The sequence below is a fragment of the Leopardus geoffroyi genome, chromosome A1, assembly GCF_018350155.1.
Source record: "Leopardus geoffroyi isolate Oge1 chromosome A1, O.geoffroyi_Oge1_pat1.0, whole genome shotgun sequence".
NCBI classification, from domain to species: Eukaryota; Metazoa; Chordata; class Mammalia; order Carnivora; family Felidae; genus Leopardus; species Leopardus geoffroyi.
Genome location: NC_059326.1, coordinates 104,650,345 through 104,894,417, shown reverse-complemented (window position 1 = coordinate 104,894,417; position 244,073 = coordinate 104,650,345). Strand labels below are relative to the sequence as shown.

Sequence of the window (244,073 nt, the reverse complement as noted above, 5' to 3'; positions counted from 1 at the left end):
AGAACGGCACCCCCGTTACCAGGTGTAGCTCCCTTTATCCTGTGCCGTGGCTGCCCACGGGATGGAGATGAGCCAGCCAAGGTCGTCTAGTCCAGCCCCCACCTGCAAGCAGGACCCCGCTTCACAAACCGGGGACTTGCATATTTACAAAGATTTCCAGATAACAGCAGTGGCTTGCATCCTGAGAAAGAGACAGCGGGCGGGTAAAAGGTAGCAGCTACTGTTACATTTTCCTCAACCACAGTACGTGTACATTATTTTTTCTTTTTAATTGAAAAACCCAAGACAAAGATTATCAACCTTCTTAACCTTATGTGCCTCACTTAATACTTGAAACAGTTTTGGCTCCATAATGTACATTAAATAAAGCGAATGGCGTGCAATGGAGGAAAATAAGGGATTTGAAATCACAAGTCTGGGTTTGGGGCTGAGACTACCCTAATGCCAGTGGTGCAGCTATGTCCTTGTACAGGTCGCTCAGCCTCTTCCCGTCTCCCTATTTCCATCTGTAAGCTGAGAATAGTATCATAGCTGAGAATAGTATCATCTGTCATCTCTAAGTCAGGCAGGTAAGAGTCCAAATGAGATGTATGAAAGCACTTCTTAAACTGTGTCGTGTTAAACACATGAATATTTGTTTTTGCTGTTTCCAGATTCCTTTAGGAACCTATAGATTTCACATTAATAGATCTCTCGGACTTGACAGTCATGAGCACTCTAAAATGCCTCACTAAAAAGTTAATGGTATTTAACTATGCCCAAACTTTAGATCATGCCTTGCCACTACAATGGGTTGTTCCTTTTGGTGGTGACTCTTGTCCTACCCACAGAGAATGGGTGTAGGTCAGTATCCAGGTTACTCTTCCAAAAGTGCTGTTTGGGGTGGGGCTGAAAGTAGTTACCATCTCCAACCTGTTTGGCTGAAACCCTTAACAGCTATAAGGTTTGTTGGCTTCTTCATTCATTCAACAAATATTCATTACTGGCTGCAATGTACTGCACATGAATGCTAGAAATATAGAACGAACAAGACAGACAAGGTCCTGACACTTCATTTTCACAGCAGACAGAGGCTATGAACAGGAAAATACAGTTTGTAATGAGCACTTTGAAGAAAATCAATAAAGCAGTAAGTTACAGACAGTAATTGGTCACTTTGGATAGAGTGAATGAGCAAGGCTTCTCTGAGGAGGTTTGTACAGAGACCTGTAAGGAAGCAGGCCTGTGGTTGTCTGGATGGAAGGAAGGGCACACAAAGGCTCTAAGAGAGGGTGCTTAGCACCTTTCCAGAACAACAAGGAAACTGGGACTGGGGGGTAAGAAATGAGGTCAGAGAGATAGGAGGGCTAGATCATATCTAGGCTTGCAGGCCCTGTAAAGACTTTTGGGTTCTATTATGAGAGAAATGAGGAGTGGAAGGTTTTGAGCACAGGACTCAGAAGATTTGACTTCACGGTGAAATCACTCTCTGATTGCTGTCATTGTAGGGGCACAAGGACTAACACGGGGTTGCCGATAATAGCATGTGAGTTGACCTGTATCTCTAATTGGGCAGGAAGAGGTGATACTTGGTCTAGGTATATTTTGAAGGTTGATTACTGATGGATTGAATGTGAACTGTTACCAGTTTCCTAGGACTGCCCAACAAATCACCACAACTGGTTAGATGAACAACAAACATTTTTTCTCTTCCAGTTCTAGAGGACAGAAGTCCAAACTCAAGGGTCAGCAGGGACCCTCCAAAGGTTCCTGGCAAGAATCCTTCCATGTGTGTCTAGCTTCTGCTGGATCCAGATGCCTCTTGACTTGTACCAGTGCAACGTCCATCTCTACTTACCTTTGTATGTCCTTCTCCCTAGTGTCTCTGTGTCTCATACCTCCCTCTGCCTTTCCTTAAGCATACCTACCATTGTACTGAGGGCCCATCCTAAATCCAGAGTGATCTCATCTCTATATCCTTAGGGGTCTACACCCAATTCCCAAATAAGCTCCCATTCACAAGTTCCCGGGAGACATATCTTTTGGGGAGGCCACTGTTCAGCTCACTACATGGGCCATGACAGACAGGAATCAACCGAGTAAGATTATGACCTTGAATTGCATTTAAAATATTTTATGTTTTACTTTCCGCTTTCCAACGAAACTTCAAAAGAATGTGTGGCAGGTAAGATTACTGTTCTAATATTAGAAGGCTTTGAAAATTGTGTGTAGAACTGGAATTGAAACCCAGAATTCTTTACCCCAACTACAGGCCTGCTTTTGGGTGGTAATAAAATGTGTTCCTAGATAGAGGGCAATGAGGGGCATTGACAGAAAATTGCTGCCTAATGACAGAGCAAAGATCTGCTTAGTTTGTTTAGTTATTACTAACAGATCTCACCAAGTTTTTTCCTTCTAGGAAGTCTCTCATAAATAAAGTCCAGAGGCGCCTGGGTGGCTCAGTAGGTTAAGCGTCGGACTTCAGCTCAGGTCATGATCTCACTGTTGGTGGGTTCCAGTCCCATGTCAAGCTCTGCACTGACAGCTCAGAGCCTGGAGCCTGCTTCGGATTCTGTGTCTCCCTCTCTCTCTGCCACTCCCCAACTCACACTCTGTCTCTGTCACTTGAAAATAAATAAATGTTAAAAAAAATTTTTTTTTAAATAAGAGAGTTCATTTTTCAGCCATAATGAGAGATACCATGTTAGAGTGGAAATTTGATTTTATCACCCCCAGGCAAACAGAACTATTTCCCACACGAGTTGAAGTTTTTTAGCTCACTTCAAAGTCTACGCTTAAATATTCTTAAAACAGTCTATAAAATGTGTAATATTCATATGGATATTAAAGCATGTAGTTTGGTTTTATTTTTTTTTATCATTTATTATTTTTGAGAGACAGAGTGCAAGCAGGGGAGGGGCAGAGAGAGAGAGAGAGAGAGAGAGAGAGAGAGAAAGTCAATGCAGGCTCCAGGCTCTGAGCTGTCAGCACAGAGCCTGACATGGGGCTCAAACCCACGAACTGTGAGATCATGACCTGAGCCAAAGTCTGATGCTTACCTGACTGAGCCACCCAGGTGCCTCTAAAGCCTGTATTTTGAGGTTGGAAGGAGAAGAGGCTGGAACTCTGGGCATCTGCAGCATGACCAGGAATAAAGGCAGAACTGAACCTGGTCAGAGATACCATGGGCTGGGCTGAGAAAATGCTCCACAAGGTCCACATACACAAAAGACACATTAGCAGATACATCAAGGCTACCAGCCAACACATAGGGACCAGGGGCCCACAGCCAGGCAAACAGGATCTAGAAGTTTCCTAGGAAGGAGAAGTGTTGATCCAAACATTGCATGGGAAATGCTTGTACTGAACGATTATGCATGGTTTCTCTGGAATTCAAGTTTAGGAGTTAAACAAGGTATGACTTAGAGTCCGCAAGGCAATGTGGTATAGATTGAGACGCAGTTCTTGGTATAGACAACCTGGATTTGAATCCTTGCTCCAGCACGTGCTATGCCAACAGCTAGCCCTGGGCATGTCACTTAAGCCCTGCCTTGGTTTCTTCACCCATGAAATGAGAATATATTAATACCTACCTCATAGTTTTTTTGCTTGAAGAAAAAACATGTCAAGTGTTGGTGTGAACAGCACCTGGCATAACATTGTCTAGGTAAGTGTTACCTCTTACTCTTGAACTTTGAAATTGTCTAAATAGTCCTCTGATGATGACTTTTAAATCAAAAAGAAGTTTCCTTAGATGAGCCTGAGTTGTAATTTCCAATTTTTTTTTTTTGCTTGTTTGCCATCAATGAAAAATTTCCTTTAGTTATAAATAGGGTGGCCCTGCCTCTCAATTTGCCCAGGACTCTCCCAGTTTAGGACTACTGTCCTGGTATAATTATGAAAAGTTCCCACCTTTTATTCTCAAAAATGTTCCAGTTTGGACAATATGTCTTATACTCATTCTAGCTACAGAGATATTAAGAAGTTAATCTTCTTTCAAAAAAAAAAGTTATTCTTCTTACACATGAGTTATAGTGTGAAAATTTCAATACCTGCCTTTCAACCACACACATGTAAGAATCCATTTCCATTTGCTACAAAGAACTTATCTTTTATATATATATATATATATATATATATATATATATATATATATAATAAATAAATATATAAATCTTTTATATTTTTATATATAATTATATATATGATTATATAATTATATATCTTATATATATATATATATATATATATATATAAAATAAATATATATATATATATTATGAAACATTCTTGGGCACCTGGGTGGTTCAGTCAGTTAAGGGTCTGACTTGTGATTTTGGCTCAGGTCATAATGTCACAGTTGGTGAGATCCAGCCTGGGTCAGGGTTTGTGCTGGCAGCATGGAGCCTGCTTGGGATTCTCTCTCTCCCTCTCTCTCTGCCCCTCCCCAACTCGTGTCCATCCCCTCTCTCCCTCCCTCCCTCCTTCTCTCTCTCTCTCTCTCTCTCAAAATAAGTAAATAAACTTAAAAAATCTGTGATTCTCCACTGCCTGAATGATAAAATCTTAAAAATTAAATTTACCCTCACTTTCTAGATCTTTTCCTCTTCCCGAATCTTCCTTCATAATCCCTAGCCATCAGCTGCATAGATCAGCCCCCTCTAGAAACCATCTGCCTTTGCTTCTATCAGTCCCTCTACCTGAAATGCTTTTTTTCTCTTTCCATCTTCTGCTAATAGGTATGCCTCATTTTTTAAGGATGTGATCAAAGTTTACTTCCATCATAAAACATTTCACATTGCATCTTTGTTGGTTGTACATGTCTACAGTCCCTGTTTGCTTATGAGCTGCTTGACAGCAATAACTTTGCTTTTAGAATCTCAATACATTCAAATTTTCACTCTATGAACATTTCATTGAATTGATTTGAATTTCTGATGAAGACAGAGGTGTAGTATACACATTGCAAGAAGTCCTCATAATCCTTTTACTCCCCTAGATATGATTTCACTAAAAATAATCTTGTAGGAAATAGAACAAATATGCCTTTCTGGCAACTTTGACATTTTACTTTGAAAAAGAAACCATGCAACCCGAGTGAGTTCTCTGGCCAAAGAAAAACTGTTAAGATGCAATAACATTTTACAAAGTATTTACATTTTTTTCTAACTTTCATGTTTTTGCAAAGTCAAAAGTTTGCATAACTTCAACCAGCCGCTCCCAGTGCAAAGTAACTCCTAAATATTCATATCTTGTAGTAGTGCTTCTCAAAGTCTTTGAATTCAGCTTTTGCCTCTAGGCGTTTGTATCACAGTTTAGGAAAAGAGTAGGAAACGTAACACAAATGTTCTTACAAGCATCTTCATTTTCAAGGAACGTTTAAAGCTCACAAGTTGCATCCATTGTGTTGGCAATTCAGCATGTCTCTAAGGCTTAGAAGTGAAATTTGAGGAAGAGAGCCTAGGAGATGAATAGATCCAAACCATATAATTCACGTATAAACCCAACTGCATGTGAACAGCCACTCAGTGTCCTCCCCGCTGTGGTCTCATAGAACCGCTTCTGAGCGGGTCATCTAGGTAAGAAGGAACACACAATGGGTACGGAATCTAGTGCAATCACTAAGCAGCAATGCACCTCTGGGGTTATCGCCTCGGAGCTTTAATTTCCTCCCCTGACAAATGAAGGCTAGCTAAGGGATTTCTGCAGTGATGTTAATTATGGTTGGCTTCCTAATGAGACAAGAAAAGGAAATGCTAACACATTTTTACATACCAGCACAGATGGAAAATCCTAGATGAAATCTTAGAGCATGGAATTGAGGACGGAGTGGGCATGAGGATGATAATACATTATGATTAAGAGGGTATTTTTTGCCCCAGGAATAGATGGGTTGTTCCGTTTCAGAAAAATGTTTCATCTGATAGAGGGCATCTACAGAACAACATGGCAAATATCATACTTAACGACAAGATATTAGAAGCATTTCACTTAGTAGCAATGTAAAAGGAGACACAACTTTCTAACATAAAACGAAGAAAATAAAAACTACTCTTATTTGAAGTAAAAATTCATGTTGAAATGATCCAGCATGCAGTCCTTGGGTCTCTTTTCCCAAACTTTTGTGGACTCCCCCAGGCCATTGGTTTCTACATTTATATTCTAATGATTCCCACATTTATATAGCTAACCATAACATCACTTGTAAACTCTACACCTCTTCAATAGCATTACTTTGATGTCTAGTCAGGAGACTAATTAAAATTCTTAATGTTTAAAAAACAAAACAAAACAGGGGTGCCTGGGTGGCTCAGTAGGTTGGGCATCTGACTTCGGCTCAGGTCATGATTTCATGGTTCGTGAGCTCAAGTCCTATGTCGGGCTCTGTGCTGACAGCTCAGAGCCTGGAGCCTGCTTTGGATTCTGTGTCTCCCCCTCTCTCTGCCCCTCCCCCGCTGATGCTCTGTCTCTCTCTCTCTCTCTCTCTCAAAAATAAACATTAAAAAAATTAAACAAAACAAAACAAAACCCTGTTCCATTTGTGTTTCCCTGGTTAACAAATGGAATCTCTGGTTTTCCAATTGCTCTGGTAAACAAAACAAAACAAAACAAAACAAAAAAAAAACAACGAAAAAACAAAAACCAAAAACAAAACAAAACAAAAAACTACTTTGGATCACAGTCAATATCCACAGTGATAAGTCACGTTGACAGACTTTGCCCTTCACAGGCTGTGAGGAAAAAGGCACTTTCCTCCCCACCCCCCCCCCCCACCATAATCCTGGTTTAGTCCTGGGAACAAAGATGAATTCTACATATCTAACTAGTATTCCTCCAAACTGGCAATGTCATCCCAAGTAAGGAAAGTCTGAAAAACTGTTGCAGCCAAGAAGAGCCTAAGGAGACGAGACTACCAAACACAATGTGGTGTGAATGCAAACGCCACCCATAAGAGCAAGAAAAGTTTTTTTATTCAGACTTTATCTGACTTTCTCTGGCTGGTCCTAAATTGGAAGCTGTCAATTATTAATCGAACCCTGGCCACGTGGGGCTGAATGCGACAAGGTTTGCTGTCTGGCTTCCTCGACAGCTAGCTGAGGGGTCAGAAGTCTATTCTTATATATGGTCTGGCCATTCAATCTCTGTACGTTCAATCTCTCAGTGGTATCCTGGTTAAGATCCTCGACCTGAAAGGAACATGAGGTAAAAACTAAGGAAATCCGGATGCGAGTATGGGCTTTAGTTACTAATAGAGCAACAGTGGTTCATTCATTGTAACAAAGGTACCATACTAACGTAAGGTGTTAATGATAGAGGAAACAAGGTATGGTGTGTAAGGGAACTCTCTGTACTATCTTCTCAATCTTTCTGTGACTCTAGGCATGCTTGAGTGGCTCAGTCGGTTAAGCATCCAGCTCCTGATTTCTGCTCAGGTCATGATCTCATGATTTGGGAGTTCAAGCCCGCATGGGGCACACTCTGACAGCAAGGAGCCTGCTTGGGATCCCCCGCCCCCCCTCTGCCTATCCTTTAAATAAATAAACTTAAAAAATATATATTAAAAAATCTTTCTGTGTCGGCGCCTGGGTGGCTGAGTTGGTTATATGTCTAACTTCGGCTCAGGTCATGATCTCGCAGTTTGTGGGTTCAGGCACTGAGTCGGGCTCTGTGTTAGCAGCTCAGAGCCTGGAGCCTGCTTCAGATTCTGTCTCTCTCTGTTTGCTCCTCCCCTGCTTTCTCTGATTCTCTCTCTCTCAAAAATTTAAAAAAAATCTGTGAATCTAAAATTGTTGGGAAATATAAAGTATATTTTTAAAAACACTACCACGTTAGAAAAATCCTGGACCCCTTGCTATCTTTCACCCTCCACATCCAGTCCTCTAACACGTCCTTAGACAGGACTTGACCACAGCTCGTCCACTCTGCTGCTGTCACGTTGGCCCCGACTTCATCATCTCACACTTGGAAGTCTTCACCAGCACCCTGAGGGCCCCCCTGTTCCTGCTCCTGCCTCTACAGAACTTTTCCACAGACCTCTGTGTCAGACCTGCAGGATATAGCCCCCGACACCTGTCTGCCCCGCTGTTTCCACAGTGACCTCGGTGCTGTTTCTCCAGTGCATCCACCCACTCACACCTTGGGCTGTTTGCATCTGCTGCCTCTTCCTGAACACTGGTTGACTTCCTCATGTCATTTGAGACCCAGAGAGGCCTTTGCTCAACCCTCGCTTTCTTTTTCTTCCTAACACTTAGCACGTTCTGACATTACCATATAAACAGTGATATTTCTTTGCTTCCAGTAATGTCCTGCATTATAAATGTAAATATCGGGGCGCCTGGGTGGCTCAGTCAGTTAAGCATCAGACCTCAGCTCAGGTCAGGATCTCACGGTGCGTGGGTTCAAGGCCCATGTTGGACTCTGTGCTGACAGCTCAGAGCCTGGAGCCTGCTTCGGATTCTGTGTCTCCCTCTTTCTCTGCCCCTCCCTTGCTTGTGCTCTAAATAAATAAATACATAAATAAATAAACAAACTTAAAAAAATTTTTAAATACATATATATCTATGAACTCAAGAACAACTTTCTGTTTTGCTCACTGCTGTCTCCTCAGTGCTACTCTCAAACATCTGTGAAATGAATGAATAAATAAGCGAAATGTACTGAGGGCCAGGAAGCTAATGCTGCAGAATGCTCTCATCATTCTTTTCTAAAATCTCATGATTTTGATTCCATCAAATTAAGAAAACAATTTTAATGACTTTTTTCTTTTTTTTGATGTTTATTTATTTATTTTTGAGAGAGAGCAGGGTAGGGGCAGAGAGAGAGAGGGAGAGAGAGAATCCTAAGCAGACTCCATGCCCTCAGCACAGAGCCCAATGCAGGGCTCAAACTCACGAAGTGTGAGATCATGACCTGAGACCCGGCTGCCTCACTGACTGAGCCACCCAGGCTCCCCAAATTAAAAATATTTTTGCAGAGATCAAGTTCTTTGTTTGCTTCATGCACATAAAATACATTTTGTTTAGTGTGGGTCCATTCAATGTGGCCTCAGAAATGTGATCCGTGAAGGCAGTTCAGTAAGATTCCTGACATAATCTGTAAGCGTAGGCCTGTGACATCGCCCACAGCTTAAATTTGTAGATGTCACAATTTCTGGAAACATTTCCAAGTATTCACTCAAGCAATGTTTACTGACTGAAACACTACGCTGGAAGCCACGGGCCAGAAATAACATGAACTAATTCCCGCCCTACAAGAGATCCCAATCAGTAGGAAAGATATGTGCCCCAAACACAAAAACACAAGGAGGAAGACTGAGGGTCTTCTAACAACTACACGCACAACGCCAGGGAGAACATAAACTTTGGGACAATACCTTCACAGCGCTGTGGAAAACACCTTACCTTGTTCATACAGCTTTTGCAGCTGGCAATGAGGAGATAGACCTTGGTGGTTTTGTTCCTCAGACTTTCACACACCATTACTTTTATGGAATAGGCCATTCCTTTTTGAGACACGCTCTTCCCTCGGATCCATGATGCTGCACTAATTGTTTCTCCTACTCCCTCTGACTACTTCTTCTGTCTTACCAAATGTATTATTTTCTTTCAGTCCTGCTGTCTTCTCATTTGAGAAATACCTATTTCACATGGAGATCCCGCACTGGAGTCATTGAACAAAGGTTTAAACTCCGGCTCAGTCACATTGTGTTCCTGCTCTTGCCAGACACACACTCATGAGCGCCAAGAGAGGAACGTGTCTCACATTCCTTCTATTGAGACGGGCAGGAAGCAGCACACAGTTGACAAATCTTCATTCCCCAGCTCAAAAGAGTCACTGCGTACCACCCCCCCAGGGCCCTCATGCCCTCATCTTCCTCTCCAGACGCTCCCCCATCAAAGCATCTCACTTTTCAAGACTGCCAGGCCCGTGTGTACATTCCCTACTTATAGACAAGGCGAAGAGTCTACTCTGAGAGCTTTAACAGAAACCCTCAGTTCTGCATGTCTGTCTCTAATTTGTCTCTACAACGTCGAACCACCTAGAAAGCTCACCACCTTCTCACGCTCAGCCAGGTAAGAGAGAAACTCGTCATCTTATCCATGTAACTACTTAAAAATTTTGCCTTTTCAATTTCATTGAAACTGAATTGAATGATATCACTATTATCCAGTAGTTAGAAATGTGGTCGCTCTCCCTCCTCCACCAACCATATTCATCAAGCCCCAGACGTGTTAAAGCTTTTTATTGCCTCATAGACCATGGTGAAGCTCTGTGGGTCCATAGGAATGTAGGGAGATTTCCAAGTGAGCCATGATGAAGCTGGGGCTAAGAGGGTAGCAGGGGGCATGGCGAGCATGTGCTCAAATACTGACCCTGCCTAAGTCTGCAGTTTGCTCTTTCCGGACACTGGATCCTGCAAGCACAGGTCTTGCTTGTTTGGTAAGCACAAATCCAGATTTCTGTTTTACATGCTAAGCACTTTTTAAAAGTTTTATTTGATTTGGTATTTTTTTTTCATAGACAACATATGGACACAGTGCAAAAATAAAAGATACAGAAAGGTGTGTCATGACAAGTTGCTCTCAGAAGCCTGTTGTCCAACCTCATAGTCCCACTGCTCTGTATCTCACAGGCACATATATATGCATATGCTTTCTCTTGTATTTTTTACACAACTGGAAATATGCCAGATATACTACATTATACCTTAGTGCTCAGGGTGTGTGTGTGTATAAAATACCACTCTATATGTATACACACATACACTCGCACACACATGCATATATCTTGGAGCTCAATCTCTATCACTGTATTTACAGCTACTTCATTTAAAAGAGCTACAGATGCTTCCGTTAAATGGATTACATTGTCAGTAATTTCTTTAACTTACACCAATTCCTGAACATAGTTGATTCTAATATTTTGCTGATACCAGCAAATCTGTATTGATTCTACTTAGATGCATGTCATTTTACACACATCCAAGCATAACTGTTGAATGAATTCTCATAAGTAGAATTACTTGATCAAATGGCATTTCTATGTGGAATTTTGATAAATACTTCCAAATTGCTCTGCATTGAGACTGTGTTAGTTTCTACTCCCAGTTAAGTAGGAGCTAGCTTTTCTCCTTCTTCTCCAAATGTAGTTTTTTATCAAATGTTTGCTGATTTGCAAGTGGAAAATATATCCCTTTGCATTTATCTTATGAAGACTGAGGCTGAACATTGTATGTAATTAAGAGTCCTTTGTATTTCTTTTGAAGCGGTCTCTATCTTCTGTTATATTGTTGATTTTTAAAAATAGTTTATAGGAGGTTTTTATGCAATAAAAAATTGTCCTATTTATGCAATACCTACTGCAAATGTTTTGCCTTCTTCGTAGTTTGGATTTTGACTTTGTGGGGTGTTTGTGTGTGTGTGTGTGTGTGTGTGTGTGTGTGAGTGTTGCCATATAGAAAGGACTGTAGAAAGAGTCAAAGTTATTAACTTTTAACAACCAATTCATCTATGTTAAAATAAAACTCAGATGACATTTTCATTGGAAGCCTATTATATAAATAGAGTTAGAGAAAATTGACATTTTTATAGTGCTTTGTCTTTGTATCCATCAGTCTTTTATATGTCCCAACAGTGTTTGATTTTTTTTTTTTTTTTTTTTTTTTTACAAAATACAGCACTTTAGTATTTCTTAACCTTTTCCTGGGTATTTTATCATTTTTCTTGCCATTGTCAATACAGTCTTTTCTTCTATTGCATTTTCTAATTGATTATTACTTCTGTATAGGAAGGCTATTTATTTAATAACATCAATTTTGTAACGATTCACTTTACAGAACTGGCTTACTTCCAATAGCCAATGAAGTGATTTGCTTTTATTTACTCACCCTTTATCATATTTGCACTTATTTATTTCTATCATCTAATTTTCTTAAGTGGACCAAGATTTTGCTTGTGTCCTACAAGATGGTCCATTAACTCCAATATTTTATGGGTGCGTGAAAATAATGTGAAGGCATGAAAACTTCATTCCATGCAAAGCAATTATACCTATGACTTTCATTATTTATATGTTCCACCCGACACACATTTTTTCTTCACCAGCTATGTCATGAACTGAGATGCGGGAATTGAAATCTCCTATTTCCTCTTAGGTTTCTTGTAATTCTTGCTTTAATTATGCTGCCACAAGGTTATTTGATTCATAGGTATCCATAACAGTGAGATCATCAAAGTGGATATACCCTTTATTATCTTCTTCACATTTGCCTGACAGGCCTTCACTCATGATCCTTTGCTTTTCAATTTTTAGGAGCTATTTTATTTTAGGTATATCTCTTGAATTGGGAAATAAAATTACATTTTGCTTTATGATTAAAACTTTTATTTTTGTCATTCAATGAGGAGTTACTCAACCTACTTTTATTTATACGACACGTATGTTTAGTTTTTGTCTGACATGTTTTTTGTTACATTTTTTCTTTTTTATAGTATTTTGTTATGTTTTCTATAACGTATGTGTGTGTGTATTATCTGATCATTTAGAAAGTTCATGTTTTTGTTCTAATGTTTATCTTTGTAATTACTACTTTATGCAATAGATTTGACCCCCTCTAAAGTATCTGTGGAAGATGAAACCAGGAAATGCCCATGGCCTTTCCTTACGGCTACCCACCCACCCACTTTAGCTGATTCTCTATTTTTGGTAGTATCTACCCTTATGTTTTTAAATCAAACACCTGTGTTACTGGATTTACTGGTTTAATACAATTCCCAGGAGTCTTCTTCATCTACCAGGCCATATCTCCAACCTTAATCCTTACCTCATCTGAGGGGCAAAACCAGAGACTAGGACAAGCCAGAAACCCAGTCCCTGCAGCAGAAAATCTGACAGGGCATATGCAAACATCAGTAGCTATTGGCAATTCTGAGATCTTATAGTTTCAGAAATCTGGATAAAGAGGAGCAAGGAGACATTAAGGAAAGCAATACTTTCAGTTAGGTTTGGAGAAGCAAATAAAAGGAACTTTGCTTTTGAGACAATTCATGAAAGCCAAGTACTTTAGAACGTTTGTAAAGTTGGAGTCTGTGAAGGGGGTCAGTGAAGTCAAGTTCATGTTCTCTACATGGGGTTTTGGCTGCTACCATCAACAGAAGAGAGGACACCTCTTGGTATAAAGCCTAATAGTGCACCTGAAGATTAACAGGTAAAATGGGTTTTGCTTCTTTGTAATGGCAAAGGGTGATTTTGCTAGATCAACTCCTGCAACGACAACTAAACTTTTGATGGTGCATTTCTCCTGGCAAGTTCTTGCCCCATCCTGTCCTCTAACATGTACTATCAAGTTCTAATACACACAAAGAAAAGGAAGGCTAGTGGGGGCACCTGAGTGGCTCAGTTGGTTACGCTGACTTCGGCTCAGGTGATGATCTCACAGTTTGTGGGTTTGAGCCCTGCATGGGGCTGTGAGCTGAAAGAGAAGGGCCTGCTTCGGATCCTCTGTCTCACTCTCTCTCTTTGCACCGTCCCCACTCTCTCTCTCTCAAAAATAAATAAACATTTTTAAAAAGAAGAAGAAAAAAAGAAAAGGAAAGCAAGAAAAGTTACTAAATGTGGAGTGCCTGGGGCACCTGTGTGGCTGAGTCAGCAAGGCACAGTTGACTTTGGCTCAGGTCATGATCTCACGATTTGTGGATTCAAGCCCTGCATCTGGCTCTGTGCTGACAGCTCAGAGCCTGGAGCCTGCTTCAGACTCTGTGTCTCCCTCTCCCTCTGCCCCACCTGTGCTCGTGCACGCTCTCATTCTCTCTCTCTCTCTCTCTCTCAAAAATAAAGAAACCTTAAAAAAAAACCTTTTCTAATAAAAAATAAATAAAAAATAAATGTGGAGTGCCAATGGTGTACCAGGCTTTCTCTGGAGCTTTTCCTATGTTAGCTCAATCAAACCCCAAATAATTCTACAACGTAATGATATGATGTTCATATTCTCATGAGAAAATATAAAAGCCAAAGCCCACACAAATGCCAAATGGGAGGATTAAAATCTGTGTCAGATTTCGAAACTCTCTCTCTTTTCCTTTTTAATTAATACTCCATATTTTAGAGCAGTTTTAAGTTTACAGTAAAATTGAGTGAAAAGTACAGTTCCCATATACTGCTCCCTAACCAAAGTTTCTCACATATTAGCTAACATCCTGCATTAATGTAGTATATCCATTACAGTGATGAACCAATATTGATGATACAGTTTCACTGCCCTGAAGTTTCCCAATATTCCACCCGTTCACCCATCACCCTGAACCCCTGGCACCACTTGTCTTTTTTTTTTTTTTTTGAGTTTTTAATGTTTATTTTTGAGAGAGACAGAGAGACAGAGCACGAGCAGGGGAGAGACAGAGAGAGAAAGACAAAGAATCCGAAGAAGGCTCCAGGCTCTGAGCTGTCAGCACAGAGCCTGATGCGGGGCTTGAACTCTCGAACTGTGAGGTCATGACCTGAGCCAAAGTCAGACATTTAACCGACTGACCCACCCAGGCGTGCCACTACTCGTCTTTTTAATGTCTCCATAGTTTTGCCTTTTCCAAAATTTCATATAGTCATGCAGTATTTAGCCTTTTCAGATTGGTTTCTTTTACTTAGTAGTGTGCATTTCAATTCTTCCTTGTCTTTTCCTCGATGGCTCAATGGCTCTTTTCTTTTTATCACTGAACAATATCCCATTGTATGAATGTACCACAGTTTGCTTATATAGTCACCTATTTTTTTTAAGTTTATTTAAGTTTATTGACAGAGAGACAGACAGAGCGAGCAAGGGAGGGGCAGAGAAAGAGAGACAGAGAGAATCCCAAGCAGGCTTCTTGCTGATAGCATGGCTTGAACTCACAAACTGTGAGATCATGACCTGAACCAAATGAACCACCCAGGCACCTCCAATTTTTGTTTTCATTTTCATTTAGTTCAAAAGATTTTAAGTATCTCTTCAGATTTCTTTGATCCTTGTGTTAGCTAGAAGTGTGCTGCTTAATCTCAAGCACTGTGAGATTTTACAGCTTTCTTTCTGTTATTGATTTCTAGTTTAATTTCACTGTGGGCCAAGAGCATACATTTTATGATTTCTAATCTTTTAAATTTGTTAAGGTGAGTTTTGTGGCCCAGAATGTGGCCAGTCTTGGTAAATGTTCCATGTGAACTTGAGAAAAATGTGTATTCCACTGTTGAAGTAGTCTATCAGTGTTAATTAAATTCAGTTGATTGATGGTGTTGTTTAATTCAACTAGGTTCTTACTGATTTCCTGCCTACTAGATATGTGAATTACTGATAGGGAGATGTTGAAGTCACTCATTTTAATAGTGTATTCATTTATTCCTCCTTGCAGTTTTATCAGTTTTTGCCTTATGTATTTTCATGCTCACTTGTTAGTTGCATACACAGTAAAATGGTTACATCTTCTTGAAGTGACCTTTTTATCACAACGACTTCTTTATCCCTGATAACTTTTCTTGCTCTGAAATCTGCTGTCTCTGAAATTAATGTAGTTACTCCCACTTATTTTTTATTTGTATTAGCATAGCCTATTTTTTCCATCAATTTGCTTTTAATCTATATGTGCCTTTATGTCTAAAGTGGGTTTCTTGTAGACAACACATAGTTGGGTCTTGTATTTTATGCACTCTGACAGTCTGCATCCTTTAAGTGGTACATGTAGACCTTTGATATTTAAAGTGATTAATGACATAGCTAAATATCTACCATATGTTTTCCACAAAATTTCTATTTATTGTCTTCTTTTTTCTTCCACTCTTTTCCTGCCTTCTGTGATTTTAACTGACCATTTTGTGATTACATTTTTCTCTTCTCCTATACTTACATTCTTTTGGTAATGACTGTCCTAAAGTTACCAATCAACGTTTACAACTAATCCAAGTTCATGTTCAAATAACACTCTACCACTTCACAAGTGACACATGTTCCTTTTGATGGAGGATTCTCAAGTCCCCTCTCCCATCCTTTATGACGTTGTTTTTCTCATTTCATTGATTCATAAGCTATAGTCACTGAATATGTTGTTGCTATCATTATTTTGAACAACCTATTAACTGGTAGGTCAATTAAGAATAAGAAAAATATTTTATTTTACCTTCATATATTCCTTCTGTAATGTTCTTCCCTTCTCTATGTAACTCATGGTTTCTTGCTTTTAAAGTTTTTTTATTTTGAGAGAGAGAGAGAGAAAGAGAGAGGGTGAGAAACCTATGCAGGCTCACATTCAGCGTGGAGCCCGACGTAGGGCAGGATATCACAGCTGTGTAGCTCACTGTTTCTAACCTGTATCATTTTCTTTCTTTCTGAAGAATTTCTTGTAACATTTCCTGCTATGCAAGCCTACAGTTAACAAATTCCCTCAATTTTTGATCTTTGAAAAAACTGTTATTTCTCTTTCACTTCTGAAGGTAATACATAAATCTGTAGATACAGAAATCTACATTGTGGGATTCTCTTTCAAAGGTTTAACTATTTCACGTCAATTTCTTTTTATACATGAAATACATGCCACTTTGAATATGTACAGCTCATATTTTTCTGTCCTGATTCCAGTCAATAGATTTTGTGTATGAACATGATCTCATGAGCACTCTTTTTTTTGTGTGTGTATATATATATGTATATATATAAATATACATATTTATATACATATATACATATACACACATATACATATATATACATTTTATATATATATACATATACATATACACACACACACACACACACACACACACACACACACACAGAGACAGAGTGAGCAAGGGGGGCAGGGGCAGAGAGAGGGAGAGAGAGGGAATCCCAAGCAGGCTCTGCACTCACAGCACAGACCCCAACATGGGGCTCAAACCCATGAAGTGAGAGATCATGACCTAAGCCGAAGCCAAGAATTAGCAGCTTAATGGACTCAGTCACCCAGGTGCCCCTCATGAGCACTGTGCTTCATAATTTGATTATAGCTACAATGTACCTTTATTTGTTTTATACTTACTATTTCCTAGTTGCTGATCCAAGCATTTTACCAAGACTACATTCTTGTCATAATAATTCTCTGAAGTAGATATTATTATTATCATACCTATTTTACAGCAGGGGTAACTGAGGCAGATAGAGACTAGGTTCTCTAGCACAATAAGCATGTACAGCCAGCACCCAGGCTTCACCCAAGCTCTCTGGATTCAGAGTGTGCTCTCATAATCTCTTGGTATGATCAAGTTATTGATAAAGGAAGCACAGCTGATCACAGAAACATTCACTATAAAATAGCATTCTTCATCATCCTCTCAACTTTCATGTGTTTTTTAAAAAAACAATCTCTCTCTCTACTAAACTATAAACTCCAGAGGAAAAGGAACTTTGCTTTATTTTTGCAACTCAGAGGTCCAGGTACTCAATAAATAGCTGATGATTTGAACTGAATGAGATCATGACGGTTTATCTATAATGACTCACCTTTTAAGAACATTAAAAGAAAAAAATTAACTCATTTATTAATGAAGTGTGTGCAAATTATAAAAAAAAAAAAGGAACCTAGAAGAATTGAGAAACACATAAAGTGTTTAACAATAAATATTCATCAGCATATACACATAGAGAAGATACTCTCTTCCTGTTTTAAGTTTGTTACATTTCCTCAACCACAAAATGACAGACTGGACTAAATAGTATTGAGAGCTCCATCCAGTGCTTTCTAAATTCTATGATTTAATCTCTTAGTTTGAAAACATTTTTGTGTCATTTTTATAAATATCCACCAGGGGGCGAGATAATGTGTCTCTCCTAAGTAACATAGGCGAAAAGTATAGGCTATTTCCACAGCACCAACAGGTGCACATCAATTCATTGCCACCACAGACACTTCGTTTGCAGTGAAGCAGCCAACCGAATTCTTAAAATTTTAAATACATCTTTACGTGAGATGGATTACTTAATTTGTCTTACTGTTTCTGGGAATATTCTCCCTGGGCCACAAGAGGGAGCTCAAAGCTTGTTTGTTTTTTTCCTTCTGCTCTTTGAGCACTTGATTACCTAGACTCCTCATCTTTAAGACCCTGAATTTTCCTAGACTGTTTACCAGATAAAATGAAGTGCAGGAAATCTGCCTTCATATAATCATATGGTTGATCACTTGGATAAAGACATTAAGTTGCTGATAAGGAATTACTTATGTAACGATACAAAAATATTATCTCAGTAAACAGTAGTTAAAGAATTAATTTACTTGTCATTTTAACCGTGCAAAAAATAAAAAATAACTTCAGGGGCACCCGGGTGGTTCAGTCACTGGAACATGTGACTCTGGATCTCGGGGTTATGAATCCAAGCCCCACATTGGGTGGAGATTACTTAAAAATGAAAAATTAAATCTTAAAAAAAAAGGAAATAACTTCAGAGAACCTCAAATATTAAAATGAAAAAATAAGAATGAATCATTTTTTTAAAAAAGCCCAGAGTGTATCTATGATCTAATATAATGAAATCTATAAGCAACATCCTACTGGCCATTTAGTAAAGGTTAAAATTTTTATACAGGTAAATTATTTACTACATATTTATATATAGGAGACATGTGTGTGTGTGTGTGTGTGTATGTATACATACACATTTTTCTTTAAATTAGATTTTAATGCACAAATTTTGATACATAGTGATTTTCTTCATAATACTAATTATTCTGATTTTATTATTCTTCTTTGACAATGACTCATTTAGAATCGTGCCTTTTATTTCTCTATACATGAGGATTTTATTCATCTTTTTATTTATCTACCTCTAATTTTATTGTATTGAGACACAAGAACATGGACTATAGCATGACAGTCCTTTGACATTGAGTGTTGAGACTTGCATTGTGTGTGTGCGTGTTTTTTTTAAGGGCTTATATTGTGGGTGCAGGGTGGTTTGTGTGAAACAAGATATGACTTTTTTTTTAAGTTTTATTTATTTTTGAGCAAGAGAGAGAACAGAGGAGGGGCAGAGAGAAAGAGGGAGAGAGAGAAGCCCAAGCAGGCTCCTCACTGTCATCGAAGCCCAAGGCAGGGCTTGAACTCACAAACTGTGAGATCATGATCTGAGCCAAAATCAAGATTAAGACACAACCAACTGAGCCACTCAGCCACCCCAAAGTGTGACTTCTTTTGTTGTCTCGGTGTTTCAGCAGAAGTCAGGAAGCCAGTCCCTGTACCTCCTTGCTAGATATTCTAAGAGAAGAGGAAAAGAGTTTCACTACCTATAGGTCATCACTCACTTGTAGGTGGTATAGAGTAGACTAGGGGATTGGTTATGTGATGATGAAGGGTCAGAAAGGACATATTTCTTTGGAGAGAGTAGGAGAGCCTCAATCTTTCTCCTCTCCACCCAGATGTGGTGCTAATGTCACTCTTCTTTTAATCAAGGTACACATTTCAAAGAACCGATCAGGCAGCTAAATAGGTGCTCCCTAGAAATTTGGGGACAGATTAATTGGTACCTGACCCATGAATCAATATTCAAAAGGTGAGGGCCTGGCTAAAGCAGTCTGTCTGAAGATATGATGTACTTTCACAGTCTGTTAAGGTAGAAACAGATGCATAATTCCTTCAAGATTTTATGGATGCTTGAGAGGGAGACACCCCCAAGAGCACAACTCGCAGGGGGTGAGGTGACTACAACAGAAGGGTAGACTGTTAGAAGTTAATGGCCATGCAGGGGATTTAGAAACTGCCATTAATAAGGTTGACTCAAGGGGCACCTGGGTGGCTCAGTCAGTTGAGGTCTGACTCTTGACTTCGGCTCGGGTCATGATCCCAGGGTCGTGAGATAGAGCTTCATATCAGGATCTGTGCTGGGCTTGCAGCTTGCTTGGGATTCTCATTCATTCTGTCTCTCTCCCCCTCTCCCTTGCTCATGCACTCTCTCTCTATATATATATATATAATAAAATAAATAAAGTTGTCTTTAAAAAAAAAATCTCATAGAAGTACCTAAAAGAAAGCCAGAAATTTGAGTGTGGCAGACAGGGCAAACTTCGAACCAGACTGATTCTGTTGAGCCTCCCAAGGTTGTTCTTTCCTTAATCCCATTTTTATGCACTTCCTTCTCTTCCCCATTGGCAAAACAAAACAAAACAAAACAAAAAACACATCTAGGAAGCAAAGAAGGGCACGTACAAAGGAAGGAGGAGAGAAGCCAACAACCACATCCTACTTCCCCATGGAGGCTGTTGAACCCATGGCTGCTAAGCTAAGGAGAATCATCTACAATTGAGTAAGACTGTGGAATTGGTAATATTGGACTAGACTAGATATTTTTTAAGGGACTGGAGGAGTTGAACTCGTCAAGATTACATTTAGAAGAAAGTCCTTAGAGGTGGAAAGATTAGCTGGTTTCTCATTGCACATTACAACCAACTCGACAATTCAATACCTGATATATAAAGACACAAATATATCTGTATCTTTATCCGTATCTATATTTATATCTACATACACAATCTACACACACACACATGCTCACTTATGTTCACCAAAGTTTGTTAAATAAGCTTTCAAAACATGTTCTACTTTTCCCAACTTTGACATTTTTCACTTTTCCTTGAAATTCTTTCAATTTTTTCTTTGTCAATTTCAGGCTCCTAGTTAGGCTCACAAGGATTCAGAATTACGGTTTCTAGCTACATTATTTTATCTGTATCTAAAACTTAGCATCCCTAATAAATCTTTCACCTTACAGTCTATGTGATTTGACATTAATCTAATGGGCAACTTTTCTATGGCATTTGTTTGCTGTATCTTTTTCCATCTTTGCAATGTCTACTTTCCTGCATCATTATGGCTCTAAGAATGTCTTTTAAATATCATAGAGCTGGATTTTATTATCTCATGTAAGAACCTTTGACTTACATGAGATATCTGACAAGTTCAATCTATTTTATTATTTTTATTTTAGATGTACTTCTATAATTTTACTTTGTACTTTTATTTTTATGATTTTTAGAGATTTTTCTTTTTTTAATTGGATTAATAAAGATTTCCATAACTTTTTTCCACTTCACTGACTGCCCCCCCCCACTTACTTTATGTCTATACTTTGTAGATACACTTAATTGAAAAAGTTAAATTTCTTAATACAAGAAACTTAATACAAAGTTTAAGGCTTATTACATAAAGGAGTAGGCTCAGCCTTCCTATTCTTAAATCCCATTCCCCAGAAACAACCCCTTTGAATACTTTTAACTCTATTCTAATCATAGTTCTACCTCTCAATAACATTTTTCTGCTACTTTTAAATTTTAGACACTAACTATTGAGTTACTGCTATGGCTATTTTCCTAGAATTATCTCTTTACAATTATCCTGGTTTTAAATGTTTTAAATTTATATTTACTTTTTCAGAGAGAGAGAGTGCATATGTGGGCATGCAAGCAGGGGAGGGGCAGAAAGAGAAGGAGAAAAAGAACCTTAAGCAGGTTCCATGCTGTCAGTGCAGAGCCAAAGGCAGGACTTGAACTCATGAACCCCATGAGATCATGACCTGAGCAGAAACCAAGAGTTGGACGCTTATCCAACTGAGCCACCCAGGCATCCCTCTATCCTTATATCTTTGCATTCTCTTTCCTGCCCCTAGACCCCATGATTTATTTCTTAGTTTACACACTTGTTTTGAAAGACTACATCTTTCTGTAGATTACTGACAAAGGAGTTGCCCAGGAGGCAAATTTTTCTCTGAACCTGCATGTCTAAATATATATATATTTTTTATCCCACTGTGATATTTGATTATTTGGCCAGGGATGCAGGTATGAAATTCTAAATTGAATATCACTATCCCTTGGAATCTTAAGGGCATTTTCTCATTGCATTTTATCTTCCAATATTTCTGTTGGGAAATGCAATGTCATTCTCTCTGATTCTGTGATTTCTCCTGGAAACCTTTGTCTCTTTACATAGTGTTCTGATATTTCACAGTAATGTGCTTTAATAAGAAACTATTTTTTCTGGGGTACCGGGGTGGCTCAGTCAGTGAAGCATCTGACTCTTGGTTTAGCTCCAGTCATGACCTCACGATTCGTGGGTTCGAGCCCCTCGTGGGCTCTGTACTGGCAGTGTGGAGCCTACCTGGGATTCTCTCTCTCTCTCTCCCTCTCTCTACCCCTCCCCCACTTGCACTCTGTCTCTCTCAAATAATAAACTTTTTTTATTTTATTTTATTTTTTTCAACGTTTATTTATTTTTGGGACAGAGAGAGACAGAGCCTGAACGGGGGAGGGGCAGAGAGAGAGGGAGACACAGAATCGGAAACAGGCTCCAGGCTCTGAGCCATCAGCCCAGAGCCCGACGCGGGGCTCGAACTCACGGACCGCGAGATCGGGACCTGGCTGAAGTCGGACGCTTAACCGACTGCGCCACCCAGGCGCCCCTCAAATAATAAACTTTTTTAAAAAATCTTAAGAAAAAACACCTTTTTCCCCCATTCATTCTACCGTGCCCTCACTGGGATGTTTCCAGTCTGGAGTCCCATGATGTTTCGTTCTCAAAGTTTCCTGTATCATGTCTTTGATGTTTTCCTTTTCTGGGTCTTCTGTTCTCTCTTTCGAAACCCCCTGTTATTTGGATATTAGAGTTGTTGAACTGTCCTTTAATTTTCTTATCCTTTCTCTCCTATTTCCAATCTATGCTTTTTGTTCTACTTTCTGGAATATATTTTTTAATTTTGTTTTCCAACTCTTGTATTAAAATTTTTGTTTCTGTATTCCTGTTTCTCCTTTCCCAAAGTTTTTTTACTCTCTAATTTTTCACTGAAAGAATGTAGTAACTTTTGTCTTTCATAGAATATTAATCAGGGTTACACTGACTTATGTCCCAAGTTCCTCTTCTCCTCTTCCATTATTTTTATCTCTCCCTTTTTGTGAGGGAGAACCCTCCCTTTCGGAGGGTTCCCTTTCATGCGCAGCAATCATGAGCTGTCTATTCATATTTAAGAACAAGGCCCTTAAAAGCTGACCAGAGTTTCTGTCACTCTGTCGACCTCCCCACATGATAGAGGAGGCAGATTTTGTTTTGTTTTGTTTTGTTCTTTTAGGGTTGGTTAGTTCCATCAAAGAGGAGTCTTTGTATCTTGTATCTGACAGTGTCAGCCTGAGGTACAGCATTCTGAGTGCCCAGAGAGAAGCTTACAGAACTTTACTCAACTACCTCTCATTATTTAGCACCTCACCTCTGCGCTCAGATATACCCAGCACCCACAACTCTAGAACTTGTCCAGGCCGGCTTCTTCAGAGAAAAAAAACTATAGTTTCTGCTGCAGTGAGGGAAGGATAGTCCCCTTGTTTGCAGCACAGAAACGGTTTGAGGTTCAGACTCTTTTCATGCTGCTTTTCTTTTTTTTAAGGTTTGTTTATTTTGAGAGAGAGAGAGCATGAGAAGGGAAGCAGGCTCCAGGCTCTGAGCTGTCAGCACAGAGCCCAACGCGGGGCTCGAACTCACGAACTGCGAGATGATGACCTGAGCTGAAGTTGGACACTTAACAACTGAGCCACCCAGGATCCCCTCATGCTGTTTTTCAATCAGTCCTCCTAGTTTGCCCCTCCTCCAACCCCAACTTCAGCAAAACCCATTGCCTCCACTGCTGTGGCCTTTCCTGATGCTGTGGCATGAGTCAGATTGTTTCTTACGCGCTTCAGAATTTTCATTTTCCCTGCTCTAATCCGTTCTTCTAGTTCGTAAACTTTGTCACCATTTTTTCCCCCTTAAACACGGCCTATGTGTTGTCATCCCCTCTGTTTGCTTTTTTCTTGTGGGCTTATTTCCTTCTTACTCATTTATTGCCATTTTGATGGGATTTGGGGAATAAATGGTGCTTAACATATATATACAAACTGGCATGTTTGTAAGAAAGCCTACCTTTACTTTTATAGGCCTACTTGACTTAGAAAGGATAAATTGATTCAAATAGATCTACCGTCGTCCTGAATAATAAAAGGTCCATAAAATGATTAACTGTACTTATTTGTCCATCTCCCAAGCTCTTAGGATCTAGTTGTTTTTTTGAAAATCTCACTAGTTATATCGTTTTGTGGCTGTGTTTATATTTAATTCTACATATTAAAATATCCCCATTTTGAGGCCCCTCTCGGTGGCTCAAGTCAGTTAAGCGTCTGACTTCAGCTCAGGTCATGATCTCATGGCTTGTGAATTCAAGCCCCATATTGGGCTCTGTGCTGACAGCTCGCGGCCTGGAGCCTGCTTCAGATTCGGTGTCTCCCTCCATCTTTGCCCACCCCCTCCACTCACACTCTGTCTCTCTCTCTCAAATATAAACAAACATTTTTAAAAATCCACATTTTAGGGGCGCCTGGGTGGCGCAGTCGGTTAAGCATCCGACTTCAGCCAGGTCACGATCTCGCGGTCCGTGAGTTCGAGCCCCGCGTCAGGCTCTGGGCTGATGGCTCAGAGCCTGGAGCCTGTTTCCGATTCTGTGTCTCCCTCTCTCTCTGCCCCTCCCCCGTTCATGCTCTGTCTCTCTCTGTCCCAAAAAAATAAATAAACGTTGAAAAAAATTTTAAAAATCCACATTTTATCACTATTGATTGATTTTAGGGCCCTTTGCATCCTTCTGGGTTCCTTATTTTTTATTTCTGAACTACATTAGCAAGGGTCTATGAGTAAAAGGTCTTGCCCTCAGTTTCAGATGATAGTTTATATCATAGTTTTGCGTTCTAGATGATTATTCTCCAATTTATATTTCAGATCTTGTTCTGCATTCGCTTGGGTCCCCCGAGAAGCAGCCATCATGATGGGATTAGAGTAGAAGACATTTACTGAAAGCCATGATGATGAAGAAAAAAGGGAGGAGCTGGAGGAGGATGTGAGCTGACTGTGGTACAGGTCTAACCCCTGGGAAGGAGGGAGGGAAGGGGACAGTGTTAGGTAAGCAGGGTCTTAAACGGCCTAAGAAAGTTTCAGTCAGACCCGTGGGAAGCCTTGGCATAAATCACTTATTCATGGGAGTCTTGAGAATCTCAGGACAAGGTCTGCCTCAGTATCCCTAGTACACTCAGGCCCTGGGTACAACCAGGCTTTTGGAAGCATGTCCTCAGCATGAACGAACATGGTGGCAGATTCAGGGCACAATAACTGGGCCACCCATGGATTATGCGCCCACCCCCCAACCAGATCTGGGTGACACAACATTATGGCTGCCACAGATTCCTTGGTCGTCTGCGTATGATCAACACTTTAACCCTGACAATGTCAAGGACACTATGCTTCATTTCTAGAAATTTCATTTCACTCTTTGTGAAATCTGCTCGTTCTTTGGTCTTGATGCCTTGGCTTTCTGTATGGATTCCATTTCTTTGTTTATCCCTCTCTTTAATAAAAGCATAATTTCTTTGCTCTCTCAGATTGCTTTATTATCTCAGATTCTTGGAGGTGTTACTCCTCTGCTTACTGTGTTTATTGATTTTCACTCAGGATGTATCATTTCCTTATGTTTTCAAATACTGATTGTGAGTTCATCTTTAGTAGGAGTTACTTTACCTTTGATAATCCTAAGGGACCTGGTTTATAGAAATGACACCCCCAAATCGTATTAATGTGTACAATATCTGATACTATAGGGTCATCACTGAGCTCCGAATGATTTAATATCAAATTTTCATCTTGATGATTGTTTTACCAGGTGAATTGTTTCCTGGAGATTTTTTTCCCGTATGGATTGCTCAGGACATTCTTTACCATCCCGAAGATGTAGGTTTTTTTTTTTTTTAGCTTCCTTTGACGGCAGGAGTGGCCCTTCCTATCTTCATGGAGAGTTCCAGCTCTTGTCTTCACGGGAGACCAACGCTTTGACTTTGGTTTCTGTGTGGACATTAAGTCTCGAGCTTCAAGGCAACTAAAACCTAACTTTGGGTCTGATATCCAACCTCGTGACCACAGCAGGAACAGTTTCTACCGCTGCTTTGCCTTTCAAATTATTCTTTTGTTCTGACACAGGAGGACTGCCCTATCCCCCCTCCATTTTTTTTTCCTTTTGCAACATCAACCATGTATTTACATTAAAACAAACAAACAAACCCTTTCCCCCAGAATCTTCAGGTGTTTGTGGCAGAAGAGATTCCAGGTTAGCCGAGTCTATCCTGTTTGGGAAACTCGAGAAGTCCTTCTTTGTTTATTCCTTCTACCTGGAATGATCTTTTGGATTTTTTTTTTTTTTTTAAGTCCTTGTTCTAGTCACTCTTGGGTCTGGCTTCCCAAACCCTACTCCTTCAGCCAGAAATAATCACTCTCCTCTCTGCACAACCATACTACATTATTTAATATCTGCCTTATGGCATAGCCATGCCCCATTTAATAATAGCTATTGGAACACCTTGAATTTTGACGAAAAGGACATGTATCCACAGTCAAACCTGTAACACAGTATTATCTATAAGCACAGTGTAGTGGGGGGAAAATGCAACATTGAGTGCTATTTACCTAAGTGCCTTAACTTCTTTTTACTTATCTATAATATGAATTAGCACACCCACTCTACTTACTTTGCAGAATTACAGGGGAGAACATAAAAACTGTTTATATAAAAGGGCTTTCTTAATTTTAGTGAATTAGATACATCTAAAATATGTTTTATTCCACACGGCATCAGTGTTTGTTCAATCAAGAGACAGCATCTCAAAGGGTATATTTTATGATTTCATGGAAATGCAATGAAGAACATTTGGAGAGGACGTGACGTGCATGTTCATTAAAATGAATCTTTCATTCAAAGAGAAATAAACTTAATGATGAAAATAGCAAACCTACATTGCATTTGATGTTCTGGGGGAATAATAAACTGCAAGCATGTCACATACATACAGAAGAAACATTTCCTTGGTATTTGAAGGAGCATAAAATAACTTAGAAGGTGTGTGAAAATACAGTCTAGCTGCCCCATCTGTTGAGTTATCAGATTTCACTGTTAATGCAAGTTTCCTTATCCCCTCTCCAGCATTTTGGTCCTGGAATCTGTGAAAGGACTCAACGAAATTAGGTCTGTGAAATTATTACTGCTTGAGTATGCATAGTTTAGTGGTTAAGAACACAGGATCTGGGGGCAACCCAGTGGCTCTGTCAGTTGAGCATCCGACTCTTGATTGCAGCTTGGGTCACGATCTTGAGGTTTCTGAGTTTGAGCCCCACAGTGGGTTCTGTGCTGACAGTGCAGAGCCTGCTTGGGATTCTCTCTCTCTCTCCCTCTCTCTCTGCCCCTTCCCAACTTGTGTTGTCTCTCTCTCTCTCTTTCTCAAGATAAATTAAAAAACTTAAAAAAAAAGAAAAAAAAAAAAAAAAAAAGAACACAGGATCTGGAGCCAGACTACCTGGGTATAATTTTCTAATTCTATGACCTTGGACCATGATTTAAACTCTCGGCTGTGTTATCTGTAAAACGGAAATAATATTTCTTACCATTAATACTCCTTGTTGTGAGTATTAAATGAGTTATTACAAGCAGGGTTTGGAACAACACCTGTCATATATGTAGCAGCTACAAGGACAAGACATGTACTACTGGCCAGGCAATGGGTTAAGTACTCGGAATATGAAGCTGAACAGGGTGCTTCCAACAAAAAGGTAGGAAACTCATCTTGAGCTAAACATTTGTCAGAGAGCACAGATTAATGGTTGGGTAGCAAGAGAAACCAAAGAAACTCGGCAAAAATCTTGAGGTAAACCATCAAATTACCTTTGAAGCATTGAAGGGAAGGTACATTTAGCTCTCGTTACCTGGAGTGATAGAAAGAAGCAGTGGTACCAATCATCGCAAATGAAAGATGTTCTGAAATCCATTTCCATTTGGCTTTAAAGAGCATAATGTCATCAGGAGGGGCCAGTTTGTCTTAGGCTATCTTACTGAAGTCAGCATTAAAATGATCTTTCGTTTTATGAAGACACCAGTCCATCATGGAAAGAATCAGTACATAGCTTGACAAAGGAAATCCAGTCTGTATCATTATGTGGTCATAGATAATTCACCGAATATATAATACAGATAGAGGAAAATCAGCATCAGGAAATGTTCTCACATGAAACAGGAATTCGACATCAGCATAAAATCATTTTTTTTTCTAGACAGAGGGGTTAAAAATCTCGGAATCTGTTCTATTATTGCATTAAACTAAATCCTTTTTTTTTTTTTAACCTTTATTCATTTTTGAGAGAAGACAGAGACACAGTGTGAGTAGGGGAGGGGAAGAGAGAGAAAGACACAGAATCTGAAGCAGGCTCCAGTCTCCAAGCTGTCAGCACAGAGCCCGACGCAGGGCTCGAACTCACTGACGTGAGATCATGACCTGAGCTCCAGGTGGACGCTTAACCAACTGAGCCACCCAGCACCCCTAAACTAAATTCTTACTGTAAATGAAGTTAACATTTATCTTTAACAATTACATTCTTTGTACTGTTTGAGTATACCTTGTCAGAAACTTTTGGTTGTCAGAATAACTCCCTCTGTGGTGGAGTACAGAAGGAGCTATGGTTTCTCGTGGAAATAGAAGCTTCCTAATATTAGAAAAAAAAAATCAGTGACAAAACTAAATTGTGGAATAATGAATAATTCTCAGTTGTGTTTGTCATTTTTACAACCTTCATTTTAAGTGACCTTTCTTTTTGGAAATGTGGAATGTAAAGCTGGTAAAGTTCTGATCTTCATTCAGAATATTTGTAAATCCTTGTTTACTTTGTTTCCCTTTCTCCTTGGGCTTCTGTTGCAAACTGGTGGTCACATCATAATGAAACATTATGAATTGCCTGCTATACGTTTTTCCACTTTTCCCAACCATAAGCCTAAAGGGGTCATGGGAAAATTCATTTAAAAGAAAATTATTCATTTTTACTATTCTATTCATTTTTACTAGGTTCATTCATCAAATTATTTTTCTTAGTAACAATTGAGGTAAGCTGTAATATAGAAACTATATTCATTTTGAAACAGTTCTGAGAATGCAGGAAAGAAACAAAGAGACGTGCAGAGACAAAAACTAATTGAGCATCTTTTTGTGACGATGCAGAAGTGCAATGACTTTGGAGTTGCAAGCGCATTCAGAAATAAAGACCTCAAAGTTCAACATGACATTTCTAAAACTTTTGAGGGCAATCTATCAAATGGGGGCATACAAACACAGTACTTCAACCCTTATCATAAGCTACTATGTTTCATACATTTAAATATTCCTTTTTTTTTTCTGCCACAAGCACGGAATTCTGAACTCCAGCAGACAATGAACAGAAGCCCAAAGATCAACGTGTTTGTAAAGGATTATATTGCCGCCATTGCTTCCCAGACTATTGGTTTATTGTGAGAAACTTAACTCTTTCAGACTTTTTAGTAATTCACTCCTTTTGTCTATGTCAAGATGAAGTGGTCCCTTGTTTCTAACAATGGGCCACATCATCAAAGCCCCTGGAAATGCACAAAGCAAGGGGGCATGTCACACTGTGCAAATGGCCTTCAGTTTGACTGCCATGGTAGTGTCACCATTGTGTCACATGCCAGCAAAGCCACTGCCACAGAGGATAGAGAGCCATTGGGCTGGGCCATTTCCCTGGATGGAAAAATACACTTACAATACAAATACACTCCATGACCGAACTCTTGGGACAGACTTTACTTATTGATAGCAACAAATCATGATTCTCAACCCTGTCTGCAAGATGCCTAGAAATAAAAGCAAAGAATGGGGAATGATAATCAGAGAAGACGATGTTGAAAAACAATCCTTCCCCATGGCGAGAATGGCATATTCTATTTAGAAATAATTCCTCTTGGGTTTTGTTTGTGTGTGCTTCCTCTGTTCATGACAATCTGGCCATCCTGGCATAACAGAATCTCATGTTTCAGATTGGCAAATGAGGACTATTTTCCACAGATGTTGGATGCAAACAATATAGGAAGAAAAATAAGGGGGGGGGGGTTACTATTAAGCAATACTTCCTCCTACTGTTTTAAAGAAAATAACTACTGCAGTTAGGTTCTTCCTTCCATCTGCACAAACCTATTTTATCACCATTCACACTACGTTGTGATTTTAAAGCCAATGTCTCTTTCCTTCATGAGCCTATGCCCTCCTCGTGGGCACGATGATATCCCTCTTATTTTTCTACTGTTTTTAAATTTTGCAAACCTGCTATTTGGATATGGTTTAAAAAAATCAGTATAAGGGCGCCTGGGTGGCTCAGTCAGTTAAGCGTCCGACTTCGGCTCAGGTCATGATTTTGCGGTCCATGATTTCGAACCCCGCGTGGGGCTCTGTGCTGACAGCTCAGAGCCTGGAGCCAGTTTCAGATTCTGTGTCTCCCTCTCTCTGACCCTCCCCCGTTCATGCTCTGTCTCTCTCTGTCTCAAAAATAAATAAACATTAAAAAAAATTTAAAACAGTCAGTATAGAAATATATACAATGGATAGGAACTTCCCCAACCATGATTGGTTTTCTGGCGCACGTCCTTCAAGAGATTTTCCTTGCGCGCACACGTCTGTAACAAAACGGCACTGTTCTAAAACCTATTCTGAGCATTATTTATTTCTCTTTAACAGTATTTTTCACAAAGCTTTCCACATGACCCTATGATTAACCTCTTCCTTCTGAATAGCAGCAAGACATTCCTTTTTCTGGATATTACGTATTTATTTAACAGATTTCTTATGAACAGACATTTGCATCATTTGTTTTTGCGATAAACAAAACCTCAATGAACATCCCCCTTTGTTCCTTTGAGCACCTATCTGAGAATACCTATATATTAAATTTGTAAAATCCAAAAGCGTATGACAGTCTCTTTGCCCACATTTTAGTGCCATGTACTACTAAACATGATGACCTTTTCCAATTTGATAAATAAAACATGGCATCTTGCCTAAATAAGTGTTTTTGAAAATTATGGGTAAATTTGAACATTTAAAAATATGTCGTCTTAATTAGCCTGGGGTGCTAGAATACAAATAGCATAGACTGGGTGGCTTAGACAACTTAAATCTATTCCTCATAGTTCTGTAGGCTGAGATGTCAAAGATCAAGGTGCTGTTTGGTAGCTGGGGAGAGTCATTTTCCTGGTTTGCCTCATCAGCTGCTTGGTGTATCCTTACACAGTGGAGAGAGAATCCACCTCTCCTGTGTCTCGCCTTAGAAGGGCGCTCATCCATGGGGCGCCTGGGTGGCGCAGTCGGTTAAGCGTCCGACTTCAGCCAGGTCACGATCTCGCGGTCTGTGAGTTCGAGCCCTGCGTCAGGCTCTGGGCTGATGGCTCAGAGCCTGGAGCCTGTTTCCGATTCTGTGTCTCCCTCTCTCTCTGCCCCTCCCCCGTTCATGCTCTGTCTCTCTCTGTCCCAAAAATAAATAAACGTTGAAAAAAAAAATTAAAAAAAAAAAAAAAAAAAAAAAAGAAGGGCGCTCATCCCATTCATGCGGGCTCCACTCTCATGACTTAGCCTCAAAGGCCCCACCTCCAAATACTATCGTTTTGGGCATTAGGGCTTCAACATACAAGTTTTGGTGGGAAACGAAATTTCAGACCACAGAATATGTATATATTCCATTTATATTTTATAAGACATTTGGGAGCATAATAGTAAATAGTTTTGTAAAATATTGCAGAAACAGATTTTAAGGTGTGTTCTCTCCTTCTAGAGCATAGAGTTCAATGTATCAAGTTCAATGTATTTTCTTATTTATTAAGTTCTTTTCTATCCTTGCCTATTTGTCTGTTTGGTCTGTCACAGACCGACTTGAAGAGTAAAGTCTCCAACTACTATTGTGTTTCTCCCTTTTTCTTCTTTTATTTCTTATCATTTTGACTTATGACTTCTGATTGTGCATATGCATATAGTTTATTAAAGCACTTGTTGCTATAAATTATCTTTCTTTTTTAAGTTTATTTATTTTGAGAGACAGAGAGAGAGTGCACACGTGCATGAGTGGGGGAGGGGCAGATATATATATATATATATATATATATATATATCTCTGCAGATACACACACACACACACGCGCACACACACACACACACACACACACACACACAGAAAGAGTGACAGAGAGAATATGAATCTCAGGCAGGCTCCACACTGTCAGTGCAGATCCCGAAGTGGGGCTCGAAATCATGAACCATGAGATCATGACCTGAGCTGAAGTTGGATGCTTCACTGACTGAGCCACCCAAGCACCCCAGTAAATTATCTTTCTTTCTCATTTAATGCTTACTATCCTAAGTTCAGCATTTTCTGATATTAACATCAAAATTCCCGATTTTTAATTTTTTTAATGTTTTTTTTTTTATTTATTTTTGAGACAGAGAGAGACAGAGCATGAGCAGGGCAGGGGCAGAGAGAGAAGGAGACACAGAATCTGAAGCAGACCCCAGGCTCTGAGCTGTCAGCACAGAGCCTGACGCGGGGCTCGAACTCATGGACCACAAGATCATGACCTGAGCCAAAGTCGGATGCTTAACCAACTGAGCCACCCAGGCGCCCCTAAAATTCCTGATTTTTAAATTTTTCTTGGTATATTTTGCTCATCCTTTTACTTGTAACATTTTGGAGTTATTGGAGTTATTTTGGAGTCATGCCATTTTGTTTTATATGCCCTATTTTTAATAATTCTTTAGATGTTCATCTGCTGCTGCATAGAATGTGTTTTGTTTTGTATCTTTGTTTATCTTCTAGTAACTGGGAATTTGCTTCCCCCCCCCACCCCCATTGAAATGTAATCTTTATAATTGGATATAATTTACTTAAATCTGTATTCCTTGATTAGTCCCTTTCAGGCAGCATCTATTAGCTGCCCACTATGAAAATGAAGAACTGACATACTACCTTTCATCCTTCACTGAGATGAGGCATTCCCCAAACTGCACCATCTAATTTTTGCTCATTATATTATTTTTAGTTCTCCTAAGTTATATCTCTAACATGTTAAAATATTCTTTTCTTGACCTATTGCCTAGAGACAGTATCTTTTAACACACACCCCGCTGTGAAAGATGTGTCAATCAACATACTTATATTTGTTATGTCTTATCTTTTCCTTCTCATGCCACCAATTTGTGTCTGTTAGTCATATCACTACTTCTATATTTTTGTGGTTTATAACATTTATATTCTATTCAGAGATGTGAATTCCAAGTATCACAAGGCCAGACATCTGAGAAACTCTTCAGACTCAACAATCTACAGACTCCATGCAATCCCTATCAAAATTCCAATGGCATTTTTCACAGAAATAGAACAATCCAAAAATTCATATGCAACTCCCGAAGATTCTGAATAGCCAAAGCAATCTTGATAAAGAAGAACAAAGCTAGAAGCAATACATGTGCTGATTTCAAATTATACTACAAAGCTATAGTCATCAAAACAATACGGTACAGGCATAAAAACAGACACAGATTAATTCAACAGAATAGAGAGGCCAGAAATAAACCACACATGTGTGGTCAATTAATTTACAACAAAGGAGACAATAATATACAACAGGGAAAAGACAGCCTCTTTAACCAATGGTGTCAGGGAAACTGGACAGCCACATGCAAAAGAATGAAACTTGACCACTTTGTTACACCATATACAAAAATTAACTCAAAATGGATTGAAGACGTGAGTCTTAGACCTGATGCCATAAAACTCCTAGAAGAAAACAGGCTATAAGCTTCTCCTGACATGGGTCTTGGCAATAATTTTTTGTATTTGGTACCAAATGCCAAGGCAACAAAACCAAAAATAAACAAATGGAAGTCCATCAGACATTAGACAATACACTTCCATAAAATACGAACACCATAACAAAATGAAAAGGCAACTTACCAGAGTAAAATATTTTCAAATCATGTATTTGACAAGATGTTAATGCCCAAAATATATCAACAACTCATACAACTCAAATGCAAAAAAACAAACAAATTTGTTTAAAGAAATGGACAGAGGACCTCAATAGACATTTTCCCAAAGATGACATTTAAATGGGCAACAGGCACATGAAAACATGGTCAACATCACGAATCATCAAGAAAATGCAAACCAAATCCACAATGAGATATCATCTCCCATCTGCCAGAATGGCTATTATCAATAAAGGTAAGAAATAAGTGTTGGTGAAGATATGGTGAAAAAGTAGTCCTTGTGCACTGTTAGTAGGAATATAAATTGGCGTAGCCATTATTTTCATTCTTATGTGGATCCTGAGAAACTTAATAGAGGACCGGGGGGAAGGGAAAGGGGGAAAAAAAGGTTACAAAGAGGGAAGGAGGCAAACCATAAGAGACTCTTGAATACTGAGAACAAACTGAGGGTTGATGGGGGGTGGGGGAGACCGGAAAGTGGGTGATGGGCATTGAGGAGGGCACCTGTTGGGATGAGCACTGGGTGTTGTATGGAAACCAATTTGACAATAAATTAAATATATTAAAAAAAAAGAATATGGAACTTGCTCAAAAAATTTAAAAAAAAGTATGTGCCCCATGTTCAATGCAGCATTACTTACCATAGCCAAAACCTGGAAACAATCTAAGTGTCAATTGATGAATAAATGGATAAAGAAAATGTGGTATATATTCACAATGGATTGTTACTCAGCCATAAAAAAAAAAAAAAAACATTCTTGTCATTGTAGAGAACTCTCATTATACTAAGTGAAATAAGTCAGAAAGAAGAAAACAAAAACTATATGATCTCACTTATATGTAGAATCTACCCTCTCCCCCCACCAACGCTGGTAAAAAAATAACAAGCTCATAAATACAGATATCAGATTGGTGGTTGCCAGAAGTGGGTAAAAAGGTACAAACTTCCAGTTATAAAATATATGAGTCATGGGGATCTAATGTACAGCATGGTGACTATGGTTAATAATACTGTTATATATTTGAAAGTTGTCAAGAGAGGAGATCTTAAAACTTATTGGAAAACATGTGATGGACGTCAACGAGATTTGCAGTGATCATTTCAAAACATACACAAACACTGAGTCATTATGTTGCACACCTGAAACTAATACAATGTTATATGTCAATTATACCTCAATTAAAAGAATGTGGAAGAAAAAGATTTTATCAGCATATCCATATTATTTCATCATAGCTAAACCTGTAACATATAAAAGCCATCAAAGGTGTATCTGTGTATACCTGATGAAACATAATGAAATTGGAAATTAGTCCCTATGTATTGTACACACAAAAAATAATGCATTATTGATTATATTAGCACTTGGGACTCTGAGAGAATAAAATATTCTTACTGACATTTTAAGTTAAAAAAAATTTGGAAACATAACAAAGCCAGACATCTAAGAAACTCTTCAGATCCAAGCATCTCTTTACAATTCATTCCAGTTCAGATGTACGTGCTTGTAGCTAAGCCAGAATTGACCTGAGCTGAGGCCCAAGGCCAAATGCTGTTTACCTGTCTCACACGTTTCTGACATGGACATCCACACACATGAATGTTTGGTGGGTTAGAGAACACTCTTTAGATGTTCACGGGGTGCCTTTTTAAATTGGGTTGCTTATTCACGTGGAGTTTTGCCTCTGATTGAATATAAATCTATGGCAGGGGGCTTAGATGCCTCATTCCAAACTTGGAAGAATTCCTACTCCTTTCTGAGCATGTACTAAGGCCAAATTCCACTTCTTGTGGAACTCATTTGGTTTCTGATGGAAGCTTTCATCTTGGAGAACTCCAAGCCCTCTATGAAAAATGTCAAGCTATCATGAACTTAGACTTTCTGCATTTTGGCTGTTGCACAGAAACTTTATGAAGAAAAAAAAAAAAAAACCAAATAGCAAAGCCATGGGGTGTTATCTGTGCAGACTTGATAATGTGTCACACTCCAGTGCAAGCTCTGAGCTATGGACTGCTTGTTTTAAAGCCTAGCCCCACCTCATTGATGTGTTGAAGGACTGTGAAAAAATCCTTAGCTTTCAAAAGTGATAAATGACCATACTCCACTTCCATTTAAGCCCTGGAAATACTTAAAAAAAAAAAACAAAAAACTTAAGATGGATCACATATGATGAGGAATCTGGGCAAAACATTCTCTGATAGCAGGAGCAGAGATGATAGCAAGTATTCAAAAGTCATGAGACCAGTGAACAAGGTATCTGAAAATAGTTGCAAAGAAATAAAAGGTTACCAGCAGTATCCAACCTCTATTTCTTTCGAGTTTGTCTTAACAATTTATGCAACTATTTGGGTGCCTTGATCAGAGATAAATGAAATCACTTGCCGCTTAAAATAGAACGTGATTTATTGCCCAGCAATGTGTCGACAGGAAAGGATTCGGCCATTCATCCATACATGTTTGGATGAGAAAAACAGAAGGAAAAAAAAGAAAAAGAAAAAGCATAGAATTGGGCTGTTCAAATGAACTTTAGATTCTTTCAAGGGAAGAAGCACCAGACCGAAGCAGTGACAAAATGCCTGCCTACATTTACTTTAATGACTATTTTTATCCTGAAGATGCATCATTGCATTTTGACATTTGAGAACTTTATGGATTCTAAGACTAGCAAGTACCAACAAAAGATATTCATACTTTTCCTCGCGGCTTTGCCATCATGTACAAAAACAGTTAAGAGTTCAGTTTGGACTAGAAGCTCTCCAAGGGCAAGGGTAATTTTTTTTTTTTTTACTCTACAATATTCTATACTGCACCATATATGGGAAAAAACATGATATAAAGAAAAAATTGATGGGGCGCCTGGGTGGCGCAGTCGGTTAAGCGTCCGACTTCAGCCAGGTCACGATCTCGCGGTCCATTAGTTCGAGCCCCGCGTCGGGCTCTGGGCTGATGGCTCAGAGCCTGGAGCCTGTTTCCGATTCTGTGTCTCCCTCTCTCTCTGCCCCTCCCCTGTTCATGCTCTGTCTCTCTCTGTCCCAAAAATAAATAAACGTTGAAAAAAAATTTTTTTTTAAAAGAAAAAATTGAACTTTCAAAATGCACATGTCTTCTATTAAAAGAAATCAGCTGAGGGGTGCCTGGGTGGCTCAGTCAGTTAAGCCTCTGACTTTAGCTCAGGTCATGATCTCATGGTTTGGAAGTTCAAGCCCCACATCAAGCTCTGTGTTGACAGATCAGAGCCTAGAGGCTGCTTCTGAATTCTGGGTCTCTGCCTCTCTGCCCCTCCCCCGTTCGTGCTCTGTCTCTGTCTCTCTCTCTCTCTCAAAAATAAATAAAAATTAAAAAAAAATTTAGAAAAAAAGAAAGAAATCAGCTGAAATGCTAATCATTGAATATTTCCAGTAATCTAAAGTAGGCCCTTCTGAGTGTGTATTTTTTAATTTATTTTTAAAATTTATTTAAATTCAAGTTAACATACAGTGTAGTATTGGTTTCACAAGTAGAACCTATTGGTTCAAGACTTACACAGAACACCCAGTGCTCATCCCAACAAGCGCCGTCCTTCATGCCCATCACCATTTTAGCCCACCCATCTCCCCTCCAGCAACCCTCAGTTTGTTCTCCGTATTTAAAAGTCTCTTATGGTTTGCCTCCCTCTGTTTTTATCCTATTTTTTCCTTCCCTTCCCCTATGTTCATCTGTTGTGTTTCTTAAATGTCACATATAAGTGAAATCCTGTAGTATTTGTCTTTCTCTGACTTGCCTTGCTTAGCATAAGACACTCCAGTTCCTCCACATTGTTGCAAACGGCATTATTTCATTCTTTTTTGATCGCCCAGTAGTATTTCATTGTATATACCTACCACCTCTTTTTTTTTTTTTTTATCTATTTATCAGTTTTGAACCAAGGAGTAAAGGTCTTTTGCTTAATGGAGAAGAAAGAATCTGATGTTTATTCTGCAATGCAGTTTCTCACTCCTAATTTTCAGAAGTCATCATCTCTTTGACATAGAAATGATAGTTCAGACCTCCAGTTTTGAGTCCAACATGTAAGGAGCTTTGAAATCACTGCTCCACCCTAATAACCACTGGAAAGAGGAATACACTGAGAAGTCAACTCTTCTTAGATCTGTCAGAGAAGTGAGGTCACAGGGCAAACCACTGCTCCCCAAGCTGACAATACAGGTGGATAAAGAGAATCACAACTTACCAGAGCAGAAACCCTTGCAGGAACTTGTGTGGACCTGAACAGCAATGAGCAAATTGCTGGGGGCTCAGTGTCGACCAGCCTGAGAGTTAAAAACTCCAGGAGGACCCAATCATACACAGTTCCCAAGCTGTTGTGAGTTTCACCTCCAGGAGCTCCAACCCGTTTTTGTCAGGGAGCCTCAGAGAAAACCCCCTAGTACAGAGGGCAAATGAGAGAGTGGAACCATGTTGGAATGCACCAGAGCACTTTACTCTTAACAAGGCCCGACCCCAGAGGAAACTCGTTAACCAAAGCCTAACCTGCTGGGCTTTCTTCAGAGGCGACCTGACTTGGGAGGAGGGACATACCCACCTCTATTCCCTCTAGCCATCCTATCCCGCCTGAAAGGAGGGGCAAAAAAAAAAAAAAAAAAAAAAAAAACCCAAGAAGCACCTGTGAAGATCACAGCCCAAGGACACGTGCTCCTGAAAAGCTGAGACCAATCACTGGACCACAGAACGCTTCCCTCCCCCACACTCACCACTACATTACCCTGGTTCTTTTTTTACCTAATACATCACATCCACCTTTCAACAAAAATTTATAAGGCATAGTAGAAAGCAAAAACAAAGCTTGAAAAGATGGAGAAAGCATCAGAACTAGAGTCAGATGTGGCACAAATGTTGGAATTACCAGACCAGAACTTTAAAAAAAACCCTGTAATTAACATGCTAAGGGATTTAATGGAACAGTAGACAACATGTAAGAACAGGGGGATAAATGTTAAGCAGAGATATGGAAATTCTGAGAATAAAAAAGAAGTGGCAAAAATCACGATCACTATGCCTGGTGGGCTCATACATTGGACACAGCAAAGGAAAGAATCTCTGAGACTGAGGACAGGACGATAGAAACTCCTAAAACTGAAAAGAAAAGAGAAAAAAGACAGAAGAAAAACCACAACAAAGTATCCAAGAACCGTGGGAGAACTATAAAAGATGTAAACACATGGAATAGGAAGAGCAGAAGGAAAGGAAACCAGAAAAAGGAACAGAAACAGTTGTTAAACAATAATGACTGAGAATTTCCCCCAATTAATGTCACACATTAAACCACAGATTAAACAGAGAAAGTTGGTGAAATAGACAAAGAAATTAATTGGAACAGAATAAAGAGCCAGAAAGGACCCACATGGATGTAGTCAACTGACCTTTGAGGAAGGAACAAAGGCAATATAATGGAGCAAAGAGTCTTTTCAACAAATTCTGGAAAAAACTGGACAGCCATGTAAAAAAAAAAAATACAGACCGTGTGACCTTCTCCAAAATTAATTCAAAATGGGTCATAGACCCAAACATAAAATGCAAGACTATAAAACCCCTAGAAGATAGTATAGAAAAAAGCTCCACGTGACCGTGCGTATAATGAAAACTTTTTAGATACATCATCTGTGAAAGAGATCACTGATGAGAGACCCATCTGGCAAAGGACTGTCGTTCAAAACATGCAAAGAACTCTTTAAACAGGAAGAAAATAAATGATTAAGAAATGGACCAAAGACCCTTAACAGATACCTCACCAAAGAAGATACTCAGATATGAAAAGATGTTCGACATCCTATGTCATTGGGGAATTGCAGATAACACCCCTACGAGAGTAGCCTAAATCTAGAACACTGACAACACCCTATACTGGTGAGAATGTGGAAATGCAGTGACTGTCATGCATTGCTGGTGACAATTCGAAATGATACAGGCACTTTCAAAGATAGGTTGTTGGTTTCTTACAGACCCAAACATACTCGCCATGTGATCCAGCGATTACACTCTTTGGCATTTTCCCAAATAAATCGGAAACTTATTTCCACACAACAACCTGCACCACAGATGTTTATTCATAACTTACAAACCTTGGAAACACCCAAGATGTTCTTCAGCAGGTGGATGGATCCACAGTGGTACACCCAGGCAATGGAATATTCTTCAGTGCTGAAAGAAGACGGCCTATCAAGCCATGAAAAGAAAACTCAAATTCATATTACTAAGTGGAAGAAGCCAATCTGAAAAAGCTACACGCTGTGTGATTTCAGCTATATGATATCGTAGAAAAGGCACAACTACGGAGACAATAAAAGCATCTGTGGTTTCCAGGGGTTAGTGGGGAGGGAAGAATGAGATAGAGCACAGAGGGTTTGGGGGCCAGCAAAACTAGTCTATATAATAATACAATCCTGGATACATGTCATTAAACATTAGCCAAACCCAGAGAATGTACATCATCAAGAGTGGACCCTAATATACACTATTGACTTTGAGTCATAATGAGGTGTGAGTGTACATTTGTCAGTTGTGACAAATGTACCACTTTGGTGCAGGAGGTCAATATTGGGGTCGTGTATGTGGAAGGGCAGGAAGTATATGGGAATTCTGTACTTTTTCCTCAATTTTGCTGTCAACCTAAAATTGCTCTAAAAAATAAAGCTCATTAATTTATTTGAAAAGGAGTATTTGACTTACAGGAGATGATGCCTATATTACAAAAGTACTTGCCATTTTTATAGCAACATTATTCCGAAAAGGTTAGGGCTTTTCCAGAAATTATCACGTGGACACTTTTTTTTTCCCCTGTCATTATTTCTCTGACGTGGTCATCTGCTGGAAACCCCAGATGTTACTCATACGGGAGAAGGTAAAGGGATTTAAACAGCCCAGAAGGTTCATCAGCTGAGCAGTTTAAACTTTTTTTTTTTTTTCAACGTTTATTTGTTTTTGGGACAGAGAGAGACAGAGCATGAACGGGGGAGGGGCAGAGAGAGAGGGAGACACAGAATCGGAAACAGGCTCCAGGCTCTGAGCCATCAGCCCAGAGCCGGACGCGGGGCTCGAACTCACGGACGGCGAGATCGTGACCTGGCTGAAGTCGGACGCTTAACCGACTGCGCCACCCAGGCGCCCCACAGCTGAGCAGTTTAAATCAGGATTTGAAATAGTGATTTTTCCTCTTCGTGGTTACATCCATGACGCCATCCTGTAAGAATCTATGGAATGACCAGTCAGCCCAGCGATGTGCTTTATGTCATTCTGCTAATTGTGGAAAATCGCATCTATAGATCTCTTCCTTCTTAATCCTTCTACAATGATAATTTTGGTAAATTTGAGTTTCCACCAACTATTTCAGTAACTCTTAAAGCTATTTTATGTTATTTTCCAATATTTGGAGTTTTCAAATATTACACATCACATGTTCTGCCAATTCTATGAGGAAGAACAGTAGCAGTATGTTTTCTTTTGGTGTGAATAAACCAGAGTCAAGTGAAACGAATTACCTTGACCATGATCACACAAGGCATCAAACCTGGAAATTTGTCACCCATCCTGCCAACTCCATATTCCCTCTTGTTTCTATCATTCTCACCTGATATTGACTTAGAGTATGTATGTTCCTCTTGATCCTAGACAGAATTTGTAGTCATAAGAATAATCACTTCCACAGCGCTGCCAAAATAAGCAATGAAGAGAGTATGGTATGGGGCGCCTGGGTGGCTCATTGGTTAAGTGTCTGACTTCAGTTCAGGTCATGATGTTGTGGTTCGTGGGTTCAAGGCCCGCGGTGGGCTCTGTGCTGACAGCTCAGAGCCTGGAGCCTGCTTTGGATTCTGGGTCTTGCTCTCTGCCCCCTCCCCCCACTCATGCTCTGTGTTTCTCCATCTCTCAAAAATGAATAAACATTTTTAAAAAATTAAAAAAAAATTTTAAGATAGCATGGTATAAAGAGAGAAGGTAAAATATGCAAGTCTGGAGACAAATAATAACTGGGACTAGCCATAAAACTGAGATCAGAATTCCTTAAAAATAATAGCAAAGTCTTCCTTGCATCATAGAGCTATATTACTCAGAAGACATGGTGTGGTCTGTAGGGGGAGTGATGTGGGCAAAGTGGGGGCCTTCAAGGAAGGGTGAGGTGACCCCGCAGACCAGCAGACAGACAAAAATCAAATCAACACCTTCACGTTGTATTTAGGAAAGTGACAGGCCTTCTTCCCCGATCAACAAAGCAAGGGCCGTGCACAAGCAAATCTCTCCACTTCCGCGTGCTTTAAGTAACAAGATGCCGTGAACAGCTGCGAGTCAAAATATCAAGAAGAAATCCACCACGACCAGAGGATTTGGGTGCGGGTTGATCACACCCGTAAGAGCTGAAGTCACCAGCCAGTTCTGTCATTGGATAAAGGGCTGTGCCCTCACCACCTCTTGAGGCCATTGGTGGTTTCCCCAGATTCCTCCAAGGTTTTCCTGGAGAACTTGTTTTCTCTTAGCCTCTGAGCCCAATTCTAATAATCTAAGAGCTCTGACTATAAAGTGGTGAGTCTAGTTTTGAGGAAAAAAATGAGTAATTCGGGATGTAAACACCCAAGCCAATGTTTTCCTTGAAGTAATCAAGATTATTTGAAAACTAGCTGCCTTGGGTTAAGTCAGACTGTCTATAGAGCCAGTAGCAGTCAAAAAGGAATTGTATTGTAGGGGCGCCTGGGTGGTTCAGTCGGTTAAGCGGCCGACTTCGGCTCAGGTCATGATCTCGCGGTCCGTGAGTTCGAGCCCCGCGTCGGGCTCTGTGCTGACGGCTTGGAGCCTGGAGCCTGCTTCAGATTCTGTGTCTCCCTCTCTCTGACCCTCCCCTGTTCATGCTCTGCCTCTCTCTGTCTCAAAAAAATAAATAAACGATAAAAAAAAATTAAAAAAAAAAAAAAGGAATTGTATTGTATTATGTATTGTCTTGTGTCATGTAATGTGTAAAGCGACATGACAATGTTTTAGTACCTTGTGCTGAGGCATTGAGCTTTTGTTTAATAGCGCCGTGACTTTGTATTATGTGTGATATTTAAGACTGACTTTTGCTTTAAAAGTGTCTAAAGCCTTTAATGAAGTACATAATGCTCTTATATTTGTTCATTCAGTCAAAATCATTTAATGGAAACCATTTTATACATGTTAGGTGCTGAGCTCATCAAAGAATCAGATGCCTTACTAAGGGAAAGGGCACTCTTTTAATAACCAAAAAGGCATTTTCTAGTCATTAATTTGGCCACGTGGTTCCTCAATGCAGGCTTAACGGTATTCACTGGCAATCACCTTCTACTTTTCTCTATGAGGGAAAATAGCAATATTTTGAGTCTCTGCATCTTTTTTTCCCAAGGCTTCCCCCCTTTTTTTCTCCACTCTTTAAATAATACATTCTCCTGGAGCTCAACATCTCAGGCAAGCACAAAAACCCCCTGCCTTTCATCCTGCTGTTTTAAAATCATCTTTGTCAAGCGACTCAACTCTGGTTTGTTTTCTGCCAGAAATAAAATCTACCTGCAGTACACATAAAATATTCGGGACATTTTTAAAATTTAATTTGCAGCCACAATTCAAGCATAAAGGCCACTGCTATGTATCAGTGCCTAGAGATTTAGTGAGAATTATTAAAGTGAATCTTTTGAAAACGAGTGCAATACGAAGAAAAGAGTCAATCCAGTTCTAATACATGGTCATCCATTTCTCCTGGTCTCTGTTAGTTGGCTGTGAGTCCAAAAGTCTCATGTGGGTTCCACTGCCCATCTACAGGGGTAAAGAAGTCTGTCTGTGTATGGGTATAAACAATGGTGATGAATAGCTTTGTACCTCAGTGCCTTTTCCCAAAGTGGCAATTCATAAATAGATCTCATGCTATGAGTTCGTATGTTATATGGAGCCTAGGACTCTTGAGTAAGGTCACCTTCCAATTCATTGCTTCCCAGAAAACCTAAGATGGGGACTCCTTCACGGCTGAATAATTAGTCTAAAAATCTCCCATGAAAGAGAGAATCCAGTTCCTATTATTTTTTTTTTCTGATAAAATGAACACTGAACAGAAATATGTGCATTCGAAGAAGCCTGGCTTATGGCATTTTCAGTAAACAGTGCTTATTGAATGTATAAACTTTCTGGACTTCAGTTTTTCCAGATGTGAAATGAAAATGGGTCAGAATAATGTGCTCTGAGCTCCTCCCTTCCAGCCCATACATTGTATGCACCAGCGTCAGGGTTTTGGCTTGGGTTTGTGGACTCTTTACTTGGACAATGGGAAATGAGGGTTGTGGTAATGATGTGCTGAAGCGGTTTGTACAGGCATGTGAGAGCCAGTTAGTAAATTTTCAGGAATTCTGTGAGCCAGCTGTTGAACCCAGCCGTTATTAAAACTGAAGTATATAAACCTACAATTCAATACTTTATATTTTTACAGGTAACAATACTCAAAACTCAGCAATTTTCATTATTTTACTACCTTCTACTATGAGGAATGATCTTGAGGTCATTTACATCTATCATGCTTGTATTGTGGAAATACTATGCAATTGTATGATAATGAGCATGTCTTCTTAACTCCACATCCTGTGACACCATATTGGTACTTTCAAATTGGCCATGGTGGGAGTGTTTATACCATGGAAATGGAAAAATGCTACAAATCAATGCCTTTTAATTTTCTCAGAGAGCTGGTTTCAGAGAGCATACTGCTGGGGTCACCAGGCTGAGACCAAAGAGAGAAGGGAGCCATGAATTTTAAATAAGAGTATCAGAGTGCTCCCATAAAGCAGACCATACAGATGTTTCCACAGAGCAAATTTCACAAGGCAAATTTTTATGTGGAAACCCCTGAGTCATATATTCTCTTTAGCCTGAGTCAAGTCTGGTCCTGTGAAGGAGAGAGTGAAGGAATAGTCTACAATGCAAGCAGAATTCTAAGAAAGTTTAAGTCTGGCCAGTGGGGATTCTTTGAGCCAAAACGGACTGTCAAAGGAATCCCTCATTTCACAGGCAGAAAAAGCTTTCTTTGCGTTGCCCTCCTGCACTCAATCCCTGTGAGAGAGCAGCCTGTCAGAACCATGGCCTTAGGGCAGATGTTGTGGAGGTAGGGACAGGGACAGAGAGACAGAACACAGGAAAGTGCAGGGAAGAAGATGGTGGGACCTGGAGAGGACACCAGAGACCAGCCAACAGTGTAACATGGCTGTAATACGGGGCTCAATAGAAGCAAAATGTGGGAGATGTCAGTCATCACATGTTTAGTTAAAATCCACTCTCCTGTAACATCTATTCATAAACACAACAGAAATGCTCTCAGCATCCAAAATCACTGTACCTGGTACTCTAAGCTTTGTGGGTAAAAATATCCAAGACCTGACTTGAGCTTTGAAATAAAGTAAGAAAATATTTTGCTAGTCAGTCATGGTCTTGTCCTACATCCCTTCAAATTACCAGCTTCCTGAACTTGCAGCTGTCATCGTGAACGACTGCAATCGTAGGATGGGACGACAGGAGCAACATCTCCAAGCCACCTGAGAAGAATGACAAGGAAGAGCAAAGCCAAACCCGCAGTGCCAAAGGAAGCAGGAGCCGTTATTCATTCATTCAATCTATCGATCTCTATTGTACCCATATCATGAGTCAGACATTAGTGTTCTCGTGATACAGCAGTGAACCATTCAGAAAAGACCTTGCCCTCATGTAGCGTACATTCTAGCTGAAAAGTCAGACAATGAAAGAATAAACAAAGAGATCAAATAGTATTTAACTTCAGAGACCAAGCTTCCATGAAGGCAATTAGCCAGGGTAATAGGATACAGGGTGATGGTTTTTTTCCCCACACAAGTGGCTAGGAAACACCTTTCTCAAGAAGTAATGATTGAGCAACAGCCAACATTAGAGCTTTCCCCTTTCCTGATGAAAACTATAAATTCGATTCCAACTATTCTAGCTCCCTCTGGCTAAGAATAATTGCCTATCAACTAACACAACCTCCGTTTGATATTGACCTCATTCTCTACCACCTGCTCAAGAGTTAACAGATATTACAGATACATACATTGAAGCAGAATAGTCTATGCTAGCTTCTTTACTCCAAGAGCAATTGTTATAAAAATTTCTGCAATGTTTTGGGGGATAATAGTAAATTATTAAAGATAATAATAACTAGAATCCCATGAATATGTAAGCAAGCCACAGGGATTTTTAAAAAGCTTTACTTTTTTTCTTTAAAAACAAGTTATTCTTTTCATTTTTTTCTCAAGCTATCAAAAGGGTGCAAAATAAAAAGTTCTTACACATGTAGATGTGTACAACTTAACATCATTGTCTTAGATTATTAAATTCCATCCAATTTGGGATAATAAGGATGATAAAGTAGTTCATATGCAAAATATGAGGAGCCCAGAAAGAACTAAAACCCTCTTCTGGGGCGCCTGGGTGGCGCAGTCGGTTAAGCGTCCGACTTCAGCCAGGTCACGATCTCGCGGTCCGTGAGTTCGAGCCCTGCGTCGGGCTCTGGGCTGATGGCTCAGAGCCTGGAGCCTGTTTCCGATTCTGTGTCTCCCTCTCTCTCTGCCCCTCCCCCGTTCATGCTCTGTCTCTCTCTGTCCAAAAAATAAATAAACGTTGAAAAAAAAAATTAAACCCTCTTCTTGAATGTTACACACAGGATTTAGATATGTAATCTGAAGCAAAATAATTCAGCATTTTGGCTTTGATGTTTCGACTAACTTATTGTATCATATAAAAATATTATATTACTGCCAAGCCAGGCTTACCAGTCATCTATATGAAGTAGGTAATAAGAAAGAGGATCTCTTTCCCATTAACTATAAAATCAATGTTACAGCATGACTCCAATCATCGGAACGTGATGGCAAATACTCTCTGTGCTTTCTTCATATCCTCCGTGGTGGGTCATGCTTGATAGAACTCAGGCATGAAGCCTCCAAACCCGCCTGTGATATGTAATGACTACTGAGTCAATATGCTTTGGCTTTTGCCTACAATCACTAAATTCTTTACCTTAATTTCAGTATGGCATCTAAAGCTCTATTCTAAACACTTGGGAAGCTATGTCTCGAGTCCCTGATCATGGCTGGCACTTCAGAGAAGACACTGTTCCTACCTGTTCTCCTTACTGTCCTGATGTCCAAGATGGATCTGAAATAAAAAGGCTCAAATGTTGAGCGATCTATTCTCTGTTTTGTGTTGTATTTAGTAGAGGTTACAAGAAATCTGCTCTTAGGTATTTCAAGACGGCTTGTTCCATAAGTGTCTTAATCCTATGCTAATAATCAAAAATACCATGGCAGGCTGGCCACTTTGTGGCATATGTGGATTTTTCTATTGCTTTATCATCATTGAAGAAATCCAGGCCAACAACGTAGGAGGAAGAACAGCCCTCCATAAGCCAACAGCCATGCAAGACTTCCAATTTTCTTCCTGAACACACTTCTGATGATTCCTTGATAGTAAATTCAGTGAAGGATGATAAACTGGTGCTTTGATATGTCTAGCATATCTTGTGCCAGTCCATCACACAAGCTCCTTTTCCTCTTCCTGTTGCCCTGTCTCTTGTGGTCCATGCTAGCCGGGTCAGAGGTCTCGAGCAGAATGGAAAGTGGGCTATTTAACAATCTGCTGGGCAGTAGCCACACTGTCCTTGGGAAGATGGGCAGTTGATGCCGCGGTGGGAGAACAGCGGGCAGCTATATAACCCTTTCCCTGCCCTTTCCCACCTTGGCCTCTTCCCCATTCCTGCTCCCACCAGACACTTTATCTATCCAGCCTTATTATCTTGCCCTTATGAGCCATCTGCTATTTCTGCTTGTGCCATTATAAGTTTGTTCTTCTAGCCTCAGAGCCTGGGAATGTCACCAGGATTTCTCTCCGCCCCATATATACGTATTTTTCATTAATTCTGTTTCATCAGCCCGGTAGGTCCTTTCACAACTGAAAGAAAGATCTAAAGGTCTGAAAGATTCACATTATGAACGGATATAGGTTATGGAAGTTTTCTTTGATTGTCTCTTTGATTACTATTTCTCCAGGGCGCCTCTGTTCCCCATCTGTATTAGCAACTGTTTCAATATTGGGTCTCCTGGTTGAGTTTTCCTGTTTTGCTTACCCATGATTACCATTTCTGGAATTTTCACTTGGTTGCATTTCATTCTCTGAAACACGAATTCAGCTTTAGCAGTTGCTGACCTCTTTTTTTTTTTTTTTTTTTTAATTGCTCTATTGAAGTTTTAAATTGGGACATCACTGTTTTCAGTTCCAGGAAACTCTCTATGGTCCTCTAATTATATCCCTTGTAAGAGTTTAACTCCTATTTATCCAGGTTTTCCTCCATTTTTCACATTAGCTCCACCTCCATAACAGAGGTTTACTGTGGTTTTCCACGTCAGCCTCTTCCCATCAGTCTGAGCTGCAATGTTCCCATCACGTGGTTGCCTTGTTTCTCTGTCTCTTCATGTGAGAGCGTGTTGGCTTTCAACACCTCTGCATCTCTCTGGTTCTTGTTTGTGTACTGACAGCCAGGGTAGGGATTTTTCCTTCAGTGGGCTGCCAGTGATGCCCTTTGTGATGGCATCTCAGGTCACAAGTCCAAGTAGGGATAGGCTGACCTTAGCCCAACATGCAAACCTTGCCTCCAGAGATGCCATCAGGGAAGGGACAGTTAGCCTTTCTCACGGCTGCATCACACAAACAGCAGAGAATGTCTTTCCTTCCCCCAGGTCAGCTGGCCCTCCTCTCACACCCCCTCCTCTACAGTCCACTCCCATCAATCCCAGCAACTCCCACGCCCCCTGCCCTGCCATTTGCACCTTCTTTCAAGAACTTGGTATCTCACTGTGTGGAACCTCTTCAGGTTGCCAAAATCAGTCCCTGACTTTTTCTTAATGGCTGGATTCTCCAGGATAGAAATGTGAAGCCAGGTTACCATCTTTCCAGAAACCCACATCCACACATTTTCAAAGCCTCCTCTATTTTTAGGTGCTGGCAGATGAAATCATATGATTCTTGCTCTCCTAAATTATCACTCTAGTAATAAAATACATATGGAATTTTGTGATAGTACAAAAATAGATCAGGATAAGGTCACACAAATATGTAGCTTTTATAATATTCATTAAATGCTCACTCCTGATTTACCAGCCTCATCATTCATGTGGTTATTGCAAAATGGCTCAGGTTATTAGCTAATTTTTCATAACAGTAATGATAGCTAACATTTACCAGCTGCATACTATACGTCAGGCACTGAAGTGTTGTGTACGCACAAAGTTATTAACTTCTCACAAAACCCCTATGAAATAGGTACTTTGATTTCCAACATATTATAATATAGGAACCAAGGCCCTAAGAAGTTAAGTAACTTACCAAAGTCACGCGCCTAGTAAGATGATTCATTTGCCTGATTAAATAATGAGCTACTTTAAAATAGCTCATGTATCATTGTTTTCTGCATCCCCAACTGTGCTTGGCGCTCAGGACCTCAGTAAATAAACAGCAAGTGAGAGAAGGAGCAATGTTTTATTCCTATTTGATCCCTAGAACACAGTGCTATAAAGCGGATACTCCAAAAATGTTTTAATTATAAAAGAAGGAATTAACAAGCTCCTGAGATTTAAGAAACAACTTCACATAAGATAACCTAAAGCTATTTACAGATACCTGACTTTCAGCCACTAACCTGGGTTCTGGGAATCCAAATATGTACAGAATGGTACCTCTGCCCTTAAAGAACGAGTGATCTGAAGGGGAAGCAGATACATGGGCAGTTAAATATAATGAAGTGCAATTGTTTTTACATGTCTCTATCAAGGGCTATGGTGTCACACGTGAAAAAAATATTAATTTTTCCAGTAAGATCATAGGTTCTTTTATTCTCATTAATTAACAATAGAATCAGACATAGAAATAAACACTAAAGTTTTTTCTTTAATTAGAAAGTTTATTGCATTAATCTATAAACTCATTTGGTGATATAAATGACAACGGAGGTGAATACTGACCAAAGTTTACCATCTTTGGAAAATAGAGATATTTTCACACTGAAAGCATTTTTTTGTTTGCTACAATCAAGAAAATTCTTATGTATTTGGATTTTTTTCCTTAAAAATATATGTTGCGATTTGTTCATATCAAAAGGAAGCCTGGACTAAATACGGAATGAAAACAAGCAGACCCAATGTTAGGTCACCACTAGTAGGAAGACCCTAAAAGGACAGTTTGCTGTACATCTTTAGTCAAGAAATAAGCACTCATCCACACCACGGGACTCACACTTGCACATCTATATACACTTCCGTGACATAAAGCCTTTAAGACCAAAGTATCTATTAAATACTTGGTTCAAATAACAAAGACATTACCCAAAGATAGAAAATTTGTTATTTGAAAGAAAACGTGACCTTAAAATGTAATTTTTTTAGGACTTTATCTTATTTTAAGTGGTAACCGGACTTCTAATAATGACACGAATTCTAAAGAGTAGGGTAATCCTTTTGTACAACTTTTTCAATATACGTGGATTAAAAATCCCCAATAATTGTCAAGTACTGCTGTGGCTCTTTGGATCTCCACATTTTCCTAAAGTTGTTTGCGTTTCTCTCAAAACACGTTGGTTGTGCTAATGGAATTGGCTGGGAGGTTATAACTATCTTATAAAATTCCATATTGTTTTTCCTAAAATTGGTGAATGTAATTTACCATAGAGAAAATGCTAAACACATTAAGTTCTTTCTTAGCATAACTACTATAGCATGTGAGAGGAATTTATATCAAGTATTGTAAATAATTATGAAATATTCCTTATCATATAATTACCTATAAATAACATATTCTCCATATTGATGCAAGTACGTAAGCTATTAATCGGGCCAATTTTGATGTATTTATACAAAATACAAATAGTTTATAAATTTTCTGTTACATCAACCTCTAGGGAAAGAATAGTTTGGCTGACATTCCCATGTGAACGGCTTTTCCTTTGTATTGCCAAACTCATGCCCTGCTCTGACCACTGTAGGATGTAGGGAAGAAATTAATTTTATGGTCCCAAATGAATGAATTCAAAGGTCATGAGAACAGATTCACTGCGTGTGATGAATGACATCACATTAACTTACATTTGATATCTCTGGAAGAGTCCAAAGGTGGTCATTTCAGGGAAAATAAAAACGTGTTGGGTCCTTTTGTCTTTTAAATTTCATTCTGACAGAAGTATTTCTCTCTTTACCCAAATCAATATAAAATATCGAGGAAGTTTTGACTTCTTAACCAGACCTCTCAAATACAACATGTCGTTTTACCATTTCCAAAACGCCGTATGTGTTCTGTTATTTGAAATATCTTGAGTGAACCCTGGTGAGTAAGACTCACCTCTGATGCAAATGCAGTGTCAGGACAGCAGCACAGGGACGGACAGCAGAGCCCTGTTGGAGTCGGCATCTGCTGCCCAGGCTTTCTGCTGGAGATGCTGTTGCCTTTGTACGCGAAGATTTCAGGGTTGTCTTTTTTGTTTTTGTTTTTTTGTTTTTGTTTTTTTTTATATAGTGGAATGAGAAAAAGAAAGTTGTTTTTGTTCAACTATCTCTAAGGAATAACGGAGAAACTCAATGTATCGCGGAGCACTGAAGAGATGATGCTTTAAAAAGAAGGGGGAAAAGATTCTTTTCTAAACCAAAAAAGGCCACAAGTGTCTCAATTTGACGCCTACTCCCTACAGTCCAAGGGTCAGCCTAAGGCTAACTATTGGAAAAAATCAATTGTTTCTAAGGTGTGCTCCAGGTAATTCTGTTTCCTTGAGTTAACTTTGGGGTTCTCTGTAAGAAGCAGCCAAGCCATGAAAGGAGTTAACGCTGCAGGTGTGTGTTCTATCACCTCCCTGACCAAGTCGCCATCACAGGTGCTGGTGTGTCACGTGAAATCCCTGCAGATAAGTGGCAACTCAATAACTGGCAGGGACAGTGCCTCACATATGCTACTGGCAGAATGGATACACAATACACATAGGTTAACTGACTCACCGAGACAGGATACCACAGAGGGTTTCATGCCTTTAAGGATTCACAACCAATCGTTCTTTCTCATGAAGTCGCTTCCTCACGCAGCTTTTTAGCCCTTCCGCTGGCTCAGGTAGGTCAAAGAGAAACCAGCTTTCTTCCATTCTATTGGCATTCTCTTGAGACAACGGCTTTGAAGCAAAAAATATTATTGCCTGATAGGTATGCACAGGAAGAGCGTCCATTCTGGGTTACCTGGGACGGTCCAGATTTAGGCCCATTGCAGGTTAATTATTAATAATGCCCTCATTTACACTCAAAAGTGTCCCGGTTTGGATGATCAATTATGTGATCACCCTAATGAAGGTCTTCGTAAGAACAGCCTACAGTACGTGCTCAATAACCGATGGTTCCTCGCTCCCCTTCTCCCTGCTTTAACCAAGACTCAGAACACACAAATCAAAAGGAGCTCCATTTTGAAATAGTAACAAGTTTCTCTATTTCAAGCATGAGCCATTCGCCTATGGTTACTTTACTATTTTAGTAATGACCAATTTTAATAGATTTGATTTTATATATTCTCATCTCCTCCCTCCAAAAGGAAAGAAAGAACAATGCATTTTTGTCAGGCAAAAAGATAAGTGGCAATAATACAAGAAACAGAGAACATATAACATAATTTTTTTTCATTAACAATCCAAGCACTACAAAACATAGACTATACAACTTAAAAATGGAAATACAAATTAATGAAAAACGGGGTACATGTCATATTAGCAATGCAAAAGACCAGCTTAAGCATAGTTTCTCTAAATCGACAATTAATAAAAGGAAAGTGCCCTTTTCTCAAATATGCACAAAAATATTTCGGTCACGTCTAGGGAAAAATTAATCAAAACTTTCTGCTAATTCTATATTACAGCATGTGTCGCTAATGGTTTACAAAACCAAAACGTCTTCTTACACTTAAAATTTACACCCTTTTCCAATCATTATACACTCGTTCAATCCAGTCTGTCAAAAATAAAACAATCTATTTTCTGTATTTATGAAATAATTATTGATATGTCATGGACCTTACATGGTGAATGTGTATGATGGGGACAGGGATCAGAATGATGTCACGGATCTAAAGTGGGCCAAGGGTCAAAGAAGATTAACCTCTGCCTGCCACATCTGGACAGTGATTTGTGAAATAATGCTACTATAGCTAAAATAATTCTAATTTTTTATTTCTTCATCCTAAAAAAGTCTAAAGTTTTCATATTTAAATTTGCTAACCAGTTCTAGAGTTTATTCAAAGTCTATCCAGTATGCCACTCGACAGAACTTTTCTTCCTGGGTTCATATTATCCCTATAATTCTAAATCCAGGTGCAAAAAAAAAAAAAAAATGTAAGGACTCAATAATACTCCCCTTTTCTTCTACATGTTTAGTGATTCACACCAGATTTTATGATAAACTGCACAATCCTAGGTACAGGACTGCAATGCAAATGAGAAAGAAAATACTCAGATTTTAATGGTTCAACCAAACACCAATGTCACTGCAGCCCACAACTCCCTCCCAAGGACTTCTACAAGTTCATGCTTTTAGCCAAGATCTTATAGGAAGTCATGCTTCACGAGCGCAGTTCTAAAACTAAGAAGAATAGGAAGTCACACTGATATCTCCTTCCAGGCCACCAGTACAAGAAGGACCTACGATCAGCCAGCCTCAGCTTTGAGCTTTCTGGTTCACGTCCAACAGTTGCCTACCAGGGAGATGAACATTCCCATAAGGTGGCAAACTCGAGGATAGAGAAGAACCAACTGCAGTTCTGGAAGCTTCCAGTGGCTACCAGGCAGATCTTTGGTGTCATTCGCTGCTGCTGCTGCTGCTGCTGCCGCCATCCTCTTGCTTGGGGGAGGAGGAACTGTCTCGGACCGGCAGCAGGTCGTAATGGCAAGGGATGTGACTGTTCTTTGGGAGGTCATATGGATCCTGGGTGAGATGCCCATTGTTGCTGAATATTCCTTGGACAACACTCACTGTAGGTTCTGTGACAACCAGGGACACGTGAATTCATCAGCAGTGGAAAATTTAGACAGAAAAGAGTATGGCATTTCTTGCAAATCTCAAACATACAAGAGGGGCATTTATAAAAAGATAAATATTATTTTATGAAACAAATGATGCTTTTATAATCACTTAGGGGTGGCTACTCTGGGCTGTGAGACCAGCTGATGCACACAATGGTGTTCTGCATGCCACTGGTTTGGATGGAGACATCCAAGGAATACACAGAAATCCTGGATATGAATCGTTGTCTGAAAAACACCTTGGAGATGATCTAGTCCAAACCCCTGACTCCACAGGTCAGAAGATTAAGGTCCTTCTAGGCTAACTCAGTTCATGGAAATACTTAACAAGTTCATTTTATGACTCAGGACCCATGCTCTCGGTTCAGCTCTGTGTTAAAGTGGTGGGTTTACAGGACGGTCCAAAGCGGAATAGTAACTGACTTTTCAACGATAAATCTAGGTCACTACAACTTCCACTGTAAAAAAGCTGCCTTAATTCTTTATGAATAGTTATTTATCTTCTCAGTGACATGTCGATGGCCTAAGTTGCTAGTGACTAGAGTTAAATCGGCCACTTCATTTACAAGCAGTAGAGAATTTTCTAAAGTTTAAATCATAAACGCTGAGAAAGAGAGAGAAAAATTAAAATACATGGCCCTACTCTACCTACTCAATGATACTTCTGATTTGTTTCAACTTTCCCTGAATGGTATTTGTAAGGGGCAATCAAAACAATTCTAATTTTAAATTGAATTCTTATTAAGTTCCATCAGATTCACATCTGAGAATATTAGCAATGTATTAGACACATTTAAAAGTAAAATGTTCAATCCTGCTAAGAGCATGAATGTAATGGATGCAATCAGGAAATGGAACCACCTGCTTCATCCACCTGAACCACTTGTTTTGGCTAACGCGACATAATACCTGAGGTGACACATGCGCAATTCCACATGGGGGCTCAAATATTCACTATGGTTACAAAGCAAGAGATGGGTGACCAGGTGAGAGATAGGAAAATTTACTTTAAATTTTCTAGCTGGTATCTTCCCTTAAAAATTTAGGTGACACCAATTAATATGATCACTGTAAACACAGGTTTGCACTTAAAATATGACCACTGTTTTGAATAATATTTATATGAACTGTTATTGTACTCTCAAAGACTCCCAAAGACTTTAAAATCATTTCAAAAAAAATTCTTAGGTGAGGCTCTTCCTTTGGTTAGGGGAACTCACCAACTTCATAGACATTCTTGTTGGCTGATGTTGAGTTATTGATCTCTGCATATGGGGAATCTCTCCGTGCTGGTGACTTCATCTCCACATAGCCACACTCTGAGTTTTTGGGGATGAGTACAGGTGGGTCTTTAATAGTGGCATATGGGTTTTCAGAACTGCTTAGGGAGCAGTTACTTGAATTATATTCAGAATTCTTTCCCAAATCTGTGAAGAGAGATGGGGGAGGAAAGCATGGACAACATTGGTTTTTCCCCTGGGATGACTTACTTGGACAGATTACTTCTTTTCCTTTGTAGCTAGTTTTCTCTAATTGTATACGCCTACAACAAAACCATACATTCGTCACTTATTTTGGAGAGAATCTGCTATAAAATGACTCAGCCATAGAGTAATTTCAGCTCCTCTCTAAGGTGAGTATCCACGTAAACATTGTGGATTTGATTTAATTTTGATTTTCACACTCCAAATTAATTCCATTTTAATTTACTAATTCCCGAAGGCTTCAATCTAGAAACCACCTGCTGATGGCCCTGGGAGCACAAGAAGTTTCTAGCATCACGGCGAGGGAGGCATTTGTGACATGAAGATTCCTGGTAAAACCCCAGGACTGGGCACATGAAGTTATTCATTTAACCATGTGGAGCTCTTCTTATTTTCCCTGTTGTTTCCATTTTTGCATTTCTCGCTCCCCATAAGTCATATATCTTTTCAAGGAAATATGAATGTTTCCCCAGCAAACTGAAAACCTTTGTTCCCCAAACTTATGCCCTAACATGATCCACCCATGGTCATGCTTTTGATCTCAGTGAACGTTGTTTGTGTTGTTTCATGGAGTAATTAACCACACTAACAACTCTACATTTTCTCTGAACTGCCACTCTTGCTTGTTTAGCAAATTATTTCAGTCTCTGAGATAAATTAAAAAAAAAAAATTATGATTCTGATAAATGTACTTCTTCCTTAAACTTAGACCATACCTTTCAAGGATTTTCCCATATAACTTCTGTCAAGTCCAAAAGCTCCTGTGATAAAGAAGAAAAAAAATGCCCAGTGAGATCTGGAAATGAAAAAAACATTTAATATTCCAAGGTCGTGGAGGAAGCTCATTTGAGCACCTACTACTTCCCTACTGCAGGAAATAACCGAGCTGCTGCTTTCCAAACCTTTGTACCCAGATCACTCATACCTGGTGTCTTCAGCGCTTAGAATTTAAAATACATACATACCAAAGCCGTTCATTGAGAAAACTCCTTAGAATCTCTCTGTCACACGTCCCCATAAAGGTAGATTTTTAAGTGACCTGCTCATTCATCAGAAGTAACCACATAAACTTGAACACTTAAATATTTATTATTTTGGGCAATTATTGCAGGATCATGTATGTATATGATCATTCTGCTCATTTACAGTGCGTTGTGAAACTTTACTTAATCAGTAAAGGTAGAGAACGAGGCATGGATGGATCGGTACACTTGATTCAAGGTTGTACTATGGAAAGGACAAAGCCAGGACTAGAACTGAGACAAAGGACTTGCACTTCATCACTTGCCCACCACGTGACTTAGACAAGAGGTTCAGCTCTCTCTTCGTGTCAACTTTTTTGTCTCTCAAATGAGGAAAACAAAACCTGCCTTGCAAACTTTACAGGGTGGGTGTGATCATTAAGTGAATTGGAGCATATGCAAAGCCTCATAAATTCTGAGGCACCGTATAAATGAGTGTGTTTCAATGACCGTAATGTTGAACGTGTCCTGTGACCCCCAACTTCAGTCTACATGCAAGCATTTCAAGGGCTCCTCAATGATCTTTTAAAGAAATGTTATAGACTTGGATTAGAAACAGAGAATCAAGTAACGACTTGTGATGAATAGTCACATAAGAAGGAGAATGGTAAGGAGAAGGCCCCCTGCCACTGTGCATGTACTCCTTGTATGTCCTGTGGGACACACTTTTGTGGAGAAGGAGGGAGGATCCCCTAAAGGGAGAGGATGTGTGTAATATCAATCATCATGGGACGGGAAATGGGAATGCCTTCCTCTCTCAGAGACTGTTTTCCTTCCTCTTGGGTCCAGATTGTGAAGCCAAGTTCCTAGGTGGTGGGAAAGGTGCCCAGTTACACAGGGAGGCAGGACAAGGATGAAGAGTGAATTAACCTAACCAAAGTGAGCCTCTGGCTTTCACCCTAAGAACTATTTTAGAAGGTGATCTCTATATCCTTGGGCTATCCCACCCAGTAAATGTGTTTTTGTTTATCTGGGGCCTAGGGCTACACTGGATCGTCTAACAAAGTGATTTATGGAAGGGGGCTTGGCACTTGGTGTCACTTTAATCTCCAGATGGTCTGGATGAAAGGTTAACGACATGGGTGGTCAACTGTGTTGACCTGATCGAACTCTAGTAAAAACTCTAGACGCCAAGGCTGAAGTAAGCTTCCCTGGCTGGGAATACTTCATGCATATAGTCATATACTGTAGCCAGGAAAAGTTAGCACTTTCCATGATTCTACTGGGAAAGGACAAGTGGAAGTTTCTGACTTTGAACTTTCCTTGATGCTGCCCACTGTGTCTCTTCCCTTGGTTGATTTTAATCTGTATCCTTTGGCTGGGATAAACTGTAACCATGAGTATAACAGCTTGCAGGGAGTTCCGTGAGTCTGTCTGCCAAATCATTGATCCTGAGGGTGGTCTTGGGGATTCCCAAACTTTATAAAGGGACCGCATGAAGACGGGCAGGACCTGTGGCCTCTGAGAGCTCCCTATCAAGGAACCCTGTCCTTGCTACTCAGCCAGATTCATTTAGCTGTCTCCGAATTGTAGCAAAGTCTCATGAGATGTCCATCTCGATCTTCGCTATGCAATGGCTAGAGTCCCCCAAGGGGCTCATGAGAGAATCAGCATGAGGCGGTTAGTAAATTAGGGAACAAGAGTGGCACTGTTAGACCAGCGTCCCTGCCAAGTTCTCTCTGGGTGCTGTTTTAGCAAGGGAGCAGGCGGGTGTTCTCATAAACTCCCTCATGTCTCAATTCCTGGATAGATGCTTTCAAAAGCCTACCTTAATCTAATTCATTCAAGGAGTCACAACAGGATCACTATCCCTAAGTCACAATGAAGAGATCAGCTGCAGTGGAATGATTAGCCCAGCGCCCTATCACAGAAGTAGGAATCAATCTCAGGGCTTTTGGGTCAAGTTCAGGCCTCTTTCACACAACATCACAACAACGTTTCCATCATTCAAATCACCTACTCAGTTTATCATCCATAGTGTGCCTTATCCTGTTCTTGGTAAGGGCAGACTTTTTCTGTGCAACAACTATAAAGGACACAGACAGTAACACATGAAAGAGATCCAGAATTTCCAATGAAGATTTTATACTTTTAACAATCAGTTCCGTGGGCAGAGAAGTTTATCTGTGACCACCGTAGTGACTGTGTTCTAGAGTCAGGACCATGGGTAGCAGGTGTAGGTGGAATAAGAGAACTTTTCTCTCATTAGTGCCAGGTAGTACTTTACTAACACCAATTCATGTATTTCTTTGAGCTACATTACTCATGTAATTTAGACTTTAAAAAAAAATCTCGGGGTGCCTGGGTGGCTCGTTGGTTAAATGTCTGACTTCAGCTCAGGTCATGATTCAGGGCTTGTGAGTTGGAGCCCCAAGTCAGGCTCTGTGCTGACAATTCAGAACCTGAAGCCTGCTTCGGATTCTATGTCTCCCTCTCTCTCTCTGCCCTCCCCCACTCTCTCTCTCTCTCTCTCAAACATAAACATTACAAAAAATTTATAAAACAAAATCTCTCTGATGTTAAATGATTTAACCAATACATATAGTGTGAATCTGGTATATAAATCATTCAACTATGTTCAGAAATACACAGCTACTTGATAATGTTCAATATAAATGTAGAATATAAATAAAAGTAAAGAATTTGTACTCGTTTTCCTACTTTAACATTTGCATTCCAATAGTAATAAGGGATTCCAGAGCCCTTAAAGATTGGTTCTTACATCCAGCTCAGGTGATTTGACATAGAAGGGCTTCACAGAAAGAACAGTGGAGGAGTAGTTGGAAGACCAACTTTGAGACCTGGCTTTACGCCATTCCTCTATGAAATCTTGGATGATAAGAGAGTTAACCTCTCTTTGATGACCAGTTTATTGCTCTATAAAACAAGATTCATAGAAAGGACCGCCCAGGAGTGTTGTCAGATGCAGCAAATAAAAACACAGGAAGGACAGTTACATGTGAATTTCAGAGAAACAACAAATTATTTTTAGGGGAAGTATGTCTCTTACAACATTTGGGATATACTTATACCAAAAATATTTGTTGCTGCTCTGAAATTCAAATTTAACTGGGTTTTCTGGAAGCCCCGCCATCAAATAAATACAAAAGAAAGGGCTCATTACCCATAAGGCAATGCACACATCCATTACGGTATCATCAAGCACCTCCTTGAAAATGAGGTGCAACAGCTTGGCAATGGCACTATTCTCTCATTGGGGAATCACAGCAGCTCTTTAAGGGTGGTCTAGGAAGCCCTACCCCCTTTTCAGCAGGGCCACGAGATCAAAACTATTCTCATAATAGCACAACGACATTATTTTCCTGTTTCTCTCTCATTCTCTCTCAAATGCATAGTGGTTTTTCGAGAGCTGCACCAAGTGTGGGATCACTGCTGAACACGAGAATCTATCCTCTACTGAGCCAGATGTTAAAGAGATTTATAAAAAAAGGTAGAGCAGTGCCACTCTTCTCACTAACTTGTTTTTGTTTTAGAAAATGTAGTGATTTTTTCATAAAAATGTTTTATGTTATCACGAAATGAGATGACATCTATTACAAGCAAATAAATAACTACTTTAAATGGTCTCAGTTTTAATTTGGAATATGGTGAATATCAAAAGATATAACCCATACTGACAGCAGCTCTTTGGGGTTCTTGATAACTTTTAGGAGTGTGAAGGGGTCCTATTCCAAAATGTTTGAAAAGCAATGGCTTACTGTACTCCTGTTGATAGTTTCATTTCTTCACCTAAAGGGAAGGGGTTCTCAAGTGTGGGTGGCCCATGGTAAAAGAGAGTGAAGAGGAACACATAGCCTGGTACCACCCTGACAGGATTAAAATCCCAGCACCACCATTTAATAGGCTTTGAGACTTTTCCCAAGTTACTTAACCTCTTCGTGACTCAGTTTCTCAACCGTCGCATGGACACGATGGTGACGGTAATAGAACGTACTTACCAACAGTACATACTTGTCAGAATGATGTAAGTTAACATATGTGGAGTGAGAATGGGAGCTACACGCAACCAGGGATTCTTGTCTCTTTGTATCAATCCCCGGCACATACCAGGACCTTAATAAATGTTTGTTGGATGAATAAAGCACCTAAGGACAGCAATAAGCCCCATACAGGCATTCAGTATAATTCTATCATTCTGCTTCTTTAGGCATGTTTCCAATAAATCGCTTTGGCAGATCATCAATCTCTGACTATCTGAGGTGACTAAAAGATGAAGGAGCCTGCTGAGGACGGACACGGGGAGAACTTGCCAAGTTCGTTGAGGTAGCCGCCATGTTTCCAGTCTGCCGGCAGCGTCCCCGTGCAGTCCGCCACAGGGCCCCTCTTCCCGGGATTCACATTTTTCAGATTCACAAACAGCTGGTTGTTCTTTGACTGTTAAAAACATAAACCGTAAACGGCGTCAAAAGAGAACGCAGCGTGGCACAGCACAGTGTTGCCGATCTGGGGAAAGCATGTCCGGGGCAGGAATCGAGGGCTGCTTTTCCAGTGAGGACGCACAGAGGGGCGGAGGTGACCACCGGGCAGGCCGCAGAGGGCAGCAGGAGTGCGTGTCTCTTGGCCCCAACTAAACCCCCTATGGCCTCAAGTTCTTCATTTCACTTAGTCGCCCTGTTCCCATTAGACTTTACTTGGGTTAACATGCAAAGAACTTTGAAGTGAAAACACCAAACTCTGGGTTTGAGCTCTCCCGCCAAACACTGACAGTGTGGAGCCTGCTTGGGATTCTCTTCTTCTCTCTCTCTGCCCCTCCCTTGTTCTGTCTCTCTCTCTCTCTCTCAATAAATAAATAAATAAATAAATATTTTTTAAAAAAGACAATGGAGACAGGAAATATAATTTGGGGCACTCAGAAGGAAGAAATGTTTGGGATTTCGGAGCGATCTAGAAGAGACTGGGGTGAGGTGAGTGACACAAGAGGAAAAGCCTGGGTATCCAACCTCTCTGTGCATCTATATAAAATGAAGATAAAAATCACTCTTGATTCATAGAGTTGGTATGAAGATTAAATGAATTTATATTTGTAAAATGATTAGAAATGCTTGGCACATAGTTTGTTGCTATTTGATCATTTGTGACCTACAAAAAAGAAATCTCATGTGGTTGAACCCAAATAAATGCATGTGGTTGCTGTTTTTGTTAGGAAAGTGCAGGGGGCCCCCAAAGGGCATTAGAAGAGACGTGGTCAGAAAAGACGAAAGCAAAGGCCCAGGATAGAGTCTGCTTAGGTCTGCTCTGAGACATCCTTGGAAACCTCATGCAGTATGAGAAACGTTTTTCCAAAGAGGTGCAACGGAAACAGCGCAAGTTGGAGACAAGGAGACCGGGGACCATGACTCATCCTGCAGCTGCCTCCCTCAGCAACTAGGAAGCTGTGTTTTGCAGTGACTTAAAATCCCCAAGGCTTGTGTTTTTTACCCGTAAACTTGGGATTCTAATACGCACGCGCAAGACTGTTGGGAGGAACCAACGAGATAAGAGATATCAAGCTCCTAGAACCCCATCTGGGAAACGGCAGCTCTCCCCCATATGCCCGTTCCTTTCCTCGCCCCCCTACCCACCTTCGGCGACCTGGAGCCATTTCCTCTCACCTTTGCGATGGTCATCCTGTCTCTGTTGTTGACGTGCGGAGATGTGGCGCACTGGGTAAGCGTGTGGTAGCTGGGGTTGGTGAAGTAATGACTGTTAGCATTTCCGCTGTTGCTGTGGGGAAGTGTTTCTGTAAGAAGAGAAGGAAACGGTTAAGGTGACAGGCTCTTCTAAATCTGTGCACGTAAAAAGAAGGCAAAATAACAAGTATGAATATTGGTACCGCTTCCAAATCACAGGCTGGGCAGAATCCCCTCCTGCCTAGCATACTCAGCAAAGCTTCTAGAAGCAGCAGGTGTCTGCCCTCCTACCTGCCTCCCAAAAAAGTGTGCACGGGTCCTCAGACAAGTCCTCTTTGCTTTGAGGCTTATACACCTGGAAAGCCATTGCTTTGAAACGAATCCTGTTGTAACTTTCCTCTTTTTTTTTTTTTTAAGACACTTAAGCTCTTGCCATAATATTCTTTGCTAGAAATACACTATTAAGTAAATCAGCTGCTTTGTGTATTCCCCCCAGAATCAGTGTATTTATAGACATGTGACCCACCTGAAATCCTGCAATAATTGCCCAAAATAATAAATATTTAAGTGTTCAAGTTTATGTGGTTACTTCTGATGAATGAGCAGGTCACTTAAAAATCTACCTTTATGGGGACGTATGACAGAGAGATTCTAAGGAGTTTTCTCAATGAACGGCTTTGGTTCTTGCTAATCCCACAAAACTGTTTCTTATATAACTTGGTTGCTATGCAGTTAATGATGTGTATGGGCCCAGGGACAGGTTAGAAGGCACTATGTTAAGAACCCAAGGCCAGAGACAGAAGACCTGCTCCATGACTTTCCAAAATTATGGACACCTCCTTCTCTCCACTTCCTATCCCTGACATATAGCAAAAGCTTAGATGCCCAGGAAAGCTGCCACCAGGTTGAAATTCCCTAAGTCTAAAGCAACCTCAGGGATGCCTCGGTGGCTCAGTCGGTTAAGCAGCGGGCTTCGGCTCAGGTCATGATCTCGCGGTTTGTGAGTTCAATCCTCATACCAGGCTCTGTGCTGACAGCTTCGAATTCTGTGTCTCCCTCTCTCTCTGCCACTCCCCTACTTGCTCTCTCTCTCTCTCTTTCAAAAATAAGCAAATATTAAAAAACTTAAAAAATTTTTTTTTCCAACGTTTATTCATTTTTGGGACAGAGAGAGACAGAGCATGAACGGGGGAGGGGCAGAGAGAGAGGGAGACACAGAATCGGAAGCAGGCTCCAGGCTCTGAGCCATCAGCCCAGAGCCCGATGCGGGGCTCAAACTCACGGACCGCGAGATCGTGACCTGGCTGAAGTCGGACGCTTAACCGACTGCGCCACCCAGGCGCCCCTAAAGCAATCTCATAATGAATTCAATTTCAAAACCCTCCTAGAAGACAACGGTGGTCATTCTCTCCTGTCAACATATAAAACACATCTGCAACAAGGGATGTTTTCCCAACATACACTTTCCTCCAGGCTGATGGACGGCACAGCCAAACACCCAGTTTCAGAGAACCAGGATGAAACCTTACTTTTCAAGGAATAGGATGGCTCTAGGGACCAGTCTTACCTGAAATGGCATAGTCTGCATTCATGACCCTGAGAGCAGGGGTGTAGGTAACTGCTGGCATGCTCGATTCCTTTCCCTTCTGCTTCTGTCTATAAATAACGAACAGCGCGAGGAGGAAGAGAACAACCAGCACCAGGATGATGATGCCGACGATGGCCCCGATCTGATAGGAATCGGCAGGGAGAGCTGTGCTGGTCCTGCTCAAGCTGTTCAGATTTCCAACGATTATGACACCAGCTGGCCAAAGGAAAAGAAGAGATCTGAGCAAGGACGACAACCTGCCAGATGAATGTTTGCCCTCTATTCGCAAAACTGTCTCACCGTGCCAATGACTGGGTATGTTCAGTCAGTGAAATGTTAATTCAGAAACCTTTGGAAACAGCAGGAAGGAAAAACAAACATTCTTCATTTGCAGATGCTCTTGGTTTGTCTGTGCCCAGAAAAAGGCTGCTCTAAGCCTCAAAAATGAGACCAGATTTCCTGAACCCAAAGACTCCACACTAGGGTTTGGGAGCTTCCCACACACTGCAGATTAAATGCTTAGACCAGAGGCGGAATTCATTGGTGGTAACGATTTATCTAGTTTTTACCATGCTTTATTTATTATGCAGTAGTAAGCTTATGAAGGGCTAACTCCTAAATGTCTCAACTGCCTAACCTTAATTTTAGGTCTATGTCTATCCTCAGCATTTCTTTTTTTTTTTTTTTTTAATGTTTATTCAGTTTTGAGAGAGAGAGAGAGACCGAGAACAAGACAGGGAGGGGCAGAGAGAGAGAGGGAGACACAGAATCCGATGAAGGCTCCAGGCTCTGAGCTGTTAGCACAGAGCCCGACACAGGGCTCGAACCACGAGATCATGACCTGAGTTGAAGTCACTTAATCAACTAAGCCACCCAGGAGTCCAAGTATTTCTCTTTTTTAAATTCTTTTTGAGAGCGTGTGCACGGGTGCACCCCCTGCCTCCCCCCCCTACCCCACAAGAGCGTGTGCAAGCAGGGAAGAGCGGCAAAAGGAAAGAGAAAGAGAGAATCTTAAGCAGGATCCATACCCAGCATGGAGCCCAATGTGTGGCTCAGTCTCATGAACTGTGAGATCATGACTGGAACCAAAATCAGGAGTCAGACGCTTCACCAACTGAGCCATATAGGCGCCCCTATCCTCAACATTTCTAGGAATAATTTTCCTTCCTAGGTTGGTGATTTTGAAGGATAACTCCATCAAAAATCTAGTTCAAGATGAGGGTCTGCCTTATCCTAATTTCAATGGACTCTTTCCCCCAAGTTGTATTGTTCCATATAGTGATATATTTTTTTTGTGATAGAAAGGTCTGTTCCAATAATAGCTGATGACATCACCTTAAAACCTTACTCGTTAATATTGAAACTTTAGCTTTATATAATTTCTCCTCGCGTTCCATCCAATGGGGACAGGAAAGCTCTGAAGTGGGAGTCAAGAAACCGGGCATCTAAAAAACTGATCCAGATATCCTGAACTTTCCTTTAGGCACTGAAGGCTACAGTTTCACCATCTACAAACAAGGCACCTGGCCGCCCAGAAGGTGCTTCCAGCTCAAACGTCCCTGTGACCTCATGATTCTAAGCATTAGACCTCCTTATTAGACAGCGTGCCCTGAAACACACAGCAGTGTGCACCGGGATCACAATGCATGTGTCCTGATGACGTGACTGTGGAACAGAACATCTTGTTGTTACGACAGACAAATATAATTCATGAACGTGCAAAAGTTACTTAATGAAAGACAATGAAACAGGGATACATACAGGGTGTACGTTTTAAGATGGCTGCCCCACAACACTGTGTGAATTTTCCAGAGCCCCCTAGAGCCCATGTGGTTGTTACCCTCTGAAGCAGAGTCACACATTTCAGGAGCTCTCTGGTGGCCACGCTTTAGAACCATCAGAAGAACTTGCTCCTTTTTTCATTTTCATTTGCATTTTTTTTTTCAACGTTTATTTATTTTTGGGACAGAGAGAGACAGAGCATGAACGGGGGAGGGGCAGAGAGAGAGGGAGACACAGAATTGGAAACAGGCTCCAGGCTCTGAGCCGTCAGCCCAGAGCCTGACGCGGGGCTCGAACTCACGGACCGTGAGATCGTGACCTGGCTGAAGTCGGACGCTTAACCGACTGTGCCACCCAGGCGCCCCTTCATTTTTTTTTTTTTTTGAGACACAGAGAGAGAGAGAGAGAGAATGCATGAGCAGAGGACAGGCAGAAGGAGAGGGAGAGAGAGAATCTTAAGCAGGCTCCACTCTTAGTGCACAGCCTGACACAGGGCTCAATCCCACGATGCTGAGATCATGACCTGAGCTGAAATCAAGAGTCGGACACTTAACTGACTGAGCCACCCAGGTACCCCAAGAACTGTCTCAAAGGCCCCATCCGTTCCAGAATCAGAATTGCCCAAGTAGGACTACATATCTGACCATTCTCAGGTTACTGTGATACACCCTTGTTAAAAACCATAGGCACAAGCTTCTTTTTTTTTTTTTTAATTTTTTTTTTCAACGTTTATTTATTTTTGGGACAGAGAGAGACAGAGCATGAACGGGGGAGGGTCAGAGAGAGAGAGAGGGAGACACAGAATCGGAAACAGGCTCCAGGCTCTGAGCCATCATGAGCCATCAGCCCAGAGCCTGACGCGGGGCTCGAACTCACGGACCGTGAGATCGTGACCTGGCTGAAGTCGGACGCTTAACCGACTGCACCACCCAGGCGCCCCAGGCACAAGCTTCTTAAAAAGGTAAACATATGACTGTCATATGTCATATGAGCCGATCATTCTACACCTATAAGTTTATCCAAGAGAAATGGAAGTATGTATCCATACAAAGGCTTGACACATTATTGTTCATAATAGCTTTATCTATAACAGCAAAAACTGGAAACAATCCAAATGTCCATCTACGGGTGGATCAGTAAACAACTGATGATACATCCATGCAGAGGAATACTGCTCGGCAATAAAAAGAACAGAAGTATGGATTCATACAGCAATGTGGTTCAACCTCAGAATAATTTTGCAGAGCAAACAAAAGCAGACAAGAAAGAGTACAGTGTGATTCTACTTACATGAAATTCTAAACAATACAAACCCATCTGTAGTTACATCAGTGGTTGCCTGGGGCCCCGGGAGCAGTGGTGGCAGAGAAGGGCATGAGGTAACATTTGGAGGGGGGTGGGGGGCGGGGGAGGGATGTATTCATGATCTTTATTGTGGTTGTGGTCTCATGGGTATATCTGTTTGTCAGATTGTATCAGGTTATATATATACTGCATGCTGTACATATATACATTGTGTATGTATGTATATATGTGTGTATATACATATATATGTATATATATATACATACATATACATATATACATATATATACATACATATACATATATACACATAATATAATGGTATACATGCATTGCTTTTTATGGGTTAGTTATATCTCAATAAAGGTGAAAACATTCGTAGGCACAGCGGGAAGTTCCTGAGCTTTGGAATCAGACAAATGCGGCATCTAAGCCCTGACGTACATATAGCTATGTATTCGATATTAGCTACGTCACGTTGGGCAAATGACTCAACCTCTCTGAGCCTTACCTTCCTCACCCATAGGACGGCAGCAATGAGGCATCCATCTGGCAACTAAACAACCAGCTACACCTTGCAGTGGAGGTGCAAATACTTTGTGTTGCCTGGTACATGGTGGTTACACAGTTTGAGGCAGTAGGACCCTTTACTAGTATCCTTACCTTGATCGCATCGCGCCCCCTTCCAGCCTGGGCTGCAGTAACAGGTCCCAGTGATATGGTCGCAGGTGGAGTTGTTCAGGCAATCACATATCTGGCGACAGCCATAGCCATATGTTCCTGCAGGGCACTCTGAGAAGGAGATGAAAATCCAACATAAGCTGTCCAGCCTTGGGGATGTGGGGCAAGGCTGTCTCTTACTATATGATCCTCTGTGTCTCAAGGGCAGCCCTTCCGAGGGATCCTTACGCAGGGAGACCCACCCTGGAAGTCCTAGAGCTGGCCAGGATTCCCTGCCACATGGGATTCGGGGCCGTGTGGCACAAGGCCAGACACTGAGCTCCTTGCCACAGCTCCTGACTCCTGCAGCTTCTATGTACCCACTTCCCTGGTGGGTAAGTTGAGAGTCTGCAGAACCCAACGGAACTGATGAAGATCGTGAGCAAGGGCAACCTGAGATGACCCCGCCGGGCAAAACTGTGAGATAAAACACTGAAGAGTACGGACAAGAGATGGCATCCTTGAGAACGTGAGCACGTTCCTGACGACTCGGGGATCTTCCAAGTGGTGCATTCTGACTCGGATTAGCTGGGAACAGGGACAAGGGAAGGGCAAGTCTTGTTAATTTTCTAGGTAAGAACTTCATTTGCCATAGAATGGCTCAAAATTTGGATGTGCAAGTTGAAGCTTGAGAGACGAAAATACTGATGTTTTTATGATGCACTCTTCATAAGAGTTGGGTGTGAATTTCAAAGAAGAGTCAAATCTAAAAATCATCACCAAATACTGATGTTTTCTGTAAAGTGAGCAGCAGGGGGCAATGTTCTATTATTATTGGAATTCTCTGTCACAGTGTTTCTGTTTACAAAAGAGCATCAGGAGAGTTCTCCAAAAATAGGGATATTTTAATTTGATGTTCAAAGTAATCACGGAAGCACTTAAGCAGCTTTTATTTAATAAGAACCATAACCGGTCTGGCATTCAAGGGAAAGTCAGTTTAGAGTCTGTTCCGATTCTAGGTATGTACACATATGTTTAGACATTTATGCACACTTACACACACACGCACACACACACATACACACACACACACACAATATTTACATACACGAGGGGTATGCAGGAAACCGTGAGATTCAGTACGTGTTTCAGGATGAAATGAATAGCAGTAAAAAAACTAAAAATTGGGACATCCGTTTCCAGGCTGATTCCTGGAGGTCACTCCTGTTATATTTACTATACAGGAAGATATGCAAAAATAACTCAAGGGTTTAGTATACAAGACTGAGACAACCTGGATATTCCAGGGGCGCTGTGAGGTGCTGCTGGGGTAGAGGGAAGGCGATGGTTTATTGCCAAAGCCCCGTCCTGCTGATCTGCCTTTCCGGCCATAATGCTCCCACAGCCCTGTAATCTTTGCTGCGTCCTTGCCAAGAGCGCCCTCTCTGGTAAGCAAGAACGCTCCTGTCCCTTTCTTGTCATCTATGATAAAAGACTGAGCCCCATTACAGCTCTAAGACCCTATTTATTCATTCTGAATATTGAATGAAAGTCACAGAGGAAAGTAACAAGAGACTACTCTGAAATACTCAATCTAAACCTAATTTTCTTATACCCTGCAGATGCATAGCTGTAGCGGCAGAAATGGCAAAAAAGGCTGCGTAATTCCAACAGAGCATATTCTTCTGGAGTGGGATTTTTACAGCAAAAAATTTCAAGGCGATATATTGTCTTGAACGTTGTAAAGACCGAGATGCACAGTTGCTAGGGGAAACAGTAGAAAAATACTATCTAGCAAAGGTTGTTGGAAGGGGGGCAACATTTGCATGGACCTCATTCCACACCCACTGAGGGGCTGGGCAGCCCCTACCTGCCTTTTGTGCACTCAGCCTGGCCCCAGAGAATGCATTCTCCTCCAGTGTGGACCCGGGCTCTGACTCTGACTGGTTCGTAACGCCCTTGAGCAGCCACGTTCCAAAAATAAGCAGGAGAGTTAGAGAGAGCCAGGGTGAACAGATGGAAAACCTGAATTCTGTCTTCCTCCTTGGAGCCACACCCCCTCCACCCAGAGCACTGATTACTTACCCAGAAGAAGTTTAGGGGGAAAGACAGCCAGCAAGGACCCCGAGGTGGCCAGCTCTCTGGGAGGGTTGACCGTAGCGGTCAACAGTGCTGGTAAGTGACCAGCCATCCATTCAAACAACTTGACAGATGCACGTCCTGCCTTCATATTGTTCAGGCATGTAGGAAAACTGATTCTAGGGGAAAACACCAACCAGACGGGTCACCCTCCCGTACTTACTCTGTTCACAGCGCTTCCCCATGAACCCGGTCCGGCATGTACACTGTCCAGAGATGTGGTCACAGTCAGCTCCATTTTGACACTGGCATATCAACGCACAGTCCTTTCCGTAAAACCCCAGAGGACATCCTGCGCAGGACGGAAGGACAGCAGAGTGAGAGGCTGCTGAGGAAAAACACAGCTCTTGCTTCCCACTGTTTGTGTTTAAACCTGAAAGGTTCTTGGCCACTGGAGAGTGAATAAAGACAGTAATGCAGATCTCAGCTTGTCACAAAGGCTTCTTTGAAGTCCCAAGATGGGGCGCGTGCAAGGAGGTCATAATTCATGAGCGGGAGGCAGAATGGTTCCATACCTGGTGCTCCTGGAGACAAGACTAGTATCTTCTGACAAAGCACGCCATCAACCCCGCGGAAGTATGGGGACAATTCCTTGCATTCTTTCCCTGAACTACTCGACTCCTGGACTCAAATGCCATGGACTGAAATGGGTATTATATATTAAAATTACCCATATGCTTTTACTTACAGCACAGAACGTCTCTCAGTCTGCGGCTAGCCCTGTCCACCGTATCCGTCACTGACTTAGATAACATCTCCGTCACCAAAGATGTAGAGTAGAATGTTAAACTCAAAAAAAAAAAAAAAAAAACAAAAAAAAAAACAAAAAAAAACCCAGCACTTCATAGGTGCTTTGTAAAAAAAAAAAAAAAAAATCCATAAACCTAACACTGGTGTATGATTTTCCAGACCCAGACCTCTTGGCTGAGGACACACATAAGCCCCACGGGCTGTCCTGGGCCAGCAGCTGCCCAGCAAGGGTGTGGGCTCTCTGGCATAACAAAAAGTTCAATACAGGCTGCTTGTATGGCTACTTCTAAGTATCCCATGTGGATTTTTATTTTCTCTTTTTCTAATGGAGGTTTTAACCAAAGTGCAACTTCCAAGAAACAGAGGCAGAGCACAGATGCCAGCATGCAATGACAACTGCCATTGCCATATATTTATTTAGCACCTAATCGATGCCAGATGCTTTGCATGCATCCTCTCACTGAATCTTCACCGCAGGGCAGACACACAGGGATGGGTATTCCTACCTATAGCTGGGAGCTCAGCCCCAAGCGCTCTAAGTCACACAGCCAGCAAACTCAGGCAAGTCTGGCTCCAGACCCCATGTCCTTCCCACTTTCTTGTGCTATGTCCATTTAAAAAGGTCCTCTGATTAAAGTAGACCCTAATATTGGAATGATAAATAGTAATGTGTAAGTAATTTTCTCTAAGTAGCTGAAAAACTTTCTATATATACAATCTTGGCAGAATACGCCTGAGACAAGATCTCTACTTGCCAATGCTCCCTTTTGAACAATGGCTCAAGGTTTACACCCACTTCCAGGAAGTTTCAAAACACTTGTCCAGCCTATTCTGCAGTTTTCTAATTAGTGTTAAACAAGCGATGCCCAATTGTTTCATTAAATTTTTTAATGTTTATTTATTGTTGAGAGAGAGAGAGAGATGAGCAGGGAAGGGGCAGAGAGAGAGGGAGACACAGAATCCAAAGTAGCCTCCAGGCTCTGAGTTGTCAGCACAGAGCCCGATGCAGGGCTCAAACTCAAGAACCCTGAGCCGAAGTTGGATGCTTAACTGACTGAGTCACTGAGGTGCCCACCTAATTTTTTTTTAAAGACTTTATTTTTAAGTGATCTTTACACCCAACATTGGGCTTGAACTTAAGACTCTGAGATCAAGAGTCACATGCTTTCATGACTGAGCCAGACAGGCACCCCAAGAATTGCCTAATTTCTGACCTATTTTTCTTTCTCATCTCATTTCTGGGTGCTCATCGATTGGGAGAATAAATATTGTTGAAATTTCAGTACTACCCAGAGCAATCTGCACATTCAATGCAATCCCAATCAAAATTGCACCAGCATTCTTCTCGAAGCTAGAACAAGCAATCCTAAAATTTGTATGGAACCACAAAAGACCCCAAATAGCCAAAGTAATATTGAAAAAGAGTGAGGCATCACAATCCCAGACTTTAGCCTCTACTACAAAGCTGTAATCATCAAGACCGCATGGTATTGGCACAAAAGCAGACACACAGACCAATGGAATAGAATAGAGACTCCAGAATTGGACGCACAAATGTATGGCCAACTAATCTTTGACAAAGCAGGAAAGAATATCCAATGGAAAAAAGACAGTCTCTTTAACAAATGGTGCTGGGAGAACTGGACAGCAACATGCAGAAGGATGAAACTAGACTACTTTCTTATACCATTCACGAAAATCAACTCAAAATGGATAAAGGACCTGAATGTGAGACAGGAAACCATCAAAACCTTAGAGGAGAAAGCAGGAAAAGACCTCTCTGACCTCAGCTGCAGCAATTTCTTACTTGACATATCCCCAAAGGCAAGGGAATTAAAAGCAAAAATGAACTATTGGGACCTCATGAAGATAAAAAGCTTCTGCACTACAAGGGAAACAATCAACAAAACTAAAAGGCAACCGATGGAATGGGAAAAGATATTTGCAAATGACATATCGGACAAAGGGCTAGTATCCAAAATCTATAAAGAACTCACCAAACTCCACACCTGAAAAACAAATAATCCAGTGAAGAAATGGGCAAAGACATGAATAGACACTTCTCTAAAGAAGACATCCAGATGGCCAACAGGCACATGAAAAGATGCTCAACGTCACTCCTCATCAGGGAAATACAAATCAAAACTACACTCAGATACCACGTCATGCCGGTTAGAGTGGCTAAAATGAACAAATCAGGAGACTATAGATGCTGGCGAGGATGTGGAGAAACAGGAACCCTCTTGCACTGTTGGTGGGAATGCAAATTGGTGCAGCCGCTCTGGAAAACAGTGTGGAGGTTCCTCAAAAAATTAAAAATAGTTCTACCTTACGACCCAGCAATAGCACTGCTAGGAATGTACCCAAGGGATACAGGAGTACTGATGCATAGGCGCACTTGGACCCCAATGTTGATAGCAGCACTCTCAACAATAGCCAAATTATGGAAAGAGCCTAAATGTCCATCAACTGACGAATGGATAAAGAAGTTGTGGTTTATATATACAATGGAATACTACTTGGCAATGAGAAAGAATGAAATTTGGCCCTTTGTAGCAATGTGGATGGAACTGGAAAGTGTTATGCTAAGTGAAATAACTTGTACAGAGAAACACAGATACCATGTGTTTTCACTCTTATGTGGATCCTGAGAAACTTAACAGAAGACCATGGGGGAGGGGAAGGAAAAAAAAAGTCAGAGAGTGAGGGAAGCAAACCATAAGAGACTCTTAAAAACTGAGAATAAACAGAGTTGATGGGGGTAGGAGGGAGGGGAAAGTAGGTCATGGGCATTGAGGAGGGCACCTGTTGGGATGAGCATTGGGTGTTGTATGGAAACCAATTTGACAATAAATTTCATATTAAAAAAAAAAGACTCTGAGATCAAGAGTCACATGCTTTAATGACTGAGCCATCAAGGCACCCCAAGAATTGCCTAGTTTCTGACCTATTTTTCCTTCTCAGCTCATTTCTGGGATTTAAAATTTCATATTATGATTAAAAAAAGAATAAAATGATATATTATTGGGGCACATGGGGGGCTCAATCAGTCAAGCATCTGACTCTCGATTTCCGCTCAGGTCATGATCTCATTCGTGGGATCGAGCCTTGTGTCAGGCTCAGCACGGAGCATGGAGCTGCTTGGGATGCTCTCTCTCCCTCTCTCTCTCTGTACTTTCCCTGCTTGTGCTCTCTTTCTTTCTCAAAATAAATAAATAAACTGAAACCAAGTGTATACTATTATTGGTAACCATCATGCGTGCTTTCCTGAGCTGTCTCCTTTATTCATTTGAAGGCAAGAAGATACAGAATAGTCTTTTTTCTCCCTGACAGTGCTGAGCTGTGGACTACTTTGCACATTATATCCTATGATGGTAAAAACCTCACAGAAGAAGAAATGGTTGGGGCACTATGTGATATAAAATGGAAAAAAGAATGAGTGGTTCTTGAAGCATGATCCCAGACTGGCATCACCATGTGGAAAGTTGTCAGCAATGTGAATTCTCAGGTCCCACCCCAGACCCAGTGAATCAGACACTCTGGGAGTGGGGCCAGCAGTCTGTGTTTGTCATGCCACCTGGGTGACTCTGACGCTCACTTAAGTTTGAGAACCACGGAACAGACTCTTCTCCAAGAGCACACATTACAAAGGGGAGCAAGGCTTATGATCTTCACTGCCTTTCTAGCCACAGTCACTTATCCCAACCTTTGTGCTGTTGGAATAAATGACAGGGTGGACATCCATGTAACCACCACTCCACTTTGAACCATTATATAGAACATTTTCATCACCCTTCATGCACCTTCCCAGTAGATAATCCTAACAGATCAATTTGTTTGTTCTTGATCTTCATATAAAAGGAATCACAGGGATGTCTGGGTGGCTCAAGCGGTGGAGGTCTGACTTCGGCTCAGGTCATGATCTCACAGATTGTGGGTTTGAGCCCTGCATGGGGGCTCTAGGCTGTCAGCACAGAGCCGGCTTTCGATCCTCTGTCCCCCCTCTCCCTCTCTGACATCCCCTTTCACACTCCTTTTCTCTAAAAATAAATAAAAACATTAAAAAAAAATAAAAGGAATCACATACTACAAAAATGTGTACATATGTCTGTACAAAGATACATGTATTTTTTTTTTCAACGTTTATTTATTTTTGGGACAGAGAGAGACAGAGCATGAACGGGGGAGGGGCAGAGAGAGAGGGAGACACAGAATCCGAAACAGGCTCCAGGCTCTGAGCCATCAGCCCAGAGCCTGACGCGGGGCTTGAACTCACGGACCGCGAGATCGTGACCTGGCTGAAGTCGGACGCTTAACCGACTGCGCCACCCAGGCGCCCCAAGATACATGTATTGATAAATGATAGGGAGTTTGGTGCTTATATATAGGGTCTGGTCAAAGGAGAGTGAGGAAAGAAACTGCACACCATCACATACAGCACTGCTCCACGTCAGTGTCCTGCAATGACATACAGACAGAAAACTTGGAATGTGACAGCTCATAACCACACAGAGGCAGTTAGACGTCTAGTGGCCACGGGGGAGATGAAACAACACTCCAACGCCGGGAACCCTGGGTGAGCTCAGCTCGTGCATGCAAAGGGCGAGGCTTGGTCCCGTCCCCCTTGGGTGTGGCTCCCTTGGTGAGTCTCGGAAGGCTTGTCACTTACTCTGAGTGCAGTACAGCCCCGTCCAGCCGGGAGTGCATTTACATTCCCCATCATAGGCGCTGCAGAAGGCCCCGTTGTGACAGTTGCACGTGTGGATGCAGTTCGGGCCCCAGTGGGCAGGCGGACAAGCTGAAACCACAGCACGCATGGAGAGTTCGGTTAGAGCCCGGAGACCAGCACCTAGCAGAGGGAACTCCGTCCTGCTGCCCATCTCCTTGCATATGGGAGGTTAGCGGTGTGCATCAGGACTAAGAAAGCACAGTGCTCCCAGACTGACTAATACCCAGATGGCAACATTGACTGCAACGGCAACCATCATTACTGCCATTGTATTCATGGACAGACTGCGGAGTGAGGCAGGCAGAACAAAAAGCATCTACAGTTCATAGATTTACTTGCCTAACAAATGCACGCTGAGCTCCTATGTGCCCAGCACTGTTCAAGACACAGAAGAGACAGCAGAGGACCAGGCAAGGTCCAGACTGCCCTTTGAAACCTTATACAGTAAAACCTTGTTTTGCAAGCATACTACATGCTTATAATCCAAGGCACCTGTATATCAAAGCGCATTTCAAGAACCATTGGCTCAGTTGTGATCACGTGACGTTGGGCATCATGTGCTCCTTGTATTGCAAGACATCGCTCACCAGAGCCGCTCCCTCAGGGAAGGCTTCCCCAAGGAGAGAACATTTAAGCAGAGATAAGATGGACAAAATGATAGGACTAAGAAAAACTAAGGGATCTGGTGTTGCGTAAGTCACACACCAGTCGCTCTGCTCCAGAGTTGTCACTAGAGATTTGTCTAAAGTTTAAGGTGTAAATTATACGTAAGAATTGGTTTACTCATGAAAATTCTTAATTGCATGAAGCAGAAAATAATAAAAGGAAATCATTGGAGGGTCACTGTCCATTTAAGAGCAAAAAGAGCTTCAGATAGTGTATCTGTGAAATAATATCATATTATGGGGTAAAACGATTTGATTTACCAAAAACAAACAAAAAACACACAGGAAACCTTTTCATTTATACTAATGCTTTGAGAATAAATCTGCTTTGGGGCACCTGGGAGGCTCAGTCGGTTAAGCGTCCAACTTCGTCTCAGGTCATGATCCCAGGCTTGATGGGTTCGAGCCCCGCATCGGGCTCTGTGCTGACAGCTCGGAGCCTGAAGCCTGCTTTGGATTCTATGTCTCTCTCTCTCTTTCTGACCCTCCCCCGCTCACACTCTGTCTCTCTCTCTCTCTCTCTCAAAAATAAATAAACATTTTAAAAAAACTTTAAGGAATAAACCCGCTTAAAATGAGGACAACCATTGTATCTACGTGAGAAGATGGGTCTTAGCAGAACCAGCTGATCATTTCAAAACAAAAAGAGATCAAACCATCATGCTGTGTACCTTTAGAGTATACAGTGATGTATGTTAATTATTTCTCAATAAAATTGGAGGAAAACAAAGCAGGACCATCTATAATTTTTATTTGGTTACCCAGTAGGGAATATGGCCCAATGAAGATAGTAAGTCTGAAGTAAGTAAAAAATAGAAAAAAAATTCTCCTGAAATTGTGTGCACCATAATTTGCCCAAGAACAAGGGAAAAATGATAGGTGACGTTCAAGGTCTGAAATTAAACCTAGAATGGATTTTCTGAGTCCAATACCCTCATTTTACAGATTAAGAGTTACTGAAAAGTGAATAAGCATGCTACCCATTTAGGCTCTTTGCAAGACCTTATTTGGATTTAACATAGGAACATTGCACAGAGCTCTTACTGGGGGAAACAGCCATTTAAAAATTAAAGTAATGTATATCATAATTATTCATATATTATTTCTTGATCATATAAACACTCTTACTTTAGTCCTAAAGAATTTGAAAACCAATGAAGATCAATGGTTGTTCCTAAATAAGACTTACGTTGAGAGCAGTCACTGCCAATCCAACCCGGGTAACACTGACAAGATCTGTCAATGGGGTTACAGGTTCCATTGTTGGTACAGGTACAAACCCCTGCACAGTTTTTCCCAAATCTGCCGCTGGGACACACTGTGAATAAGTTTTAGGTCAGTAACGCACAATTACATCTCATCGCATGGAACTCGAGAGTCTTGGGACAGAAAACAACTTGGAAAGCCATCAGCCCGGCTGCCCATTTAGTAGCTGCCTCCACTCAACAGCACCCCGTCATCTGGAATGGGCTCATTTTTAGAAACACATGAAGCCCAACATTCTCATTAAGGCATCACAAACCAGGAGACATCATCACGTTTCTGGAAATCTGACTTCATGGCTTCTTGCTCAGGGAGTCCAAACCCTCCCTGATATTGATTTTTCATGGGATGCTGTTTCCAATTAAAACCGAAGAGCAGCACAGCTCAGAGAGTAGAGAGATTCTGTCGGGGCGGCAAGCCAGCTTTTCCAAAGTCATTTCTGCAGAAGCTGCAGAAAGGGCATCCCAGAAGGCCTTGATAGCTGGTGGCTGAAAACGTCCTCGGGGAAGCCCGAGAGGAAGCCTGAGGACAGATTGCACGGGGCTTGCCCGGCACCGCGCACCTCCCCCCAGACACTGTGCGCCTTACTTACCTTCGTTGCAGAGAGCACCTGTGAAGCCAGGCAAGCAGTCGCACAGGCCCGTGATGTGGTGACAGGGCCCACTGCTGTGCACACACTGTGGACACGTCTGGCTGCAGCGATGCCCATAAAAACCGGGGGAGCAGACTGAAAATAGAATGGAAGTCAACAGTTACCTGTCCTGAGACGTATTCCTCTCAAATTCCACATCAGGATCTAGTTGAAGTTTGGGGCAAAAAAATTTTTTTTGTTTAACAATACTGAGCATTTTCCAAGTCTAAAACAAGCACCACAGGAAGAAGGGTAGCCCTTAATAATGAAAAGAAACCATTAAACTGAATTGCTGGAGGGCAGGCAAATGTCTCTGTCCTCTTTATTTTCTCATTTATGGTCCCAATTAACCTGGGGCCTGGCACAAAACAGAGGCTTGAAGAATTTTTGTTGAACAAATAAATGAAAGGAAATAAAATTCTAAAATCTAATAAGGCCACATAAATACTCTCAAGCCATGTCTTGATCCTTTTTTCTTTAAGAGTCATTACTGGCAATAAACAGATCTATAGTCTGAACTAAAAGATTGTTCCTCCTCAACGTGGTCCAGATTAATGACTGTGATTGAGAAGTGAGCAAGCAAAATGCTACATAATTAGGTTCTCCTCAAGACATTACTTGGATTTAAATGCAAGACAAATGCATAGAGCTTTCACTGAAAAAAGAAAAAAGTCATCTAAAAATAAGGATACTGTGTCTTAGAGCCATATATTCTTTTCTTGATTACATTTACTAAAAGATTTCGTAAAATCTTATGGATCCCCTCCTGTCTTAAAAATCCCATTAACCAATGTCAACGGCCTCCATTTTTAACTCTGCAATTCTATTTCCCCCACAGCACTGGCTGTGAGACTACTAGCAAGATGTATGATTCGCCGCAAGGTTTGGCTGATGTTGACTTCTGGTAATTGAGGTAAGGCCAATGCCAAAATTGCTGAATCAAATATTTACAGGTCAATGGATTTCTGGAACACCATTTGCAAGATTTAAGGCAGGATCAAGAAACGTATCCTGACGACGATGCCAATGAGGCATTGAAATCATTACTGAGAAGGAAAGGCCAAAGCCCCATCTGTTAGGCTCGTCCTGGAGGTTGGAACGAATAAAGCTCTTCAGGCAGTGCTATCAAGGACAGCTCCACAAGGGACAGAGACCTATTACAGTCTCCTCCCCACTCCACTGCAACAGAACAGCGCCACGAACTGAGGTGTGGGACAGAGATAATAATTCTGCACACGGTACCTGAGAAGGGAAGGCAGACCTTTCCATGTACTGAGACACTTACTTCTCTGACACGTGGTACCTCGGAACCCTGGAGCGCACTCACAGATGCCATCATCTGGGGAGCACGAAGCCCCATTTTTGCAGTAGCAGGGCAGAGAGCAGTTGGGGCCCCAGCGTCCCTCAGCACACACGCTGTCACAGTGGACACCTGAAACAATGCACATGGGCAAGGCTGACTAAGAGGCGGTGGGGGCTGGTGCCTCTGGGACACAAAGTCCCAGATGAGGAGGAGGAGGAGGACGGTCATGGTATCCAAGCTGGGTTATCTCTGCAACGATGAGCAGGATGGCATAAGGTTTAAAATTCACTTATATACGTCAGTACATCATCATACACTGTGTCATCATGTATCGTATCATCATAGCATTAAAATAATCCCAGGGTGGTTTTCTACCAAGTCATAAAAGAGCAGGAATAAAACGCCTTTGTTATACTGATTTTTTTCATTTTTTACATATACATAATTTATTGTCGCGTTAGTGATGTTTCTTTTTTAGAAGGATGAAGCAAATGGGAAGCCCAAGGGCTCTGTCTATTAAAGGCAAAATTTATCAAAAAATATTTTTATCAGTGAGCCCTCAGCAACTTCCTTCTTCCCCCATCCTTTATCTTTACAGAAAAACCAAGTGTAAAAAAGATAAAAAGAAGTAAAAAGTGGTTAAATTGTTTTACATAAAGAAAACTCTCCCCCTGGAGCACACACCATCTTAAAACATTTTGACGATAGGGGCACCTGGGTGGCTCAGTCAGGTGAGAGTCCAACTTCGGCTCAGGTCACGATATCTTGGTTCGTGGGTTCAAGCCCTGCACCAGGCTCTATGCTGACGGCTTGGAGCCTGCTTTGGACGTTGTGTCTCCCTCTCTCTCTCTGTCCCTCCCCAGCTCATGCTCTGTCTGTCTGTCTCTCTCTCTCTCTCAAAAATAAATAAGCATTAAACAATTAAAAAAATAATGAAAATTAAAGAAAAAAACATTTTGATGCTACATTGTACAGGATGGAAAGATATACTAATCTGTGCCACTAAATTCCTCTTTAAGAATTGAATCTGGCACTGGGCAGATAAAGGCAGAATGTCACAACTGATCTTATTTGCAGCTGTTGTCCAAGTTATTGATTATTAGGATACTACTCTATGTAGGTGTTGAACTCTCATCCGGAAACAGAAATTCTAGAGTTGGTCATGAATGAACAAACGCCTAAGGAAAATGCAAGGGAAACAGCAAAGTCGCAAAAATAAAAATAAAACCAGGTTTTACGTGAGGTAAAGAGAAGTCTCTTTGGAAAGTTTGTGTTTGAAATACAACAGGGGCCTCTTTCTTGTAAGTCAGAATTCTCCCCAACTCAAAGACACGCTCTTTGCATTGAGAAGCAGCGAGTTATAATTAGTAGTGAACTGGCAACTGCTGGCTTCAGACCAAGTGCAAACACAGTAAGAACAAGCACGCACACACTTAGGGATCCAGAATGCTGTCACCACCCAGCACCAAGGAAGCTGAGAAAGCCATGTTTTGTATTACAGTTTTTGCTTCAAAATTGATTAGGAGAAAAGTTACCGTGGCCCACACCTTACAACAGAAGCAGCCCCAAACCATAACGTGAACGTTGCTAATTGGCACAGTCATTTCTGCTGAGCCATAACTCCACTTTTGACTGTTCCCGTTTCCTCCTGAAAATCTCCCACATGGTAAAGGCTGTTAAGTAGGCATGAAAGCTCACAGACCTCATTGTGTCTAGCTTGAGCCAACAAAAGACTATTATTTTAGCTCGCGCTGCTGGCTGAAGTAGGAGATCAGACCTGTTAGAAGCTGACTGGGGTTCAAGGATTCCCTGTAGAATAAAATATGGAATTTTGGCCTCCTGTGATTTTTTTTCTTGAGTTCACAAACATACGATCTTTTCTTTTTCTTTTCAAATCTCTTTTGAAAAGCTGAGGTGGAATCCCAAAACGCTATGCTCACCAAATGTGATTCAGCAGCTATAGAGTTGTATCTGGTGTTTGGGCTCGCACCTACACGAGGCAGGGCATTTATTTAGGAGCAAACCACTAAGAGGCTGCAAATGGAAAAATTTTGTTTTATGAACTTAAAGGAAGTACCAACAAGGGTAATCTTGTGAAGGGTCACAGGCTTCACTCTCTTTTCAAATTCAGGTTCTGAGCACTGACCATGAGCTAGGGCCCTATTTAATGGCACCTAAGACGGGGATTCCTGCTTGACAGATATTCGGACAACTCTGGCCATTTTGGTTTGCAGCCATCCATGCAAATCCCAGTAAGGACTTTGGAGAAGTAGAAGTTGAAAATCACCCTGAAAATTAGTCCTCATTCCTGGCACATTGTTGTGGGGTGGGAGCTTGAGGAAAGGGGAAGGGGCGGGATTTAGCCATTTATGGTGTTTTGGTTCATCAGCTACTTGCCGAATCTCTCCACCACATTAAATAAATGCAGCTAAATCAGAATGGAATACACTTGAGGTCAAAATTATCTGCTGCTTTTTTTGCATTATAGATTATCATAATTTATATGTGACTTAGCACATTCTCAATCAGAGCATGTTAAGAAAACTGACCCCAGCACAGATTGGTAAATCTGAATAAAGTGATCCTTTATTTCATATCTGACTCCTCTTCCCTAATAGGTTTGTCCAGCTGGATAGCACAGCCATCTGTCATAATCAACTTTATCGAGGTAATTTTCATAGAGTAACAAGGCCCACGATATAGCAAAGAGATCCATTACAATGATATGCTTGTTTCACATGATTTACCCATGATTTCATTTCCAGAGAATCACGGGGAATTTTAGAGATCATCTATCAAATCTGCTGTCTCCAATCATAAAAGAATATTTCAGCAGAACCAAGACTACTTTTAAATATCTTTTATTTCAGGATTGCAAATAAGTCTCCCCTTTGAAAGTTATAGTAATTCTATGACCAACTTCCTCTAAAAATTCAACCTCTTTTCTTTTTCTCTACCATCAGTAAAATGAGTCATCACTTTTCAGATATTAATGCCTAATCTATTTGTAGACAAACATAAAGTATGCCTCGGGGGGCAATTCTAGAAAAAAGCATGAAGCTGCATTTTTTCCCCTTGCTGTCCTATTTTCTCCTACTGATACTCCTCCCCCTCAGAGCTCTGTGCCCTCCTATTATCTTTCCTTTCATCTTATAGTCAGGAAAAGGTAAGGTAAATTGATTACTGTTGAGTTGTTACCTTCTCTAGGGAATACTAATATTTTAAGAGAATACACACGTGAGGAGCCTAAGAAATAAATCTCTAATTGTGAAATATCAGACACTGAGGCTCACAGAGGGGGTCCCCGGGTAAGTGTTTCTCTAGGCCACACTAGGTATACGGCTACTGATGTGACCTCCCTGTAAGACTAACCCTTCAGTAAAACTTTTTTCAGGATAGACAATTATAAGTTTGCTTTAACCTGTGTGTGTGTGTGTGTGTGTGTGTGTGTGTTTCCTGAATTATTTCCATTCATCTCATCCCAACCTTTGCAAACTTGCTGGAGTCCTACAAGACATTTTCATGTTTCCTTTTTTATCAAAGACAGAAAAGAGAATTCAACTTAATGAATATTCAAGGGGTCCAAGGACTATTGGCTTCCTGGTGATAGGTTCTCTAAGAAAGAACTTCAACTCTAGAATGATAATGGTCCCAGAATAGGCACACCTAACCCGGTCTTGGGATCTCAGTCAGAAAAGGAGAGAGCCTGGGAAGGTGGAGAAGGGCTCCAAGCTAATGGAATGGTGGGTGCAAGGCCCAGAAGCCCAAAGAAGCATATGGAAATGGAGGACAGCTGAAACTGGGGTGGGGAAGAACAGGAGAGGTGTTTGGGCAGCCAGGCAGTGGTCACATACCCAAAGCCAGAATGCCACGCTGTGAAGTGTGAGCTTCCCCCTTGGGGTTGACAGGGACCAAATGGACAATGAAGCAGGAGAAGCACATAACTGAATTTGTGGTTTGTAGGAGGGCAGAAGACAGTTTGAGGATGATGGGTCTGGAAGCAAGAAGACCTGTGTCAGGGGGCTGTTTGGGGTTATCCAGGTAAAGGAAAAAAAAGACAGACATGACAAGGTCTTAAACTAAGTCAAGGGCAGTTGGGATGCAGGTGGAGGGGGGATAAATTCCTCAGAAATGCAAGAGACAATGGAGGTGAAAGATCTGTACTTGCACTTGCTCCTCCCGCCCCCATATTCTGCACAGGGAAATGAATGAAGTCTGGAGCTCCATCAACGTTTATTTATTTTTGGGACAGAGAGAGACAGAGCATGAACGGGGGAGGGGCAGAGAGAGAGGGAGACACAGAATCGGAAACAGGCTCCAGGCTCTGAGCCATCAGCCCAGAGCCTGACGCGGGGCTCGAACTCACGGACCGCGAGATCGTGACCTGGCTGAAGTCGGACGCTTAACCGATTGCGCCACCCAGGCGCCCCCTGGAGCTCCATCAAAGAGAGATGGTGTTTCTGTTCACCACAGTGCCCAGCACACGGAGGGTGTTAAAGATTTGTTGAGTGAATCAAGAAGCACCGTCTCTCTTTCCAACCTGATATTCAGAACTATTTCCAACTGGATGGGAGCAACCATATAATTCTTTCTTTCCCTAAGGAAGTGATGAGAGGCCCGTGCAGACCAGATAACCCAGCATATGTATATTTTATATGCCTCAAATGGTGACCTTTCCGATCTAAGGGGGTAGAAATGTCTGCCTTGCTGATTTTTGAGAAGATATACCTTCATGAGCTCAGGTCTGTGTTTTTTAATGCTAGCCCAGATTACAAAGCAACCGAAGAATTAGGGAGGCATCTTGAAGAAGTTGTTTTGGAATGTTTACCAAAGAAGAGAGAAAGGCTCTAGTGGGAGTTACTTTAGGAAACAACGCCCTAATGCGTTTGGAAGAGGGGACAAAATGAGAAGGGGGTATCTTTAAATTTGCAAGGATCTCTGGTTCAGTGGAAGCATTTTTTCCTGATCAACGTTCTAACGCTGATAAGGCGATCTGTGAGGGACTGTTTTTGCCAGGACTGAGGACAAAGAGCTCTTTGATAGCCTTCCCAAGTTGCTAGGCAATGGCTGAATGATCGTGATAAACTTCAGCTAAGCAGCTCTAAAGAAATGTTCGTGCATTTCATGCCTGATGCATTATGCCAGCGGCCTCAATGTGAAACCAGCATTCACTAGGCATTTGTGATTGCATGAATGCGGTAAAATAAATCATCTCGGGTGTCATTACTTCTCCCTCTCAGAGATAGAACCCAAACTCCTCGTCTTGCTAATTGTTCGTATTCCTAATGCCCGTACTGCACTCTTTGGGGGCATTAGTGAACGAAGGACATGATTTCGATTCGATGTCTGGTTCCTGAGCAACAAGCTATTAAACAACTATTAGAAGGAAGAGAGGGATTTGTTACTAATAATTGGGCTTGATGAGTATAGAAGAGAAGAGCCAGAGTAAGCGTCATAATACTTGTGCTGATTTTCTAATCCTCTCGCTAACAAAGCAGAGGCTTACTGTTGGCGTAGAGACGTTCTTCGCTGGTGTAACCACCTGTGCCCACGCTGTGTCCGCCCTGAGAGGACGTGAGTTTCTGCAGGCCAGGAGCTGGCCTCGCTTCACCCTCGTGCTCCCAGCATCCAGCACTGTGGCTGCACACAATTTGGAGGCACTCAACATGTGGTTGTTAAATCAAAACTTTCTATTTGCATACTATGAGTTGTAAAGATGGATTAAAAAAGGATCTGCTTTACAGAGATGTCCAAGTTGGAAAGGACGTCCTGATAAATCATATAAATCATCGATGTGTGCATTTGTAGCTGCAAGACAAAAACACCAGAGGGCATGACCTGCCTCAGCCCGGACCTGGATAAAAGTAAACAGAACAGACTGCTAAGCAGATGGGGGGCCCTGGGAGCTCTGGCTTTTTCTGCAGCCATTCTTTTGGGAAGGCAAGCCCCTTCCTCCACTCTCACCTCAGGGACTCCACCTTCTGCTTTTACAGGACTCCCTCCCCCACAAAACTGCATAGATAGAGAGACATAAATGCTGCATAAATGTTGTCCACTCTTCAATACCCTGCTTGATTGGATGCATGCATGTTAATTAAAGCTCACTTCCACTTGCACTTTGATGTCACTGCATAAAGAATTAGGTTCCCCCTTATTATAACAACTCAGGCATCACTAACACCACAGGAGAGATCACTTTGGCACAGATCAGTAGCTAAAGCAGCAGTTCACTTACTCACCTGGTCAACCTTGGACAATTTGGGGAAACACACACATTTCCTCTTTGTAATGCCCCCTGCCTCCTGACTGGGCTCCAATAAGCACCCCACCTCTCTCCCTATTCTCTGTGCCCCTCCTTACCCTCCTACATAGTTGCCAGTCCCTCTCTCTTTCCCAAGGCTTCGAGAGGTTGATTTGGTGCCTTCATCTCTTTCCTCTTAGTTTAGCATTTAACTTTTTTTTTTTCTGCCATGAATGCATCCCTAAGCCTTTTGCCACTGGTTATGAGGATTCTGCCACAGAAATGCTCCCTGCAACCCTCACCTCTTCAATAGTGAGAGTAAACATGCATGACAGAGGCCAGTCTACAGACAGGTAACTGTCACTGCATGAGCCACTGGTGCAACCTTTTTTAAGCAGGCTTCACACCTAAGAGCCCAACATGGGGCTTGAACTCACAACCCTGAGATCAAAACCTGAGGTGAGATCAAGAGTCAGATGCATAACCGACTGGGCCACCCAAGCACTGATGTATAACTTGTGAAATGACAAATGAGGCCACCAAGTAAGGTTGTGCAGGCTGTACACTACACAAGAGCCTCTGGCCACAGGGCTAAGTGAGGGCAGAAATCCACCTTGCCCTCCACCTGCCAAGCAGTACAACCTGAAAGATTTCCAAACCTTCTCCAAATTTGTGCAAAAGGTGCTTTATGGGCAGGCAATAGCTCTGCCCTCTTCATGCACCCCCCAGCTCATCATTCACCAGGTGTGAGGTGGGGACAGGGAATACACAAGTTAAAAAAGTTCCCAGGTGACAGTGATCTTAGCCAGAACTTGGAACCAGGCTGGGGACGGCATATGTTCCCCCACAGCCAGAATGAAATCTTGATTAGCTATAATACTCAGTGAAGAGGTGTTTTGGCTGACTGAAGTCAGGGCAAAAGGGGAGGAAAAAAGTCAGCATGTGTCTACTGTTCTTGGAAAATACTTTATAAAGCATATTACTTTACTACTGTGGAAATACACAAACATACACAAACACAACTAATTACATTTCTTTGACATCTGGGACTTCAAAATAATCATTTGAAAAGCCAATCTCACTTTACAGCAGTGTGCGTGTGTGTGTGTGTGTGTGTGTGTGTGTGTGTGTGGGTAGAGGTGTGGGAGAAGGAGCCCAGGACACAGCCTATATTTTGGATAGGGTTTCATTTTCCCCCATTTTTTTTTGCTACAATCTGCCTCTTTTGGTAAAGTAATCAATGGGCTAAAAAATCCATATATTAAGGTTTTAAATAACTATATATAGTAAAAGTCCTTGTCTTTTTTTTTTTTTATTTTTTAACGTTTTTTATTTATTTTTGAGACAGAGAGAGAGACAGAGCATGAACAGGGGAGGGGCAGAGAGAGAGGGAGACACAGAATCGGAAGCAGGCTCCAGGCTCTGAGCCATCATCCCAAAGCCCGACATGGGGCTTGAACTCACAGACCGCGAGATCGTGACCTGAGCTGAAGTCGGATGCTTAACCAAGTGAGCCACCCAGGTGCCCCTGTCCTTGTCTTTTTTTAATGGTACATTTCTTTCGGAAGTAGTATTTGGGATGTCAGATGTACCTTTTGCTTTGAGTAATCTGTACGGCCGTACATTTTGAAAACTTGTTTTAGAACCAGGTAAAATGGAAATATCAATGATAGAAATAGAGTCTCAGTTCCTTTAAAAGAAAAAGCCAATCAAACATTAAAATGATGGTAAAGTCATGAGGAGTGGTGGATGAACCCAACCATGAAAAAGCAAGCTGATTCTCTCAGGTTGGCATAGGATTTCCTCAATTTAGACGTGTCAATTTCTTCATAAAAAGGGATAAAGCTCTCCCTTATCTCTGGCTTTAAACCCAGAGGACTGATGAGCAACTCCCCACAGCGTGCTCAGTGACCCAGCACTGTTGGTGACTCTGTGCCTTCTTACTGATTTGGTCAGGGGAAGAACCCAGTCCCCGTGTCAACTGCATTGAAGCCCCACTATTAATCTACACATGACTACCTTGTCCGGTGATACTTAACATCTCAGCTAAAGCAATCTCGGCAACAGGAAGAAGAGGCGTCTGAATCATTTACTTCCCTAGGCTCATGTTATTTATCTGGCCCTGCACCTGGTATCCAAATGAAAAGCAAGGCTTTCTCTATGTTGAGAAACATTCTTAGGAGGCACTTACTCAAAAGCAAGTTTGTTGATAAAAATTTCTGGGCCAGAAATCAATTTCTGGCTGACAATGAAATGGTATTCTATGTAAATAACACAGAGTCTACTCTTCCTTCCTTTTGGGAAAATAAACAATTCTTTGTGCAATTGGAGGGTGCTTTCTGGAGCTCCAGTAGCCTTCTTTTCCTCTATCTACATTTGCTTATACCAAGTGTGTTCTGTGAATGTGGTGGATGACTTCTCTTTAAAAAAAAAAAGTCTCAGAGCAATCTTAGATCCTCACAGATCAACAGCTTACACAGAAGACCCAGAGAAATGAGACACTGGGGCCATGAAGCAAAGAGACAGTGGGGCAACCAGTCACAGATGGACAGAGCATTACGAGATTATGCTGTGTGACAAAGTTGCTGCATTCCCGCAGGAGCTCCATAGGTCTAAGGCCAGATGGGATCATTTGTCTTACCCCATGACCCAGACTGTGGAATGTAACAAACACATTTTCTGGCTGGCTTCAGGCCAAATCATATCTCCTGCTTTTTTCATGTAGACTAGAATATGCCTTTCACAGTCTGGCTCTAAATCATCAAAGCAGGTAGATACTTGAGCAGTGACTCGTGTGTTCGAGAACACCTCACACTTCCTCTAAAGTCATAAAACAAAAGTGGATTTGGTGGAGCATGGTCCCAAACGGATGACAGGTCCTCTCTGTTAGAAAAGTTCTGAACTTGCCAGGGGGTTCAACTATTTAACCCATTGCTATTTAACTTCATTGTGGTCACAGAGAACTTGGTACCAGTCATTCGATTTGAGAACTTCAAGAACCCTAGGGAAGTCACAAAACCTGGTCTATTCCCTAGAGCGATGTAGTTGTAGCACTGAGTGAGAGCCCCGCAGAAACATGGGGAGGTGGAATTTCACAATGTGAAGTCAGAATTATCTCAGCTTTTGCAAGTCAAGGAGAAACTAGAGGGTGAGGGAGTCCTTGTGTTTGTGGATAACTCCTATTGACAGAAAAAGTCCATGACCCCAGCCTTGGTCTGTTTCCCAAGGTAGCTCTCAGACACTAGAAATCAAGCACATGACAGCTCATCTCAGTTTACTCCTGTCAGAAGCCAAAGCAGCTCTCAACAAATTCCAAAGGACTGAGAGACACTGCTGAAGAGGTCACTGATGACATTTCCCGTTCAAGGATGTGAAGACGTATATTGTCAGGTTGGTAATACTCCCCACATTGATCTATAAACTCAATCCTCATTAAATCCACAGTGTTTCTTCACAGGAATTGGCATGTTGGCCCTCAAATTCATAGAGAAGTTCAAAGGACCCAGGATAGCCCAAGCAATCTTGAAAAAGAAGACCGAAGTTGGAGGACTCACACTTCTCACATTTTAAAAATTTCTACAGGATTATAATAATCCAAACAGCATGGTGCTGACATAAGGATAGACACACATATCAATGTAATAGAAGTGAGAGTCCAGACATAAATACTCTCACATTTATGGCCACTGCTTTTTGGCAAGGGTATCAAGATGGTGAGGGTGGGGCAAGGGAAGAATGACCTTCTCAACACATGATGCTGGACCAACTGGATATCAGCATGCAAAAGAACAAAGTTGGACCCTCGCCTCACACCATATATAAAAACAAACTCAAAATGGATCAAAGACCTAAATGTAAAAGCTAAAACTCTGAAATGCTTAGAAGAATACACAGGCACGAATCTGTGTGACCTTGGACTAGACAATGGTTTCTTAGACTTGACACCAAAAGCACGAGGAACAAAAGAAAAAACACAGACAAGCTGAACTTCATCACAATAAAAACTTTTCTATGGAAACAGACAGCATGAAGAAAGTGGAAAAGTAACACACAGAGTGGGTATATTTGCAAATCTGATAAGGAATATCTGATAAGGAATATATAGATAGAATATGTAAAGAAATATTACAACTTGGGGTGCCTGGGTGGCTCAGTCGGTTGAGCATATGACTTCAGCTCAGGTCATGATCTTGTGGTTTGTGGGTTCGAGCCCTGCGTCGGGCTCTGTGTGACAGCTCAGAGCCTGGAGCCTGCTGCAGATTCTGTGTCTCCTTCTCTCTCTGCCCCTCCCCCAATCGTGCTTTCTCTCTCTTTCTCTCTCTCTCTCTCTCTCTCTCAAAAATGAATAAATGTTAAAAAAATTTTTTAAAGAAGTATTATGACTCAACTATAAAAAGACAAAGGACCCAATGAAAAAATGAGCAAAGTATGTGAATACACATTTTTACAAAGAAAATATACAGATGGCCAAAATGAAATCCAAAGATGCTTAACATCATCACCTATTAGGGAAATGCAAATCAAAAATTCAATGAAATAACATTTCACACCACTAGGATGGCTTTAATCAAAAAGACAGATAATAAAAAGTTTTGGTGAGTATACAGGAACCTCACATAACTGGTGGGAATGTAAAACAGAGCAGCTGCTTTGAAAAACAGTGTAGCAATTCCTCAAAAAGTTAAACTTTTTTTTTTTTTAATTTTTTTTTTCAACGTTTATTTATTTTTGGGACAGAGAGAGACAGAGCATGAACGGGGGAGGGGCAGAGAGAGAGGGAGACAAAGAATCGGAAACAGGCTCCAGGCTCTGAGCCATCAGCCCAGAGCCTGATGCGGGGCTCGAACTCACAGACAGCGAGATCGTGACCTGGCTGAAGTCGGACGCTTAACCGACTGTGCCACCCAGGCGCCCCCAAAAAGTTAAACTTAGAGTTATCACACAACCCAGCAATTCCACCCCTGAATACATACCAACTATACACACATCCAGACAAAAACTTATACTATGTTCATGACAGCATTATCCAAAATAGCCAGAAAGTGGAAACAACCCAAATGTCCATCACAGATGAATGTGCAAATAAAATGTGGTCTGACCATACCATGGAATATTAGCCAGCACCCAAAAGGAATGAAAGAATGATATAGGCTCCAAAACGAATGAACCTTGAAAACAAGCCAAGAGAAGGAAGCTAGTCACCAAAGACCACATATTCCATGAATCCATACAATATCGGAAGAGGCAAATCTATGGAGACAGAAAGTAGATTAGTGGTTGCCGAGGGTATGCAGAAGGGAGATAAGATTGCCTAGTGGTGAGTTGGGGGTAAATGGAAAATTTCTTTTAGTGAGTATTAATGGGGTTTCTTTATGAATTGATGAAAATCTTCTAAAAATGATAGTGATGATGGCCGTGCAATTCTTTGAACATATGAAAAGCCAATGAATTATACAATTTAAATAGGTGAATTCTATGGTATATCTTTCTGTCTCTGCCTCTCTCTCTCTCTCTCTCCATATACATATATATACATGTAAACACACACACACACACACACACACACACACACACACACACACGAAGAGGTTGCTGCTTATCAGCACTTATCACCAGGTCCTGTCATATAATTCTCAGAAGTCCTCATCCATGCTCAGTTAATCTCCACCTAACTGCCCCTTCCCCAGCACTTTCTGGAAGAAATGTGTGCATGGCAGAGGGTGCAGTAATTAAGAGAGCTGGAGATGCAGTGGAAAAGCAATGGTGCAAATCCTGTCTCTCACGTTTACTGACCCTGCAGCTTTGATCAAGCCACTCAACTTCTCGGTGCCTCAGTTTCTTTGTCTGTAAAGAAGACAGAAAAATATTTTCTACCCCACAGAGCTGCTGCGAGCCTGCAGTAAGCATTCAAAAAACATTACTTATTATTTCTTTGTTCTTCCTTTTATGCATTTTTGCTAAAAGGTAAGACCACCCTGACTCCATAATTTCCTAAATGCCACGTCTCTGGTATGGATGCATAAGACTCTCCTCTGAAAGGTCCACTTTCTCAAAATATGAACCATCACTAAAGGGGGCACTGGCTTGTTACTACCAACTTCTCTTTTAGAGGACAAGTTAAGAAACCATGTTGGAAGGTACTGAAGAATCACCAACATGGAGATAGTTCTGCCCTACAAGTCTCCCTCTCTTCTCTAAATATAGATACAAATATATTTAGATACAAACACAACATATACAAACATACACACACACACACACACACACACACACACACAGATGACTTCGAATGAGAATTCTGAAAAGAGAGTTTTGGTTCATCTAACTACCTCTGGTCCCTAGTTTCCCAGCACTTCACTCTCAAATGGCACATTAGCAATCAACATTTTATTTTACTTTCAGAAGAAATGCTCACAAATACACCCAGTTCATTCATCCCAATGTTCAATAATTTTCTTGGTGCACTCCCATTTGTAATTTTTCTAAATAAGCTTTTAAAATTCTGCTCATACCTTAGGATTTTGTTTTCATTTTTGTGTTTTTTTTTAAATTTTTTAACATTTATTTATTTTTGAGACAGAGAGAGACAGAGCATGAACAGGGGAGGGGCAGAGAGAGGGAGACACAGAATCTGAAACAGGCTCCAGGCTCTGAGCCATCAGCCCAGAGCCCGACGCGGGGCTCAAACTCATGGACCGTGAGATCATGATCTGAGCCGAAGTCGGACGCTTAACCGACCAACCCACCCAGGCGCCCCTCATTTTTGTTTTTAAAAATAGGCTTGACTTGATGTAAGAAACAGAAAAGCAAGATCTCTCTTTGCTTGGGCATTTAGTTCCCTCTCCCGAGTCTGTTGATCACGAGCAAAAACGTCGTTCTTTTTCCAAGTCCACTGTTAGTTTGGTAAACTTCCTGTCTGGAACCATGAAGCCATATTAATAAGGAGAAACTTCCGCCTTTTGGTCACAAAACTGACACTCAATCGTATTAGGAAATTTATGACTTAAGAATTATTATAAGAAAAAGGAAGTTTTAAAGCTTTCGTGTCTAGCAATGAATATTTTAATACTTGCATGTTAACCATATTAATATTAATACTTAACATTCTTGCCTCACAAGGTGAACTTAGTTATATTCTTGTGGTTTATTTCAATCGTTCTTTCCTCAAAGTTCAAAAATACCACAGAAGCCTTGATAAACCCTTCACAGCAAAAACATTTTCCCCTCTTGCTGCCCTGAATTCTAACAGTTGGATCTTCAATTGAGGTTCAAGAGAATTGCCCCTATATGTTTCAACAAGAAGTCATTTGGGGTGCCTGGGTGGCTCAATCGGTTAAGTGGCTGAGTTCAGCTTAGGTCATGATCTCGTGGTTTGGGAGTTTGACCCTGTGTCGGGCTCTCTGCTTTCAGCACAGAGCCTGGAGCCTTCTTCAGATTCTGTGTCTCCCTCTCTCTCTGCCCCTCCCAGGCTCACACTCTATCTCTCTTTCTCTCTCAAAAATAAAACAAAACAACAAAAAAAAAGAAATCATTCTCAGATTACAGATTAATTTGGTCTTCTTGGGTAAAACTGTGGCAGTTGACTGGAGACTTTACCCTTTTTCCTTCTCTCAAAAGCTGACCCATGTGCATTTCTGGAAAGTAGCAAGGGAGAGCACAAGGTGTAACTGACATGTTTCCCGATTCAAGTAGCGGTCCTCGGCTCACCTGACCATCCGGGGAGGCAGCGGCAGTGGCCCGTGGTGGAGTGGCAGCCGTCCGCATGGCTACAGTCACAGCGCTCCGCACAGTTCAGCCCATACGTGCCGTCCTGCGTGGGAGACAGCAATGAGTCATGGAAATCCACAGGGAGAGACGACAGGGACCTTACTCAGTGACTTCAGATCCAGGATCTCTTTTCCCAAACACCTCTCAGCAACATGCATTATAATCACCTCTTCCCGTGTCTTCTCAGCCCCCCAAATGGAGGAGGCAGTGTTTTAAAGTCACTCAAACTGTAGTTTTTGTCCAACAAAATCATGGTCGGTCCTATGAATGATGAAACCAACTATGCCACTAGGCTGATGGGCACATATGCAAATACATGTAAACATGCTAATTAATTAACAGAATCTTTTTATCTTATCCTAAGCCACCACTCATAAAAATATTTTCTTTTGGGGCGCCTGGGTGGCTCAGTCAGTTAAACGCCTGACTTCAGCTCAGGTCATGATCTCAAGGTTCGTGGGTTCGAGCCCCGCATCGGGCTCTGTGCTGACAGCTCAGAGCCTGGAACCTGCTTTGGCTTCTACGTCTCCCTCTCTCTCTGCCCCTCTCCCACTCATGTTCTGTCTCTCTCTCAAAAATAAAAATAAAAATAAACATTAAAAATTTTTTAAAAATTATTTTCTTTTGCTCCTAGAGATTTTTATACAGTAGTTCAGTGTTCCCTATAAGGCATGCTACTTGATAGTGGAAAGGGAGGGCACTGACTCACATAAAGAAGCTCGACAATTAAAAGGAAATTGGGGCTCCTGGGGGGCTTAGTCAGTTAGGCATCCAACTCTTGGTCATGATCTCTTGGTCATGACTCTTGTCATGGAGGTCATGATCTCACAGTTCATGAGTCTGAGCCCCCCATCAGGTTCTACGCTGGCTCCACGGAGCCTGCTTGGGATTCACTCTCGCCCTCTCTCCATGCCTCCCTCTCTGCCCCTCCCCTGCTTGTACGTGCACATACACCCCCTCAAAATAAAAAGATGAGCATTTAAAAATAAAGAAATAAAATTACAAGAAAATCATAGTGCTAGTTGAATTAAGTTCATTTCCATAAACTGCCAAGGTGATACCAAGAACCGTAAGGAGAAGTGAAAATCTTCTGTTACTTTTCCTAATTAATGTCCTCTTCTCCGTGATGAAGTCTAAACAACCCGTGTATTCTGATTCCATCTAATAGAAGGCTGGAGTACTTGTTGGCAAATAATCCTCCCTGTTCTATTCCCAGGCCTTATAGTTTTCACAAGCGCATCAGTTTGGGTCCAACAGAGACAAAACTCTTTGTGGACGTGACCAGTTAGCCCATGGGAGGAAAATGGACAGCTTTGCCTATACAAGCCCCGCCCTTTCAGGCCAGATCCTGATAAACGGAGGAAGGATACCATAAACCTTCAGGGGGTTCACCATTACCAAGGGCGAGGAACCTGAGAACCAGCATAAAACAGGCTGTGGGTGTCTGAACACATAATCATTTGTCTAGGGTTTACTAAAATAAAAATTAGGCCCCACTAATGTTTGCTGGGGCTCCACGGCATTTAGCTTTGCCACCATATGGGCCACTTAAACCACCATCAGCTTCCACTGAATTTTCTAATGCATCTAATATATTAAAAAAAAAAAAAAAAAAGGACAAGATTATGCCAGGGGCTTTGCTCTCTTTGTCTATAATCAGACTGGGAGCAAAAGGTACTCTCAAGCCCATCTCAGAGCACCGATAATTTGTTCACTGGTGGATGAGAGGCAGCAAAGCTAACTTCACTTTGTCCTAGGGGGTTGGAGGGCAAGGAATAGCCCAGGGTGGGATGCTCTCTAGTTGGGAAATGGGTTGTACTTGATGAGGGGGAAGCCCAGGGGGAAAGCAGCTCCCAGCTCAAGGGGCCCACTTCAGGGGTGGGGCATGGTATCATCTCGCCGTCTCTCCCGGAGGCAGAGAACACACATCACTGAGAAAATGCTTAATGGCTCAGGAGGAAAAAAAATGAGGAAGAAAGAGTAATGAAAAAGAGGGCAAAGAAACGGGCCAAGGGCTTCAGAGGAAGAAAGAGAAATCGGCCTGTTACTGCGGAACGTGTGTCCTGTTCACAGCCTCTGCCTGCCTGCGGTAGACAGAGCGCGGGGGTTTCTAACTATGAGTACCTCTAAAGTAGGTCAAGGGAGCAGAGTCAGCATCGAACAAGGCAAATCTTTGGAGCTGTTAGTGACTCTGGACACACTTATGTTAGCAGACGGTTGTTTCTAAACCTTTCACCATCTTGACGAGCATTTCTGTGACGCCGGTCACCACCCCGTTTCAATCCCCTGCCGCTTTCCACCCCAGAGGCGGGAGGATTCCCATGATAATGGAAACACAATATTGGGGGAGTTGACAGGTATACGCTGGGTGTTTGACAAATGCTGTTGACTGGCTGCCACAAAAAAATGGGTAGATGAGAATGGAGAAAACAAGAAAGGGCAGTGGGGGGGGGGGGGTGGTGGGAACCAGGGCAGAGATGAAGGAAAAGAAGAGAGTGATTCTCGCAGAGCCACCTAACTGATTTCAACGTCTGCCCCTTTTCCAATCGTATGGCCCATGTGAGTTCAAAGACCTCAGTTCTTCTAATAGTTTCATTGGGTTCACACTCGCACATGGGAAATCAGGAAAACTGCAACCACGAGCCAACACTCTGCAGGCCTCCGAGCTGGGGCGCTGGTTCAGTCGTACCTGGCAGGGAAGGTCACATTTTTCCCCGCGCCATCCAGGTGCACACGTGCACGTCCCGTCCAGGGTGTTGCAGGCTCCGCCATTGAGGCACTGGCAGGTTAAGTTACAGCTGAAGCCCCACGTACCGCTGGGACAGCTGATGGAGCAGTCCACCCCGTGCCAGCCTGCCACGACAAGAACGCCAGAGCATGGAGCAAACACAAGCAGCAGGGAGTGTGGACGAGCCTCTGCAAGCCACGTTTCCCTTTAGACATGTTGGAGGGGCACAGCAGGGTCCCCAGCACAGAGAGCCATGGCCCTGCCATGTACAGCCTCCATCGGCAATGACCGCGGTACCCAGAATCCACCTTTGCTGTATGATTGGTCAAGGATGCCAACACCAAGAAGCGCCATGGGCCTACTGGGAGAAGATACAGAGTGGGGGAGGCTCTTAAGTGCAGTGATGCATAATGCACAATGCTGAGTGTTTTTCCAGTTGAGAAAGCGAAATATTTACATGGGAGGGTAAAGGAAGGTTAGTGTTTGAAAGAGCAACCTCATCTTTAAAGGAAACACCAGTAACCAATGAACAGTGAGCATCCAGGACCCTGGCTGTTGCAGCAACAACAGTTAGACACGGTTTGGCCCTCGCATAACATTGGAGCTTGGCTGCATTTCTTGTTGTGACTCTGGGCCCGTCAATTTAGGGGTGCGGATACATGTCTACTTGCTTACTTTTACCCAAAGCACAGAGACTCCCAGACTTCTGGAGCTGGCGGCAACCTCAGAGATATTATGTGAACCCCTTTTCTTGGCCCAGAGAATTAAGAGAGCCCACCCTGGACAAGGGGCTGGCTCAGTTCAGAGGCTGAATGTTGGCACAGCTGAAGCTAGAACCCGAGTCAAGGTTTCTTCCCCGTGACTTTCAGAGGTACCAGGATAAGGATCAGCTAAAAGACTCATTCACCCACTTACCTGCCTTGCAAGTGCAAGACCCGTCCACAGGTGAGCAGACGGCATCATTTTTACAACCACAGGGAGAGGAACAGTTGATCCCATAGGTTCCCAGCGGGCATGGGATAGAGCAGTCAATTCCCTAGACAGGCACGGATAGGAAAATGCAATTTGACTGAATGAAATATGGCCAACACAAATAAACAAAAATACCTCTTGATAATGCTAATTATAATCCCTCTCTAATTTTAACACTTGTATTTTTTAAAATTGCTAAATGCCACCAGTATGCAAATTTTAAAGCTTCAAGGGCAATGCCAGCTTGCCTGTTTAGGATACAGTTATTAAATAGGGGCTGTTATTAAATAGAAAAAAGCCTGCTGCCTTCCTTAGCTTCCCTTCCTAGCAAATACAAACCCCTTTGTCCTGGCTCAGACGAGCAGATATAGCACAACAAACTACAAATTACAGTCAATAAATAAATACGCATAAATATAAATTATACACTAAATGGCATAGCGCCCTACACTTCTTTGTATAACGTGCAGTATGATTAGCGGGTGAAGCAAAGCATCAGAACATACCCTCCGCCTACAGCATGATTCAATTTATTATCTGACAATAAGCCTGAAACACAGAAGTGGGCTATCAAGGATGACCGGAGGTCATCTCCTCTCAAAACAGAAGAGACTTAACACAAGGCTAATTCAGGGCTCCAGCAAAGAATACTGACATAGGTTAGAAAACCTGTAAAGATCCTCTCAACTCTGAGGCTTTATCACTTACTCACTCCACATTATATGCTCTAGAATAATCACCAATGTCTTCATTGGTTAATACTGTCCTCTTTCAAATGGGAGAAAATACTCAAGGCCATTTTCCTTTAAAACAAAGATTCCTAATGCGTAGCTAAGAAATCCTAGAAACTAGGCAAAATTCTGCTCTATTGGCACACAGGCATATATATGTGCAAGGTCTAGATTCTCAAAGGCACTGAAAAACTTACAAAGTGCTAACCATCACATGCAAATACACAATAAATACTAACTCGATACATTCTGTGCCTTCAAATTGCACGAGGTTAAGACAAAAGCCATTAACAATTGTATATATCCTACTTGGAAAAGTCATTTCTTTGTTGTCTATCTAACGTAGTAGTAAAAGAATAGTGTTAGGAAACAAACAATTATGTAAGGAATAATTAAAATACAGTCCATTCCATGACATATATTAAGGAAATCATTAATATCAATGCAACATTTATAGCTTTACCTGCTCTCCCATCACTATTCTAAGGGAATGACTTATGTTTCTTATCAGTACTTCTCTCTTTACTCTCTTTCTTGCTAATGATGTGACCGATTTTAGCACCTTTGTTTGTACGTCAGAAAAGGTCATATACGGTATATGGTATCAGTATGCTCCATGTCGTACCCCTCGGCTCCTCCCTCCAGAGCCACTCACTTTGAATCCCGGGGCACAGGTGCACTTTCCAGTCACACTGTCACAGTCAGCCCCATTTTGGCAGCTGCAGATCTGTTGGCAAGCTTCCCCGAAGAATCCAGGGGAACATGTTTCATTACAGTAGAGTCCCGACCAGCCCGGCTTGCAGGCACACTCTCCAGACATGGGGTGACAGCTGAGAGACACGGATGAAAGGAGAAAGTCACTCCCGGGTAAACATGACACCCAAGGCCCATGCAAATGTCGCCTTAGCCATGAGCAATTCAGGGGTGGGTGATTCCATGCACAGTAATTTAAATTTCATTCCCAGGCTTGCTATGATTGAATTAATTGGCTGAAACCCGATTGGTACCGCAGAAATGTTGCGTGAAATCGGCATCACGCTCTAACAGGAAGACGATCACAGCCACATCCTTTTGTCTGGAACTCACTGTGATTTTCATAAACTGAAAGCGCTAATTCGGCAAGAGGTCAACTAGATGAGAAGGCTTCAAGAATGACTCCATCCAATGAACAATACCAAATCAGTGAAGCAGGGTGATGGCCAAGGGACTCCAAAAGCAGTGACCTGGTCGGCCTGTTTCCTCTCTCGTTTCCCTGTACCTGGTGGTGGTGCAGCTGTCCCTACCTGAAGCAGCAGCTGCTTTGACAGGCCAGGCGGCCAGCTGTCACTCCAGAGCAAATGGACACATCAGCTGCGCCGAGAGGCAGGCGTTGGTGAGGCTGACACAATAGGGCGCTCTGTGGCATGCAAGACACATGTGCTTCTCACCACAGGAGAATCTCAACCATCAAACAGGCTCCACTCACAATTGAAACACTGTTTGTTAAAGACGGTCTTCCTCCCCCCGGTGGAGATAAACCCCCTCCCATTAATGAGAGCCAACAACAGAACCCACTGTCTCATCCCGACATTTGGTAAGTGACTCTCATCTGAAGACAACCCATAGATTTTCTACTCTTAGAAAGAATGATCTGCTGGGAGAGGGCAAGGCTGAGATGTAACTCCAGCTCTCCCACCACCTGGGTATCTTATTGAAAGCACACAACCTCTCCAGCCTGACGTCCCAGTCTGTCCAGTGAGGACCTCCACCGCACCCCTGTGGGTGGGATGCTTTGCTCTTCTGCTGCAACTAAGTGTCCACAAGCAAAGGCCTAGGCATCTGTCAGAATCATGACTCAGGGAACACGCTACGAAGAAATACCCAAGGACCACTCTACATTGAACACGGGTTCTTGGGTATAGAAGGTCTGGACTTAAAAGGCAAGGGTTAGTTGGGCATCTGGGCGGCTCAGTTGGTTAAGCGTCCGACTTCGGCTCAGGCCATGATCTCACATTTCGTTGAGCTCGAGCCCCGCGTCGGGCTCTGTGCTGACAGCTCAGAGCCTGGAGCCTGCTTCGGATTCTGCGCCTCCGTCTCTCTCTGACCCTCCCCTGCTCATGCTCTGTCTCTCTCAAAATAAATAAACATTAAAAAAATATTTTTTTAAAAAAAGAAAGGTTTGAGTGTCAAGTCTACTTACTTAGACCTACTCAGATCTACTTATCTGCTCCTTATCCTTGAGCAAACACCGGGCACCGTCATCTCAAACTTAGCATGTCAAATACTGAGTCTGTTCTTCCCTCTCTTCTTTCCCCAGGGTTTACTCTCAATCACGTCACCGGAACAATGGCACCACCAGCCAGTTGTTTAAAGCAGAAACCTCAGAGTCATTCCTGGTAACCCCTCCCTCATTCCGTTTATCTACTTCATCACTAGAACCCAATACCCTGCCTCCATCATCATCTCTCCCTCCTCCCCGTCACCATGCTACCCGAAGCCACGGCCATCTAGCTTTGAAAATCAGGACAGCCTTATGCCTTCTAACACCAGCATTCACTCATGCCTTGTCACCCAAAAAAGTCGATGCTATCCTATCATTCTTGTTAAAACTCTTCAAAAACTCCCACTACACTTAGAACAAAATCTATGCTAACATGGCTCAAGTGACTGTGTCATTTATTGTCTAAACCAGGACATTTTCAAGAGTGAAGAGGGAATTCTTCATAATTACGTTAAGAGAACAGGCCCTAATGCAAACAGTCCCTGTGACCCTAGAAATAAGATCACCCTAAATACAGCCCACAGGTCATTGTTATCTGGCCACTGCCTACTTCCCCAACCTCTTCTTTAGTCATTATTCTCTTTTTATTACTACACTTAACTGCAATGGATTTCTTTTTACTGATAAAAGCATTGAGTGTCAGGGTGCCTGGGTGGCTCTCAGTTGAATGTCTGACTTGAGCTCAGGTCATGATCTCATGGTTCATGGGTTCAAGCCCCGTGTCAGGCTCTGTGCTGACAGCTCGGAGCCTGGAGCCTGCTTCGGATTCTGTGCCTAAATCTCTCTCTACCCCTCCCTTGGTTGTTCTCTCCCTCTCTCTTTCAAAAATAAACACTAAAAAATCATTAAAAAAAAAAAAAAAAAAGCACTGAGCGTTGCCAATGTAAAGCCATCACGTGGGCTGTTTATTCCATATGACTAGAGTACCATTTCCCCTTTCTCTGCCTGGCCCTCTCCATTCGACCCATGTCTTCCTTCCCCTCTAGACTGGGGGTTCCCTGAGGGCAAGAATCAAGCATGTTTTATTACCTGTCCCCAGCCCACAGTGGGTGCACAGCAAATACTGATTAAGGGAGTGAAAATGGCTTGGCTGAGGGGTAGTGGGATTTGACTGTGAATTGTTGCTTTCCCACATGGATCTACTTCCCCCATATCTCCGAGTCATCCAGCAGGACTGAATGATAATCTGCACACCTGCACTGAAAGGCAAGATTCACCCTAGAATTAGTTTTTAAAACATCAACGTTGTGGCTGAAAGGGAACCACCATGAATTTCAGGGAATACTCACTTACGTGACATTTATGATGACACTGTAAATCAATGCATAGGCCAGCAGCTAGCATTTACCAAGCCCTGGATAGGAGCTAACATCATGCTCCACAATCCATGTGCATTATTTCGTTTAATACCTAAAGATAATAAAACTACTCTACGTGTTGGGTATGCGCCCACTTTGTAAATAAGGCAACAGGGACCTGGAAAGAGTAATTTGTTTAAAGCCCAGCACGGGTAGAGCAGAATCAAAACCGAACCCAGATTTATTTGTTTTTAAATCAAAGAAAAAGTTGGGTAGCAACCTGCTAGGTGGGCTACTTATGGGAAAAAAAATGGCTACAATTTAGGATTTAGCACAGATCAATGGGACAGCAGGAGCAATAAAAGCCTGTATTGTGCAAAAGCAGGGACAAATTTAAATTAAAACTTCAGAAAGTTCTGACAATTGAGAAAAGGAAAAGAAATATTTCAAGCCATGGATTGGTTGAAGTCGTTGACGTTATTCCAACATACTGTTACAAGGACATCTTTTTGTAGAAACTATTACTTTACATTGAAAAGTAGAAAGTCATATTCATGGTATAGACATAAATGTTAAATGAAATAGATTATCTGGGGACAGGGAATTGAACTAAGCTACAGGCAGACACAGAAATTGATATTCAATGCCCCCTAGTGAGTATTAGTTCAGCACACTGGTTCTCAGATTGATTGACACCGAAATTAGTATTCTGTAATTTGTAATTAGATGTAGGAAGCCAGAGCACTTTGGAGGCATTTGATGGGTTCTCAGGCAGGCAGCTTAATTGGTAATGAGATTTACGTGTTGATGTTAGTGCGGCAGACTGGAGGCTGAAGGGTAATACGCTACTATCCGTTTTCTTTCTAAAGAACAGATTGCTTTGTGTATCTGAAAATAGGATTATACATGTATAGGAATACCTATCATTTCATCACATATGTAACTAGATACAAATGCTCTGGTAAAACTTTCAGTTTCACAGCAAATCATTACAAGGGTCCAATACAATATTGGCTAAAATAGAATGAGTCCTTGAACTTCCTTTTATTCATTTCCTTAGATGTTATTAATGCTCAAATGTAATGACAATTATGTGGCATTTGCAAATAGGCACATCCTGATTGCCCACAGCTATTAAAAGTCCTTATTAATAAGACCTAATATACATACCCCGTGGGGAATCTTAATAAATTTCGAATTTTATTTTCCTGTTCAAAATCATTTACACCATAAAAGCTAGTTTTCAGCTGAAAAGTCCAGGCCACAGCGAATGTCTTAAGGCTCTATAATAGGGCTATACCTGAAAACAGAAATGTCACTTATAAATAGATTTAAATTAGTTTCAACCCTATGATAGACTGCAAAAATAACAATGGCCACACATTCTTCGCCAACTCCTCCTATCAGTTGAAACTGTAGTTGGTGTAGACCTGTTTTGACTAGAGGGATGTTACCAAATATGAGATAACCAAAGGTTTGAAAAGTGTTTGCACGTTGGGGCCTTTTCCACCTCTTTTTGCTTTTGGAAGCCAGGCATTATGAAAGAAAGCCAAGGTTAAGGTGCTAGCTGCTGAAGACATGTGGTTCAGGCACCCATCAACCAGCCAAATGGTAGACAAGTGAGGGGGGAATTCGAGGACCATCAACCTCTATTTGATCTGCCGGCTGAATACCAGGAGAAAAGCAGAACGACCACCAAGATGTGCCCAGCTCAAACAGTCAAGCAAAAAATCAACTGCTGGGATGCCTGGGTGGCTCCGTCCGTTAAGTGCCCAAGTCTTGATTTCAGCTCAGGACATCACCCCAGAGTTGTGGAATCCAGCCCCACATCAGGCTCTGCACTGACACACGGAGCCTGCTTGGGATTCTCCCTCCCTTCCTCTGCCCCTCTCCCCCACTAGCTTGCTCGCTCTCTCTCTCTCTCTCTCTCACACATACACACACACACACATTTAAATGGTAAAATGAACAAGCTACATTTTCAATTAATACAAAGATTCTATACCTCTTGGTTCAAAGGAACCTTGTGTTTCCAGGAAACACATTTTCACTCGCCAAGTGTTTACTTAACCTTGTCACGTAAAGAGTGGCAACATTTTCCAATGAAGAAAACCAAAGTTGATTAAAGCAGCTTGCAAAGTTGCTTGAGATACATTAGGAATGCACTTCTTTGATATGTCCCACTAAAATGTATTCCAAATATTCTCTCTCTCTCCCTCGTTTGCTCCCTTATAGTACAAAGTCTGCTTTCTCGTTCCTGACAATGGTTTAAAGAAGAGACCAACCGCACACTTCTATTTACATTTACCTTTTCTGCATTTGAGATTTGAGGTGGCCACAAGTTACTTTTCTGGAGCATAAACGAAGTAACAGCTGTGCGGAATTCAAATAAGTAATTCTTGGAACATTTGAACTGCTATATAATGCACTACATTTTTGTCAGACCGAGCTTTTCCGGCAGTCTGCAAAGGAGACCCAGAATCTAAGTGATAAGTATGTGGTCCTTGGGGGAAGGGAGAGGAAGAAATGGGGTAGAAAGATGTTTTCAGGGGTAGGCAAGGAACACTACGGTGGGTGGGATCATGGTTTCCTGTTCTTAAATTCTTCGAGAAAGTTTTGAGCTAAAAGGCCCCTGTGAGTCCTATGTCAGAGTAATCAATTCTGAAAACATATTTCACATGTGACAGCCACATGCGAAACACTTTTACGAAACTTCCACCGGTACCCTTCTTTTCTACACAGATGTGCTGTCATGTCAAAGATGCTGCAGTGAGAACCATTTTTGGGATACTTTTATGTACTACACTGGGCTTAACTCATGTCTTTCATTGCATCTTTGCTTCTAAGGGAATGTCACAGAATCCCCCTCTTAGGGAAACATTCTACGAACCTCAGCAAATTTAATTTTTGGCAATGGCCATCGATGGAGAATAGAATTTGATATCCACCCAAGAGCCTCTACCAGTTTGAGCACTTCCGGCCTGGACTGTCACCCACTAAGTAAAGAATTCTTCCACTCACTTAGCGGCTCCTCCCCAGAATGATGCAGAGGCAGGAAGGGTCTCAGGGTGGGCATCCCTCTGTCAACCTCTCCTTCCAAAGAGTGGTCACTGCGGTTCAAACTGTAATAGGACACATCCTTCCAGGGCCGGCTAACCCTCACCTATGAGTGTTATCCAGGTGGCAGGGACACCGCTTGTCACACTTGATGCCATACAGCCCTTCTGGACACAGACGCGCCTCGCAATGCTCGCCAGCAAAGCCTGCTTCGCAGAGGCACGAACCGCTCACGTGATAACATTTCCCTCCATTGACACATTGGCAGGTCTCCGCACAGCCAACTCCGTAGGTGCCAACGGGACACTCGTCCTGGCACCTGTCAAGCAGGAGGCGGGAGCAGAAGACAGATTAGTCAGTGCCGTGTAAAAATACACAGTCCATTTTGATAGACTTTGTGATGTATAAACTGAACCTGCTTTTCGCATTTGATATATTGTTTTCGCAATAGTCCCGTTACAGGTATAAAAGCAGTAAGCTGAATCACTCTGGCTACAGATAGTATTAACAGCAGTATGAGTCTGTTCAAAGGAATAACAAAAACGAAACCAAAATAAAATTATGAACTTGCCACAGGAAGAACGTTTTTTACCTCGTGCTTGCTAAAGATATATAGATATAGACACAGATACAGATATATCACTTGAGGAGATACCGAAAACGGGAGAAGAGTAATTGCCCAAATTAGGAAATTAAAATATTGAAATAGATGCTTTCCCCATTTTAATGATAAAACTTTGTGGCATATTTCAAACAATGTTAATTCTCTTGGCTTTCACGGTGGCATCAGTATTTAATCTCAGCCATGTGTCTGCTCTTTTCAAAGCTGAATGACAATAATTGCCCCTCATTTAGAAAGTTATGCATTTAATAAACACAGTCCTCTTTAGATCTGGGGAAGTCAGAGCTATAGCTATCAGGTTTCCTTGATTCCACCTGGGGAAATCTTGCCAGGAGATTTAGAGACGCACGGAGTTTCCTAGCACAAATTTTTTGCAAAGTGGGGTATCGTCCTCCGTAAGAAGGGTTGACCAATAGCAAGGAAAAAATATCCGGTCCCCAAAATTGACTTTATCTTTTAAAAAATAACATCAGAGTCTGCTCCTAAAGGAAGGACAGGGTCTGAATAAGTTGGATCAGGTGGGAAGCTAAGTGGCCGCAAGGAAGTATGATGGAGAAGAGAAAATTCTCATCACGCCATAGAATGCATGACCAGTTGTCCAACCAGCCAAGTTTCTTTGGGACCTGGCAAGGTGACTTCACGGAGCCTCCCGCAACAGAAGGAGCACTTCCTGCCAAGGGAGAGTGAGATGGGGTCTCGTCTAGCCAAGTGCCGGCCATAAGTAGGGTACACTTTGTGGATATCAGCAGACACTTCCCATGTGGCTCTAATGTCATGCCAGAACCACGGTCAAAAAGGTAGGTCAGCACTGCATTTTTTTAGACCAGTATAATGCCAACAGCAAGTTCAAAATAATGAATTCAAGGATACCTAAAGGCACTGGCAAAGGGGCTGAAAAGCAAACATTTTCCACAAGGTTTGCTTATGTTTTATGGGATGCGATTAATAACAATACCAAGACTGGCTGGGATTCTATTTAAGAGTAGAAGATAAATCTCCAGATCCCTTTGACACTTTTCTGGTCAGGCCTGGCTCTAGCATGTATTTCATGAGACAGAGAAAAGGAAAGGAGCCTCCGGTAAACTTGGTCTCACCTGACTCTTAAGACCATCTTTAGGTATGTTTGTCAAGAGGCAAAAATCTTCAGATCAACTGCTCAACAGATCATTAGCAAAGTTCTGTAGTAACTATCATTTAGCATAAAATCAGATGTGTGTCTTAAGGTTACCCAGGAGTATACCTATTTTTAGACCAGAGTATTTTTAAAGGGTACTCTATTTTTAACTTGTAAGAAGCTTTAATAAGCCAAGTCACTTAGTTTATTCCTTAAAGATGTAAACTTTAGAGAACGAAATGCTGAAGTACAGTAATTTGGCCTCGTCATGGCTCGGCTAAAGGATCGTAAGACAACTATGCAACCTGTTCATCCAGATCTTCCTGCAATTCAGTCCCAAAAAGATAAAGATAAACAAGGTGAAATAACATTGCTTCCTCTCTCTTAAATGGATTTGAAAACTAACCAAAATGTGAAGCTTTGGGATCCATGATTTTAACTTAGTAAAAAGCTTAGCTCTAAATGTGGGTGAACTGAGTATAGATGGGAAGCCTGGAAAAAACGTCTGTCCACTGGCAAATGACAGGGAAACAGTGTGTATATTTCATCCTATCTTGGCAGAGACTTCCTTTTCTTTGGGAAAACAAAATCCATAATAACTGGTCCTGGACCATATTTACCTTTCTAAGCTATAATAAAACATAGTACTAGTTTGTATTATAAATGGCAAAAAGCCATTTGAATTTTACTTACTGAAGTAGCCATCATGTAAAGCTCACTTCATAGTCTCCTTTCTTTTTCATCAATGTTGCACTTGTAAGAGAATCCTGTGAATAACAGTTATGTCTATTTCCATCTACTAAACCAAGGTGGTAGGGTATCTTCCTAGAAGTAGACATTTTCCATCTTTGGAAATAAAAGCAATCACGAGGTAGCTTATACCTTTCAGGTTAGCAGAGTTAAAAGTCTTTGTCAACCAGACTTATCTCCCTTTTTGGCCCCTTCATCTAAAAGAAGCATCATTCTCAATGAATTTCATGCCCTTAATGTTGTTTTTGTGGTCCCAGGCAGAACAATGGGGGAAAAAAATCTATCTTAAGAATTAGTAAAAGAGGCAATAGATGTTCTTAGGAGAGACAGCAGAGAGGCTGATAAAGATATAGCAATAAATAGTGGCCACAGCAGAAATATAGAAATTTGGAGTTTATACATTCTTTCATTTTTTTAAATATTTTCTAACGTTTATTTATTTTTGAGACAGAGAGAGACAGAGGATAAATGGGGAGGGTCAGAAAGAGAGACAGACACAGAATCCAGGGCAGGCTCCATCCAGGCTCTGAGCTGTCAGCACAGAGCCCGACGTGGGGCTCGAACGCACAGACCGTGAGACCATGACCTGAGCCGAAGTTGGTTGCTCAACCGACTGAGCCACCCAAGTGCCCCTTTAATTTTTTTTTAATGTTTATTTATTTTTTGACAGAGAGAGAGAAACAGAGCAGAGACGGAGGGAGATACAGAATCCAAAGCAGGCTCTAGGCTCTGAGCTGTAAACACAGAGCCCGACATGGGGCTCGAACTCACAAACCACGAGATCATGACCTGAGCTGAAGTCGGACGCTTAACCTACTGAGCCATCCAGGCGCCCCTCATTTTTGTTTTTGAATAATGCTCTGGGATTGGAAAAAAAATGGATAAGCTTTAAGTAGAGATAATAAGATACAACCCCAATTCCCAAACCAATGAAGGTCACAGGCTTATTTTAATACCATTTTGATTATTATATTGCATCTTGTTACAAATGGATGGAAAAGGAAGTGAGTTAGCATATAAGGGGTGGCAGCTCCTTTCTGCCTGGTCCTTTTGAGCACGTTCCCTCCCTAGAGGGCTTGGAATAATTGGGCCAAACCATGATTTTGTGGGAAAGAATCGCATTCCTCATTAAATCTGGGATCGATGGATCAGCTGCCTGCCTTTCAAGCATCTGGAACTACTGCTCTGGGGGAAATATAAAAAGTGTTGGAAAGTAGCCAACTTTTCCACAATCCTAGATACCAGAAAGTTCCCCCATTGGAGACCAAAGCCGCATCCCCCCCCCCCCATTCCTGTCTGTAATTTCTGACTTTACCTCCTCTGACCCACATTCCTTCTTCACTTGCAGGTTAATAGGGAACACAGGCATGGCCAGACAATCCTGGCTTCACCTTAACAGAGAGCCGAACTGAGGCACAGATCTCTCCATGCAGCTAACTCTTAATGGAGCACCAGTTACAGGAAAGGACCCCAAAGGTCTGAGCGATTCCATGGTGACCCACTATCATGAAGAACACTCTTTCAACCCCTTCAAAAGAATTTGCATGAGAATCTGGAAACCACCAGATGGTAGGATATCTTTCTAGAAGTAGACACGTTCTATCTGGGAAATAAAAGCAATCATGACGTAGCTTATACCTTTCAGGTTAGCGGAGTTAAAAGTCTTTGTCAAACAGACTTAGCTCCATTTGGGGGATAAAAGTGATATATAGATAGATAGATAGATAGATAGATAGATATAGATCTAGATATAGATATCTTCCCTCTTGCCTGGCTGTGCCACATTACAGTTCCTCACCACAATGTCCTCCTAAACTGTCCACAAGCCCCAGGGACTATTATTTGGGCATCCCATGAGCCTCTCTGCCTGCCTACAAGGTGTCTGTTTTGTTTTTTCTGCTTCTACTCTGGCTGGGAGTGCGTCCCCACATCCTGGAAACGTTCTGCTGACAGCTACCAGTGGTGATACCTGCTCCCCCAGGCAGCAGCCCTCTGGTCTAACCTCGGTGATCAAGTTACGCTGACTTCTTAAAACAGGGAAATGCCAAGACCCCAGGCCCTCAAAGCTGCTGTCACCACAAACTGCCCCATAGCTGCTCATTTTCCCCAATCGCGGTGACAAAAGTGCATGCCGTGTGTGTGTGTGTGTGTGTGTGTGTGTGTGTCTAGAACCCAGATGGGCATGGTATAATTAAAAACAGAAATCAGAGGCGCCTGCATGGCTCAGTCGGTTAAACGGCCGACTTCGGCTCAGGTCATGATCTCACGGTCCGTGAGTTCGAGTAGCACGTCGGGCTCTGTGCTGACAGCTCAGAGCCTGGAGCCTGTTTCAGATTCTGTGTCTCCCTCTCTCTGACCCTCCCCCGTTCATGCTCTGTCTCTCTCTGTCTCAAAAATAAACGTTAAAAAAAATTAAAAAAACAAAACAAAAAACAAAAAACGGAAATCATGTTGTCAAGTCACCAGAAAAACAAGAGTTAGTGGAACAACAACTCAAGAAGATGTTCCCTCTTCAACTTCCTTGTCCTCCTTTGGCTCGTTGCCTTCCTTGCCTTAATCTAAAATTCACCTGGAAATTAGCTGTTATCCCCCCCTCCCCTGCATTCTAAATAAGATGAGTCTAAATCTGCATTATACGTTCACCTTACAAGTTTGCCTTATACGTTTGTTGTCTTTGTGTTGCCTCAGATTTGAGACTTAAACCAGTAGAGGACAAGAAAAACGATTATACAGCTGATCCTCAAATAACATGGGTTTAGAACACACAAGTCACTTATATGCTGATTTTTTTTATAAAAACAGTCTGCTACTGTAAATATATTCTCTCTTACTTATGATTTTCTTAACATTTTCTTTTCTCTAGCTCACTTTATTCTAAGAGTATAGCAATACATATAACATAGAAAATATGTGCCAACAGACTGTTTATATTATCAGGAAGGCTCCCTAAACAGTAGGCTATTAGGTTAGGTTTTGAGGGAGTCAAAAGTTACGTGCAATTTTTCGACTGAATAGGGGGTCAGTGCCCCAAACCCCTGAGTTTTTCAAGGGTCTGTATTTAATTTTTTAGTGCCCTAAAATATTAGACAAAGCTATTATCCTCATCTTTCCAAAATATAACAATAAGCTAGGATGTAGGTCACATAAACTTTTTGAGAAGCTCAGTTACATGTTACAAAAACCATGCTCTGAAAGGTGTCAGTAATTTGCAACATCAAAAAATAAAGGTAAAATACATAATTACATTAACAAAAGATGAAAAGCCTTTAATGAAGACTTTCATTAACTTTAAAAAAGTTAAATAGATAATAGTCACAAAAGTTCCTAATAAAAACAGGGATTAAAAAAAAAACACCCAAGCATGAAAAATTTTAGTAAAAACCAGTAATGAGCATGAAACTACACTGAAGCCATTTTCAATGAAATTAGGAAGAAGACAGGAATTCCCAGTTTTACTTGTCTGTCAACACTGATTTAAAGGTTTCAATTAATGCAATTATTTCAAGAAAATGAAACAACCCTTATAAATATTGAAAAGTAGAGACAAATATCTTGTTTTTTTTTTTTTTTTGGTAGGTGATAAAATAACTTGAGTGTTTGCTAAGTAACATTTGAATTAATTAAAAATTTTGGTAGAGAGACTAAATAAAAACACTCAAAATCAAGCCTGTCTTTATCCTGACATAGCCAATTAGAAACTGAAATGGGATTTTCCCAAAAATACAAAATACTTAGAAATAAATTTAATACGAAAGTGCAAATTCTAAGTTGGGAGGGGGAAGTGAGGGACCACACTATATAGCATCATATTTTTTTCTTTTTTTTCTTCTTCAAAGTTTGTTTATTTTTATTTTTTTACTTTAAATTATACTTATTATTATCTATTCATAAAAATAAAATTATAATAAAAACACATATTGATTATATAAAGTTAGAGAAATTACATAGCAAGAAAACAAATTTTCCAGTATTCCCACAATCTAGAAATAACTATCATTTACATTTTACTGGATTTCCATTAGTGCTATAGTATCTTATTAAAAGTCAAAAACAGATCAGCCTTTTGGAAAAAAAAAATAATGAGGGAAGAAAGTTGAAGAAATTCTTAGGTCACAGATATCATCAAAAATAATGATAGTTAATTTTTATTTGGTCCCCAGACATCACTCAAATTGACAATCACTAGTGTTTGTACAGTTCAGAGAAATCACTCAACTATAATAACAGTGAATATTTGTAAGCTTCCACGCTGTTCTAACCACTTTAATGTACTTACTGAATCCTGAGAGCAACACCAAAGGAAAGTAAAATTATTTTAGCGATAAGGATGTATCTAAGGACACAGGTTCCAAAAAATCTTTGTTGTGAGCCATTATAATCTCCTACCTCTCAAGTCTTTTTTCTCTAACTGTATGCACACATCCCAAAAGCTTGGTTATCTGGTCTTTTAGGATGTAAGAGATGAAAGAGAAAATTAGAAGGAGTAAGGTTTGCAAAGCCATCTAGGGTAACCCTTCACTAATACAAAAAATGACAGCGGATGGAAGGGCCAGGTGAACACAGCCATTCATTTGCTCTTATAATCTTCAAAGTCCCATTGGATCTCACTTGGTCGCTACTCCACAGGGAAATGACTGGTATTCTTAATGGAATACTGAATCATAAGAAGGTAACTTTATGCCCAGCATACTTTTTAAAGCTAACCAAATACACATCCAATTTTGGAATAAATCTATCAAAAACTATTTAAAATGTAAAAAGTGGCTGTCCAGCCATTCAACTGTTGAGCACGAAACATTTATCACGGGTTCTGAATAGCTGGGATTTTATTTCTTTATTTTAATGCTGTCTGTCTTCAATTCACCATCACTGTCGATGGTTCCATTTCTACACAATGAGTTGGGAAAAAAATCTGTCGAACACATTGATACCTTATAGACGCCTCTGGAATATTATAGAACAGTCACAGACACGTAGTAGCAAAGGTATTCCCTGGGCTCTGCAGCCTTTCCTTTCACACCATTATGAACAGTCAGAGAAAGATAAGACTATCCCTTACCGTTCCCCTGTGTATCCTGGGCTGCAATGACACTGGCCTGTGGCAACGTCACACGTCCCTCCATTATGGCACTGACATTCTTGTGAACAGTTCTTTCCAAAGCGACCCTGAGGGCAAGGCTGACCACACACTGTGCCCTGCATTGAAAGAGATTTGGAAAATTACATGGGCCTCCAGCCAGGGAAGGGCTAAAGGAGGAGGGAAAGAAGAGAAGAAACAAAAGGAGGAGGAGATAAGGGAACAGGGCTGCAAGATAATTAGATGAAGGGGATTTTAGAACACTCTGTTCATCATCTAAAAAATGTTAGGAACTTTAAGTGGACTTATTTACTTGGTAAGCCTAGATCTCAAGATACGTTCAAAGATGCAGAACAGGGACACCTGGGTGGCTCAGTCAGTTAAGCGTCCAACTCTTGATTTCAGCTCAAGTCATGAGCTCATGGTTCGTGGGTTCGAGCCTCGCATGGGGCTCCGTACTGACAGCAGAGAGCTTGCTTGGGGTTCTCTCTCTACCTCTTTCTGCTCCTCCCCTGCTCACGCACTCTCTCTCTCAAAATAAATAAATATTTTTTTAAGAAAAGATGGCAGAATAATCTTAATAAATATCCATATTAAAAAACTGAAGTTTAAGATAAAGTTACACAAAATTATTATGGTAACCTAAGGAATTTATAAATCCTCCTAAGCGTTCTTCCTTGTGTCATACATGTACAATAAGTCAACGACACTTACTGAACATCCATTACATGAATGGCAACATCTGGTGCAAATACAATATCCAAATGCTTTACCATATGTTCTAAGGAAAACACACATTATCATTGGCTTTATTTCTTACAAGGTATAATGTAGCATAAGACAGAAATTTTGTGTACCTGGATTAACAGTAACATTGCCTAAGAAGTAGTTCTACAAGAATGAACCTAGACATTTTATTATGAGAGAAAAACACTTTTATTTTCAGCAGGTTGAACAAACATTGGTGGGCCAAGATCAATAGGAAAGCTTATTTCCTGGGAAGAAAAATCAAGAGAGGAACTTGGACATGTTTCCTCACCCTAGAGGCTGTCCATCTTGTCAGGCACTGTCACTATATTTAACCCAATCCTCTGCTTTATATGAATAAGTACCAATAAGTCAGTGAAATACCTTCCCGTTTTCTGCTTCACTTGGCCATATAACTTGGGCTTGTAGCTTATCATCTGTTTATTGGAGTTATTGTTAGAGCAAACAACATTTCCCAAATAACAAGGATTTTTAAACTGTTTTTTTTTTTTTTTAACTGTCGCAAGCTGTTGCTTTGTCCTCCTTCTCTCTAAAAAAAGGCAGACTGTGGGCACTCTGAAATTGGAGGCTAGCAAACACCAGATGGTTTTGTAAATGTTTATTCTGGATAGCATAAGAAAATACATTTCCTCTAACTCCTGGCTACCCACAAAGGCAGTTGGTGTGCTAATTAAGTCTCCTCTGGTGGTTTCTAGCTATCTACAAACAGGGAAAGTTCTTCCACAGACTCTTGGAACTGAAAAAGCCTTTGAGAGATGATTCAAATCAATGCCTCACTGAGAATCATCTATGCGTCAGGCATAGAGTTAAGCTCTGAGAATCAAAGTGATAAGGTCACAACCTTTAATTAGTTCACAATGTGATGAGGGGGACAGATGAAAAAATAGCTCTAATCCCTCCATTCTAGCACACCATAACAACACGACTGAAAAAACAATGTGCCAAGGGTCAATGTGCGGTAAGCAGAAATTCTGGTGAAAATTCTCATTCTCCCAGGGACTGACCCTACCCACATTTTGTAATGGTCCCCCATCAGCTTTAGAGATGTTGTTGAAATATTGTTTGTGAGTAAAGATTAACGTGAGCAAATAGCTTTAAGTAAGGCATTCTTAGGAGTTGAAATGCATGTGTGTGTACATGTAAAAGGTATATATTTCATCTTTGAAAAGCACCTAGAGTAATAGCACAAATAAAATATTGTAGAGAGAAGTATACCTTAGAAGCTCAGCTCTCAATTCACAGATTGAGAAATGACCCAAAGCATTCAGTAAGAAACTTCTACCAAGGTAGCAGCCTCAGAGTACAGACACACTGGAGAATGGGAAGATCCATCTACCCAGTAATTGGGATTCATGGTCCAAGCCTGTGGCTGTCAGTATCCCACACCATAACCATCCCAACCAAGAAGAAAGCCTCAACCTCAAGATGAAGCAACTATACAGACAACATCTATACCATAGTCCTAGAGTAGAATGCCTATAACTCTTCATCCAAAGAACACGGAGCTTTCCGGATACTCTGCTGCCCCAACAAAATCCTTCCCTTGCCAAGAACCAAGCAATGTCCAACAACGGCAAAAGACTGCTTATAAGAAATGAAGAAGAGAAGGAGTCCAAGGTAATTCAGTATTTCTACCTTGGGCAATAAGAAAGAAATGCTGGTTTTAACGAAGATTTTTAAAAAGCAGAAAAGGAGTAGCCTTAACAAAGACTTGGGTTCATGACAAGTTTTGTTTCATTAGCAATGACTTTGATGTGGCTCGAGCCAGTTCAGTACTTCTCAATAGCTCCCTTGTTCACCCAATCATCAGCCACTCAGTAAAAGGCCCCTCATTCTGACTCCACTGATTTAAGGGGTTTCTTTGGGCTCTGCCTCTAGAACCAGACCTGCTTACCTTTCTGCTTACCTTTCTAATGCTCACCTTGGGTCTAATATTTCCTTTCCCCTTGTCTACATGGTCCTCACATCTTGAACTCTCCCTTACTTCCCATGATTCTCACTGGGATGTGAACTCCAGTTCTCCTTTGCTTCAGGACTACAACAAGGGCATTAGCAGACCAATTCTACTCCATGTCTGGCTCTTAAGGCTCCAGCCTGGGTGGAGCCCAAGTAGATGGTGGCTTCATGTCTACAGGTCATCTGGGTTGGGGTGTTTAAGAGGACAGTGACAAATATATGTCTGGACTCAGAAGGAAGGTCAAGATTTGGGAAAAATCAGTAGATGACTGTTAAAGCCATGGATCTGGGTGAGATTTTCAGAGATTTATAGTGAGAAAAGAGAAGAAGGATAAGACTGAAACCTAGAAAATACTGTAATAAAGAGGTGTGAAGAAGAAGGAGGTTAGGAAAAGAGATCTTCAGTAAGAGAAGTAGGAGGGGGATTATCAAATAAATGGAGAAAAAGATTATGAAAGGGAGGCAAATGAGCAACAGGGTTGGAGGCTTTGGTGAAGTCAAGCAGAATGAGCACAGAAAGGCCAGCACTGGATCTGATAATCAAGAAGTCTCTTATGACCCTACAAACATAGTTTCACTACAGCTGCTGGTGATAGAAGGAGATAGTGAAGTGAACCGTTCTCTTAATTTTTGTTTGTTATTGAAGGAAACAGACCTTGGCCGTTCACTCTTGTGCCTTCAAGCAGATGTACGCACAAGCCAATGCCGGTAATGACCCTATCACACCCAGGTTTCAGAGAAAGCTAGTTGGCAAATCAGCTTTGATATTGAGTGTGTTGCAATGTCGCAAAACACTGAGCCCGTGAGACACGGCATGAAGAAAGTGTAACATGGTCAAAGGTTGGGAAGTGTGGTGAGTGACAGCTTCCCCTTGGATTTGCATACAAAAGGCTTTGAGAAACTCTGCCATACCTCGTTATAAACCTGGTTCACCTCAATTGTGCCTCCACAAATACGTGACCAGATCAGTTGTTCACATAACACTCACTCTGTTGAGAATAATGGTCTCAAAGAACAATAGTGATCCATGGAACTTAATTATAAAAACAATTGCAGACATATTTCATTTACTGTGTTTTGCTTTATTGTGTTTCACAGATACATTGTGTGTTTTTCCTTTTCTTTTCTTTTTTTTTCTTTTAACATTTATTCACTTTTTGAGAGACAGAGACAGAGTGTGAGCAGGGCAGGAGCAGAGAGAGAGGGAGACACAGAATCCGAAACAGGCTCCAGGCTCTGAGCTGCATAGAGCCCGATGTGGGGCTCGAACTCATGAACCGTGAGATCATGACCTGAGCCGAAGTCAGACGCTTAACTGACTGAGCCACCCAGGCACCCCGCTTGTTTTGTTTTTTAAACAAAATGAAGGTTTGTGACAATCGTGCATTCAGCATGTTCAGTGATACCATTTTTCTTTCTTTTTCTTTTCTTTTCTTTTCTTTTTTTTTTTTTTTTTTTTTTAAGTAGGCTCTATGCCCAACGTGGGGCTTGAACTCACGACCCTGAGATCAAGAGTCGCACGCTCTACTAAGCCAGCCAGGGGCTCATTTTTTCCCCCGTGTTGGCGCCATTTTTTTCTTTTTTGTTTTTTTAATGCTTATTTATATTTGAGAGAGAGCATGTGAGAGAGAGGGGAGAAGGGCAGAGAGAAGTGGGGACAGAGGATCTGAAGCAGGCTCTGTGCTGATAGCAGAGAGCCTGATGCAGGGCTGGAACTCACAAACCATGAGATCATGACCTGAGCCAAAGTAACTGACTGAGCCACCCAGGCACCCCGGCACCATTTTTCTAACAACATTCATTCCTTTCACATATCTGAGTCATATGTTAGTAATTCTAACATTATTTCAAATTTTTTTCATTATTTTTATGTTTGTTATGGTGATCTGTGATCAGCGATCTCTGATGTTACTAATGTAATTGCTTTGTTACGTACATTGGTTTTTTAGACATAATGCCATTGCACTCTTAACAGACTACAGTGTAGTATAAAATAACTTTCATATGCTGTAGGAAACCAAAAAATTCATTTGACTCACTTTATTGTGGTACTCACTTTATTGCTGTGGTCTAGAACCAAACCCGAAGTATCTCCGAGGTAGGTTTATATTTAGATTCTTCCGGTGTTTAAATATTCTTCTGGTGTTTAACAGCATTGTCTGTCATACACGAGATGAAATATTTCCCTCTTTTTTTATCCTGAGGGAAAGTGCAGGACAGGTGGCCACTATGTTTTCCAATGAGGACCCTTAGTGCACTTCAAGATTTAATCACCTTCTGCCTGAAAATGGACGGAAGGCTTCCAGCTTTACAAATGCTCAGGTCTTTCCAGTTTTGCCACCTTTAACCATCGGTACAACTTTCCTTTGTGCTAGAGTCTCCTATGTGCCCTTTGGGGTGGGGGAGGGGAGGAAGGGAGCTTACCAGCCAGCCAGAAGGGCAAGAGCATTCTCCGGTGACGTGATGACATATTCCTCCATTTTGGCAGGGGCATCTCTGCTCACACTGTGGGCCGTGCTTGCCGGGGGGACAAAGATCCTCACAGCTGAGGAATTGAGGTGTGACAAAAGATACCATTACTGACCCAACCACACGACCCTCGGGTTCAGACACAACAGCACCCAGGACCCTAAAACAGATAGCTTTCTCCGTTCGGAATTCTTCACTTCGTTAACATCAAGGTATTAACCACATTGGCTGGAAAGGTCGTTGAGGGGTCACCTAGACCTTTCCTTTCTTTGGGGCTATTTTGTAATGAAACTGTTTTATCTGCTTTTGTTTGTGTGTCTGTTCAAACCTCACAGGAGACTGAAACACTGGCACAGCCCCTGCTTTGTGTACATATTCCTCATAATTAATCTCCAACAATCTCTTCTTGAAACTGATCGTTTTCCATGACTTTAACCCCCACCCTTTTTCTATGAATGAACTTTCCTCGCTAAGGCTTTGTCTCGTCCGCTCACCTGTAAAATTGGTCCAAGTTTTCCAAAGCCCATTGTGGCCTTGATAAAAACCCCTAAGAGCAATATTAACAATTAAGTCGTTTGAGATGATCATTCTCCCAAAAACCAGGGCTTTCTAGGCTAATGCAGTTTTTCCTTTAGCTCTACTTTATAGCTGTTAATACTGTTGGCAGGAAGTATTTACCTAATCAGCCGCATTTTTTCAAGTTTTAGCTCTGTGATTTACAAGTGTAATTTTCCCAGTAAGAGAATGATATTTTTCTATATCCTACTTTTTTTTTTTTTTTTGGCAAATTCTGCCTCTTATTCTGTTTGCTTACACAAGCCACTGAAGAATGTCCTTCATACCAAATAAAGAAAGTAGTGGAGGTTAAGAAGATGCTCCAATTTGATCCAGAAAGAATGAAACTATCTGCACCCACATATCCTACACAGATGTGATACATTTCTTTCATGTTCACAAGGCAACATATGTATCCACAGGCATTAAATAACCCAGTTAAGCTTTTATCATGGACTATTTCCAACATCTTCCCCTTTTTCTCTTTTCTAGGGCACTAAACCCACCCCAGCTTTCTCCAGCTAATTAGTTACCACAAAAAGCAGAACAGCCATGGATCATTACCTAATAGCAGTGTAAAATAAATGCACTTGTCGGGGAATTGAAGCAGATCCTCAGATCTGCCCCAGCAACCCCCAAATATTTCCACTCAATGCAACATCCCAGTCCTCTCTGTCTCTGCCCTGCCAGAAGGACAGCATGGAAGCCGGCCCTCCGACTTTGGCTGGGGTCTGATGTTCAAGAGTTAAACAGCAGGAACATCTAGTGGCTATCACTGCCGATCTCCCCATCTGTGTCTGGAGCCCCGACCTCTCCGTGACTTCAGGCAGCAAGAGAAACAGCAGCACGGGAAGACGATGGTGGCAGCAGCATGAACGGAGAAGTGAGAGGCCTCCGCCACATTGTGCGGCCCTGTGTCACTTACAAGGCTCCAGTGTATCCCGGCGGGCAGCGGCATTCCCCCGTGACGTGGTCACAAGTGGCTCCATTCTGACACTGGCATCGCTGGCGACAGTCATTACCGTAGGTGCCCTGCTCGCAGCGGTCCTCGCAGCGCCAGCCCCGGAAACCTGCAGCACAGTGGCAAGCCCCCGTGATGGGGTTGCACAGAGCCCCGTTTTTGCACTGGCACCGGCTGCTGCAGTGGGGCCCCCAGTGATCACCATCACAGGCTGAAGAGGGGGAAAAACAATGGAGGGTGTCAGAGGATGGATGCGGGTAAGAGCAAGCTCTTCAGAACCCGCTTTCCTCTCCCCTTGACGAGACGGCTTCATGACCCCTTCGCTGCTACTCCTCAGCTGGACATCGCGGCTCTGACACCAGCCAGGCAGTGCTTCATAAATGTGACCAGCACTAAGTAGGCCACTTCCAATCACTCCGTTGCTCAAGCAGAGCTACGTTTTCCAGCTTCATGACTTTGCTTGGCCTGTTTCTTGCACCCAGAGTGTTGAGTTTGATGTGGCTAGAGTCAAGGGCTAGGGGAGATGTAAGTAATGGGGGGGTGGGGAGAGGAGGCCGGCTACCCAGATGGGACGGTTCAGCTCATACAAGGGCTTAAATGCACACTAAGGAACTGGATTGCATCTTGAGAATATGGTATTGGCCGTAAAAGATTTTGAACAATGAGCGACAATGCAGATTTGTGTCCTAGAAAGGTCATCTAGCTACATTCTGAGGAAGGGGCAGGAAGGAGCTCACAAGAGGCAGGGAGACGGGGCAAGAAGAATGGCAGTAGATCAGGAAGTAAGTGAGGTTCAGGGGCCTGCCCTCAGGCAGTGATCCTGGAGACCAAGAGGGGTCCTGCAGGCAGAGCTACTGTGGAGTGGACCCACCCTGCTATAGGTCTAGGCTGGAGTAATCCAAAAGAAAACTGATCTGTTTTCAAGGTGTCAAAGAATATGTGGATTGGGAGGTAATCAGAAAAGAGAAAATTATTAATACAAATACTTAAATTCACTGGCTTACTGGGGCGCCTGGGTGTCTCAGTCAGTTGAGCATCTGACTTCAGCTCAGGTCATGATCTCCTGGTTCGTGGGTTTGAGCCCCACATCGGGCTCTATGCTGACAGTTCAGAGCCTGGAGCCTTCTGTGGATTCTGTCTCCCTCTATCTGGCCCTCCCCTGCTCATGCTCTGTCTTTCTCTCTCTCTCTCTCTCTCTCTCAAAAATAAATAACTGTTAAAAAAAGTAAACTGGGGCGCCTGGGTGGCTCAGTCGGTTGGGCATCCGACTTCGCCTCAGGTCATGATCTCACCAATCCTGAGTTCGAGCCCCTCATCAGGCTCTGTGCCGACAGCTCAGGGCCTGGAGCCTACTTCAGATTCTGTGTCTCCTCCTCTCTGTGCCCCTCCCATGCTCATGCTCTGTCTCTCTGTCTCTTAATAATAAGCGTTTAAAAAATAAATAAATAAACTCAGTAAGTTTATTTAAACAGTAAGACAAACATGAAACTGAAAGTGGACAGCAAAGGAAAAGACAACAGGCACACGAAACCAGGTAAGACAGTAACAGAAAAGAACATTTGAGAAATAGATTTAAAAGCATAATTCCAAAGGAAAGGAAGAATGACTGCAATTCAAGTCGATGAGCAGGAATAGGGGAGCAGGAAAGGAAAAATTTTCAATCCCGAACCTTCTACAAATTGTAAAGGAGGATGACAAGCAAAACTAACTCAATATGCTTTGCCTACCCAGCTGTGCATTTATTTACTAATTAGATGCTATAAAAATCACTAGGGAAGAAGCACCCTGCCTGGAGCTCTTAGGATAAACTGCTTTTATGACTTAAGACACAGTTTCACTTCGTAAAAATTCTGTAACTTTAACAGATCTAGAATCAACCATTGGAAAACAAAACAAACTAGGCACACAGCAAATAACTTAGGAGATGTACAGGATTCACCTTCCAATATTAGAATCAACCTTTCATTTTATAACATCAAAAGGTTTAAATGAATAATTTTGTTTTTAATCAGCATGGCTTCGTTCTCATTACCACCTTAATAAACATACTTTAACGCAATTAAAAACAATAAGAAGATTATTGAATCTAAAGCAGATCAAGAAAGCAATTACCTAAGAATTCACAATCATCTTTCACAAAGAAAGATTAGGTAGTAGTTCTGACATTTAAGCCTCATTGTTATTCATACAGTTGTTTCCTTTATTGCCTATGGATATGGACAAAGAATTTTTTGTTCAGTTATAACTCTTTCAATTTAGGAGCTATACTTTAAAAAAAAAATACACAGTATGTTTCTTTAAACCCCCTCGGGTATCCAAGTAGAAAAGAACATACCCTGTTTTTAAGGTAAGTTACACAGTCCTTTGTAACTTGTTCCCTGGTTCATCAATCCTAAGAGTAAGGAACAGCTTCATTCCTCATAAGCCAAATCCCTTATCCTATAATCTGAACCAGTCGATTTGGTGATTTGGTTCATCACCGTTCTCCGTATTATAAATGATCTTATTCCCGAAATGTGAAGGTATCCTTGATCCCACTTCTTGCAAGATTAAATACAACCCTCAATACTTTTACTTATTTTTTTTTTTAATTTTTTTTTCAAGGTTTATTTATTTTTGGGACAGAGAGAGACAGAGCATGAACCGGGGAGGGGCAGAGAGAGAGGGAGACACAGAATCGGAAACAGGCTCCAGGCTCTGAGCCATCAGCCCAGAGCCCGACGCGGGGCTCGAACTCCCGGACCGCGAGATCGTGACCTGGCTGAAGTCGGACGCTTAACCGACTGCGCCACCCAGGCGCCCCGACTTTTACTTATTTTTTAAAAGCTATTCAGTTTCACTCACTTTCTCTGCTCAACCATCTCCAAAGTTTCCATATCCCTCTCAACTTGTGGGAGCCTCATATGCTAAGTTAAATATTCATTTTTTCTTAATGTATCCTGGGGTATTAAGTGAGCAACACAAAACACAATTTTAGTTAATAATACTACCTTGATAAGGACAACCTGACTGTGTCAGAAGCACTTAGAAAAAACCATGATGGGTTAGAGTTCTTTCTCTCCACGGTGGCAGTGGGATAAGGATGTGCTGGCACGCATACATTTTATGGAATATGTTTTACAACATCAGGAAAGGAGTGGGAAGAAAGAAGTCAAGGTACTGAGGGGACAGAACATGTCTCTCTTCTCTCTTGTGATTCACTTCCACATCCCATCCAATAATTTCTCTCCCAGAAGAGCAGTCAGGGAGAGACCAGTCCTATTTCCTTGGGGTTAGATAAATGCAAAAAAAACCCCAAAAAAACAAAACACACACACACACACAAAACAAAAACCCTTAAGACACCTCCTCATGATAGAAACAAGTTCATAGCAGAAATTGATAACTATCAGCATCAAAGAAAGGGTTTCAGGCTTTAAAGGAAATATTATCATGCCGACATGGTTAATTTCCTGTCTATATCTAAGCACTGTGGTATGCTTTGAAGTGACAGCTTCTCCCTTTGGGGCTGTGTTTCCCTAACAGGCCATTGATACATGGACCTCACCATGTGAATACTGGGCGCCAACATAAGCGATGCTGGGGGTGGGGGTGGGGGGTATCCACATACAGAAGCATACAGACAAATAAGCAGGAAACAGAACAAGTGGGACACAGAAGCCTGGCTTGAATTTACGCATCACTGTGACTTCCTTTCCTCTCTTCATTTGTCATATTCAACTACTGCAACACTTCCATTTTTGCAGCTTATCACACAAAAGCCAGCTTTCTTACCCGATTGCTACAAATACAAGGGTATGTTGACTGTCTAGACAAGAGGCAGAACTTGCTCCTTATGAGCGTCAAGCTTGACCGGTTATCCTGAATTCAAGTACTGTGTTTGGAAAGGCAGTTTGGAGACTCTGAACTCAAATCACTTCAAGTCTTTTACTGAACACCTCACTCTAATCTCACAGGGCAAGCATTTCATGCCTAAAGAAAAAGTGACTAGGTTGGTTATTGCCACTGAAAACCTTAAAAAAAAAATTGGTTACATTAAGACGGCAATAGCTAGAATATTCTAATAGGAAAAGGTAGATGAACCAACTTCTGTTTCAAATTATACCGAGAAGAACCCTGATGCTTCGAAAGGAGTGAGGACTCCTTTTCAGCTTCTGGTTTCATCTCTCTCTCTCTCTCTCTTTTTAATGTTTATTTATTTTTGAGAGAGAGACAGAGACAGAAACAGCACAAGCAGGGGTGGGGCAGAGAGAGAGGGAGACACAGAATCTGAAGCAGGTTCCAGGCTCTGAGCTGTCACCACAGAGCCCGACACGGGGCTCAAACTCACCAGCGGTGAGATCATGACCCGAGCCGAAGTCAGAGGCTTAACCGACTGAGCCACCCAGGTGCTCCTAGTTTCATCTCTTGCTGTGCTGGCAGCTAGAAATGGGCTCTAGATGCTATGCCCCCAGATTCGTGCAGCTGTTTCGGGGAAAGCTTAATGAGGGTCTCAGGCAGCATGGACAGCATGCTCTAATAAGCTCTCACAATAAGGTGAAAATAAAAGGAAGTTTAAACTACTGTGTAATATCAGAAGTATACCGTCCATGCTACAACCCTTAATGACAGCTAGCGGAGCACTGGATCCTCGCAAGACAATGGGCTCACCCCGGAGCCCTTACGGCGATAACTTCCAGGGCTACCAGTAACCCCAGGTTACATCCATGGGCTGGGTACTGAAATGCACTCAATTTACACCTCTCAAGTACCTGCCATGTGCCAGCCATAGGGCTAGGCTTAGAATTCAAAGGACAATGGTAGAGAGCATGCTTCTGGAAGCTTACAGGTTATCAGCAGATGCATTAAGTTATTAGACAATAAAATAGCCCGCGGTAAGCAGTAGGGGGAGGTACAAGGTACAACAGAAAACAGAGGAATGACCCCAAAACGGTGTGGTTGAGCTGGGAAAATAATGTCTAAGTTGAGACCAAAAGGCAGAGTGTGCCCTATTCAGGTAAAGCGTGGAGGGTTTGTACAGAGAAAGACGGGGGACTGGAAAGGGAGGGAAGCTGTAGGAGATATTACATGTGGAGAGAATAAGGCATGCAAAAGTCACAAGGCTTTTAAATCGCGAACGTCCATGAATGCCCCCTTCTATCACATCATGGCCACGATCATCTTGCTGTGCACGACAAAAGAAGTAGGTATAGAAACAAGTAGATGTGGAGAGGTGTTAGATACGTCCTCTCCCTCCATCAGTCCTTCCCAGGTTTCCAAGCTCAGCCTGGAAATCTCTGTCCTTCAGGTACATTTTTTCAGACCCAATCTGAGATGCTCTCTGAAGAAGACATCCATAGATATATCTGCCATGACGCTCATCTTGCACTCACATCACAATTTTTATATATGTTTGCCTTGTTCCCTATCAAATAAGACTTAATTAATTTCACAGGTGTTAAGACACACCGACAGCCTTTCTTGATCTCAGTAGTTGTCAACAGAAGGCCCCACACTGGCATGTCACAGCAGTTATCCGGGTGACTCTGATGGTTGGAAGCATTCTGACTTCAGGGACATTAAGCCATGAAAAACCGCGCACCCTCGGTCACGAGGTGGGGTCACAACAATGATGAATCTGATACGTACCGTGATGGAGATAACCTCCCCCTTTACATGTATACAGCGCTTTTACACACTTCTGTGGGAGAGCAGGTTACCACGCCTATTTTAGAAATTAATCTTGAATCGGGTACTGAGAGCTCTTCAGTCATAAATTCCTCCTTTGAGATATTTTTCCAAAAGAAGTAAACATATGTGTATAATGACAGGAACGATTCACAGTAGTTAATCCATTAGTAATATTTACAGTGTGCCCACAGACACTCTCCTCGGCACTAGAGACAGATGAACTATGAAGTAGGTCCTATTTGGAAGTTGTGTCCATTTTGTGGAAGAAGAAACTGAGACCCAGGTGACTTGTTATAAGTACACAGGCAGGAAGCAGGGAAGTACAGACCTTCTGCCTTTTGTTGGCATTCCTTTTTTTTTTTTTTTTTAATGTTTATTATTTTTGAGAGAGAGACAGACAGAGAGAGAGAGACAGAGTATGAACAAGGGAGGGGCAGAGAGAGAGGGAGACACAGAATCAGAAGCAGGGTCCAGGCTCCAAGCTGTCAACACAGAGCCCGGCTGCAGGGCTCGAACTCATGAACCCCGAGATCATGACCTGAGCCAAAGTTGGATGCTTAACCAACTGAGCCACCCAGGCGCCCCCTTTAGTCTGCATTCTGAACCATGATACTTAATCCCTCCAAGGCTGTCATGTTTATCCTAGCACTGTTTATAGCAACAAAAAATTGAAAACAATCTAATTTTCTAGTAATGGGGGATTGGTGAAAAGAGATGGGTATAATCACACAATGGAACATTACATATCATCTAAAAGTGATATTATAGAAGAATATTTAATGAACTTGAAAAACATTAGCAATGTCTTCGTTGTAAAAAAGTAGATTAAAATGGTACCACATGATCCAATTTTAGCAATATATTCGAATGAACTAGATGAAAGTGTTGTTAATTTAGGTCACAAAAGGCCAAATATCAGCAACTATATATGGCTGAACCTAGTATCGGGGGAGTCAGGGAGAAGAAAGAGCATGAAAAAGGCAGAAAGACAGACAGACAGACTTAAATAGATAGATAGATAGATAGATAGATAGATAGATAGACAGAGAGATAGATAGACAGATATTGAGAGGCTCTATGATCAAATGGCACCACTGGGGATCTCTGGGTCTTAAGAATGTGCTTGATATTCCCTTTGTTCATTTAGATTAGCCACCTTTTCTAAATTCTCTGCAATCATTGTACATCCTTTTGGCAGTATGAGAAAAGCAAGCAAAAAATGATTTTTAAAGGGTTCGATCTGTTGAGCCTTTGAATTGTGCCAGATTCTGTGCTCCATGCTTCAGACACCACTTTCTGGTCCTCAGAGCAATCACAACAAGGTGGGTCATCATTATCATCTTCAGCACACAGAGGATATTTAGGATGAGACTCTTTACGTAAAGTGTCCCAAAACACCAGGCTGGTAGGGGTGGCATCCGTATTCAAAGGCCAAGCATTTTTCATGAAGCCATCCTGCTCCTGAAGGAGTGAAATTATATATTTTGCTTAAACATAATATCCCACAATTTCACCAGATATGACCCATGAAGGCAGGGCAGCAAATGATAAAACCTGTCACTGAGCCAGCCCATGGAGTCAGCCAATGACTCACTATTTAGGGGCACTGGAACTAGGAAATTACCTCAGTTGTGAGAACATAGCGAAAATACGATTGAGGAGATGTCATATCTGAAGAGCTTCTGTAAGTTGATAATGATTCTATGCAAACAAAAAAACCGATAAGCTCACTGTGAAAATGGTATTGATGTCAACTAGCTTTAGGAGCACACCAAACTGAAAACTAGACCCATGTGGCACATGGCCAGCACTCGTGGTCTGTTTGGTAGAGGAATGGAATCGATCGTGAATGTAGATCCACATCCCACAAGGAGACCAACGGGTAAAACTATCTCAACACCTCTGGGAACATTCTCCTCTCCTGACCCATTTTAAAAAATTTTAATGTTTATTTTCTGAGAGAGAGAGAGAAAGAGAACAAACCAGAGAGGGGCAGAGAGAGAGAGGAGAGACAGAGAATCCCAAGCAGGCTGTGGGCTATCAGCGCAGAGCCCAACTCAGGGCTCGAACTCACCAACTGGGAGATCATGACCTGAGCCGAAACTAAGAGTCAGACGTTGAACCGACTGAGCCACCAAGGCGTCCTTCTCCTGACCCACGTTAAACCCCCAGTCCAATCTCCCCTTCAAAGGATGGGAAGAGGACGAAGGGGTTGTAAGATACATCAAGTTTCAAACGTGCGGCAGCCTTATGCAGCTATTTTATTCAAATATCACAATAACTCAATGCCACAGGTATAATTATTCCAACATATCATGTGCCAAATTAACTCAGATGATAATTTGCTCACTTAGCATTCAAGTGGCAGTGGCAAGGACTCAGCCGAACCTGTCAAGGCCTCAAAGCTGTGATCTTCCCATACCCCATGCAGGCCATCCCAGGCAACTAATGCCCAACAGTGACAAAATCTGCCATCAGCGCACATTCATGGCTTCTCCCTGATTTTCAAAGGGGAACATTCTAAGACAAAAACATCTCACAGATGTTTGAAAAATATTTTTTTGGCCTAAAAATGGTATTTGCCAGGCTTTAAAGTGTTAACAGCAGTTTCATCAGAATGGTTTTGATGCAGAATATCTCAACATGTCCACAGACACCCATGTATCGACAAAAACGTGGCATTAAGAACATTCTTCGAACAAACAGCGGATAGTTTAGCAAATCTCGCGTCTTTGTGTAGAGAAAGAATAAAAGAAAGGAGCACAATGAGAGATACACAGAAAGGCCAAGTTGAGAGATGCTTTGGAGCAAAGAACAAGGGCACATTAATACATTGCCTCAGCCACCACATTCCTCAACAACAACAGAAAAAAGGAAAGGATGAAATCATTTTTCCCTTAGATTAAGGAGTAATGTTTACCATCAAGCTCACCTTGTTACAGACCTTCATCAATCACGAGCTGGCTCAAGGAAGGGTATAATCATTCAGCATCAGACAGACCTGGACCCTAGCTACTGTCACTTCATAACCATGGAACCTTGAGCAAGTTCCCAAACTTCGTTCTACTTAATTCTCTCTCTGTCACATGGGAATGGTGGGACATACTAATTACACAAAACGTACCTTTGGTATGTGTGACACAGCACGGATCTAGTATAGCAGAAATTTTATTCCATGGTCAGCACATTGGAATATCCCACCCCAGGAAAAACAAAACAAACAAACAAACAAAAAAAAAACACTCTAGAGAAACATCCTCCAGCTGTACATAAAGCTAGAATAACAGGCCTGTCGTTGGTTTGTACTGTCTGCCTTGCATGAATCATTCATGACAAAAGGCACAACTTGGTTGTCCCAATGTGAATTTCAAAAACAAATTGCCCACAAACTCCGCAAAGTAAAAAACGAGGTGGGGTGTCATCCCTTTTGACCATTTTCATAAAGCCAAATGGAAAAAGCTCAGGCCTGCAGTGAAACCCAGTGCTAGGTGACATCCTATTTTTACTTGCCAGATAGAAACTGGATTTAGAAACTTCCCGCTTGCGGGTGACCAATGTGCCCAGAGGGGTAGGCGGGTACCTGGAGGCCAGAAAAGTAAAAGGAGGAACCAGGAAACAACGCATGAACTCCTGAGGAATCCTCCCCTTCGCATAAAGAAATAGGTGGCCATAAATAAAACCTACAGAATCTTGCCGTATTACTAGGCACCAAAACCACTGACTTGATCTTGCCTCAGCCTCTCTATGCCCACTAAGACAAGAGAAGCAGCCTTGAAACCCACACTGAACTTCAAGATGCTTTTCTAAAGCGACTGGCTCTAAATTACAGAGAACAACAGAAGTGGCCAATTCTGTGCACTTGTGTTAGGTCTAAACCAATCCCAGATGAAATGATGAGTGGTCTGCATTTTGTTGTTGTTTTATTTTGTTTTTATTTGTCTTGGATTTGACCTCTAGTATATAAGAAGTCAAATCGTAGAACCACATGGGGTTTGAGAAGCTTGTGGATACATCTGTCCCAGACACTTCCAGCAGGATAATATATGGAATCTGGGAACTAGGCTTTATCATCGGGGAAGTGATGTCAGCTTATAATATATAACTACCCTCACCAGGGTTGCTGATTGAAGAAACTAAGACTAAGTGCCCTTAACATTTAAATGTCAAGTATCTTTTAGGATACATTAGTCAGCCATACTGACTTGAAAATGTATTTTTGTATGGTATTTTGCTGTAATGTTCACCATTGACTTTAAACACAGGGAAATCTGTGACTAGGAGAGAAATTAACGGGGAAGACGTTCAGCCCTTCACATTCTAATACATATAGACAAAGCACAAGTAAGTCACTTTCAGGAAAATCGCTCTACGGAGTTTCAGGAGCGACCACAATAAACTTCCACTGTCTCAAAGGATAGCAAAACATGGTTCTTCTTGAAATATACACCCTTTCTTCCTAAGCTCTGGTTCCCTCAAGTTCTTTTATCTCCGTGTGATTTCATTCCCTTCGCTTCAGGCTAACAAGGCTACGGTATGTCATTCCCTTTGTTAATGCAGAAGAAAAGACCCTCATTCAAAACATCAAGTGCTTTAAAAATAAAACAACTTTGTAAAGCTTCTCCATCCATGAAGAAGAACAATAAAAATGTATTTTCCAGATCCTCTGAAAGCACTAAAACCTCACGTCCTTCACATGTCAAAAAAGCCACTGGAGAGCTGACAGAGAGCCAACGATCACTGTGGACAACCACCCAGTGCTGTTGATATTAATATTATTCAGTGGCTGAGAGAAAACCTTTATTCTTCTTTTTTTTAAAAAAAAAAATGTTTGTTAAATGAATTTTCAAAGCATGAAATATCATTTTAGAACTGCAGCGAATGCTTATCTCAAATTATGAAGCAGAAAAAAAGGGCGTGAAATGTTTATTCTTTAATGTGTCTAAATATAAACGTTGATGTCTCTCAATGAAAGCATGTTGATGACCCTGTTCACGGTGCGGGAAAATCTCAAGGCTATAAACGGTAGGCTCGGCTTAAGTGAAGGATTTGGGGGGATTACACTGATCCACTGAAGTCAAAAGAATAATAAAAACCTCAGGAACCATTACAGGGTGTCTTGCTTTACGAAGTCCTGCCGTATTTTCATTCTTTTGCTCATGTATTTTTTTTTTCCATGAAACATGTATTAAGTATCTTCTAAGGCCATGACGTTCTGTTTGTTGAGGAACACACACTACCTGCTCCTGCCTGACATGTTCCACAGCAGGATTTCTTGATCTGCTGGAAGAGACTGGTCCCAGGGAGACTTATCGCAAAGCAGGCGTGCTAGGTGTTACAGTTCACAGGATGCTCGAGGGACACAGCGGATCTATGTTATGTGTGTACTGAACCTTCGGGCAGAGGAAAGGAGGGATGGGGAGAAGGTTTCCAGGCGAGGTGAGGCTTCAGGGGAGCACCGGAGAGTAAGCACTCGTCACCACCACTGTGCAAGTACTAAAGCTCTTCATTCCGGACGTGAGAGTCAAAGGGTGGAAGCCTTAAATGTTTGCTTAAAATCCCACAGTGAGGAAACTAGACCCCCAGCCCTCACTGTTCCCTGGATGGTCTGGAAAATATAATACAGTTTTCTTGGGGAAAAAAAAAAACCACACTTTTTTTTTTTTTTTTTTTTTTTTTAGCTATGGGAGACTACAAGTAATACTGTAACAAAGGCCCGTGCACACACAACCTAGAATTAACAGTTGGGAATGCTACATCCCCTTTGCTTCATCATTTGATGCGAGAAATAAAATATGAGAGATGAAGTCCCCTTTGTCTTCTCTGTGCCTGGTTCCCAGGTCTCTCCCTGCCCCTTCCTCAGAGGTAACCGCATGATTTTAACCTGCATCCTGCTAGTCTGTGTGTGTCCACAAATAATAAACTGTACCATTTCATGTAGTTATTAGTTTTACATGAAATGTATACATCACTGTGCATCTTGCTTTTTCTACCCTGTCTGATGGTATTGAGATCAATTAATATCACACATCTGCTAGCACAGAATACTGTATATCAATTTATAGGAATGAATGGCTACACAGCATTCCTCCATATTAACAGCCTCTAACAAACTCCTATTTTCCCTTATTCACGGCCATTATCTGTTGTTGCCAAATTTTCAGTTACAAAGATGGAAAGAATAGATCCCCCAGTTTAAGCAAAGCAAAGGTTTCTGCAAGGTCTGTAGACAAATGACAAAGGAGTAGGAGTAAAATTCCAGGATCCTATGGTGCACACAAATTAGAATTTTACTCTAGAGACAGGAAAATTGCTCTCTAAAGTTACTCTGCCAATTTGCCCTCATGGGAGCGGTATATGGAATCTTCCTTTCACATCCTTGCCAACATGCGGTGCTGACAGACTTCTTAACTTTTGCCAATCTGATGGCAAAAAAAATGACATCTTGTTCATTTACTATGCACTTCGCTGATTATGACAAAGAGAAGCATATTCTCATAAACTTATTAGCCGATCAGGTTTCCTGGTCTCTAAATTATCTTACTGTGCTGCCTATTCTAAAGTGGAGGGGTTTTTCTTATTGACTTGTGGGAATTCTTCAGGAATTCCATATACTAATCATTTGCTTTATACATTGCAAAAATCTTTTCCCATCCCTGCTTCTATTTAACTTTGCTTAAGACATTTTCTGTCTTGAAGAAGTTTTTCACTTTGATGTGGTCTAATCATTCTGGGAACTAATGGATAACATGGATAAATCTGATTTATGTATTACTAATTTTACAACGTAAGGTTTTTTTTTAAGGGGCTGCTTTCCTTCAATGTATGAACAAAACTTCACAGTTTAGATACCAACATCCAGTGCAAGCAGTTCCGTTGAAATTTAAACTTTCTTTGGAAGTTACTTTCACTAGTTTTGTGGAATAGTGGTGAGTAGTAAAACATCAGGCTTTCACAGAGGTTTAAGATGATCCTATCATTTATGATTCAAGAGCTAGGCTTCTCTTGCAACCTCTTCTATTTTATTCTATTGGAATAGTCTTTATCACTTATTACTTTCTATACTTTTAAAAGAATATTTCAGGGAGAGAATGTGGGGAAGAGGGACAGATTGAGAGAGAGAGAGAGAGAGAGAGAGAGAGAGAGAGAGAGAATCTTAAGCAGGCTCTACGCTCAGCGTGATCTCATATTCCTGGGATCATGATCTGAGACGAAATCAAGAGTCAGACACTCAACTGACTAAGCCACCCAGGTGCCCCTACTTTGTTTGCTTTTTTAGTTTAAACATGGCAAATGTGATTAATTTCTCTAGTATCCAGGTACAAATGTTCAAACTTTTAAAAATCAATGAAGTTGTCGATGAATTAAAAGATGATTTTTGACAAAAGAAGGAAAAACACAGTGACGGGCCCCTTTTCTTGTTTGCCTTGAAGAAACTTTCACGTGTTTTAAAAAAATTCTCTCATACAATCGCAAACAATAAGAAATCATGTATAATTGGTGAAAGATACCGGACTACGTAATACACCACAGCACTTAAATATTTTATCCAATTAACAACGTAACTCCGTAAGATGAAATGTGTGTAGTTCTACTAAACTCAAGTGTCAGCGCACCCATTTTACAGGTATGGTGACAAATAAGGCTCCGGGACCGCCTAATACATATCATTATTTCACTCTCAGCAGAACAGCCAGGAAACACATTTGTGCTGTCAGAAACTGGTTGCTGTGTGATTACAGATAATTTGTAGTCTGAATTTCTTTGCCTAATTTCTTACTGCTCCTACTCCATTGTGGTACACATTTCACTAAGTTCTACATTGGCATACAAAATCCCCACCTTGAGAAATAATACGCGGAAGTTTAGATGGCAGAACCGTTCAGCGTTACCCGCTGGAATGAGGGCGGACTTTCAAACACCTTCCTTAGTCTTGAGGCCGCTGTGTCAGAAGCCTCACCCCTCTACAAATAGTAACCTTGATGTTGGACTATAGCTTTCCCTCTCCTGAGGCCAAGGAGCTCCCACATCCCCATTGCCTAATAGTTCATGGAAACCACATCGAGTACATGTCACCTGGCTTCTATGATTTCACTTCAGGTGACTGTTTATGGACAAGGAATCTTCTGCTAAGTCACCAAGGAAGAATGGGCCCCCTCTACACACAGCCAAGAGCCACAGGAACCCAAACTATCTTAAGGCCACTGAAGGGAAGAATCCTTCATAGGGTCATACCCTTTCTCTAGAAGACTTATGATTACTTCCTTCTTAACTTCTCTGGATATTTTGCTTATATATTTGGGCACATACTTCCAATCCCTGTTAAACTGAAAGCTCCTTGAACAAAGAGTCGGAGTCTTATTCATCTCTCATGTCTCGCTTTTATATCCATTACTATTCCTGGAACATTTATGCCTTTATTCCTTCCTTTCACAAATATATATTGAGCATTACTGTGTGCCCAGTACTGTGCTGGACATTAAGTGAGTAAATTAGCTACAGAGCAGTGAAAACAACAGACAAAATTTTAGGGGCCCTACATCCCAGAAGGAAAGACAGTCCCAAAACAAAAGAAAACAAAAGAAAGTATTTTCAGTGCCATAAAAAAAATTAAAAAGGAGATGTGATCAAGAATCATGGGGAATACTCTTTATATATAAAGGTTGGGGAAAGCTGAGACCTGATTGGCCTCAAGAAGCCAGCCACATAAAGATCTAGGGAGAAGAGTATTCCAGGTTGAAGGAAGATCGAGGGCAAAGGGAGAAATGAAACCAGTGTGGGGACGCCTGTGTGGCTCAGTTGGTTAAGCGTCTGACTTTAACTCAGGTCACGATCTTGCAGTCTGTGGACTCAAGCCCCACGTCGGGCTCTGTGCTGACAGCTCAGCGCCTGGAGCCTGTTTCGGATTCGGTGTCTCCCTCTCTCTCTGCCCCTCCTCTGCTCGCACTCTCAAAAATAAATAAACATTAAAAAAAAATTTTTTTTGAAACCAGTGTGTCCCATGAGATGAAGGGAGAGGGCTGGGTAGTACGATACCCAGAGAGAAAGTGTGATGACAAGGGATAGATGGCATAGGGGTGGGACAGGTCAAAAAGAGCTTTGGCGATGATTCCATCTTGGGAAATACTGGGGAGTTCTGTTTTATAGAACAGTTTTGCAAGGTCACTCTGGGGTCACTACAGAGAGCTGACCCCAGTTGGGCCCAATTAGGTGTAGCATCAAAGAGGCTATTGTGTGAGCACCGATTAAAAGAGGGCAGTGACATGGATTGGAGAGGTAGCACTCAGGTCATGTTCTCACAGTCTGTGAGTTCGAGCCCTGTGTCAGGCTCTGGGCTGTCAGCACAGAGCCCGGAGCCTGCTTCGGATTCTGTGGTTCCCTCTCACTCTGCCCCTCCCCCACTTGCGCTCTGTCTCTGTCTGTCTCTCTCTCTCAAAAATAAATAAACGTTAAATTTTTTTTTAAATAAAAGCTTAGATTTTGTTATATTTTGAGGTTGAACCAAAATTTTCTGATAAGCAGATGTAGAGGGATATTGAAGAAAGCCAAAAGAAAAAAAAAAAAGGAAAGAAAAGAAAAAGGAAACACATGAATACATGATACGGAATGGAGTTTAGTAACATGACAGCCAAGCCTGGTCTTTAGCAGCCACCGCGTGTAGACTAGCGCAAGTAACGTAAACGTCTACAGTGTTCTCAGTAAGCCAGAATGTAAACCAGACATGAATCCATCTGGTAAGGACATCCACGTTCGGAGGTTGAGAATAATGCAGGAAACTGCACCAGGGCTCTGTCTGGGGGACCTCGTGCCCAGCAACTGTGGACAGAGAGAGGCTTCTGCTAAGCAAGGGGGTGGCCCCCGGGACTAAACAAGATGTCCACAACGAGCGTCTCCATCCACTGTTCCACCCACACATGAAGTCTAGTGGAAGCCACATCTGTCACACAAAGAATTGCAAGTAAGTACCAGGTACAATGCTGAGCAGGGAACAGCTACGGGGTCATCTAATCCTCACGGTTAGGTCGTCTCATCCTTATTTCAGCACGAGGAACGTGAGGCCCAGAAACAGCAAGAAAGGACAGCAGCCAGGACTCCTGCAATTCAGCTCCAACACAGGGTTTAGAGGGAGCAGGGGGAGGAGGTTCCCTGACCCTCCAGAGAGAAACCAAGAACAGCCCAGTTTTCAGCGTCCTTCGGAAAGGCCAAGTCCGCATTTTGTGCTCATGACCTCTATCGAAAGATGTGGGCAGTCCATCAGCGAACCTGCCTTCAGGCGGGTCTGATGAACCCTTCCCAGCTCCGTCCTTCCCACCTGTCATCAATGCCCTGCCCCCACGCCAGTGAGCCCAAAAGATCTCCTCTTAGTCCTGCTGCTTCATCAACCCGATTTCTAAAGTAATTCTGACAGCGCGATTGGGCATGTTAACGACTCACTGTGAGGACTGGGTTCTGAGCGTCTTCTCTTCCCAGACACCATCGATCCGACTATTGTGTCCAGTCGATAGAGCTTTGCAGCAGACCTTGCTGGGGAATAAGCCAGCTTTTTGTGTCTCACGATTTCTGGCCTGCGCTATCCTTCAAATGGATTCCCCGATCGGAATATCCCGCAGGCAAAGTCTTATTACTTACTCCCTGCTGCACAGCACGCCTGCTTTATATAAAAGGTTATCAGTGTTCCTAATGTTGTACCTGAAAATGTTTGAGCTAGTCTTGCCTCCCAGGCATATTTTTACTGCTTCCAAGTACATTTAACCAGAAACGCTATCGGTGGCTAAATAAGCCCCGGTTTCGAATTTCTAAACCGAAATTAATTTCCATGTTTGCCTCTACTTGGTACTCATTTCAGAAGCCTGCGGAACAAGCTTTGAAAGCTATTTGCAGGCTACTGGTTGATTTAGGGCTCTCCCTTGCGTCCTGGAAGTGCCCTATAGCCAGAGGAGAAACACATTTCTCTATAGACGTTTAGAAAAATCATAAACAGGATTATATAGATTGAGAGAACAAATGTGTTACTGCTACTCATGCAAAAGCTTTAAAGGGTTTCCAAAACAAAGAAAGATCTCAGGGATTGCATATATGTAAGTATTAGAGAAAACCACACATAAAATCACAGGTTGGAAAGGGATCGTAAGTATGATCTGCCCAACATTCTTAATATTATAAATGAGGAAATTAAAAATTACAAAATGAGACCATCCAAAGGGGTGTCATTTAAATTTCGTCATCTCTGAGAGTGTGCCTTTGACATCTCTCAGAGTGCTTTTCTTTTTTTTTTTTTAAACTATTTTTGTTTATTTTTGAGAGAAAAAAGACAGAGAGACAGAGCATGAGCAGGGGAGGGGCAGAAAGAGAGAGGAAGACCCAGAATCCGAAGCAGGCTCCAGTCTCTGAGCTGTCAGCACAGAGCCCGACGCGGGGCTCAAATCACAAACCACAAGATGATGACGCGAGCCGAAATTGAAGCTTAACCGACTGAGCCACCCAGGTGCCCCTCAGGATGCTTCTTTTCACGTTTGTCTGGTGCTGTCAGCCCCTGCCTCCTGCTCTCATTCCTCTCAGGGCCACGGACCCTTGACACTTTAACCAAACCTCCTTTCCAATTTCACGAGGCACTGTACCCTTGTGGTTAAAAAGACTGGCCATAAAGGGGATGTGACTATGCCTCCACCATTTAGTAGGGGTTTAAACTGAGACAAGTCATTTAATTGTTCAGCACGTCTGCTTCTTCATCAGTAAAATAGGAACAAGAATTGTACCCATGTCACGTCTGCCACGAGTATTAAACATGACTGCTATAAAGCCCTTGCGGTGATGCGGTGCACATGCCAAGGACGCAAGGACTATTACCGTCATCATCATCATCAATATGACCCAACTCCGGCACCCTTTCATGTCGGCAGATTGTCTCTGTTGCCAGTTTACCCAAAGAAAGGTCATCAGATACGAACCCCCTCAAGCTCTCCCCACCTTTGCCCACTAGCTCCCTGATTCTACACACCTCTTGATATCTCTGCCAGCCCTTCTTTCCTCTTCATGCCATATCCAGTTCTCACTCCCGTACCCAGTGCCATTTTTGGCTTTCTCCAGCCACCTCTGTTCTGTGTACCTGCCTCGAAGCCGTGAGCTCTGTGAGGCCAGCGAAAGCTCCACATATGTTTCCTTATCCCCAGCATCCAATACAGTTCCTTGCACGCAGCAATCACTCAATGAAAGTTCACACCATGAACACGTGGATGACCTTCATGGAATCATACAGCTCATTCAATCTAATTAAATAGAACAACCATTCACTCTGCTCCAACCACATGCCAGGCACAATGGAGGCTAACGAGATTAATAACACACAGCGCCTGCCTTCTAGGAGTTGTTTTTCAGGCCCTGAAAGAGGAAGAGGGATAGAAGATTGATGAAGGGATGGAGAGATGGATGTTGGGGGGAGGAAAAGGGAGAGGGGGAAGAGGAGGGAAGGGAGAGATGGAGGTAGGTTAGATTGATGTCATATAGGCTAGGGTATGCATTAGAATGCCAATAAAAGTAAAATATGAGTGAGGTTTTTTTTTAAAATAATTTAATCAAATTTTAAAAGAAGCAATATGTCTGAGTTCAGTCAAATAAATCATGATTTTACTCCAGGGGAAGAAACTTTGTACAGTCTTCTGACACACTTGTTTTTTTTTTTGTTTTTTTGTTTTTTTTTTTTATACAGAGAATACATTGAGATCCAGGAAGACTGTCTGTACGTCACAGACAGGAATCCATCCGTCCATGGATAAAGTAAACGGTCAGATTAAATCTCCAAGGGAAGCCTTTGTAAACCTGCACCTGTGAAAGTACCTGTTCCTTATTCTACCACGTACATTAGTAAAGAAAAAACACACACACACAGAGATAGCTGTGTGTGACAGGTATTGATTTACTGCCATCTGATTATCTGGAGTGAATGATCCTGACTATCAGGCAGAAATTGGGTTGCACAGTAGGATAAAGGAGAACCATGTCTGAAAGCCAAGAGATTCTGTGGGTTCCTAAGAAGTATTTCCACGCCCAGAAGTAAAGGTCAACAGAGAAATCAACCAAAAAAATGGGGGGGGGGCAGGACAACTGGAGATTCAGATCCTTCAAGGAGGATAAAGGTTGAGGTCGCTCCACCAGGTAAAGAACCCCAAGCAGCTGAGGTGTGAGGGAGGAGGGGGAAAATACAGAATGAGGGGTGGAAAGAGGAAGCCGTATGTACAGTTATAGCCTTGTGACAAATGACAGCAAGGAGGCCTGCAGCAGTTTTTAATATCTTCCATTTGTTCTATGTATGTGTTTGTTTGTAGATGCTATTTTCTTTTTTCCCCTCTCTTTCCACTTTATTTTATATACAAGCGGTTCTAAGTCAATTTTAGTCCAGCAAACACAATATTCAAGTGGAACCGTGACAGAATTTGAGGAATAAGTCATGTCATCCATAATGGCTATGTGACTGTTGAGTCTTGTATCTCCTCACTTTGGAAAGAGAGTGAGAATGTTTTTACTTGTAAGACGGAGAGCTGCATCTTGTTGGGTGGAAATGGAGGGCTGTTTCCTTGACGTACAAGAATTCACATGTGTGTACACATGGGCAGAGAGGAGCTCAGCAACCAAAGGACTGGGTGTAACAGTAGTTATCAGTTTATTGGCTCTCGGTGCTAAATTTATCCATTAACCTGTGCTCTACAAAAGACAATATAGGCCCTTTAAATAGTTTTACTTTGCCAACTGACCAAATGTTAAGCAATCTGTAGAGGGCGCTAGAGAGACACTGCAGGAGGAAAGTTTTCTTTGGTGGTTCCAGCCTGCTAGCTCAACTGACTCCTACAGGGCAGGTGGCTTCTCCAGCACCCTGCTCCTGCCAAGCAAGCACAGGGGGAGGCACTCCTGCAGCATCCGGCTCCGTAGCACCTACATCTTGCATGGTGCCCAGTTTCTGCAACACGACCAGCTTCTCCAGCCCAGCTCCAGGCTCCCGGAAGCATGGGCCACTTCTCAGCACCCAGCTCCTACACTAGCAGGTGAGTTAGCTAGTGGCTAGCAGCACCTGTCAGCCAACAACTTCCGCTGGCATCCCTCTGGGCCTTTTCTGTAGCAGAGCACGTCTCGTAAGACACTTCTCCCCAAACAGCTTTCCCAAACATCCTATAGTGCAGATTTCTAGCAAATTCCAGAGGGCAGATGTCCATCAAGTTCTACCAGAATAATACAGCCTCTTGCCGCTCGGTGAGCTGTGGCGTACCTTCTCTAGGAACATCTGGATCCCAGCCCTAGTGGGGATTCCTTTTGAACATCCTGTCTCAGCCCTAGAAGTAGCGGCTGCTCCTTAAATATGCTCTTCCTGTGTTCTTTTGAGTGCTATTAATTCTACTAGCCAATTCTTCATTACTCCAGTCCCCTGTTATAGTTTAAAATGTTTCATAAACTTCCCTGTGTCAATATATCAGTTTGACAAACAAATGGTAAGATATTAACAAGGGGGAAAACTGGATACAGGTATATGGTAACTCTCTGCCATCTTGCAACTTTTCCATAAATCTAAAACTGTTCCAAAATAAAAAAGGTTGCTTAAAAAAAAGTTATTGTCGTTTCTGTCTCCGGATTGGACCCTGACCGATGCAAGAAACTAGTCTGATTATCAAGGCAATCATTTTATGGATCTAATATATATCATCCAGTGTGTTCATAATAATAACCAGAGAGGAGGGGACAGAGAAATAGAATCTTTGGAAAGGAGGTCATATAAACTGTGCTACTTAGTAGATTACTCGAGCGTGCGTTTTCTTTCAAGAATTATTTGGCCTAGAGTAGTTAAACTATACACCTTCTAACAAGTGATATTAAAGCCACTGCTGCAGACAAAACCCAGGTAACAAGACACAGCGCTCTAGCTCAGAACAGCATTTTCTTATGTGCTTAAAAAAGGTATCAGAAATGTTTTCCTCAGAGCACCTTTGAAGACTGTCTGTGTTTATTTATGCTTTTGTTCATTTTAAAGCCAAAACATGAATTGTAAAGAATAGACTTAACCTTGTGTCAATATCGTATTCTAGGACGGAAAGAAGAGGTGTCCTCAGTATTCTAGAAGCTTCATGCAAAAATCCGTAAATTCCGAAAGAAAGCAACAAGTTACGTTTTAGAAATCCTCACCTCCAAAATAAGGCAACAGTTTGTTTTCTAGAAGGCCTAAATCAGTTCTGGAAAGTCTGAAACTCATGTAGCCTTTTCTTCACACAAACACTCATCTGGTCTGTTCTCTCAGCTTGAGGCAGGCATAGTTCTTGGTAAACTAACTCTGAATAACCACTGCAACATACTTGCCAGGGAATTAGTAACAAATCTCACTTTTCAAATACGTCCACTCTTTTCATTGCCACTAGTTTATATAATAAAGTTATTTTTCTTCAAAATGTGTAGGCGCAACTGATTTTTAAGCTGGAAAAGTTAATGAAAGCGACATTGCATTTGAGGTCAGTCGGCCAGAAAAATGGCTGTGAGCCAAATCCCACATCCCAAACATTTGCCTCTGCGGCATGTGAACAAAATGCCCACTTTCCTCCTGATCTCCAGCAGAAGCAAAACAAAACCCTGCAAGACAGTTATCCATTGGAATTGGAAGCCTTTCAGGGGCAGAAAGACACACACACACACACACACACACACACGCGCGCGCGCGAGCGCACGCACACACACACACACACACACACACACACACACACACACACTATCCCTGTTGAAGATACAATAAAAAGGCTCTTTCACACAGAATGTTCTGTGCACAGGCAGCACAAGGGACTAGTCCTGGAAATGCTGTTTTGGGGACAGCCAAGAGATCACAAGCCTAAAACAAGTAGTTTCAACAAGATAAACAGTAATCTCCCCAATTCCAATTATAAGCAAGTAAGAATTCTTAAAACTGTTTTATCCAAATGGCTTGAAATCCCTTCAAACTAGTTTCAGAAAATAGTAATGTATGAAATGAGGCTGAATTTGTGTTGTCATCTGATCCTGCTAATTTTCAAAACTATTCTTTCCTTTCTCTAAACGTAATACTTCGGGCATTAAAATTCAGTTGCACTTTGATTCCCCCTCACGTTTTTCAAAGCAAAAGGGAGTACGAAGAGACAGGAAGTAGCCACAATTACACGCGCGGCAACGAGCTAGCCAGAAAACCAAAGTTTTAACTGTGAAATTTAGAAGAGCAACTGTATTATATGAAATTCCACTGCCTAATCCTCTTAATAAAGAATACTAGGTTTTAAGTGCAAGCTGTTCATAGTCCAAAATACCATTATGTTAGAATTATAATTCTAATTATAAAATTATAGAATTATAGAATTCTATATTATAATAATTCTAATTATAGAATTATATAGAATTATAGAATCTAATTCTAATTATAGAATTATAGGATTATAATTCTAACATAATGGACACAAATTATATACCATATTACTATTTGATTTAATACCAAAATGTTTGTGAATTTTCAGTTATGACCAATATTTCTCCCCAACGTTTTCTGAGCGAGTACTGATTATTTGCATCTCAGATATCAGAGAAAAATAAACATACTAAGCATCGAAAATATCAATTTTATTTCTGATTTAAAGGCAACAAGTGGTAAATTTTAATCACCATGGAAGTAACCTTGATCAGTCAACATGTAAAAAGAGCAGTTAGGACATAACAGTTATGTTACCACAACAGCCTTCCTGAACCAAGGAGCCTAAATTCTGGAACACATATTCATATTTACAGAAGTACCAGCATCGGACTATTGACATCTTCTTTCTAAGGACCTTTCTTTATCCTCAATTAACAACAGTTCTGAACATAATATATACACTGATGTACAAGAAACTGTCTTCATGAGTTGGACTGGGAACCCACACCATACTCTGCATAGGCAACAAGAGGGAAACCCATGGTTCAGGATAAGCTGCAGACAGGGGGGCCCATGCAGCAAAAACACTCCGAGATGGACAAGAACAGGTGGAAACTTACCACTAGAGCAGTTGGTCCCACCCCAGCCAGGCTCACACTGACAGGTGTTCGGAGCAATGCAGCGACCGTGGACACATTTATCAGCACAGTGGGCTGTCAGAGAGAAAATCAATCAAATAAGGAAAGTTGGCACAAGAAGAAAAAAAAAAAAAAACCCAACAACACAGCTGTTTCACATCCCAGTCTCAAGTATCACTTAAAAACAACATGCATGCTTGACAATTTCCTTCAATCCATTCCTTGGCCCTGTCAGGGTCCGCTGTGCAACCAAACAATTCCCCTTCTGATTTTGAGATCTCCAAATAAATTCCTTCATTTCTACGATTTCATTCTACGTCATGCTAAATTAGGAAAGGAGTTGCAAGAAAAACTGCCTCACCCACATTTTTAAAAAAATTATCAGTGACTACTGCATATATCCTCTTTGTTTCAGGAGAAGCATACATATGGGTTCAGGAAAAAAGCCCCAAAGGGAGATAGTGGGACTCCAGAGCGACAGAGTAGACCCCAGAGTAGACCCATAATACCTTCCCTGGAAAGCAAAGTCAAATTTCTTTGGGTGCACGTTACTCCCAACTATGACACAGCAGAATGAGATGCCCTTTTCCTATTAACAAAAATATTCAAAAAATGTCACTGAGGTCTTCAGGGATTAGTAAATCTCCATTTCTGTTTCATTAGTAAATGTCTTAGGTGTGGCCTGACCCGTGGAAGTAAGGGTTATCACCGCAAACATGAGCAGACAGGTAGACTGACATTTCCAAAGCAAAGGTCTGTAGCCTGGTAGAAAGGAACATCAAATATATTCTGTGCCAAACATAAGCATTACCTCCAATGTCAGCGCCGCTCACTTTGATTAAACACCCTTTAGAGCGGCTGGATATATGAGCAATTGTGAGAAAAACACGGTGTAGTTTGGGGTTCAGATATTCCAAAATTTTATGTAAGGATGGGATGGAATAAGGTATCCTATGCTTTACAGACAAGTTTTATTAACTCACGTCTTATTACAAAAGTAAAACAGATTTTAAACCAATAAGCAAAGTAAACCTACCTATGGTTCCATCAACTGGTAACATTTCTACGTATGGAGACACTCAGGAAATTTTCCCTATATATTTTTCTCCTCAAAGAAAAAAAAAGAGTCTTAATATTTTTCAATTTTCCTTTCCATTAATATAAAGGTAAAAATCTTCCGACATCATTAAATATTTTTCATGTGATTTAGGCACAATTATGTGTATAGTTTACATTTGTATATATACTGTATATACACTGATATACATAGTATATATTTACATATGTATACATATGTGTATATATTTTATATACAGTTTCTGGACCAAAAAATGATAACCACTCCTATTATTTTTATCAAAAAGAATTTAGACATGCAGAGATCTAGGGGAAGGCATTTTAGATGAAGAAAAGGCAAAAAAAGGGGGGGGTAGAAAGAAATCAAATGAAAGTGAGAAGACCTGTTTGGGTGCAATGTTCAGAGCAGTAGCTTTAGAAGATGTAGACCTTCCATGAAAAAATACTCAACATCACTCAGCATCAGGGAAATATAAATCAAAACCACAATAAGATACCACCTTACACCTGTCAGAATGGCTAACATTAACAACTCAGGCAACAACAGATGTTGGCGAGGATGCGGGAAAAGAGGATCTCTTTTGCACTGCTGGTGGGAATGCAAACTTGTGCAGCCGCTCTGGAAAACAGTATGGAGGTTCCTCAAAAAATTAAAAATAGAACTACCCTGCAACCCAGCAATTGCACTACTAGGCATTTATCCATGGGCTACAGGAGTGCTGTTTCGAAGGGACACATGCACCCCCAGGTTTATAGCAGCACTATCAACAATAGCCAAAGTATGGAAAGAGCCCAAATGTCCATTGACAGATGAATGGATAAAGAAAATGTGGTATATATATATATATATATATATATATATATATATATATGTATGTGTGTGTGTACACACACACACACACACACACACACACACACAATGGAGTATTACTCGCCAATCAAAAAGAATGAAATCTTGCCATTTGCAACTATGCGGATGGAACTGGAGGGTATTATGCTAAGCGAAATTAGTCAGAGAAAGACAAAAATCATATGACTTCATTCATATGAGGACTTTAAGACACAAAACAGATGAGCATAAAGGAAGGGAAACAAAAATAATATAAAAACAGGGAGGGGGACAAAACAGAAGAGACTCATAAATATGGAGAACAAACTGAGAGTTGCTGGAGGGGTTGTGGGAGGGGGGATGGGCTAAATGGGTAAGGGGCACTAAGGAATCTACTGAAATCATTGCTTCACTATATACTAATTTGGATGTAAATTTTAAAAAATAAAAAATAAAGTTAAATAAAAAAAAAAGATGTAGACCTTCAAAATCAAAGTCAGTTGTTAGGACTTTATTCTGAGAATTAGCTGGGAATATTGTAAGAAACATATAGAATTATCACAACAAACCATCAGGTAGAGGACACCACAAGGGAATAAAGTGACCATCAACTTGAAGAACTAAAGACTCACTTCCTTCACCAGAAGGCCATGTGGTGAGGGACGCCACGTCAAGTGAGCTTGGGACGTTGGGCCGGTGTAGAGATATTAACACTAGCATTGCAAGGAGATGCTCAGCAACTTCCCCAATACTTGATTCAGACAATCACATATTTCATTGTAATTAAAAATCAGCCTGTAACATATGAATACACCGGCTCTCTAATATGTTGCCTCATGCTGCCAGGTTAAGTCAGTACGTGCCAACCTCAGGGTTCAGCGTCTCCTGCCATCTCTATGCATGTGTTTGGTATTGCAGATGTGCCATTCATTTGTAAGGTCATGGCTCTGCACTGTTCTCTAAAATGTAGATTTGCACATACAAGCCAGCAAACCACCATACCGGGAGTATGCAAGGGTCGATTCAATGCCACAAAAGGCTCAGTCTAACTGCACAGGGGACATGCGCTGGATGCTGGATCACACCATGTTATGTGGCAGCCTGTGCACACAGCCACAGGACACTCCCACCTCACACGGAGCGCTGGCACCCACCGTAATACGTAAATACGACAGTGCCTTATCTCACTCGTCTTACGCACTCAGGACATCTCTGTCTGCGGCATGTTGCAAACCTAAGTCTTCCTACCCCGATGTACCAATTTCTCCTTACTCAAGATAGTAAAACTATTCAAAATGCCATTCGCACATCTAAGAAGTTGTAAAGATCGGATCCTAGTCGCCTTTCGTATGAAAGAAGAGCTACCCGAGAACACAGAAATTGGATATGGCGGCCGCTGAAAACAAGGGTTGCCCATATCCTCAAATTTCACATTTTTGAGATCGCTGAGTAATGAATATGAATGCTCTCATGTTTGATTCCTGATGGGATAAACTTTGTGTTTTATGAAATGAACACCAAGCAGTCCAGTCAGCTACAACAGATAAAAACAATAATCCTGTGATGGTAATGTCAAAATCCAGATTATTTTTATAAATGCCTTGAACGAACATTTGGCCAAAGTCTGGAGCAAAATGTCAATAGATAGTTAGCAGCAAACAAATTCATCTGTAAATTAATGAGAAACTGGAAGGGGGATTCTGCTTCCCTAATGATTTTTTTTTTAATTAAAGCTAAAGCCAATGAAATTGCCCCTGAGCAGTGAAGCCTCAAGTCAAGTAATTATCTAAGTAATGCGGAGTATTGTTGGTATGGATTCCAGAAGGAAAGAACACAAATTCTACTGCCACAGTGCAGAAACCTCACACAGCATTAGATTCTGTCACACAAGTGCCATCTGTGTTCCAAGCTCTTATCCCACCAGCTCTGGACTCTCCACATCTAATAATAACCTTCACCAAGAAACAGCTGGACCAGCAGGAACAAAAGGAGACATCAGAAGGGCAGACAGTAAACTATAAAACTCTGTGCTTTCAAACATCCCAATTTGCCACGTTGCAGGGACACTCACTGTGGTGTATATGTTGACAGTGACCCTTGCCCAAGGACATCAGCTGAGCTCAATCCCTACCCCTGTCCCATCTTCCCTCAGTTAGCTTCAGATGCCACCCACTCTGGGGGCTATGCTTCCATAACTAAAGCACTCCATGTGAGAAATAAAGTAGAATAAAGGTGTCGATTTGTCCTGTAGAAAATCCCAAAGTAGGCACCTGGGTGGCTCAGTCGGTTAAGCGTGCCACTTTGGCTCAGGTCATGATCTCATGGTTTGTGGGTTCGAGCCCCACGTCGGGCTCTGTGTTGACAGCTCAGAGCTTGGAGCCTGCTTCGGATTCTGTGTCTCCCTCTCTCTCTGCCTCTCCCCTGCTCATGCTGTGTCTCTCTCTGTCTCTCAAAAATAAATAAACACAAATAAATAAATAAATAAATAAATGAAAGAATGAATGAATAAAAGAAAATCCCAAAGTGCCCTAGAAAGGAAAAGGAACAGAGGTTCCCCTTAACAAATGTTTAATCACTTAGATTTCAAGAATAGTTACCTAAAAAAAAAAAATAATAATAATAATAATAATAAGTACTAAAGACCCATCATAAGTGTGGCTCTCCTATCCATGGAAGACAGGCTTCTTATTCCCTCTTCATGTCCTTTCTTCTTATTTTTCAAATCAGGAAAATGCTAGCAACGACGAACTATCCCATATGATTTAATTTCCCCATCTCCCTTGAAGAAGATCATCAGATTTCATATTCTGAGATTTTAGTAGTCTTTTTTAGAGACCGGATGTAAGTAGCAGCTCTGGGCTCACACTAAGCACTGCTGTAGACGCATCAGTGTCTTGAGGGTAGCCAACGCATCTTCTCCCTCAAGAACTGGCAGGCAAGAGACACTGATGAGAAGTGAAAGCTGTGGACAGTCTGTCTGCCTGATGGACAGGTGAGGACTGACATGATGACCTTAAGATCTTCTCTAATTAGGCTCCTATTTCAGTCTTAGATCCTAAATCCACTTAAATCCCATTACCAGTGCCACGGACCTCATTTCTTTCACGTGTAAATACTTGGCTTTAATACCAAGAGCCACTAACGATACTCAATAGTTTTCTCTTCTGTCATGTATATTTCACTTTGGATTTACACCTAAAAAAAAAAAAGAGTGGGAAGACTAAAGATTCCTTTATAAACCAATTATATCTCTAAATACAGTGCTTACTGTTGTTCTAATGGATATAATATCAATTCGTGTAAGTTAATTTGAAAAACGGTTCCATGATCAAAGTATCTTTTGAAAATAACTGTCCAATGGGAATGCAAGCCTTCCAGACAACTCATCTTTCCACAGAAATTCCTTTTATTCTGGTATTCTGAATTAATAACATGGGTCAAAATCTTGCCTGCACTCATTTATTCTGAGTTGCTATAAAAGAACACATATTATTAGAGTTAAAGGTCCCTTTCCCAAACATAATTGCCACATTTTTTTCAGACAAAGAAGCCAAGACTAGAAATATGGAACGGGTTTTCTCAACATTCATAGCTGGTGGTAAAGGTAGAAGGAAGAATTAAACTCTTGTCCCTGGCTTGCAGTAGACCAAAACTTATGATGGATTTTAAGTGGGGAGAGGGGGTGGAGCAGAAGTGAAAAGAATGGTAGATGTTTTATGCTGGGTCAGATACTAGGGCAGGTGAACTGGGTGGCTAGGAGTCATATCCAGCCATTCAAAAATCTGACTGATACTATAGTGTTCAGGTATAGACAGGAATAATCTTGTTTTCATATTTCCAAATTTACACTGCAGCCTCTCCTATTGTGTTTGTTTATAAAAAGGAAAGGACGTCTCTTTCCTCCCATTTAGTATTTACTGATGTAACAGGCACATTGCTAGCACTACTGTAGACACAGAGATGGCAGACGAGGGACTCTCACTCTGCAGAGGAAGTCAAACACAAGCTCCGCAAACTCCATAGACACAGAGCAGAATGCAGCTGTATCAGCAAAATACTGCGAGAGCATACTCAAGAATTCCATTTCTATGACATGTCCAAGGGACAAATCTACAAAGACAGAGAGTGCATTAGTGGTCTAGGATTGGGAGGGATTGGTGACAATGTGGGGTGATGAAGATATTCTAAAATTGATTGTGTGATAGTCGCACAACTCTGTGAATATACCAAGGGTCACTGAATTGTATACTTTAAAGAATACTATAAGAATTATACCTCAATAAAGCAGTCACAAAACATACTGCGGGAAATGCAGGAGGGGGGCGTTTAATTGCAACTGGAGTGAAATCAAGGAGGTTCTCACGAAAGAACATCTGAACAGAGAAAGTGAACACCTTTATAATACACTTGCAGGAAAGAGTGGCCAACAACAGCTGTTGACTTTTCCCTTCTCCTTCCATCTCATCCCCAGTTGCCACACCCACTGCTTGGGGTCAGAGCTCTTGCTCCCAAGCCACCAGTGGTGCATATATGACCTGCGATGATGGCTGATCAGTCATGGAAAGGGAGAGAACACGGGGAACTTAGAAATCTGCATTGAGTCAATGTAATAAAAAATACTTAGCTCAAATTCCTTTCCCTCCATTCCTAAATAGGGCTTTCATGGCCCTTAGGCACAGGCACAAAGAGTATTTGCTAGCAGCATCTTTGGCAAACGTTGCTAACTGTATACCTAACGTCCATCCTTCTTTCCATCCTTATTAACAGAATCCCACTCTCACCAGGGACAGTAAGGTACCCAGCAATAAACTACATTTCCCAGCCCTCTTTCTGGATTGAAGTGTGCAGGAAGAAAACTGTGGGGGACAGACTTAATTGGTAAGTGTAATTCCCCTTCTCTTTCTCCATTCTGATGTCTAGTGTGTGGACAAAATGGTTGAATCTGCAAATACCATCAAGAACTTGAAGGAAGGACCCAGAGAATTGTGGAAACTTTTGCTCTGAATTCATTGCATGCATGAATGTATGCCACAAAGCAACAACTTCTGGACTTCTCATTACATAAAGATAATAAACCCTTAGTATGTACCTGTTTCTATTTTTCAGGCATCTATTTATTGTGGCCAAACATGATTCCTAACTAATACATCACCCTTTTGGGGGATCTTTCAGGTGAGTGAGTTCCTCAATTAAAAAAAATAATAATAATAGCAGAAAATTATTATCTCAAAAAAAGGCTGAAAAAGCATTTGGCAAAATCCAGTATCCATTTCTGATAAGAATTTTCTGTGAACCAGGAACAAAAAGGAGATTTTCCTTTTCCTTTTCCTGATAAAGGGCAAATATGAAAAGCCTACTACTAATGTGACAAAATAATGACATGATGGAATCTACGAAAAAAGCCGCTAAAAATAATGAGTTTCAGGAAGTTACATATACAAAATTGTACAAAAAATTTACTTCTATACACTAGCAATGAACAATCAGAAATTGAAATTTTAAAAGCCATCTACAATAGCATCGAAAAGGGCAAGTCTAACCAAAACTGTGAAAGACGTGTACACTAAGAATTAACAACACTGCTGAGAGAAAGTAGAGAACTGAATTAGTCAATCTGACCTATTTGACACTTACAGAATTCACAGCAGCAGAATATACATGCCGTCTCCAAACAGAGACAGACCTTGTTTATGACTCCGGTGATTCAATATTGTTAACATATCAATTCTCCCCAAAGAGATCTATACATAGACATAGATTCATTACAATACTAATCAATATCCCAGCAGCTTTTCTTGTAAATATTGACAAGCTGCTTTTAAGATTTATGTTCATGTGAAGTGCCTAGACGGGCCAAAACAACTTTAAAAAGAAATACAAATACTACTTAATTTAAAGACTTATAATGCTTATAAATACATGTGACATTGGTGTGAATATAGACAAACAGATCAGTGGAAAGGAAAAGACAGTCCAGAAATTAATTTACACATATATGCACAATTATCTTTTTCCAGAGCCACAAAGGCAATTCAGTGAAGAAAGAAACAGTCATGGAAAATTGGAATATCCATATGCACATCAGCAAATGTGGGTAATTGCACACGAAATACAAAAATTAACTCAAAATGAATCCTAGACCTAAATGTAAAACCTTAAAGTTTAAAATCTGTAGTAGAAAACAGAAGATAAAACCTTTGTGATCTTGAGGTGGGCAAAGATTCCTTAGATACAGCACCAAAAACACAAAATGCAAAAGAGTAAATGAATCACTTTGTCCAACAAAATTAAAAATTTTTGCTCTTCAAAAAAACAAGGAGAATGAAAAGACAAGTCACAGAATGAAACTAATATTTTTTAAAATATTATCTGATAAAGAAGTTGCATCCAGAATATATAAAGAGTAGTAAGAAAACAATCAGTGTAATTACAAATAAATACGTAAATAAATAAGTAAATAGGCAAAAGATATGAACACTTTAGCAAAGATGTACTAATGGCAAATAAGTTCATAAAAGATGCTTATTATCGTTAATCACCAGAACAGTGCAAATTAAAATAACAAGATAATACCGCATAACTGTTCAAATGACTGAAATGAGGAAGACTCTACAAAGTGATGGCATAGATGTGGAGGGGCTACAACTCTCCTACAGTGCTAGTGAGAATATAAAACGGACAACCACTTTGGCAAAGTCTGGCAATTTCCTAACGTGTTTATGGGTGTTTGGATTGTTTGCAGGGTTCAGCTATTACAAATAAAGCATCTCTGAACGTAGTGTATGAGGAAGAACTTGTACATGAGTTCTCAGAGCAGCTTGATTTGTAATTGCCCAAAATGGTCCACAAACACATGAAAGGATAAATAAATGGTGGTATATCCATGTAATAGAACACTACTCAGTAAAATGGAATGAATTAATGGTACAACAATATGGATGAATGCCAATATGATTACACTGAGTGAAAGAGATTAGGCATAAAACAGAACATACTATATGATTCCATTTATATAAATGTCTAGAAAATACAAACTAATCAAGAGGGACAGAAAGCAGATCAGTGGGTACCTGAATAAGTGGGGAGCAGGTAGGAGTGGATGGAAGGAATTACAAAGGCATGTGAGGAAATGTTTGTATGTGATGAGTAAGTTCACTATCGGACTGATACGGATGGTTTCATGGTTATATACATGGAAAAGCATACCAATAACTATCAAATGGTACACTTAAATTTGTACAGTTATTTTTTGTCAATTTTACCTCCGTAAAGCTGTTAAAAAACAATCCAGAGTGTGAGGAGAACTTCCAAAGAAGGACAAAGAGACTTATCTCTATTCAGGAGGGAAGATTTAAAAACTCTCAAGTAACATTAAAATGCTGTGCACACATTACAATTTCAGTAAGAATCTATGGTCATTGACGGATGGGCTCTGTAAATACTTAAGAAGGTACTGGCTTTAGAAGCTTCCAAGAAATATTTATTTGGGGAAATGCTCATATTAAAATCTCACATGCAATATTCTACTAAAATTTTCCTCTACAATGTGAATTACTTAGAAAAAAAAAAACAGTTTGTGTAGAAATGGACTCCTGTAATGAATCCTACACAAGGGACTGAAATACCATCTGTAGAGCGCATAATCCTATTCATTTATTTGAAAATGGGAAGAGTTTTTAGCTTAATTCCACACATATACAGGCATTATCTATTTTGGCCACGATTCTGCCATTGTCTCTTTAGGTTAAATTAGATTTAAGTCACATAAGTAACATGATCCTAACGGACCATAGTTTCAAAAAGTTCATAAGCGCTGGAATAAACTCTAATTTTCCAAAGCACGAATCTGTAACAACTCAGCCTACAACCAGGGTGATGAGACAACTCTAAACTGATTCCATTTGAGCCGGATTTCAAAATCACCAGCACACAGTGTAGAGAAGAAACCAGAAGGAAGGCACCTTCGTGTGTGATAAATCATCTCCCTCCTGGTCTTGTCATGTTTATGTCTGTGAGGAAAGTATGATGATTCTACAGGAAGTGCCATACCAGGCTCCCCTGTTTTTAGAAAGGCATTCCTCGTGGTTCGACCACTCTCTATGGAGCCCTGGAATTCTTTCACAAATACTCTTTCCCAAAGCATGTTTTCCACCACATGGCATTTCCCCCGGTCCACCCTATTTCATCTCAATGACACTTGTTCCCAGACACTTTGCTTCTGGTTAACCAATACATCTGAATCACATGTTAATAACAAAGGCCAGCTCTAGGGAAAGTTGAGAGGGTAATGGGTGTCAGAGCTATGCTTTTCCCATTCAGTGTCCTCACCCCTGCGTCCTCCTCGCTGGTCCCTGGACACTTCCTTTTGGACTCTGGTGCCCTTATGTTCTTTCTACAGGCCTGTCTCCATTAGCTTGACGATGAATGGAGTCCTCATAGTGAAAGGTCAATGACTAATAATAGCAGCTAAGATTATTTCCTCATCAGAGTTATTTGCCTTTCAGTATTGAAGACTTAAGCCCAATATACAAATTAAGTGGTAGAACTTCTTCAAAGAGAGGAGGATCAAGGGTCTGAGAGAAAATAGGCAGCTGAACTTTTGCTAATAGAATGCCCCATGGAAACCGGGGAACACAAGCTCAAACGCCTCTAGGAACCAAGTGGGATCGATGAGCAGAGTGAGAAGTTCAGGTGAGGCCTGAGAAAACTCAGGGAGCACTTACTCATCTAAAAGGAGCAGCTCTAGGGGCATCTGGGTGACTCAGTTGGTTAAGCGTCAGACTTCGGCTCAGGCCATGATCTCATGGTTCATGGGTACAAGCCCCACGTCGGGCTCTGTGCTGACAGCTGGGAGCCTGGAGCCTGCTTCGGATTCTGTGTCTCCCTCTCTCTCTGCCCCTCCCCCATTCACACTCTTACTGTCTCTCAAAAATAAATAAACATTAAAAAAAAAATTAAAAGGGGCAGCTCCAGGGAGTCAAAAGGAACAAACTTCCTATTATAAAATAATTAAGTGGCTATATTAATAATACTGTATTGCCTATTTGAAAGTTGGTAAGAGTAGATCTTAGAAGTTCTCATCCCAAGGAAAAAAAAAATTTACAACTATGTGTGATGATGGATGTTTTAGTATATGTGCTGTTGAAACAAGCACGTGTGGTGATGGATGTTAACTAGACTTACTTTGGTGATCATTTTGCAACACATACATATGTTGAATCATGGTGTTGGAACTAATATAGTGTTATATGTTATATATATGTTACATATATTATAGTGTTATATGTTAATTATATCCCTATTAAAAATAAATAAAGGGGTAATTCCCCTTCAGTGTCTCTAGCCTTCTGCCACCAAGCCAATGCTATCAATTGCCTGGTTTCTCCATGGAAGAAGAAAGTCCCAAGTTTTATGTTCAATTTTTTTTTTTTTTTAATGTAAGACACTCCGGGCGCCTGGGTGGCTCAGTTAAGCATCTGGCTCTTGTTTTCAGCTCAGGTCATGATCTCACAGCCATGAGATCGAACCAGCTCTGTCAGTGTGGAGCCTGCTTGGGATTCTCTCTCTTCCTCTCTCTCTGCCCCTCCCCAACTCACACTCATGCTCACATGCCAGTGCTCTTTCTTTCTCTCAGAATAAATAAGTAATCTTAAAACAAACAACCAAAAAAAGGAAAACATTCTGTGTACCAAACAAAACATGATTATACACCAAATCATCCAGCCCGCTAGTCTGCCACCTCTGGCCTAGACTATTGGACTGCAGATCAGTGATGGACTGCAGCTGTTCAGAATAAACAGCTTTTAAGTTCTTTAACAGATGGCATTTTAAACTTAACTGTCCCTTTTTCTTAGTTTTCGTTTTTGCCCTTGAATCAAATCTATCATGTATATAGCTGTTTTGAATTTAATATCAAGATCAGCTTCATATGCATACTCACTGATGCCTCTATGTTTGGTGAACAACTGTTGACCATGAAATACTTCTGTCAATATGGTTCAAAGCTTGGAGGGGAGGCCCCACCAATGCTGGCCCAGTTGATGAGGCCAGGAAATAGGTACATTTTCTATGCCATTGTGAAGGGAAGAATGTCTGCTATATCCCATCATGACTCGACTAAATTTTGCCCTTTCCGGAGTTGTTAAAACAGATATCATCCTTACCCTTAAAGGAAATTAAAGAGGAGTGACATTAGCAATATTCCTGAAAAAGACATCCATCACAGCACTGCCCCTCAGCAACAATTTGGCATCCATCCATGGACAAAAGTGCCTTCATGGGAGCTATGGAATTCAGCACCATACTTCAAAGGACTCGAAAGGAGTCTTGCCTACCCAAGCATCAGATAATAAAACATACAGACCTCAGCCCTAGCTATGGACCCTGAAGTGGCCCATTAACTGTCTCCAGTCCATCTTGGCCATGGTCCAGGAGTCCCTGGAGAACACTGTCTTAAACAATCACCCATGGATGATAGAGCCTTTGTGGAAGATCAGATTTCCAATAAGGAAGCTCCAGAACATCACTGGAGCAAATAAACAAATAAATAAACAATTGTGGACACAATGGAGAGGATAAGAGGAAAAGTTAGACTTTCCTCATCATCCCTTCCCCAGGGCAGTGCACCTCAGTACCAACAGAGCCCTTCTTAGCCTGTGATTTCTCATGCCAGGAAAAGTGAGAGTGTGTGAGTGAGCACATAGCTCCCCCAACCGTGTAGAACTTTGTCAAAGAGCCCCATTTCTCTCCTTGACACATCGAGAATATAGAGTTGTGAACCACATGACTAGGGAGAGGGAAGAGGCTGGGAGAGCAGCAGATAAGTATCTTGGAGGGCATTAAAGGAACGTGGATCCTACTATCTGTGTTTCAGAGTCCAACAAGAAGCCCACCCATGAGCCACTGGGAATTCCCAGCCTGTGGCTTCACTCCACTGGCCCAAGAACACTCCCAACACTCCATGTACCTCAAACTACCCCCCCACAAACTCTGTGTCCACCTCTCTGTGCACGTTCCCAACAGTGGTAAGAATGAGCCTTGCGAGATGGCTAGTGAAAATGTGCATAAAGCCAGCCTGAATCTGTGGACCAAGGAGAGACTATAAACTTGAGCTTTTGCTCTGCCCTTGGGAGAGCAAAGGAGAGGCTGTCAGCTCCTGACCTGGTGTGTTCCAGATTAGAAGGCATACAAGTTTCACAATTCTGCCACAAGAGGGAGCAAGAAGAGAGAAGCAGCCCAAATCGATACACGTTCTGAGAAAGCCTCAGAATCCCTAGCAGAGCTGAAAGAACATGTTGCTCTTCTAAAGCAGTTAGTAAAGACTGGAGAAGATGAGTGCCAATACAAATGTGAAGATAACAGGAACAAAAGACTTCAAGGAACATTAAATACCAGAAAAACATGACACCACCAAAAGAACACATGAATATTCCAATAACCAACCTCAAAGACATGGAAAGCTGTGATTTACTCAATAAAGAATTCAAAATATCTGTTAAGGAAGCCCAGTCCACTACAAGAAAAAAGAAGAACAATTCAATAAGATTAGGAAAACAATACACAAAGAAAATGAGAAGTTTAACAAAAAATAACTAAAAAGAACCCAATAGAAATTCTCAATCTGAAGAAAACAAAGAATCGAATAAAAAATGCAAGAGGGGGAGCGCCTGGGTGGCGCAGTTGGTTAAGCGTCTGACTTCAGCCAGGTCACAATCTCGCGGTCCATGAGTTCAGCCCCGCGTCGGGCTCTGGGCTGATGGCTCAGAGCCTGGAGCCTGTTTCCGATTCTGTGTCTCCCTCTCTCTCTGCCCCTCCCCCGTTCATGCTCTGTCTCTCTCTGTCCCAAAAATAAATAAACGTTGAAAAAAAAATTAAAAAAAAAATGCAAGAGGGCATCAAGAGAAGAATAGATCAGGCAGAAGAAAATAATCTGTGAAATAGAAAACAGATATTTTTTACATTTTCAAGCCAGAGGAGAACAAAGACAAAGAATGAAAAAAAAAAAGGTGAAGAAAGACTACCTGTTCTATAGGATACCATTAGAGAAGCAATTTGCTAATTATTGGAATCCCTAAAAGAAAAGAGAGGGAGAAAGAGGCAGAAAGCTTACTTAAAGAAATAATGGCTGAGAATATCCCAAATCTGAGGAGAGATTTGGATACTGGAGATCATAAGCCTCATTAGTCATCAAACAAACTCAAAGGTATCTTCTCCAAGACACATTATCATAAAAATGTCAAAAATCAAAAACAAAGAGAGAAGCTTAAAAGCAATGAGAAAGAAGAAGCTTGTAATTTACAAGGAAACCTTCATAAGACTATCAGTGGATTTCTCATCTGAAACCTTACGGGTCAGGAGAGATTGGAATGATCTATCCAAAGTTCTGAAAGAAAAATAACCTGCCAGCCAAGAATACTCTCTCCAGCAGAGTTGTCCTTCAAAATGAAGGAGACTTAAAGACTTTTCCAGACAAACAAAAGATGAGGGAGCATTTAGAAATGCTAAAAGGAGATCTTTAAGCTGGAATAAAAGGATGCTATTTAGGAGCATGAAAAATATGAAAATGTACAACACACTGGTAAATGTAAGTATACAGTCACATTTAGAATAATATAAGCAAGATTTTGATAAAATATATGCACTCCCACATTAATGCGGCATTATTCACAACAGACGAGATATGGAAACAAACCAAATGCCCATCAACATTTGGATGAATGAATAAAACAGACGTGGTACATATACACAATGGAATATTATTTAGCCACAAAGAAGGAAGATATTCTCCCGTTTGCAACAACACAGATGGACCTTGAGCACATTATGTTAAGTAAGTCAGAAAGACAAAGACAAGTACCGTATGGTATCACTCATATGTAGAATCTATTAAAGCTAAACCATAAAAAAAAAAATAGAACTGAATGGTAGTTACCAGGGAACAGGAGTGACTGTGTTTAAGGGTACAAATTTGCAGGGTGCTTGGGTGGCTCAGTCGGTTAAGCATATGACTTTTACTCTGACAGCGCAGGCCTGCTTAGGATTCTCTCTCTCTCTCTGCCGCTACCCAACTTACGCTCTCTCTCTCTCTCTCTCTCACTCTCTGTCAAAATAAAGAAATAAACTTTAAAAAACGGTACAAACTTGCAATAAGTAATAAATAAGTCATTGAGATCTAATGAACAAACATTATAATGAATACAGAAAATAATATTGTACTATAATTATATAATGTGATAAATATTGTTACATTGGTAATCTATTACAATATATAAATGTATCAAAATAACAAGCTATACACTTTACACTTACACAATTTTACTCTAATAATGTAATATGGTGGTGGGTGTGTTAACCTCTTTAATATAAAGGTTAAAAGACACGAGTGTTAAAAAATATATAGCTACAATAATTTGTTAATGAATACATAACATAAAAAGAGGTAATAAAGTGTGAAATAAAAACATAAAAGAAGGAGAGGTGCCTGGGTGACTCAGTTAAGTGTCCAACTCTTGATTTCAGCTAAGGTCATGATCTCGTGGTTCTTGAATTTGAGCCCCACATTGGGCTCTGTGCTGACAGTGCAGATCCTGCTTGGGATTCTCTCTCTCTCTCTCTCTCTCTCTCTGCCCCTCCCCAGCTCATACATGCTCGCTCGCTTGCTCTTTCCCTCTCTCTCTCTTTCTCTCTAACTCTCTCTCAGTAGATAAATAAACTTTAACCAAAAACATAAAAGAAGGGGAAAGAAAGAGTAGAGTTTTGTTAAGTCTCTATCAACATAAAATAGATTATTATATCTATCTTTATATAGGCCTCATGGCAATCACAAAGCAAAAACCCACAATAGATACATAAAAGAGAAGGGAATCAAATGACCACTATAGAAAAGCATCAATTCACAAAGGAATGCAGAAATAGAGGGAGAAAGGGAGAAGGGAACTACCAATCAGAAAACAATAAGACAGCATTATTGACTCCTTACCTACCGAAAAGTACTCTAAATGTAAATGGATAAATTCTCCAATCAAAAGGTACAGCATAGCTGGATTGATGAAGAAGAAGAAGCAGAAGGAGGAGGAGGTGGAGGAGGAGGAGGAGGGAGATCAAACTATATGCTGCTCAGAACAGACTCACTTCAGCTTTAAGCATACATAGAAACTCAAAGTGAACGGATGAAAAAAGATATTCTTGCCAAACAGAAACCAAAAGAAAACAGGGATACCTACCCATACTTGTATCTGAGAAAATAGACTGTAAGCCAAAAATGGTAATAAGAGAGAAATAAGATCACCATATAATGTAAAGGGGTCAATTCATCAAGATGATATAACAACTTGGAGCACTTAAATATATTAATCATATACCAACAGATCTGAAGGGAAAAATAGACAATAATATATTAATAGTAGAGGACTTCAAAACCCTACTTTAAACAATGGATAAATCATTCACACTCTGAAAACCAATAAGGAAATGTTGGACTTGAACTTTACTTTAGACATATAAGAAATATTTGACCCAAAAGCAGCAGAATACTTGTTCTTCTCAACTGCATAAGGAACATTCCTCAGGATATCACATGATAGGTTACAAAACAAGTCTTAGCAAAGTTAAGAAGACTGGAATCATATCAAGCATCTTTTCCAACCACAATTGGTTGAAACTAGAAATCACTAACAGGAGGAAAAGTAGAAAATTCACAGTTATGTGGAAATATAACAACGTACTTCTAAACGACCAATGGGTCAATGAAATAAAAAAACTAAAAATTTATTGAAACAAACAAAAAAGGAAACACAACATACCAAAACTTATGGGATACAGCAAAAGGTGTTCTAATAGGGAAGTTCATAGTAATAATCTTCATTAATAGAAGATCTCAGAAAACAAGAGGAAGGTTCCTACATATCAAGGAATCAGAAAAAAAAAAAAAAAAGAGACAACTAAGCCCAAAGTTAACACAAGGAAGGAAATGACAAATATCAAAACATAAATAAAAGAAAAAGAGATCAAAAAACAATAGACTGAGAGCTGGTTTTTTGAAAAGATTATCAAAATTGACAAATCTTTAGCTAGACTACCTATTGAAAAGTAAATAAAATTAGAAATGAAAGAGGAGATGTTACAACTGGTAACACTGAAATAAAAAAGATTTTAAGACAATACTATGAACAATTATAGATCAACCAACTGGAGAACTTAGAAGAAATGTACACATAAAACCTACCAAGAGTGAATCATAAAAAAACAGAAAATCTCAACAAACCAATTATGGTAAGGCAACAGAAAACTTTACCATGAAGAAAAGTCCAGGACCAGAAGGTTGCCCTGGTGGATGTACCAGATATTTAAAGAATAATTCATGCCAATTTTTCTCAAACTCTTCTCCAAAACTGAATAAAACACTCCCAAACTCATTTTACAAAGCCAGCGTTATCCTGATATCAAAGCCAGATAAGGACACTATAAGATAAGTAAATTATAGGTCAATATCCTTGATGAATACAGAAGCAAAAGTTCTCAGCAAAATATTAGCAAAGAAGACTCAGCAACACATTAAAAGGATCATACACACTGTGCAAGGGGGATTTATCCTTGAGATGCAAAGATGGTTAAACATAAAAATACGTAATACATTAGTCCAATGAAAGGCACGCTGAGTGATTATCCCAGTAGATGTAGAGAGAGCATTTGACAAAATACGCATCCTTTCATGATATAAACTCTCAACAAATTGGGTATGTAAGGAATGTAGGTCAAGGTAATAAAGGCATATATGACATGCCTACAGCTAACATCATACTCAGTGGTAAAAAGTGAAAGCTCTTCCTCTAAGATCAGGAACAAGACAACAATGTCCACTTTCACTACTTTCATTCAACTTAGTCCTGGAAGTCCCATCCAGAGCAATCTGGTAAGGAAAGGAAATAAAAGCATTGGTACCGGAAGGGAAGACATAAAATTGTCTCTGTTTGTCGATAATATTATCTTTTAGAGAGAAAATTCTAAAGACTCCACCAAAACCAGTTAGAACTGGTTTCAACAAATTTGGTAAAGTTACAGGATACAAAATCAACATAAAGAAATCGGTTTCAGTTATACATGGTAATGATGAAATATCTGAAAAAGAAATAAATAAAACAGTTCTATTCACAAGAGCATCAAAAACAATAGAATACTTAAGAATAAATTTAACCAAGGAAGTGAAACTTTTGTACACCGAATATAAAACTTTGATGAAGAAAATTTAAGAAGACACCAGTAAATGGAAAGATGGAAGTACTAATATTGGTAGAATGTTCATAGTACCCAAAGCCTATGCAATCCTATCCCTACAGCATTCCAATAGCATTTTCACAGAAATAGAAACAACAATCCTAAATTATTTATAAAACCATAAAACAGGGCACCTGGTTGGCTCAGTCAGTTAAGCGACCAACTTGATCTCAGCTCAGATCTTACGCTCAGGGTCATGACTTCAAGCCCCACATTGGGCTGTGCACTGTGTATGACATCTACTTAAAAACAAACAAAACAGCCAAACAAAAACCCACAAAACACTGAATAGCCAATGCAATCTTAAGAGAAAAAAACAAACCTGGAGGCATCGTGCTTCTTGATTTCAAACTATATTACACAGCTACCATAACCAAACAGCCTGGCACTGGCACAGGGACCATAGGAACAGAATTGAAAGCTCATAAGTAAGTCCTGGCATAGATGGCCAACAATATTTGATGAGAGAACCAAGAATTCTCAATGGGGAAAGGATAGTCTCTTCAATAAATGGTACTAAGGAAACTAGATAATCACATACAGAAGAATGAAATTGGACCCCTATCTTACACTAAAAAAAAATAACCTCAAAATGGATTAAAGACTTAACTATAAAACCTGGGGTGCCTGGGTGGCTCAGGTGGTTGAGCATCTGACTTGGTTCAGGTCATGATCTCACGGTTCATGGGTTCAAGCCCCATGTCGGGCTTTGTGCTGTCAGCACAAAGCCCGCTTCAGATTTTCTGTTTCCATCTCTCTCTGCCCCTCATCAGCTCACTTGCTCTCTCTCAAAAATAAATAACATTAAAAACATTTTAAAATATAAAACCTGAAACCATAAAACTCCTAGAAGAAAGCATAGGGGGAAAGTGCTTTACATTGGTCTTGGCCATGATTTTTTTTTTGATAGGACACTGAAAGCACAAGCAATGGCAGTAAAAATAAGTAAGTGGGGTTACATCAAACTAAAAAGCCTCTGCACAGCAAAAGAAACAATTGACAGAGTGAAAAGTCAACCTACAGGATGGAAGAGAATATTTGCAAATTTTATGTCTGATAAGGGGTTAATATCCAAAATATATAAGCACTCATACAACTCAATAGTAAAAACCAAACAATCCAATTAAAAAAGAGAACCTGAATAGACATTTTTTCCAAAAGAGTCATATACATATCCCCTCACACCTGCTAGGATGGCACTCATCAGAAAGACAAGGGAGAAGTGTTGGTGAGGACACAGAGAAGTGCCCAACCCTTGGGCACTGTTGGTGGGACTGTATGTTGATACAGACACTATGGAAAACAGTATGGAAGCTCCTCAAAAGATCAAAAATAGAACTTCCATATGATCTAGCAATCCCACCTCTGGGTACATATCCAAATGAAATGAAATCAGGTCTCAAAGGAATATCTGCCCTCCCGTGTTCACTGCAGCAGTATTCATAATAGCTAAGATAGGGAAACAACATACATGTCCTTTGGCTGATGAATGGACAAAGAAAATGTGGTATATACATACAGAGGAATGTTATCCATCCACAATAAAGAAGGAAATCTTGCCATCTGTGACAACATAGATGGTCCTGCGGGCATTATCCTAAGTGATGGGTCAGAAAGAAAAATACCATATGATGTTATTCTTTGCAGAATCTGAAAAAGCTGAACTCATAGAAACAGAGTAAAACAGTGGTCCAAGGGGTGGAAAGGTAGAGGAAATGGGGAGAAGTTTGTCAAAGGGTACAAGCTTGTAGTAACAAGATGAATAAGTTCTGGGACTCTAATGTACAGCATGTCAACTTAGTTAATAATACTGTATTATATACAAATATTTACTAAGAAGAGTACGTCTTCAATGTTCTCACCACAAACGAGAAACAGTAGTCATGAAAGATGATAGAAGTGTTAACTAACCTTCTTGTAATCATTTTGCAATATATGCAAGTGTGTCAACTTATCATGTTGTACACCTTACATGTTATATGTCAATTATATCCCAATAAACCCGGGTAGAAAACTCAAGAAATTAAAGCTCCAAAGAGTCTCTGATAAAGTTAGACAATTACAGTTACCAGTCTAGAGTTATAGAAAAGAAAACTGAATCCCTTAAAGCATTATTCCTCAAATAAGTAGAGTCTGAGTATTACCAGTTCTATCATGTTCTTGGGGTTGAAAAGGGTGGGGGTGGGGGTGGAATCTCATGGCCAAATAAACTTTAGGCACACCTTTACCCAACCATTTCCAGAGCCTTCAACCAGACTACCATAAATATTTGAGAAAGGGGATCAAACACAAGGCATTTCCCAATCTTCCTGGATGATGCAACAGTGAATTCTACAGGATGGATATTCAGTAGCCCACACTAGAGACGTAAAACTACAGATAATGCACAGGGTCCAAGTTTCTGGAAACCTAGTCTCCTTGGATAAACACACTGATTTCATTTGAGGTGGCATATTTCCTTTTTTTCCCTCAATGACATGCCAAGTACAATAGATTAACCTAGTTATTATTGAGCTTAAACATCAGTGGGGACGCCATATTTTTAGACTTGTCATAACAGCTTTGCCCCTCCAATGTGCCTCGATGGTCAGGGAGGCCCACCTTCAAATCATGCTACCCTCTGTGGTCTGAGTAAGAAGATTGCTTTTCTTCTTTTTTTAATGTTTATTTATTTTTTTGAGAGGCAGAGAGAGAGCATGAGCTGGGGAAGGGCAGAAAGAGAGAAAATCCCAAGCAGGCTCCACGCTGTCAGCACAGAGCTTGATGTGGGGCTTGATCCCACAAACCATGAGTCATGACCTGAGCAGAAATCAAGAGCCTGATGTTCAAATGACTGAGCCACCCAGGCACCCCAGAAGACTGTTTTTCTACAGAGTGGTTCTCTTGGAGGCCTAGCTGGTTTCTTTCAACCCTTTTAGAATTATTCTTCAGGAAAAAACTTGGGATATTGCTGCAGCTTAAAGACAGAATAGTGTCCATGCAACACTGCTTGTATCAGTGCCTGTCTCCCTCTCCTTTAGCAGCTCCGTGTGTGGCCCAGAGGGATGAAATAGGTTTACCACTGGATTATCTGTAAAAGTACTGAGAGTCACCATCCTGGACTAAAAAATGCAAGTTCTGCGACCACCTGGCCAGATCAATGTTTTGTGGTTGGACATTTAAATCAAAATGTGCTTTTTTCCCATTATTTTAAAATTACTTTGCTGTAAAAAGATTTAAACCATAGTACAATAAAAATTGCTTCTCCATTCTGAGCTTTCCTATTAGCTATTATCTATCTCTGTAAGGAGGCTGTGTAAATTATTAGACCTGTAAGAACTCCACCTGTCTTGTAAAGGGTAAAATTGCAGGAACTCATTTTCTAGAGATAAGGCAAGGATTTTTCATTGCCTTCCTTTGGCCTGCCTCCATGGGACTCTAAAGTCAGGCTTTCTTAAGCAAAAAAAAAAAAAAAAAAAAAAAAAAAAAAAAGGCAGCAGACATGATTTCCATCTGTTTAAACTCAAGGTATCTTCAATTTACTATTACATTCATAGTTTCTATTTGTGAAATCCTAACTAGTGAGCGAACACTGACCATCGAGAAATCAACAAAGATCGTCTGCATTGTTTATCAGATTTCCTATTTTCAGTAGTAGCTGAGACCAAAGACCAAAACTGGAGACCTGAAGTTTAGGTTCCAATAGATGTGTGGGAAAATTGGAATTTCTGCTGGTGAAACATGTGGACAAAGGGCCTTTCCCAGTATTTACTGATAGGTTCCTCCAAACCAAGTCGGGCTCCATAGCAACAGAATACAGGGTCCCTATGGAAACATGAAAAAATCCACTGCCGTGGCAGAAAGGGCATCATGAGTAGGTATACTTAGAAACATACCATCTGATTGCTGTCAGCTCAGGATCTCTTCGGCTAGCCCAATAGGATTGTCTCACTTTAATCCGGCCTCAAAAGAGTCTGTTCAAGAGTCGACCCACCACAGTTGTTGGGAAATATTTGACAAGATCACAACTCTATTATTAATCAAGCTTGTGAGAGTCAAGCAAATCCAGAGCAGAAGGCTCAGACTGCCTTCAGCTTCAGAGAGGTGTTGCCCACTCCTTAAACTCTTACCGTGCTCCCCTCACTCCCCCAGAGATGCCCAGCTCATCAATAAACAGCCCTCTGCCAAAGGTGGAAACTTCTCAGCCCCAACAAGACACCTTGCCCTGGACCCTAGCACTTGCCATCTTGAAAAATCGGAGCCCCAATCTTTTCAGCAGCAAAAGACCAATAAAGAATTCAATGCGTTCTTCTATAATCTCCAGGTGAGGGAAATGAGTCCTTGCAGTGCTGCTATTCCTAAAACCCTTGCCCATCAGGACGCTTTGCCTGCAATGCCCTTCCTACCAGACCCTCCTATGCCTACATGGAGGCAAAATGTGGCTGTTGAGTATCCGTTTCCATTCCGTAAATAAAATTGTTGACAATATAATCCTGAATATTCCAGCTCAGAAAGAGAAAGCTCATTTCTCTGGGGGACAATAGGAGAAACAAGAACATACGACTTCAGAGTTAAATGGAGAAGCTAAGTATAACAGGAGTCTATGGCCAGCTGTATGATTCAGGAACCTCAACTGATACCTCCACGATTCAAGAGGTCCAAAATGCCACAGGATGCCATACAGAGTCTACCAGAGGGATGGCAAATGTGAGGCACTAGGGCCACCTAATGATAATGACAGAAATCACTAATGAGTCACTCCATTCTTTCTCTTAGCACAAACATGGCCTCAGAATTCTTCTAAACACAATGTTCCAGGTAGCTACTTCTAAGAGATGGTGCCCCCTCTCCCAAAAGGGAAGCTTTTAATATATGGAAATGTGTGGGTTCTATGGCCCTTTAAAGCATCACCTATGTGGCCTATCTGCCTCCTGGAAGAAAAATAGTCCTGGGTAAGTGAGCTACAGATGTCTCTAAGCCCTTAACCCAAAATTTGGACTTACAACCCATTGCTTACTGAAGCATGACATTCAAACAAGAGTAAGTTCATTTACAAGAATTATTTTTTGTGTAAACAGCCACCCCAGTTCTAGCTCCCTATTTGCCTATAACCAGGTCTGTTTTTCATAAAATTGGCCAAGTTAAAAATCAGCTGTGAATATTCATTCACTGCTATGGTAATCAATTGTCACACTCGTCTCTGCTAAGAACAGGAAATCATATACAGTTCAGTGTGTGGGAGTTAAGGCTTCTTGTTTACAGTTCCAGAGTTCTCTTAACGAATGCCAAAGACAGGCAGGGCACATCCATGGGAACCGATCTTCCACCATCAGGGCTGGCCTACAAGGCAATAGAGTGGATGACCCAGTCCGCAAATCTCTTCCACTGTCTTGCTCGCAAGCAGCACTGCCTGTAATGCCCCCATGGCAGCTTGAATTTGAAGTTAGCATTTGACCTTCCCTATCTAACAAAAGTAGGAAAACAGAGTTAAGTCTACCCCCAAAGAAACATTTGTCAGAATGGTCTTTTCCTTTGCAGCAGCATCCAGTAGAAGACTGGGCATGTGGGGCAAAAAGATGGGAGCCAGGGGTGCCTGGGTGGCTCAGCCGGTTAAGCGTCCAGCTCTGGATTTCAGCTCAAGTCATGATCTCATGATTCGTGAGATCGAGCCCCCAGTCGGACTCTGTGCTGACAGTGCAGAGCCTGCTTGGGATCCTCTCTCCCTTTCTCTCTGCCCCTCCCACTTCTCAAAAATAAATAAATAAACTTAAAAAAAAAAAAAAAAGAAAAGAACACTAAAAAGAAACAAACAGGGGCGCCTGGGTAGCTCAGCCGCTTAAGCGTCCGACTTCGGCTCAGGTCATGATTTCACGGTTCATGAGTTCGAGCCCCGCAACAGGCTCTGTGCTGACAGCTCAGAGCCTGGAGCTGCTCCAGATTCTGTGTCTCCCTCTCTCTCTGCCCCTCGCTGCTCATGCTCTGTCTCTGTCTCTGTCTCTCTCTCTCTCTCTCTCTCTCTCTCTCAAAACTAAATAATAAAAACAAAAAAACAAACAAAAGTTTGAGAGCTAGACAGGAGAAGGGACCCCTGGACATGTCGTGTGTCCATTCACGATTCTGCCACATGCAACCCTGCTTACACCTGCCTTCTCTGCCACCAGCCAAGGTGAGACCCAGGACACCAGAATGAGAATGGATGGCCAGCCTTGTTTCATGATTTAGCAAGCCCACAGAAGGAGAGGTGCCAACTTCCCACTCTGCTGCTGCTTTTCCTATGAGCTTTTCCTAGTCCCGTGAAACCAAATCAATAAGAGATTCCTACTTGCTAGGGGGTCAGGTTTCAACTATGTGTTTGGAAATCAGTTGTGTGTATCGCAAAGGCACCTGCCTGAAGTTCTATTGTTGTAAATAATGGTGAGGCACTTAGGGCTGCCTCCAACATTCATTTGCTCCAAAACTGCAGTTCCATGAAGATCATGAGTCTGGATCTTGGCTCCTTTCCACGGACAGTGCACGTTCACTGCTTCAAGCTGTCCTCACTGCCATGGGAGCAGAGAGTATTCCTCTCTCCTCAGGGAGCCATGGGAGAAGATAAGAGGCCACCAGGCTCTATGCCATCCCCAGAGCTTCAAAGAGTTGAGGTCATGGGGGAGAGGGACCTGGGGAACATTGGGGTGAGGAGGGAAAGGACGCCAGCAACACTGATGATGATAAGAAGCTCTGAAGGGCCTGAGTCTTCTGCTGGTTTGACCTTGGCATTTATTATTATTCAAGCTGCAGTCTCACACTGTCTCCCTTTTTTCTCTACTGCCCCTTCTTGCTTCTCATCAGCATTTCTGTGACTCTCTGAAGAGCAAAGCAGTTTCACTGTATCCTTCAGACTGTTCTCATCCTTGAAGCCAAAATACAAATGGCTGATAAATATATGTTTTTGAAGAGAACACCATCACTAGTAATCAAGGGAATGCAAAGTAAAGCAAGCAAGTTACCATTCCCACCCCCCCCCCATAGGTTGGAAGCAATAGGAATACCTAGTGTTGGTAAAGATATGGAGAAGTGGGCACGCTCACACCCTTCTTGTGGGCAAGCAAGTTGGTACAACCTGCTCGACAGCAATTTGGCAATCTGTATCAAAAAGTCTTAAAATGTGGCTCGGATGGCTCCTGTCCCCTAATATTCATTATTACCATCCCATAAAAAGAGATTTTTACCAGGCAGGTTCCTGATCATCCAGAATTAAGAGGCTCTTACAGGTTAGTAAGGCCGGTGACTATATTCTGGTCAAAGTGGAAACAGAATGTAATCACTTCCAAGAACTTTCCTTAAAAGACAGCTGCCTTTGACATTTGCCTCTTACTCTTGCCTCCTCCATTCACTGCTTGGGAACAAGATTGATACATAGAGATAGTAATGGTACATGAAGATGAAGGCTGTACCTGAGAGATGGTAGGGCAGAAAGGTGGAAATTGCCTGGGCCCCTCCTGGTTTACCCAAATCTGGGCTCATAGGTAAGAAAGAAAGAAACTTGTATCTCAGAACTGAACCTAATCCTTACTGATACAATATTCATGCCCTTTGTCCCAGAAGCCCCATGTAATTTATCTTACGAATCACTCACATGTGCAAAGAGAGATATAAAATGATGCTCACTGCATCCACTAAATTGTTTAAGTGTCCAATAATTGAATGAGTGAATAGGTAAGTACGTAGGGAGGGAGGGAGGAGAGGAGGAAGGGAGGAGGGGAGGGAGGAAGGAAGAAAGGAAGGAAGGAAACGTGAGGGAGACAAAACAATGAGGAAGACATCGATGTTAATTTATAATCTTTGAACACACTACATTAAGGCTAGTTTGTGTTGTGCATCTTTTCATTTCAGGAATAAGAGAAAAATTCTAAATGAGAAACCTATACGGACTATATACAGGGGTGGGGGTTTGACAAGATGGAAGATGGGAAGTATCTGGAGACTGCTCATCTTACAGAGGAAATTAATACCTTGGAGGAAGAGCCACACAACTGTCACTCTTGTAACTTTAGACTATACACGGGACCTGCATCAAAGCAAGGTGAAAGAGAGTGAGTAAGATGACCTTAGAGGTTATGATTTCACATTCCAACCATGAGATATGCAAAATGCAATGAGATATCATTTTCATATTTACAAGAGATATGAGTCATAAAATATGACTTACATGAAAAGAATACATAATCATAGTAATTGCCACAGTAAAGTTAGGCAAAAAAAAAATACATTTACATATTTTAATGACTAAAAGATATGTCACATTCAATCAAATGGGGTCACTAACTGGGTTGATAGTTCGAACCTAACCTGAAAAACAAGACTAAGACAGAATGGGTCTCAGATTTCAGGGATACAGAAGGCAACGTCTGGAATAGACAAGGGACTCAGTATGTTCCCATCAAGGTAACAATAAAGAACCAGGTTCCCTGATATTTTAAAAACTTCAGAAAACAATACAAAGGAATATTATGTAGACTTAAAAAAATAATTTCTAGCAAAAGTTATAACATGGATGAAACTCGAGGACATTGTACCAAGTAAAATAAGTCTGTCATAAAAGGACAAAAATTGTATGATTCCACTCACATAGTCTCTAAAGTAGTCAAAACCCCAGAAACAGGAAGTAGAAGTTAAAAGGTGATGGCCAAGGGCTGGAGTAAAGGAAGAGGGGGGAATTAAGATTTAACAAGTACAGAGTTTCAATTTAAAAAATGAAAAAGTTCTAGGGATCCGTTACCCAACAAAGTAAATACACTTAACACCACTAAATAGTACACTTAAAAATTATTAAGATGGTATTTAATGTTATGTATTTTTTACTACAATTGAAACAAACTAATTAATTAACCAAAAACTTCAGCAAACTGGGGGTGTCTGGGTGGTTCCATCAGTTAAACATCTGACTCTTGATTTCAGCTGAGATCATGATCTCACAGTTCGTGAGTCTGAGCCTCACATAGTCCACACTGTTAGCAAGAAGCCCACTTGGGATTCTCTCTCTATCCCTAGCTCTCTGCCCTTCTCCCACTTGTGCACACATGCTCTCTCTGTCTCTCCCTCTCTCCATAAATAAATCAACTTAAAAAAAAAACACTTCAGCAAACTGAAAAGAGACCACCAAATTTTTCTTTACAGTAAAGCAAAAACATGAGATGATATAATTATTTTCTTAGAGTGTAACTATTTTTCAGCCTTGTGAACATTTTGAATTTAATGTGGAAATGTGTAAGATCATCAAAATCTATAGTGTCTATTCCATTTTAAAAGCATAGATTCCATTTTAGAAACTTGGTGTTTAAATTTGTAAAACATGAGTTAGAGGCCCTTCAGTGTGTTTATTAGAGTTAGACTGATGAATAAAACATCTCTAAGCTGAATTTAGCATATCAAACACTAGGTTTTTAGATTTATAAACTCAATATATCAGTTATTCCAAACAATGGATTCGAAAAATTGGTAATGTTAACATGTCCATACTACCCCAAGCCACCTACGATTCCATACGATCTCTATCAAAATTACAATGATGTTGTTCACAGAAATAGACCAAAGAAACCTAGAATTTGTGTGAAATCACAAGCGCCCAAAAAACCAACACAATCTTGAGAAATAAGAACAAAGCTGGAGGCATCACACTTCCTGATTTCAAACTACAGGAATCAAAGCAGTTTGGTATTGACATAAAAACAGACACAGGGATCAATGGAGCAGAACAGAGAGGCCAGAAATAAACTGACTCATACATGGTCAATTAATTTACAGCAAAGGAGCCACAAATATACAATGGAGAAAAGACAGTCTCTTCAATAAACGGTACTAGGAACACTGGACAGCCACATGCAGAAGAATGCAAAAAACCCCGGACAACTGTCTTTCATGACACACAAAAATAAGTTCAATTTGGATCAAAGACTTGAACGTAAGACCTGAAAGCATAAAACTCCTAGAAGAAAACATAGGCAATAAGCTTCTTAACATCAATCTTAGAGATAAGTTTTTGGATATGACACCAAAAGCAAAGGCAGCAAAAATTAAAATCAACAAGTAGGACTCCATCCAACTAAAGATCCTTTGCACTTCAAAGGAAATCATCAAGAAAATGAAGAGCAACCTACCAATAAAAAAAAAAAAAACTTGCAGATCACATATCTGATAATATATCCGATAAGGAGTTAATATCCCAAATATATTTTAAAAAATTCACACAACTCAAGAGGAAGAAAAAATATCCATTAAAAAAATGGGCAGAGGATCTGAACAGACATTTTTCCAAAGAAGACATATAGATGGCCAACAGGTATATGAAAAAGTGCTCATCATCACTATTCATTGGGGAAATACAAATCAAAATCACAATGAGATATCATCTCCATCTGTTAAAACGTCTGTTACAAAAAAGACAAGAAATCACAAGTGCTGTGAGGATGTGGAGAAAAGGGAGCCCTTGTGCACTGTTGGCAGGCATGTAAATTGGTACAGCCACTATGAAAAACAGCATGGAGGTTCCTCAAAAAATTAAAAATAGAACTACCAAGGGGCACCTGGGTGGCTTAGTCGGTTAAGCGTCCGGCTTCAGCTCAGGTCATGATCTCACGGTTTGTGGGTTCAAGCCCCACATTAGCTCAGAGCCTGGAGCCTGTTTCAGATTCTGCGTCTCCTCTCTCTGCACCTTCCCCGGTGACACTCTGTCTCTCTCTCTCAAAAATAAACATGAAAGAAAGAAAGAAAGAAAGAAAGAAAGAAAGAAAGAAAGAAAGAAAGAAAGAAAGAAAAACTTCCAAATGACCCAACAATTCTACTTATGGGTATTTATCTGAAGGCAACAGAAACACTAACTCAAAAAGGTATCTATACCCCTATGTATATAGCAGCATTATTTACAATAGCTGAGAGAGAAACAACATTAGGGTCTATTGATGGATAAATAGATAAAGAAAATGTGTTATATATACACAACGGAATATTAGCCATGAAAAGAATGAAATCTTGGGGTGCCTGGGCAGCTCAGTTGGTTGAGCATCCTCCAACTCTTGATTTCAGCTCAGGTCGTGACCTCATAATTGGTGGAATTGAGCCTCACAATAGGCTCTGTGCTGACAGCACAGGGCCTGCTTGGGATTCTCTTCTCTTTCTCTTTCCCTCTTCCTCTCTCTCTCATTGTCCCTTCCCCATTAACACATACTCTCTCTAAATAAATAAATAAATAACCTTAAAAAAAGAATGACATATTAAAAAAAGATGAGTGGATAAAGATGTGATGTGCGCGCGCACACACACACACACACACACACACACACACACTGGAGTATCATACAAAGAAAAGGGTGAGATTTTGTCATTTATGACAACATGGATGGACCTAATGAATACTATGCGAAATAAGTCAGACAGAGAAAGACAAATACCATATGATTCACTCATCTGTGGAATCTAAAAAACAGAACAAATGAATAAATTAGAAAAGCAAAATCAGACTTACAAATACAGAGAACAAATCGATGGTGGCCAGAGGGAAGAGGGTGGAAGGGTGGGCAAAAAAGGTGAAGGGGAGTGCAAAATATAGGCTTCCCATTATGGAATGAATGAGTCACAGGAATAAAAGCCACAGCATAGGGAATGTAGTCAATGACACTGTAATTGCATTTTAGCTATTATATGGAGCCACACTTGTGGTGAGCATAGCGTGACATATAGAGAAGCTGAAGTATACAAGAATCACACCAGAAACTAACGTAACAGTGTGTGTCAACTATACTTAAAAAAAAGACTTTTAAAAATAAATAACAAAAAAACATACATATACACATACACACACACATACAGGTACACATACTACATACATATATACACAGATAAATGTGCACCCACACACACACACACACACACACACACACACACACACACTGAACTCATTTCATTCCCCTGTGCTTTTCTTCATTACTATTTGAATTTCTCCACATCAAAAGTAATTAAACACAACATTGGGCAAGAATAGTAACCCTGAAAGATGAATACACTTAAAAGTTTAATTATTGTTAGGAATAGGTTAAAACCTCCTCAAGAAACCATGGACATTTTCAGGTCTAGTAATATTTTCTTTATGGAAAATTTTCCAAACATTCCTTTTCCCACCCAGATTCCAATGCTATTCCCTACGTTCTCCACCTTGATTCTTCCTGCCTGATGACACAATCTGTCTTCTGGACAGAGACCCTGGTGACTCAAAATGTGCTCTGTGGACTAGCAGCCTCTACACAATCTGTCTAGAGGAAATGCATCATCTTTAGCAGGATGAAGCAGACGTAATAAAAATAGAGCTTGCTCTCCAGAAGGATCTAGTCCAGCTAATTAAAGGATACTTTTTTCAAATATGGGTATGTATTTGCATGAAACCATCCTTCTTGCCTTCTAGGAAAACTTACTACCAAAAATTAAACTAAAATTATAACCAATTCTTGTGTTTCAATTCTGTCTGGTAACTAGAAACAGTTAACAATGATGACTATTCTGTGTACCTGACAGCAAAAACTAATTGAAAAGGAGAGCAGAACCAAGAGTCCTGTCTTCTCTCTCCCTTCTCTATCTACTAGGGTGCCTCACTGCAGCCAGCTGTTGAGAGGACAGAAGACTGACTGGAGGCATCCCCAAGAACAAGGAAGCAAGGGAAGCTTGATCATCCTCTGGGGTAAAGCTATGAAATCAAGACATCAGAGTGGAGAGATGCAAAATACCTTTAAAGAGACCAAACAGCTCCCAGGCCTCTGAGAGGAGACACTAAGCTGATCAAATATATTAACATATCTAAGGGAAAAAATGTTTCAGTGTCCAGGGGCAGTTGGTCAGGCAGGAAGGCTTAGAAAAAGAAGAACTTTAGAGGCAAATGCTAAAGCCATCAGGAGGACACCTTGCGACCCACCTAGTGTGAGATAAAGGAAAAGTCATTTCTATCCTTATAATATCGACGTGTGATGATGCTAGAGCTGGGCAGCAGCGATGCAGGAAATGACAGAGGTGTTGGGTTCTGGAAGGCTGGGACCATGAAGCACCAAAACCCTAACAGACCTTGCTTGGATCCATGCTCCTCCCACCAGCTTGCCAGTAAAATCAAGCTTCCTTAGCGCAAGGCCTTCAAGGAAAGAAGGTACGACAGAAGACTGCCCAAACACCTCTCCAGTCTCTACCTAACTTAATGCAAGAGCATCCTGACTTTATATAACATTTCTGTGACCTGGGTAATAGAAAAGAATCCTGGGAGACACAACCACTCTCTTATTATATTGACGATTGTTCTTGTACGTTAGAGCCCCGGCAAGGGCACCAAGATAACGTCATCCCGAAGCCCCTGGGAAGTGGCCAGCCCAGACAGCCAGGGTCCACGGCCGTTCTGCCTGGGCGCATGCTCAGGGCTTTGCTTTGAAAACTCCCATCAGCCTGGGCCACAGAGATCGGTTCATGATTATTCACTAAGATGTTGATTATAAACATGTCATTTTTCTTATTCGACATTATTAATCAGAGGCATGCAAACTAAGAAAAAAAATTAGCAAAGGGAAAATTGGCACACAGTTTAAGCAAAAAGCATTCCCAAATACTGTAAGTAGCAGCAGAAAGCAGAAAGACACCAAACATTTTAAAAATAGGCCTATACCTCTGACCCAGGAATTTTACTTCTAGGAAGGTATCCTTACCTACTAATTAAGGGTACGAACACAGATTTAACCATGATGATGTCTTCTAGAGCAGGTCATAATAGGTAAAACATGGAAATGGCACAAATATTCAACTGTTGAAACTGGTTAAGTATCTACAGCACAATCGCACAATGACATTTGCAATATGCTACAAAAGTACATTTACTGACCAGGGAACATACTCTCAATGTAGTCTCCTTTTCTTTTTTTTTTTTTCTTTTTTTTTTAATGTTTATTTATTTTTGACAGAGAGAGAGAGACAGAGTGTGAGTGGGGAGGGGCAGAGAGAGACAGAGACACAAAATCTGAAGCAGGCTCCAGGCTCTGAGCCATCAGCACAGAGCCCAAGGCAGGGCTCGAACTCACAGACCGTGAGATCATGACCTGAGCCGGACGCTTAACTGACTGAACCACCCAGGCACCCCTCCTTTTCTTTTGTTTCGTTCTATTTTCTAAGTTTTTCAGTGAACATTTATTATCACAAAAAGCCCTGGTTCTAAATCAAAGTTGAGGAACTGCTGCTGTTCATTTAAAGAATAGAATCCAGTCACTGGAAAGAAGAGGGCACACACACATATCCATTTAACTCCTCTCTCCACTAGAGAGCAAAGGAGTCTCAAAGAGGTATAAAGGGCTTATCTGAGGCCACCCAGGGCTATTACCCAGCGCTGCAGATACTCATGCTAAGAGGTGTTCAATTGATCCTAATGCCATCCAGTTAGAGCAGAACCTTGTCTCTCTATGCAACACCAGTGTCTCAGCTCAGGAAACAAAGTGGCCCCTCTAGCTATGTGTTGAGCCAAAATCTTGGAATGAAACCCTTTCGAATGATCTCTTCTCTATGTCCTAAACCCAGTAGTAAGAAACCTCAGTTTGCAAACTTCATCCCACATGATGTTCTAGGATTTTTCCGAAGTGTATCATAAAATATCAAGCTTGCCTTGAGACATTCCAGAGTGAACCAGTGAGCTGGGGAAGGGAGAGAGAAAATGACAAAGAAGAAGGTCTACTTTGTGACTGAGACTTAGTGTCGGTGCTTAGTGTGAAAACTCTTCTACTTTGTGAAAGCCTTCATCTTTTTGTGCACCAGGAAAGAACACACCCGCCTCTCAGAAGCTGACTTGGGACTCCAGTCCGCTGCTGCGGGAAAGTCAGGCCTCTCTTCCCTTCTGTGACCTAAGTCGAGTGACAACTTGACCCATTTCCAAAGAGACACTTATTGCAAAACTGTCATGAACACTACCACACCCAGCCTTCAATAATCCTTCTATAACATCTGTTTTCTCCTCAGGCAACATTCATTTGGAGGTTTTTTATCACACCGAGGAACAGAGCAATGCTTGCCTCATTCCACAGACCAGGAAAGCAGCCATCAAGAGGGAAAGGGAATAGTCCAAGCTTCCCCATCTCCCCAGGCCTCCATCTTGGCTGCCATTAACAGATGCACACCAGCACCGGGAAAAATAAGTGACCCACAAAGGGATAAAGGTCTTACTTACGGACACACATTTCCCGGCTTTCATAAAATCCAGGACAACACTGAGATTTGCGCCTATACATAGTTTTCTCTCCATGTCGATAGGCCGTCCGATAACTGATTCTACACAGAGGGAGAAAACACACTGTTACTTCTTTTTTTTTTTTTTTCTTCAACGTTTTATTTATTTTTGGGACAGAGAGAGACAGAGCATGAACGGGGGAGGGGCAGAGAGAGAGGGAGACACAGAATCCGAAGCAGGCTCCAGGCTCTGAGCCATCAGCCCAGAGCCTGATGCGGGGCTCGAACTCACGGACCGCGAGATCATGACCTGGCTGAAGTCGGACGCTTAACCGACTGCGCCACCCAGGCGCCCCCACTGTTACTTCTTTTGACTGACAATTTGATTAGAAATCAAGAATTTTTATTTTAATACCAAAGGGCTGTTACATATATATATATAATAAAGGTATGAAGAGCAAAGTATTCTAAAACAGTTAAGAAGAAACAGGGAGGGGCACCTGGGTGACTCAGTCGGTTAAGATTCCAACCTCGGCTCAGGTCATGATCTCACAGTTTGTGAGTTCGAGCCCACAGTTAGGCTCTGTGCCGACAGCTGGGAGCCTGGAGCCTGCTTCGGATTCTGTCTCCCTCTCTCTCCGCCCCTCACTGGCTCTCCCTCTGTCTCTCTCTCTCAATAATAAATAAACATTTTAAAAACTTTTAAAAGAAGAAGAAATATGGAATAAATGTCTTGATGAATAGTATGCTAACTCTTATCAGTTTGCTAAGAATATATTAAAATTGCCCATTTAAGTCAAGTTATACTTTATTTCAAGGGATCAGAAGTTTTATGACTTTCCTATTTCACTTATCTTGAGATAGCTCAGAGTATAATTAATTTCAGCTATGACACTGATCTAATTACCATTCACATATGTTTTAAAGGAAGAATTCAGAGAATTCCTCGAAAAATGAGACAACACAGTCTCATCCCACTACAAAATAGAAGTATACAGGGGCGCCTGGGTGGCTCAGTCGGTTGAGTGTCTGACTTCAGCTCGGGTCATGATCTCACAGTCTGTGAGTTCGAGCCCCGTGTCAGGCTCTGTGCTGACAGCTCAGAGCCCGGGGCCTGTTTCAGATTCTGTGTCTCCCTCTCTCTGTAACCCTCCCCCATTCATGCTCTGTCTCTCTCTGTCTCAAAAATAAATAAACGTTAAAAAAATTAAAAACAAAAATAGAAGTATACAGACAAAGGACTCTCACATTTAACTAAAGCTTCATTCATTCACTGATTCATTTATGCAACACAGGTTCACTGAGTGCTTAATATATTCCAGGCACTGCTCTAGGCACTGGGAAAGTAGCTCAGAGTGAGCAAAACAATACAAAGCCTTGCCCTCAAAGAACTTACACTCTACTGGGGAAGACAGACATATAGAATTTAAGTGCAGATACATATTAAACAAATAAATCGGTCATATCATGACTATATATGATTATATAGTGTGATGAAAAATAAGGCCTGAGTAAGGAAAGAGAGCGTGACAGGAAGGGAATACTTGTTTAGATGGAGTGGTGGAGGAAAGCCTGTCTGAAGAAATAACATTGAGTATAACATTTAGTGCAGTATAAATCAACAGGTGTCACATTAGACCCATGACTCACACCATGGTAAGCATTTTACCAATAAAAGTAAGGCATCGCTGGTCCCTTCCATATTAACATTCATATTTAAGATGTTTTTCTTCTCTGTTTTCACATTTATAGGGGAAAAAATGTGGCTTAGGTTGAGTTCAAGTTTAAATTAGTCCAAATTGAGTCAGATATCCAAGTAGAAACGTATGCTGGAATATGAGTTTCTTGACGTCCATAATTAAGAGCGTCTCTTTTACGCATCACACAAAAGCTGCATGATTCTTGCTAAACAAACTATGGTAACCAGGAGACACTTCCCCTGTAAGCTCATCAAGGGCATGGACAGGCTTTTTTTGCATGTCTGTATCTCCTATGGTTCGGAACAAGGCTAGGACAGTAACAAGCACTCAATAACTATTGACTAGATGAACAGACGCATCTTCTCATACATGTAACGTCTCTGTAGTAAAGTACTTCCCAGTTAGCCAAACTCCATAAATAGACCTGAGCTTTGATTACCTGTGCCGCGTACATTTAAACCAGTTCAGAATGTCAGTGCAGCTGGTGTAGTAAATTTGATCGAAGGGATGTGGGTATGACTCTTGCACAGTCACTGAGTAGCTGAAAAGAAGAAGAAAGGTAAGGAATCAGTAGTTCCTACTCTTACATTAATGAGGTACTGTGTACATACAAGCATCATAGACTAAATTATCTCCATTTGCTGACTTTCAAAAGAGAATCTCCACGTGTTTATAGGTTTTTATTTGACTGAGAACACCAAAAGGACCAATATTAATAATACATTTAAAAGATAAGAATTCATGTTCTAAATTCATAAAAGAATTCTCTTTACTACTCACCATTAACTCTGATAACCCTAAACTTGAAAACATTACCACCATGTACGTTTCTGTATTTAATGGCATCCCCTCATCCCAGGTGTCCAGGCTTAACCCAGAACTTACACAAGGAAGTTTTCAATCGAAATGTGCATGCAAATAATAAGCTAAGAGACAATGTGAATATTATTACTAGTACATTTCGGTACTGATTCTGGAAAATCAAAAAGAACACACTTCTCAGGTTGGAACTTGAATTAATTTGGTTTTGGGTTCCTGCCCTACTTTTCAGGCGGTGGAAGAATATATACAACCTCTGAATAAAAACTACAAAGAAGTCTCTAAGCTAGGTTCTAAACACACAGCTGAAACAATTAGCCTGAAATATACATACCCACAGCCTGCTGCTACTTAGCCTGGGTTTTCAATACATTTCACTAACAGCTTCTTGTTAAAGTAAAGGCATGCCATCCTAAGAGCCTAAGAATGCAGGTGGAAAACATCCACGAAACACAAAAGCATTCAATGTTCAATGTCATATTTCTTCATTTTAAAGCAGTCTATTACATGGCTCAAGAGCTTAGAGCTCCTGCCTATAGGAGAACCCGAAGCATCCTCTTGTCCAAACAAGTTAATCCTCTTCTCTTTAACAGTCTCAAAGATTTTCACTAAAATCGTTAATTCACCCTAGCAAACAAAACAGGCCACAATTATGGACTCACTTGCAGCAAATCAATGGACCAACTTCATTATTAGGTACAGATGAGACTTCTCTAGTCTAGGTATTGACTAGAGAAGCCACAGAAGGAATGAGTTTGAAATGTTGGCATAAAGAATTCAGGTTAGGGGTGCCTGGGTGACTCAGTCGGTTAAACATTTGACTCTTGACTTCAGCTCAGGTCATGATCTCACGGTTTGTGGGGTTGAGCCCCACATCAGGCTCTGTGCTGACATTGCCAAGCTTGCTTGAGATTCTCTCTCTCCCTCTCTCTCCCTGCTCCACCCCCTGCTCACCCTCTCTCCAACAAAAATAAATATTTCAGGTTAGATATAGGGCAGAACCTTCTCATCTGAAAAGCTATGCGGTGCTGGCCTCCCCACCACTGGGATTTCTTTCTCCAGCCAGTCTCTGTTAGCTATAACATACTTAGGCTTCAATAGGAAGTCTATAAAATAACCTAACTATTCACCCTTTTGTGTATTTCATTCTTTGGGCCATTGCACCTTGATTTCTAGGTAAATTTAGGGATCCTCTACAAATCTTAGGCAGATGCAACAGGTCTTACCGAACAGATCATTGGATTAGCAGAAGACAGGGTTATCCTGATCTAACAGTAAGAAACTAGATGGCCATCAGCAAATAACCTTCTTTTCCTGTTTTTATTTTTTTTTTAATGTTTTTATTTATCTTTGAGACAGACAGAGACAGAGCATGAGCAGGGGAGGGACAGAGAGAGAGGCAGACACAGAATCGAAGCAGGCTTCAGGCTCTGAGCTGTCAGCACAGAGCCCGACGCAGGGTTCCAACTCACCGACTGTGAGATCATGACCTGAGCCAAAGTCAGACGTTTAACTGACTGAGCCACCTAGGCGCCCCTTTCCTGGGTTTTGATAACCACATTTTAAAACCAGGGGGTCAGGGGTAGTCTTGAAGATCCCTTCCACTTGGCATTCTGAATTTCTAACGTACATTTTAGGTGACTATTTTCTTCTCTACCATATGCAACCTGAGGCTGCCGGCAAGAACAGGTTCAGATGATCGCACAGTATGCAAATGCCAACATCTGTGATATTACTCCTTTAGGGGAAAAAAGGCCTCTGTTAAAATACAAAGGTTCTTAGGGTGGGTGCCTGGGCAGCTCAGTCACTCAAGCGTCTGACTCTTGATTTCGGCTCAGGTCATGATCTCACGTTTTGTGAGATTACAGCCCCATATCCTGTTCTGTGCGGACGGCACAGAGCCTGCTTGAGATTTTCTCTCTCTCCCTTGCCCTCTTGCCCTCCCCCGACTCATGCTCTCTCTCAAAATAAATAAATGTTTTAAAACATATATAAAGTTTCTTGGAACAAAATATCACAGTAAGCTATTAATGTCTTCTGACTTCAGCACTGTTCCGAGGTTCACGTTAATGCAAATTAGAAGACCTCACCAACTTTTTTCCTGCCTCTCCAGCTGCTTGTAAATAACTGAACCTCGAGGTCTGTAGCATTATTTGTCCACTCCGTTTTCAGTGGACAGCAAAGCAGATGAACATCTTCTGTATATGAAACTACCATACAGGTGCGGTCTTGTATTACCTGTGAACAAAACACAGCTGCTCTCCTCCACTAGAGGAGTTAAAAAGAAGCCACTCTAAATCAATGCCAGTTGGGTGACAACAATATTCTACCAGGCCCTACAGCACTAATACAAGTGAACTACATTGGTTTGTTGGAACTACACCTAATGCTTTATTCCCATAAAATTTCAAAGGTTATGTTATGACATTAAACGTCTGTATGCCTTCAAGAGCAGAAGTGATCATAGACAAATGGGTCCCGGGCAAACGCATCCCATTTGATGTGGATGGCAATCATGAGAAGTATGTTCACTAATTTCTAGCAGCCTGTAAGGTTGTTTCAAATGAGAAGAAATACTGAAGAAGAGGAATTTGCTCTCTGGCCTCTTGCCCCTCACCAACAGCACACACTTGCAGGATGCTTCCGTGGTGTTAGAAGATACAAAAGCTCTTCTCCATGAAACGGTCATCGAACCATTTAGGATTCCAACTCAACGAAAAGGTATTGAACATCTCTGCCGCTCCCACCCGTTAAGAGCTCTCAACAGAGGCCAGCTCACAAGGCTAAAAACAACACAATATGGCTTTAACAGAGAAATATGTACAGTTTGGGGAATAACCAAAGACAAAATTGACGATGCTTTGAGCCTTTCTCTTCCACCTCGACTCCTCTTCTTAAAATTATTGGGAAGCTAGGGGAGCCTGGGGGGCTCAGTCAGTTGAGCATCTGATTTCGGCTCAGGTCACGATCTCACAGTTTGTGGGCTCGAGCCCCGCGTCAGGCTCTGTGCTGACAACTTGCTCAGAGCCTGCAGCCTGCTTCAGATTCTGTCTCCTTCTCTCTGCCCCTCCCCCGCTCATGCTCTGTACCTCTCTGTCTTTCAAAAATAAATAAATGTTAAAAAAAATTTTTTTAATTATCAGGAAGCTCAAACTCAGTTCAGAACTGACTGAAAACAAATTACTTGGCACGATGATCAGAAACAGGCTTCTGGTCAAGTCTGTGGGAGAAAGCCTCTAAGCCTTTTCACACCAAATTTCCTTTCTGTTGCATTTTATACATTCTTCCTCTTTTCTAGACAATCTTTCTCTCTTTTCTTACCCATTTTTAATGGCATTACAATCACACTACAAATTTTGGAGAACAACATTTTAAGGAGAGAATTCTCTAACTCATACGTAACCACCAATAGCATAGAGCAGATTTTTTTTACATTCTCCAGGGGTTTTTTGTTTTAGTTAGCTTTTTAGTTTTTATATTATTACAACCATACAATGCACATAATTTTGACAATTACTGTTAAACTCGAGTATATTATAAGCATGGACTAGTAAATAATTTTCAAATTGTGACTGCCAAATACTCCGTAGATTTGCTCAATACCCACCTAACTAGTTGAACAACTAACTTGTCACTTTTCAAGGGGCCACTTTGTGGAAGCTGTGTGCTTGTAATCTGAGGGGAAAGGTCTCTGAACGGGCTAGCCTCCTCTGGGTCTTTATCACAGCTTCCGGGCTGCCGTTTGAACTTAATCAGCGCCTTTGCTAACAGTCCACACTTCCATGTTCATCAGCGACTGCTCTTTTTTTTTTTTTTTTTTTTTTAAATTCTTGAGAGAGAGGGAGAGAGAGAGAGCACCTGCAAGTGGGGAAGAAGGGCAGAGGGAAGGAGAGAGAGAAACCCAAGCAGGTGCCATACTCAGCGTGGAGCCCACTGAGGGGATTTATCCCACGGCCCTGGGATCGTGACCTGAGCCGAATTCGGGAGTTAGACGCTCAAACGACTGAGCCACCCAGGCGCCTCAGCAGCTGCTCTTATGTACTCACTTCAGCAGCACATATACCAGCGGCTGCTCTTAAAGGCAGCGTGGGAAGGAACTTTCTTGACTGTCTACTTCAATCGTGTGTTTTTCTTTCAACGTTTATTCATTTTCTTGAGAGAGACAGACACAGTGGGGTAGGGGCAGAGAGAGAGAGAGGGAGACACAGAATCCGAAGCAGGCTCCAGGCTCTGAGCTGTCAGCACAGAGCCCGACGAGGGACTCAAACCCAGGAACAGTAAGATCATGACCTGGCTGAAGTCGTACGCTTAACCGACTGAGCCACCCAGGTGACCCCAAACGTGTTTTTATCATAAATGATCAGCACTGAGCTCCCTGTGCTAGCAGTCACTCTACAGCCAGCACTAACACCACGGCCCCGAGACACCACCCTGTCCCATGCTACCTCTCAGATGTCATTAGAACATCTAAAGCTTCTAAAGTAGGCAATAAGCGCCAAACTGCGGTATCAATGGAATCTGACCTCAATTCTACGCTACTTTCCCCACAGCGATGCAGAACTCTTCATCTCCTGCTTGTTTGCTTAATCTTCTCAAATACACTGAAAACATATCACCACCGTGATTTTAACCTATTAAATATCATCCGGGGAGAAACCCCAGCAAGATTTAATGTAAGGTCAAAGAACGGGAGGGGGGGGGCGGGGGAGCCATCATCACTTGGATGCATTCCAAAGTGGTTAGTGACATTTTATCTGCCAAAATGATCTTGTTACTTTCATCAGACATGGTAGGAATTATCGTTTCTTATCTCTGCTCGCTTCAGGACTAGCTGCAATCAGTACCACTTCTGTGCTCCACCCCCAAGGCGACGGACAAAGAAGCGCTCCTCTTCACTTGCGTCTTCCTGAGAGGAAACCCTAATAGATGCAAACACTTCAACCCCCAGAACAGGGAAAGGGATGCGGAGAAGAAACAGAAAGTTCACGGAATCATCAGTCTCCCCCAGGACGCTGCGCAGGCTGCCTTTAACAACAAGCACCCCCTGTATATTCTAAATGATTTAACTTTCGTTAATTTCATTTCATGTACACCTTCTGAGAACTGCTGCATTAAAAGGAGGCCTGCTTTTGTCTGAAAATAAACGATTCAGCAGGCCTGGGGCAGGGCCTGACGGTCTGCATTTCTGACAGGCAATGCTCATTAAGCACACTGTGGAAAGCAAGGCTCCGGCCGAATCCACTTGGGACAGGTGGGGTTTAGATAAGGCACAGCTACAGCGAGCCCCGCTCGGACCTACTACCAAGAATTTTGTCCTTGAAACTCATCTTCCTCTCCCCATTTCAATTCAAGCCCTATTTCACTTTTTTTAATGTTTATTTATGTATTTTTGAGAGAGACAGAGAAACAGAGAAAAACCCAAGCAGGCTCCACAGCATCAAGATAGAGCCAGACGCTTAACCGACTGAGCCACCCAGGCGCCCCTACCCGAGTGTTTCTGAAAATACAGGACAAGGCGTCACCCGCACTTTCATTTGACCATTTTAATTTACATTCCTTCCTTCATTCTTGTCAAACAATCCCACTTTCTTCTACCTTTCTTCAAAGAATCATCATCTAGCCTTAAAACGGGAAATGTATCAATAAGAAGATTACGGTTGTCCATCCTTTTTTCTAGCAGGTCATGGAAAAAAAAATACAGTCAGGGGGGAAAAAAAACCCTCCATCATTTCCCTACTCTTTCACCCTCATTTGCCGTCCCCATTAGTTAGTATTTTAGAGGTTACTCTAATCACTTCTTCAACAGTGGGATTGCATTAGGTTTAGAGACCAATGTGCCCCCTGTTGTCTGTCTCTCCTCTCTCCCCATTGCCCCACTGATTCCCATATGAAGTCCTTTCATTCCTTGTCAGAAGGTACTCAAGCAACAGTTATTTCTTGAGCACGTGCCCTAAGCAAGGCAGTGTTTTAGACGCCGGGAATTATCAACGGCAAACAGAACATGCAATTATGTGTTGCCAAGTTTCGTCAAACCGTTGAACGAGGAATCGGGGCAAAATGTGCGTGTATGAGAGGGTGCTGGATTAACTCAAGTCTTGGTTGTTTTTTCTTTATAGCCTTTCCCTCAGAGAGCCCACCTGTTCAATCTCATCATACTGGGGACTCCCAATCCTGTACTCCCAAACACAGCCAGGCCCACCTCTCACACCGATCTTAAGAACACAACATGGCAGAACCACACTAACCCCTTCCCTCTCAAATCAACTCTCTTCCTTTAATTTTTTTCATATGTGCAATGACACCTCCACTCTTTCGCCGGGCAGGCTGTAAATCCCCCCCTTTCCTGCCTCCTTCACATCCTACAATCAATGTATGACCAAGATTCTGACTGATTCTTATTTCAGAGCATCTTACGAATTTGATTTTTTCCTTCTATTCCAAAGCTTGCATCCTCCCACAAATTCAACCGTCAATGGCCCTCCCTTTTTTAAATGGGAAATGTACCCCTTCTTATATTCACGGACTCATTTTTATGCATTTATGGGTGTTCATTATGCACTTCGTAAATGAAATACTTATGGGAGGTGCTGTAACGATTATGAGGATAATCAATACGAGGTCCTTCCCCTTCATTTCTACGTAATATAGTTAATACCGCAAACACATAGAACTTTATTACATACACGTATTTCCTCTACAGCTTAAAGTTTCATAATGGAACTATGTGTGTAGGAACCAGTGCGCCCCTCCAATACCCCAGCTGCTGTGCTGGGAAGCCTCGGACCTGTGTTCGTTTGTTTTTTCTTTTCCATTTATTTATTTATTTTTCACTTATTTATTTAAATTCAAGTTAGTTGACATACGGTGTGGTATTGGCTTTTACCTGGTGACTGGAATGTGTACCCTGTGGTGTGCTACTCATGGCGCTGGGGGTAATGGGGACAAGCGATGGAGAGGTGGATGCAATGGCATATACAGCTATCAAACATACCTATTACTCTTGAGCACTGGGGCATACTAGAAGGATGCCACCTTCTCTTTGAAAAACTGACATGTTCAATGTTACTTTTGGATAAAGATGTTTTCTTAGGAATGCAACTAGCACAGGAGAGGGGCGTAGACAACATTTGACTGTACTGTAATGGCAGTGGATGGTCTGTGCTATCTGCACGTTCCCAAAAGGACTAGGGGATCTCTGACAATGACCTGTTGTGTCGTACGTCCTCTGTATTTCCCACTGCAAAATGCCCTGATCTGCACACTACATTGTCTGCTTTGCTGTAATCTATTCAACCACACCCTCCTGCGGTCCTGTACTAACACTAGTCTTTTGCTCAAGGCCCTCAGCGGTCTGGGTAGCCCTGGTTTCAAGCTCCCTTCCATTCCCAGAACCGCACATCATCACCGCCATCCACTTGTCTTATTCAAGTCTTTGAGAACATCTCAGCCTTTGCCCTGTTCCTCCAGAAACCTTGTCTCCCTTTTCAGGCCACATAAAGCCCAGTTTTCTTACACCATACATTCCAGCACTTCAGGACAGCATCTCATGCTGTCTTTCACTGCTCACGCATCAGTTCCTCATGCATAAGTCTAGCTCCCTGAGCTTACTGCAAATAGACCGAGAGCAAGGAGAAGATGCCTGGGAGATCATTTTGAGGGAGCTAGTAATATTTTCCCTGCATCATACAATTGCTCCTGTGTTGGAATCAACAGATCAAGTTTTCTTTCACTTTATATTCCAGAAGACCAAGGTGAATAACACCGTTTAGTTTATTAATATAACCACTGCTTTTTACATAAATAAGTCATTTCATCATCTCTTCTCAAATTCTAATTTCATATATCAGACTGCTAATGATAGTACATTAAAAAATAACTTATCTGAGGGGCGCCTGGGTGGCGCAGTCGGTTAAGCGTCCGACTTCAGCCAGGTCACGATCTCGCGGTCCGTGAGTTTGAGCCCCGCGTCGGGCTCTGGGCTGATGGCTCAGAGCCTGGAGCCTGTTTCTGATTCTGTGTCTCCCTCTCTCTCTGCCCCTCCCCCCTTCATGCTCTGTCTCTCTCCCAAAAATAAATAAACGTTGAAAAAAAAATTTTTAATAAAAAAAAAATAACTTATCTGAAATCATTTCGCAGAGTACTTTCAAAACTATTACCTTTCCCAGTGACTGCACACATTAGGGTCTTCAAGATTCAGCGAGGATGCTGTCCTGCTCCAGAGACATAACAATAAACCAATGAAGCTCAGGCATGACTTCAAAGAAATAACCATTTTTTTTTACTGAAGAACAACCTATAAGAAAAAAAAAAAAAAAACACTCCAAATTAGAGATGCATTAAAGTGACCCAAACATAATTCTTTTCAGTACAGCAACCATTCAGTACCAGTTGTCACTAGGGCCGAACGAGGCATAACAAGCCATGTGTTTAAATAGACAGGTCACCAGATTTCATGGTCCAAGAGAGAGGTATTCCTTGTGCTGTGCAGGGGGGACACCACTTTGTAAATTACAAAAAAATGTGCAAATCATCATTAATTGCCACCACAACAAAAGCCCTTCTCATCCATGCCAGCCAACATTAAAGGAATCTACCCGAACAACACAGAGCAACACAGGCTTCCAGACTCTCTCACCAGGCACATTTCCCTTCTGGAAGAAGAGGGCTCACAGAGGAATCTGGCCTCATTTGTCCCAGAGGATAAATGATGAAACAGAAGCTCCATTGACTCAAGAGAGAGGCACCTCAGCTCAAAGTGAGATTCATTCAATAATTCATTCAATGTGCACTGAACGTCTGCTCTATCCTAGGCACCGTGCAAAAACTGGACATAAAATACAGATGTGGTTTCAGTCCCTGGCCAGTGAGACATTGATAATTTAATCATCATGATGTACAATTGTTATACGTAGTGCTTCACTTTTCCCATTTGCTCAACAGAAACAAAACCAGCTACCTTATGGACGGTTCTTCATAGGTGTACAGAAACAGGTATAAAGCTGTTTGGAGGTGGGTGTTGGAGAAAAACATCCTGGTATTACTGAGAGGAAGAAAGAACACAACAGAGAAGCAAATAATAACATATCGGCAAAACAGGCTGGGCAAAGGAGATACCAAGAGGAAGGAGAATGGTCCACACAGAGAAAACCGGAAGTAAGGGATGGTCAGGCACATTTTAGGAAGCTCAAATTCATTCAGCCAAGAAAGAGACAGAGGCATATCACAATGGGTTTTATACACCATTGCAAAGTACATGAACTTCACTGGGGATAACACAGACCTTGCAGGGAACTGAGTGAAACTGAGAGGCTTTTAGGACTTGGAATCCATTGAACTTGGTGACGGAAGGTGGGAATGAAAGAGAAGAGCGCTCCCTGGGAGAGCCCCTTGGGTCGAGGGCATGCTCTTCACTAAGGTGGGAGGCACAGACACCCTCCCCTTTCGGAAGGAAGAAGCTGAAGTTCAGTTTCAGATACGTCAAGTAAGAGGTTCCCATGAGATACTCAAATGAAGTCATCTGCAAGCATCTACTGAACACCTACTATGTGCCAGGCACTCATCAGCTCGGATGTTGTAACAGCAAGCATGGCCTGCACCTGGAACCCATGCCCAACTCCTAACCTCTAGGAACTTATCACTTAGTAAGGAGGAAATGTCTAATTGTCACATGTATATAAAGTGATTTTATATAATTATTATAAAAACGAACATGGATGGTTCAGTCGGTTGGGTGTCCGACAAGATTTTGGCTCAGGTCATGGTCTCACAGTTCCTGAGATCGAGTCCCACATCGGGCTCTGCACCGACAGTGCAGAGCCTGCTTGAGATTCTCTCTCCCTCTCTCTCTGCCTCTACCTCTCTCTCTCTCTCTCTCTCTCTCTGTCTCAAAATAATAAATAAACATTAGAAAAATGGGACAGGGAACTATAAATAGCTGAACCTCTTACTAATTAAAAAGAGAATAAATATCAACTGGCCTGTCGGTAAACTAGAGAAACTAGTAACAATAGGCCAGATTATGTGACTAAAACAGTTACTTTCGGGGTGAAAGCTGGCATTTTGAGAAGCTATACTAACTTCCCACACAAGTGTGGAACAACCTTGCAGTTTAAAAAGGTAAGCTTATCAGGGCACCTGGCTGGCTCAGTTGGTAGAACATGTGACTCTTGATCTCAGGGTTGTGAGTTCAAGCCCCACATTGGGTGTAAAGATTACTTTTATTTATTTTTTTAATATGAAATTTATTGTCAAATTGGTTTCCATACAACACCCAGCGCTCATCCCAACAAGTGCCCCCCTCAATACCCATCACCCACCCTCCCTACCCTCCCACCCCCCGTCAACCCTTAGTTTGTTCTCAGTTTTTAAGAGTCCCTTATGCTTTGGCTCTCTCCATCCCTAACCTCTTTTTTTTTTTCTTCCCCTCCCCCATGGACTTCTGTTAAGTTTCTCAGGATCCACATAAGAGTGAAAACATAGGGTATCTGTCTTTCTCTGTATGACTTATTTCACTTACCATAACACTCTCCAGTTTCAAAAAAGAGTAAGATTATCTTCAAAAAACATCAACAATAATACCAGCAAAAATCTCACCGTAGGAAATAGTTTATCCTTCAAATTCAAGAGAACTGATCAAGTGAGGAAGTACTCAGTCTTTCAAAATCAAGACTGATTATAAGGATAGTAAGTCTCTCGTGATAAGTCATCTATCTCTAAGTGGACAAAAGCTAACACTAAAGAAAACATTGATTTAGAATAAGGAAAAAAGATTACGAATTTGTAGGAAAGTTAAAAGATACTATAAGCCACTATGAGAGGTCGTGAAATCTTCAAAAGGGGGAGTTTCAGTCATCACAAAATGTATTCTAACATAAAGAGCATAAGTGGGTAGCCAAAATAGGGCTTATAAATTAATTCAGATTATTGGTGTTTGTCTCGAAGTTGTAGGATCTGAAGCTTAACATGACGCATCTAAAGAAGCCACTCTGCTTAACAGGAATGAATATAAGTGATAACGAAAGGCAGTAACAGCTCACATTTCCTGACCGATGGCTGTGGGCCAGACGCTGTGTCGAACCTTTGATGTGTGTTTCCATCCAACCCCCCACAGCCATTTACCTAAGAAGTGGTGTTTTTATTATCCCATCTCACAGTTGAAGATGCGCGATAGACTGCCAATGTTTCCCTCACTCCTCAAAAAAACAAAACCTTTAATATATTTAGTGGTAACAGATAAGCATGGCAAGTATCTGTCTCATTGCTTTATCTATGTTAGGATAAGCGTTTTGTTTCAATGAAGTGTGAAATATGTATATTAACTTTCATTCTTTCCTCAAAGATAAAAACGCGTACTAGTCAGCAGTAATGGGCCATCTACTTACCAACAATTACCCCAAATTGGAAAGCTTATTATATCGTGAGTCACCCACATCTTCGACTCAAACCATCCATTTCCCAATTAGAAATGTTTAGTCTGTAAAGTTAGAAATTGCTGCAAGCAGTGACTCAAACTGCCAAGAAAAAGAAAAAGGCTGTGTGTTTTCTTTTAATGTAAAAATGTTAACGCTAATCTTTCGGTAGCCCTTCCTGCTCTGCACTTGATGTGTGGCTCTGCAAAGGCTTTAACCTCTCTATAGGAATGGCAGAGAAAAAGGAAAAAAAAAAGCAAAATTTGGTCACCTCCCCTTTGCTTTTGAAATTTGGCATAGAGAAAACTCTGTGTTGCAAAGCTCCTGGAGGTGTTCATAGAAGGGAAAATATAAGTACGTTTTAAAAATGTATATATACATCAGCTTGTCTCATTCCCAAAGGATTTTCTGCATTCTAGAAAATTAAGTGAATTCTAGAATAATCTACGTTAAAGTATAAAACATCAAAAGCAAAAATAATTGCTAGATCAAGATTCAGGGAACATGCAAACACATATACAGGTTAAAACCATTTAAGAAAATGATTCAAATATTTCATATGGTGAGGGGAGAGGACATTGCAGAAATATGCCAATGAGCTGTAAAAAACTACAGAAATACAGCATCTCACTATATTCAGAAACAGATGTTCCTTCGTTTTGTTCTGTCTTGTTGAATAAAGGTACTGAAAAGCAGAGGTGCCTGGGTGGCTCTTGACTCCTGCCCAGGTCAGGATCTCATGGTTCCTGAGTTCAAGCCCCACTTTGGGCTCTGCACTGACAGAGTGGAGCCTCCTTGAGATTCTCTCCTTCCTCTCGCTCTGCCTCTCCCCTGCTCCCTCTCTTTCAAAAATAAATACACATTTAAAAATAAAATAAAATAAAATAAAATAAAATAGTAATGAGAGGCCATCCAAGTCACATAGGGCATTACATACACCCTTTCCCTATTTCATGTTTTCTTCTGTAGGTTTTGATGAGCAAATGTGGGTACGTTTTTTTCCTTTATATCTACCCTGAAGGAAGAAAGTTCAATACATTTTTCCCCCTCATGTCTCTGTTTTAAGCTATGCCATCTTGCCTTACACTCTAATCTTCCACTTTGAAAACAAAACGCAATCTTTAAAAAAAATAGCATTATTTGAATTGAAAAAGAAAGGTAACAAGGTGATTTGTTTCATTAAAATAGACATTTGGAAAATATTCAAAATTCTAAATAAAGAGTTATGCTACCCCCACCCACTCAGTCTTCCTCTTCCAACAACTTTCCTTATGATTCCATTTAACAAAATGTAAAATGTAAAAAAAAAAAAGAAAGAAAGAAAGATAGAGAGTCATTTGCATGAACCCCCTAGTGCCAAACTTGATTGCATTCCATATCATTCACTTAATTATTATGGAAAAATCAAAACAGAAAATCAGTACAACTGATTAGCATTGCTAAAGTGCTCCTATTAGAAAAAAGAAACACAGCAGGCAGAATTAACTCTTGCTGCCTACTAGGAAGGTAGGCTTTGCTTATTCTCACAGAAAGCTCAATAAATAATCAGGTTGAACACAGTCCTTACAATGGATGAATCAGGGCTCTGATGAGAGGGAGCAGTTTTTTTCTCAGTGTATTAGAGAGACATAAATAACAGGGCGTTGATTTACTAATTTATTTTTGCAACAACAGAGGAATAAATGATTCCAGACAATCCTTTCTGGTTCTAAAATCTATTTCCTTCCTAGAATCATTAAGGGCACACATAGAAATAACTTTGATGCCCTCACCCAGTTTTTTTTTTCTTTTTAAGCACATTTCCCTAAAATCATCTCACAATTTTCTAAGTGAAAAGACATTTCTATTTATTTATTTATTTATTTATTTATTTATTTATGTTTATTTATTTATTTTGAGAGAGAGAGAGACAGTGAGAGAGACAGAGAGCACAAGGAGGGAGGGGCAGAGAGAAAAAGAAAAATAGAGCATCCCAAGCAGGCTCCACTCTGTCAACCCAGAACCCGATGTAGGACTGAAACTCACCAACTGTGAGATCATGACCTGAGCTGAAACCAAAGTCAGAAGCTTAAACTGACTGAGCCACCCAGGTGCCCATGAAAATAAGTTTCTCGATTAAGAATAGCCACATTTCCGGGGCTCCTGGGTGGCTGAGTAGGTTAAGTCTCTAACTCTTGGTCTCGGCTCAGGTCGTGACCTCATAGTTTGTGGGTTCAAACCCCCCGCATTGGGCTCCAAGCAGGCAGTGCAGAGCCTGCTTGGGATTCTCTCTGTCTCTCCCCTCCTTTCTCTGCCCTTCCCCTGCTCACACACTCTCTCTCAAAGTAAATAAATGAACTTTAAAAAAGAGAGAGGGAGAGGGAGGATAGCCACATTTCCACAATCCCCACCCACTCTCTGGGTACCAAAAGCCACCGATTTTAATCACTCCATAATGTTATCTATAGAGAACATACTAGCTTTTCTTCAGAACGGCCACCTAGGTGGGGCAGAAGGTAGCCTCCTGTGCTCTTCCTGGAGCTTCATGCCTATGAATCGAGTATCAGAGCTCCAGCTCTGGGGTATCTCTTGATTCATGTAACTCTTGACCTCAGGTTGTGAGTTCAAGCCCCACCTTGGGCACAGAGCTTACTTTAAAAAAAAAAAAAATTTAACATAACTTGTGCTGGTTGTCCTGAGAAAAATCCCAGATAAAAATTTCCACAGAAATACTACTTTGCAGATAAAAAGAATCCATGAGGCACTGTTGTGATTTCCATTTTCACAGTCCAAAGCTAGTTATTCTAGCATTGTATTACTTTAACCAAGCATAACTCTTCATCTGAAGCAATACAAGAACTATATACATTTTGTGTGTGCAGAGCCTCACATCACGTTGCTTACATCAAACAGCACAACAGAGATATTCTTCGGAGTCAGATTTAATCATCTCATGTTGGCGGTCACACAGCATTCTGTGGAAGACTCTAAGAATACAAGTTAAACGAACGTGGCTATTAACATCAAAGAAGTTCATCAGTTCCTATTTTATAAACTTGCGATGGTCTCATAACCAAAAAAAAATATCCCTAAACCTTAGCATGAAGTGAGTGTTTAATACCAGTTCTGGCATTCACTGGATACTTCACATCAAACAAAAACTGGGCAAAGCACTGAGGATGCCAGGCACTGGGCTACCCTGAGGGAGCTCACCAGCCACAGGGAGAATGGCCACAAACAGACCATTTCAATACAGCACCATGCAGGCATGGTTAAGACCAGAGAGGCTATTGTGGGAACACAGAGGTACAGTCTCATCTACTTAACCAGCCAACCCCATAGGCGTTGTCTAGGTGGCATTAACAGGTAGTTCGTGGGAGACCCTGGTCACCCACATGTCCTCAACTCTGGGAGGTACTCCACACCATCTCTAGGAATCCCAACCCCATATGGAGAAAACTCACGAACAATACTCACTAAGGATCTAAGTTCAAACAACTGAGAGGACCACTATGACTTACAAGGCATGGTCTCTGCCCTCAATAGGTCAAATTCTAAATAAAATATCATTATTTGCCAAATGAGGCAACACAGAAATAAACTGCCAGAGTTTTAACAGGAGGGAAAAATCAATCTGAGCAATACAGTTTCACGGAAGGGGTCAAACTTGAACAGGAGCGTTCAAAAGAAAGCGAACTAGAAGTCACTGAGCATCTATCTCATGCCTTGCACTTCACATACGTCATCTCATTGGCTGAGATTACACGCTTCACTGGAAATCAGACAATGAAAACAGCAGAGACGTGAACCAATCTGGCTTATGACCTACAGCATCGGCAATCGGTTGACAGCTCATATCTGGGTAAAAGGGAATCCTGAGTAAATGAAAACCATGGCAACAGGTCATGAGGCAAAGGGAGAAGTGGGAGCCAAGCCTTGAGGGTGGAGAGCGGGAGGTCTTACAAGGCATCATGAGAAGCAGTCTAGACAGGTAGGTGGCACTCGATAACAAAGGCTCTTGAGCACCAGGCTACGGAGTTCATATGGTTTTACCCTGTCTGCAGTGGGATGTACTTAAGTCTTTGAGCAGAGTGCATTATTTAATGAAAGAGGTGTTTGGGAGATTAACGCAGAGGGGCGAGGAAAATTCAATAAGGGAACAGATACTGGAGGCAAAGAAAGTGGGCAGAAGTTAGTGCATTCAGGTAGGGGGCAGAACTGCCCATGGAGGGGTAGGAAGTATGGGAAAAGCCAGTAAAAGAAAGAATTGGCAGGACCGAGAGAAATAATAGTAAATAGGGTCGATATTAAGGACAGCTGTTGTGGTTTTAAACCATTATGAATCACAGTTTTATTTTCTTGGTTCGGTCTACTTATCTCCCATTGGGAAAACAATACCTCTCTTTTTTTATTGGAAAAAGAAACTTCAAACACGCCTTCTCATTCCAGGCTTCAGTGAATAAAATCATCTTGATTTTTCCTAAACTTCTCACGATTTAACATTCTTCATTAACATTCCCACTCATTCTTCTCAATCTGGAGTCCTCATTTTTTGGCCCATCCACAAAAAAAAAAAAAAAAAAAAAAGCCCTATCATCCCTTTTGTAAAATTTACCTTTGTTTCCTTTTTCAACAACTATGCTCTGGCAGCCCTAATCATGCCCTAGCGTTGTAGCCGACCTCCAGGATGACGTCCAATGATCCCTGCCTTGTGTAAGCCCATCTCTCAGTGAATAGACTGTGTAACCAAAAGGATATTGCAAAAATGACAAAGTATTACTTCTAAACCTAGGTCACCCAGGGGTTTGCGGTCTCCATCTTGCTTTTTGGATCACCATTCTGCAGGAAGCCAGCTGCCCATGTCATTCAGACACCCAAGCAGCAAAGGGAAGAACTGAGGCTGCCCGCCAACAGCCATGCAAGTGGATCCCCCAGCCCCAGGCAAGCCTTCAAGTGACTGTAGCCCCTGCAGACATATGGACCACAACCTCATGAGACCCTGAGCCAGAGCCACCAGCTAAGCTTCTCCCAAATTCCTGATGCACGGAAACCGAAGTAATGAACATTTGCTGTTCTAAGCCACTAAATTTTGAGGTAATTTGTTACACAGCAATAGATAGCCCATAAGTCTGTATTTTAATATACCAAACATATTTCGTTGGACTTCCAAAATGCTCTCAATAACGCTCACGATTTTGCTGACATCTTCAGTAGTCACGCACAGCAGAAACCACCGGTGATGATTCTGAAATCTTTTCTCCGCATTCTAACTCCCAGCAGGAGACCATCATCTTCTAATTACAGTTCCAGTTATTTTGTTCCAAGAGGCATGACCTCACAATGACTGGGTTTGGAGGTGTATCTGCTGCTTTTCCACACAAAGCATTGTCCTATATTATCCTGCCACTTATCCTTGATCGTTCGCATTTGAATATCCAGGAGAACCGACCTGCGCCACGATAACCTGGAGAGTTCATCATGTGCTCTGTACCTTATAAAATATAACAGATACTTTTTCCTCTATAAATAAATGTTCCTTTCACTTTCCTGCATCTGAAGTCGTTTTTTTAAATCTCTGATAATATATCTGAATAAAATATATATACAAAAATTGAAGTTTAATTATTGTTTTTTAACTCTCTATTTTGAAATAATTTCAAATTTATCTGAAAGCTACAAAAATAAAGAATGCCCTTCACCCAGACTCACCAGCTGCTAACATTTTGCCACATTTACTTTATAACTATCTACTTACACACACACACACACACACACACACACACACATAACCATTTGAGAGTAATTTGTACGTAATCATGCCTCTATACCTCTAAATACATCAATGTACATTTCCAGAACAAGGACATTTACATATATAATTACAATTATCTAAATGAAAAAAAAATTGGCCTTGATGCAATACTACTATCTAATCTAGAGACTGGATTCAATTTTCATCAACTGTCCTAATCATGTAATTATTTTAACCATCTGTCACATAGAAATTTTTCAAAATTTCAAACAAACAATTGTTCTTTCGATGAGCAAACACCAGAGAAGACTATCTTTGCCCTCAAAGAGTTTACAGTTGAACACGAGAGTGGTATCATGTGCATGGTAATGACAAGGCAACGTAAAATGTGATTAGAGTCAAAGGGGTTATGAAATAAGTCTGAACATTCAGAAAGTATTCCCGACTGGTGAGTGGGCATAGGAGTTAGCACTGTTGAAGACTGTGCTGGGTAGATCGAGCAGGGGAGGTTGTCCCCAGAGGAACCACCATGGGCAAAGGCAGAGAAAGAAACTTTCCAGAGGGAAAGGCAAATGGGCAAGACTGTCCGGAACACGGAGTGGAAAAGCGAGGGAGTGAAGAGGAATGTTAGACCCATGTCAGGAATGGCACTTCGTATCGTGGTTCAAGATCGACCCAAGGTAAAATAGCTGAACACTTAATAAGACCTCAGGCAAAGAATGAATGGGTTTGAGAAAAATGAACTAGAAAATAGAACTTGATCAGCCCAGGAAGAAAGGGAGGCCTACTGCCATTTTTTTTTTCTTTGAACCAACAATACAGATCGCGGAAGCTGATTGGACAGACCAATCAAAATACCAGTGGGAAATTCTCTGACATGCAGCATGATACTTGAGAATCATCAAAATCTTAGGTCTTTCCTTGCATATGGGGGTTGGGGGGGGACAGGGGCAGTAATTGGGAGCCTAAGTGTTTGCATGGTCCCTCTCTCAGGAAGGTCCTTTTCATTGGTGCATACTGCTATCTGCTATCACAGGAAGGATGACCACCCTCATTCTGCCCACATCATTCACATGACAAGGGTCACCTCTATGTCACCTGGTCTCCTAACTCTGGGTCATTATGTTAACCCTCAATTTCTGAGATACTTACTATTAGGGCAGAGCTGAGCAATCCAAGTCAAGCCTTCATTTCCCCAAAGGTTACTTCTTTTAAATTAAATTAAATTAAATTAAATTAAATTAAATTAAATTAAATTTACTGTATTTTAGAAAGAGAAGACATGCCAGGGGCGGGAGAGGGGCAGAGAGAGAGAGAGAGAGAGAGAGTGAGAGAATCTCAAGCAGACTCCATGCTCAGCACAGAGTCTGAGGTGGGGCTCAACCCCACGACCCTGGGATCATGACCAGAGTCAAAAGCAAGAGTCGGACACAACCAACTGAGCCACATAGGCGCCTCAAAGATTGTTTCTTAAAGAAGAAAATCCAGAGGAACAAAAACCCTTTGAGGGAAAGAATTTCTGTGGAACCAAGATTTTAGAAAATTTTCATATCAACTGTATCTGTCCAGATTCTATTAACGCAAACACACACACACACACACACACACACACACACACACAGCACTCCTCTATTTTTTAATACTTCATAACAGGCTTGTAACATTCATTTGGCTCCCAAAAGTTTCCAGGGCCCTACACATATCTTGGGGTCCACAGAGCTTTTTTACTAAAAACAGAACAGAAAGTTAGAGTTTAAGGCCTTATGGGATCCAGTCAAAATCATTTCATTTTTTTAATTTTTTTTTTTTTTTTTTTTTTGAGAGAGAGACAGACAGAATGTGAGTGGGGGAGAGGCAGGGAGAGAAGAAGACACAGAATCCAAAGCAGGCTCCAGGCTCTGAGCTGTCAGCACTGAGACCTATGCGAGGCTCAAACTCATGAACCTGGAGATCGTGACCTGAGCCGAAGTCGGATGCTTAACTGACCAAGCCACCCAGGCACCCCCAAATCCTTTCATTTATGTGAAAAAAAAATTGGAGCCCCCAAGTCATGGTGACTCAGTTACATCACGGAGCTAGTTTGTGGGTAGTCTAACACTGGAACCTAGTAGACTCAGGGCTACTACTTTCCCTCAAATCTTCACCCAGTGAACAAGCTAGGGTCTTTCTAAAATAACACTCCACCTGTATAACAGAACAAGAAATGCTTCTTGAAATGCAAATTCATTAAAAGCTAGATTCTCCAAGTGACTAAGCTATTTCCTGGTCAAAACTGAGAACCTGAATTGGAAAGTACGAAAGGTATTTCCATATTTACAGCATACAGATGTTTCAAATAATCAGTGACATCGGGATTCAACTGCCATTCTTCCCAAGGTTACTCACTTCGGAACCACTAATCCAGACCAGGATGCAGAGTGACCACAGACATCTCTTGCAGCAGGCACGGCCACAAAGGAGTCTGGACACTTTCATCCTTATGGTTTTCAGCCCACATGGTCAAAAGCTTTGAAGATTTCAGGCAAAATGTGAGGAAACTGCTGAAGAAATGTAAGTAGGCGGAAGGACATAATTATTCAGAGTTGCGTTTGGCCAGCACATTAAGGAGAAAATCCTTGGGCAGCCTTCCCTCCCACCTCCGCTTCCTTACCAATTGCATATATATGCAAATATGAGAAGCCACAACCCAAACCCCAACTTTATGACTCCTAAAATAGGGCTTTGTTTGAGGAGATAAAGTACCACATGTTGAAGTAGCAACACCACTTCCTGTGGTATCTAGACAGATCTTTTATTCAACAAGTGACCCTGTCTGACCCTGTATAATGGTTCGAGAACAATCTCATATTGATAGGAAATGAAGGGCCATTCTCCATATTACTTCCTTTATTCACATGATCCATAATTCTCTCGTCTGATTTCCGTGCGTCTCTGTACTTGTTCTTTTCCGCCATTTTTAGGGTAATTCAGTATCTGCAAGTCATGGGACAGGAAAGTATAGCAACTGAGGTAAATTCTAGTCTGGCTTGGCATCAGACTTTGATCACTGCCGCGTCGTTCATTCTTTCTCTGCTTTATTTCCCTTTCACAAATATCAGCCGGGAAAGCAACTTGCATGGCAAGCAAACTTAAAAAAAGAGAGTTGTATTTTTCATTTGTCTTTCTTAAAAACTTCCAGAATGCCTAAGAGTCATTGGCTTTTGTGTGAACATAGCCTTTAGCAGGAAGCTGGTCCAATACTTTCAATTTTACAAATGGTGATGCCGTGGTCCAGAGAAATTCGGTGTATGCCCAAGGTCACAGAGCTATTTCATAAACAGCTTCTCCTTAGGCTAATATTGGCCCCAAATTTAAGATCCTGTCAGTTTTTCTTGCACAATATTATGAATTGCTGCACAGCAAGATAATCAAGATGCAATTACATTTTTTTCCTGTGGCTAATGCCAGTCTTAATAGAATATAAATGTACAAATTATTAGTCCTAGAGTTCTTACAAAAGCTTAACATAAATATTGATGGAATGTCCAAGGCAAGTTGTGAATGATCCTTTTCATTTCAAGGAGGAGGAGCTCACAGTGAATTAGGTCTACTTAATCTGTGCATCGAAGGAGCAAATTAGACACAGGCCTCCTCAAAGTTTTGCTAATGGCTGCTGCAAGGAAATTGAAGAAAGATAAATATACAACCCCCAATTTCTTCAGTGCAATGACACTTTTTGGTTTTCTCTGGCATCCTTGGCCCCTAGAACAGCACCTAGCAGAGAGGAGGGCAAATGAATGGATAAATAAATGATGAATGAATGAATGAATTTAAAGAATAAAGTATAGACAGGAGTTAAGTATGTATATTTGAACAAAGAATTAAAAACAAAAAACTTTTTTTTTCAGGCATCAGTCAGTGTTCCAATGACAAAATTGTTGTAAGAGGTGCCAACTCTTTTTTTTTTGTTTTATTTATTTATGTATTTATTTATTTTTCAATATATGAAATTTATTGTCAAAATGGTTTCCATACAACACCCAGTGCTCATCCCAAAAGGTGCCCTCCCCAATACCCATCACCCACCCTCCCCACCCTCCCACCCCCCATCAACCCTCAGTTTGTTCTCAGTTTTTAAGAGTCTCTTATGCTTTGGCTCTCTCCATCTCTAACCTCTTTTTTTTTTCTTCCCCTCCCCCATGGGTTTCTGTCAAGTTTCTCAGGATCCACATAAGAGTGAAAACATATGGTATCTGTCTTTCTCTGTATGGCTTATTTCACTTAGCATCACACTTTCCAGTTCCATCCACGTTGCTACAAAGGGCCATATTTCGTTCTTTCTCATTGCCCTGTAGTACTCCATTGTGTATATAAACCACAATTTCTTTATCCATTCATCAGTTGATGGACATTTAGGCTCTTTCCATAATTTGGCTATTGTTGAGAGTGCTGCTATAAACATTGGGGTACAAGGGCCCCTATGCATCAGCACTCCTGTATCCCTTGGATAAATTCCTAGCAGTGCTATTGCTGGGTCATAGGGTAGGTCTATTTTTAATTTTCTGAGGAACCTCCACACTGTTTTCCAGAGTGGCTGCACCAGTTTGCATTCCCACCAACAGTGCAAGAGGGTTCCCGTTTCTCCACATCCTTGCCAGCATCTATAGTCTTCTGATTTGTTCATTTTGGCCACTCTGACTGGCGTGAGGTGATATCTGAGTGTGGTTTTGATTTGTATTTCCCTGATGAGGAGCGACGCTGAGCATCTTTTCATGTGCCTGTTGGCCATCCGGATGTCTTCTTTAGAGAAGTGTCTATTCATGTTTTCTGCCCATTTCTTCACTGGATCATTTGTTTTTCGGGTGTGGAGTTTGGTGAGCTCTTTATAGATTTTGGATACTAGCCCTTTGTCCATTATGTCATTTGCAAATATCTTTTCCCATTCCGTTGGTTGCCTTTTAGTTTTGTTGGTTGTTTCCTTTGCTGTGCAGAAGCTTTTTATCTTCATAAGGTCCCAGTAATTCATTTTTGCATTTAATTCCCTTGCCTTTGGGGATGTGTCGAGTAAGAGATTGCTACGGCTGAGGTCAGAGAGGTCTTTTCCTGCTTTCTCTTCTAGGGTTTGGATGGTTTCCTGTCTCACATTCAGGTCCTTTATCCATTTTGAGTTTATTTTTGTGAATGGTGTGAGAAAGTGGTCTAGTTTCAACCTTCTGCATGTTGCTGTCCAGTTCTCCCAGCACCATTTGTTAAAGAGACTGTCTTTTTTCCATTGGATGTTCTTTCCTGCTTTGTCAAAGATGAGTTGGCCATACGTTTGTGGGTCTAGTTCTGGGGTTTCTATTCTATTCCATTGGTCTATGTGTCTGTTTTTGTGCCAATACCATGCTGTCTTGATGATGACAGCTTTGTAGTAGAGGCTAAAGTCTGGGATTGTGATGCCTCCTGCTTTGGTCTCCTTCTTCAAAATTACTTTGGCTATTCGGGGCCTTTTGTGGTTCCATATGAATTTTAGGATTGCTTGTTCTAGTTTCGAGAAGAATGCTGGTGCAATTTTGATTGGGATTGCATTGAATGTGTAGATAGCTTTGGGTAGTATTGACATTTTGACAATATTTATTCTTCCAATCCATGAGCAGGGAATGTCTTTCCATTTCTTTATATCTTCTTCAATTACCTTCATAAGCTTTCTTTTTTTTTTTTTTTAATTTTTTTTTTCAACATTTATTTATTTTTGGGACAGAGAGAGACAGAGCATGAACGGGGGAGGGGCAGAGAGAGAGGGAGACACAGAATCGGAAACAGGCTCCAGGCTCTGAGGCATCAGCCCAGAGCCCGACGCAGGGCTCGAACTCACAGACCGCGAGATCGTGACCTGGCTGAAGTCGGACGCCTAACCGACTGCGCCACCCAGGCACCCCTACCTTCATAAGCTTTCTATAGTTTTCAGCATACAGATCTTGTACATCTTTGGTTAGATTTATTCCTAGGTATTTTATGCTTCTTGGTGCAATTGTGAATGGGGTCAATTTCTTTATTTGTCTTTCTGTTGCTTCATTGTTAGTGTATAAGAATGCAACTAATTTCTGTACATTGATTTTGTGTCCTGCAACTTTGCTGAATTCATGTATCAGTTCTAGCAGACTTTTGGTGGAGTCTATCGGATTTTCCATGTATAGTATCATGTCATCTGCAAAAAGTGAAAGCTTGACTTCATCTTTGCCAATTTTGATGCCTTTGATTTCCTTTTGTTGTCTGATTGCTGATGCTAGAACTTCCAACACTATGTTAAACAACAGCGGTGAGAGTGGGCATCCCTGTTTTGTTCCTGATCTCAGGGAAAAAGCTCTCAGTTTTTCCCCGTTGAGGATGATGTTAGCTGTGGGCTTTTCATAAATGGCTTTTATGATGTTTAAGTATGTTCCTTTTATCCCGACTTTCTCAAGGGTTTTTATTAGGAGGTGCCAACTCTTAACTCATGCGTTTATTGTATATTCTAGGATGATTTTACTTTTTTTGACATAACATTTGACCACTTTATCTGCTTTCCAAAGTACTTTTAAATTCATTTTCAGCCAGTGATGCCAACTGTACCTACTTAGCATGATCCATTTCTTTTAAATTATCACTTTTATATATTAGCAAAAACTTCGATCAGAAATGAAGAAATGGCCACTTTTTGGTTGGCTATTCCTGAAAGGGTTATTAAGGTTTAAATTTCATTTTAATATCTAAATACAAAATAAAGGGTTGAGAAATATATGCCTCTATCATTTATCATTTATATACTATTATTTCTTGTTCTATAGCAATAAGCAAGTAGCTAGTATTGGTCCTTTCATTTGACTTTTTATTGTAAAGATGAAGTAGGTTTTACTAAGAGCAAGTTTAAAACCAAAGTGTAGAAACACTAACTTTTGAACAGCTTTTCAGTTTGATTGATTTATCCTTTTTACCAATCAACTTCCAATTGGTCCTCCATGCTCCCACCAATTCTTTCAAAACACAAGTAACAGGGGCACCTGGGTGGCTCAGCTGGTTAAGCGTCTGACTCTTGATTTTGGCTCAGGTCATGCTCTCAAGGTCATGAGGTCAGGTGCTGGGCGTTGAGCCTGCTTAAGATTCTGTCTCTCTCTCTCTCTCTCTCTCTCTCTCTCTCTCTCTGTCTGCCCTTTACCTGCATGCACGTGCGTGCACACACACTCTTCTCTCTCAAAAACAAAAAGAATGAAAAAAACTCACAAATCAGAATATCACACTTCTATACTTCAAAGTTTTTGAGAGCTTTCCTTTTCGGTCAAGTCCAAACTGCCACTCCTTCATTCAAGATGATGTGACTATGTATCATCTGTATCTATCACTTAAGCAGTGACTGCTACTTGAATTTCACAATTCTTCTTTTTTTTTTTTTAAGTTTATTTATTTTGAGAGAGAGCAAGCATGTGCAAACGGGGTAGGGGCAGAGAGAGAGGGACAGAGAGAGAGTCCCAACAGGTATGGAGCCCGATGCGGGGCTGAAACCCACAAACCATGAGATCATGACCTGAGTCAGAGTCAGACATGTAACCGATTGATCCACCTAAGCACCTTCCCCCCCCCACAATTATTTTTTAAGAATCAAATGTTACTTCCTCTTAGGAGCACTCCCAAGCCAACCCAGACATCCTTCCTCTTTGTTCCCATACTCCTGGTGCATCCTGGGAGTAGAAGATGTGGACATTGTCAGAGTGGTAACACACGCTATTTTATTCACCATTTTCCTATTCATGTCTTTACTAGCTCTCTTCATGTCAAAACAATACACTGTTCATCTCTACATGTTCTTGCTACATATGGGGGTGAGGCTCAATAATATTTATTGACTACTGATCGGCTGACTGAATGGATGACCCATGGGAAGAATAAAGCTCAGAATATGTAAATCAGCTGTTCGGGAGTTTGAAATATTTTTCTCATTATATAAAGGAAGAAATGGAAAATAAAGGTTTTCCCATTTAATTGCTAAACTATACAAGTGCAAAGGAAAATCCCAGAGTTGAAACTAGATAATTACAATACTGGTGATTGTAAATGTAGAAAAACAATGAAAGCTTTGCTGGAAAACTGTTTGGCTCAATTAGAGAAAAAACTGTTTTTTTCTTAAGAGAATTCTGTGGACACTTTCAAGGGCTAAATTAGCAGTTATTCTGTAAATTCTTTTAAAAAGTTAAGGCTTGGGGCACCTAAGTAGCTCGGTTAAGCATCCGACTTTGGCTCAGATCACAATCTCACGGATCATGAGTTTGAGTTCCCCGTTGAACTCTGTGCTTGACAGCTCAGAGCCTGGAGCCTGCTTCAGATTCTGTGTCTCCCTCTCTCTCTGCCCCTTCCCTGATCACACTCTGTCCCCCTCTCTGTCAAAAATAAATAAACTTAAAAAAAAAAAAAAAAAGGGCGCCTGGGTGGCTCAGTCGGTTAAGCATCCGACTTCAGCCCGGGGTCACTCTCTCGTAGTGAGTTCGAGCCCTGCATTGGCTCTGAGCTGACAGCTCAGACCCTGGAGCCTGCTTCGGATTCTGTGTCTCCCTCTCTCTCCCTGCCCCTCCCTCACTCACACTCTGTCTCTCTCTCAAAAATAAATAAACTTTAAAAAAAAATAAAAAATAAAAAGTTAAGGCTTTTGGGGCACCTGGGTGGCTCAGTCAGGTGAGTGTCCAATTCTTGATTTTGGCTCAGGTCATGATCTCAGAGTGGTGGGGTTGAACTTTATACGGGGTTCTGCACTGCATGGAGCCTGCCTAAGATTCTCTCCCTCTCTGTCTCTGCCCCTCCCCAGCTGATGCTCTCTCTTTCTCTCTCAAAAAAAAAAAAAAAAAAAAAAAAGGTTAAGGTTTTATTTTCATTGGTGTTCCTTTATTCTCAGTAAGTGGCCCTGCTCAAGAATTAGCAGATTATTACAGCCTACAGTAACTAAAGGACTTCCCTGTTTCAATGTGTTCATGAAGTGTAATATAAATATAATCTAGAAGAGGGAAATAATATATTCTAAGGTGATTTAAAATATATGCTTGAAATACACACAAAAAGGAAAAGAAAGGGGTTCACGTAATTTTAAGGCTTAATTTTGAGAAGCAACTAAGGTCTTTGGTAAAGATCACAATGCAACTACACCTAAAAGAACATTTTAATGGACCCCAAATGTACATTAGTGTTTGTATGTTACCTAAATAAGGCAAGAAAATTGATGCCACAGATGGGCATAAATGTACAAGGATAATGTTAAGAAAAAATAAATTACATTAACATTAAATAGTAAACATTAATATTAAATAGTACATATTAATATTAAAATAATATTAATTATTTATAACATTAACATTAAAAAATTACAGATTTCACAGTGAATCACACCTTCACTCTTAAGCAGATTCTGCTAACTCTTTAAGGGCATTTGAACTGAAGAGACTAAATGTATCTGAACTGAAGCCATGAGCTCTGAACTCTGGAGGGCCACAGGCCCAATTTATGACATTTTGTTTAATGTCTTCCCTTCTTCCATTCTTGCTTAAAAAAAAGGTCATTTCTCTAAGGGCGCCTGGGTGGCACAGCCGGTTAAACATTCGACTTTGGCTGAGGTCATGATCTCACATTTCATGGGTTCAAGCCCCGCATTGGGCTGTCTGTGCTGACGGCTCAGAGCCTGGAGCCTGCTTCAGATTCTGTGTCTCCCTCTCTCTCTGCCCCTCCCCAGCTCATGTTCTGTTTCTCTCTGCCTCTCAAAAATAAATAAACGTTAAAAAAAATAAAAAGGTCATTTCCCTTTTGCTTTTATTATAAATCCTCTTCCTTGACTCTTTTTTTTTTTAATTTCCAAATCTCTAATGGCAATATCTTCACTTTGTCATCAATAATAGAAACTACAGGTAGCAGAAAGCATTCAAGTTTAAGTTGACCCCATCACACTGAATGCATCCATTTCCTTCTTATGAAGAATCAGTTCGTATAAACTGTATCACTGTCATTTGTTCAAGGTTTTAAACATTCTAATCATTTCATCTAAAATGGAAAAATAAAATCGAATGGATTTAAACTATCCATGAAGACCGTCTGAATTGGAGAATCTGTGGAGGGTGGAAATGGTTTCCTGCACAGATTATATTTTTCCTGCCCCACTAATTTTCAAGGGTCTGTGATTCAGGTCTATAATTCCCTTGGGTCAACATCTAAGCCTCACTAAGTGCCTGAAATTCACACCATTACATAAGCTTCCTGTCAACTTACTTCTCTCTCTGCAATAATTTATTCTCTCATTAAATATCTAGTTAATGATGTGTTAGGACCTCAGTAAAAATATTCTTTAGTCTTTTCACTAAAAACTGCATAGAAACCTCTGATGCAACCAACTCAGCACATCCTTTGTCTGATAATGTGTATGTTACCTGAGACTGCAGTTCATCTTGGGACTTCAGTCATGCCTTCTCAACTACAAACCCCTTGAAAGCAGAGCCCACGTCTTGCTCTTGTCTTCCGCTGCCCTTCTCCCTGATTATCGCTTCTCTCCACATCTGGAAGACTATAACAGAGGCTCCAGAAATGGTTGTTACTACTGAGCTAGAACAAAACTCGAGGCTATGGGGCACAAGACATTCACATCATACCGGGCAGTGATCTGAGAGGTCAAAGGGCAATCAGCGGATCACACCCTGTGAATCATAAGTAGTTGACATGAGTCCAAAGGCTTGAGGTGAGAGATTAATAACTGAGGAGGGGATCCATATTGGGGAAAACAAATGCATCATTTGGGAGCCCAAGTAACTTTGAGAAAGCATTCCTGATGTGATCTATTCCACCAGGAGATGATACTTTCACCCAGGGCCACTCTTGCTTGGCCAAGTTTCCACTTCATCACTAATTTATAGAAATATTTCTCCAACAATAGAATTAGAACTGAGACGCCTGGGTGGCTCAATCAATTAAGTGTCCAACTTCAGCTCAACTCAGGATCTCACGGTTCATGAGTTCAAGCCCCACGTCAGGCTCTGTGCTGACAGCTCCGAGCCTGGAGCCTGCTTCGGACTCTGTGTCTCCCTCTCTCTCTGCCCCACCCCCGCTCACGCTCTGTCTCTCTCTCCCAAAAATAAGTAAACATTAAAATTTTTTTAAAAAAAGAACTAGAATTAAACACAAGCTGTATTATCCCAGAATATCTTGCTGTTCTTAGAAAAAATATAAGAAAACTAATCCGAATCTTATTTAAAGAAAAGCTTTGCTGACTACAGGGTCTCTGCTTGAACCATGGGTCTTTCCCACTATATCTTTGTTTTTTGTTTTTTAACTTTTTTTAATAGTTATTTATTTTTGAGAGAGAGAAAGCAAGAGAAACAGAGCATGAGCGCGGGAGGGGCAGAGAGAGAGGGAGACACCGAATCCAAAGCAGGCTCCAGGCTCTGAGCTGTCAGCACAAAGCCCAACCTGGGGCTCGAACTCACGAATTGCAAGATCATGATCTGAGCCAGAATCAGATGCTTAACTGACTGAGCCACCCAGGAGCCCCATTTGTTTCTTAAATTTCTACGTGGTAAAAATCTGAGCCTAAGCATGCCTGCTTTCATATTTGGCAAGAAACTTGTTTGACATGAATGATGGAAAATGTTGCCTAAATGGATAAAGGTGGTTAAAAGTGAATTATAAACACTGGGTGTCAGAGGAGTCAACAAATATGGAGTAACATTAAGGTTGCTAAGGCCTTTACACAAACGTGTATATACCAATGTTAAATACATTCAAATTACTTGTTCAGGGCTAATCAGACAAGTAGGTCAAGTTTATGCTTCACTAATATAAGAATTGAGATTACATCTTGATTATGCTCTATGAGTCACCTGCTTCATGTGGGTCAGATTAAAAGCTAAGTTTAAGAATACAGCCATCTAGAAATCCTCATGGAAATATCTTGGAAAACTCAAAACCATGCATCACGAGACAAGGAAATGAATCAAGAATTTTATAAAACGGGATCCAGAGCCTTTTCAAACATTTAAAACAAAATGTCTACACAAATCTCTACGCCTAAAGCCACCATGGACTAGAAACAAAAAAATTATCTCCGTGATAAAAATGCAGCTTCCAAATCTACACTATCCAACAGAGCCATGTCAGATATGGGAGGCGCCCTTGGCTCCTTCCCAAGAGCAACACAATTGCACAGAAGCAGCTCTGAACTCTTTAGCGGAGCTGAAGAGGAAGTTCCGAGCTGCGTTCTCTTACTGTTAAGGACATCTACTTTTTCTACCTGTCCCAAGTCATTAAATTCTTAGATTCACTTTCTGTAATGATGAGCCAGACTCACGTTCATCATTAAAAAAGAAGAAAGAAACAACCTTAATGAAGACATTTGCTTTAGAAACTGCCACAATCAAAGACAGACCTTTTCAGATGTAATTAAATTTTTTTCCAAGATCATTTATCCTATTAAAATATGGTAATTTACCATGGTTTCAGGTTCTCTGAAACCTCTCTAAGATTGAAAACCGAAGTGACTTTCTTGCTCTACGCAGTATAATTTGAGCCTAAGAGAATCAGGGAGCATTTTATATTCACACAAGCATGTAGAAGCTAAAACTGTTCATATGGAAGGTACTTAAAGGAATCTGATTGTACCCCTGGAATCTTCATATGCTTTGCTACTGGAGTCCAGAGGGCGCTAGAGACAGAGCGGAACTGTCCTCCCCCACACTGATCCAACCTTTCCCTGGCAGCACGCTGGGCCGATAAGGGCCTAGGAAGAAAGCCCTTGCAGAGATGACATTTTGGACAATATCGGTGCGCCCAATTCAAAAATCAGCACGATTGGAGGTTTAATGAGGCACTTTGTTGTTCCCTGCAATAAAAACGAGAAAATAGAGACAGAGTTCTTCAGGCTCAATTACCACATCTGTTATTAGGCACTTTACCGTGATTGACTGGAGTGCATGTTGGACACAGTGCCAAAAAAGCCTCCCCATACAAGCAGCTTCCCGCTCGCTGCCTGAATGGCATCGGTCTCTGTTCCAACCAGGATTTCCATGGCAAACAAGCAAAGCTCGGGGCACACAAGCGCCCGTGCCAGCTGAAGCCACTTTCCCCCCGATGCCAGTTAAGATGGTCGCAAGGCCCAGTTGGCTTGCTCTGACTTCTGCTTGTCCCCCTCCTCCGGGCTCCCCCACACTTCCCCGCGGCAGGTGACACGCAGGGATGGCAGAGGAACTAGGCGGGGGGGGAGACCAGGGTCCGAGCTGGGGTTTTCTTGGGATGCCTGCTTGCAGACATCGAAATGAGGAATTCCGACGCTGCAGGGGTACGCCATTTTCCAGCTTCTGCGGTAATTATGGCATTAAAAAGTACGGCTAACATGCAACCCCGAGAAGCTGCTTTCTCAGGATCCCGGACCCTATGAACTCACCACCAAATTTGATTTTAGGAATGTAACCCTCATTCTGTAACATGCATATTAGAGAAACTTCCTGCCACCATTCCTTGTCCCCAGCAAAGCGAATCACTGAGACCCTCAAGCACAGAGACAAGTGTGGATATGCTAATCAAAGTGCAATTCATTTGACAAGTCCTGCTTTTATGAAGTTTGCCACCAACTTTCTCAAGGTGCAAAAATCCCCACACACACAGCTCAAGTTACGGTGTAGGCAACAGCAACATACTGACAATTATTGGCACAGAAAACCACTCTTCAGACTGGACCTAGGACCTACGTTATGGCCAGGAAAGTTACAGCAATCTCATACCTGAACACACGCCAGGGAGGGAAACACAAATATCACCTAACACTGGTTGTCTCAAGTAAACAATAGCCCAATGCTACAGAAGTTGGGACACATGGTTGCAACATACATCATGAGAAAATACTAAAACGTATATACCTTGTGACTACATTCTTCTGGAACAATCAAGAGAAAAGAAGAAAGACCTGGAGGCATTCTCTGTCTGTAATTTGCTCCTCGAGGATGAGAATGTATAAACTTACGAGGTGTTCATCAATTGTTCTTTTATACCAAGCGATATCCATGGCATTTTGGGGGTGTGGCTACTGTTAATGGTGATTTCTGCACAGAATACAATCCAGAAAAAATAACGAGCGAAGTATGGAAAACTAGCTAGCAGGGAAAGGATTTTCTGAGCTCTTAGAAGAGTCTTACCAGCATTTAATAAAAATAAAAGTAACATATGGTGTTTTCTAAAAAGGAATGAACTCTTATAAAAAGCATTATCCATACACTTCGGGAAATGTATATGGAACAACTCTTTCGATCCTTGGAATAGAGATTGGAAGTCAACTCCCTAGAGGTTCGCCCCTAGGGTCTGCCCACTTTTCAATAATCTTCCCAGCCTGAGGAGGGAAAAAAGAGCTTCAGGAAATAGATTCCAGCCTTCTAGACAAATGGCAGTCAAGTTTGGTGTCACACACTTCCTGTCAGTCATGATCACCAAAGGACCCTCTCATATTCCCTAGACTTCTTAAATCTGGCCTTTCTCTTCTCAGCCTGTGTAATATACATGACTGAGGCCCTCTTCAAACTAAGCCTTTCCCTCATTCTTTTTTTTTTTTTCTTTAGCCACAAATGAGCCTTTGTGATCCCTTGAGAGGAGAAGAGAGATGGGCAGAGCATGGCAAAAGTGAAGTCAACCAATTCTGAAATTATACAAGGAATGGGTTTTGTGATATTAAAGAGAAAGGAGCTATATGTTGAAATATTTAAAAGTAAATTGGCAATGATCTCTTGGATATGATACCAAAAGCATAAGCAACAAAAGAAAAAAACAGACACATCAGGCTTCATAAAAATAAAAACCACTGTGCATCATTGTGCATCAAAGGACACCATCAACAGAGTGGAGAGGCAACCCCCACGGATTGGGGGAAAATATCTGCAAATCATAAATCTGAGAAAAATCCAGAAAATTAAAAAGAAACCTACACTCAACAGCAATAAAATAAACAGCCTAATCAAAAGATGGGTAAAGGACACGAACAGATAATTCTTTAAAGAAGACGTAGTAATGGCCAGTACGCCCAGGAAAAGATGTTCCACCTCACTAATCGTTAGGGACACGCAAATCAAAACCACAATGAGATAGCCCGATGCTCCCATTAATACGGCTGTTATCAAAACCCAAAACAAACAAAACCCCCAAAATGGCAACTGTTGGTGAGGATGTGGAGAATTCAGAATCCTGTGCTTTGCTGGGGAAGTGTAAAATGTTGCTGCTTCCGTGGAAACCAGTATGGTGGTTTCCCAAAAAGTTAAAACCTGGAATTCTCACATGATGCAGCAATTCTATTTCTGGGTATATATTCAGAAAGAACTGAAGCAAGGACTTGAACAGATTTGCACACTAAGGTTCACAGCAGCATTATTCCTACTACCCCCAAAGTGGGAAGGACACAAATGTCTATTAATGGCTACAGAAATGACACGAATGTCTATTAATGGCTACATGGATAAACAACATGGGATATACACACAGAATGCAATATTATCGAGCCTTTTAAAAAGGAAGGAAATTCTGACACGTGCTGCCACATGGATCGACCTTGAAGACATTAAGCTAAGTGAACTAGGTCAGTCAGTCAAGACGACAAATACTGTATGATTCTACTTCTATGAGGTATCTAAAGTGGTCAGATTCATAGAGTCAGAAAATAGAAGGGTGGTTGCCAGGGGCAGGTGGCAAAGGAGAATGGAGAGTTGCTGTTTAATGGACACAGAGTTTCAGTTTGGGAACCTGAAAAAGTTCTGGAGACCGAGGTCGGGGTGATGGCTGCCCAACGGTGTGAATGTACCTAATGCGGCAGAACCCCCACACTTAAACCCCACACTTAAAAATAGTTAAATGTTACTCTGCCACAATAAAAAAAGAAAGAAATATCTAGAGTAAGCCAACTTCTGAGGAGTAACAGATGTCTGCCCAAGAGGTAGGGGACTCCTGTTTGCTTCTTTTTATGGCCCATCAGCATAATTAAAACAAACATTCACACATTTTTCCAGGGCTCACCATGGACCTGTAATCTGGTCTCTAGAACCGGAGGCAAATGTCAGCAAGTGCAATAACAACAGTGTGATCCTTTGTCAGCCCCAGATCATCACAGCCTCCTCCCAGGCCAGAATGTCACCTCTCTCCTCTCCTAGAGAGCTATAAAACAGATGACAATTCCTCACAGAGCCACCCGACTGTCTCTCAGTGTTAAGCAAATGGAAAGCAAAGGGCATCAAACATTTCGAAGCCGCCAGGCCAGGTCAGGATTCCCGCTCTCTGCTGCTGGTTGGCCTGAACTCTGACTCGACTGTTTAACTTGGAGCGAAGGCACTTCGAGATCTGGACTTGGGTGTGTTCCTTCCTTTCGCAGAGAAGTTCTAAGGCGTTTGAGGTTTGGGAAGGACTGACCTTCCTCGATTTCAGGTCTCAATTCCTCACCTTGGATTTTCCAGGTCATACCAAAATCCCTTTGCTTTGGGGTTTTATTCTCCCGCCCCCTCTACTTGCCAGTGAAGTTAAGATTACACAAAACAAGGCCTTCTCGAGTACAGAGCGCAGATCGCAATCCCTCCTGGCAGGTACTCCTGCGGACCAGTTGTTATTTATAATACCTATAGGGAGAGGAGAGATTAAGAGCTCAAGTCACACGCTGCACCTCCCCACAAAGCAGGCCACAGGGCTACCACGGCTTCTGAGCAGCTGCTCTGCGAGGAGACAGCAAGACCTCTGTTGTCCTGCAGGGTCCGTTCAGGTCACCGCATGTGGCACGGATTAGAGAGTCCTGGTCCTCTATTCCCCGGGGGGGGATGGGGGGGGCGCAGAACCGGGGGTTTACACGCCACCCTCCCAAACCAAGGCTCTGTGCCATCACGTGACACTCTTCAGGGTCTTTGGGGGAACAGGAGCAGACATCAGACTTCACAAAATGTTTCAAAGCGAACTTCCTTTCCTTCTTGTTTTACGTTGGTGTGTAAGTTTTAAAAAGAGATAGAGAACAACTCGTTTTTACGTGTTTTCCCAAAGATCGGTCATAATGGCACGGAAGACAACGTATCCATCTTGGAGAGGAGAAGCTTTGGACTTGGTCTGAAGTTAGCTAAATTTGGACACTTAACAAAAGTTATGCCTCAGGAGGAAAGAGTCCCACATGTCGGCCGGAGGCTGTGTCCTAAGCATGAGCCAGCACAGAAAAAGAGCCCCCAGGAAAACAGCTGTCCCAAAACTCACACTCAGCTTCCGAGACCATAGAAGGGAGCAGAAAGGGTAAAGCTCTTTTTGTCACGCAGTTGTGCTTCCCCCATTTGCTGTCTAGCTCCCGGTCGTGCCAGACGGCCGCTCAGGCAGAGCTGTGCCTCTGCTCTGGGGGCCGTGGGCAGGAGGGAAACTAGAGGGACTCCATTTAAAAAAAAAATTTTTTTTTTTTAATGTTCATTTATTTCTGGGCAGAGAGAGAAAGAGCATGAACAGGGGAGGGCCAGAGAGAGAGGGAGACACAGAATCTGAAGCAGGCTCCAGGCTCTGAGCTGTCAGCACAGAGCCCGACGCGGGGCTCGAACTCACGGACCGCGAGATCATGACCTGAGCCGAAGTCGGACGCCCAACCGACTGAGCCACCCAGGCGCCCCTGGGGACTCCATTTTAGAAAGGCTCCATCTCCACTGGTTTTCTGCGAGGCCGCATTCACTCATGACCCGCATTTTGCCTTCGAATAAACCAAAGAAGCCATGCTCCCATTTCAAGGGGGAAGCGAGCCAGTTAATCATTCTCTGTGTTCTGTCCTAGGCCCCAAACACCCGATAACACCTAAAAGCCAGGTCCCAAACATGTCCCAGGGCACGAGCTTCAAACAAACCTTGCCGGATGCTGGCATCAATTCCCGACTCTTGGTAACTTATGGAAACGCTCCTGTTGTTCACCTGACACTCACCTCCGACTGGGCCCTACTGCGAACTCCTGGAGTATCCTAGAGTCTTTTCTAGTATAAACCCCTAACCCCAAGCAATGACGAGACTCGTTCTCCTTTCCTTTCTGAGTCTCTCAGACATTCCATCTGTTGTTCTGTCGCTCACACTATTCATCAACTCCGTCTCCATTTTCTCTGGCTCGCATTTGATTTCCATCCTGCATGAAGCCAAGAACCCTCTCCTGGGTTCTTGGACCCAGTCTACCTGCATCACTCACCTACCCTTCTCTGACCTGCCCACTCTGTGGCCCCAGAGGCTTCCTAGCCAAGCTCATGCAGTTGGAACAGGCCTTTCTAACCTCCTCATCTTATAAATAAGGACATCCTCCCAAAAGAGTTTTTTTAGCTGCCGAAGATCAAACCAAGGGAGCTAGATCTCAAGACAAGACCTTTTTAGTCACTAGACACGATACTCTTTCCACCATTCAGGGCTCCCTAATAGAGTTCTAGGGGCAGAAAGCAGGCTCCTTCACTCAAGAAACATTTATTTCTTTCACTGAAGGGCATGCCAAAAGAATTAAAAATTTAATGGATTAGCGACACTGACCTTAACATCGGCATCACAGTTAATGCTTTTCATTGTCACTTAGGATTAGAAAACACCAGAAATTACCTCGAATTGATACAGTTCTAAAAGTGAACAGTTACACTCATGAGTCGTGCTGGAATTTTGACATTGGGTGATCCTACTGCCTCCCACGACTGAGCCTAAAGCCTAAAGCCTAAACTTGAACTGAATCAATGGAGTGAAATTTCCCAAAAGTCAATCTCTCCTTAAGGCATTTTGCTTCATCTGGACTTCTTGTCTCTAACCATGGGTTCACCACTGAGCCTTCAGCGATGACTTTTTTTTTTTTTTATTCTGAGAAGTCACATTTTATTTTTTTTCTTCCGAATTTTTATTTAAATTCTAATTAGTTAGGGGCGCCTGGGTGGCTCAGTCAGTTAAGCCTCTGACTTCAGCTCAGGTCATGATCTCACAGTTCGTGAGTTTGGGCCCTGTGTCAGGCTCTGTGCTGACAGCTGGGAGCCTGGAACCTGCTTCGGATTCTGTGTCTCCCTCTCTCTCTGCCCCTCCCATGCTCATGCTCTGTCTCTCTCTCTCTCTCTTTCTCAAAAATAAATAAACATTAAAAGTAATTTTTTTAAATAAATAATTTCTAGTTAGTTAACCTACAGCGTAATATTGGTTTCAGGAGTAGAATTCATTGATTCAACACTTACATACAACACCCAGTGCTTACCCCAACGAGTGCCCTCCTCAATGACCATCGCCCATTTAGCCCGACCCCCACACACCTCCATCAACCCTCAGTCTACTCTCTATTGTTAAGAGTCTCTTATGGCTTGCTTTCCTCTCCCTCTCTCTTTTTTTTTTCCCCTTCCCTACGTTCTTCAGTGATGATTCTGAAGCCTGACACTGACCTCTCAGAAGCATCTTCACTTTCCCTAACTGCACAGCTGCCAACAACTGCTGGGCCAAAAAGAACGGGTGAGAAGGCCACTACACATGGCTCCTTCTTTGCGGTCCCAGTGGCCAGAGCCAGGCAGAGGCCTGATCGTCTCCCCACATCTCAGGGACTACACCGTGGAAGAAACGGCACCATGGTTCCCAGCATACCCTGACGGGGGTTTGCTCTGCCTGGGGTCTTACTTGTGATGGATCCAACCGCTAGACAGACATCAGGACGCTGCTTTTGTGTCAAGAACTAGCTCTCAGAAGTCAATGACAAAACTTGCACGGCTTCCACAGTCCTTTTAGTAGCTGACACTTTGTTCTGAAAGTCTGCCTGTCAGGCCTTGGGTGCCACCCTGCTCAGCAGTGGGGCTTGACACATTCACCATCAAAGGGAAGAGAGAGGACACATCAGCCCCTAACACACAAAAACGCTGTGGTCTCCCTTATGTGCCAGTGAATGAATCTACGTGCCATTGGACCCTAATTTCATGGTTGCATTTTTACAAACAGCTACGATCTGGCCAAGAAATGAAAAATGCTCTTCCAAACTCTCTGGCTAGACAGGACTTCCCTTAGGTCAGGCTACAAGCCATCCTCCTTGGACAGAGAATTAAGAGCTCTCTGTATGCCACACCTGAACTTTGGACAGATTCAGAAAGATCAGACGTCGGTCCTCTAGGGAGAGGGCTACACATAAGCACATGTTAGTTTGAAATTCTAAAAGCAAATTTACGGGATCACTTTTAGAAGATCCCTTGGTTGCATCACAATTCAACATCCTCAACCAAAGACACGTATGCTGGGAGGTGACAATGGGACCCCCAATGGCTTACGGGATGATCACCATCATAAACATTAAACTCTACAGAAGCGACGGACGGAAGGCTATGGGGAGGCCCTCTGAATGGTCCCCAGGGGCTGCACAAACAAAACTACAAAGCATCATTTACATACTGCCTTGAAAGAAACACAAGGATTTTTTTTTCCCCGAGCCCCAGCTTGGCAGAGCTCCACATCGTAAGCTTTTTCGTCTCTGCTTTTGAACAGCGGAAGAAAAGTGCCTTTGCTCCAGGCTGGTCTTCACCAAAATAAAAGTAGACCATCTGGCCAGCTCTGCTGAGGAAGCCTCTGCACCTGAATCCATCCGTGGCTGGGCTCAGATGTAATCACCGCCCTTCCTGGAGGAGGACCTCTCCTCCTTGGTGTGAGGAACCACCTGGCCTCTTCTGGCTGAGGTGAGATGCAGCCTTATGGGTGTGGCCGCCTTACTTACCCTCCCTCACATTCTGTCCACTTCAGTCCTGCTGCGTCCCCAGAAAGAACACCTAGGGAGTCAAGTGTTTAAAACCTGAAAATCTAAAGAGAAACTGCGCAAGGCCTTCCCTTACCTTCCGCCCTCCCAACAGCTGTGTGCACTTCCTGTTGGCTATTTCCCCACTCATACGTGCCTCCACTAGAGGAAAGATAGGATGTCCTGGGGAAGTTTGAATCAAGCAGTGACGCTACCTTGCAGCCTCTGCTGGTTTGTGGCAGGTGACGAAGGCAAGATTATCCATTTGAGTGAAGATTAGGACTGTGAGTCAGGTTCACGTTTTCATGTGATTCTTACATCCCTGTAGTTCTGAATAATCTTGAAATTATTCCAGTCCATAAAGATTTAAATTCTTAGTCTATTTATTTTATGTTTTTTAAGCTTAATTTTTAGAGAGAGAGAGAGCATGAAGAGGGGAGGGTCAGAGAAAGAAGAACACATAGGATCTGAAGCAAAGACCCCAATGCAGGGCCCTGACAGCAAAGACCCCAATGCAGGGCTCGAACTCATGAACCATGAGATCATGATGTGAGCTGAAGCTGAATGCTTAACCAACTGAGCCCTGCAGGTCCTCCTACTTTGTTTTTTTTAAAGAAGAAAGTAGAAAAAGTAAACATGTCCTGTTCTACTCAGACTGTCATAACAAAATATCACAGACTGGGTGACTTAACAGAAATTTATTTCTCACAGTTGTGCAGGCTGGGAAATCCAAGAACAAGGTGCTGGCCAATTCAGTTTCTGGTGAGAGCTCCCTCCCTCCACCCCGCCCCGACTCGCCGTTGGCCTCCTCACTGTGTTTGTACAGGATGGAAAGAGAGAGCTCTGTTGTCTCTTCCTCTTCTTAAAAAGTCATCAGCTCTATTGGATTAGGGCCCCACATTATGACCCCACTTAACCTTTATCACTTCCTCATGGGCCCTTATCTCCAAATATGGTCACATTGAAGGATAAGGCTTCCACATATGAATTATGGGAGATACAATTCAGTCCACAGCACTATGCTTGGCCACTGGGGGGGCTGAAAGGTAAATAACATAGGTCCTATGTGCTCAAGGACCTTAAGTTCTAGAATCCATTTATTTTAGAAATAGAAGGGCCCACAGAGTTTATCCAGTCTCTTCTCACTAGCTCCAGGGATTCCTTCCAGACACGCTCCAAAAATGTGCCTCTGTGAGGTCTTTGGCTATTTCACTCTGCTTCAAGAAAGAGACACAGAGGCACAGAGATGTGAGGTGGCCTGGGGCACTGATGAGGTAACACAAATTAAATTCAAAGTGCGGCTGTGTCTCCAAAAGGAGACTCGAGATGCTAAGGTCTGGAGCATCAAACATATTCCTTGTCCCTAGACTCCTAACACTGACAGGGCAGTACCTCCCTAGGTGTTTATAAAGACTTTTTGATTCATAATGTAGGAGGAGCATTAGATGGAAGCTTGTGCCCAAGACAAGACCAGGACTGTAGTTTGGTAGAAAGAGCGACTTTGTTGTTTTCCTGAAGTATGAAAGCAGAGTTTGGATGCTAATGAACTCAACAAGTTCAACATCCAAGAAAGACCTTAGACCCGAGACACCCCTTACCACACCGGGTTCCTGCAAGAGCCTCACTGAGCTGAAAAGAGAAATGACCGTAACAAATCCTCGAGTAGAACTTGATCAGATGCAAATAAACAAACAAAACTTACTGAGCATTTGCCATATGCCAGATAGTGTCCTTTTCATCTATTATCTCATTTAATCTGCATAATAGGTCTATGAGAGATCCACCATTATTACCCACACTTAACTGATACAGAATCTGAAGTCTGATGAAAATACACTTCTCCAAAGAAGACATCCAGATGGCTAACAGACACATGAAAAGATTCTCAACATCACTCATCATCAGTGAAACGCAAATCAAAACCATGATGAGATACCACCTCATACCTGTCAGAGTGGCTAAAAAAGACAACACAAGAAAAAAAAAGGTGTCGGTGTGGAGAAAGGGGACCCCTCTTGTACTGTTGGTGGGAATGCAAACAGGTGCAGCCACTCTGGAGAAGAGTATGGAAGTTTCTCAAAAAACTAAAAACATGGGACACCTGGGTGGCTCAGTCCATTAAGAGTCCTACTTCAGCTCAGGTCATGATCTCATGGCTTGTGAGTTTGAGCCCCACGTTGGAGTCCTCGCTGACAGCTCGGAGCCTGGAGCCTGTTTCAGATTCTGTGTCTCCCTCTCTCTCTGCCCCTCCCCCGCTGGCACACACACGATCTCTCTCTCTCAAAAATAAATAAATATTAAATAAACATTAAATTTAAAAAAAAACTAAAAATAGAACTACCCTATAATCCAGCAATTGCACTATTAGGTATTTACCCAAAGGATACAGAAATACAGATCCAAACAAAGGGGCACATGTAACCCAATGTTTGTAGAAGCACTACCAACAACAGACAAACTGTGGAGAGAACCCAAATGTCCACTGACTGATGAATGGATAAAGAAGATGTGGTATACATATACAATGAAATATTACTCAGCAATCAAAAAAGAATGAAATCATGCCATTTGCAATGATGTTGATGGAGCTAGAAGGTATCATGCAAAGTGAAATAAGTCAGTCAGGAAAAGACAGTTACCATATGATTTCACTCATATGTGGAATTTAAGAAACAAAAGAGATGAACATACGGGAACACAGGGGTGGAGAAGACAAGAGAGGGAAACAAACCACAAGAGATTCTTAATGACAGAACAAACTGGGTTGATGGAGGGAGATGGGTGGGAATGGGCTAGATGGGTGAAGGGTATTAAGGAGGGTACTTGTTTGGTGCACTGGCTGTTGTATGTAAGTGATGAATCAATGAATTCTATTCCTGAAACCAATATTGCATTATATGTTAACTAACTAAAATTTAAATTAAAAAAAAAAAAAAGAAACTGAAGTCTGGAGTAACTGGCTTGGGGTCATACGTTCGGTAAACATTGGGACAAACTAGGATTTAAATCCAGGAACCCACACTTGGAGCATACATTACAGCATACTTGGGGCTTCACTTTTCAAACACGTTTGTCCACTGGACTAGCAGTCAGTGCTTGAAGTGTATACTAGAATGCAAATCTAAAAGGGCAGGGACCTCGTTTATCTTAGGTGTCATCCCATCGCTACCACAGAAAATCACATGGAACGTAACAGGTGCTCAGTAAATATTTACTGAATGAATAAATAACAGATTATGTCCGATTCAGTGAAATCACTGCCATAGTCTCCTCATCATCTTCCCCATTTTTATCCGATGTTCTACTTCTATTGTCAATGGCCATCTTTTGCTACCCACTGCCTGGTGACTTTAAACAGCTTTCAAAGATTTTCCAACCTGGCTCCAACCTACATGTCCAGCCTCACGTGCTGACAGTCCATTATAAAATACTCCACTCTGGTCACCGCTGCCCTGCCCCTGCCCCTGCCCAGCTGCCTCTCGCCCAGGCCATGTGCCATTCTACCAACTGAGGTATCCTCTCCCTCTTCTCGGATTATATGGAGCTCACTCACCTTTCAAAGTCCAATCTCTTCCAAAAAGCCTTCTCTCATCATCAAGTACACAGTGCTATTTTTCTCTCCTGAATATGGATTCACCTGGAACATATCACCCACTCCCTCATCCTTTCCCATCTCCACAAAGAGACAGAAGGCCAAGGCCATGCCGTGTCATTTTTGATATTCTCCCCAACATACAGTAAAGGCTTGGCTTACAGCAGACACATCAAGAATAGAGACTGACTGACTGATGCAGAATATGTCTCATCTAAATACAAAACATCTATTGATACGTTTTTTTTTTAATAAAGGTTAAAAAAATTTCATTGAGATAAAATTCACATGACATAAAATGTTATCATTTTAACCACACCGTGCAACCATCACCATTACCTAGTTCCAGAACTTTTTCATCGCCCCAAAAGGAAACCCCATACCTGTGACACAATCACTCCCCGCTCCTTCCTCTCCTGGCCCCTGGCAACCTCTACTTTCTGTCTCTATGGGTTTGCCAATTCTGGACATTTCACATAAATGGGATTATATGTGTGACATGCGGTCATTGGTGTCTGGTGTCTTTCCCTTAGCATTATGTTTTCAAGGTTCATCCATGTCCTTGACGACATGTATCATATTTCATTCCTCTTAATGATTGAGTAATATTCCATTGTGTGGATATATGACATCTTGTTCATCCACTCTCCAGTCAATAGCCAGCTCAGGAAATGATGGCTGAAATATGTAAGAGAGAGGAGCCCAAGACCCCATACCTCCTATGGCTTTGTCCCCATTAGCAAAATGTGAGGAAAAAAATGAAAGCATTCCAATAATAGACTTGAGGAAAGATGTCATCTAAAACTAAGGAAAAAAATACAGAGTCTATAGTCTTGGTCTGATTTTCCTGACAGATTACAATGAAGGCGGAGGGTGGAAAACGGGACTGAGATTTGCTAGTTGGCCAATTTGGAGGGCTGCTTGTGTTTTAGTTTCTAAAGAGTGGGGCTCTGCTAATGCTGTTGACTTCCTAGTCACTGGATTTGCTGCCTAGAAAAGTCAGTCAACTATGTTGGTGCTGGCCCATTGCTTTCTGACACAGAGCTCTACCCACCACAGAAAGAGGGGCGAATTAATGGATATAGAAAGCTCCAGACCCTCATAGCTACACCAGCTTCCAAATTATATGACAGTTGGGGTTCCCAAAGTTGGCTGTTTTCTATCACTGTATAACTTTAATTCTATATTAAACACTACGCTTCAAATGTTTTTGAACTTTTTGTATAAGTATAAAATACACACCAAGAAAGTATACAAACAGAACTGAACAGCTCAACACATTTTCACAAAATGAACACACTCACACAACCAACACCCAGATTAAACAGACCAGAAGCCCTCCTCGGCCAGGGTTTTAACTCTGACACAACATGAAGGGCCAGCAAGCATCCCATGCCTAAAAAAGCATTTAGTACGGAACGTGCCATGTGGCACATAAACCACAATAAAAGACAACATATCACTTCTCTATTTGTTCAACGAAAGCTGCATCAACACAGAACTTCAAGTAGAGCACAGTCATGCCTCATAGCACCCAGGAGTCAGCCTCTCCAAATCACAGGAGTGGAGCCAAAGGAACAGGCCTAATGACAATGAGGTAAAAATTAATTAACTAATCAGGAGCGTGGTCAACACAGTCTTTTCGCCACCTGCAAAGAATAGTTTTCCCTTCCCCTTCTCCACTTCAAAAGTACCTACATCACTGGTAAAACCAAATATCCACTTAGTAAAGTATAAACAAACTGCAAGAGGGGGGAGAATGGAAATATAATGAAGAAAATAAAGCCACTTGCCTCTCTGCATTCCACTTGCTTCTCCTTCTTTAATGGATTTACAGTAATAGTCTATCATCAAGGTACAATGGCAGACTTAATTACAAGAAGCTCTAAGTGATCTAAAGAAAATCGTATATTGCCATCTCCTGGGTACAAACCTCCTTAAGCCTAATCTTCCCAGTCAGGAAACCTCTTATCTCAAAGACAAAAGGATTCCTACTGGCCAATGAATACCAGCTGTCTGAATACTCTTTGTAAAAGGGCTCTCCACAGCCCACTATGTCCAGAAAAGACTTTCCGCATTCTACCTCACTCAGGGCTGTATTCTGTGTTGAAGGAAGGGAAGGGGAGGGGAGGGAAGGGAAGGGAAGGGAAGGGAAGGGAAGGGGAGAAAGAAAGAAAGAAAGAAAGAAAGAAAGAAAGAAAGAAAGGAAGGAAGCCTTCTACAAATATCCACAGGAACTAGGGACTAAGTTTCCCTTTGAAGGAAACTCAGAGGCAAAGGCTGAATGAATGACATACTTTTTCATAAAGGGAGTAATGAGGCTAAAAGAACAATCCTGTGCGAAAAGTCTGTGACCTATGCTGAGGCTATGACCTTGAATTTGAATCTTCGGACACAAAGAATGTAGCCAATTGTTGAGCTCTGAATTAGATCTTTACAGGAAGTTTGCAAGCCTTTCCCTCTGGGGCTAGAATCCAGTTTGGAAGTTGAGGGTGAGGGGTGGTATCTAAATGATAGGGAAGCCCCCAACATCATAACTGTCCATACACATCAACTTTCTAACGGATTTAACTGTATCTCAATCGCAGAAAAACCTTCTTGGCTTCGAAATTTATTATCTGAATCTAGATTTGGAAGGATTATGAATATATCATCATATACACAGGAACCATACCCCTGAACAGAGTATCATTCTTGGAGTTTATAGGCCTTGATTTAAATGGACTTTCAGATCAAACACCTGTCTTTGATGAGCCCAGGGGAAAGAGGTGGAAAAATGTGCTTGCGCCTCTCATGGATAGAGAGAGGTCTTTTTTAGGTTTTAAATCAATAATAAAACCCTGCAATAAGGTGAGTCAGTGGAACATATTCAGAAACAGTTCTTCATTGGCCAAAGATCAACTGGGAGTTCTAACGGACCTGTGCCTCCCTAACGCCACATCTCATGCTCCCAAACCAGATTAATGATGCTTCTACAGAATTACTTTCTTCCTTCCCAAATCCTACCTCTGACACATTGCTGCAAGTAGTTTAACTGTGAAAGGCCTTGACCTCCTTTCTTTGTCTCTCCAATTCAAGTGTGTCTGTTTCCTTGGGGCTACCAAGCTCAGTTGGATGGCTGGCCGGAGCAGAATGTAGCATCAGCCAACCCCGGAACAATGGGCCCCTTTCTCTGGCTGTCACATGAACAGCGTAGTGTTACAGCCATTGTCCCTCTAAGCGGAGAGGGAGAGGCACGGGTTCTCACAGACTAGCTATTCTCCCTGACCCCCTCTGACCAAGTCACTAAAATGTTTTTTTTTTTTTTTTTTAAATAAAAAAAAAAGGAAGAAGAAAGAAAAAGGAAAAAAGTTGTGCCTTCTGAATGGAGCAAAAGAGCCCTAACAAGGATTGTAGCGCATCCAGGGACCACCTGGATCAGAATACCTTGCCAAAAATAAACATCCCTGGGCCCCACAACACACCAATGGGGTCCAAATCATTAGAACGGGGGCCAGTGTCTGCCGGTGATTCTCAGGCCTCTGTTTGAAAACAGGCTGCACAGAGATCTCAAGTCTTGCTAACCTCTCTAACGAGCAGAGTATGCACGCCCCTCTGTTCAAGGGAGGCACAGGAGATGGGGGTATACTGAAAGGCCGATGCTGTCTATTACAGGTACCAAATCTCAGTGCTGGGGGGGAAATACCAAGAGAAGGCAGGTGAGAATGATCGGGGCACCGAGGAATGTGGAGAGGAAGACTGGAAATGAAAAGAAAACAGCTGGTCAGAAGGTAATAAGAATTTGGGGGTAGGGTCAGCAATGAGGACAAGGGGAGGAGCAGAAAAGTTAAAAGAAAGCACAGAAGCCATCTAAAAGAGGCTGGAGCCTTCAGCAAAAGATGGACGGGAAGAAAATTCCAGGGATGGTGGGAACAAACAGCTTTTAAAAAAAACGGTTCCATGTCCAGTTTCAAATAATTTAATAATTAATAGTAACCAATAATAATGTATGAAATGATTATAATTAATATATGATAGTTAACAATAATGAATGGTTTGATAATTTAAGAATAGCAACCAATAAAAATATATGAAAGGATTATAATTAATATATAACAATTAACTATACTAATAAATTTTTTTAATGTTTATTTATTTTTGAGAGAGACAGAGAAGGAATTCAAGTGGGTTGGGGCAGAGAGAAAGGAAGACACAGAATCCGAAGCAGGCTCCGGGCTCCGAGCTGTCAGCACAGAGCCCGACGTGGGGCTCGAACCCATGGACTGTGAGATCGTGACCTTCGGTGAAGTCGGACGCTCAACCGACTGGGCCACCCAGGCGCCCCAACAATAACAAATAAATTAATGGTTTAATGGCTTTAAGTCGTAAGACGTGAACTTCCTCCACAGTCCCAAGCCTTAAAGGTCAGCTACTCAGAGCTACACGTTGGGTGACGCTTTGTAAAATTAAAGAAAGAGGAAGTGACATCCGTGGTTCGGTGGACAACTTCACGTGAGAAGACACGGCACAGCAGTGTGGCAAGATAATCCCTAGACTGAGGATCTGAAATGAAAATACGAATTCAGATCCAGATGATGCCCCTGACCCTACCCCCACCCCCAGTAAGCTCCGTAGTTGTTGAATGAGTTAAGTTTCCTCATTTCACGCCTTCTCATGGAACGGGGGCTCCATTTTTATGTGAATCCCAATAGGTGCCCCAACCACATCTGGTTTAGATAATGAAAGAGCAGTGTCCTATGAGGGTCTCCTCTAATGTCCATAGTGCTGTGGGAGCAGGCAGAATCCAGTCCTGGGGTCCCCTGTATGTTAACTCACCACTCCTGTGGAATGCTTGAGCCACTGTTCTTTTTTTTTTTTTTTTTTTAATTTTTTTTTTCAACGTTTATTATTTATTTTGGGGACAGAGAGAGACAGAGCATGAACGGGGGAGGGTCAGAGAGAGAGGGAGACACAGAATCGGAAACAGCCTCCAGGCTCTGAGCCATCAGCCCAGAGCCTGACGCGGGGCTCGAACTCACGGACCGCGAGATGGTGACCTGGCTGAAATCGGACGCTTAACCGACTGCGCCACCCAGGCGCCCCGAGCCACTGTTCTTTGAAACATCTAGCAAACGTCTGCAGCCGTGTGTTGGCTGAGCTCGTTTCCTTATCTAAAACGTGCCGTGCACACTCGAGTCCTCTGTCTTCAAAGCCCCACAGTGCCAGGAAAATTTTGGCAACACACCGAACCCTCTCTCTAGAAGGAACTCTCGGAGAAGTTCTCAGAACAGCCTACTGGCCCTTACAACACCCAGCCTTACCCACTCAGTTGTATTTTTTTTTAACCTTTATTTTTCTTAAGGCAAGTATCTCAGTAATTCCACATAATAATCATCCCCTTGCCCTATACACCTGATAAATATCTGATTGGGCAAAAATAAAACTCAAACCAACTTCTTTCTTAAAGAATGCAAACATCACATCTTGTCCTCAATTCCTTGTCCAAAAAAATAAATAAATAAAGTAGTGTTCTAAACATATCAATGGAGGTAGGTATTTGAAATTTTTCATTTTGGTGGCAAAATTAATCCCCTGGGCCCCAAACAAAGATTTTATACTTCTGTTTTGCTCCTGGAGGAACAAGTTAAGTCTGTGTTTTGATTTTCAGTTTACCATTAAAAAAATATTTTCAAAGAAGACAAACATGATTCTTTCCCAGAAGGTATTTATATGGTACATAGTGAGATGATCACCTATGGCGAGGTTTGAGAACTAAGCAAATCTGTGTAGCTCATCCAGATCGGCCAGGATGTTCGTGACAAGGCACTCAGTCACCCACCCTCTAGGATAGGGCCTCCTTGCTCTCAAAGATAAGATGTTTTTAACAGATGTTAATATCCTGCACATGTACCCATTAAGACGAGGTTCCCATGCTGAAATACCGTTTTCTTTGTCTTAGAAGGGGGGGAGGGTACAATTTATTGCCTTCTGAGTAGGAAACTGAGGTGGTTAAAATGCTTTACATAGTTTCTTTATCTAATAGCATAAATCACTACAAACGAAATAAGAGAGGAAGTCACTGGAAATGAACCTCCATCATAAGAGGATAGATGGTCACATTCACACTTTCCAGACTGGCTAATGGCAGAGTATGCATTATCAAATGACATCCACATGCCAACCCGTAGTTTCGCAAATAAAATTGTATAGAGTAAAACAACACTGGTTTGTGCTTTCTTTTTTCCCTCATCACATGAGAAATCTTTGCATCAAGTGTGATAAATTAATCTTCTGCAATAACTGTCTTTAAAAGAGAGTGATCACTGTGAAAAATAATCTTAAATTGCGAGGAAAAGAGAGTATAGAGATAAATACAAAATCTTGGGAAATTCAGATAGAATGAATGAATGAATGAGTGAATGAATGAAGGAATAAATGAAGAGATGAGCTAAGACACTCACAGAAGTACACACAGATGCAAGCTTAAACTAAGGTAGAAAAAGTTCATTTTGGAAATAGCACTGAAAAGGAAGACAAATCAACAAAACCCAATGAATTGTAGTTGATTCTTAAAACTGAGCTAATTTTTAACACAGAACACTGGGCGCACATCCTTGAGAAATGGAGACCACAGGCAATTCTTAATATTGTTTGTGTGAAGTCCAAACAATCAGGACGTTTGTACTCTGTGTGCTGATACTGCTCCCTTCCTGCCCTATGCCACCGGAACTTTCATGCATCAGCCTATGAATGAACACTTTTCGTGGTTCATCCTTTGGTGAAGCTGCCCGTGAGCTAAAATTTCCATCTTTGTCATTATCCCACAACGTTTGTTCACTCGTTTGCATGTTATTGCCTATTTCAATAATTACAAAAAATGAGTGAGATGGGGTGCCTGGGTAGCTCAGTCGGTTGAGCGTCCGACTTTGGCTCAGGTCATGATCTCACGGTTCATGAGTTCGAGCCCTGCATCGGGCTCTGTGCTGACAGCTCACAGCCTGGAGCCTGCTTCGGATTCTGTGTCTCCCTCTCTCTCTGCCCTTCCCCCTCTCATGCTCTGTCTCTCTCTCTCAAAAATGAATCATAAAACATTTTAAAAATATTAAAAACAAAAAAGGAGTGAGAAATGAAACAATTAAAAGCCTAAAGTAATAAGAAATTTTTGTCTCATGAAACTTAATACAAGTGAGCCAAAAACGGGAGTTAATAGACACGCAAAATAATGGCCAATCTTAAGCCTGAATCAAGACATTTGTTGAACTTAAACAGATCAACTGTTGTTCAAATGAGAAGGAGAGCACCAAAAGTATAGAATGTTTAAAGCGAGAAAAATTAAAGAAAGGAGTAAACACAGAATGCAGTGTGTAAATGGCTAACTATAATTAAACATTTTGTAATTCACGTGGCTCCCAGGGCCAGCATCCCTTATACAAGGTAGGCTTTTGCACCATCGATCTTTGGACCTATTTTTAGGAATGCATCCTGTACTAAAGTAGGAAAAAAGAGTACTGAACTGGTCACCATATTTATGATTGAATATAAAAACAAATACAAAGGGATGTATAAATTGACAAGCACGGGGCAAAAGTGCTTTGTTTTTACTGGCACTGGCACTTCCAGGGCCCCGACACTGTCATTCGCAACGAAAACCATCCCACAGGTATCATACGCTCAGCTCTTGTATCAGAGCTCTGCCACGGCGTTGAACATGCAACATCCATGCGATGGCATCTAGTGTTTCACAAGTCTCAGGATAGTCTATCTTGCCCATTTACCACTCCGGGTTACTAACTGTGTATACTATGCCTAGCCAAATTGTAAGTTCTTGACTGGCTTCTCCACAGCCCTTGGTACGAACGTAGTGCCTATCCCGAACGCTCTGTGTGCTAAGGAATGTCACCTAGCATTTATTCATTCCATCTTCCCCCACCTTCCTTAGGCATTTATTATGTAACTCTTATGTGCCAGCCACGCAGATAAAGGCTTAAAATAAGGAATGGTAAACTCACCAATCAGCTGGACAAACATCCAGGGAACAAACACGTTTGACACAATATCATAGATGCCACAGTAAAGCTATCCACACAGTAGACTGGGAATCATAAGAGATATCGCTGAGTTTCTGAGAGACAATTAGGAAATTAGGGTGAGTCTTAACTTGAACTGTATCTTGTAGGATGAATGAGTAACATGGGGATTGGACAAAAAAGAGGAACAAAGACATTTCGGGCAGAGAAAACAGCGTACACGGCTAGGTTGGGGAGAAGTAAGAGCAGGCAATGTATCTTCTAAGGAAGAAGAACAAGGTCAAGATTAGTGGGGCAGGAGGCCCGCAGAAGAGGCGAGCAGAAAACCTGCTATTTTGCTCCTACGTATCGTGTTAAAGACGTTAGGCGTTATGCTCTCCACCGGTGTTACTCCAATTGTGATCTTAGGTCACCTCCACCAGATTCATTTAGGGATCTGCTCAAATGCAGATGTCTGGCCCTTGCATCTAGAGTGAAGCCCTGCAATCTGCATTTTCAATAAGCACCTGGGTGACACTGATGCTTACCACCTGGAGAGCTGCCAAAGATTTTTAAACAAGGTAATGACATGATCGGATTGGTGTTTAAAATGTTTTTTTTAACGTTTATGCATTTTTGAGAGACATAGAGCATGAGCGGGGAAGGGGCAGAGAGAGGGAGACACAGAATCCGAGGCAGGCTCCAGGCTCTGAGCCGTCAGCACAGAGCCCACGTGGGGCTCGAACTCTCAAGCTGCAAGTTCATGACCTGAGCTGAAGTCGGTCGCTCAGCCGGCTGAGCTACCTAGGTGCTCCTGGATTTGTTTTTAAAACTATGCTACTAGACTGAGCAGACAACCACGAGGAAGGTACACTCACGGCTGTACACGAGCATGTCACTTGGGTTTGCCATAGGGAACTTGTAAAACTGCGGACTTTTCACCTATCTCCCAAGACTTACTGCATGTGGATCAAAGTGGACGGGGCGGGGATTTTTTTAAATTATTTTTTAATTTTTTTTTTAATGTTTTTATTTATTTTTGAGACAGAGAGAGACAGGGCATGAGTGGGGGAGGGGCGGAGTGCGAGGGAGACACAGAATGGGAAGCAGGCTCCAGGCTCTGAGCTGTCAGCACAGAGCCTGGCACAGGGCTCGAAATCACGAACCGTGAGATCATGACGTGGGCTGAAGTCAGACGCCTAACCGACTGAGACATCCAGGCACCCGGGGGGGCTAGGATTTATACTAGGTTGAACAGTATGAAATTGCCATTTTATATAGGTCAAAAATGGGCAAATTGTGGCCATTTCTCATAGCCCAGTCTAACTAAAGCTCAGAGTAACTGAGGATGTGCACACAGAGCTGAATACTTTTCCTCTTCTATTAATTATCGACCCCATTACTCACTTGGCCTGCAATGATGGAAGTGACATAATTTACAGACCTAAGACAAACAGGAGGTTCAAAAGCAACAACCAATGAAGCAAAGCAGCTAATCTGGGGGCTGCAGAGACAGAAGGGACCCTGGAGATTCGCCTCTTTCCCCACCTCCCAACACAAATTTACATAGGAGGAAGCTGATGGGAGAAGTAACCTGCTGGAGGTTATCCTGAATATTTTGTTCAATTCCTCAGTGATACGTTCTCTTCATTTTAACAGATCTTGAAATCGTTATAGCTAAAAAGTATTTGGGATTTAATTTGTGGAGAGCTAGTGTCACAGGATGCCCTCAAATGCATCACATGGGGGAAGGGGAGACACGAGGCCAATACTCACGCGTTTTTAAAACGAAGCCAACAAACTTAAATGATATGGAACATAGACCAGCACTTGAAATGTAATAGCGACTCAATAAACATTCATTGGGGGCGCCTGGGTGGCGCAGTCGGTTAAGCATCCGACTTCAGCCAGGTCACGATCTCGCGGTCCGTGAGTTCGAGCCCCGCGTCGGGCTCTGGGCTGATGGCTCGGAGCCTGGAGCCTGTTTCCGATTCTGTGTCTCCCTCTCTCTCTGCCCCTCCCCCGTTCATGCTCTGTCTCTCTCTGTCCCAAAAATAAATAAACGTTGAAAAAAAATTAAAAAAAACATTAAATAAACATTCATTGAACGAATGAATGACCTCCAAGAAATAGGTTAACGGAGGTATATTCACGCAGTTTCTAACGGAGTTTCTAAGGCAGTGTGTGGGGTGTAAAAGACTGTAGATCTCCCACCGGCCAGTCTGTCCCAAGCACCCTTTGGCCCCCAAACATGACCTCTCCTCTAAAATCCCAGCCCTGCCTCATGCACCTTTCTTTCCTCTGAAAGGGTCCCAGCAGACAGCAATACAAAGATCATGTGTGAGTTAAATTTGGCATTACATCTCATCCTAGGTGATTGTGAAGCACACATGAGCGCAGCCTTCACAGCTCATCCCAGTACAAATAATAGCTTACATTTATCTATATTATGGTGATACAATGGTTAACGTTAGCTGTATGGTCATCGCCATCACCATAACTAATTATCTGCCAGGCTTTTAGCACTCCACGGGCGCTGACTCCAGTGACTCATTGAATCCTTTTAACAATCCTCTGGTGTAAGGATTTTCATTACCATTCAGAGTTTATAGATGAAGATAAGAGAGATTAAGTAACTTGCCCCAAACGCCACAACTGGAAAGTGGAAGGGCTGAGAGTTGACCTCAGGTGGCCCGGTCCCCAAACTCACCCTCTACTTAACTCTTTGATCTCAGAGCGGCAAAACTAAAAGTACCCTGCAAGCCAAGCCCCCAGAGCAGTCATGTCAGGAAGATGACACTTCTGGACAAAAAGATTGGATCCTTGGCTTTTCATCCATAAGGAATGAAGTATCTTCAGTTGAGAAGACCATACACAACGTGAGATCCAGGCTATAAAGGAGAAAGGCAAGAAGAACCAGCGAGAAAGTCATTCTCCTCTGTCTAGCACGGATTTTACTGTCTGAGAACTTTTTGGCTAATAAAAATCCCAAGCTTTAACTCTCCCCCTAAAGAATTTGGGTCTTCCTATGAGGATATTATCGAAAGAAACATCAAATAAATCACTACACCTCATTTACTCCATGGTACCATTCTCAACTCCAGGAAGAACTATAAAGACAAAATATTTCCCTTAAAGCAGGGCTCAAAGTCCAAGTTCTTTAAAGGACTGCCACAAGATAGATCTTTCTGCGGTCTGAAGAACCGCCCCTCCTAACATTCCCTGTGAAGCCAGGCACACCAACAAGGAAGAGATCCCTCTGGTCTAAGTCACCAGGCTGTGATCCTCACACCCCTAAAGGACTCCGAGAACGCAGGAAGAGGGAGCATCCCAAGCCTGTCTGCACAATGCGAATTATCAAGTCCTGGAGAAAGGAAAGTTTGGAAAATAAGGAAAGGTCCCAGAGAAGGCAAGCTGGTGTGGAAGAAAGGGTCCTGCTGAAACTGTTTGTCCTTCCCAGTCTGATTCCACGCTCAAAACCTCCCTACATCCAGCTAGGACACCCGTCAACAGAGAATAAACACAGGAAAGGCAATGCAAGGGCAGAAATTATGCACAACAAAATGCGTAATGGAGGTGTCTCTCCAGGAAAAACACTCCAGGAAGTTCCTATATAGCCCCCCAAAACAGGACCAAATGTAAACAGTAACAATGAACCCTTGAGACAAAGTAAACAACCCACACTGAGCCCATCCCGCCCCGGTTCACAAGGCACCCGGGTCTCCAGACTAAAGGAAAATATGTCCCCAACCCGTAACAAACCAGCCAGCGTCGGGCCAAGGTCCAGGAGGTGCCAGAAGTGAGTTTGCCCAACTCTTACCCAGGTCCCGAGATCCTGAGATTTGCAGCACAACCCTTTCTGCCCGGTTTTCACCCAACGCCGGCCGAGAAACAAAATCTCTTCCAACAGCGCAGTTAGCCTCCAAGTAGCGTCCCTGAAGAGAGCGATACCTGGGGGTGGGGGTCAGGCTCCAAGGTGGACACGCGGGAAAGGAGGCCGGTCTCCGCGCGTTTCCAGACCCCTAGTTTTGCGCACCGGGGAAGTACTCGTCGCAAACTTCAACCAGGCTTTCCCCGTCTGGCCCGAGATGCTGGAGGAGGAGGGGAGTAACCCGAGCCGGGGCTGGGATGCGAGCAGTTGCCGCTGCTGCAGCTGCCGCCGCCGGGGCAGTGACCACTGGGGGGTGTCACTTGGCGCCTCTCACTCCCTAGAGCACCCAGCAGGATCCTACCGGCCAGACTGTGAGTCCCGACCGCGGGTCTCCCCTGCCCGGAGCGGCTTCCACCCCCTGGGAGTGACCCCAGCAGAGAGACCGGTCACGAAGTTGGCAAAAAGGGTGGGGGCAGGGGAGTCACCGCAAGAAATGAACCAAGGGGTGGTGGAGAGGGTGCCTGTCTGCGTTGAGCGCGCGCGCCCTAGTCAAAGTCCCTGGCAGGTGTTCTAGACCCTGTAGCAGGACTTGAGGTACTGGGGACAGCGCCCGAGCGGCCAGCTGGATGGACGGTTCGTCCCCACTGGTGCCAGGGAAGGAGCGCGAATGGGGGACGGAGAAGGGATAGGTGACCTAGGCGTGCCAGAGCGTGCGCTGCGGCCACAAAGTGGTTGGAAGGTGGAACGAGGAATTCGCGGGGAGAGGGGGGCAATGAGGGAGTCTGCTTTATAGAGGCGGGGCAAAGAGAACTCCCGGGACCCGCAGGAGAATCCATCCAGGCCCTCCGCCCGACGTCGCCCAGAGATTTCTTGGGGAATGGCTCCCTCTGCCGACTAGCCAAGGAGGCCCCAAGAGACAAATCACAGAACGTTAGAAGGAAGAAAAGGTTTTCCTCCGTTTGACGGTTGGCCTAGACGCAAATTCTGCAATCTGTTTCTCTAACTGTCCATCTTCTTCTTCCCACCCAAAGAACTTGCCCGCGTCCAGACCATGCAGGCGGACACAAACCTTTAACTGCTGGAAAGTTCTTATATTAAGCTGCATTCTCTCATGACCCCTCACACACGCCTCCACCCACCCCTCCAAAAAAAGGCTTGCGCTCCATGCCCACGCCAGACGATCCTCTCCTACCAGATTTCTCTTCCTTACATTAACATGAACTCTTTCTTTTTGGAGACCTCTCAAACGCATATGCGCCTCCAGTCAGTAAATGCATCGGCACTAGTCCATACTCAAAATTATGCTTGAATGAATAAGCATGTATCACCATCTTCCTAGGTCACATCCCTGGAAATACACGAGGGAAGAATGCGTTTGTTTGGTCCATTGTTCCTTTACCAGGCATCATTTCCCCTTCTTCTGGTTAACAGCAGTTCCTTTTTTTTTTTTTTTTTTTTTTGGAGGCCACTCCTGCCACACTTAGCGCAGTCTGGATCGGAAGATCTCTCAAAATGGTCCAGCTCTTCCTGGTCCGAGAGTGGGCACCTGCCCTAAGCTAGTCCCTTCAGACCTTCTCTGCCAGGAGTGTAAGCTTTGATCAGAACCACAAATCTAGAGCTGATTGACCATATGACTGTGTTCTGAAGATTGGCCAGGAGCTCGTGTCACTTAATCCCCAAAGCTATCCCCGCTGTAAGTTTTATGAACTTGGTTGCTCCACTGCCTCTGATTTTTCTAATCAACTATATTGAGACATGATTTACATTCAATGAGTTGCACTCATATTAAGTATACAGCTTGATGAGTTTTCAGCAAATGTGTACATGCATGTAGCCACTACCACAATCAAGAAAATGCATACCTCCATTGCTCTAGAAAGTTCCTTTGCACCCTGTTGAAGTGTTTCCACACCATGTCATCCCCACCCACTGAGCTGCTTTCTCTAACTACAGATTGAATTCATCTTCTCTGGAGTTTCTAGAATGGAATCACATAATATGCATTTCTTTGTGTCTGGCTTCCTTCACTGAGCCTAATGTTTCTGAGATGCATTGATGTTGTTTGTATCAGCAGCCTGTTTCTTTTTATTGCTGAGTACCATTCCACTGGATGGCTATGCCACAATTTGTTTCCCCATTCACCAAATATTGATAGACATTTGGGTTGTTTTGAGCTTAGGTTCATTATGAAGAAAGCTGCTAGGAACATGGTTGCACAAGTCCCTTTGTGGACAGGTGATGTTATTTTTCTTCTTTCAAAGCACTGGAATTACTGATTTATACAGTAAGTGTATAATTATATAATAGTTTTCCAAAGTGAATGTATCACCCTTACGTTCATACCAGCAACGTTTGAGAGTTCCTCCACATCAACAGTTGGTACTGCCATTCTTTTTATTTTCGTGACTCCACTGGATATACAGAGGTATATCCAGTTTTTTTAAACGTCTTATTTACTTTTGAGAAGGTCTGTGTGAGTGGGGGAGGGGCAGAGCAAGAAGGAGACAGAGGATCTGAAGCAGGATCTGTGCAGTGCAGAGTCCGACACAGGGCTCGAACCAACCAACCGTGAGAGCATGACCTGAGCCCAAGTCAGACGCTTACTCCATTGAGGTGCCCCTCTCATTGTGGCTTTCATTGCATATCCCTAATGACTAATGACGGTGACTATCAAAGGTGTTTACCATCTTTTCATGTGCTTGCATGCCATTTGTCCTTCAAGGAAGTGTCCAAATCTTTTGCACATTTTTTAATGAAGTCATTTGCATTCTTGTTATTGTGTTGTAGGAGTTCTTTATATATTTTGAATACCAGGCCTTTGTCAGATATGCATGTAGTACATATACCCTTCTGATCTGTTTCTTGCCTTTCAACTTCTTGACGTTGTGTTTCAAACAACATAGGTTTTTTATTTTGATGAATTCAAATTTACGGATTTCTTATTTGATCGTTGGGTTTTTATGTTTTGTCTAAGAAAATGCTTACCCCCAAGGTCATTAAGATACTCTCCTGTGGCTTCTTCCAGAAGTTTAGTTTTAGCTGTTACACTTAGGTGTGTGATCCATTTAGAGTTAATTTTTGTACATGGCATGAAGTAAGCCCATTATTTTTCATGGAGGTATCCAGTTGTTTCGGTACCATTTGTCAGAAGATTGTCTTTTCCCAGTTGAATAACCTTGGCACTTTCACGAAAATCAACTGGCCATAGGAAAATGAGTCTGTTCCTGGACTCACCACTCCTTTCATTTGATGTATATTTCAATTCTATGCTAATACAATGCTGTCTTGATTACTAAAGCTTTATACTAAGACTTCAGCTTAGGTATAATAAATTTTCCAATTTTGTTCCTTTTCCTAAATTTGTTTAACCCTTCAAGATTGTGTTTCTAAAACTCCATTATGAAGTTTGGAATTAGCTTGTCAATGTTTTAAATTTTTATTTTATTTTATGTTGAGAGAGAGGCGGGGGAAGGAAGGGAGGGGCAGAGAGACAGGGCAGAGAGCGAATCCCAAGCAGGCTCCATGCTTAGCAAAGAGCCCAATGTGGGTTTCCGTCTCAAAAACCATGAGATCATGACCTGAGTGGAAATCAAGAGTTGGACATTTAAACGACTGAGCCACCCAGGTGCCTCACCTTGTCAATGATTTAAAAATTCACTTTGGAATTTTTTTTTTATTTTTTTAATGTTTATTTCTGAGACAGAGAGAGAGCATGAATCAGGGAGGGGTGGAGAGAAAGGGAGACACAGAATCAGAAGCAGGCTCCAGGCTCTGAGCTGTCAGCACAGAGCCTGATGCGGGGCTCGAACTCACAGACTGCAAGATCATGACCTGAGCTGAAGTCGGATGCTCAACCGACTGAGCCACCCAGGCGCCCCTCACTTTGGAATCTTGATTGAAAGTGCCTGGTATATATCGAGAGCCTCAAGGAAAATTGATACATGAATAGTATTGAATCCTCCAATCTACAAACGTGTTGTATCTCTCCATTAATTTAGGTCTTCTTTAATGTCTCTCAGTAATATTTCTTACTTTTCAGCATACTAGTTTTTCACACATTTAAAAAATGTATCCCTAAGTTCCTTTTTATTTTTGATGCTACTATAAGCTGAATTATTTTTCAGTTTCAGTTTCTGATTATTACTAGCATGGAGAAGTAAACTTGGAATTTTGTGTGGTAGCCTCGTATATTTTACAGCCTGACTCAATTTACTTATTAGCTCTAGCAGTTTTTTTTTTTTTTAAGTTATTTAGGATCTTCTACCTACAAATAGGGTTTTGCTTCTTTTATTTCTTTTTCTTGACTTATTGCTCTGGATAGGAGACACAGGACAAGGTTGAATAAAAGTTGTAAAAATGAATATATTTGCCTTTCCCCATCTTAGAGCAAAACCAGTCTTTTACCAGTAAATAGGATGTTAGCTGTGGACTTCGCATATTTTATTAGGATGAAAAAGTCCCACCATTACAAGTTTTTTCACCATAATGACTGCTGTGTTTGCTCAAATATTTTTCTGCCCCAGTTGAAGTGATTGCATAGTTTTTCTCCTTTATTTTGTTAATTGGTTGAATTGTGAAGATTCTTTTGCATTCCTGCATTAAGGCCTACTTTGCCTATGTGTATTATAGATTTTATGTACTATTAGATTTGCTCAATCAGGAGGAATATTGGTCTGTATCATTGTTTTCTCATGATCTCTTGGTCAGGCAGAAGGGTCATCGGTCTTTAGCTATTTGAGGACTTTGCAGTCCTCTCCACAAAGAAACCAGGGCCCTGAAGGTCTTTTCTGCGTACATCATCTCTCCAATGCCTCCTGCCCGCACTGGCATTCCAGTGTCCTCTTTACTAACACAGTCATAGCTTATCTGCCTCCTGGAGGTTTCCCAGTAAGTCGCCGCACCCTCTAAAACTCCCTGTTGCCTGTGAACTGGAGGGTGACTACTGACATTCTGCTCCCTCTCCAGGCCCCTATGTGGCTCACATGCAGCCCAGAGGATTCCCACAGAGCTACTACTCTCTCTGCATGTTCACACTATTCACACTACTCAGTTACTCATCACCAGTGGTTTGCTTGCACACCAGAGGGTTGCTTCCTGATGGCTTAGGGACTTCAGAGCAGCTCTAGCCTGGGCACACCAACGAACTTCTTTGCTCTCCAGTATCCTGAACTATACCTTCTCCAGGGAGGTCTAAACCTTTTCCAATTTTATCCTTTCTTAAGCACTTTCTTGGCACTAGAGTATCATGTAGAATGGCCGTATCATCATTTTTCATTAACATTAATAATCCTTTATATTAAAATGCCTCTGCTTAACCAACAGTGTGGCTTCTATCTCCTGAGTGGACCCAGACTGCCACACTGCAATAAGGCACGACCTTTCTGGGGTCTCTATTCAAAGACCCCAGATGTTCAGTGAAAACTATGCACTCTTCACTCTGCTTATCAGCCCCACAAGGGTTTTCAGTTTCCTGATTGGTATGTGCCTAATCTTACACAGTTTTACCCGATTTAACATGGCTTATGATTCAGCAATACAAGGACTCTATGGAAATTTCTGCAAGTTTCTCCTCATATAAATCTTTCTTCTTTGGTACACCACCCTCCGAAATCCAGCCACATCAGCCTCTCAGCATCTCATTGTCTCTCCTATGCTCCTCTACTCGGTGGTCCAGGAAGTAGCTCTAGTCAGAAAGCTGGAGAGATTCTGGGGTTCACCACATATGCTCAGGGATCACAGTCCTCTTGCCCAAGGTCTGAAAAGAGTTGTTTTGGGTTTTTTTCATGTATCTTGTCCAATTTGTGGTTGTTTAAAGCTGGAGTATAAGTCCAGTCTAGTTACTCTTGTATAGCCAGAAGAGGAGTTCTTTTCCTTTATTTTGAAAGAATACTTTGAAAAAATTCCTCCACATGGTTTCGATGTTTTTATTCCTTTTCTTTGTTGTTACTTATTTTGCTTGAGATGAAAAGAATTGCATTTTGTCACTTTCATCCAAAGACCTTGGAAAGATACACATGCGGTACCCAGAATGAACACATGAAGCATTTCATTCAGATAAAGCCTTGAACAACCTGGGTTACAGTGAGGTTTTTTCTTTTTTTACTACCTCTGTTCTGAACACTATAGTATTATTAACATAAGATTTTATGGGCTTTTGGTGGTGGTGGTGGTGACCATACTATTCTGTTAACAGAGAATTTATAATCTACTAAAACTCCAATTAGTTTTCCTATTTGCTATTAAGCCTGACTTTTAAAAATATTATTTACACAATTAGTTGGGACTTTCATAGTAATTTTACAAGACTATTCATTTAGTCCTTTGAAATTCCATTTTTCTATATGCTGTCAATCTTTAAAATTTGGGATCTTGGTGGAACGAATGACTGTCCTAGTATATTAGCTAGCCAGCTCAAAATCATGATATATAAAATTTGAGCGGCAAGCCACAATACTCTTCAGCAAATACTTGCTCAACATATGGAAGCAGGTAAAATTCAGAGACACATTCTAACAGAGAGACATTATTCTCTGTTTATATCTATTCTCATCCTGCAGTATGGCTATTCAACCACGTATAAATGCTACAACTCCACCATATCTAGCCTCCTTTCTTCATCTGAGTCACAAGGACTTCATAGGATTTTTTTCCCGGGTACCTTATACATACAGATGTGTTCTCATCCCTTTAATTTATATGTCTGGTAATATTTCCAATAAAGGAAATCAAGTCAGCCTAGTAATTCTACTTCTCAGCAAATAAGATTAGCTTCTTACACCCATGACTTCCTCTCTGTACTGCTCTCAATCCTGTCTTTAAATCTATGATTTAAAAGCCTGCTTAGTTACAGCAACAGACTAAAGTTCACAGAATTTACTTCCTTCCCATCACCAAAGGAAAGAAAAAAAGGAGGGCGCGTTGCAGAGAGTTAATTTATAAATACGGCACAAAGTTCACATTTTTCACTTCATTCAATCCTAACAACAGAAAGTTTTATTGCTGTTTCACAGAAAACGAAGGCTCAGAAAGATCAATTAACTTTCCCATGATCTCATAGGTAGTAAGAGACACAGGTCTGACTCCAAAGACCTTGCTCTCTCCACTGTTTCACCTGCCTGAGAACTACATTTACCTATTCCAGTCTCCTGACAGCCCACCGTGGCTCTTTAAATTTCACCCAATGTGCTAGGTTTACTCACTTTTCCCCCCACTGACCTTGAAAACCTGCTCTGTAGGATTCGATTTTCCCTAGAGTCTTTGCTCAGGAGTCTTAGAAGCTTTTGGGTGTAAACAGCTTCATCTTTCCCCCTAGTATGAATACAGGCCAGATTGAAACAGGTTGTTTCTTTAATCATAAGACTCAGCCAAGGGATGGGGAGAATTAGCAAGGTGGAGTTCAGGTCCCTTGAGTGTCCCCTCTGACTCCCTCCTTTCAGTCTCTCCCTCTTGACCTAGATTTCCTTTATACTTCCTTCGCAAGGATGACTCTTTCTACCTTTTTAAAAAGATTACTCTCTTTTAAAGATATTGGTGGGAAGAAAGGAAGAGACAGGACAATGAACAAGAAAATTGTATCTGCAGCACTTGACCATGAATTAGAAGCTGGAGCATTTTTCTGTCTTCCCTTATGTAAGATGTCTCCACAGATATGAAGGATCTTGTTATTCTTGGGGAGACGGGCAACATCCACCTGTGTATTCCCCTTAGTGTAGTGTCTTTCAATTTTTTTGGTTTCATTTTTGTTGTTTTTTGTTAACTTTACCTGTTACCTCTGAAAGATGATTTTTCAGCTTTATTGCGCTCTAAGGACCTATAAGATTGTCTAAAGTTAAGGTCTATAATCTGATTATTTGAGACACTTTTACATTGTGATAGGATTACCGCAAAGTAAGGTTATTTGACACCTCCATCATGTCACATAATTACCATTGCTTTTTCATGGTGAACACATTGAAGATTTGCTCTTTGCAACTTTTCTTATTATACAATACAGTAGTGTTAACTACACTTACCATGCTGTACATTGGTTCCCCAGAATTTATTCATATTCTAACTGGAAGTTTATCCCCTTTGACCACATATCCCCATTTCTTCTACCTCCCAGTCCCAGGCAACCACCATTCTATTGTATGTTTCTATCCATTCACCTTAATTAGAATCCACATATAAGTGATATTCTACAGTATTTGTATTTCTCTGATTTATTTCGTTAGCATAATGCCCTCAAGGTCCATCCACGTTGTGGCAAGTGCCAGGATTTCCTTCTTGTTTGTGATGAAAATAATATTCCATTTTATAGATATATACCACAGGTTCCTTATCTATTCATCTCTGAAAGGGCATTGACGCTGTTCCACATCTTTTTTTTTTCATTTTTAAAATTTGCATTTTTAATAAAATGCTTTTAATTGTGGTAAAATACACAAACCTGAAATTTACTATTTAATTATTTTAAGTGTACAGTTAATAGTAATAAGTATGGGGCGTCTGGGTGGCTCAGTCAGTTAAGCGTCCCAACTCTTGATTTTGACTCAGATCATAATCTCCCAGTTCGTGAGATCAAGCCCTGTGTCAGACTCTGCACTAACAGCACAAAGCCTGCTTGCAATTCTCTCTCTCCATCTCTCTCTGCCCCCAGCCCCCTCTCTCCCTCTCTCTCAAAAAATATTTTAAAAAATAGTAATAAGTAAATACATATTGTCATGCAACCATCACCACAATCCGAACTTTTCACCTTGAAAAAAATATTTGCCTCTCACATATATGACACTCTATACCATTAAGTGACAAATCCCTTTTCTCCACTTTTTCCCAATGCCTGTCAACTACCATTTTAATTTCTGTCTCTATAAATTTGACATCTCTACATAACTTATAAAAGTGGAACCACACAGTATCTGTCTTTTTGTAACAGCTTTAATTCACTTAACATAATATCCTCACGGTTCATCTATGTTGTACCCTATGTCAGAATTTCTCTCCCTCCCAAGGCTAAATAATATTCTATTGTATGTGTGTGTCATATATTGTTTATCTATTTATCCAACAGACACTTGAGTCACTTCCATGTTTTACTTGCTGTGGATAATGCCAATATAAATACAGGTGTACAAGTAACTCTTGAGTTAATCTTGCTCTCAGTTCTTCTGAGTATATGTCCAGAAGCGGAATTGCTAGATCATAGGGTGATGTCATTTTTTTTGATGTTCCACCATCCTGTGTTCCACCGTGAACATACCATTTTAAATTCTCAACAGCAGTGCACAAGGGTCCCAATTTCTCCACATCTTTACCAGCACTTATTATTCTCTATTTTCTCTCAATAGTAGCCATCCTAATGGATTTAAAATGGTATCTCATTGTGGTTTGACTCGCATTCCTAGAGATATTTTTAATTAGGCTTAACACCCAGCGCAGAGCTTGAACTCATGACCCTAAGATCAAGACCTGAGCTGAGATCAAGAGTCAGATGTGTAACCAAGTGAGCCATCAGGTGCCCCTTGACTTGCATTTCTGTAGTGATTACTGATGAGCATCTTCTCATGTGCTTATTGGTTGTTAACCTTCTTCAGAGAAATGTCTATTCAAGTTCTTTGTCCATTTTGGAATTGGATTGTTTTGTACTGTTGCAGAGTATAGGTATTCTCTATATAATTTTCATATTAATCCCTTGTGAGGCTGGTTCCATACCTTGACTGTTGTGACTAAGGCTGCATTGAACATGTTGGGGGGGCGGGTGCAGATATGTCTTCAAGATCCTAATTTCACTTCCTCTGGATATACACCCAGAAGTGAGATTGATGGATCATATGTTAGTTCTACTTTTAATCTTTTGAGGAAACTCCTCACTGTTTTCATAACGGCTGAACCAATTTACAGTTCCACCAACAGTGCACATGGGTTGCCTTTCCTCCACATCTTCACCAACACGTGTCATCTCTTGTGTTATAAGAACAGCCATTCTAACAGGTGTGAAGTGACAGTTCATAGTGGTTTTGAAATGTGTTTGCAGTTTCCTGATGCTTAGTGATATGGAACACCTTTCCATGTACCTGTTGGCCATATGTATGTCTTCTTTGGGGGAAAAAAAATGTCTATTCAGGTCCTCTACTAATTTGTAATGGAATTATTTGGTTGTTTTTGTTTTTTGCTAATAAGCTGTATAGGTTCCTTATACAGCTTGGACATTAACCCTTTAGGAGATACAAGTTGGCAAATGTTTTCTCACATTCTATAGGTTGCCTTTTCATTTTGTTGATTGTTTCTTTTGCTGTGCAGAAGATTTTTAGTTTGATGCAGTCCCACTTATTTATTTTTGTTGTTGTTGTTGTTACTTGTGACTTTGGTGTCGTGTCAAAAAAAATCATTGCCAAGACCAACGCCGAGGTGGCTTTTCCCTGTTTTAGTTTACAACTTTTATAATTTCAGGTCTGTGTTCAAGCCTTTAATCCATTTTGAGTTAATTTTTGTGAATAGTCTGTGATGGGGGTCCAATCTCATTCTTTTGTGTGTGATTATCCAGTTTTCCCAACACTATCTGTTGAAGAGATTGCTCTTTCCCCATTGAGTATTCTTGGCTCCTTTGTCAAATATTACTTGAAAATTATTCATGGATTTCTGGTCTCTGCTGGTCCACTGGCTTATGTGTCTATGTTTATGCCAATACTCTACTGTTTTGATGACCATCATTTTGTATTGTAATGATGTTACAATATAGATTGAAATCAGGAAGTGTGATTCCTCCAATTCTTTCTCAGGAGTGCTTGGACTACTTATGGTCTTTTATGGTTCCATATAAATTTTAGGACTATTTTTCCTATTTCTTTGAAAAAATCCACAGGAATTTTGATAGGGATTGCATTGAGTCTAGCCGGTTTGGGTGGTGTGGACATTTTAATAATATTAATTCTTCCTGTCCACAAACACAAGATATCTTTCCATTTATTTCTATCTTCTTTCATTTCCTTCATCAAAGTCTTAGAGTTTTCAGTGTAGTGATCTTTCGCCTCTTTGGTTAAATTTATTCTAAGTACTTTAATGTTTCTATTGCTATTATAAAGGAAATTATTTTTGTCATTTCATTTTCTAACTATTTCATTGTTAGTGAACAGAGACAACTGATTTCTGTATGTTGATTTTGTATCCCACAACTTTACTGATTTGTTAATTAATTCTAACAGGTTTTTTTTTGTGTGTGTGGAGTCTTTAGGACTTTCAATATAAAATTATACCATCTGCCAACAGAGACAATTTAGTTCTTTTATTTCTTTGTCTAGCACACCTTCTCTGGCTAAAACTTCCAGTGTTGTGTTGTATAAGAGTGGTAAGAGTAACCAACTTTTTCTCATTTCTGATCTTGGAGGAAAAGCTTTTAAACTTTCACCATTGGGTATGATTTTAGCTGCGGGCTTATTATATATGGTCTTTAGGTTAAAGTACACTCTGTCTAGATCAAGTTTGTTGAGAATTTTTATCATAAAATGATGTCATACATTGTCAAATGCTTTTTCTGCTTCTATTGACATGATTATATGATTTTTACCTTCCATTCACTTAAAGTGAGATATCACATTTGTTAACTGAATATGTTGTGACTATCCTTGTATCCTAGTGATAAATCCCACTTGTTCACGGTGTATGATCCCTTTAATGTGCAGCTGAATTCAGTTTCATTATATTTTATTGTGTATGTTTGCTTTTATATTCATCAGGGATAATGCTGTATAGTTTTCTTGTCCTGATCTAGCTTTGGTATCAGGGTAATGCTGGCTTTGTAAAATGACTTTGTGATTGTTCACCCTCTTCAATTTTTTGGAAAAGCTTGAGAAGGGTTAAAATTAATTCTTCTTGAAATGTTTCTTTTAAATGTTGAGAAGAACTCACCAGATAGTCCTGGGCTTTTCTTTGTTGCAAAGTTCTGATTACTGAATCAATCTCCTTACAAGGTACTGGGCTGTTCAGGCTTATTTCTTCATGATTCAATCTAGGTAGGTAGGTTGCACATTTCAGGAATTTATCCATTTTTTTCCTAGGTAATCCAATTGTTGGCATGTAATTGTTTATAGTACCGTCTTATGATCGTCTATATCTTTGTGGTTTTCAGTTAAAATGTCTACTCTTTTATTTCTTATTTGAGTCTTCTTTTTTCCACAGTATGCTAACTAAAAGTTTGTCAATTTTATGTTTTTGAAAACCTAGCTCCTAGTTTGATTGGTCTTCTCTATTGTTTTCTGGTCTCTATTTCTGCTCTGCTATTTGTCAGTTCCTTTCTTCCATTAACTTTGGACTCAGATTGTTCTTTTTTTCAGTTCCTTGAAATGAAAAGTTAAATTGAGATTTTTCTTTTTTCTTAATGTAAGCGTCTATTACTATACATTTCCTGCTTAGAACTGCTTTTGCTGCATCCCATAAGGTTTAGTATGATGTGTTTCCATTTTTGTGTTTCAAGATATTTCCTTTTTGATTCTTTGACCCATTGTTTGTTCATGAGTAGGTTGTTTGATTTCCACATGTATATGAATTTTCTAATGTTCCTCCTATTATTGATTTCTAGTTTTGAACCACTGTGGTAGAAAAAGATATTTGCTATAATTTCAATCTTCTTAGATTTCCCAAGACTTGCTTTGTGACCTATCATATGATCTATCCATGTTCACTTGAGAAAAATATGTATTCACTGCTATTGGATAGTATGTTCTATACCTATGTCTTTCCTGTCTATTTCGTCTAAAGTATAGCTCGAGTCCAATGTTTCCTTATGATTTTCTATCTGGGTGATCTATTGTTGAATGTGGGTTATTAAAGTCCCCAATTATTACTGTGTTATTAGTTCTCCTTTCAGATCTGTATTTAATATATGTAGATGCTCCAGTGTTGGGTACACATACATTTGCAACTATTTTAGCCTTTTGATGAATTGACCCATTTATTATTTATAATGACCTTGTCTCTTGTAGTTTTTGGCTTAATGTCTATTTCATCTGCTGTAAGTGTAACTACACTTGCTTTCTTTTGGTTTCCACTTGCATTGAATATCTTTCTCCATACACTCACTTTTCAGCCTATGTGTGTATTAAAACTGAACTGAGTCTCCGGGCACCTGGGTGGCTCAGTCACTTTAGCGGCCAATTTCAGCTCAGGTCATGATCTCACTCTTCGTGGGTTTAAGCCCATGTCGGGCTCTGCACTGACAGCTCAGAGCCTGGAGCCTGCTTCGTGGATTCTGTGTCTCCCTCTCTCTCTCTCTGCCCCTCCTGCATTTGTGCTCTTTCTCTCAAAAATGAAATAAGCATTTTAAAAAACATTTTTAAATGGAGTCTCTTGTAGGCAATATATAGTTGAGTCTTCTTTTTTTAAAACCCATTCAGCCACTTTATGCCTTTTCAAAAATGGCTTTTTTTTTGGCAGTATCCCCCATAGCTGGCGAAACTGGGTACTCACTCATATGCTTGCATTTTCCCTGAGGGAGAAACCATGGTCTGAGGAAGTCTCTCTTGGCACTGAATTGGGCTGCCCTAAGGAAGGGGTGACCTGGATAAAGTCAAACTGTTCCTCTAATACATCTGTATTACAACTGCCCCAGTGGAGTCCTGGACCTGTCCAAGGACTTTCTGTCAGTGACTGCCTAGGTCAGTGTTCTCCAGAGGATCCTGGACCATGGCTGAGTGGAGCTTTATCAGTTCATGGGTTATCTGAGGGTCCAAGTTCAGGGCTAAGGTCTGCCTATTACCTGAGGCACAGGTGGGTGAGACTCCTCCTGGGTCCTTTGTCAGATGGTGCTGGACCCCACGGCTCCTACAAATTCACTCTTTTCCATGGATTGAGGTCAAATTTTTCTTGTTGGAGGGCCACATGTTGAGAAGGGTCATATTTGGCCATCTTGCTGACATCCCTCTCTCCAATTTTTTTTTTTTATTGTGACTCACA

General features: G+C 41.4%; 1 protein-coding gene across 3 annotated transcripts; it reads right to left on the bottom strand.

The window, feature by feature from the left end:
* Nucleotides 1–52,575: 52,575 nt before the first annotated feature.
* On the bottom strand, nt 52,576–230,890 carry MEGF10 (multiple EGF like domains 10). Of its 3 annotated transcripts, none has more exons than XM_045487499.1 (25): nt 230,097–230,890; nt 185,017–185,153; nt 176,481–176,582; nt 174,343–174,443; nt 140,954–141,046; nt 118,229–118,475; nt 116,704–116,824; nt 111,538–111,674; nt 104,099–104,311; nt 98,033–98,207; nt 96,590–96,710; nt 95,636–95,799; nt 92,887–92,989; nt 78,921–79,067; nt 77,597–77,731; nt 76,931–77,059; nt 75,017–75,145; nt 69,761–69,889; nt 67,462–67,590; nt 63,691–63,927; nt 62,106–62,233; nt 60,765–60,888; nt 56,188–56,232; nt 55,208–55,414; nt 52,576–53,945 (listed from the first exon to the last, which is right to left on the bottom strand). In XM_045487499.1, the coding sequence occupies exons 2-25, from the start codon at nt 185,130–185,132 to the stop codon at nt 53,764–53,766; spliced, it is 3,414 nt and encodes a 1,137-aa protein (XP_045343455.1). In that variant the 5' UTR covers nt 185,133–185,153; nt 230,097–230,890; the 3' UTR covers nt 52,576–53,763. The 3 variants fall into 3 exon arrangements, with proteins under 3 accessions (XP_045343455.1, XP_045343464.1, XP_045343471.1); XM_045487508.1 differs by having other exon boundaries at nt 230,228–230,890; XM_045487515.1 differs by lacking the exons at nt 140,954–141,046; nt 174,343–174,443; nt 176,481–176,582; nt 185,017–185,153; nt 230,097–230,890 and adding an exon at nt 134,366–134,481.
* Between the last annotated feature and the right edge of the window lie 13,183 nt (nt 230,891–244,073).

What these genes read in the sequence shown, in the direction of transcription:
- MEGF10 (XM_045487499.1), bottom strand. Translation starts at nt 185,132, where the DNA reads ATGGTTATTTCTTTGAAGTCATGCCTGAGCTTCATTGGTTTATTGTTA. An exon ending in TGGGACCAACTGCTCTAGTG is followed by an intron (nt 118,476 to 140,953) that starts GTAAGTTTCCAC and finishes CCCCCTCTTCAG; the next exon opens with CCTGTGATGGTGATCACTGG. An exon ending in GGGGCTGTACTGCACTCAGA is followed by an intron (nt 69,890 to 75,016) that starts GTAAGTGACAAG and finishes CGTCCTGCGCAG; the next exon opens with GATGTCCTCTGGGGTTTTAC.